Below are 205,598 nucleotides of genomic sequence, written 5' to 3' on the forward strand. Positions count from 1 at the left end.
ACATATCTCTTTTTTTTGTTACATATGTACATTATAACAATATCAACAGTCGATTGATAAAGTTTCAACATTTTTAAACAGTCTAACATCCACCCACCATTCGTTTTAAAAACCCTCAGAGTTCATTGCGTTCAAAGCTGTACGTACGCATGCCCAGACGCAGCGAAACATCACATTCGACAGGGCAAAGCTAGGTCCACCGAGAACGATCATATTTGGTGCGATTGAACCGATCGCCGATCAGACAGCCACGCGCGACCGCTGCACCTGTTGCGCTCGAACGAAATTCCATTTGCCCATCAACGAGTTTCGAAAACCTACACGAACCGAGTGCGGTTTCCTGATGGCTTAAAAATAGCCGTTTCTATCCAGAGCGCACTATTTTTCGTGTTTGCAAATAAATCAAGTTGTACGTACACACAGAGTTTCGCGATTCGATTCGCGACCTGGAATCGTTCCAATTTTCGCGCGATAAATTCGCTGTCTTTCAAACTTTGAGATTTTTTTGCCGCTCAACCGGCGGACGTCACTAATTGAGACGCTGACAGGTTTGATTAATATTTCAGAAACGCTCAGGGAAGTCAAAAACGGTTTGAGCATGTTCCTTTTATTTTGGAAAATTTGGTTCGATCACGTTCCCTTCAAAGTAAAACCATGTGGATTTGGAATTTACTTGAAAATTTAAAATATACAACAAACTGGTACAATATTACGAAATCTATGTCGGATCACATTAGCGCCAGAGATCACTTAAAATAGATTGAGAATCGTTAATCTTACCAACAAATTCTCCAGCTTTCGGCGGATGAACAAGCAATCTGGCTTGACCCAGTAAACCAACACCTGCTTAACGAGTCTTTTTCACACAACAAACGCAGCATCCATACAAACGAAGGAAAGATTTTCCCTTTTTCCGTAACCTTTTATGGAATCGCGCGGGTGATTCTGAGACTGCTGTCTTTGATGGACTTTACTGCGGCGATCAAGAAGAAAGGAAGAGAACGATCGCGCTCTCAGTATTCAGAATCTCTCTGTTTACAAGCAGAAACGTTACGATCAAAGTGCTTGTTTTCACAATTCTATCTCGTCAGTGAGAGTAGGCGTCGGCGTCGCCACCGAGGCGATCAGAAATATTTTTTTCGACATTCCGTAGATAACGTGAAGCTGACGATGAGTAAACAACCTTGCGTTTCCACTACAGATGTCAGTTGGGGAATTTGCCCCGCGAAAACGAAGAAGGCACAAGCCAAACATGTTGTGAGAAGTGATTCAAGCATTGAACACGGTGGGTGGATGCTACAATTAGTCTTGAGTTTGCTGCTACATTCGTTCGGAGGTACTAATTCAGAACGATGAAAGTAAATGTAAATTTTCTATTTGTTGCTTCACCTGACGACGAGATTCCCAGTCGAATGCAACTGTATCAAATCCGTTTATTAGAGTCCCACAGGAAATAGAAACAAGACGAAGGCCATTTTAAATTGTAAATAAGGCTTTTGGGATTTTTCAAAATATTTTTTTCCCTTTATTAGCGATATTTTCAGCCTGCGGCTGGTCCATCTCTGTATAGTAACATTACAGAGTTTTTCATGCAAAGACATTATTAGTATATACATGTGCAGTGCACCTTATCCCATAAATATATGTCATTTTTAGCAGTTAGAATAGTATTACTCCTAATATGTCATCAGCTGCCATGATTAGTAATGTTGCGTAGTCTTTTCGAAGCTGTAACGAAGTAACGAATTTGTAATTGCATTTTATTGTCTAAAATTGAAAAGGTCACTAGGATTTTATTTGGAACATTTTTCCAAAAACCAGATTGCAGACCAGGGTTTACTGTATACAGGGACCTGTATTCTTTGGATATTTTCATGAAGTTCTGGGGAATTTTTCGTAAATAATTCTTCAGAAAATGCTCCCAAGATTTTTCCGAAAAAAATCCAGAGTACTTTCAGAAATTCCTATAGAAACTCTTTCTAAACAAATATTTCAGGTATTCCTTCGAATACTATCGGAAATTCTATTCTCTCGGAAATTTCTCCGACAAAAATTGCTTCCACAAGTCTTGGACAAAATTTTCCTCATGTTGGTTCCCCATGAAATTCCCCGGAAATTAATTCGCAGATAAATCCAGAAATTCCTTTGGAAATTCAAAGAATGTAATATAAAACAATTTGGAAAAATTTCTTCGTTGATTTATTTACGAGTTCTTTTAGGAATTTCTTTAAAAATTTCTTCAGAAATTCCATTCAAAACTCCTGTAGGATTTCGGTTGAAATAAAAATAAAAATTCGGATATTCCTTCAGGAATTGTTGAAATTGTTTTAGGAATACAATCGAAAATTACTTTAGAAGAAATCCTTCCGAAATTTCATTAGGAAATTCTTTAGGAATTCTTTCAGAAATTGATTTAGGAATTTCTACGGGATATGTTTTAGGGAATCGTTTAGAAATTCTTTTGAGAGCTCTTCCACTAAGTTACGCCAGGAATTCCTTTTGACATTTCTTCAAAAAACTCTGAGGAAAGACCTTTGTAAATTTATCCGGAAATTCCTTGGAAACTCCAAGAAATCCTGCGGAAATCATCTTATTAAAATTATACGAAATTTCTTCTAAAATTCCCGTAGGAATTGTTCAAGAAATTTGGTTGGAAGAATTTTTCCGAAAATTTATTGAAGTATGAAATAGGAAATACTAAAAGAAATTTCCGAACAGTTTCTAACGGAAATTTAAAAGGAATTTCCAGATGAAATTTTTAAAAGAATTCTTAAAGTAATTTCTAAATGATTCCTAAAAGAATTTCAGAAGTGATTTGAAGGAATATCCGAAGGTCTCAAGGAGTATCAAATTGAATTTACGGAGGAATGTCCCCGAAGGGATTCCTGGATGAATTGTGAAGGATTTCCAGGAATTCTTACATCTTTCTAGAGGGATTTCTTAAGGAACTACTGGAAGAATTTCTTTATGAAATTTCTAAAATAATTGCTTAAACAATTTCTTAAAAGTACGAAGGAATACCTAAACCAATTTCCGCAGGAATTTCTAAGCAACTACCAAAAAAAAAAATCCGAAGGAATTCTTCTAAGGGAATTCAGGTTTCCCTGATACAATTTCCGAAGGTATTTCCGTACAATTTCCGTAGGAATTTCGACCACATTTCCAAAGGAGCTTCTAAAGGAATTCTTTGAAAAAAACTGTTAAGAAAATTTTGAAGGAGTTTCTTGAGGAATTTCCGAAGGAATTTTCAAGATACAAGTGTTCTTTAATAAAGATTAAAAAAAAAAGATTTTCCTACAGGAATTTTTGAAGGAATTCTTTAGGGAAAATCGGAAGGAATTCCTAAAATTCCTTCTTTGAATTTTCGAAAGAATATTTTGAGCTACCCAAAAAAAATTCTGTACCTGTGTAATTTCCTGAGAATTTTCCGACACAATCCCTGAAAAAAAATCCGAAAGAGTTCCTGGAGGAATTTACAGAGAAATTCAAGAAAATTCCTTTAGGATTTTGTTTGGAAATTCCTGAAAGTAATTCCGGCGTTTTTCTAAAGGATTATCGAGTTCTTAGACAAATTTTCAAAGAAATTATCGAAAGAATTCGTAAAGGAATTTCGAAATATGTTTCTAGATTTATTTACTAAGGATTTTTGAAGAAATTCTTTGAGGAATTTAGTAATGAACAGGGATTAAATCCTAAAGAGATATGTAGCACACCGCGAGAGACTTTTTTCGCAAGCTGTCATGATAAAGACCTGATTCGGGAGGCTATACCCCATGATATATTACTTTTAGAAAGCACCAAATGCGGGGAACACTGGCTCTGATGATGCATTTCAACTTGTTCTACACAGCTGTGCAGTAACCAACAGTAAATGAGCAAAAACAAAACGAGAAACACCATTTTTCTGTGGGGGCTGCCTATCCGATTCTGTTTTTTCGCACTTGTATACAAGATTGATAAATTTGTTATCATGGCTTGTTATGATTCGGAACAGTTTTTGCCTCTCTTTTATCGTTGTTTGTTAGCTACTGAGAGCGATTTTTGCAAACCCTGGTAATGAATCACTGGAGGAATTACCGATGGATTACTTAGAATAATTTACGATGTTTAAGATCTTCTGGATGACTAATCGAATTAATTCCTGTGGGTATCTTTTTACGAAAAAATATCTGGATTATATTCCGAACGAACAATTTCCGAAGGAATTCCTTCAGAAGTCCCTGACGGAACTGTTGTGAAAGTTTCTGAAGTACTTTGCGAATGAATTCTTGTATTAATCTAAAAGTTTATATAAAAAATCCAGTAAATATTTCTGGAATTTTCAACCATTAGATTTTTATCGTGGATGCCTTTAATAGTTCTTTAGCAAATTCCTTCAGAAATTCGATAAGAAAATATTTTCGAAAATCTATTCGGGTAGTTCTTTGTAACATTATTCAAAAATACATTCTGAAATTTCTCCAGAAATACATTCGGAAACTCCTGCCGAAATTTCTTCCAACTCTCCAGAAAATCCTTATGAAATTCTTTCGGGTGCTCCTCGAGGAATAATTTATAAAATTCCCATAGTACTTCAATTGAATACCCAAGTAACCAAAAGACCTACGCGATAACGGCCTCCAAACTGTTTTCGGCAGCTTTGAAAACCTTTCCCTACAGATCCTTGGATACCTGCCAAGAAACGTTATACCGATCTTTCTGCATTTCAATACACTGAAGGCCATTTAAAACATTATATTGAGTTCGAAACGATCTTGAGTTCAGGTCATCAGATCTACAATCAAGTAGAAGCGCAATGCTTGTTTCAAATCAAGTTCAGGTCATCCTGCTCAGTTCAAAGAAATCAGATTACTTGTGGGAAGCTTGTAAGACCTACGCAACAACAGCCTCCAAAAAATTTTCGGGAGCTGTCAAAACCCTTTCCAACAGATCCTTGGATACCTGTCAAGAAATGTTATACCGTTCTTTCTGCGTTTCAATACACTGAAGGCCATACACAACGTTCTTGAGTTTAGGTCGTCAGATCTACAGTCAAATAGAAGCGCCATTTTGTCATGATGTTTCCAATATTTTACGCTGCCGAAAACAGTTTGGAGGCCGTTGTTGCGTAGGTCTTACGAGCCGAACTTCAGAACATTTCGCGGTTGCTAGAATGTCACTATGAGGCGCAAAGAAAAGTTTCCCCTGAGTCATTTGATTTCTTTGAACTGAGTAGGATGTATTCTGATTATTTTTATGTGCACATTTCCTTTCGCTTCTATGGTAAAGTATGGTTTTGGAATGTCCCAAAAAAGTATCTTCAACACATACAATTGATTGTATCTGTCTACAGTTTGTGATATTTTTTTCTCTTGTCTGGCACAATTTGCTTTATTTCGTGATCAGATTTTAAGAAATATGGACATAACCTTAGATCAGGAATATTGCTTTCAAAATCGGTAATTACAGTAATCAGATAACTTGGAAACGTTCAAAATAACTTCTACATGATATATTTCATGTATTTACTTTATTTCATGACGCCAGAACTTGATTGCACTTGATTACTGCATAAATTTGACCATGATAGCAAAAAAATAAGGAAAAACACAGACATTTTCAAAACTCATGAACACGGGGCGGCACCTAGGTCAAAAGAAAGCTCCACTAATCCACTTTCAGAAAATTCCGGGGTCAACGCTTTACTGAGAACGAACACTTTGAAGGAGATGACTGTCGCCACGGCCTTTTAAGGGTTAATCAGCTTTCAAAGGAACTTTTGGTTACTTTGGTATTCCTCCTGGGATTCTTTCCTAGAGCCTCCCGAAAGGCCTTTATACATTTTTCCAGAAATTCATTTAGTAAAACAATTTAATATTCCTTTCAAAATTCCTAGAATGAAATAGAAAATTATGAATGAATTTTCGTAGGATTGTCGAACGGAAAATTGAAAGGATTCTCTAAGTAATTCCCAAAAGAATTTGCAAATGAGATTTCCTAAAAGAATTTCTGAAGAATTGTATAAGAGATTTACGGTACGATTACGGGTACGATTTTCAACAGATACCTTCGAGGTGGTCGAGGAATTCGTCTACCTTGGATCCTTGCTAACGGCTGATAACAATGTTAGTCATGAAATACGAAGGCGCATAATTTGTGGAAGTCGGGCCTACTACGGGCTCCAGAAGAAACTGCGGTCGAAAAAGATTCACTACCGCACCAAATGTGTTATGTACAAGACGCTAATAAGACCGGTAGTCCTCTACGGACACGAAACATGGACAATGCTCGAGGAGGATTTGTAAGAACTCGGAGTATTCGAGAGACGGGTGCTTAGGACTATCTTTGGCGGTGTGCAAGAAGACGATGTGTGGCGGCGAAGAATGAACCACGAGCTCCCCCTGCTCTACGGCGAACCCAGTATCCAGAAGGTAGCTAAAACCGGAAGGATACGATGAGCAGGGCATGTTTCAAGAATGCCGATGGTGTTCGCTTCCGATCCGGCAGGTACGAGACGGCGTGGAGCGCAGCGAGCGAGGTGGGCAGAACAGGTGCAAAACGACTTGGCGAGCGTGGGGCGCATTCTAGGATGGAGAGATGCGGCCTCGAACCGTGTATTGTGGCGTCAAATTGTTGATTCAATGTCATCTGTTTAGATGTAAGCTAAATAAATGAAATGAAAAAATGCTGAAAGCAAATTATGAAGGAATTTCAAAATGAATTTCCGAAGATCTAAAGAAATCTCCTAGAAGATTTACTCAAAAAACCCAGATTAATCCACCTAGCGGTGATGGTGCGTTTCTCGTTCGTACAAAAGGTTTGAGAAATATATAAGAAAAATCTAAAATAACACCAATATGTGGATAGGTCCTATTTTTCATATTTGTATATATAATAAAACATCTCGCCGAATCACTGGCGGAGACAGAGGTGGGGCACCACGCGATGCAATCACACCATTGTTCTCGAAGGCTATTGTTCTTGCGCTTAGTGGTGCCCCACCAAAAAACAATAGCTGGCTCCGCCAGTGCGCCGAATGCAACTTGTTCCAAAAAAATCGGATGAGCATAAGTGCCAAGACAGGGATTTTGTTTAGTGGTTTTGAAAGTTTCTATAGGACCCTAGTAGAGTAGTAGCACAGTTCGGATCGATTTTGTCGCAGCAACTCCAATTTGTCTGGATTTGGTCGCATATGAGTCACAGTGACTGGTATGTGACAAGTGTACTACTCGGGGAAACAATGGAACAGGATTCTCCCTCGAATACAATCCATTGCGAGCGAATAGATGAAGTCTAAGTGCCAAACAAGTGAGCTAGACTTTTGCGCACTCTTTTTTACAATAAATAGTACTTTGGTCATAACTTCTAATAAAATATTTCATAGGTGACAATGGGACACGATTCTGCGTCGAATGCAACTGGTTGCAAGCAAATCGGTTGAGGATGAGTGTGTATCTACAATCTAACCCCCACTGTCCGGCAGTGGTATTATGGAAGAAAGCTGTCTTTAATAAAGTCAGCTTTAGCCCGGGAGTTAGAAGGTGCTAGCTCTACTGCAGCTCCAGTGACCCATTTCAGACTGCCTGTGGTAACTCACGTCCAGTCCGAGGTCACTTTCACTTGCAATAAGCCCCGCCTGTTTATGCTACCATTATCAATTGGATAATGGATCCATAAACAAACTTCCGGATTTTTAAATCCAGCGCGTATTTAATTTTGGAATCATATGAAAACAAATTGAAACAATCTCACCAAATTGATCAAATTCCGGATAAATGAACTGAGGAAGAGAGGACCACAACTAGTGTTCACGAAAAAATCACTACTCTTCCAGAGCTATTCCGAGCAATTCGATATTGATCCATATTTTCCTTGTATTATCACACATTCAAACATATTTTCACCAAATACATCCGTTATACAAACTACACAAACGTTTTCTCGCGCTCTAATAAGAATACACTTGAGTAAATGTCACCAAACTCGTAAATCTCAAACTTCAGATAACTTAAACTTTTTTCTTCTAGTATATTTGCAAAATATATACATCAGCCGAATCTATTTCTTGCGGAAACGAACAAAAACGTGACAGCAAATTTAAAATCAACCATCCGCGCGCATGGCTTGCTGCCAGCAAATCGGTTGAGGATGAGTGCCTCAAAAATGAGTGACATTTTTTACGCGATTTTTTCGTATAAACTTGTATTTTGACCATAACTTTCGATCCATAACATAGTCCGATCGGGCCAATTTTCAATACGACACAATGGGACAGAATTCTGCGTCGAATGCAATTTGATGCGAGCAAATTGGGTGAGGATAAGTGGCTGAAGAATGAGTGACGATTTTTCCATACAAAAAATATTACAGTGATGACCCGATTTTGTCACGCCCCGATTTTGTCTACCCCCGATTTTGTCTACCCCCGATTTTATCACGTTTTCGACCCGATTTTATCACGTCCCGATTTTATCACGTTTTCGACCCGATTTTGTCACCCCAAAAAATTTTGTCATTCTTTTTATTTTCGTAAATAATACCCCAAACAACATTGATTTTCATGAAATAACTTTTACCGCCTGTAATTTATTACGAACGACTTCTGAGTACCTGGGAAATATTCTGTGAGCAATTTCGACAAGAAATAACGAGTACCAATCACGCATTTGGCCTTTCCAAGGCATAAAATGATTCATATTTGTGGAATGAATTAAAAAATTGGAAATATTTTTTTTTCCAATTTTGTCACATACCCTGTTTTATCACCCCAAAATTCACCAGGGGGGTGATAAAATCGGGATATTACTGTATTTTAGCCATAACTTCTAAGCCCGATCTGGCCAATTTTAAATGGCAAACAATGAGACAGGATTCTACATCGAATGCTACTTGTTGCAAGTAAATCGGTTGAGGATGAGTGCCCGAAAAATGAGTGACATTTTTACGCGATTTTTTCGTATAAATTTCTATGTTGGCCATAACTCCGAAGTCCATAGTCCGATCTGGCCAATTATCAATAGGAAACAATGGGACTGTATTCCGCGTCGAATGCAACTTGTTGCGAGCAAATCGGTTGAGGATAAGTGCCAAAAAAATGAGTGACACTATTTGCAACTTTTTGCGCACATACACACACACACACACACACACACACACACACACACACACACACACACACACACACACACACACACACACACACAGACATTGCCTCAATTGGGTCTCCGGACCTTCTATAAAAAGTTTGGTTTTGGAGCGAACATATAGCTTAGTGTACGAGATTGAGGTGTGCGCCGGTCCAGAAATTGGCAGCGGCGGCGTTTGCCAGAATTTTGGTCGTCGGCGGCGGCGTTTTCAGCGTCACGCCGAAACCCATTTTAGCTGGCGGCCGCGGCGGCGTGAATCGGCGTGGAGTTTTTTTACGTTCGTTCCTTGAGGATTTTTTTCTGCATTTTTCCAGGATGTTTTCAAGACTTCAACTTCTGAATTTCGACGGAAAAATCTGATGAACTTTTCTCGAAAATTCCTTGAGCTTCTCAAAAAAATTCATTTGAAAATTATTTTCGGATACTACTTTGAAGCTTTGAGAATTCTTTGGAATTTCCAAGGAAGAACTTTGGAATTTCTAAGGAAAATTGTTTCAAGTTTCCACAGGAAAATATTCGGAAAATCCACGGAAAGTTTCTGTTAAGTGGTTAAGTTTTGCGGTCAAATGGCCAGTCAGCCGAACGACATTTGCGGCCGTATGTCCATTTCAGCTAAATAAAATTGTCGGCCAAATGAGTTTTAGCCTAATGGTTTGTTCGGCCAAATGACATATTCGGCCAAACACCTTTCGGCCTTGTCGCTATCAGCCAAACTGCCTTACCTGTTGTTTGTCCGAAAGTCAAGAATAACAGGTTAGGCCAAATATCGTCTAACCAAATTCCATTAGGCCGAATTAAACGTTTGAATGAAACGGTATTAGGTTGAAATTGTTTGACCGAAAATAACATTTGGCGGAGAGCGACAAACAGCCGAAACGCTCATTCGGCCGAATTTGTAATTTGACCGAAAAAGTTGTTTGCCCTAACAGTTTATTTGGCTGAAATTCTAATTTGGCCGAAAATGCCGTTTGCTAGAAATGCTCGTTTGGCAGAAAGAGTGATTTGGCTCTGCAAAACAAACATTGCAGTCAAACGACTTTTCCTGCCAAATAACCTGTTCAGCTAAATGGCCTTTTTGGCAAAGTGACCAATTCAGCCAAGCGACACTTGCCAAATGACCAAATTACCAAGTAAATGGGAAACTTACCCTTTCCTAGAAAAAAAATAGCCCCCCCTAGGATTTGAAAAGATAATTAGCAGTGATATAAATTTTCAACATATTGCGTAATGAATTAATGAAAAAGTTTGAAGACATATTCAGCCTATCATAATAAAATGAGTGAGTTTTTTTTTTCAATTCTGAGAGTTTTTTTTTTCATTTCTGAGAAAGATTCCTGTATGCCAGTGAAATTGCACTTGATAATTATGAAAAGGCAATATCTAATCGATTTGAAAGCATCAAAGTAAGCTTGATATCAACAACAACGGAGAGCTACTAAAATATTAATCAAAGCAAACGTGATACCAGAAGTCAAGTCAACCATCACGGACTGGAGTGACAATTTTCCAGCAGACTTCCGCTTGCCTAGCAGCATGATAATTTCCACAGATTCCATCAGCATCCGAGAAGAATTCTCATAGGAATCTCTAAAGAATTCCTTTGAGAGTCATCGAAGTATTCCAATCGGAATCCAGAAGAATTCACACTGGATTCCTTTCGGTATCGTTAAGGGATACCCTTGGGGATCTTTGGGGGATACCGTTCGTAATCCATGGATGATTTGTTTCAGAATTTTTCGTTAATTTGCTTCGGAACTCCTCCGGAGTCGTTCGAAGATTTGTTTCGAACTTTGTCGGAGATTTGTGTCGGAGTTCCTTGACGATTTGTTTCAGAATACTTCGACGATTTGCTTCAGAATCCCTTGAATATTTATTTCGGAGTCTCTCGACGTTTTGCCTCGGAATCCCTGAATGATTTGCTTCGAAATCCCTCGATGATGGGAATCCCCTTAACGATTTGCTTCGGTATCCCTCGACGAATTGCTTCGGAATACTTCGACGGTTTGCAAGGGAATTCCTAGAAGATCAATTTCGAACTCCCTCGACGATTTACTTCGGAATCCTTCAACGGTTTGCTTAAACATACATGGTGGATTCCCTTCGGAGTCGCTGGAGAATTCTTTACGGCATCTCTGGAGGATTGATTCGGAGTCCCTCCACGATTTTTTCGGGATCCCTTCGAAATCCATGAATATTCTCGTCGGAATTCCTGGAGGATTCTATTCGGAATCTCTAGAAGATTCTCATTGGAATCCCTGAAACATTTCTGTCGGATTCACTGGAACATTCCCGTTCAAATTTCTGGAATATTCCTGGAAGTCGAAATTCCTAGAGAAAAAAAGCCCTGGAACATTCCTGTCGGAATCCCTGATGGGTTGCCTTCAGAATCCCTGGAGGTTCCCTTCGGTCATCGAAATCCTTAGAGAATTCCCGTCGGAATCCTTGGAGGAATGTTGCTTTTTTTTCATTTGAGATGGATAGTATATTTATAGAAATATGCAAAAATTTACACTGCCTACCGTTGGGAACATGACGGTGACCCGTCACATATTGTCCTTTCAGTGTGCGGGACAAACCGAGTTTATGGTTATTGAGTTATTGATATTTTTATGATATTTCGGTGCAATTTTTTATTATATTCGCAAGTTATTTTTACTCTTTTTTCAAACAAGTTAATATCATGTTTTGTTATCAATATCACAACTTCTACCCGGGTATGGGCTACAGCAGAAAGCACATGCTTGAGAAAAATGAATATGGATGAGTGTGATTGATCCGCAATTGCCTTAGGTACCTGGTTGGACCGTATTTATCACATTACCAATAAAGATAGCTTAATGAGGTGGTAAAATGTTCGAGAATTTTTGAAAAGAAGCTCAAAAAGAAAATAGATAAAGGGGCTCCTAGGCATCGGGGCTAGTTACGCCAATGCGGAAAAATCTACGGAAATTTCAATAAATCGTCCTAATTTTAACGGAAAATTCTGCGGACTTCTTTAATTTTGAATCGGGTGGAAAATTATGGACCAACGGCGTGACAAATTTCAAACGGCGGCGCGCCGATGCAAAAATGCCGGCGGCGACGGCGTGGCGCGGCGGCGCAAACCTCTAGATCTAAGTGTGACATAGCAAGTACTTAAAAGACGCCTATGGTTAGTTTGATGGTCTTTATTGTTAGGGCTTCGATAATTTCATGAAATTTGTACTACACAACAACTTCTATATTCATATCGATCGAGATCTGCTAACAGTAACAGCAACACAACTTTTAAACATGTAGATTTTTAGGCGGCAGTGAACTTCCAAGAGAAATTTAGAATCCATTTTAATTGTTGATAACAAACAGCAATTTCCGTGAATTTGCGACTGTAGCTGTAGAAACAATGAATTAACTGCAACAGACCCATGCGCCGATGAGTTTACGTGCACACTTTCAGATCGAAACAAAGCGTAGATAACCGGCGTGATAAGGCCGTTATTGTCTTATCGATGTCCCCACATGAATGACCACCGCACTGGATGGATGGCAAACGCACTCAGTCGTCGTTAGTCATTTGCAAAATCTATAAATCAAATAACTACAAAACCCACTTCAATTGACGATGCTAGATCCGCTGGAAACCGCAGTTGTCATCGATAATGGATCCGGATGGATCAAGGCTGGCTTGGCCGGAGAGCATGAACCGGCGGTTGTGTTTCCCACGGTCGTCGGTACCAGCGCCGAAGAGCAGGACGTCGTGGGAAGCCTGGAGGCATCCAAGCTAGTGAATCCAATACAACTCGGTCGGATAACCGATTGGGATAGCATGGAAAAGATTTGGCATTACACATTCTACGATCAATTGACAATTGCTCCGGAGGAACACCCGGTCCTGCTGAGTGACGTACCACTCAATCCGAAGGCATACCGCGAGAAGATGACACAAATCATGTTCGAGTCGTTCAGCTGCCCAGCTGTACTCATCGAAAATCAGGCAGTACTTAGTTTATATGCTTCGGGACGCACATCAGGTGATTAGATTACCTCGTTGATATGATGTTTTCCATATAATTCAAACAATCATTTCAGGAATTGTATTGGATTGTGGACACGACGCAACGTATGTTGTCCCTATTGATAGGGGTCACACATTGACACAAGCCATCGAAATAATAACCGTTGGGGGTAGCAAATTGACAGATTACTTGGCTAGTTGTCTAGCCGATAAAGGAATAACTCGGCTGACTAACGAAACAGTTCGAAATATCAAGGAGAAGCTGGGGTTCGTGGCTCTTGACTTTGAAAAGGAAATATCTACGGCATCGGAAATGTACTTTCAACTACCCAACGGCAGAAGCATCACCGTAGGACAGGAGAGAATTCGCTGTACTGAGGTTCTCTTTCAACCGTCACTCGTAGATTTAGAAACTTCGGGCATTCATCAGGCATTATTTAATTCAATTATGAATTGCGACATCGATGTCCGGAACGAACTGTTTGCCAATGTAGTGCTTTCCGGTGGTTCAACCATGTTCGGTGGAATGGCCAATCGGTTGGAACGAGAACTACGGGCGCTAGTAGCCCCGGACGCAGTTAAGATCAAGGTGATTACTCCTGCGCAACGCATATACTCGGCTTGGAGGGGTGGTTCAAATTTGGCATCGCTGGCCGGCTACCAAAACCTGTGGATCACAAGAGAAGAGTACGACGATTTTGGATTGGACATTGTGCAACGCAAGTGTCTTTAGATTTACATTATTTTACATGAAATACAGCATGCTTTCATGTGTGTTACGTCGAATTCGTTTTTTAGCAAGTTCCAACCTAGTCTATGATATATACAGGTAATCTTCGATATAACTTACCCCCGATATGAAGTATACTCGATATACATTTGGTCGGGGTCCAGCCAAAACGCACCAAGCGCCAACGAAAAATTACCGATTTTTCTGCTCAAACTTTCGTTTAGCAGATTTAATTGATCGTACATCGTATCGGATATATATAATGTACCTTTAAGGGGCTGTCCATAAACCACGTAGACTCTTGAGGGGGAGGGAGGGGTTTTGAAAAAGTCTACGATAGTCTATGAAGGGGGGATGGTATACCAAAAGTCTACGTAGACTTTTTAATTTAATGTTTTTTAAAAGCGATTTATACAGCAGCTTCGTGCGAAGTTCACTTGTTTGATTTTTTAGGATGTTCCGTTGTTTTTTGCATGACTTTACCGAAATAATCTTTTGCATTTCTCCTTAAAAATTTAATGAATTTCACTAAAGTAAAAGTCTGAGCTACGCCTTAAAACTATCATAGATTTCACCAGGAAATTCTTCTGTGTTAACAAGAAAATTCTCCAAAGTATTCTCTATAAAAAAATTTCAAAATCTTCACTTGGATTTTACTGCAGATTCGTTTGATTTTCGGCAGGAACTTTTTTTGCAAACTATGGCACTTCAAAGGATTTTTTTTCGAATTTACAAAGGAAGCATTTTGGAATATCCAAGAAATGGAATGCCCAAAAGATATTCTTTGGAACTTGTAGAAACCTTTCAGAATATTCACTGGAGATTTTTTGGGAAGTCCCCGAAATTTTTTGCTTAACTTCGGAAATTCTTCGGAATTTTCGCGAGGAATTCTTTGCAAATATAAGCAATATTATTCGAAATGCCCGTGGAGAATTTTCCTCGTAAATTTCTTCGGCAGTTCTTATTCAAATTCTTTGGAATTATCGATGGAAAATTTTCGGAATTTCTAAATAAATTGCTGAAAACTCTCAAGAGAAATTATTTGAATTTCCAACCAAACAGTTTGAGTTTCCACAAAAAAAATATTTGCAATTTTTGTAAAGCCCTTCTAATTTTCATGAAAATTTATTCGAATTTTTTACAAAAAGTTCACAAAAAGTTCAACTGAAAGTTCTCCATAATTTCCATCGAAAATTATTCAAAAAAAATATTTTGTGGAATGCCCATAAAATTTATTTAAATTTCTTCAAGAAATTACTTCAAATTTGCAAGACAAATTAAAAAATATCATAGGAAACCATTCTAAATTTCTAAATAATTCTAAATTTTAACGGAAAATTACTCGTTTTGTTTTTACCGGGGAAACTTTTAGAATTTATAAGAAAGTTCTTGGAATTTCAACAGATGGTTATTCAGCGAGAGATTGGCATGAAATTTTCAAGAAAAGCATCGGAATTATCACGGAGATTTCAAGGTTATCAATTGGGAAATTTTACGAAATTTCCACGCAAACCTTATTGGAATGTAGACTTGACATTCTGTAAATTATGTAAATTCACGATTTTCACAATTGTGAACCGGCGTTGAGAATTATAGGTCGGATGCGTGACAGATTTTATCAGTGGCGCGCCGATGCAGAAATGTCGGCGATGGTGGTGCACACTTCTAGGAGAAGTTGAATTCAACAGTAATTAAATTAATTGGCTTTGAGATTTGATTTCAGGAGTTATGGACAGAGGATTAAATTTGATTTCGTTTCAATTTGATTTTTGTTTTGTTGGATTTTGTTCAGTGTGATTTTGTTAAGTTTGAAATTCGAATTTTGTTGTAATGTTTACATGGAAATGGAATTGAATAGCTGAATTGCTTAAAACGTGGTTGATTTCCATATTTTTCCAATCACATATGATGTTTTGTAAAATTTGGTAAAGTCTACGTAGACATCATGGGGGAGGGAGGGGTTTTGAAAAAGTCTACGAAAGTCTACTAGGGGGGACGGGGGGTTTGAAAAAGTGAAATTTCGGTCTACGTGGTTTGTGAACAGCCCCTAAAGTGATATGAAACTATTTCCGTTGTCCTTTTACGAGCAAAATATCACAAGTCAGTTGAAAAGCCGCTTGGTGCGGTTTGGCTGAACCCCGACCATTTTTCCACGATATAATTGAGTAGTTATTCCGAAATAATTTAGCAAATTGTCATGGGTATTCATGTAGGGATGACATCATTTTATAGAGTCTATTTTGTCACCTAGAGGCATTACCTACCTGGATTCCTGGTTGGCTACGGCTTCGATACACCTATGCCTGGCGTATTGTAGAGCTCCATGATCGCCGGTCTTGGGCGACGTTCCTCCAATTTCCACGAACGTTCAGGGTCCCCAGGTCCGATTCCACCGCGTGCAGCCAGCGTGTTCGTGTCTTTCCACGAAGTCGCCGGCCCCTATCTGGTTCTCTATTGAATATTGTTTTCGCTATTCTTTCTTCCGACATTCGCACTAAGTGACCAGCCCACTGAAGTCTGCCGTATTTTATATGATTCATAATATGTTCTTCTTTGTATACTTAATATAGCTCATGATTAATGCGTCTGCACCACACACCATTTTCTAGTTTCCCTCCGAGTATTGTACGCAGCACTTTTCGCTCGAAAACCCCGAAAGCTCTCCGGTCCGCCTCTTTTAACGTCCATGCTTTATGTCCATAAAGGGCCACTGGTAGAATCATAGTTTTGTATAGAGCAAATGTCGTTTCCGTCTGCATGTTGTGGGACCTAAGCTGGTTACCTAAGCACTTGTCACAAGCGTTCCAAGGTGAACAAATTCTTCAACAACTTCAAATACACCCCATCAAGCACTACCTCAGCACCAACACCACTATGTCTTCCCCTATCTCTACCTGCCACCATGTATTTTGTCTTGGTAGGAGAAAGCTACTGATAGAATTTCTTATTGGATGTAGAAAACGAGCTTTTCGTTCATTTCCAATTCTTGCAGTTACTACTAGAATAGTCAAATTGTAGGTGTAGCATAGAAATGGAAACGGTATGGAAGTCCATTTCCAATTCTAGCGATTGTTAGAACTTGAGAAATATAGAGAAAGATACAAAGTATTTCCATTGTAATTACTCTCTCCTCTTATTCTGGAACAGGAGGAAAACGAAATGTCAAACCCAAGCCAGATGTCATAAAAGTACAGGAATGGAAGCACTTTGAAGCCCACAGAAGCCGCCATTACCGTACACCAGCGGTTCCAAACCTTTTTCTTGAGAGGTACCCCTTCGAAATGTTCAGGCTACCGAGCCTTTTGGGGATGTGGGGACATCGATAAGACAGTAACGGCCATATCCTCTTGAAAGGAGGCTTCCGAGCCCTCTTGAAATGAGGCTTCCGAGCCCTCTTAAAAGGAGGCTTCCGAGCCCTCTTGAAAGGAGGCTTCCGAGCCCTATTGAAAGGAGGCTTCCGAGCATTCTTGAAAGGAGGCTTTCGAGCCCTCTTGAAAGGAGGCTTCCGAGCCCTCTTGAAAGGAGGCTTCCGAGCCCTCTTAAAAGGAGGCTTCCGAGCCCTCTTAAAAGGAGGCTTCCGAGCCCTCTTAAAAGGAGGCTTCCGAGCCCTCTTAAAAGGAGGCTTCCGAGCCCTCTTGAAAAGGAGGCTTCCGAGCCCTCTTGAAAAGGAGGCTTCCGAGCCCTCTTGAAAAGGAGGCTTCCGAGCCCTCTTGAAAAGGAGGCTTCCGAGCCCTCTTAAAAGGAGGCTTCCGAGCTCTCTTAAAAGGAGGCTTCCGAGTCTCTTGAAAGGAGGCTTCCGAGCCTCTTGAAAGGAGGCTTCAGAGCCTCTTGAAAGGAGGCTTCGAGCCTCTTGAAAGGAGGCTTCGAGCCTCTTGAAAGGAGGCTCCAGTAGCCTCTTGAAAGGAGGCTCCAGTAGCCTCTTGAAAGGAGACTTTCAGGCCTCTTGAAAGGTGGCTTCTGAGCCTCTTGAAAGGAGGCTTCCGAGCCTCTTGAAAGGAGGCTTCCGAGTCTCTTGAAAAGAGGGTCCCGAGCCTCTTCAAAGGAGGCTTCCGAGTCTCTTGAAGGAAGCTTCCGAGCCTCGTGGAAGGATGCTTCCAGGTCTCTTGAAAGGAAGCATCCGAACCTCTTGAAAGGAGGCTTCCGAGCCTCTTGAAAGGAGGCTTCCGAGCCTCTTGAAAGGAGGCTTCCGAGGCTCTTGAAAGGAGGCTTCCGAGCCTCTTGAAAGGAGGCTTCCGAGCCTCTTGAAAGGAGGCTTCCGAGCCTCTTGAAAGGAGGCTTCCGAGCCTCATCATCATCATCATCATCATCATCATCATCATCATCATCATCATCATCATCATCATCATCATCATCATCATCATCATCATCATCATCATCATCATCATCATCATCATCATCATCATCATCATCATCATCATCATCATCATCATCATCATCATCATCATCATCATCATCATCATCATCATCATCATCATCATCATCATCATCATCATCATCATCATCATCATCATCATCATCATCATCATCATCATCATCATCATCATCATCATCATCATCATCATCATCATCATCATCATCATCATCATCATCATCATCATCATCATCATCATCATCATCATTTCCGAGCCTCTTGAAAGGAGGCTTCCGAGCCTCTTGAAAGGAGGCTTCCGAGCCTCTTGAAAGGAGGCTTCCGAGCCTCATCATCATCATCATCATCATCATCATCATCATCATCATCATCATCATCATCATCATCATCATCATCATCATCATCATCATCATCATCATCATCATCATCATCATCATCATCATCATCATCATCATCATCATCATCATCATCATCATCATCATCATCATCATCATCATCATCATCATCATCATCATCATCATCATCATCATCATCATCATCATCATCATCATCATCATCATCATCATCATCATCATCATCATCATCATCATCATCATCATCATCATCATCATCATCATCATCATCATCATCATCATCATCATCATCATCATCATCATCATCATCATCATCATCATCATCATCATCATCATCATCATCATCATCATCATCATCATCATCATCATCATCATCATCATCATCATCATCATCATCATCATCATCATCATCATCATCATCATCATCATCATCATCATCATCATCATCATCATCATCATCATCATCATCATCATCATCATCATCATCATCATCATCATCATCATCATCATCATCATCATCATCATCATCATCATCATCATCATCATCATCATCATCATCATCATCATCATCATCATCATCATCATCATCATCATCATCATCATCATCATCATCATCATCATCATCATCATCATCATCATCATCATCATCATCATCATCATCATCATCATCATCATCATCATCATCATCATCATCATCATCATCATCATCATCATCATCATCATCATCATCATCATCATCATCATCATCATCATCATCATCATCATCATCATCATCATCATCATCATCATCATCATCATCATCATCATCATCATCATCATCATCATCATCATCATCATCATCATCATCATCATCATCATCATCATCATCATCATCATCATCATCATCATCATCATCATCATCATCATCATCATCATCAGGAGTTCATCGATCGATTGATACCAAAATCTACCAAATTAGTTGAAAGATGGCTGAATATCCCATACTTCCTGACCGTAATCATACGTCAAAAGAATGAAGAAAGAATAAATGGAAAATATTGAAAAGAGTAGAGAAGTGTATCAAAGATACGACCGCAAACTGAAAGTATAATTCCGTATAGTGCGATAGTGGATTATTAACATTTTATGCATGTTCACGTTAAGCCATCCGTTAAAGCCGAAATGTAGGCAATTTACTGTTCAAATGCAATTTCAACATTGGCTGGCGAAATTGAATTTTTCAATAGTTAAATGCATTGAATCAATTGTTTACAATAGTTCTATAGAATCTTAGAGAGTGTACTGATCGATTCATTCCAAAATATCCGAAATCCGTTGAAAAACGTCTGAGTTATTGGCTCGTACTTCCTTTGAAACTTTGCAATGACCCTCCTATCTTACCGAAGGACGTAATTCTACGTCAAAAGACGGAAACATAGTTTAGATTAGCATCATTTACTATGCACATCGTATTTGTTAGTAAAGAACAACACATATACACAGATCACAGTAAACCAATTCAATAGTCCTATTGGGGTTAGAAAACCATTCTCACTGTAAGGTTAGGTGGGACAAAATGGGTCACGGGGTAAGAAGGGCCAGGGCCGTTTTTGAGCATCGTGTACATTCTAATGTGGAGATTATGACTTTGTAGGAGGAACAGTTTGGTTCTACTTTATTGTCACTCGATCGCCTTATCTCGACCAACCGTATGGTTTAAAAAAAAAATGATACGAACAAAAATAGAAATAAAATAGAATTACTTTTACTTTCACTTTTTGGGGAATAATACGTTCTGAGGAATTAGTAAATATATTCTGGGAAAAAGATTCAAATGGTACGGATACGAATCTATTTTAGATATCCCTAATTCGTTATTGTTGTCGTTGCTAGTTCATCGCATCGTGAGTCCATTGTGTTCATTTGTCCGTATGGTGTTATCCAATGATCGTTGCTTTGTCCGGTTGCCATTTATCGAGGATCGTTGGAGGAATGCCTCCGAGAAGAACAGTTTTGTCAGTCGTCATCAGGCAGCCGTGTCGGTTAGGCGCGTCTCCCAAAACGCCACCATACGACGAACTGCGCTTCCGGCGACTGACAAGGGTTTTTGTGGAGGGGCTGGGAATCGAACCCATGACCATTCGCTTATAAGGCGAACGTGTAGCCAACTCACCGAACAGTTCTGTTGTTGAGATTTCGGTAAAATTTTACCGAATTCGGCGATTTATTTTAAGTGTGTAAATGCCAATAACAACAATTCTGAAAGAATTGTAATATTTCTGAGTATATATATTGTTTTTAATCAATTATGCCAAACGACCATTATGCCAAACGACTATTATGCCAAATTAGTTTATGCCAAACGGCGTACCCCTGTTTGACCCATCCTACCCCGTCATTTTTTGATTGACAGAAAAATAGACTTCCTCTTTAATGACTCAAAATGAAATAAAAAGTGGTGTTTTTGTTATTTCATACCTCAGGTTTATAGATTATGAACGATTTTTATAGATCCACGTTTAAAAGTTAAATTAAAATGTTTTTGTTTTGAGACATTGAGGGTTCGCCTTAGGCGACCCATCTTGCCCCATCCTACCCTACATGCTTTAGAGTTTCTTTAACCTTAGACCAATGATGATGCCGGCCACATCCTTACAACATATTTGAGATTATGAGAGGATTATCAGCGCGACACTTATTGCTACAAGATACCGAAGGGCGAAACACGCTATTGCCACCGTCAAAAAAAGCATTTCTCCGTTTTCGATTTTTTTTATTTGAAAAAAACAGTGATTTTGCAATAATTCCGAAATGCAATGTCCGATCAGGTCAATTTTCAATAAAAAAAATGGGAACGAATTCCCCGTCGAATGTAACTTGTTGTGAGGAAATGCTGAATTCCAAAAAGTGTGTCTCCAAAAATTTGCAGAAATACGACCGAAATATTTATGAAGAAACAAAACAAATGAGAAATCTCATTGAATCATTGTTTTTAATTTCTGTAAGCGAATAATATTTCATGCAAGACATACATATCTTACCAAGTGAATAAAAGCATAAACCGAGATAAATTTGACAAATAACGTTACGTGACCTACCGTGTGAACGCATTACTCACAGCATTAACTATTTTCGACACCACCAAACGCCGATTACCAAGACCAAATCGCTCCAGATACGGTAAGAAACGTGAGCGCGAATCGTCCACCCACGTGTCGAAATTCAGCCGTTCCCATCCAAATACAAGCAACAGACGAAAATCCGCTGACTCGCGGTTACTCGTATGCCTGCTTTGCAAATAACCAAAAAAGGTGAGTATTGTGATCACAGTTGAGCTGAAGTTATGACGTCTCCGAGTTCCATTATTTTTTGTCTTACGATTCTAATCAGCAAGGGGCACATATACAATTGGGCCCGTTGAAACTGATAAAAGCCTCGAATCTTATCTATTAACTATAAATGACCAATCAATCGCTGGGACGTGCTTTAGTCGACTTTGAAGTGAACCTTGGGCTTGGTGGAATTGCTGCTCTGTTAATCGAACAAAATGTGCGACGAAGAGATTGCCGCGTTGGTCATCGACAATGGATCCGGAATGTGCAAGGCCGGATTCGCCGGTGACGATGCACCGCGTGCCGTGTTCCCCTCGATCGTGGGCCGTGCCCGGCACCAGGGTGTGATGGTCGGTATGGGCCAGAAGGACTCCTACGTGGGCGATGAGGCCCAGAGCAAGCGCGGTATCTTGACCCTGAAGTACCCGATCGAGCACGGAATCGTTTCGAACTGGGACGACATGGAGAAAATCTGGCACCACACGTTCTACAACGAGCTGCGTGTGGCCCCAGAGGAACATCCGGTCCTGTTGACGGAGGCACCACTGAACCCCAAGGCTAACCGCGAGAAGATGACTCAGATCATGTTCGAGACCTTCAACACGCCAGCGATGTATGTTGCCATCCAGGCTGTGCTGAGCTTGTATGCTTCTGGTCGTACGACTGGTAAGGCTTTTGAAAAAAATAAGGTTTATGTTTGAGTTTGATGTGATTGATTTTTTTCTGTAGGTATTGTGCTCGACTCTGGAGATGGTGTCTCCCACACTGTGCCGATCTACGAAGGTTATGCCCTGCCACACGCCATCCTGCGTTTGGATCTGGCTGGTCGTGATCTGACCGATTACTTGATGACCATCTTGACCGAACGTGGCTACACTTTTACGACCACCGCCGAGCGCGAAATCGTTCGTGACATCAAGGAAAAGCTGTGCTACGTCGCCCTAGACTTTGAACAGGAGATGGCAACTGCTGCTACCTCGTCCAGCTTGGAGAAGTCCTATGAACTGCCGGACGGACAGGTTATCACCATTGGTAACGAACGGTTCCGCTGTCCGGAAACTCTATTCCAGCCATCCTTCATCGGAATGGAAACCGTTGGCGTTCATGAAACGGTGTTCAACTCGATTAAGAAGTGTGATGTCGACATCCGTAAGGATTTATTCGCCAATACCGTCCTGTCCGGTGGATCTACCATGTTCGCCGGAATCGCTGATCGTATGCAGCGCGAACTGTCAACGCTCGCTCCGCCTTCGATCAAGGTCAAGATCGTCGCCCCGCCAGAACGCAAATACTCCGTCTGGATCGGCGGATCGATCCTGGCATCACTCTCCACCTTCCAGCAAATGTGGATCTCAAAGCAGGAATATGACGAATCCGGACCCGGAATCGTTCACCGCAAGTGCTTCTAAGTATCATCCTCTGTTATACAACTGATAAAAAAAATTCGATAATAAAACTGTATAGACTGAATCACGCCATATAAGGAAAGCCTTGAACACCACTCCAGTGTCCGATTCTAATCAATCTAAAGCAATTCAGATGGTTTCGTTTATCCCCGCGCGTACATCAGATAACGACTCGAAATAGAAATAGGTAAACAACGAGTAAGTCTGCTGATGTCTCGAGCACCTTGGGGAAAATTTCGACCGTTTTTCCAATATTCTCGTACGCGCGTCGGGAAATATGCCGATTTTCTCTCTCCCATCCGTATTTGGGATGAGGTCGGGGGCGCTGGCGCCGCCGCCAAAACGAGAAAATCGCGCACGCCCGGCAGCGTCGTTGTCGTCGTCCAGTGGGCACCGCGACGCCAACGGCCAACGTGGTGGGTATAAATATTGGATTATTATAAATCCAATTAGCCAGTAGTGTACCGGAGATCTGTCGAGTTGTGTCCTCGCAAGAACAAGAACATTGAATCCAGCCCAGTCGGGAAGAAAGCCTCGTGTTTGTCGAAAGTTTGAACTGCTAAAGGTGAGCACCATATATGGGCATCGTGTGGCCGCGATTCGTTTGGGTGGAAAAAAGTGATTCACGTGATTCGTTTTGGGTCAATTGATTATTGCGAAGTGCGATTACGCTGATTGTCTTTGGTAGGGTAGCGGTAGTTGTTTATCAGCGACGACGATGATTCCAAGATTCGTGCGCAATTGCCAATGGCTATCTGTTGGTGCTATCGCTGCTGGTTGGATGATTGTAAACTTCAATGAGATAACTATGGGTTTATAGAAAAGATATTTTAGTTACTAGATAAAGATTGTCGCTTCGGTTCCCTTTGTTCTGCTGTCCGAAACATGTGTGGTACATACCTGTCAAATCGTATGGATTTTTCTTCTTTGACATTTAGCTCCCCTATCCTCGCCAGCAAAAGATGTTCCGGACAGCGACGACAGCGACAATATTTATCTAGTAACTAAAATATCTTTTGTTTATAGCAGTGTCGACGTCGAGCAGAGCATGTGTTTCCGACTTGTGAACGACGTTGAAGTGGTTCCAATTTGAACACCGTGACGATCCATATATCTTCCATTGAGAAAATCGTATTGAAAAATGTACTACATTTTATACTTGAGAAGTAATAAAAAATGCACGAAAACTCGAGTATCATTTGATGTGGGTGTAAATAACGGTACGAAGGAAAAGTCTTGTGCACTACCGCCAACAGTTTCGGGTGCTTTAAATATTAAATATGGACTATTGAAGCAGTCAATTAACCAGGGGGCAAAGCCTATTTCAAGCTCTATCTGGAATAAGAGCGAATGTCGCAAGAGAGGATTCTCTTCGCCGACTTCCCCTCTTTTTAATAAAAGTGACAAGCAGAGGATTTCTTTGTGGTTTATCATCTCAGCATGATAGAAAACAATGCGAACTTGCAGTCTGAGGTGAAATCTCTGCTTGTCACTTTTATTTAAAAAAGGGAAAGTCGACGAAGAGAATTCTCTCTTGCGACATTCGCCCTTTTACCAGATAGAGCTTGATTTGATCACTATTGAATTTGATTACGTTTCACCGTTGCGTTTGAAAGTTATGAAGAAAATGATGCATCGAACCATATCAAGCTCTATCTGGTAAAAGGGCGAATGTCGCAAGATAGAATTCTCTTCGTCGACTCCCCTCATTTGAATAAAAGTGTCAAGCAGAGGATTTCTTTACAGTTTATCACCTCAGAATGCAAGTTCGCATTGTTTTATCGTTCTGGGGTGATAAACCACAAAGAAATCAGCTGCTTGTCACTTTTATTTAAAAGAGGGGAAGTTGACGAAGAGAATCCTCTCTTGCGACATTCGCCCTTATTCCAGATAGAGCTTGATATAAGCTAACTGCGATAAAGGCAGCATCAGCGTTATTAAGTTTGGTGACTTCTCACTTAATACCGAGAAAATAATAAAAAAAAAGCTTTTTGACATGGTAGCCTTCGAAAGTAATCAACCGAACGTCAGAATAAGAATCAATCTGTATTGATAAACAGTAGGGTTTTTTTTTGCAACACTGTGTTTTCTTCTTCGTTTGAACAAAGACTACAGCATCGGAACGATTCTGACCAATGTGATACAGTGATGGAAATAAGTATAAATACAGACTCGGTTTCCATACAAATTGGCCCTGTTGGGAGTTTAATATCTCGATTCTTAGCCATTCGATTGGGTTAATTTTTTGCCAGCAGGCTAAAATGACTTGAATTATTATACAATTAATGCTGCATTTACGCATATATTCTGCTTATACGCGTTTCTGTTGGAAATACAGTTCTGTTGTATGGAGCCTCATATAAAAGTGGTGTCTTTATAATTATTTCCACATTCGGAGGTCAAAATCAATAAATTCACTCAAAGATCGATAGTTCAAGTTGAAAACAGGTGCCTTGTAAAATTTCAGACAAATCAAATCGCTACGAATCGAGATTTCGATCCTCAAACATGATGAAAATATATGAAAAGTATTCTTGTCTTTATACTTATTTCCGACGGTATAGTAGTACATTAATTCGTTCAGCAGAACTAATCACTTGTTTGAAAAGTTGATAAAAAGAGTCAAAGCCGATTAAAATTATGACAACATAAAATCATGTAGATCTCTCTCTCTCCAATCTCAACATAATGATTGACCACTTCATCTAAGATGGCAATAATACAATTTTCCATTTCCTTTCCTGCATTTTCTCACCACGCAGTTAACCCACCACAACCAGCAGAATGTGTGACGACGATGTTGCCGCCCTGGTCGTTGACAACGGTTCCGGTATGTGCAAGGCCGGATTCGCCGGTGACGATGCGCCGCGTGCCGTGTTCCCCTCGATTGTCGGTCGCCCCCGGCACCAGGGTGTGATGGTCGGTATGGGCCAGAAGGACTCCTACGTCGGCGACGAAGCCCAGAGCAAACGTGGTATCCTGACCCTGAAGTACCCGATCGAGCACGGCATCATCACCAACTGGGACGACATGGAGAAGATCTGGCATCACACGTTCTACAATGAACTGCGTGTGGCCCCCGAGGAGCACCCCGTTCTGTTGACGGAAGCGCCACTGAATCCGAAGGCTAACCGCGAAAAAATGACTCAGATCATGTTCGAGACCTTCAACTCGCCAGCCATGTACGTCGCCATCCAGGCCGTGCTGTCCCTATACGCCTCTGGTCGTACCACCGGTATTGTGCTGGACTCCGGAGATGGTGTTTCCCACACTGTCCCAATCTACGAAGGCTACGCTTTGCCTCACGCCATCCTGCGTCTGGATCTGGCTGGTCGCGATCTCACCGATTACCTGATGAAAATCCTGACCGAGCGCGGCTACTCCTTCACCACCACTGCCGAACGTGAAATCGTTCGTGACATCAAGGAAAAACTGTGCTACGTCGCTCTGGACTTTGAACAGGAAATGGCCACCGCTGCCGCTTCCACTGCACTGGAAAAATCCTATGAACTCCCTGACGGACAAGTCATCACCATCGGCAACGAGCGTTTCCGGTGCCCAGAATCTCTCTTCCAGCCATCCTTCCTGGGTATGGAATCGTGCGGCATCCACGAAACCGTCTACAATTCTATCATGAAATGCGACGTCGATATCCGTAAGGATCTGTACGCCAACATCGTGATGTCCGGCGGTACCACCATGTACCCCGGTATTGCCGATCGCATGCAGAAGGAAATCACCGCCCTCGCCCCGTCCACCATCAAGATCAAAATCATCGCCCCACCAGAGCGTAAATACTCCGTCTGGATCGGTGGATCGATCCTGGCCTCCCTATCGACCTTCCAGCAGATGTGGATCTCAAAGCAGGAATACGACGAATCCGGCCCCGGAATCGTGCACCGCAAGTGCTTCTAAGCTGCGCTTCCACCTGGACAATGCCACAAACAGTTTTAATTGTACTACCGATAGCTTTAATGGTGCAAAATATTTGCGAAAAATTACTCTTCTGTTCGAACGTATCGAATTGTCTCAAGACTGCCTTATACTTTCATCGTGCTTTAGAATTTACGTTTTACCAAATTTAAGAGTAAGTTACCTTCCCAGAGTCCGAGATTCGTGCCTAATTAGTTGCGCATCCTTCTATTTCATTTTAATTATCATATAGAATTGTATCACCCTTCGTTCTACATCATCCTATTTATTGACATTCAAAAATACTTATTTATTTTACGAAACGAGGAATAAATTTGTTGATCTTTTTAAACTGGAGCGTGTTTCCTTTCTAATATTCCTTATATCCGAAATCAAAGCCAGAGCACAATCAATCTTGCGATTAATCTGTTAAATGCCAGGGAGATATAACAATGCGCTAAACGAATTGACAGTCGGGCTACAAATAAAGTGTCAAGTTTTCGCTTCATTATCGCGTGTTCAAATTAAACAGACCAACTGGCCTCAGCAAAAAAAAACGACAACTTTTCGACACTGCGCAGACGAATTGCGATTAGCAGCCAACTCGATAAACTTGATAGAATAAATGCAATAGACTTGATAGTTAAAAAAAGGAATTGAAATAAATGTGAAATGCTTTTTTTGTCTCACATTAGTTATGATAGGAACAGCTCAACTTGTCCGTTTTTTACAGTGACAATGATCACATCGGACACGTTGACCAAAGATCATTTCCATTCACATACATTCTTGATTTTTAAATATTAGGGCTGTCGGGATATGAAATTTTTTGTTTTTTATCGGTGCAAAGGTAAAAAATGAGGTTACGACTGATGCAATATAAACTGCAGTCTGTAAAATCATGTCGTTTTTCATCGAAGAAAGTACCACGTCAACCGTACCCATTACTCAATTGAATTGTATTCGGACACGGCCGTGGGCGGTCAATATTCTTCTTCTTCAATAACCCTACATTCCATCTGGAACTTGGCCTGCTTTTCAACTTAGTATGCTATTAGCATTTCTTTAATTACCTAGTTAGTTGTTTATTAAAAGCTTTTCTATGCCCGCCATTGCATGAGTATGTAATATGTATCTTGGGTGGCAAGTACAAATGGAAGCACTATGGCCAGGGAGTCGAGAATGTTTCCAACCCGAAAACATCCTAGACCGGACCGAGAATCATAGGGGCATAACCTTATTAATAGATTTCTCTTCGTCGTTTTTTTCTTTCTGAATTAAAAGTTACAACAATGATTGTTGCTTCGGGTGCAAGCTGCAACTATCTTTTTTTTTAATTCTTTATTGGGTGTTTTTTTTAAATTTTAGATTAAGTTCAACACCGAGCTGCAACTATCCTTTATCGCCCCGAATCATTAAATCGAACGTTGAACTGTTGAAATTCGTTTCATTGTTGATATGAAACCATCGATGAAGAGAAATCGATCAATGCAGTTACGCCCCTATCCTATGCGCGAGAATTATATTCTTCGTCATACTTTAAACATGTTATCTCTACAAGCTTAGGTAGTATCGTTTCACAGATAAAAGCTAATAAAATTTCAATCATCAAATTAAACCCTCCTCGCTTAGCTTCTATATTTGATCGTTCGTTTGAGAAACTGTATATGTGACATTTTTGGCGAAAATGAGATTTTTATATATTCTGAATCCTTGTCTAAAAATACGTCATTTTTTTTTTTGTTTGGAAGTGTATAGCAGTTTTTTCGCTACAATTACGCTCTAAAACACTTTTTCACGCTGGATTGATCTCGGGCAGATATTCAGTCATTTTTCTACGAGAACCTTCTTCAATTGGATTAAATTCTGTATCGCGTGTTCTACAACTTTCTATACTCAACAGATTTTCAATGGGGTTGAGGTTAAGCAGGATGCGGAAGCGTTGATTCAGCATTATACAGTATCCACACTTTGACGAGATTGGAAACATGTTTTGGACAAAGTAAAAACTGGATCTATTACCCAATTTACCGACGCTTGCTTTCAAGTTGTGCTTCAAAATGTCCAAATAAATTAAACGATCCATAGAACTATTGATAAACCTTAGGTTTCTAATACACTTTGCACCTAAAGTCATTGGCGTAACTAGCCCCGATGCCTATGGGAGGCTATAGCCCGTTCATCTATTTTCTCTATTTTGAGCTTCTTTGGTGTCACAGGTTTTAAGGGGGAGGGAGTCTAAGATTTTGTGACAGTAGATGTACTAGGTATACAAAAAAGCATGACAGAAGGGGGAGATGGTTCTAGAAATTCCAAAAAGTAGTGGACGTCATATTTGAATCACCCCTTTTGAAAATTTTTCCAACATTTTACCACCTCATTAGGTTATCTTAGTGGTAATGCGATAAATACGGTCCAACCACCTAAGGTAATTTCGGATCAATCATATTCATCCATATTCTCTTTTCTCAAGCACGTGCTTTCTGTTGTAGCCCACACAACGTCTCAAATTGATAGCGTATGGCTATTGCGTCTTAGGGTGTCGAGAATGTTTCCCACCCGAAAAAAACCTAGACAGGAACGAGAATCGAACTCGTCATCTCCGGATTGACAATCCTACGCCTTTGCTCGCAAAGCTAACTGGAGACTGAACATTTTGAAGTGCACTCCTTAAAATGTTCGAAAAACTTCTTTTGGAAATGAAGAAGAATTTCTGGTGAAGATTCGAAAGAACTTGTCGAAGAAATTCATTAGAATGTTTAAAAAAAATATGAAAATATGAACATTTTTTTCCACCGAAAATTATATATATTTCCCACGGGACTGTTTTGAATTTTCAGACAGAATTCACATGATTTTTTTTTGTTTTAAGGAAAAAATTCCGGAGTTTACACTGGAGATTAGACTGGCCCAACTTAGTATGGGGAGAAAAAAATGTTGTCGAATTCCACGGGACACCCCTTGTTGCATAAGCTGGCGCATTTGATTTTAAGTTTGTATGGGGATTTCAGCCAAAATATATAGGAAAATACACCTCTATCACTCATCCGATCTGTAAATTGGTTCTGATCGCTCGATTGAGCTCAGAATTGCAAAAAGGGCAGTTGGTGTGTTGCAGAACAAATTCACAGAACGTTGTACGATGATTAAATGAATTTTTATTTAGCTTTCGGCTGATGTATTAGGAGCTGAATTGTGTATTTTTGGATTTATTGATCGAAACGTATCAGCCAAAAACTATATAAAAGTTCATTTAATCATCATGCAATGTTCTGTGAAATTGTTCTGTAGCATAACAACTATCGTTTTTGCAATTCTGAGCCCAATCGAGCTATCAAAACCAATTTCTAGATCGAATGAGTGACGGAGGTGTAATCTCCTATATATTTTGGCCAAGGATGTTATCGATCATTTAGTAATTCGCGTTCGATCATTTAGTAGTTTGTCAATAACTCATTCCAAAAGCTGAATTTCGAAATGTGTTGTATGGTGGACTTCTAGTGCGAAGGTTTTTCTACAATTCTGCCTAATGGTTCGTTGTTTGAATACCACTAGTAATGGAGTTATAGCTATAGTTTCAGTAACTTAGACTAAATGATTACAAATTTACAATCATTTAGTTTAAGCTACTGCAACTAGCGCTATATCGTCGTTATTAGTTGAATTCTAGCAACAAACCATTAGCCTGTAAACTTCGCACTAGAAGTCCACCATACATTTCGAAATTCAGCTTTGGAATGAGTTATTCAACCTACTAAATGATCGAACGCGAATTACTAAATGATCGATAACATCCTGAGCTGAATTCAACAAACTTTGCTTATGCAACAAGCGATTGAGCTGAAATTTTGAGAGATTGATTTTCTCACCCAAAGACACAATCCTGGGGGGTGCCCCGTGGAATTCGACAACTTTTTGTTTCCTGGGCCAGTCTACTGGAGATGTTCTGTTTTTTTATTAACAATTTGTAGCAAAATTTCCAAGCAAAATTTTTCAGAGGGAATTGTTCAAAAATCATTCTGAATGCCAGCACTTTATCAGGATTGTATGAAGTAATGTCAAATTTCTTTACTAGATTTTTCCTGAATATCCACAAGAAATTCTTTTGAAGTTTTTTTCTTAGATTATTGTAAAAACATGAACATTTTTCAAAAATGTAGCTGCAGTACGCTGTTGCAAAAGTGTCGGCGGCGTGATGCCAAAAACCACCTTCGGCGGAATTTTTTTAAAATATTTTTCCATTTTTCGCTTCCAAATTTTTTTTGTGGAAATTGAGACTGAATCACAGCCTGTTTTTTCGTTTATTTTTTTTATGAAAAAAGGATCTAAGACTAAGATGGTCAAATAACGCAGATATGCATTGGCGTTGCAACCGACGCTGCGTAACCGTTTTTTCTCGATGCACACCTACGTCTTTTCAATGCTAAGTTGAAAAGACGCTACGTGGGCATCGGCCTCAAGATGCGCTTTGCGTTTAATAATTAAATCATTAAATTTTAATGATTTGTATTTTTTACACAGCTATTGTTGTTCACCATAAGTTTTTCGTGTAAAAAAACCAAGTGGTTCGAAAGCAAAACTCTCCCTACCCCCATGTGACTTATCGTGGTCATTTTCCAAAACCATCCCCCCCCCACCTCCCCCCATATATGGCCACGTGGTTTCTGGACGGCTCCTAAGTGAAGTCGCGCTCGGCTTTGTCCCGCACACTCAAAATACAATATGTGACGAATCGCTGTCAGGTTCCAACCGGTAGGCAAAGGATATTTTTGCAAATTTCATAAATATTGTATCATCTCTATTGAAAAATAAATATAAAACAAATAATGCAACAATCCTCCAGGGATTGCGACGGGAATGATGAGAATCCTTAAGTGATTGCGATTTGATTTTAGTGATTCCGACGGGAATCTCCAGAGATATCGAGGGGAACTCTCCAAGTATACCGAAAGGAATGCTCCAGGGATTCTGACGGAAATGTTCTAGGGAGTCCATAGGGAATATTTCAGGGATTCCAAATTCTCCTGGGATGTCGATGGGAATCTTTAAGGGATTCCAATGAGAATCTTCTAGGGATCCTCCAACCTCCAGGTATTCCGACGGGAATATTCCAGGAATTTGAACGGGAATGTTTCGGGGATTCCGACGGGAATGTTCCAAAGATTTTGTTCCGAGTAATCTTTCGAGGGATCCCGAAGCAAGTTGTCGAGGGATTCCGAAGTAAAACGTCGAGGGGCTCCGAACTAAATCCTCGAGGAATTCAGAAGCAAACCGTCGATGTGTTCCGTAGTGAATCGTCGAATGACACCGAAGCAATTCGTTGAGGGATTCCAAAGCAAATAACTGACGGATTTCAAGACAAAACATTGAGAGATTCCGAAATAAATCTTTAAGGGATTCCGAAGCAAATCTTAGAAGGGCTCTGAAACAAATCGTCAAAAAGTTCCGAAGCATCTTCGAACGATGATTCTGAAAGTAATTTTTGAAGATTCCAATGTAATTACTCTCGGATTCTGATTAGAATCATTCTCGGATACTGATGGGAATTGAGTAGGTTATCACGCTGCTAGGCAAGCGAAAGTCTGCTGGAAAACTGTCACTCCAGCCCGTGATTATTGACCACAGGTCTTTGGCTGCTGGCGAAGTACCACGATTACTTCGATTGATAAATATGTTGGTGGCTCTCCATTGTTACCTTTTCATAATGAACACCAAGTGTAATTTCACTGCCACATAGAATCTTTTTCAGAAATGAGAAAGAAGCTCATTCGTCTTGCACTCATTTCATTATAATCTGGGATATAATAGGGTAAATATGGGAGATAACTCTTTTGTTTTCAAACATTTTCAGTAATTCATTATGCTATATGTCGAAAATTCAAATCACTGCTAACTAACTTTTCAAATACTATACTAGGGGGGGGGCTATTTTTTTCTAGAAAGAGTTAGCCCCCCATTATTTGCGGCAATGAATCAAAAAAGTGGCTAAGAACACTGGAACAAATTGAAATTTTTGGTTTGTCTCAAATTTATGTCTGGTCAAGCCCTGAATGAATAAAAAAAAACCCAAATTTATCCACCGGTGGTGATGATGCCTTTCTCGATTCAATATGTTGAATTCGAATTAATGTTGTAAATGCAGTGCTTATTGCCTACATTTCGGCGATAAAAAGATTTGGTGCAATTCTAGTACGTTGCTTAAAAATTACTTACCGTGGGTTACCCTGGGTTGCGCCACGGCTAAAATGATTAATGATTCAATGTGCATTTGTGTTTTTGTTGATTAAAAAATAAAAATATAATCCAAAATGCTTGATTTATTATAAAACAAAAACAATAGTGTCCAACTAGGAAATTTGCTCCGTCGAATGAAACCAGTTGCACTCGAATCTGTCAAGCCCTTCTATATGAAACGCGTTTAACAAAAAAATATTTATGGGCTACACACATACACACTTTTGGAGTGAAATTATAGCCTTCTGGTACAACTTTGATGAGCTTGAGCTTGAGCTTGATTGACTGCTCGTAGTTGCTACTCCATTATGACCAGATCAGCTGCTCTTGCACAGGGAACCAACAGATGTTTGCTTGGGACTAGCACACATCTTCAATGTACAAGTACTGGTGATCTCATTTGTTAGGTCATACTGGCGCCTGATAGGAGATAGATAGGAGAAGGTAACTGATGGAATTTCTAATTGGATGTAGGAAACGAGCTCTATAGTTCATTTTCAATTCTAGCAGATTACTGTTAGAATACTCAAGTTGAATGTATAGGAATAGTAACGGAAACGCGATATGGAAGTCCATTTCCAGTTCTAGCGATTGCTAGAACATGAGAAATATAGAGAAAGATACAAAAGTAGGAGAATGGAACGGACCTGGGATTGAACCCACGACCTCCTGCGTATGAGGCAGAAGCAGTAGCCATATGACTATCAAGCCCGCTTATAGCCTTCTGGTACAACTTTGTTGTACGAGAAAGGCAAAAACAATTTGATTCCTTTTTCTATTTCTGTGCTATTTTTTGACGTAAACGCTAATTTTGTTCGAAACATAAATGAATTGGTGTGCGATCGAACATCTTCTTCTTCTTCTTTTAATGGCATTACTGGGACAGAGCCGCCTCGCAGCTTAGGGTTCATTAAGCACTTTCACAGTTATTAACTGCGAGGTTTCTAAGCCAAGTTACCATTTTTGCATATGATGATGCTAACACGATGATACTTTTATTCCCAAGGAAGTCGAAACAATTTCCAATCCGAAAAATGCCTAGGCTGGCACCGGGAATCGAACCCAGCCACCTTCAGCATGGTCTTGCTTTGTAGCCGCGCGGCTAAGGAGGGCCCCGCGATCGAACATGATTTGCGGAAAAACTACACATTACACGCGACAAAACGTTTACCAAAACGAGGCTCGCTACCTCCCGACCCCATATATCCAACATCCCAATGGTTACTCGTGGAAGTGCAGATGACTCGTCGGCCTCTATTAATGCGAGTATCACATCAACATCATTGCTACCCATTCATTAATTGGCCCGGATTCGGACACGCCCGGCGCCGGTATTACTCAAATTTGGGTCACCCGGTTTTACACATTGAAGGTTATATTAGTCTCAAATATCAAATAGCATCTGCTGCTTGCAAGAAAAATTATTAAGGAAACACTAAATCGTGGGAAATTCAATTCTCGCTTAACTTTTCAAAAGGTCCTAAGTAACATTTTTTTCATGATTTAATCTGAATAATGCAATCAACGTATTTCATGTTAATCTGTTGATTGCAATACTCAAATTAAATCATGAAAAAAATGTTACTTAGGACCTTTTGAAAAGTTAAGCGAGAATTGACCACGTAAAAGAATAACATATCAATAATTAGCATTTTTGTTTTCTTTATAACTTTGCTTACAAAAATCCGATCGGTTCGAAACAACAACCGTCTTACAGATTAGGAAATGTTCTTCGAAGTCTTCGGGTTGATTATATTACGGGGAAGATCCTCCAATGCCGGACACATAAGCCATTTAACAACAAAAAACTCTAACTATCCGGATTATGTTTCCTTTTATACCTTATACATAAAATATGACCACTGATGATTCATACAAACTATATTTGATCATTTGAACACGTTTTTCGACGATGAATTTTGGTGAAAAATTTCACGGTTCTGAAGAGGCATCCTAGTACCGGACACTATTGCATCATGTTCAAATGTGACTAAGTTCCTGTTACATGAGTAAAGACATTTAAAATATGGCTAATATGGACCATCTTCACATAATAAGAATGCATTAGATTGATTTTAATATTGTTGATTCAAACATTCTAAAATGACGCGAAACATCAAAATTTTAAGCATTTTTATTCCATTTCAAATTGTGTACAAAGTTTACCACATGAAGATCTGATATTCCATGCCGTTAAAAGCCTTTTCAATGGCTTCCTTTTGTACTTAATAAGATGAACGAGGAACCTCTGCAAGTGTCGTTTTAAGAAGTGTTCGGTATTGGGAGGTGTCCGGCGCTGGGGGATCTCCCCCTAAATAGTTAATGAGTCGCCTCACGAAACGATCTTTCACATACGGGGCGATTTCCATACAAACTTCAAACTACTCGAACTCAGTTAAATTACAACCAATTCAGTTGAAAATTTAGCAGGTTCATAAAAACAGCAAGTGTTATCATTCAAGCAAAGGGGAGCGAAAAAGTCAAAATTCCAATCACTCTAAACAAATGAATTATCTTATGATCTGTTTTACGTAGTTTACGTCCGGCGGTCGTATCTTGTATATAACCCTTCTGATTTTTTCAGACAAAAACAATCGACGAAATTAATGTTTTAGTTCTTTTTGTCGATATTAGTTCAGTTCTTCAAATGTGATTGTAATTCAAGTACATAAAATGATGCAGTGTTGAAAGGTTAATTTTATCACCAAGCGATTGTACAACGCAAATGTAGTCTACATTTAGGCGTTGTACAGGTATATTATTCACCACGTTTTTTTTATTCGAAAGGTAAGTACCGTGATGTGCCCTTATTCCAATCAGCGCCTAATTCCGTTCACGCAAGACATAATGATAAATAATAAAGAGTTTTTGTCTAAAAACAACAGAAAAATATCCTTGTACTTTTCTATGGTTATGTATGCATGAAATGAAATAAAAACCAGCGTCAGTTTTGGTGATTAATAGTGAAAATTTAAACAAAATTTATTGGTCGTCACTACGAGCGCCATTTCGACTGTTTTAATTAACCCACTTGCTAAGAACGTCTGTCATAATATTTAAGCATTTTTAAGTGAAAATTTGCCATGGATTTCAAACACAGCAGCATAACAAGACAGAAAAGGTAGCATTATAGCGTATTACCAAATTGTTGCCTGTATTTTCCCGATAGAAAATGCTGAAAAGTGAAAAATATCTTGACCGGAATAAGGGTTCATCTAAATCTCCTCGTTCCTTATTCCGTTCTTTGGGTTTGGAGGATGGATTCCTAAAATTCCGTGTTTGAGAATATAATCTATGAGCAAGAAAAGGTACATCGTACAAGAAGCCATATGAATGGTGAACATTTGAAATTCTATCCCGCAATCAGGCAGACCAAAAGGAATTCCGTTAACGACTCTATACTCGAAAAAAATATGGGACCTTTTTAAACTTGTGCCGGGAAAATACAGTTTTTTCAGTTAAGGTACCCCGGGGCAAGTGGGACCTAAAAAAACGGTAGTTCAGCGAAATTGTTAACGCATACTTAGAAACCGGGTTATTTCAGAACATTTACCACTGATACATCATTATATTCTTCCATTGTTGAAGTGTAGAGTGTAGACGTGTTGGAAGCCATTTATTCAATTACAAAAATATTGGTAGTGCTAGAAATAAATTTACCTTCAGGACCTGTTTTCTGCTGTCGAACAAAACTAATTTGAGGAATGTAGATATACTGTTCATATTATTTCTGAGTAATAGTATTTTCAGACCATGGATGTAGATTGGTTGCATGTCGGACATTATTTTTGCAACATAAAAGGAATTATAATGTGAGCAGATATGAAAACAAGACAACAGCCGATTTAATGTTTATCTGGCTGTTGTCTTGTTTTCCATTAGCTTATTTTTGTACCAAATGTTTAAGGTGGCAAGGATAAGCAAATCTTTATTCACTTTTCGTATGAATAAACTTTTCTCTATTTACAACACAAATTATTACATAAATCAGTACTTCAGACGAAACGTTTTCATTCAGGAGATGAGCAGTGTTTTTAATTTGTAACAGAGCAAAATAGCCGATTTATGTATATTTATGTGCCCTTTATTTATCTGAAAATCTGATGCTGATGATGAAGTCTAAAAATAATAAAACACAAGACAAATCCTGTTGACTTATTGAAGAATAAATAGATTATTTGCACGGTAAACGGAAGTTAAAGCCATAGTTAAAGCCATTGTTCTTCTTCATGCGGGAGATAATTTTCAGAATGTAAAATACACATTTGGTAATTAACTGTACAATACTTTTAAACAACGAAATCAAACTGCATCTGATTCAGATCCATATGATATATGAATGACGAAGTTATTTTTCGCTAGTCAACCATCTAAAAACATTTAAAATAGCTTTATCGAAAATGTTGTTTAAATATATCCCACTTGCCCCATGTATGTTCAAACTCAAAGGCAAATGAAAATTTCAGATTTTGGCTTCAATTAAAATTTTTAAATCGTTTTCGATGTCACACAATTATTTAATTGTTCAAAATATTCACTTCCCACATCAATGATAAATTTAGAAATCCATTGAATTAAAATAAAAGTAATAGATTTTCCCGGTAGTTTAAAGTCATGATTATTATGGTACCTCAATTATTATGGTACCTCAAATGGTTTTAATTCCAAATATTTTTGTGTCGGGTGAATTCGTTTACATATAGTTCTGCTTCATCTTCCTAGAACATTGTTACCATTAAAAACGCTCATCGATTCATCTGCAGTCATAGTACCCACTTACCCCGTATTTTCACTTGCCCCGGGGTACCTTAATGATTTAATGATGATTTATAAAGTGAATGCTGGACAACGTTAAGAAAGGATTTCCGGAGAATACGGACAGTTTTAAACAGCACAATCCATAATTGCGGCGTTCTTGTTTAAAAGCTTTATCCGGTAATTTCTTGGCGAATTTCTAAAAAAACACTGCCCTCTCTGAGCTGCAAATAAGGTTATGTTTTACCGAAATCCGTGAATACTTCGTAGAAGTAGGGTTATCCGGTACTTTAAAGAACCGGAACTTTAAGGAATATTCAATTTGAACGAAACAGTGGTACGAACAATTCCAAACAAACAGAGACATTGTTTTGGAAGGTTCAGGTCAGAATTAAAGGCCTAGTATCCAGGCTCTAGTCAAAATTACGCTGAGGATAAGGTGGAAAAATAAGGAATCGTATGTGTCCTTTCCTCTGGTACCTAGTGCTACTGGACAGCTAGCATCAATGTTCATGTTGAATATATCTCGAAAGGTTAGTAAAACAAACGAAAAAACAGTCAACTTGGATATACTAAGGAAATATCATTCATTGTATTTTAAATTTGGAAGGAAATTAGCTTTTTATTTGCAATATTATAATAAATGAAAAGATGGATTTGTGAGAAAATTGATGCCTGATATTAGCATCTCCAAGAAATCAAATGTTTTTCGGGTGATTGGAATTAGGAACACGAATGAACGGAATTAGGAACAATGCCATTTCAGATGATTGGAATTAGGATCACATAACTGGTCAATTATATTTTCACTAGTGGAGCCTAAGTCTATGAATGCATCCCAACATATGTTATTTTCAATTGTATATAGAAAATGACACTATGTAGTAAAATTGCAGCTTCAAAATACTAAACGGCTATTTTTAGAGCTTTCAGACATAGCGAATTGTCTTAGGTGAACGGAATAAGGGCACAGCACGGTATAGAGCTTGCTGACATTAAATCATCTTTCTTTTTCAAGTATAAGGGTATAATGTTAGAATTTAAAAACTGAAAACAAATCCTACCTTTCTGAGAGAAGGGTGATTAAACATCAGCAAGCCTATCTTACCTACTGGTTACAAAATATATTATTGCTGAAGTTTTTCTAATCCGCAACGAGCACCATTTGGTGATTAATACCGGAGCGACTTCAGAATTTCCAGAAAATTAAAAAAAAAAATGGTTGAAGGGCAGAAATATTTTTGAATCCATCTGCCAAAAAAAAAAATTTTTTTTTTCGAGTATTCACCAGTTGTAGTTTTAATAGACTTTAGACAAGGCTGTGCTCTCCAGGTGATACACAATACTAGCAGACGACTCAAGCTATGTTGCTCACTAGGTCACTGCGGTCGGAGGTCGTATTGTGGTCATACCAATGTATTTCCCTTCCCACAGTCAGTCATCTATTTTTCTACAGTCAGTCAGTTATAAACCTAACAAATAATGGAGGCTCAACACGTACATAGATATTTTCCAAATAACATGTAAAGTTGAATTCATTGTTTCTAGTAGTCGACATTCAATACCTTAATACCTAATAGCAGTCGATGTTGAAAACGGGTAGTACTGATGCCATGTCCAAGTAACACTTTCGAATGAAGATATTTGTTTCACAATAAATTAATTTAAGTACTTATGCAATAAATCAATATAATTATCTAAGAGCTTCCCTTATTTTGATGCAGTTGAGAATGGATGTTTGTCAATATGTCGTTCAGTTGATAGTATCCTATAAGTTACAATCATGTCATTAGTCCAAACAATGTTCACGAAATTTCTGTCCAGTTGTCTGCAATTTCTACTGTAATATCAAGTTCTACTCCACTCATAAATTTTCAAATAGGTAAGATTCAAATATTCAGATTCATGGTATCCAGTATTCCTTGGGTGATTAAGTTATTATTAGTCCTATAGAGAATGATAGTTGATAAGCGCATCATGTGATCTATCTTCATGTGGTGGTCTTGTAGAAGGAAATAGTGGTACTAGTTTTACAGTTATTCTCTATCATGTGGTCTCAATATATTGTTCGAAATACTACTCTATATGTTAGCTTTCCATTCATCAATGATCATGTTTTCATTTATAAATTAGTTTAAAGAATAATTGTTGTTGTTGTTGTTTTTTATTATTGACATTTTACACCATGGGAGTGTATTCATGTCCAGAAAATTAAGTATTTTTAATGTAATTTAACAATTAAGATTCATAAAGAAAAATTCATGCATATCTTATCTGCTTTTCGTTGATGTTGTTTCTGGACTGGTTTTTCCGACTTCTTATTTGCTCCTTCTGTTGTACTGCTCTCGTTGTATTTCTCCTTTCTCATGTTTATTGTTTTCATTCACTTTCACTCTAATGGTACATATTCACTTCAGTTAGCTTCTTTTTTTTTTCTTTTGCTTTTGGATTCTTAATCACTGTTCTTTTTCTTCCGCCTTATCATCTTCTAAATCACTTTTGATATCTGCGTCGTTGCATTAAACTTCTTCTTTCAGCTTCGTCATTTTCTTCTTCTCACATAACCACCTTTATTTCGTCTCCTTCTTAGAGCTTCGTATATAACTTAGTTTCTTGTAAAAAATTCAGCAAACGTTTTTCCTTGTCAGCATCATTTCCTAAGGCCAGGTATAGGCTGTCTGGGTCGATTTCAAATTTTATTCTTGCTTCTTCATATTTTCGGCAGTGCAGGATCAGATGACGAACATCTACGATTGTTCCACAGCATTCACATGTTGGTGGGGTTGATTTATCCAACAGAAACTCATGTGTTAGTCTCTGTGTGTCCTATCCGTAGCCTCGTTAGAATTCGTTGGTCGATGGAACGTTCTTGATCAATCCACTTTTCGGTTCCATATTTTACCTCTCTCAATTTAACATTTGTTGCGCGATGCCATCTGTTACTCCATTGGCGATGTATTTCTTGCTTGATTGTATTTTTTGCATCTCTCCCAGGGATTGCGACATTTATTGGTGGACGATTCCGAGCATCACCGGCGAGGTGATCTGCTACTTCATTGCCATGAATGCCGGCGTGTCCAGGGATCCAGCAGAGTTTAATAGGGCGTTTTAGAATCAGGTTTTCATCTTGAATCCATGGGTGTTGTGATTTACCAGATTCTATAGCCGACAAGCAGCTGGCAGAATCAGATAGGATAATCATAGGGTTCGATATCCGAGTGCTGACTGCCGATTTAATAGCAAATGCCTCCGCAGAAAAAACACTGCACTGTTGGGGGAGACCTATCGATTTCCGAACGTTCTCGTAGTACACACCTGCTCCGACAGTGTCGTTGCCTTTGGATCCGTCGGTGTATACCACCGTTGTATGCTGGAACCGGTCTTCTAGAAACTTCTGCACTGTTGGACGTACTATCGCCGGTGGATCTCCTGCTTTCAGTTGTTGTTTGATGTTCCATACAATTTGTGGCTTAGTTTCATACCATACACGATTTCCGAGACGTTTTCCGCAGCAATGGTTGGAATTGGAGTACCTGTCAATGCCAATAAACGGTTATTCGCTCTATTGACAACAGGAGATCAACATTTCTACTATCTTTTCCATCATACGGATTGCAGTGCGTGTCAAATATTGCAGAACCATGAGGTCAAATGGTAGTGTCCCTGCTTCCGCCATGATTGCTATGACCGGACTGGTAACGTATGCGCCAGTAGCAAGCCGGACCATCTGATTATACACAGGGGCAAGTGTTTGTATGACCGAATCTTTTGCTCTACTGGCCAATGTCATACCGTAGACGAGACGTGAGGTGATAATAGCTGATCCGATGCATAACAGTGAGGCTCGGTTGCCGCGTGGTAGTTTGGCACCGATCATTCTTATTAAATGTAGTCTTGTATCGCAGGCTGATTTTACTAGCTGGAAATGCTTCTTGAACGAGAGTGTTCGGTCAATGGTGGAACCGACGATCTTCAACATCCTTGTTGGTGGTATGTCTATTCGGTCAATACTGATGTTGCTGCTAGGTTCCCGACGAGCATTTGGACTGCCGTAGAAAATTTTTGATTTCTCAGCTGAAATTCTGAAGCCAACACTTTTCGCCCATATGTTTACTGCTTTTACTGCGGATTGCAAATTACGAAACAGCACCTGTTTTTTATTCCTTCGTACTATTAGCAGGATATCGTCCGCATACAGAAGCACGGATACTGTGTGCGGGACGACTTTGAAAATTGGTTGCATTGCTACTAAGAACAGCGTGACCGATAGTACCGACCCTTGATGTACACCATTCTCCAGCGGCATTTCACGTGATAGATGTCCTCCCACGTTTACGCGGAATGTTCTATTAGCGAGAAAACTATTCAAGATGTTGTACATCCTTCCACCTATCTGCCACTTTCGGAGGGTGCGAAGAATGCCGAATTTCCATGTTGTGTCATACGCTTTGGAGAGGTCTAATGAAGCAATTAAACAGTGTTCGTCTGTGTTCGGCAACGAGTTGTCTAGCTCTGCCAGATATGTATCAATGCCGTGACCAACTCTAAAGGCGTGTTGTCTTTTGTCAAGCCGCCCATTTTTTTCAAGCTCCGTTGTCAGCCTCCTATTCACGATGCGCTCGAAAACCTTTGCTATGCAGTTGGTTAGAGTTATGGGACGAAAAGCAGCAGGACCAGCCTCGGAGGAGTTTGGTTTTGGAATTGGTATAATGATACCTGTTCGCCAACTGGAGGGAAAATCACCACTACGCCATACTCGGTTTAGAAGTCCCAGTAGAGCTGTCTTTACGGATAGGGGTAGTCGTTGCAGCATTGGATACCCTACAGAGTCTGGGCCTGTGGAGGCACTGCGCCCTTTATCGAGTGCCCACAGCAGCTCATTAAGTGTGAAATCCGAATTATAAATTTCATCGGTTTCTGGTAAATGATCTACGCGATTCCGTTCTGCTTTTTCTTTGGCCATTTTAAACAATGGAGAATAGCTTGAGGTCGCCGATCTTTCGTAGTAGTGCTTAGCAAGCTCTTCTGCTACTTCTTCTGCCTTATCCGTATAACCGTCGTTTCGTTTGATAACAGTCGTAGTGTATTTTCTTTTACCTCTTAGTGTGCTGACGGTCTGCCACATCTCTGCTGTGGTGCTGCTTGGAGATATTTTTCCCACAAACTCCTCCCAAGATTGACTCTTTGCGTCCTTCACTGTTTTCTTTGCTACTGAGTTTGCTTTCCGGAATTTTTCCAGTGCATCAGATGTTTCTAACCCCGCTGCTCTGATACGTTTAAGTGTTCTCAGTGCCTTCCGACGTTGCTTGATTGCCTTTTTAACTTCAGGAGACCACCATGGTACTGATTTTCTTCCGATTTTACTGGATGTTCGAGGTATGCTAGCGATAGCAGCTGTTAGGATACGCTTTACAAACTCATTTACTTCGATTATATCACCTGGTTTAATGCTGTCTGCAATCAATCGCTCGTATTTCACCCAATCTGCTTGATCGTAAATCCATCGTCTTTTTTTCTTTTCTACTGACGACCAACTTGGTGCCGATACGATGATCGGAAAATGATCGCTATTATGAGCGTCCAGAAGGGTTTGCCAGACAAATCTTCGAGCTAGCATCTCGGAACATATTGTAAGATCCAATGCTGACGTAGATCCGGAAGCAGGATCAATGCGTGTGTGCGATCTATCGTTCAGGATGATCAAGTGTTTTGTTAGCGTTTTCTCGGCAATGTAGCGGCCAAGTGTACTTGAAGTTGTGGAGCCCCACGCAGGGTGATGCACATTGAAGTCGCCCAGAAGTAACAATGGCGCTGGTAGCCGTTCAAGTAGATCATCTAGTTTGCTTTGACACTGTTGCGTATTTGGAGGGATGTATATTGATACTACCGTTAATGGGGTAGGGAGATGAATCCTGACTGCTATAGCTTGGATATCAAGGTTGATATCGATGCGTTCAAAAGGCACGTTTTGTCGGATGGCAAGGCCTACTCCTTGTTGCCAATATCGGGTGTAGTTGTTGCCCACAAAATTGGTTGGTACTACTCGGTTGTCTGCTTTAGTTTCCTGCAAAGCTATGATACATGGTTCATGCTTGTTAATCAATGAGTTCACTGATATTGGAACGTAGACCACGTATGTTCCACTGCAGTGCGAAGCATTTTGCGGTTTCATCGCAGCTCATTGTGAAGGACACCGATGATGACGATGATGATGATAACGTAGTAAGATAGATTGGATCCCAGGAGAAGGCAGAGGATGCAAGGCACTCTTGACTAGTTTCATTCTCGTCCACCCGAATATCCACTTCACTAGAGAGGGAGGATGTTACATCACACTCTCCTTCCCTGAACATCGACGTAGAGCGGCTCCGATAAGCAATTGAAAAGTGTTGTTTTTGTAATAATGGAGATGGGCGGGTATTTTACTGCAGTTGTTGAGAACGGTCTTCACTGGTGGCAGGTCGGGAGGAGAATTGCGAGGGCCGAACATCCGTTAGATGGATACCACCGGGCAGATCCTTACATAATAGGAAGTGGGGAAGCTACTTCCATCTCTTCTTCACCAAACCAGTTACTAGACATAACGACATTATTGGTGCTGTTGTAGTTGTATATGCTGCGCCGCGTGTGTTGTGCAGTTGGTAGTGTAACGGCTATGTTTGCGATTGTGCTAGATTCGTTGTAAGTAGTTCTAGGTAGGGAAAGGGGGTTTCGTTCTGCTTCTACATGATCGACCGCAGAGGGGGATTCTCTGTCAACGGGTTGGGGTAAGGCGGCCCGGACGGATCCTCCCACCTGCTGCGCTCTCACCTGTGAGAGTGAAAGGGGTACTACACTTTCCCTCCATTCAAGTCGATTGTTTCCGGGGTCCAGTTCGTTTGTCAGGTAAGAATTGCTGTTCGGTGATCGTATGGTGGCTCTTGCTTTATCGAACATGCTTGAGAGATGTTTCTCCGAACTCATTTTCATCGGCGTTTGCAGTTTCCTGATTAATACTAGTTTTTTCGTTAACTTTCTTTGGAGGTGGGCTTTGTCTACCGGGTGGTGTTTGGTTGCTTCTATTATGTCTCTTGTTCTTTTTGCCATTTTCACTAGGTTTGGGTGGCACTATTGCTGGTGACCTATTTCGAAGTTGCATAGATGGTCCAGGTATTTGAGAATCTCCGAACTGCTTTGCTATTCTTTGCTGGTGTGTAAATTCTGCTGGTAAGGCTTGGCTCTGTTGTATCGTTTGAGATGGCATAGATAGCTGGAGTTGATGTTTGTATAAAGCGTGTAGCTTCTCGAATCTTTCTTCTTTCTTCTTCATTTCCTGCGACAGGCGAGCAATTTCGGCGTTCTTCTCTTCCATTTTCTTCATCAATTCTTCTATTCGTTTACTGGCGGCACTCTGGTGAGCTGCGGCGGCAGCATAGCTACCGATTCCAGCTTCGACTCGCTTACGTGCTTCGGGAAAGGTCAAGTTATGGTCAACTTTAACTCGGACCACTTCTACTTCCTTCTTGAAGACCGGACATTGACGATTGTTTGGGCGATGTGGTCCACCACAGTTAATGCAGTGAGCAGCTGATGTACACTCCTCATCCTCTGAAAGCTCATGCTCGTTAGAACAGTTCAAGCATCGTTTAGGACCAGGACAGCGGATACGAGGGTGACCAAAACGGGCACAACCATAGCACAAGAGAGGATTAGGGTAATATGGGCGAGTTGTCACTCGAAGAAGACCGACCTTGACATGCAGAGGATAGTTACACCTGTTAAAGGTGAGGATTAGCGCTGCCGTGTTGATTGGTGTTCCGTTTTCCTTGCGAGTTATCCGTTGGACTCGAATAACACCTTGATTACCGAGCCTTTCCAAAATAGTATTTTCTTCTAAACGGGTCAATTCAAAGCAGGAAATCACACATCGACTTATATTCAGAGTTGGATGTTCCCGAATGATGACTTCGGTACCATCCATGAGCATGGATAGTTTTAGTAGTCTATCAGCCTGGACCTGACTTCTAACTTTCAGCATGTATCGTGTTCCCCTAGCTTCCGTTGATGCTCCTTCGATTGGTCCACCTGCGGCTTTCTCCACCGATATCCCAACAATGAATGGATCATCCGGCAGTGGCCTACTATCGTCCTTTGGGATCAACTGTAGATACGTTAAACCTCCAAAACCATTGGTCGAATTTCCTAAACCTGGCCATTGTCCCTGTGTTGACCCACCGGGGTCGCCGCTACTTGCGGCTGCCATAATCCCCCTTCTCTACGGTCACCCGTTGTTTACCCCAGAACGTTAGAATAGACAAATACTAAAGATTTCCTACCTTGTGTTCCTTCAACGTCGTGTATGAAACGTGTGATAACAGTCAAAGGTAGTTTTTATTTTTAAACTACCTTGCCGAACTTTTCGCCAAGAATCGCAAAAACAGGATAGTTTTTATTTGAAAACTTTCACTCACTCGGGTTACGCACCGACGAAGCTTCAATGAACCACCGTAAGCAACCCAACACCTATGTGATAGCGGCCTGTTGTTTTGCCGGTTCCATGCGGTAGAAGCACTATTTCACTCACTTTTGCACACACTAATTTTGATGTTTTTTCACCGATCTTGATCGGGTTTTTGGTTGTTTCACTAATTGGCACTAATTCCTAGCCGACGATTGGCTTTTATGCGCGATCCGGCCGCGAAAACCACCAAAAGAATCGATATAATTCTGAGCGCGATACAGTCACTCTGCAACAAACACAGTGTCGCGATAACTGGTGTGTTAAAGAATAATGTTATACCGTGGACCCCCGGTAATATTACCGTTTTTAATCTGAGCACTTTTTAATCTGAACCCCGTTCGTTTGAACATCGTTCAAATTAAAAATGGTTCAAATGTCATTTAGCACGTGGAATCGAGAAAACAAAAATCAGGCATCGTGAAACGGAACGCAGAATTAAAACAAACCAGTAAAGAGTGCAGCCAGAAACCAGTTTTTCTTATACAAATACAGTAGAGTAGTCAGAAGATCAAATTAAAAATGAACCCCGTTAATTTGGATGCGGTACCGTTCAAACTATCGGGGGTCCACGATAGTCGCTTATATTTTTAAATTTCATTTGAGTCGATCATCTGTCATTTAAGTCAAGAAACACTAAGTCACGTCTTGCTACGTCCACTAATTTCACTCTATATAGAGTATGTTTCATCTACGCGTAACCTAATAAAATGAAGTTTGTTTTCTAAGTTGATCCATACCAGTCAAAGGAAGAGGGCAGGGATTGAACTTATTTCATTATTATTTAGTATTCAGCCAATAGCTCATTCCAGAGGCGGAATTCCGAAAAGTGTTGTATGGCGGACTTCTAGCGCTATGCACTATGTCTAATATTTACAGCGTGAAACGCTAGTATCATTTAATATACTAAATGATATTAACACTTATTATCGACGTATACCCGTTTTTTATTAACTCGCAAAAGATTATGGACCCTAAGCTGGTCAAAGCTTAAAGTAGCCAAATCAAGAATTCGTACCTGAAGGAAATAGACCCCATTTCGCGGTCTTTATCAAATTGATTTATTTCAATGAAGTTAGTACAACATCACCTACAATATCAATAATTTTTTTTTCCATTTTTCCCAATATCTACATTTCACATTGTTCGACAATATTATACCTTTTATGAGAAGTGTGGAGGTCCTTTGCTTGCCTTGCGAGCTAAGGTGTTGGATTGCCAAGAGATGGCGTGTTGGTTTCTCGGTCCGGTCTAGGATCAGAAAAAATATTTGTTTTCGAGTGGGAAACATTCTCGACTCCCTGAGCATAGTGCATCCAAACTATGGAAATGCTAATAGAATACTTAGTTGAAATGCAGGCCAAGTGCCAGGTGGAATGTAGAGCCATTTAAGAAAAAAGAAAGAAATGAGAAGCCTAATTTAACTTATCATGCCAGTAGAGGCATAAGTACTAGAACGTTAGTGGCGCTGCACTCTACTCCTTTTTAACTCATCCCTTACCGATTTGCTTGAAACAAGTTGCATACGGTATAGAATCATCTATATATTTTAAATTTGTCTCATAACACATATGTAGTATATCTGTAAAATTCGGATTAATGACGACGTCGATCTCATACTCCAAACATCGTCGATTGTTTGCCGAAATTAGAAGAAAATATGATTTTCAACGTTGATGCGTATAGTACAATTTCGGATAAATTAATTACACAAGCCCAATCGATTATATTCTCTTTCATTTATTCCACAATGATATCACTGCATTTCTATTTCCTTGTAAAACTTCCTCTAAATACACAAGTATAATATACTTTTTCTCATCTATTTTCCCGCATTATACGCGAAAGGCTTCTTCCGGTTATATCAGGCACTAGTTTCTTCGTCAGACACACAAAGTCGGTGTTGTAAGCGGTATTGGCATTATTAATAACTATCCAATTTTCACTTCGTCGCTTCTGGTCAATTACGTTTGACGAATGCGGTTTAAGTAATTTGTATAATAACCTTATAAAAAACTTTGCGGTTTCCAAAACTACAAGACATCTATACTTAAAATCTGGTTGTATATGGATACGTAGATAAAATTTTGATTCTCTTTCTCACTTTTGTTACATTCGATTTGATTTAATAGATTTTTTGTTCAATAAAAATATTCTCCGTTTCCATCTGGCGGATACTAACTAGCATCTGTAGGGTAATAATTTCTAAAATCATTACTTCCACTCTCCATTCGCTGAATGTGTCTCAGGTTCGCACCGATCTGACGGACACCGTAAACCTTCGAATAAATACTTAAACAGTAAAGGACCACGCTCACTTTTCGTGAAAATTCTTTTACAGTTGGCTATTTTCATGTTTTATGTAGGTTATCATTTCGATCGTTTGAGACATATCTTCATTCAGGTTTACCCTCGGTTTCTAGCCATGGCACCCGAATTTCAGTGCACTTGAAGGTTCAAATCAGTTGTTCCTCAAAGGTTGGTTCTTTAAGTAAGTTGCAATAAGTACAAATAAACTCAATAAAACAAGCGATAAAAACTAATTCGATGTTCGCAGAATCACACAAATTGGGAGGGGCTGTTTGAGCAGCGTAGAAGCGAAAATAAGCTCATTGCAATGTGGTTGTGGCAACCACTCTATACTACTGAATTAAGTCACACTCAAGTTGCATAAGCTACGATAGCAAAGTTAAGTTTGAAGCACCAATTTAGATGGTTTCAAACGGGGAAGCCTAAGTTTCAGTTCAACAATTCCCAGGGGAATATTTTCTACGAAAGATGGAATGTATTGAGATCATATAATACTACGCGGGTTGCACAGACGGTTACATTTTGATGATTTCATGCGTTTATTGAGTTGATTTTGTTGCAAAATCGACAAGAATTGCAAAATAAAATCAATCGGCTCCCGGAACAAACGACACATCTTCGGTTATTAAAACCAGAATGAATTACCATCCCATTCTTCATAAAATAGTAGTCTCATATGTATACACATCGAATCACCTAACGCCTATCAACAAACAACTTAAATATACTCGGATAAAACAAATCTGCTACTAGTTGAATCTCTAGTAATCAAGAAAATTACATTCCATCAATGGTGTTGCTCCTCCTTTCCGATCCTCTCGCTTACATCTAAACAAAACAAGTGACTGTCTGTTATCTTCATTAAAGCTGCGTGGTGATGACCGACTTCCGGATGATGGTGGCCTCCTTGGCCTTCGTCGAACCGGTTACGACGTCCGAGGAGACAAGCCACGGCGAGATGTCCATCGAGTGGGGTTTTATGTTCTCCTTCAGGGCTTCCTGCAGTTATCAATGCAATGCAAGCAATTGTTATGTTTTCGAATTAGTGTTCAATGGTTTTTGGTACTCTTACAATTTTAAAATGTTTTTTTTCTTTTTCATGGTGCAGGGATTCATTCTACGAGAAGCAGGCAGGCAGGCAGTTAGTGTTATGCTTACTACAGGAATGCAGGCATTGGGCGAGCGTGATGAGGAATGCCGCGCATGAATGCGATTAATCACACACACACTGATGTTATTTGTTAAAATTCAATGTGATGATTTAATTGTATTGGTGAAATAGTTAGTGGTAATTAGATATTATTGAACTATACAAAACGTAGCACTTATACTCTAAAATGAAAAACGTGTACTAATTGTTGTTGAGGATATAATCATTTTCTCCATAGAATTGTCACTTACAAAAAAACGACAATGGCGCAGTATAAGGATCTAAATTAAATTAAAAAAACTACATACAATCGCTTCAGAACTTGATTCGTTCACTGCATTTTACGGCAACAAGCCTTTCCATGAGATGAAAAAAATGTTTGCTGTTGCGAACTGTTCAGTTCCGTTTGCATTGATAGGGAACAAATAAATTTCAGTTAATAAAATCTTCATTCTAATACGAATTCTGCGCAGTCATAAAAATGTGACATTAAAAGTCATTCGGACCATTTGTATAACACACGCAAACATCTGAATTTATTCCTATGGCATGCACCCCTACAATAGTTCGAACTATTTACAAACCTGCCACCGATGTTCCGCAATGAAACATTCAAACACGTGTGTACAATCGAACCTACCTTGGCCGGTTTACTCTTGCCGTTATTATTCTCCGCAGCGATGCCGTTGGTTGGTGCCACAGCAGCACCCGTATCCGTTGCGTCCGTCGATAACGCTACCGCCGCCGCCACCTGTGAACTACCAACCACTGCCGTCTTTAGCATTTCCGGTCGTCGCAAGCTGGGAATCCTTTTCAGTTCAAATGTCTTGGGGCTCATAGGTTCGCCGTTGCTAGTGGGGGAGGTTCCTCTGCTACCAGCACTGTTACTTCGGCTACCGCCGGCTGTTTGACGTCCCATGGCCGGACTCTTGCTGCGGGCTCGCGAACTATTTAGACTGCCAGGAAGCTTGAAGGGGTTGCTACTCTTGAACTCTGTCTGCTGATGCTGTTGCAGTGGGGAGCTCGGAACGCTGACAGTTTCAGCGGAGTTCAGACCTGTTTCGGAGGTTCCCGAACTGTTGGAGGAGGTGGATATGTTATGGAAGGGATTGGTGGATGATTTGCTAGGGGTTACAGGAATAGTTGGGGATGAGGGATGGGACATATTGAGGAATGGATTGTTGTTGGCAATTTTTTCTACGGTAGGACTGGTAGCGATGGAATGCAAAGGAACGCTTATTTTCTCGACTATTCCTCCCTTCTGCTCGGAGAAATGAGTGACGGTTACGTTATCCGGTTTAGGACTAAGCCCATTCAGCAGCAGGGGACTTTGGTCGGGAAGACTGCTGTGGACGGCAGTGGTGCTGGTGACCGATACTAGCGAGGGTGGCGGCGTTATCGGTGGAAGAAAACTCTCGAACGATTGTGTCGGTGAGGTCGGAGTGACCACCGTTGGACTGGACATCATTGTCGTTACCGTTGTGTGGCCACTGACCGTAGGAGTCGTAGTCCCGGTTAGGTTCAAGGTTAGCTTATCACCTCCCTACACGCACACAGAGATGATGAGAGGGTTTGTCCCGGATGTGGTGGTCGTGAAATATGATACAATTTGGAAAAGTTCAAACCAAAACAGCACGCACACACGATATTTATGTTTGAGCGGGTATAAATATATGAAATTAGAAGAAAACAAAAATACGTAAAGCTTGCATGAGTTGAGGATGATTACAAACAATTGATGCTGCAATGCGCACCTATTGATGCTATTAGCAAATATCGATATTCATTGATTTGTAGCACTCTATGAACACAACAAGGTTAAACTCGTTTGCTGGCAATCGTAGAACAAAACGAAACATGTGCAGGCAACTGTAAAATCGTAATAAAGACCCATAAAAGGGAAACGCGCATAAACAGTACTTACCACCGATACGAATGTCGCCGCACTCAGGGAATCCGGACCATCATTCGGAGGTACGTACAACTGGTGATTGGTCAACTTCGGATGAAGTTCTTCTGCTAAAAATACTAATCCAGTTAGGAAAATTTCAATTTTCTTATATTCAACCCAACCTACCTTTAAGGATATTGCACTTCATCTGGCTGGGTGGGAGAGGCGTCATCACCGCGTTCGAAAGCTTGACCTGATTGTTAGGCTTTTCAGCCGTATTGCAACCGGTGGACAACTTCTTCAGCGTGTCGTCGGGAGTCTTGTTGATGGTGACTTTGAAGATGCTGGTTTCATTCAGTTCTGCGCTGTGTATAGACGGCGATGGGTCCTTGGCATAGGTCTTCATCAGCGTATCGAGCCGTTCCCGCTCCGACGAAGTTGTCTTGATGCTAAAGCCCGAACTGATGGAAGCCTTGCCAAACGATCCGCCGTGATGGTGCCCAGGTAGCTTAGTGAAGGGATCATCGTGATCAATCAGCTTGCCGACCGGATCGTCGGGTCTGATGTAGGAAAACGATGATTTAATAATCGGTTTTTTACGCAAAGCGATTGGTGAGGTCTAGAAAAAGTTTATAAAATGTATCAAATACTCACTTGTACGAGATTCCAGCCTTCCCGAATGATCCCAGTTTGCCAAACGTGACATCCTCACTCGATGAGATTGACTTATTCGAACTAAGCGAGGGGAGATTGCCATTCAACATGGGGCCTCCAATGTCGGACGCTGTGCTGGCCGACGCCGAGATGTGGTTGTGGATCACCGTGTTCGCAGATGGAGTCGATGTTCCCGAGGTGGAGTTTTGGGTGTCATCAGCGGTAGACAATAAAGGTGGAGTCGGCTGCTGCGTCGGATCGGGCTGGACTTGCTTCTGCCGTTCTCGAAGGACGTGTGACTGTCGACGTGCAAAACGTTGCGAGGGACGCCGCTCGAACTGCACCGTCCGGCGGGCTCGGTTCTGTTGCGTTGTCTGGAACTCTGTCTTGCCAGAGTATCGGAAGCGGGAACCCATCCGAAAAAAGTTCTGCCTTGCCGAGGGACCCTTAACGGGGGCCCGCAACCGGAAGAAGGCATGGTGCTCGATGGCACACTTCCACAGGTGTTTGCAGGCCTTCTCGTTGTGCAACCGAAATACGAACGTATGCTCCTGTTCGCGGCCGTGGTCGTCGTCCTCCACCACGACCAGCGTTAGTTTTTTCTTCTTGAAGTCCAGCTTACCGATTTTGGGCCAGAAAAACAAGCCGATCTTTTGGATTCCTTCGAACACCAGAATGCCGGTCGGCGTTAAACCTAGATGGTACTCGCAGCCGTCCTTTCCCTAAAATGGAACGTGAGTATTTATATGACACAGCACGCAATTCATTTAAACTTCGAAGAGCCTTCAAATCAAATATTCAGAATTCGATAACGGGAGTTAACTATTGAGTGAAACAGAATGCAGAAAAAAAATAATAATCGCTACGGTAAACGATCTTTTCAATGTTTTTCAAAACCTACCAGAACGGTATGCATATCGACTCCGTACATGTCCAACCACTTGACTTTGTTGAGGAAGCTGGTTTCAGCTTGGGCCGGCGTCAGACCATTACACTTTTTATACTCATCCAAGATCGACAGTTCCAGTTCTTCGGTTTGGTTCGGCACGAAACGAAACTCGGACACCGTTGCGGCCGAGTGGACCGTCTCGTCAAAGTCCCCCAGTTCAGCTGTGTCAACAAAAAGTATAAATTATGTAGCTCGTTAGTTATTCAGTGATGCAATGCGATAGGTAGTCGGCTAACGTACATTGCAGGGCAAGGGCAGCCAACTCGGCTGCCTGTGGATCCGGACACTCCAGTCTGCCCTCGAGCAGATCCTGCTTTAGCTGGAGAAAGAACTGATACCTCGTGAGCTCCTCTCGGAGTGTGTTCGGTTCGGAGGAGTAGAATTTCACCTTCAGCCGTAGGGTATAGGGAGGACCGACTGGAAAAAGAAAGGAAACCAATCAACGATCGCGATTCGGTTTAGAAATAGGACGACATACTTACTTTTAACTTGCTTTTTGATCGCCTTCGTTGGGTCCAACCAGTGCTTGACATTGTTTGCGTCGGTGTACTGCAGTCCGAAGTAATCCTTTTCTATTAGATCCAGCGAATAGAAGACTTGCTCGTACAAATCGCTCGCCAGGGCTTTTTTCTGCAAGAAATAGATATTGAAAACGGAAAAGATACGGTTAAAAGTTAGTCGACAATAGATCACGCTCTGTATATGGGAGGCTAGGCATGGACGGCAACGCCGAGAAGGGTCAATGTTCACGTTAGATCTTTTTAACAGGGCTAGTGGCGGCCAACATTGACGAAAGGGCTTGTTAAAATAATCATGTTGATGAACCTGATTGCTATAATTGTGGGCTTCATGGCAGTGCGATCAATGTCAACATGATTTCCACGAACAGCATAAATGAATGACCACCCGGTCAGATTAAGAAACTAACCGCTAACGGTTAGTGTCGATGCGCTTTTCACAGTATTGAACCCTTACTGCGATAACCGGAGCAAAGGTGTAATTAACTTTTTGCATCTCCGAGATAATCGACTGCCCTAATTTAATTTTAACATGAAGTTAAATAATGGTAAAATTATGAGTATGTTTTTATCTAGTTTTTCCAACAAATTGTAACCTATATGGATTCTTATTATGCGTGTTTCGTATTCAACGTTCTTCGTGCTATACCGATTTGTTTCATCGTTGTTGTTCATATGAATACTGAAACTGTGGAGTGTATTATCTTAATTCGCAAAGGCTACAATTAAGATAACTCAAATCAATCTTCAGCATATAAGAACAGCAACGATTAATCTTTGTAGACTTTACTTATGCAAAATGGCAATTCCCAAAAGAATTTGATGCAGGAACCTTACCTTCGATACAGTGGCGTTTCCCTAACCTCAATCTACCTGTGCACTGGCTTTAAATTTAAGGAATTTTTGTGGGGAAATGCATAGAACAACTAGATTTTGACGACGCCGCCCGTGTGAGGTTGCTTATTTGCAAGCTAAGCACGCCTTTGAGTACGACAAGTATGTGAACACCATTTTACCAAAGCATCGCCAAGACTACACTCTGGACGAGACCGTTTCAAAATTGAAGAATCTATTCGGGTGACAAAATTTGATCTTCCAATTTCACTTCGTATGCTTCCATGGTGAACAAACAATGTGAAGTGTTTCAACTTTCGAAGCTCCCCCGGGCGAAATCGCAGTCAACGAACTAGGAGAAATCGCCAGCAGATTAACCCTGGAGAATTTTGTGGAAGAATGTCACCGTGTGGCTAACCTCAAACAGGATACACTGATGATGGAAAACACTGATGATGAAAACGTAACCTTGTAGGTTGAATTTCTAAGTTCCAAAAACGCTATGACCAGCACTATGTTCGTAAGACCGTTCGCTTCACATACCTGTTTCAGATGTAGGCAACAAGGACACAAAAAGGACATATGTGTGAAAACAATGAAAAATCTTCTGACCGCAAGGTTACAAAAAATCCACGCTGAAGATCACTTAAACGGTCTGGGCACCTTGAAGAAAGAGAATGGATTTGTCACTTCTTCTGCAACGGAAACGATGGAGCTGATGATGAGAACACACTTTCCATGTTCTATTATCGACTATAGTTGAGACCAAAGTACTATTGTATTAGATGCTGAAATTCATAACACCAGAACGAATATTCGTAATCCAACGAATGAAACGTCTGGATTGGAAAGAACCGGGTATGATGCTTGTGCTTTGGCTGAACACATTTTTACTGAGAAAAAAGTTGAATGCGCGATTGATTCCTTTGAATCTTTTTAATTCGCCAATTAGGGATGGAATTTGTCCTGTTCTAGTGCAGGACAAAAATTGAGCTACATTCCAACTGTATTTGCCGCCTATTTATCCCTAAGACCTATAAAAAGGACAAAACCTCTCCAAAATCCTTTAGACCAATAAGTTTATCATCCTTCTTCTTCTTCTTCTTCTTATTGGCATTACATCCCCATACTGGTACAGAGCCGCCTCGCAGCTTAGTGTTCATTAAGCACTTCCACAGTTATTAACTGCGAGGATTCTTAGCCAGGTTACCATTTTTGCATTCGTAATATCATGAGGCTAACACGATGATACTTTTATGCCCAGGGAAGTCGAGACAATTTCCAATCCGAAAATTGCCTAGACCGGCACCGGGAATCGAACCCAGCAGCCCTCAGCATGATCTTGCTTTGTAGCCGTGCGTCTAACCGCACGGCTAAGGAGGGCCCCAAGTTTATCATCCATTATGTTGAAAACTATGGAAAACATAATTAACGAACATACAAAGTCAACTAATCTGAATAAAATTCCTTTAAGCAATTTGCGTATCAGGAAGGAAAATCCTTAACAACAGCACTGCATGCGGTGGTTACAAAACTACGATCAATGAAATGTTATCAAAAAGAGATCAGCAAACCTGGAAAGATCTTTCATAAATGTTAGAGCTGCTAAAGGGTGCCCTAAAGGAGGCGTGTTCATTCCTTGTGTCGCATCGGACCGAGTCAGACGCATTTAGTTTGGATCTCTCACGCGAACTCGATCAAGTGCTTTTTTAAGGGAGCGGGCCATTTGGCATAAAGTCATTTGGCATAACGCCATTTGGCATAAGGTCATTTGGCATAAAGGCCAATTGGCATAACGGTCATTTGGCATAACGGACATTTGGCATAATTGCAACCAACGTCAAAAGTGAGGGTCTTTTGGCATAACGGACATTTGGCATAATTTTTCTTTGCGTTCGCTAAATGGTGACTAAGTGGTGCGGGAAACATCCCGGAATAGTAAATATAACACCCGTCGATAACAATATTAAATAGACATTGTCCTCTCGTGGAAAGAATACATTTGCAATGCAATGCAAAAGTAGGCGCTTGCCCGGATTAGAGCAGTGGTGGATATAATCCCCTCTTTAAAAGAAGGCGTGTTGACGGATTATGGCAATGAAGGATGTGATCCCTTCTTTAAAAGTAGGTGCTTGCCCGGATTATGGCAATGGAGGATATGATCTCTTCTTTAAAAGTAAGTGCTTGCCCGGATTAAGGTCATGGTGGTCGCGATCCCTTCTTTAAAAGTAGCCGCTTGCATAGATTATGGCAATGGATGATGTGATCCCTTCTTTAAAAGTAGGCGCTTGTCCGGATTATGACAATGGTGGATGTGATGCCTTCTTTAAAAGAAGACGTTTGCCCGAATTAAGGCAATGGTGGAAGTGATCCCTTCTTTAAAAGTAGGCGCATTCCCGGATTAAGGTCATGGTGGATCCGATCCCTTCTTTAAAGGTAGCTGCTTGCATGGATTATGGCAATTGATGAAGTGATCCCTTCTTTAAAATTAGGCGCTTGGCCGGATTATTATAATGGTGGATGTGATTCCTTCTTTAAAGTAGGTGCTTGACCGGATCATGGCGATGGAGGATATGATCTCCTCTTTAAAAGTAAGTGCTTGCCCGGATTAAGGTCATGGTGGTCGCGATCCCTTCTTTAAAAGTAGGCGCTTGCATAGATTATCGCAATGGATGATGTGATCCCTTCTTTAAAAGTAGGCACTATGACAATGGTGGATGTGATGCCTTCTTTAAAAGAAGACGTTTGCCCGAATTAAGGCAATGGTGGAAGTGATCCCTTCTTTAAAAGTAGGCTCATACCCGGATTAAGGTCATGGTGGATGCGATCCCTTCTTTAAAAGTAGGCACTTGCATGGATTATGGCAATGGAGGATGTGATCCCTTTTTTTAAAGTATGCGCTTGCCCGGATTATGACAATGTTGGATGTGATTCCTTCTTTAAAAAAAGGCGTTTGCCCGGATTAAGGCAATGGTGGAAGTGATCCCTTCTTTAAAAGTAGGCGCATGCCCGGATTAAGGCCATGGTGGATGCAATCCCTTCTTTAAAAGTAGGCGGTTGCATGGACTATGGCAATGGAGGATGTGATCCCTTCTTTAAAAGTAGGCACTTTCCCGGATTATGACAATGGGGGATGTGATTCCTTATTTCAAAGAAGGCGCTTGCCCGGATTGAGGCAACGGTGGATGTAATCCCTTCTTTAAAAATAGGCGCTTGCACGGATTATGGCAATGGAGGATTTGATTTGTTCTTCAAAAAAAGGCGCTTGTCCGGATTGAAGCAATGGTGGATGTAATCCCTTCTCTAAAAGTAGGTGTGTGGCCTGAATTGTGGCAATGCAATGGTGGATGTGATCCCTTCTTTAAAAGTAGGCCCTGCCCGGATTATGGCAATGGTAGATGTGACTCCTTCTTTATAAGTAGGCGCTTGCCGGGAATAAATCAATGGCAGATGTGATCTCTTCCCCGAAAAGCTCAATTCAGATTGATTTGGTTGCAATAACTCATATGTGACTTGATTGATTTTAGTAACTCGTCTACGACAAGTGTGTTGCTTGAGTTTTTAAAGTTAGGCGCTTACCCGCATTAAGACAATGGTGGATTTGATCCGGTCTTACGGCGCATGCTCGGATTGAAGCAATGGTGGGTGTAATCCCTACTTTAAAAGTAGGCATGTGCCCGGAATAAGTCATCCCTCTCTCGTGATCCCTCTCTCGGAAGTAATTCTGCCGTTTTGTTATTTCGTTCTCCCGGAAATGTCTACCATCAATCTAAATTTATCAGAAAACAGCCTCGACCTACTTAATCTAGGCTAAACATGACATGAAATATCTCTTTCGCTTTCACAGCTCGAAATTATGCCAAATGTCCGTTATGCCAAATGACCCACTCTTTTCTTACAGTTCAAAATTATGCCAAATGTCCGTTATGCCAAATGACCATTATGCCAAATGGCCTTTATGCCAAATGACCTTATGCCAAATGGTGTTATGCCAAATGACTTTATGCCAAATGACCCAGACCCCTTTTTTAAGTTGCCAAATAAACGGCACCGAAGTTTCGCAAGGGAAATTCCTGGCGACCAGAAGGAAGCGGACTGTAATTGGTAAATTACCAACTGGTAATCATTACAGCGCCGTGAATATCAGCATTCGGACAGAGCATCATCCGTCCCCGTACGACGACGTTCGTAGGCACCTACAAAGGCAGCAACAAAACGGCTAAGTACCTATTCGCTTTGTATTGTTTGCATGCGGTGGAGTTGGGTACACTTTTTTCTCGACAGAAAGAATCGGACAGTGCAGAAAGAGTGGCAATTAGCCTGGTCCAAAAAAAAAATGTTTTTCTTGAATAAATTTATTTAAGTTTTTTATCTTTGATACATGGACGAAGTGAGTGGAGGCGGAACGCCTCCCAAAGACAATGTCGTTTGCACGCGATTTTACCAGGCCACATCACCTGGTTCCTGGGTTGTTTACTTTCGGCAGAAAGTGAAAAGTATTGATTTTTTAGGAATCAAACGTGACTTGACGCGTCGTTTTCCGAAAACTGATTTTCATCAGATCAATCGGAACAAACTACGTGTAACCGCACCTACATTCCAGGATGCAAATGCTATCGCAAAAGACCAGAACTATAATGTGGAATATTTGGTTTATGTCCCCTCGCGGGAGGTCGAGATTGAAGGCGTAATTAACGGGAGCAGGCCATTTGGCATAAAGTCATTTGGCATAACGCCATTTGGCATAAGGTCATTTGGCATAAAGGCCTTTTGGCATAACGGTCATTTGGCATAACGGACATTTGGCATAATTATAACCAACGTCAAAAAGTGAGGGTCTTTTGGCATAACGGACATTTGGCATAATTTGTCTTAGCGTGTCTAAATGGTGTCTAAGTGGTGCGGGAAACACCCCGGAATAGTAAATATAACACCCGTCGATAACAATATTAAAAAGACATTAACATCTCGTGGATAGAATGCATTTGCAATGCAATGCAAAAGTAGGCGCATGCCCGGATGAGAGCAGTGGTGGATGTAATCCCCTCTTTAAAAGATACCTTCTTTAGAAGTAGGCGTGTGGCCGTATTAGGGAAATGAAGGATGTGATCTCACAGATAACAGATATTGAGGCTGGCATCCGATACGTGTGTAAACATCCGCAATCGTTAATTCAAATGTATTTTAACCGCGTTTGGCAATTGATTGGAGATGGCGCAAGGATCATTGTTATTGAAAACGCAACCCCAGGCGGCTGTCAAATGCATTGGCTGCATTCGACGGTTATTATTCAGCTGCGTCCATATGTACTGCCGTAATCAGTTGAGTAGGTGGCAGTAGATGGCCAACGTTTATCAATTCAAAAGTTTACACATGATTTTCAATAAAATGTGTTTTAGCCTAAATATCTGTTATCTGTGGTGATCCCTTCTTTAAAAGTAGGTGTAAGTCATCCCTCTCTCGTGATCCCTCTCTCGGAAGTAATTCTGCCGTTTTGTTATTTCGTTCTCCCGGAAATGTCTACCATCAATCTAAATTTATCAGAAAACAGCCTCGACCTACTTAATCTAGGCTAAACATGACATGAAATATCTCTTTCGCTTTCACAGCTCGAAATTATGCCAAATGTCCGTTATGCCAAATGACCCACTCTTTTCTTACAGTTCAAAATTATGCCAAATGTCCGTTATGCCAAATGACCATTATGCCAAATGGCCTTTATGCCAAATGACCTTATGCCAAATGGTGTTATGCCAAATGACTTTATGCCAAATGACCCAGACCCCTTTTTTAAGTTGCCAAATAAACGGCACCGAAGTTTCGCAAGGGAAATTCCTGGCGACCAGAAGGAAGCGGGTTGTAATTGGTAAATTACCAACCGGTAATCATTACAGCGCCGTGAATATCAGCATTCGGACAGAGCATCATCCGTCCCCGTACGACGACGTTCGTAGGCACCTACAAAGGCAGCAACAAAACGGCTAAGTACCTATTCGCTTTGTATTGTTTGCATGCGGTGGAGTTGGGTACACTTTTTTCTCGACAGAAAGAATCGGACAGTGCAGAAAGAGTGGGCATTAGCCTGGTCCAAAAAAATATTTTTCTCTTGAATAAATTTATTTAAGTTTTTTTTATCTTTGATACATGGACGAAGTGAGTGGAGGCGGAACGCCTCCCAAAGACAATGTCGTTTGCACGCGATTTTACCAGGCCACATCACCTGGTTCCTGGGTTGTTTACTTTCGGCAGAAAGTGAAAAGTATTGATTTTTTAGGAATCAAACGTGACTTGACGCGTCGTTTTCCGAAAACTGATTTTCATCAGATCAATCGGAACAAACTACGTGTAACCGCACCTACATTCCAGGATGCAAATGCTATCGCAAAAGACCAGAACTATAATGTGGAATATTTGGTTTATGTACCCTCGCGGGAGGTCGAGATTGAAGGCGTAATTAACGGGAGCAGGCCATTTGGCATAAAGTCATTTGGCATAACGCCATTTGGCATAAGGTCATTTGGCATAAAGGCCATTTGGCATAACGGTCATTTGGCATAACGGACATTTGGCATAATTATAACCAACGTCAAAAGTGAGGGTCTTTTGGCATAACGGACATTTGGCATAATTTGTCTTAGCGTGTCTAAATGGTGTCTAAGTGGTGCGGGAAACACCCCGGAATAGTAAATATAACACCCGTCGATAACAATATTAAAAAGACATTAACATCTCGTGGAAAGAATGCATTTGCAATGCAATACAAAAGTAGGCGCATGCCCGGATGAGAGCAGTGGTGGATGTAATCCCCTCTTTAAAAGATACCTTCTTTAGAAGTAGGCGTGTGGCCGAATTATGGCAATGGAGGATGTGATCTCACAGATAACAGATATTGAGGCTGGCATCCGATACGTGTGTAAACATCCGCAATCGTTAATTCAAATGTATTTTAACCGCTTTTGGCAATTGATTGGAGATGGCGCAAGGATCATTGTTATTGAAAACGCAACCCCAAGGCGGCTGTCAAATGCATTGGCTGCAATCGACGGTTATTATTCAGCTGCGTCCATATGTACTGCCGTAATCAGTTGAGTAGGTGGCAGTAGATGGCCAACGTTTATCAATTCAAAAGTTTACACATGATTTTCAATAAAATGTGTTTTAGCCTAAATATCTGTTATCTGTGGTGATCCCTTCTTTAAAAGTAGGTGCTTGCCCGGATTATGGCAATGGAGGATATGATCTCTTCTTTTAAAGTATGCGCTTTCCCGGATTAAAGTCATGGTGGAAGCGATTCCTTCTTTAAAAGTAGGCGCTTGTCCGGATTATTATAATGGTGGATGTGATTCCTTCTTTAAGAGAAAGCGCTTGCCCGGATTGAGGCAACGGTGGAAGTGATCCCTTCTTTAAAAGTAGGCGCATGCCCTGATTAAGCCATGGTGGGTGCGATCCCTTCTTTAAAAGTAGGCGCTTGCCCGGATTATGACAATGGTGGATGTGATCCCTTCTTTGAAAGAAGGCGCTTGCCCGGATTGTGGCAATGGTGGGTGTGATTCCTTCTTTAAAAGAAGGTGCTTGCCCGGATTGAGGCAATGGTGGATTTGATTTGTTCTTTTAAAGTAGACGCCTGTCCGGATTGAAGCAATGGTGGATGTAATCCCTTCTTCAAAAGTAGGTGTGTGGCCTGAATTGTGGCAATGCAATGGTGGATGTGATCCCTTCTTTAAAAGTATGCCCTGCCCGGAATATGGCAATGGTAGATGTGACTCCTTCTTTATAAGTAGGCTCTTGTCGGGAATAAATCAATGGTAGATGTGATCTCTTCCCCGAAAAGCACAGTTCAGATTGATTTGGTTACAATAACTTATATGTGACTTAATTGGTTTTAGTAACTCGTCTACGACAAGTGTGTTGCTTGAATTTTTAAAGTTAGGCGTTTGCCCGGATTAAGGCAATGGAGGATTTGGTCTTAAGGCGCATGCCCGGATTGAAGCAATGGTGGATGTAATCCCTACTTTAAAAGTAGGCATGTGGCCGGAATAAGTCAATGATGGATGTGATCCCTCTCTCGGAAGTAATTCTGCCGTTTTGTTATTTCGCTCCTCCCGAAAATGTCTACCATCAGTCTAAATTTATCAGAAAACAGCCTCGACCTACTTTATCTACGCTAAACATTACATGAAATATCCCTTTCGCTTTCACAGTTCGAAATTATGCCAAATGTCCGTTATGCCAAATGACCCACTCTTTTCTTGCAGTTCAAAATTATGCCAAATGTCCGTTATGCCAAATGACCATTATGCCAAATGGCCTTTATGCCAAATGACCTTATGCCAAATGGCGTTATGCCAAATGACTTTATGCCAAATGACCCAGACCCGTAATTAACGCAGCGAGCCTGACTTGCAAGGATGTACTTGCAGGAAAAGGCCGTTTAAAGAATGCCCTGCAGTCTACCGTGGATATTCTGGACTGCAAGGAATTGCATTCAGCAGCTATGGTAGATGATAAAAAAGTATATTCGAAGTCAGGTTCGCTACGGATAACGTTTGCCGGTTCGATACTCCCAAAATATGTAGATATCGAAAATATGTTGTTTCCGGTGCATCTTTTTGTACCCAGAGTTTTCAATTGTACCAACTGCAAACAGTTGGGGCACACTGCCGAGTTTTGCGACAACAAGCCCCGTTGTGGCAAATGTTTTGAAAAGCATAGGGAGGAGTCCTGCCAACAACAAGTTACAAATTGCGCTTATTGTGGCATGGACCCTCCCCATGGTTTGCAGGAATGCCCGGTGTACAAAAAGCGCACCCAAAAAGTTAAGCGCTCGTTAGTACAGCGCTCTAAGCAGTCGTATGCAGAAATGGTGAAGTCGCAAGACACGTGATTTTTATGATGTCATTTCCATAGACGAATCGGACTCTGACGTAGCCGATATGGATAATTCTGCGGAGGTACACGTACCCGAAAAGAGGAAGAAACTGTCTTACCCGGGATTGCGGCGTAAGAAAACAAAAATCATCCCTAGAAGCTTGCCTAAATCTGATGGTAATGGGGGATTATTTAAAATTCCGAAGCAGCCTGTCTATACTGCTCCTTTTGACCCAGATTGCAGTAAGACATTCCCGCCATTGTCTAAAACTGATGTTACAAAGAAACATCAGTCAAGGAATATCTCTGAGCAGAAAACTGCTACTCGCACTTCCAAGAAAAGAATCTCGTCCAAGCGAGGATTGATATCCTTTAAGGACCTTGTGGACCGTATTTTGAACTTATTCAATATTCCGAATTCATTGAGGCCAATCATTGACCTCTTTATTCCAACAGTTGAAAGTTATCTGAAGCAATTGACTGTTTCATGGTTCTTCTTGCAGGAATTGTATCTTTCGATGGATAATACGGCCATACAAGATACAATCACTGTGCTTCAGTGGAACTGTCACAGTCTGAAACATAAATTGGACGTGTTTAAGTTTTAATTCGCAACTCCGATTGCGATATATTTGCACTCTGTGAAACATGGCTTTCTTCTGAAGATGAAATCAACTTCCACGATTTTAACATTATTCGCCAAGATCGGGATGATCATTATGGTGGCGTTCTTTTGGGGATCAAAAACGAGCAATGGGTAATGTTTTTAACATAACCGCGAGTAGACGTAGGACTTGTATAAACGTAACGTATTTACATTTAACTTCTAACTTTTGGATCTATGGAGTTTGATTAAAGGAATCGATATTGGAAACGTCAACTTCCATGCTGTATAGAATTATTAGCTATTTGTTTATTCAAAACTTCTGGAAATAAAACTAATAATTAAATACATAATTAGAATTGCTTTGTTTCTAACTATTTAGCCCTTGTTTACTCCTGCAAATGTAGGGCATTTATAGATCTCTTATTGATGATAGTATTTTTTGAAGTTTAAAAATTCTATTTATAAAATTTTCAGACTTAGGCAAAATACAGCACCAATTTCGTTGCTTGTTTTTGCTAACATGCGTGCATACTGCTGAAAAAAATCACAACAATAAAAAACAAGTCAAGGAGCAGTAACCCTACTAAAATAGAGGAGATACTGCTAATACGTCAACGAAAAATTATTTAATGTTTTGATTCCAAACTCCGAGTCTACGTCAAGTTTAAATATTCTTCTGGAAATATTTTTTTGCGGACTGTTTTAAAACATTTACATGTAATACAGCGAAATTTTCTAATCTGGATATTAACACTATTGCTGACTGTGCATCTTTAATTGCTAATGCCTGCTGCGAATAAAGGTAAGTAATTATATTAATCAAATTTCTATTTTCATCAGTGTAGTTGATTTTTTTGCTGGGGAATCAGAACTGTTATAGTATAACCATGTTTTAATATACATGTCGTTTAGTACCAATCACAACTTAACATATCGTCAGTCAAATGACATGACTCGTACCCATCCCGGAATCATGTGGATTATGAAACCAATCACTTTTCGTGGATGAGCAGACCAAATCTCTCTAAGTTTATTCTTCTTCATCCACCACCGCTGCCCTCACTGCCTCCGCCATCATCGGCCTCTAGCCGTGAACTGCGAGCGATGCGATGGACGATTGCATCCATTGCAACCGACACCACTGCATCCGATCATCATCAAGCACAGAATGACAAAAAAATGCGCCCACTTCTTTCATGCATATTCGCAGACCCACCGGCAGTTCTACCGCAGGTGACTGCATGCTATCGCTGTGTAGGTAAACAGCGAACGAACGAACGAAACGAAAAATGCGAGAGCAAAAAGCACGTCAGTACGCGCTGCTGTCACAAATTGTAATGACTCGCACACGGCAGGCACTTTTATACACAAAGAAAATCTTCCGGTAGACCCGAAGGCCCGTGAGATAGCGCATTCTGATGTCCGTGTTAGGAATGCACGGGATTGGTTACATATGAAATTTTTGCTGGCTTTGACAAGAATTGAGTTTTTCAATAGCTTATCGTTGATAATCTTAAGTTTCAATGAAATGGGCAAAATGCTGGAGAGTGTCCGAGTCGATTGATATATAAATCTTGAAAATCCATCGAAGGATAAAGACGCTAGTAACGTTCAAAATCTTCCCTTCCGGCGTAACGCTCTCGATTTCCAAAAATCTAAATGACACCCAGTATAGTAAAGAAAGACGTAAGTCCTACGTCAAAATGCTACTCCTTCTACAGAATTCCCATTCCGACTGTTCCCGGCTTAGAAATCGTCGCACGCCAAGTAAATGTGAAGAATAAAGATCTTTGCATAGCTTCAGTGTATATTCCCCCAAATGCCTCACTTAATCGTCGGCATCTTTGGAGCGCAGTCTCTGTTTTATCATCCCCAGTTTTAATGCTGGGTGATATGAATGCACATGGTATTGCATGGGGCGAAACTAGAGACGATAACAGAGCGCCTATTTTCTATGATTTGTGCGACGATTTCAACTTGAATATTTTGAACACAGGCGAAGTAACTCGAATAGGACCTCAAGGTCTTCTTCTTCTTCTTCTTCTTCTTCTTATTGGCATTACATCCCCACACTGGGACAGAGCTGCCTCGCAGCTTAGTGTTCATTAAACACTTCCACAGTTATTAACTGCGAGGTTTCTAAGCCAGGTTACCATTTTTGCATTCGTATATCACGAGGCTAGCACGATGATACTTTTATGCCCAGGGAAGTCGAGACAATTTCCAATCCGAAAATTGCCTAGACCGGCACCGGGAATCGAACCCAGCCACCCTCAGCATGGTCTTGCTTTGTAGCCGCGCGTCTTACCGCACGGCTAAGGAGGGCCCTCAAGGTCAAGAAAGTCGAATAGATCTGTCTTTATGCTCTAATTCACTATCATTAGATTGCACGTGGAAGGTAATCCAAGATCCCCATGGTAGTGACCACATGCCGATAGTCACCACAATCAAAAGCGGCTATCAACTATCAGCGCCAGTTAATGTTCCTTTCGACCTCACGAAAAACATTGACTGGCAAAAATTTGCATCGGCGGTAAAAATTGGTATTGAATCAACTGATATTCTTCCTCCACTGGATGAGTATCGATTCCTTACCGAATTGATTGATAAAAGCGCACTAGAAGCTCAGAAACGACGCGTTCCAAGTACATCTGTCATAAGAAGACCAGCCACTCCTGGATGGGATGATGAATGCACTAAGTTGCATTCCGAGAAATCTGATGCCTTCAAGGCTTTCCGTAAACACGGAAGGTCTGAGCTTTTCGAAGAGTATTTGAGGCTTGAAAGAAAGCTCAAAAATCTTCTCAAGGCTAAAAAACGTAGCAACTGGCGACGTTTTGTTGAGGGACTATCACGAGAAACCTCAATGACATCACTTTGGAAAACGGCTCGCAACATGCGGAACCGCATTTCCACCAATGAGAGTGAAGAATACTCCAATCGATGGATATTCAACTTCGCAAAAAAGGTCTGCCCAGATTCCGTACCAGCAAAACCGCTATTTCGAGAATCAGTCACTGATCCCGGTTCTTTGGGTGGACCATTCACAATGCTGGAACTTTCTATATCTCTTCTTTCATCAAACAATTCTTCTCCGGGATGCGATAATATCAAATTCAATCTTCTTAAAAACCTCCCAGATATCGCAAAAAGACGATTACTTGACCTGTACAACTGTTTCATGGAGTACAACATTGTGCCCCCAGAATGGCGACAGGTCAAAGTAATAGCTATTCAAAAGCCTGGGAAACCAGCGTCTAATCACAATTCCGACCGATTGCCATGCTATCGTGCATGAGAAAATTATTGGAGAAAATGATCCTTTCAAGAATTGACCATTAGGTCGAGCAAAATGCATTACTGTCAAATACTCAATTCAGTTTTCGAAAAGGTAAAGGAACAAATGACTGTCTAGCGTTGCTCTCGTCAGATATACAGCTGGCCTATGCGCACAAGGAGCAACTGGCTTCAGTTTTCTTGGATATCTGATTCTGTTTCCATAGAAGTACTGTCGGAAAATTTGCACAGTAGTGGATTACCCGTTATTTTGAATAATTTCTTGTACAATTTGTTGTCAGTAAAACATATGAACTTTACTCTCGGCACTCTGACAACTTCCAGAAATAGCTACATGGGCCTTCCCCAAGGTTCATGTTTAAGTCCCTTGCTTTACAATTTCTATGTTAAAGATATTGACAATTGTTTGGAAGGACAATGCACGCTTAGACAACTTGCAGATGATGCCGTGATCTCCCTAAGAGGTTCATGTGCAAATGTTCTGCAAAGAACATTGCAAAATTCCCTAAATAACTTGACTATTTGGGCCAGACATTTAGGGATCGAGTTCTCTCCGCAAAAAACTCAATTGGTAGTGTGTACTAAGAAGCGGTACCCAGCTCAACTGAAACTAAAGCTGTTGAAAGATGACATAAACCAATCTTTATCTTCTAAATACCTTGGGGTCTGGTTCGATTCCAAGTGTACCTGGAAAACCCATATTGATTATTTGTTAGAGAAATGCCGAAAAAGGATCCATTTTCTCCGTTCTATCTCCGAAACTTGGTGGGGCGCTCACCCGGAAGACCTCATCAAACTCTATAGAACGACTATTCTCTCTGTTTTAGAGTATGGCTCTTTCTGCTTCCTCTCAGCAGTTGAGTGCCACCTAATCAAATTGGAACGAATTCAATATCGTTGTTTGCGTATTGCTCTTGGCTGTATGCATTCAACGCATAACATGAGCCTGGAGGTGCTTGCTGGAGTCACTCCTTTAAAGCACCGTTACTGGGAGCTCTCACTTAGAATACTGATCAACTGTGGAACAAGTAACACACTTGTATTAGAAAACTTCGATAATATGCTTGAACTAGCTCATCGTTCAAGATACCTGCGAGTCTATCTCAACTACATATCGACAGATCTCTGTCTTCCATGTTATAATCTACCTCGAGTTCACTTCGTCAACGACAGTTCCTCAATTGAATACGATCTGTCCATGAAACACGCTATTCAAGGAATACCAGATCATCTTCGACAAATATCTATCCTTCCATTTTTCTGAAAAATATGAACATGTCAATTGCAATAACAAATATTTCACTGATGGTTCTCGCATTAACGGATCCACTGGCTTCGGTGTTTTCAACGTAAATTCAACCACCTTCCGAAAACTTCAAGAACCGTGTTCGGTTTATGTTGCTGAGCTGGCAGCAATTAATTTCGCTTTGGGGATAATTTCCGATCAGCCCGTAGACCATTATTTCATCTTCTCGGATAGTCTTAGTTCTATCGAGGCACTCCGGTCGATGAAACAAATTCAGATGCGTGATTTGGTCGAAAGATCATTCAAGATTATCTTTGTATGGGTCCCATCCCATGGCAATGAGAAGGTGGACTCACTAGCAAAGGTGGGTGCACAGGAAGGTGAAGTTTATGATAGACAAATCTCGAACATCGAATTTTTCCCATTAGTCCGTCAGAGTACTCTTCAAAATTGGCAAATGATTTGGTCACACAATGAACTTGGACGGTGGCTATTTTACATAGTTCCTAAAGTTTCTCTGCGTGAGCGTGATTCAGAGGTGAGGACTTAAGTCGAGGCTTCATTCGCAGGATGTCCAGGCTTATGTCCAATCACTATTCACTAAACGCACATCTCTATAGAATAGATCTGCTCGATAGCAATATATGCAGGTTTGGAGCCGGTTACGATGGCATCGATCACGTAGTTTGATATTGCACGGAAAATGGCGCCTCAAGAGAGCAATTATTGGATACCCTTGTGGCCCGAGGTAAACAACCCTTCAGGGAGGTTCGAGGTGTTTTGGGAGATCGCGATGTGGTTTATTTGCAGGCCATCTATGCCTTTCTTTGATCGTCTGACATCAAAGTCTAATACTTAATTTTTTTCTTTCTCAGTTTTTTTTCTTGTATCTATCTTATTGTTCCGTGTACAATGAAGCTCTGGCCATCCGGAAGATGCTCCCTGAAGAACCAAAACTCGAACACGACGCTACGCCAAACCAGACATGACGTCAAATACACGGATGAGCAGCTGAAATACCTCAAACCTAAATCCCAACCCCGTCCATCACCAAATTACGCAATCTAACCTTGAGTCGCCACGAGTATCTTGGTCTTTGTCCCTTTCCCTTACTAACTGTTGATAATAAGATGATATCGATTGTAAATATCATTAATAGTCTCGGCTCCGTTAAGTGTTATACACGCCTGAGCCTGTCAAATAAATACAATAGATAAAAAAAATGATCCCTCGACACAGAACGCACTCGCATTATACACTTATTTAACTCTGTGACTAGAACTGTTCGTCGAATTTTCAACGGCTTTGTTTTTTCACCACCTTTGACTATTGAATTTTGTAGTCGATTTGATATTATTTCACCCTTTCACTAATAATTTTTGTTTTGTTTTATGGTTTATAACGAAATTCTTGATTTCGGCGCACTATAAGGATTGGTGGCGGCAGGGATCAAATCAATATTAGGGCATGGTGAATATGCTCTGCTATGCTATGTATTGCGCGATGCTTCGGTCAAAAGAAACGCTATTCTTCACAGTTTGCGGCCGCTACTGGGCTGTGAAGTGAAGAGAAGTATGGATTGTGTTAATTAAGTTCTATTCCCTAGTAACATTTTGGTTTTATACTGGTCTTATGTTACTCTTGTAGTGGAAATTATGCTCTTCAAGAGCGTTATAAAACTTAAAATGTTACTTGGGATTGTGCCATCAATTATCAGATGGAACATATTGACATTACACTATGGTCCAGGATACAGTTTTACGCGAAAAAAATGCATTTTACGCCGGAACTATATTTTTTAGAAAAAAATATTGTTCTACAAAATTGTTAGAAATAGTAAGGCCATCATTATGTTGCTACCAAAAATAGGGTGGCCCATCATTTAAAAAAATGAAAATATTTTTTTTATTTTTGGGAATACTGACATGTTATGTTCTTCAAAGTTGTAGCGCAGCTTATTCCAATAAATTTTGCTAAAAGGGCTTTTTCTGTAGCTCTTAAGTTGGCTGATTTAGAGCAATTTTACCTAATTGGATTAGGGTGCACCTAAAAAAAACAGTATTTTTGATCTGCTTTTTTTGTTTTAGATTTCTCGAAAAAGTCGTCTTAGGGTGACTTTCAGAGCTCAAAAAAATGCAACTTTTAGTGGGTCAATACCAAAAGATATTGAGCAATCTTTTTCCGATCAAAAGTTATAATCGTTTTTCTGTCAAAATTACATTTTTTTTTTTCCTAAAGTTGATATCTCCGGTTAGGGCAGACCAAAAAAATATATGTCTCAATGTTTATGTCTCAAGTTTTATTAATTTTAATGAAGTCATGTTTTTCAAGTAAATTGATATAACTCGACAACGGAAGAAGATACAGACGATGTTATTAAAGCAAAACACGCGTTCTGAAAAGCTCCAAATGTCTTCAGAAGATGAATATTGATTGGAAGGAATTTCAAGATAAATTCCTGTAGAATAGGGAATCTCCTAGATGAATTTCATACGGAATTCTGGGTGAAAAAATGTCACAGAATCATAGAATACCATTATATGCATATATTCACCCAGAAGTAAATTTCGCTGTCCGCAAAAATAAGTGCGAGTACTTAAACGTTTTTATCATGATATGATTAGTCGTGGCCATCGCACTGTCAGTACGGTTAGGTGATAATATGTTTCGAATCAAAACAAACACGATGCTATGCACACCAACATATCCAATGACAGATGGAACTGAAAATGTTTTTTTATTCAGGGTTCGGGTTGGCACTGACCCAGGTTTAAAAATGAATTCGTCATAAGCTAGACAAAGGAAAAGCAGCTTTAGAAAAAAAAATCAATAAAAAAACCTTAATTAATACACCTAGCGGTAATTGTGCCTTTCTCGCGCAGTTTTGAAATAATAATTTGACCGTAACTTTTGAGCTCACAGTCCGGTCCGCCCAATTTTTAATAGGAATCGATAGGACAGGATTCCCCGTCAAATGCAAGAAAATCGGATAATGGTAAAAAAAGCAATTTAAAAAATTAGCTGTTTTTTTAAGTGAAAATTTAGCTATTATTATTATTATTATATACCCTTAATATACTAAGGAGAAAGGCAAAACATCTGATTTAAAAAAAAAATAATCAGTGTCTGCAAAATCTTGGAGGTGAAAACATACATAACATCAAAATCCTTCAATCTCATTTAAAAGAAATAAGATCCTGTTGACTGGAAGATTATGTCACTTCAGTAACATAGATTTTAAAATTCAAAACAATTCGTTACCAGCCCTGCATAAGTAGAACGCGCGGGTCCAAACGTGCAAGCAAAGTGAGTGGTGGTGGTATCTCGTGTGCATGCAAATGGCAGTCTTTATTGGTTTCCGCAGTTGGCCCGGCTCGTCTATGGCAGGCGATAATAAAGAGAGTGCAGTTCGCCGTTCCACAATCGTCGCCTACGAAAGGGTGATCGTGCGCAAAAAGATACCTACCTTTGCCAGTGGGTAAGCAAGGAAAGCAAGCGCAAAATATCACCTTCGGACATGCAATTTGCCGCGTTTTACTGCCTAACGATAGCGGTTCAGGCGCTTACATTTGAAAGTTTTAGTTCGATGGGAAGCTACTTATGCTAATGTGTCTCAAAACGCTGGATCGTCAAGTCACAAATTCGGCTGGTTATGTAATAGTCACAAACAAAATATATCACGTAATGTTATTTAAAATAAAGAATAATGCCATCTTGTTAAGAAGCTAATAAAACAAAAACATGTCTGCGACTTCACAGTCTGAGATCTCGGGTAAGATTTGTGGTATCCTTATCGAATCAAGTGAAAACTAACCCTTTTTTTCGACAATAAGAATCGAACTATAAAACAGCTCAGGGCTGAATGATTATATAGGTTACTCATTATAATGACTACAGTCATCATATCAAGTTCTGTATCATAAAACAGAGCATGTGCGTTTAGATAGGATTTCGAATCAGAACGTGTCGTTTCGATCGCAATGAGCTAATCCAAAACAATCCAATTGCCGGTTTCCCACGTGTTGATTCATACTAATGTTTTGTGTTGCTTGGAAATTGAAATCTCACTCCTATGTATAAGTAATACAATCTGAAACGTTAGAAGTGGATCATCATAAAATTCGACAATTCTTCTCGGAGATCTAATCAACATGACAAATGACAATTAACAATATAGAAAGAACTCGAATCTAAATTTTATACGTGACCGATGAGTTTCTCATCATAATCACGATTGTCACGAAGCACGATTCGATTCCCATTTCTCTTCCCAGCTATCGGTGTCATCAAACAGCATAATAACAAAAGCTTTGCGGTATACCTAAATTCTCACCTAAAGCTGTCGAACCATCAAAACTCGTCCCTCCTCTAATTGAAGTCGAACGACAACAGCGAAGGCACGCAAAATGCGCGTGTGACTCTATAACTATTCAGTAATTGTGACGGGGGAAGCTCCGACGCCAAGAAGCTCTCGGCCGGAGCAGTGTTTACCTGGCCGCATGCCGGTTTCGGTCTCCCACTGACTGACTGGAAAAGAAGCGCGCGTTGTTGTTAATTATTCACCGTTAGATCAAACGAAGGGAAAAACTGGCGTGATGAAACAATCAGAAACGGGCACAGAGGAAAAAGTCACATCAGAAATTGTTCACATACACACCGACCTGTCGAAGGCGAAGTCGACGTCGGACGGAAATCGGAATGTGTTGTGTCAGGTGCTGCACCGTCTCTGTAAGCATCTAACGTCGTCGCCCGGTGGAGAGAGTGAGAAATACAGTAATTAGATTTGACGCTTGGAAGCTATCATCACATGCACTCACATTCGGGGGAGGTTCCCGCAGCTGGATAAATATAGCGACAACGATAAGCGAGCAGCAGAACTAATATGACTCCATCGGAAGGGAAGATAGGAAGCAAATAATCCACAACGATGGGTCTAGTTCCACATTTGGAAAAGGAGAAATTCATCAATTCTAAGAATAACAAGTTAACCAAGTTTATATAATCATGTTCAAAATACGATACAACTGTCATCTATGTCGTCCATAAATCAAGATGTTAAAAGTATTAAGGGATTTCAATCGATTTGTGAAAAAATATGAAATTTAAAAATTCACAACAGTGCTTCGAACACACTCTACTTAGTCAAATGTTGACCTGGAAACTACGTCGAACATAATGTGTCTGCATCACATCACCACCTCAACTCAGGCAGAGCACTATCGCTTCGCTTCCTCGGTTTCCCATCGTCATCACCATCGAATCGACATATAAGAGTGGTTGCGTTGATTTTACCCTCTTGCCATCGTTCAAAACAATAGCGATAATTGTTGTTATCTATCCACCACCAATCAGCCTCTATTTCAACGGTATTCATTGCAAAAAAATAATAAATAACTCACATTTCTCGGCCAGTAATTTCAATGTCGGCATCTACTCACCGTGAGTTGCAATGCACTTGTTCGTCAAGAAACAGCCATGGCACTAACTCAGTAGCGTAAAGGTGTCGTCACCGAGACGGTGTGCGACGAGGATGATGTTTGTTCATCGATCACTAATGTGATGAGACGTATGTAAAGCACGGAGCAAAAAATGAGTCACAACAACTTCGCCAACTACGTTAGATATGCGCTACTACAATACGAACGACCGAGGGCCATACCCATCTCACGTCATCATTCTAATCGTAAGGAATTTTAATCGCGCTGCGCTTGCTGGAGGCTTCCTGGTGCGAACGAAATGGATTTTCGATGTTTTTGATAACGGGCAGATAGTCTCTTATTGCCCATTTCTTACACACATGTAGCTAGTCGAGAAAATTGTGTTCATTCACTTTAATTTGTGTTAGACAATAGAAATTCGTTCAGGGAGAAGAACTTTCTGACAGTAGGTCATTGCACGACGGTACATCTATATAAAATAGAAATTTTTTCATTACTTTTTTTGATTTATAATCCTGAGTTTCAATCTAATTTAAAAAGGATTCCTATCTTAAGTATAATTCTGTTAACTTTCTTGCCAGGCAATAAGTCCATTCAAAGTCTGTATAGACAACACAGTGATCGTTAGTGCGGAACAAAGTGCATTTGAAGTAAGCGAGGTGTAATTCTTTAGACGTAGAACCAATTCTTACATTTATGTCAAGTCCACAGTACCTACCTACAAGGCATATTCAACAGTTGATTCTGGGATCATAGAACTTTAAAGGTCACTGAAATGTAAGTTCCACTAATATAATCTAGGTACAGTGTCTCATACCCTTTTTACCTGTTGACAGACTTCAGAAACTTTTTTTTTGTCCTGAATCAACAATGGGGTTTGCTTGTTTCCCAAAATTTACCCTTGAATCGTTTCTCGCGCAGGCCCAATAAGCCGCCTAGAAAACCAATCATTACGAACAATATAAGAGATAATGCGACTCGATATAATCGGCAAAGACCTAGGCGACGAATACAGGATCACGATTGGAAGCTTGGAACATGGAATTGCAAGTCGCTAGGTTTCGCAGGTTGCGACAGGATGATCTACGATGAATTACATCCCCGCAACTTCGACGTCGTGGCGCTGCAGGAGATTTGCTGGACAGGACAGAAAGTGTGGAAAAGCGGGCATCGAGCGGCTACCTTCTACCAAAGCTGTGGCACCACCAACGAGCTGGGAACCGGCTTCATAGTGCTGGGTAAGATGCGCCAACGCGTGATTGGGTGGCAGCCAATCAACGCAAGGATGTGCAAGCTGAGGATTAAAGGCCGTTTCTTCAACTATAGCATCATCAACGTGCACTGCCCACACGAAGGGAGACCCGACGACGAGAAAGAAGCGTTCTACGCACAGCTGGAGCAGACATACGATGGATGCCCACTGCGGGACGTTAAAATCGTCATCGGTGACATGAACGCACAGGTAGGAAATGTATAGACCGGTCATCGGACCGGATAGTCTGCACACCGTATCGAATGACAACGGCCAACGATGCATAAACTTCGCAGCCTCCCGCGGAATGGTAGTCCGAAGCACCTTCTTTCCCCGCAAAAATATCCACAAGGCCACATGGAGATCACCTAACCAAGAAACGGAAAACCTAATCGACCACGTTCTAATCGACGGTAAATTCTTCTCCGACATCACGAACGTCCGCACTTACCGCAGTGCGAATATTGAATCCGACCACTACCTCGTTGCAGTATGCCTGCGCTCAAAACTCTCGACGGTGTACAACACGCGTCGAAGTCGGACGCCGCGGCTTAACATTGGGCGGCTACAAGACGGTAGACTAGCCCAAGAATACGCGCAGCAGCTGGAAGTGGCACTTCCAACAGAAGAGCAGCTAGGCGCAGCGTCTCTTGAAGATGGCTGGAGAGATATTCGATCCGCCATTGGTAGCACCGCAACCGCTGCACTTGGCACAGTGCCCCCGGATCAGAGAAACGACTGGTATGACGGCGAATGTGAGCAGTTAGTGGAAGAGAAGAATGCAGCATGGGCGAGATTGCTGCAACACCGCACGAGGGCGAACGAGGCACGATATAAACAGGCGCGGAACAGACAAAACTCGATTTTCCGGAGGAAAAAGCGCCAGCAGGAAGATCGAGACGCTAATAGCACACGAAAGTTCTATGAGAAGTTAAACCGTTCACGTAAGGGCCACGTGCCACAGCCCGATATGTGTAAGGACATAAACGGGAACCTTCTTACGAACGAGCGTGAGGTGATCCAAAGGTGGCGGCAGCACTACGAAGAACACCTGAATGGCGATGTGGCAGACGAAGATGGCGGTATGGTGATGGACCTGGGAGAACGCGCGCAGGACATATTTCTACCGGCTCCGGATCTCCAGGAAATCCAGGAGGAGATTGGCCGGCTCAAGAACAACAAAGCCCCTGGGGTTGACCAACTACCAGGAGAGCTATTTAAACACGGTGGTGAGGCACTGGCTAGAGCGCTGCACTGGGTCATTACCAAGATTTGGGAGGAGGAAGTTTGCCGCAGGAGTGGATGGAAGGTGTCGTGTGTCCCATCTACAAAAAGGGCGATAAGCTGGATTGTAGCAACTACCGCGCAATCACATTGCTGAACGCCGCCTACAAGGTACTCTCCCAAATTTTATGCCGTCGACTAGCACCAACTGCAAGGGAGTTCGTGGGGCAGTACCAGGCGGGTTTTATGGGCGAACGCTCCACCACGGACCAGGTGTTCGCCATTCGCCAAGTATTGCAGAAATGCCGCGAATACAACGTGCCCACACATCATCTATTCATCGACTTCAAAGCCGCATATGATACAATCGATCGGGACCAGCTATGGCAGCTAATGCACGAACACGGTTTTCTGGATAAACTGACACGGTTGATCAAAGCGACGATGGATCGGGTGATGTGCGTAGTTCGAGTTTCAGGGCATTCTCGAGTCCCTTCGAAACCCGCAGAGGGTTACGGCAAGGTGATGGTCTTTCGTGTTTGCTATTCAACATCGCTTTGGAAGGGGTAATACGAAGAGCAAGGATTAACACGAGTGGTACAATTTTCAATAAGTCCGTCCAGCTATTTGGTTTCGCCGACGACATAGATATTATGGCACGTAACTTTGAGAAGATGGAGGAAGCCTACATCAGACTGAAGAGGGAAGCTAAGCGGATCGGACTAGTCATCAACACGTCGAAGACGAAGTACATGATAGGAAGAGGTTCAAGAGAAGACAATGTGAGCCACCCACCGCGAGTTTGCATCGGTGGTGACGAAATCGAGGTGGTAGAAGAATTTGTGTACTTGGGCTCACTGGTGACTGCCGAAAATGACACCAGCAGAGAAATTCGGAGACGCATAGTGGCTGGAAATCGTACGTACTTTGGACTCCGCAAGACGCTCCGATCGAATAGAGTTCGCCGCCGTACCAAACTGACAATCTACAAAACGCTAATTAGAACGGTAGTCCTCTACGGACACGAGACCTGGACGATGCTCGTGGAGGACCAACGCGCACTTGGAGTTTTCGAAAGGAAAGTGCTGCGTACCATCTATGGTGGGGTGCAGATGGCGGACGGTACGAGGAGGAGGCGAATGAACCACGAATTGCATCAGCTGTTGGGAGAACCATCCATCGTTCACACCGCGAAAATCGGACGACTGCGATGGGCCGGGCACGTAGCCAGAATGTCGGACAGTAACCCGGTGAAAATGGTTCTCGACAACGATCCGACGGGCACAAGAAGGCGAGGTGCGCAGCGGGCAAGGTGGATCGATCAGGTGGAAGATGACTTGCGGACCTCCGTAGACTGCTTGGTTGGCGACGTGTAGCCATGGACCGAGCCGAATGGAGAAGACTCTTATATACCGCACAGGCCACTTCGGCCTTAGTCTGATTAAATAATAATAATGGTTCCATAAGCAGAGACACTTATGCGAATCCACGGGATGAATAGAGAATCTCCTTCCAAAAGAAAGTTCGTACATACAATATTATAATCTAGCCCTCGTTTCCCAGATTGACCCAATAGATGGGGAGAAGAGCCCGCCCTTTATCCACGAGATGTTAACAATAGGAAGTTGGCTATTCCACTCTTCCTATCCAAATCGCTTCAATCGGGTGCCCTGATGTTTTTTATGGTATATAATCATATAGTTTCAATATAATTTGGTAAATATATATAATGGAATTCTCTCACCAAGTTTCAATTCCATGTCCTGGACGAGAAAGGACCTTTCTTCAACGCCAGCTAGTTTTAGATGTATGTCTTCAGAAATAGAAAACCAATAGCTCTTCAAAAGATTGCTGGTTTGGATCGGGGAATATACTTCATTCTGGTTCAAAGAGCGAGAAATAGACTTCTTGATTTCATTCATTCGGATCTTCTGTCGCATGATGGAGTTTGCTTATGTCCCAAAATTGACCTTGAACCGGTACTCAGCAAAATCCGTTTACCGGTTTCGATCGGCCTAGTCCTGGTGTTGGGTGGGACCTTAAACAAATTTGACCCGATTGATCGAGCGTCTGTGCACCAAACGTCTCCAACAGCGTCTGTTCTGGCATCCAACGGATGAGTATGAAATGCTATTCCCCGGAAGCTATACCTAAGATGACAGCACCATCCCGGTGGATAGGGAACCTTAGGCCATCCCGAAACATCCAGTCGACTGGATGCAAGGTATCTTAGTAAAGGTGCCCAAAAAGGGTGACCTGACTGTATGCGATAACTGGCGAGGCATTATGTTGCTGTGTACCGTTCTCAAAGTTCTGTGCAAAATTATCCTAGCCCGGATTCAGGAGAAGATCGATGCGACTCTCCGTCGGCAGCAAGCCGGATTCCGTGCCGGAAGATCCTGTGTGGACCATATTGTCACGCTCCGCATCATTCTGGAGCAGGTCAACGAATTCCAAGAGTCCCTTTACTTGGTATTCATTGACTACGAAAAAGCTTTCGACCGTCTCAATCACGAGAATATGTGGGGCGCCCTGAGACGCAAGGGAGTTCCTGAGAAAATCATCGGCCTCATCGAAGCACAGTACGAGGCCTTTTCATGTTGAGTGCTGCACAATGGGGTCCTGTCCGACCCTATCCGGGTCGTAGCTGGTGTGAGGCAAGGATGTATCACCGTTACTGTTTACTGTTCCTCATCGTAATCGATGAGATTCTGGTAGATGCGATTGACTGTGAACCACGGGCTGTTGTGGCAGCCTATAACCATGGAGCATCTAAACGACTTCGAATTGGCTGAGTGGATAATGTTGAAAGCTTCCAATATCTTTGTAGCCAAATGGCGTCAGACGGAGGTACCAAGATCGACATAGCCGCACGGATCAAGAAAGCAAGGGCTGCCTTTGCGAGTTTAAGAAATATTTGGAAAAACAGGCAGATAAGTGAATGCACCAAAATACGAATTTTCAACTCTAACGTGAAATCTGTGCTGTTATACGCTAGCGAAACATAGTGTGTATCAGTGGAGAACACTGAACGGCTGCAGGTGTTCATTAACCCGAGCAGCACAAGTCAGGTAAAATAGGTTGCAGCAACTTGTTTGTGACTAAATCTGGTCACATACGAGTTGCAATAACCTAAGTGGAATATGTGTGCTGCTAGGGTAACAGATGCCTGCGGTGTATAATTCGGGCCTGGTGGCCTCACAACTGGATCTCAAACAACGAGCTCCATCGTCGTTATCACCAGAGGCCGATAGCAACAGAAATTCTGGATCGTAAGTGGGGCTGGGTCAGCCACACTCTACGTAGAGGCGGAAACGAAATCTGTAAAGAAGCATTAGACTGGAACCCTACGGGACATCGCAGCAGAGGCAGACCCAGAGGCCCTTGGCGGGGAAGCCTCAATAAAGAAATAAAAGAAGTCGACCGTAATCTAACCTGGCAACATGTTAAAGCGATAGCCGGGCAACGCTCAGGATGGAGATCTTTCAAGTCGGCCCTTTGCACCACCGGAGGTGTACAGGATCCGTAAGTAAGTAAGAACTACCGGAGTAAATGCTTTAGAAATTTCCGTAAAAAATGCTTAAGGAGCTTCCGGAGGATTTGATGAATGAACTTTCGGATGATTTTCTGAAGGAACTTTCAGAGAAATGTCTGAAGTAACGTCAGGAGAAATTTCTGAAGGAGCTTTCGTAGGTATTTTTGAAGGAACTTCCAGAGGAATTCCTGAGGGAACTTCCAGAGGAATTCCTGAGGGAACTTCCAGAGGAATTCCTAAATTAACTTCTAGAGAAATTTCTGAAGGAAGTTGCAAAAGAATTCCTGAAAGAACATCCGGAGGAACTCCTGATGGAGCTTCAGGAGAAATTTTTGAAGGAACTTCCGGAGAAATCCATGAAAGAACTTTCGGAGGAATTTCTGAAAGAACTTCTTATAAGAACTTCGGGTGGAATTCCTGAAGGAACTTCCGAACGAAATGATGCAGTAAATTCCGCACCGCTTCCTCCGATCACCAATAATGGTGGGACGTCGGCACACCGCCACCGCTAATTCAAAATTGTTCATCACGCCGCCGCCAATTAAATTGCAATCGGCGCACAGGTCTATCCCGGAACCGGTTCCGGGTGCTTGAAACATGACCAATAAGGTTCAAAATTATATTAGAGGCATTTCTATGATTGTTTTTTTCTTGATCTGATTTCGAAAAGTCGAAATGTGCGCACAATTAACAGCTTTGGTAACAAAACTTCAAAACCGCTTCCTTCGACTTCCGGATTTTCCCGGAAGTGGCCAGAAGTAGAATCAAGATCTAAAAAATGTTATCCTACATTTTTTTCATGGTGAATCATGAAGTTTGATATGTCGCATGCTATGTTTTTTTTTTTTTTTTTTTCAAAAACCGGATTCTTCCACAGGGTCCCCGGAATTAATTCCAGGTGTTCCGGGATGTTTGGATCAACTGGATCAAAAGGATCAAAATTGATAGTAGAAATCTAAAATTAGTTTCAAAATATCTTTCGCCAAAAAATACCGATGATTGATATGCCTCATGATACATTTCGAAGTATTCTGGTATATGTCCCAGTTAGAGCCCCGGAACCGGTTCCAGTGTGGCCATCATGCATCCAAATTTGTTCAGAAGCATCGCAAATAAGTTGTCTTCATGATACGGGTATAAAAAGACGATATTGGTACGAATAACAAACATAAAAGTCAAAAATGTCCTAAATGGCCACCCGACAGACCCCACTGGGATTCCGTATAAATCCGGAACCGATGGACCGACATGTCCAATCGATTGATCCTCTGAATCTATGATAAATTCTGGTTCATGTCTGAGAATTTCAAACAAATCGGTCAAAAATTGAATGAATTAGAGCAAAAACATCACCAAAATTTTTATGCACAAAAGAGGTTGGGGATGCAAAAGTTAAAGCAATAGCTGGACATCGCTCAGGATGCAAATTTTTCGTCTCAAATCAACTCTATTCCATTTTAACCCTATCGGGACGGCTTTTCTCACATGGATTTATCGTACAGATTTAGGTTTTCCGCTCGATCCTGCCAAAACTAGTATAGAAAGAGCTAAAAATGTGTTGAAATATTTTTTCGCATATCCTAGGCCGTTCAAACTGTTCTGAACTGTTCTAGAAACAAAATTTCCAAAACTGAGAATATGTCCAAAAATATCTATGTTATCATAAGACATAAGAGTTTTGAATAAACGTAACCTATTTCAGGGTCTCCAAACATCATGGAGTTTAAAACATGCGATCTACTCGATCAACCCAGTACTGAACTATGTATCCCTGCATTGCTAAACATTCCAGCAGGTCCATTGAGCCAACAGAATTTCACTCATTATATTTACAAGCTACTACACGATGTACACGTACAACGCAAAACATCTCATCAGATCCATTGAGCCGATAGGATTTCACTCATTACTTTTACAAACTACTACAGGCCTTTCTGGTTCTCCAAAACGTCCTGGAATTCAAAACACACGATCTACCCGATTAACCAAGTTTTGAACGATGAAGCGTGCATTGCTAATTATCCCAGCAGGTCCATTGCCTAGCCAATAGAATTTCATTCATTATGTTTACTAGCTACTACAGACCTTTTCGGTTTTCCAAAACGTCCGGTAGTTCAAAAGATGCAATCTATGCGCGATGTATCCGTTTAGCGCTAAACATCACCACAGGTTCTTTTGCCGGTACGATTTCATTCATTTCACAAGCTACAATAGGGCCTCCATGATCGGTATCGACTCGTGGAAGCAAATGATGCCATACTAAAAATATGTTCTAGGTTACTCTAATCGTTCTTTCGAAAAAAGAACTTCTATTCCATATCTCGATAGTCAAGCATAGTCAATAGTCCTTTCATTCGATATCGATATCGATAGTCGATATCGAAGGGATCATCGACTCTTGGAAATATCGAGATGTAGAATAGAAAATCTTTAGAAAGCTGTTCGAAGGGACCATCACCGTAATCCAGAAAATAGTCCCAGAACATCGATTCATGGAGGTTTGACTGTATAGACCCTGTTTGGAGCTCGGATTATGTGATCTATCCAATGAACTTATCAATGGTGTACTATGATATCCCAGTGGGTCCATTGAGTTTATATGACTTCAATAATTCTTCATACAAGCTAATACAGACATTTTAGGTTCACCAAAACGTCCACGAAACCGTAACGAATGAACTACATGATCATTCAAGTCCATGAACACAGAATAAATATCAGGTTAACCTCATTGGACATTGGATCTCATATTTATGGAAATTGCTTAGTACACCGGATTGGCTTAATACCGATGATGAGGATAAGTCTTGATTAACCCGGCAGATACAGTTAGCTGAGCTCCAGAACATTTAGGAGTATCATTAGAATCTCGTATACAATAAAATAGGCTGGATCGGGTGATGTGCGTAGTTCGAGTTCCAGGGGCATTCTCGAGTACCTTCGAAATGCGCAGAGGGATACGGCAAGGTGATGGTCTTTCGTGTCTGCTATTCAACATCGTTTTATAAGGGGTAATACGAATTAACACGAGTGGATTAACAAGAGTGATTCGATTTTCAATAAGTCCGTCCAGCTATTTGGCTTCGTCGACGACATAGATACTATGACATGTAATTTTGAGAAGATGGAGGAAGCCTATATCAGACTGAAGAGGAAAGCTAAGCGGATCGGACTAGTCATCAACACGTCGAAGACGAAGTACATGATAGGAAGAAGTACAAAAGAAAACAATGTGAGCCACTCACCTCGAGTTTGCATCGGTGGTGACGAAATCGAGGTGGTAGAAGAACTTGTGTACTTGGGCTCCCGAAAATGATACCAGCAGAGAAATTCTGAGACGCATAGTAGCTGCACGGAAACAAATGCATACCCACAGACATGAATAAAAAATCATGAAATCATGAATCAGGTCAGTTCATGAAACCATGATTATAATTCATGATTTCAGGAACATTATTCATGGTACTAGGCAATCCTCATCAGTCGACAGTATGCATAACCGGTTATACTTCGAACAATCCATTCCCAAAAAGTAAGAACGGTTGAAAGGTAGCGCGCCGGACTCTCGCTCAGTTCACTCGAGTTGATTTTTTTTATTCTGCCGGTCTTAACAACCAAATTGTAACGTATTGGTTGCGTTACGCGAAAATAAATCATGAAATCATGATTTATATTCATGGTGTATTTTCATAGCATGAAAACACGACGGATTCATGGAATCATAAACTATTTTCTCATTTCTGGGAACGGATTTGTACCCGGGTGGAAATTCGACGTACTTTGGACTCCGCAAGACGCTCCGATCGAATAGAGTTCGCCGCCGTACCAAACTGACAATCTACAAAACGCTCATTAGACCGGTAGTCCTCTACGGACACGAGACCTGGACGATGCTCGTGGAGGACCAACGCGCACTTGGAGTTTTCGAAAGGAAAGTGCTGCGTACCATCTATGGTGGTGTGCAGATGGCGGACGGTACGTGGAGGAGGCGAATGAACCACGAGTTGCATGAGCTGCTGGGAGAACCATCCATCGTTCACACCGCGAAAATCGGACGACTGCGGTGGGCCAGGCACGTAGCCAGAATGTCGGACAGTAACCCGGTGAAAATGGTTCTCGACAACGATCCGACGGGCACAAGAAGGCGAGGTGCACAGCGGGCAAGGTGGATCGATCAGGTGGAAGATGACTTGCGAACCCTCCGTAGTTTGCGTGATTGGCGACGTGTAGCCGTGGACCGAGCCGAATGGAGAAAACTCTTATATACCGCACAGGCCACTTCAGCCTTAGTCTGAATAAAAAAAGGTGCGTATATGATTATTGAATCAGATTGAGTGTATACCGGCGATGAGGATATTGCAAAAACCTCGATTGATCTGATAGATACCGTGAGCTGAACTCCAGAACGTTTTTGAGTACCTTGGGCATCTTGTATTCAAGAGAATTGGGTTTGCATGATGCGTATATGCTTATTGAACCGGATTGGGTGTATACCGACGATGAGAACATTTCCAAAGCCTTGATTGGTCCGGTAGATACCGTGGGCTGAACTCGAGAACGTTTTGAAGTAACTTGAGCATCTCGTATTAAAAAAATAGGATTTGTATGATGAGTATATGCCTATTGAACTAGATTGGGTGTACTGTACACCGACGATGAGGACATTGCAAAAACTTTGATTGATCTGATAGATACCGTGGACTGCACTCCAGAATGTTCTGGAGTACCTTGAGCATCTCGTATTCAAGAACGTATATTGAACCAGATTGGGTGTAAATCGACGATAAGGACGTTGCAAAACCTTGATTGATCTGATAGATACCGTGGACTGAGCTCCAGAACGTTTTGGAGTACCTTGAGCATCTCGTGTTCAAGAAAAATGGGTTTACACATGCTTATTGGACCGGATTGGGCATAAACCGCCAAAGGGGACATCGCAAAAAGCCATTGTAAAGGACAATGGGGTATAACATTTAGAAATTTCATATTTCTGGGTATGCCCTCAAAGGCGAAAACTTCCCAACTGCGGATAGCTGAGTCTTGAGTGTTTAGACACACTTGATCTGCGCTAGTTATCTTGTAAAGCCAACATCCTGACAAACAACTTTGCTGAAGAAAGTAGGGTTCTAGCTTTCTTCTGTGTTTTAACACAGTCAATCTAAAATGCTGGACATATATGACCCATCCGTCCCGAAAGAATTAAAGGAAATGAACTGTGGCAGATAACATTCAACCATGGATTGCTTTGGCAAAGAAAGGCTCTTTCAAATTTGCTATACAACATTGCGCTCGATGGTGCGTCTAGACTCTAGGGGATGATGCAGAAGAACGGCACTTTAATCTCGCGGTCGCGCCTGCTCTTGGGCTATGACCTCGTTCCATTGAAAAGGGAAGATTTCAAGGACATACTTAACCTTCAACACTACCAGAACAAAGCAAATGGCTTCGGGTAGAGACGGAGGTAGACCTACTGCCCAAGCAACACCTCTTGTTTCTCAGTGAGTAACAACAACTGTGGTGTGACTTACTAAAGGTCTGACTTATGCACAACGCGTCGTATTTGAAACTACTTTGGGACACGAAAAGCGAAAGAGGTGGAGCCTATTTGCAACATCTTGCGGCTACAATGATAATAAAAACACAAAAACCAACCGGGAATCGAACCATGAACCTTGAGATTTGCAACCTTCTACTATAACCATCACACCAATAATTCTATTTGGAGATTCTGCTACAAGTGCACTACATAAACAACATAGTCATTTGTAACTTCATTGTACCTTATATGGAACATGCAGGGGACTGTCAAAAATAAAATACTGCTCATCTGAGCTCAAAGTGTTTTGCAACATATCAGAAACATTGTCATAACAGCAATGAACCGAAGTGTTATTAATTCTGCTACTTATCTGTTTTGTTTCTGATATGAAACACGTCGAATTTTAAACCACCCAAGAAGTCAGATGGGTAGAATATTGCGACGCCACTTAAACGGAAATGAAACATTATGTTTTTCTGAAACTGGGAAGTGGCTTTAATGTGACTTGATGTATTGCCAGTGTCTTCAATGCAATTCATTAGGAACAAACACCTATTTGAAAGATGTTGCGCGTGCTGCTTGGGTGGTGGTGGTGTTGAGCTAGAGCCTAATAAAAATATGTTTGCAGTTGCTGAAGAATCTGATAACCTTGAAACTCTGTTGACACTTCCGATGTATCATAGCAAAAAGTTAATAAACATACGCGATTTCCACACAAACTCTCTAAGGGGCCGTAAACTTATTACGTAAGCAATTTTTAAGTGTTTTTCGACCCCCCCCATGGAAGACTTTTCCCATACAAAAGATTTTTTTTATTATATGGCGCGTGAGATATTGACTGACCCCCCCCCCCTCCCCACATAAGTGCTTACATAATATGTGTACGACCCCTAAGAAATATAGTATTTCACTTTACTGATGTATTACATTTTTTAAATTATTTTTGTTATTGATACACAATCGATTTTTTGGAGTGCTGTCAAAAATCTACTTTTAATATATTCGGAGGAAATTGATCCCTCTTCAAGAACTTGCTTTGAAAAAACTTGAAAGGTATCCTCAAATTTTTTGAATATTTTTCCATCAAAATACGCGGAATTTTCGAATTGCTGTGTGTATACATGAACGATTTTTGTTACTGAATTCGACAGCACATACAATTTTAATATTTAGGGAAACTTGATCCCCTTTCTATGATATCTACCCAATAAATATTTTTTCCAGCCAACCCTTCATCAAATCTATCAAATCTACACAAAATTAGAAACATGAGAACAGATTTATATTTTTTTGCATTTTTTCGCCAAATTTTTGTATGGATTACTAATAGGGGATCAAGTGTCTCCATATTGAGACAATAATTTCAAATCCAAATATCCTAAAACTTTGATGGAATGTTGACATTTTCATCAGTACAAATCATTAAGCATATTTATGGCTTTGTGTTGTGAAAAAACGAAAGCATTTGGCCATTTTTATGAAAAGTTGTTCAAATTTTGCGTGGCCATTGAAAAAACTCTTTAGGAAGGTCAAAACATACAAGTCGCCTTGCAGAATAAATAAGGTTGTCAATCCAAAAAATAACTCAACACTTAAAGGTCATTTTTCTAGAGGATCTATACTAAAAAATACGCTAGAACAAAACTACTTCAGTTCTCGATAAAACAGGGGGTGATCAAGTCTTCCCACCTTTCCCTATTATTATTAATTTATGGTGGGAACCTATCAAATTTTTTCGATACACTTTCAAAAATAAAAACAAATTTAAAGGATACAAACAAAAACAAAATACAAATGTAAGTGATGGTATGTATAATCATGAATCAATGACCCCATTGAAAGTTTATTTTTTCCTTCAAATTTTAATGCACGCCTAAAGAGTGTTGTATCTAACTTGTTTTGAGATATTTGCAACGCCTCAATGATGCATTAAGACACATACACACAATCCTACCTGATCCATATTTAATTGAAGACTCACGTTCGGACCACTGTAATTGCGATGATCTAATATGTGTATGAGCAACACTGAATTACGGCACAGCACCCCAAACTCGGCCGGCTCTATATGAGCAATATGCCACCAGACTGCAAACGCCGGAATATTTGAACGTGTACCGATGATATGATGTATGTGAGTACGCCATCTCGGCAAAGCACTTTTCGGTCTGTCGCTTGTGCATGCCAACTCAACTACTTACTGCAGACCCCTGCGGAGTAGTGTTTCAAGTTTTGGAGTATGGGTTTTTGAGAAATAACTGCACAAAATAGTTGAGTGATCCGCGTCATGATTAGCATCATAACAAGCTCTTTGTGCAGCCACCCCTCCAATATCTCCGGGTCAATCATGCAGTTTGGCCGACGGAAAATGGCGCCCAACGACAAGCACACTATGTAACACACTCGGTATCACGTAACTGCCCATTACAGATGTAGACATTACACGTCGTTCAAACCCATCAGGGAGGTATCATGTCATGCAACAATGGTCTCAAAAGTAATTTGCAATTCCGCTAAGCACGAAATCATCCAACAATCTCAATCAGACCAAATTCAAAATATCGATGCATCATACGAAGATCCACTTTTGGCTCGGGAAACGATCTCATCGGAAAGCGCAATTCATCCCAAATTGAACCAGTTGCTACGGCCACAAATCATCAACGCCACGCAAAACGGATGCCACTGCTTCCTTTACTCTCAGCGTGAAATAAAATTATACGGCCCAAACAAAACGTGGCGCCCACAAGCCCACCGCCATGCCAAGCGGACTCGTAAATCCGTACCCCGATCGCGAAAACCCAAAACGCAACCAACGAACGAGTAAGTAGGTTCAGTTCAGACTCGTGAGCCACAGCTCAAGGAACGCTCAGCCGTACCTATCCTACGTACGTGTACGTGTCGGTGTCTAGAAGTAGGTAACGATCAACGAACAGCAACAACACATTTGGCATTCACTTTGGCAAAGCGCAGAAAAAAAAGTCAAATCGCTGCAAAGCGATCGCGAATGTTCTCAACCTTTTCGCTGCGGTTGCATTGGTTTGAACATTAAATGGAAAAAAAGCGGATGCAATCCAGCTCTAGTGATTTGTTGCTTTTCTCACTGTCATATTTGTTCGGTAGTAGAAACAATGTAGTAGGTGTGAATAATATTTATTAGGGGTGTTATGGAAGTAGATCAGTTAAGATCAGATCAGTTAAATTTGACCAAATTTTTTCATAAGTCTTAGAACAATTCGAGTTTTGGCATCATTTGGAACAGCATATACTAATCATCAAGTTGTAAAACATGTCTTATACGTATCGAAAACAGAAAGAAGCACGTCAAGAAGCATACGCTTTTCGCAGGACTAAAAACAATAAAAACAAATGGAACTGTACTGCTCTCCTTAGCGCAGACGATCGTTCGTGTGTTCGCGTCCCCAACTACATACTGAATTATTAAGTAGGTAGGTCCATTTCGGTGCACCAAATGCATCGGTGCAAATAATAAATTGCATAAGGTTAAGAGTGTACAGAGGCAGTGGGTGAATGGTGCGGTGGCACAGAGGGCGGCCAAATCGAGTGTCTATAAGCTGCCGGATTGAAAATATCGATCGAATGAGAGAGTGTCGATCGTGCGCAGAATTAGGTGAACTGGGGAAACGATGCCGGCAACAGCCAACTCCAAACTGACTCTGGAACGAGTTCAAAAACTGGGCCATTCGTTGCACCTTGGATGGGCTTTCCTTGAGAACAGCTCGCATCAATTTCACGGCGCACTTATACTTTTTTAAACCAACATTAATTTTACATATTTGTTTTGAAATATTCGCCCTGTTGATGACGTAGAATTTGTCTATCTCATCAGTATTGAAAATAAAAGTTGGATAATAAGATTGGGTAATAAATAACTAGGATAAGGTATGCCAGCAGAATACTGAAAATCGTACATTTTTTATGTCGATCGGTTATTTATGTCGATCGATTATTTAACTAATGGTGTTGTTAAAAATACTGATATTTAGAGATTTTTTTGCGATACCTATAAATTAGTTTAAATTGTCAATGCTCAAGCAGTGCAATTTTGTTTTCATATTTATTTCACATGCCTGTTTCATAATGTCTTCTTCGGCGAAAACCTCACGAGCGAATCGTACCACAGCTATTATCAGTTGAACGTAATTCACAACAATTCCGTCGATTTTCCGCTCATCGTGACAATTTCCGAAACATCCAATGAATTGATAGGATAGGGATAGAGATACGGTGTTGAAGTCAAACTCTCGGCTATGTGACCTGGACGGAAGTAGTGTAGGAACTGCTTCCGTCCAGATCACATAGGATATTTCTACTATAGCTGTGAAAGTCGTCATTACATCTTGTTTTCTTCATATCTGGGAAAGATGATTCAGCGTAGGTTGGTGCTGCTACGGAAAGATGCCTGACGGGATCGGCCTAGTGGATCCAGTCTTTTTTAGTCCTGAAAAGGTGGACACGTTGATGGGCATCCAGCTTTTTTTTCGATCGATTTCCTCGAAGCAACTCCTTCGGATACCAAATGCTGACTGTAACACGGCAACTACAGCAAGAATGGGAAAGTTCATTGCAAGGTTTTAGGCTAGCGAGGAGGCTAGTCGTTCGAAGATTCATTCCACTGAGTGGCATGGGTGTGAATAATTATTCCAGCATATCCACATTTTCTGTAAGTTTTTGTGCATTTTGTATGTCATAACAGAATTGTTCGTAATCTTATTATTATTATTTATTCAGACTAAGGCCGAAATGGCCGGCCCACCGCAGTCGTCCGATTTTCGCGGTGTAGACGATGGATGATTCTCCAAGAAGCTCAAGCAACTCGTGGTTCATTCGCCTCCTCCGCTTACCGTCCCTGAAACTAGAACTACGCACATCACCCGGTCTATTGTCACCTTGATCAACCGTGTCAGTTTACCCGGAAATCCGTGTTCGTGCATTAGCTGCCATAGCTGGTCCCGATCGATTGTATCATATGCGGCTTTGAAGTCGTTGAACCGATGATGACTAGGTACGTTGAATTCCCGGTATTTCTGGAATACTTGGCGAATGGCGAACACCTGGTCCGTGGTGGAGTGTTCGCCCATAAATCCCGCCTGGTACTGCCCCACGAACTCTCTTGCAATTGGTGCTAGTCGATAAAATTTGGGAGAGTACCTTGTAGGCGGCGTTCAGCAATTTGATTGCGCGGTAGTTTCTACAACCCTACTTATCGCCCACTTTGTAGATGCGATACACGACACCTTCCATCCACTCCTGCGGCAATACCTACCAAATCTTGATAATAACCAAGTGTAGCGCTCTAGACAGTGCCTCACCACCGTGTTTAAATAGCTCTCCAGGTAGTTGGTCAACCCCAGGGGCTTTTTTGTTCTTCAGCCGGCCAATTTCTTCCTGGATTTCTTGGAGATCCGGAGCCGGTAAACTTAAGTCCTGCGCGCTTAAACTTAAGTCCTTCTCTCAGGTTCATCACCATACCGCCATCTTCGTCTGCCACATCGCCAGGCGTTCTTCGTAGTGCTGCCGCCACCTTTGGATCACCTCACTTCCGTTCGTAGAAAGGTTCCCGTTTATGTCCTTATCATATCAGGCAGGGGCACGAAGCCCTTACGTGAACGGTTAAACTTCTCACAAACTTTTCGTGTGTTATTAGCGCGTTACAGTTGCTTCGTCTCTTCACGGCCTCGATCTTCCTGCTGGCGCTTTTCCATCCAGAAAATCGAGTTTTGTTTGTTCCGCGCTCGTTTATATCGTGCCTCGTTTATGTTTGATCGTTCGGGAAGATATGCTTTTGTAGTGGTGACTCGAAACCCCTCCCACTTTTAGAAAGAGGGGCTCCCATACAAATGAAACAGAAAATTCTGCAAAACTCAAGAACTAATCAGAGAAAAAATCAATTTTAGGCGAAACAAAGTTCGTCGGGTCGAGGGCTTAGCCCTCCCTAGAAAAAAATTAGCACAACCCTAGGAAGTTGGAAGACAAAAAAAATGATCTCCCATATTCATTCTATCATAATGAAATGATTGGACAAATGAGCTTGTTTCGCATTTCTGATAAAGATTTCCATCAGCATCCGAGAAGGATTCTCATCAGAATCTGAGAAGAATTCTTTTTGGAATCTCGTAAGAATTCCTTTCAAAATCATTGAAGTATTCCAACCGAAATCTAGAAGAATTCACACTGGATTTCTTTCAGTATCGTTCGCACCCCTTGGTATGTGGGGTATACCCTTTAAAAGCTATGTAAAATTTTCTTCAGAATCTATCGTTGAATCCGGAATCGTTCGAAGATTTTTTTCGGAATCATTCGGAGATTTGCTTCAGAATTCCTTAACGACTTGTTTCTGAATTTTTCGTCAATTTCCTTCGGAATTTCTTGAAGATTCAATTCGGAGTCTCTCGACGATTTGCCTCGGAATCTCTTGATGATTTGCTTCAGAATCTTTCGACGAATTGCTCCGTAATCATTCGGCGATTCGCTTCGGAATACGCCGTAGGTTTGCTTCGGAATTCCTCGAAAATTTAGTTCGGAGTCCCTCCGAGAGTTTACATCGGAATCCCTCGACGATTTACTTCGCAATCTCTCGACGAATTGATTCGAAATCCTTCGATGATTTGCTTCAGAAACCTTCGATGATATCCTTTTACATTCCTTGAAACGTTGCCTACGAAATCCCGGGAACATCCACGTTGGAATTCCTGGAGGATTTTCGACGGAATCTCCTGGAACATGCCCGTCGAAACTTCTGGAACATTCCCGTCGGAATTCCTGGAATATTCCCGTCGGAATTCCTGGAGGATTCCATTCCGAATCTTTAGAAAATTCTCATGGGAATCCCTGAAATATTCCCGTCGGATTCTCTGAGACATTCCCTTCGGAATCCTGTTTTTTTTCCGTTGACATCCCGGGAGCATTTGGAGTCCGTGGAGCATTTCCTTCGGACTGCTTGGAATATTCCCGTCGATATCCCTGAGTGGATTCCCTTCAGAATAACTGGAGGTTCCTTTCGGTATGCTTTGAGGATTCCCGTTGAAATATCTGGAGATTCCCCTCTGAATCCCTAAAATATTCCCGTCGGAATCACTAAAGGATTATCATCGGAATCCTTTCAGGATTCCCGTCTGAGTCCCTACCACATTATCACTAAGATAACTTAATAAGGTGGTAAAATGTTGACAAGAAGCTCAAAATAGAGAAAATAGTTATCATAGGCATTGGGGCTAGTTACGCCAATGACTAGAGCTACTGATTCGATCGGAACATACTTGTGAGTACACAGACCATAAGAATTGAGATATTTGACGGATGTCCTAAGATATTCGCTCGGCCACGACATGGCGCGGTTGGTAGCTGGCCATGCAGTTGTATTAATTTTGTGTAAAAGAGAAAAAGTAGGTGGAAAAATTCGTGAAAATAAATGATATGATGCTCTCCGGTGAAAATAGACTGAGTAGCAAAAGTACAAGTTGATCTGGAAAAAAGGAGAAATAAATGTAAAAGGCGATGAACTGAACTTAGAAATGCTCCCCGGTGGAAATAGACGGAGAAATAAGAGATCAAGATGACGTAAAACAGACTGGACTTCGGTACAAGATCTGAGAAAAAGGAAACAGTTTAGTCTTCGGATGAAATAGACGAAGAGCCACAAACATAATATGAAAGCTATGAAAAAGAACGAAGGTTGAAGATTTTCTGATTTTGTTGTCAACCGATTGCGACGATCCAGTTACCGATCAAACCGGTTAGGTCTCTAGTTTTCAAAACTAGAAAGGGAAGATAATTGGAATTGGCCGCTTAGTTCCGGAAGCAGCTGATTTGTGCTGATGAAGCAGCTGATGCAACGATGACGTCGGTAGCAGCGCGGTCCCAGCGGAAAGAGAATCATCGTTTGACCGTCGCCGACAAGCAGCAGCACTCAAGTTGATTGCAGAAATGGCGTCGGTGCAGTAAAGTGATGCTGAAATTTTTTTCTACATGGTTGCGTCTTTGCGGAAAACCATCGAGTGGCCTTCGGACAGCTGCAGAAGTAGTTAAGTAATATTGAATTTTAATACAATATTCGGACCACCATTTAATTGCTGGTGGTAAAGAAGAGCTTGAGTGAAAATCGGCATTTCCCAGGACCACTGGACCACCATTTTATGAAAAGAAAAGGTTCGATAGTTTAATTTTCTTTTTTAAATGCTGATTGTGATTGGAAAGGCAGACGCTTCAAAAATTACTCGAATAGATGGCGTCATTGCGTTTCAGCAGCAAATCATCGAGTTACTGACGTTGGCGTCACAAGCAGTAAAAAAAATACCTCAAGATTCAAATTTTGGTTTTGTTGGTTTTAGTGCTTACTAAGGAGCATTGTTTAAAAAAATATCGATTCTTTCAGCACCTCCATTGTATTAATTAGCATTGTTACGGTGTAATTCGTAGATTGGACACTAGTGATAGTCATGTTTTACTTCTGAGATCCTTATCTAGAATGCTATCAGAAATCAAGCAGGGAAGTGGTCCTTGATTCCAGTCTTTAAAAAAATAACTAGAAGCATGAGAAATACTACTCCTGGCCACGCCCATCTTCACCGTTACTAGGGAGAGAAAGGAAGTGTTGATGTGGTACTTACCTAACGAGAGGCCACCGACTTAGCGACACCCTCAATCATGAATACCACGGAGTTGGATAATGAGGAAGGTATTCGTTGGATCAGGATTTGCCTGTAGCTGGCAATGTAACCATGGTAGATCTAACCCCGTAACACACCACGTAAAGGTGTCTACCCAGCGTTACGGGTCGAAACGAGTCCTAAACAAACTGCAAACAAAAATAGCAGTTTCATATGCGCTCGTCCGAAGGAGACGCAGCAACAATTATTCGCATGGATGACGTCAGTAGCAGTCTGTAGCTCTCTCTCAAGATTATTGATAGGAAAGGCGAATTATTGAAAATAAAAACAGCTCCAAACCTTGGCTCTATCGCTGGGTCGCTGTATGTAATCTTCTGTTTACGCTTTCATTGGAACAGCACATTATGGTTCTCTCACAAATTACGTAACGCTAAATTTGATGATTTTGGACTCCCACCCTCCCCCTCGAAACACTTTTTGTATGGAATGTTTATTTTTTTTGTATGAATCGTAACTCTCGGCCTTACCCCCTCCCTTCTCCTACAGCGTTACGTAATTTGTGAAAGGCCCGAAAAATAAATAATTATACATTTTATACAAGCAAAGATAAAAGATAAAAAAAGAATTGCAAGTGCAAACCTGATGAGATCAAAAGAAAAGACGAAAAATTGTATCCTGTTCGGAATCGGCGTAGCAGAGTTCAACAAATGTAATTTAGAAAGCTTTTAACCTATTCGGTCGGACATCATATGGCAAATTGGTGATTTGACTACCATAGAGCTCAATATGGCATAGTTGACAATAGTTCAACTGGTCCAAAAGCAACCCCTTGCAGTAAAGTAGAAAGTGTTTGTTAGTCGAGGAAAAGTTTTCAGGCGATTCCCACTTCATTGATACGACCCACGACACAGAACACCCGGTGATTCTACAGTACGTCATCAATTCACTCGGATTGTTCTACGGAATTTCCATTTGAAGCTTTGCTTGTGCATGCTGATCATCAGTTATTATTCGAAGCGGTGTAGCTCCGATCTTAACCATTGAACGTTATACTGTGCATCATTGCATGAGGTATTTGCAGAACAAACCTTCAGCCGTAACCTGGTAAGCTGCCACCTCCATAAGTTAGACTTCAGATCAAATGTTGGGACATATTTTCCGACAATACAACGATTTTTGTCAGGGCGAGAAATGGAAACTTCTTGAATTTGTGAAGGACTTCTGATAACCGAAATTTGATTTGTCTACGGTCATGGGTGAAACATCTCCTTCAGCGGATGATTTGAACACACTTGGAAGGATGTCTCAATTCACGGCCGTTCATTCCCGTGAGAAGTGATCAGAATAATCTGGAAACAATCTGCAAACATTCTTCTTCTTCAATGACTCTGCATTCCAACTGAAACTTGGCCTGCTTTTCAACCTAGTATTCCAGTATTAAGCTGATTGTGAATATGTTACGAAGTGAGGGTGACAAACAAGGCCGATGAGCTTCACCAAAAACAATCGATTATTTAAAGCTCTGGTTGGAAGCAATCAGTTAATACTCAAGAGGAAATTTTGGTCATAAATCGTCACGAAAGTATGCTTTTGACGAAGTGGAGGATGGCCAGAATATGTAAACTTCATCCAGGATTAGAGAGAAGTTATATTTCTGCCTACTCAATAACCGAATAGCAAATCCTCGCACCTATTCCAATAATGCACAATTCTTAGATTATTGTGTCTGGTGAATTTGGATTCGTACATAAATTTTGAGAATTTATGTCTTCCAAACTGGGATAAACAATTCTGGTCCACAAAAAGTTGAGAAAAAATATGCAAATAATTGATAGATCTGTTCGCGAGTTAAATCCTCTCAATGCATTTTGTATGTAGATAACATACTAAAATCTAGATTACTCAAACCACAGCAGACAAAGTCTATGAAGGAAATTGCATCGCTCATAAAAAAAAGTTTCGAATTGACTTAGGAAAAAATGACACCCAGTAATAACACGTACGGATCTTGCCATCGCGCAACTTGTTGATGTTGTTGAAATCAAAAAATAAACAAACTATGCCTATGCACCACCACCGGTTTGTCCGTACGCATTTCTCATAATAAGAAAGCGTAGACTTTCCATCAGACTGGTGTAGTGTCCACGTTCTAATGATGTAACCACAAACCATAATAGTTAGCTAGCTTATTATGTAATAGAGCTGTTTTTGTTTGTTTGTGGCATACGAACGTGAACAGAAGAAGAACCTTCCAGAGTTGGGATTGAGGAAAAAACAACCGCAAAAGCTGAAGCACCATGATGGTAAGATGGATTAGTTTCCCGTTAATATTGTAGCAAACTCTTAACTTAATAATGCTTACATATTTTATCTATTATATAATACTAGGTAATACTCAAAGATTGATAGCGGGCCTACTGATAAATGTAATCGCACGTCGCAATGGTTTTTAGAGTGAAATTAAAGCCTTTTGGAACGTTTGCTGTACAATAACGTTCTAAACCTGGGTAAGTTAATTTTGTACAATAATGATATTCTGTACACCACAAACTGGGATTCAGAATGAATATGGATAGAATATTCAGCATCTGCGGTTAGGTTCGACATTTTCATCCAATTTGCTATCAGATATCTAAAACTACAAATGAACTACATTGAGGTGGGCAAACAGCGAAAAACCCGTTCCTATGTTGACTGCATCTTATTCAGTAAACCACCGTTCTGATCATCATACTGAAGATATGAAATTAGAACAAACAAAGTTAAAACAATATGTATGAAAAACCGAACTAATTCTTGACTGGCTTCATCTCGTTAAGTATCAGTATTTTACGCATCTCTTCAGAGTAGCCGGAGCATGTAAACAATATTGAATAGAAAATGTTCTCTCACTCTTCATTAGCTAAATGTCTGACTTATCGGAAACCTGTGAATAACGAGTAACGAACATGAACAGAAATCCTTCTTTTTCTTCTTCTTATTGGCATTACATCCCCACACTGGGACAGAGCCGCCTCGCAGCTTAGTGTTCATTAAGCACTTCCAAAGTTATTAACTGCGAGGTTTCTAAGCCAAGTTTACCATTTTTGCATTCGTATATCATGAGGCTAACACGATGATACTTTTATGCCCAGGGAAGTCGAGACAATTTCCAATCCGAAAATTGCCTAGACTGGCACCGGGAATCGAACCCAGCCACCCTCAGCATGGTGGTTGTAGCCGCGCGTCTTACCGCACGGCTAAGGAGGGCCCCAGAACTTTTAAATTGATCAAGTTTTTTATGTTTTTGGTGAAGTTCAATAGCATGTCTTTGCAACGGAGAATCAACATTTACATATTATTTTTCTTTTTAGACGACGAACCAAGTTCAAGGAACGGACGAAGAGGACAATTATCCAGTCAAGCTTCAGAAAAACCTGTCCAGGGGCCTTCTCTTCCAACTGATCACAGCGCAACTCAATCAACTCGATACGGCGCTCTCACCACTATCATCGTGAGATCAGCTGTTCACCCTACCCATACCCGTACTTATCTTGGTGCCCGGTAATTTACCTTTTCTTCATAAACACCATTCAAACCGGGGGCCCCACTAGACCTAGTTTCTGTGGGAAAAACAAAACAGTCACAGCCCGCTCGGAAAACTAATGCGCCGGGCACAAGAAAAGAAAATATAACGCAAACTCGCCAGTCAAGTGTGAAGCGATCGTTGCCAAAGTGTTTAGTGGATGTTTTGTGCCAGTCAATGCCCTATAGGGTAGGGCAGCGTGAGCCAACGGTGTTTAGACTTATGAATTTTTCATTGCTCTTTAATATTTTTTTCTCTAAGTCAGTGGGACACAGCGATACGATGATGGTGAACGCGAACCTTCACCGCCACCACCCGAGCGTGGAAACTGTGCTTCGGTGCTTTAACTGTAGCGCTACGATTTTAAGACAGTGACCTTTTGGGAATGAAGGGGAGATTAGGCGTTTGACTTTTATTGCTACACGATAATCGGATTAGAACGCTTATGGGTAGGGGAGCAGTGATATATTGTGACCCATTATCGTACTGTTACCAGAACCGAACGAAACAACAGAACTTATCAAAAATTCTAAAGTAACATAGACAGTGACATTTAGAGTGTGTTATTGTCAGGTGGTCAAATTCTGGTTCCTGTCCTTCTGCATTATATAGAACAATTTTCTTCTTAGCTTAATGATAAAAGTAACAACGGGTTTGTAAACTATTATTTAGTGAATTGCAACATAGAGCCTTATTTTTAATTTTACCTTAATTTATGGTACTATTCATTCTGCAAACATACCTGAAAAGCAAAAAAGAAAGAAATTAATTTTGTGTGGTACAATGTCTTCATTATATTTATAAAACAGCTACTTTGAATGATCTGAATTGTTTGCTAGGAAAAATGTGACTCGAAAGCTGCTAAGATATTAAAGCAATGGTTTAGCTCACATCTCACTTTCTTAAAAACATAAATGAGCAAATGCGCGATTTGGCCGGAAGATCATTGATTCAAAATTACCTTTGTATGGGTCCCATCTCTTTGCCTTATCGATGACAATGAGAAGGCGGACTCGTTGGCAATGGTTGGCGAACAGGAAGGTGAAGTGCATGATAGACAAATAGAGTTATTCCCATAAGTCCCTCAGAGTACTCTTCGAACGAACACAATGAACTGGGGCGGTGGCTATTTTCCTTAGTTTTTAAAGTTTCGCCTCGAGCGTTGTTTAGAGGTGTGCACTTAAGTCAAGGCTTCATTTGTGTGATATCGTGTAACCGTTTGGTTACAAATTGTGGATTTTTGTTTTGTCATTATGTTGTTGTTTCGGAACCTTCACGTTTCTTGTGCAATAACAGTAGATGCTACCACAGAAACGTTAGGGATTGTACCGCTGTAATTACATGAGGAAGCTACCAAAATCCAACATTGCATCATGATTTGCAAATGTCATGTTGGATGAAACAGAAATGAAAATAGCGGGAAAATATGGAGGGAATTTCTTTTAAAAAGAGAAGCCATTGCCCAAATTCGGCCTCTTTAATATCAGGCGTCCGTGTGCTGAAGACGTGTTTTTTTAAAGTGCAGTGAAAACAGTGCGTTGCCCACCTCCTAGCAGGAGCTAGATGGAACATTGGGGAAATACCGTTCAGGACCTCTCTTTTTCTACGTCTTTTTCGAACTGCCAAGTCGTCCAGCACACGGTTCGGCCCGCGAAGTCATTTGGCTTCCGCGCCTAATCCGTCAAGGATTGTGACGTCCTTCACCGGACGATTCTAATCGTCAAGGAGGAATTCCCCTCTCTGCCGTCCAAGGTGGCTAAGACACGACCGGTCGATCGCGCCTACGAGGGAAGACGCCTGCCCGCCATCGTCCAGCAACGCCCGCTGGTCCCGTCGGACGACGATCGTCCGCATCGCCACCCGCCTCGTCATTCTGGCCGCACAGCTGGACTGGAGTCGCTGTGTCGGCTATTCCGGCCTCAACAACGGAAAGGAGCAGCGGTATGTACCGGTACCAACAGTTAAATTAGGTTACACATAACAAATTAACACAAAATTTTATTACACAGAACAACACGCACACGCCACAAATAGGAAAAATAAAATTATACAAGTAAAGTGAAAGTTAAACCGTCTAAGACGAATTAAGTACTGTCCATTTAATTCCACCAGTTAATTATCGTTATCTTTGCAGATACGTATTTCGACCACAACTGTGTGGTCGTCTTCAGTGTCTTGTACTTGACTCGACTTAAGTACAAGACACTGAAGACGACCACACAGTTGTGGTCGAAATACGTATCTGCAAAGATAACGATAATTAACTGGTGGAATTAAATGGACAGTACTTAATTCGTCTTAGACGGTTTAATACATTCCACTAAACGAGCTTAATATATTTTTCTGAAAGTGAAAGTTCCCAGTGTAAGTTTTTGTTTACCGCGAAAAACCCTTGATTACCCAGTAGTTGGCCGACCCTGGGATTGCCGGAGAGTCTCTTGTGTCCTGGTCTGGCCTAGGTACTGATTGTTGACGATTCAGGAAACAGTGGTTTCAATCGAGTCTTATGACATCTTTACAGAATAATCCTGGTCGATAGCAATCTATGTAGGCAGGAGCCCGATTATGATGACATCTACCATGTAGCTTGGTATTGCACGTAAAATGACGCCTCCAGAAAGCAACTGTTCGATACCCTGATGGCCTGAGGTACAGTGAAGTAAGAGGTATTTTGGGGCATCGCGATGTAGTTTATATGCTTTTATGCCCCGGGAAGTCGAGAAAATTTACTAGATCGGACCGAAAATCAAACTCAGCTATCTTCATCACGGGATTGCTTTTGAGCCGCGCATCTTACAGCGTGTCTAAGGGTGGATCCCACCAAAAATTATCAGCTGGAAAATATCATACTTTGCGTTCTGGGACTCGCATCGTTGTAAAAAGTACAACATAAAGCACGCTTGTCGTTTACAAAACCGGCAGGGCTGCGTGAATGATGCTGTTATTGGCTTCGACTGAAGTTTAAATCGCGCGAAGGTTCGATTTATAATTAAATTCCAGCCGACGCTATACTGCTCCTCAACTTGACTATATCACGAGATAAAGACAGTATTTCAGAACAGTATGCTTATGTATTTGGGCCTTATCCTTCAAGCCAGATTCCTCTCTCAGGCGAAGGGCTGGTAGTTGTTGGATAAAATACTGTATATTGCTCGAAAACACCAATCTTTACCGATCTATAGTTGTATCAACACTTGTATGCTTGATTTGCTATTCTAAAACGTCAGAGCTAGAATCCTATCTCAGGCGAAGGTCTAGTGCATCCGAAGGGAAATGCAAGAAAGGCATAGAAGTGGAGCCCACAAGAAGATTTCTTTCAGCACGTAACAACTCGACTGATGGAAACACACTAACTTTATTTTTCAACAATTCAGCTTATATATCTAAAAATTTATCTCTAATTTTTACCTACATCAGAATTTTAGCCTTTTCTTATCTCGTAAGTATACTGTCTGTTAATGATCCTTTTGCTTGAATATACATACGCATTATTTTTCCTTTACCCTATTCTTCTCTGTCGACTCATAAAATAACGTCTCGCCTGTAGATAAACATGCATCGTTCATGTCTGCGTCTGTTCGCTGCGTTCGCATCGATTCTCTTTTGGGCTGAGGTAGCAACAGATGGGAATGAGTCCAGGCAAATTTGTTATTAATCAGAACTATGATAATATCGCGTGATAACAGATGCAGAACCATGCGAGTCCCGTAAGGTTAATAATTACGGATCCGCAAAGTGTTACACGCGACTGAGCTGTCAAACTTCGGGTTCCGTTGAAAGACGACGGAATCGAAATATTGACCCGCTTTCTTGATCACGATAGTCATATGAGCCAATCGAGTCCTGCTCATAATCAAATCCAGAGCCGGTTTGATTCACTTCTTACTTGATCGACTAATTCATGCCTTCTGATCCTGTAAATGGAATTATCCTTTACCGAAGCCTCCTGAGCCATCGAGATCATAACTCCGTCGCAGTATACTCGAGCAGATATCTATGTAGATGTAGCCTACTCTGAGGGAAAGTTTCTTAGCGGTGGAATATCTCTCGAATTCGAATAGCCGTTCATCCGATAATTTCTTGAACCAAGCCCTTTTTCCTCTTGTAGTACTTATGTCGGCTATTGATACTTTATACAAAACAAACTACGTTTCTTCCAATTTGCAGGCCCAATAAGCCACCTGGAAAACCAATAATTACGAACAATATAAGAGATAATGCGACTCAATATAATCGGCAAAGACCTAGGCGACGAATAAAGGATCAGGATTGGAAGCTTGGAACATGGAACTGCAAGTCGCTAGGTTGCGCAGGTTGCGACAGGATGATCTACGATGAATTACATCCCCGCAACTTCGACGTCGTGGCGCTGCAGGAGCTTTGCTGGACAGGACAGAAGTGTGGAAAAACGGGCATCGAGCGGCTACCTTCTACCAAAGCTGTGGCACCACCAACGAGCTGAGAACCGGTTTCATAGTGCTGGGTAAGATGCGCCATCGTGTGATTGGGTGGCAGTCAATCAACGCAAGGATGTGCAAGCTGAGGATAAAAGGCCGTTTCTTCAACTATAGCATCATCAACGTGCACTGCCCACACGAAGGGAGACCCGACGACGAGAAAGAAGCGTTCTACGCACAGCTGGAGCAGACATACGATGGATGCCCACTGCGGGACGTCAAACTCGTCATCGGTGACATGAACGCACAGGTGGGAAGGGAGGAAATGTATAGACCGGTCATCGGACCGGATAGTCTCCACACAGTATCGAATGACTTCGCTAACGATGCATAAACTTCGCAGTCTCCCGCGGAATGGTAGTCCGAAGCACCTTCTTTCCCCGCAAAAATATCCATAAGGCCACATGGAGGTCACCTAACGAAGAAACGGAAAACCAAATCGACCACGTTCTAATCGACGGTAAATTCTTCTCCGACATCACGAACGTCCGCACTTACCGCAGTGCGAATATTGAATCCGACCACTACCTCGTTGCAGTATGCCTGCGCTCAAAAGTCTCGACGGTGTACAACACGCGTCGAAGTCGGACGCCGCGGCTTAACATTGGGCGGCTGCAAGACGGTAGACTAGCCAAAGACAACCAACTTTTTTCCGTTTCAAATGTGAGTTTTGAGAAGAATCGATGTATGGTTCTTGAAAACTTGTTGAGCATTTACAATTACTAACTGGAAATTTTGACTTGAGTGAAAACCAATTATTGGATACTTGCGAGAAAATTTCACTTTCAATCATTAATTAAGTGACTCGCTCTCGGGAAAGCAGCTTTCTTATATCCAATAAAGTAGATTCATCAGAAAATGTTTGTTTTATTTTCAATTATTTGTCTGTACAATTAACATCAGCAACTAAACAACTATCCGAATTTAGCCAGAAAAATTAACTTTCTACCGTTGAGTGGCAATAGACGCTACCGCGGTGAATAAATTATCTGCAGCAACCACCACCAGCGATGAGAGAAATTTACACCACATAACTAAGCGCAATCTCATGGTGACTACGAAAAATTGGATGCCGTCGTTCTTGACTTCTGTGGCGGCTGTCGGCAGGTAGATGCGAGCGAATTTTTTTTCATAACGATGCGCCTTTCCAAAAATTAAGCACAATCTAGCAATAAAATTCATTTTCCAATGCAAAATGGACACAGACACCACCGTGGCGATAAATTTACTGCAGCAGCCATCACTGATGCTACCATAATTGTCATCAAATTAATCATTTCTGTTCCTGTAAAGAATATTCGTCACACATCCATTGTCTTCCATTTAAAATCTTGATCCTGAAAAGGACCGGTTTATGCGCCTCGATACACATCCGCTGACGATCGTTGCGGATGGCCACTCGACGCTTCACCACGATTTACAGAAAATTTCACTTAAGTACTGCTGATGAAGGCCACGCGACGATGATTCTGCAGCAGCACGCCGGCGAGCACCACCGATGCCGATGCTGGGGCCGCTCTCCATGGCATCTCGAACAAAATGGCTAGCGCGTGGAAAATTGTGCGGCTCCCAAATTAAATCCACATCCACTGCAAACCTAATCCCAATCCAATACATATTGAATCCTATCCTAATCCACTCGAAATCGATTCAAAACCAATTCAAATCCAGCCCAAATCCAATCCAAAGCCAACCTAAATCTAATCCAAATCCAATCCAAAGCCAACCGGAATCTAATCCATATCCAATCCAAATTCAATTCAATCCAAATTCAATCTAAATTCAAATCTAATCCAAACCCAATCCAGTTCCAATCTAAATCTTATTAAAATCCAAATCCTGTCCAAATCCAATTCAAATCCGATCCATATCCAATCCTAATCCAATCCATACCCAATCCAGTTACAATCTAAATCCAATCCAAATGCAATCTCAATGCTATTCAAATCCAATAAAAATCTAATCCAATCTAAATCCAAACCAAATCTAGTTTAAACCTAATTCAACTCCATTCTTAATCCAATCTAAGTAGTGTATAATAGGCGTCGCGTCCGCATGTGCAATGTTGCAATTTTATCCCCAACATTTTAACTCTAGATAGATTTCTTGTCTTTCTAATCCAAGCATGTATTTGAATTATGTGCATTTGAAAGATGTTTCATGCGAATTTCATAAATAGATAAATAAACCGAACATATGCATGTTTTTTATAGGCGGCATGTGATGTGAGGCAACCAAATGCTGCGATGGGGACGCGTTATATTTTTCTCTACGATACACTGTGGTCGGATATCATGAAATCATGGCATTAATAAATAACTCCTTAGGGTTGCCTCATAGAAGTTTGGTATCTTCCACAAAGTTGTTGCATGATAAGTAGGCCTTCAAATGGTGATAAAAATATAGTTCGGAACTCTACCGCTAGGGCGGCGCTTCAGCTAACTTTTTATATGAGCATGACAGGATGATGGTGTCTTCAGCAAAAATCAAGAATTCAGTATTTTGAGCAACTCTTGAGAAGGAACTATCTTTGGAAAGGCTTTTGATTCTGAGATACAATGCATTTTATGTAAAAATGTGAGTTTATATCCAAAATTTGATTATTTTTAGTTTAATTTTGTATCTATGTGAAAAATTTATTTCCACATAATTTTTCTGCATCTCCGAGAGTTATATATAGTAGTGTCTGAGCCGATTGGACCATGAAATAACTTGCAGAACGCTTTAATTTTTGAAAAATATTCAAAAATATGACGAAAAATCGATTTATTTTCCTACTCCCTCCACTTCCCGCTTAGATTTTATCTCGGATAGAATCTTTGGGTTATAAAGAATGTAACGGACGCGAATTCGGTTGCAGAAATTTGCCGTAAATCTTCCACAGTGCCTTAATATTTATTTAGTTCAGCATGTGTTTGACGGAAACCTTGTCAATCAAAGTAGGCCGTAAAATTCAAATTATAAAGAGTACATAAACTTTCAGGGCTTCATTTTGGCTATTTTGCAATATTATTTTAAAATATATTAGTCTGGAATTTAGCTTAGAAATCACTAAATGACGCTACAGATTTGGTTCCCTTGAAGTTAAAGTTAGTACACTCTGGACGGATTTCGAAACAAGAAGGTTTGATTTTATCTATATTCTTAACAAGCTCTGACTAGATCATATCAAAACGTAAACTAATTAACGCTGTCTGTAAATCTATGTCTAATTCGAGGAGTGTGCCAATCATAAAAAATATAAAATGTGTATTTGATAAGATTCGTCAGAAATACCATCGGGTGTCAGTATATTTGGCGATATACTATTTTCATCTTCAAGATCTAAATCGTTGAAATTGGGCTCTCATCACCGGAAATTATGAAACAGCTCCTAGTTCTGAAAAAAGATAAGTACGTTCTTCGATGATTAATGTACAAAACATTTTGTATTTATATTATGTTCTGTATAAACAGTTCGTATGCCAACGTTAAATAAATTTTAAAATGTTTACAACTATTATTTAAGAAAAATATAGCACCAGCAGAAAATTTCTATTGCATGGTACTATAAATGGTAGTAATGGTAGGACTGCATCCAAGAAATTTGTGGCGTATGTTAAATTGAGCGCAAAATCATTCAGTTGAACAAAAAAAGTAGGTCGTTTGAGAGTTACGGCAAGTTTCTGCAACCGAATTCCCCTCCATTTCATTCTTTACAACCCAAAGATTCTATCCGATATAAAATCTTGGTGGGATGTGGAGGGAGTAGGAAAATAAACCGATTTTTCTATACATTTTAAATATTTTACAATAATTAAGACATTTTTTAGGTTGTTTGTCGATTAAATCGGGTCAGACCCTACCATATATTACTCTCTGGGATACAGAAAGTTTATGCGAAAATAAATATTGTACATAGATACAAAATTAAACAAAAAAAAAATCAAATTTTGGGAATAAAAGCACATTTTTAACAAAAAGGCATTGTATCTCAGAATCAAAAGCCTTTTCAAAGATGGTTCCTTCGCAAGAGTTGCTCATAATACTAAATTCTCAAACTTTGCAGAAGACACCATCATCCTGTCATGCTCATATAAAAAGTTAGCTAAAGCGCCCCCCTAGCGGTAGAGTTCCGAACTAAATCTTTAACACCATATGAAGGCCTACTTATCTAGCAACAACTTTGTGGAAGACACCAAACTTCTATGAGGCAACCCTAAGGAGTTATTTATTAATGCCATGATTTCATGATATCCGACCACAGTGCGATACCGAATCGACCCACCGACACCACATGTTGTAGGGGAAGGGGGGGCAATATGCCCTAGCTAAGCAAACATTGCTTTATTGTCTTATTTGTAACGCTATTCGTGTCTATTTTTACATTATGCATCAGTTAAACAAGATTGCTAATTGATGCCATTCAAAAAATGTCAAAAATCTTAATCATGTTGATAATATTCACATTTCAAAGAAGTGGCGATATTCTGTTGCCGGAAAACTCATGAGGCAAAACGCCTTTTAGCTGGCAGCTCCTAGGGAACAAAGCACCACGCGTCGGCGAATCAGCATTCTGGTATGGATAGTGCGTGGAGACGCAAGTACATTGTAGGTTAGTGCCACTAGGGCGTTTTGCCTTGCCAAAATGTTAGATGTTTCTTCAAAATGTGGAAATTTTCGGTTTTTCCGACCTTCCCATACACTATTTTGAAACTTTTTTCGTCTAACCTACATAATTTTAGATCTAGTTTTGTTACGGACATCTTAATGACGGTAAATATGAGGGAAACCACAAAAGGCGTTTTGCCTCGGGGGGCGTTTTGGGGCCTCTTCCCCTATCTACACGGAACTTTCAGCCGAGAACGTTTTGTCATGCATCATACACGCATTATTTTGTATGTGTGGATCATCTGCTCAAACCGCAATAGGCGATGTATAGGTAGTCAAAGCGTTCTTCGCTTGCAGTGCACGGTTTGGTGCCTATCGAGAACCGCTTGAAACAGCGCATGCGCGATTCGGTGAAGAGAGCGCGAACGGAACAAAATCGAAAGAGAAGAGTAAAGCGCGAGCATTTCTGCTTCCTCAAAGCGTTCCATGACGAAAGTTCCGCTTTGTATAAGCAACGCGAAGCAAAAGCGCTTTTGATATTTGATTAAATGGGATGCCCGTTTACACATCCACTAATCCTGACGACAATGTACTGTCCGATAATACTAACGCGACATTAGCTCAATTTAAACAGAAAATGTCATCTGCTAATAAGCGCAATAAAGCCTGTTTACAAATACGCCTATTATATTAGACATTGAAGTATACGACAATACTAACATAATCTAAAAAGACATTTCATCTTCTGATAAAAATCTTTATTGTCGCAGAATTAGCGAATATGAAACGGGTCAACATTTTTAAAGAAATTTATTTTTGAAGTTTTTTTTTCGAGAAATCCAATATATATTTAGTTAGGGAGGGGGTAAGTCAAATGCTGATGGACGAAAAACTTCTCGACATCTGTCCAGTCCAGAATATTGATCAAAGATATCAATTGTAAATAGAATAATTATTAATTGAGAAGAGTAAGGGCTATGAACTTCATTGTTCTCTTTATTGTACAGACTTTATTTTTCTGATACGACATGCTAATTACAAATTATTATTATAGCCTTTGCATGATTGATATATTCCAATTTCTTTTTCTGTATTTAAAACTTCTTCTCATTTTACGAATAACTCAAATTAGAATTGAAAGTGCCAGCTCAATAATTTCCGAAAATATATATTGCTTATTTGTCACAATGGAAACGATTCTGATGATAGTAATTTTTAATTTTACTTAAATCACATTGAAGCATAGTTAAGTTTGAGTTAATTCAGAAAATAAGAAGTAGCAAAGAACCAGTTAGATGCAACAAAATAAGCAAACATATTGAGAAACGCGCAGGAAAATTATTTGTTTATCATTTCAGGTCCTTTTATGTGTTTTCTCGAAATATTAAAATAGTGCACAGGTTGAAAAATTGATCACGCGACGCCTCTGATAATCCAAATCCAATCCATATCTAATTCCAACCCAATTCAAATTAAACTCAAAGGCAATCTCAATTCAGTTCATATCAAATCCAAATCCTATTCAAGCCCAATCTAATACAAATCCCATCCAAAATAAATCCAAATCCACAGCAAACCAAATCCAATCCATATTGAATTCTATCCTAATCCAATCCTAATCCACTCGAAATCCAATCGATATCCATTCAAAATCAATACAAATCAAATCAGTGGCGTAGCCAAAAAATTGGTCTGGGGGGGTTCTCCGAATTTTTTTTTCTTCGAAAAAAAAATTTCTTATAGCAATTTTGGCTACGCCACTGAATCAAATCCAATCCAAATCTATACACATAAAAATGAATTTCTGTCTTGCTGACCCTTATAGACTCTGAAACTACTGAACCGATCAGCGTAAAAATTTGTAAAGAGATGTTTTTGAGGCTGGGGAAGGTTCTTAAGATGGTTTGAGGGTATCCAATAGGGTGGTTCAAAAAATCGATTTTGCTCCACAGTGCTCATCTGATTCTTTGCCATGTTCTGAGTGTCCTCTGAAAATTTGAGCTCATTTGGATTAAAACTGATTTAGCACAAGCCGTTGCAAGTTTGCATGCAAATTAGTATGGGGAAATTTATTTTTTCATTATACTTTGCATTATACCACCCTAGTATCCAATCATGGTTTGAACTAGTGAAAAGCGTATCATGGTTTGAACCATTTTGAAATCAGTAGAAATTACCATCTCAATGGCAGGAAATGATCCTAAAACAGTATGAATGGCATATTTAGGTAGGGGAAAGACGGCTTTGGCAGGATTTGTTCTATTATTGGCAGGGGGGTTTTTGTCGACCAAATTTTATGAAATTTGGCCACAATATTCTTTGATATGCAAAGAATGTTTAGGCCAAATTTGAGCCTAGTCAGTAGACTGGCCCAGGAAACAAAAAGTTGTCTAATTCCACGGGGCACCCCCCAGGATTGTGTCTTTGGGTGAGAAAATCAATCTCTGAAAATTTCAACTCAATCGCTTGTTGCATAAGCTGGCGCATTTGATTTGAAGTTTGTATGGGGATTTCAGCCAAAATGTATAGGAAAATACACCTCCGTCACTCATTCGATCAGGAAATTGGTTCTGATTGCTCGATTGACCTCAGAATTGCAAAAACGGCAGTTGGTATGCTACAGAACAATTTCACAGAACATTGTATGATAATTAAATGAACTTTTATATGGGTTTCGGCTGATGCGATTCGATCAAAAAACCCAAAAATACACAAATCAGCTCCTAATAATTCAGCCGAAAACTATATAAAAGTTTATTTAATCATCATGCAATGTTCTGTGAAATTGTTCTGTAGCATACCAACTGCCGGTTTTGCAATTCTGAGGTCAATCGAGCAATCAGAACCAATTTCCAGATCGAATGAATGACGGAGGTGTATTTTTCTATACATTTTGGATGAAATCCCCATACAAACTTCAAATCAAATGCGCCAGCTTATGCAACAAGCGATTGAGCCGAAATTTTCAGAGATTGATTTTCCCACCCAAAGACACAATTCTGGGGGGTGCCCCGTGGAATTCGACAACATTTTTTTCTCGCCATAGTAATCTGGGCCAGTCTACTAGTCAGTCATAAAAACCCCCCTGCCAATAATAGAACAAAACCTGCCAAAGCCGTCATTCCCCCTATACTGGAAGTGATAAAGTTTATTTAAACATTCGTGCATATTGTTTAAGTAATAAAATGGAGCGATTTAAAAACCTGAATTTGCGCTAAATCTCCCCCACCAGTGGCATAATTTCAAAAAGCTCGAAAAGGACGCATTTTATGACACAGGAGTGAGATCAATATATCATAAGAACGCTATTTTTATCTATAATCGATTGACATCATCATACAATTGAGAAACAGTCTTAAATAGTTCAAATAGTAACATTTCTACAAGGTAAAAACTGATCATGGTTTGAACTAAATTCGTACCATGATTTGAACTTGTAAATGCAGTCATGTTCTGCTGCTGTTCGCTAGGAGCGCTGCATGCGCCTAGCTGGAGCATTTTGTTTACATTTCCATTATGAAAAAATCGCAATTTTCTTATCGATAATTTAGAGGATTTTAACACGTTTCGAGTTACTAATCTAATGCGAGAAGATGAATAGTAAAACAAATTTGCTTTTCTATAGATTTCCTCAGCTTTTCATGCATGTGATTAGTATTATATTGAGGAGCTGCTGCAGTAGTTCAAACCATGGTACGAATTTAGTTTAAACCACGAACAGTGTAGTACGAATGGTACGAATCAAAGTTATGTAATTATTAAGTTTTTTCAATGAAACTAAGCATAAATACAGTGCACCCAGGATGTTTTTAGAAAGATAATGAACTAAGCTTCCATATAAACTAGAAATCGCAGTTGTAACATGTCCCTTTAATGAAATAAATCAACTTTTTTTTTACGGCTCATCTGAAACCCGCCATTTGATTCAAACCATGATTGGATACCCTAGACTCAAGAAATTATTTTATAGGATAAAAAACTGGATAAAAAATTTCTAAAAAATCAAAATGTGAAGTTGATGAAATTGCGAATTAAAAAAAAACAAGAAATTGGGTTGTAGAGGGTTAAATTCGTATTCAATTTTATTCTAAATTAATATCTAATGCATCCTATTTTAAACTGTTACAATTCCAATTGAAATCTATACAGCTAAAAAAAAATTGTAATTTTGGGCCCTCCTTAACCGTGCGATAAGACGCGCGGCTACAAAGCATGACCATGCTGAGCGTGGCTGGGATCGATTCCCGGTGCCGGTCTAGGCATTTTTCGGTTTGGAAATTGTCTCCACTTCCCTGGGCATAAAAGTATCATCGTGTTAGCCTCATGATATACGATGCAAAAATGGTAACCTGGCTTAGAAACCTCGCAGTTAATAACAGTGGAAGTGCTTAATGAACACTAAGCTGCGAGGCGGCTCTGTCCCAGTGTAGGGATGTAATGCCAATAAGAAGAAGAGCATGCAAATAAATGCAAGCTTGAATGAAACTTATTCTAATTCGAAAAAATACCCTAACTGCATAAAGTTTAACTCAATTTAGTTCAATACTGATTTAATGTTTATTTATATACTGCTGCTTTTTACATGTCATTAAATTTCCGGCAAAAAATGTAATCTGTTGATAAGAAAATTATTTTGAGCTTTTTAGTGGAATGTTTTCACCTGTCATAAGACGAGTTTATACAATCCCATTGAATTCCACCACTTAATTGTATCTTGACAGATACGTATTTCGACCTCAACGGTAAGGCCGTCTTCAGTGTCTCGTACTTAACTCGACTTAAGTAAACTCGACTTAAGTCGAGTCAAGTACGAGACACTGAAGACGGCCTTACCGTTGAGGTCGAAATACGTATCTGTCAAGATACAATTAAGTGGTGGAATTCAATGGGATTGTATAAACTCGTCTTATGACAGGTGTAATCTGTTTCCAATTTAGAGCTTCAATAAATTTAACATAGAAATAATTTAAATATTAGGCAAACCATACTGAAGTTGGAATACCGGATCTAGATAACTTTCAAGTATAATGTCTTCCTTATCTTTCTGGCCACTCGCACTCTATGGCGTGTTCTCCACAAATGGAATCTATCTCAAATCCAATCGAAAACTAATTGAATCCTAATTTTACAGTTCCGAACAATTTAAACAATTGATCCAAACTTCGTTACTTTGCGTTTGATAGGCACGCGACCAACCAGCAATAACGTCAAATTGGTTCAATACCGGCTCCAAATTGGATCAAATCCAGGCCCCCGCCTTTTGTATCCTCCACTGCTCACAGCCGAAAAGTTCGGTTCATTTGCCAGCGCAGCATCTCATTCATTCGCTGCTCATTCGGTTATAATGCCTGGTAATGATCCGACTCGGCGGCGGCGGTGGCGGCGACGTCCGAACGGTTGACTACTCTCCATCTTTCGTTTCTCCCACTGTGATTCCATGGCAGGAAAATCCAAGCAAGAGTAATCTGCGCAAACAAACCGTCGACTCATCTCTGCACACGATTTTAATTGCACTGGAGCTTGTGAGAAAATTATCGCTAATTGAGCCAAAAAATGGGTCAACGTGTTTGTTGTTTGGTTCGATACCTGCCCTACCGGGCTGCGCGCCGCTCGAATCAATCAATCTTCAACAACACACGATCGGGCGTGCTTCATCTGCCCCCGCTCACGCATTCTCCTTCGATCGGGTTACGGTTCAGTGGTTGAGCGAATCTATGGGCAGCTAAATTAATTTAATAATACACTTGCAGTGGTTCTCATAAGATGAAACTGACATTTTTCGAAAAAATATACTCATAAATGACTTTGAAATTTATGTTGGTGCACTTGCAAGAGTATGGTATCGCGGAAACTCGAACTCCAACCGATTTGGTAGCAAAATGTTGCGGGCACATATGCGCTAGATTAATTTGTTTGTTCCGTACTGTTGAACTGCAAAATAAACCAACAGTAACATCGAATGGTGATGCATCGTATTTCGGAAGTGAAAATCTCTCCACTACAGCTAGAGTGCTAGTTGAGTAAACAGAGAGATGATTTAACGGTTGTGGAACCGGGTGCAAGAATTGGTTTTGTAAACCTCATTGCTATCAAACCATTTGAATCGAATGGTGAATGTATGTAAGTATGAAAACTTGCGTTCACTTTATTGGTAGGATGTTACGGTACTGAATTGGTGTGAACGCGAAGCTATTTGCATTTTTTGATATCTTATCTCAGACAGCAGTTTGCAGTAGTCGGGTTGTTTAAACGAATGTGAGCTCACGACACCCGTTGTCGTGTTGTTCTTTGACAATCGCCAATGCGTTTTCACTCCAGATTCCATAATAATGTGAGAAGCACTTGTGATAGACTATATTTGCAAAAAATATTCTCATACTGATAAAATCATCGAATATCACAAAGTTTTCTGTATAAAGCACAATGCGTTGAAAACATCAAGTTTGATTCACTCTTTGACGTTTGCGATGGCTTTGTGAAAACGTTCTACGATACATTCACGTGATTACTTTGCGATACTCCTAACTTCTTATGAAATGAAGAGATTTTTTAGTGATACCTACCAGAAAATCCGACAAACAATAAAAATATATAGATTTGAAAGATCCCAGGCAAGTTCCATTCTATTTTTATCTTTCCATGTAGGGGCCATACACATAATTACGTAAGCACTTATGCAGAGAGAGAGGGTCTGTCGTTTTCTTACGTACCATGTAAATGAAAAATTATGTGTACCTAAGAAAAAAAAGTTACAAGGGGGGGGATGTTTACGTGATAAGTGTACGACCCCGTATTTCTCATATTCTAGCAATGATTAGAACTAGAAATAACGGGCTCCACACTGTTTCCATCTCTAAACTAGTATTTGCTTTGTTACGGCATAATTCATATATTGGACGCTACTTCTTAAATCGCTATCTGGAATACTTTTTGACATCAAAGAGGAGAGCGAACTTCGATTCCATTTTAGGACAAACAAATCAGAAGCATCAGAGTTCCTACTACTGGCCACAACGAGCAGTGGATGGTAACAGTTTTATATTAGAACTTGTTATTCTATTAAAGTAGTTTTGTTTTTTTAACAGGAGTTGTTATAAAACATGCACCATTAGTAGTTAAAAGAACAAAAACTATGACGAAATTTCTTCCAGTACCGCCATAATCATGGAATTTTCTTTTCTTTATTCGAGACAGAGAATTTATAACAACATTATTGCAGATATTGTTATTTGTAACACATACTGATATAATTGAAATATAATTTTGTTGTGACTAACTGGTCGGGACGTCCATATTTACCGTGACAATAAGGTGGGAAAACTATTGATGTGATATCTACTTACGAGATACCCAAAGTTTTCTAACTTCAAGCCACTAATCTCGGACCCACAGTCTTTCTTAGTAGCTGCGCATCTTACCGCTAGGCTAAGCATTTTCCCTTTTGTGGTATACTCGTGTCTTTTGTTTAGTGCATGTCTTTCTATTCCATTGCTATTGAGAACAAATGAAGCAGTGTTTTTTTTTTTAATTATTTTCTCAAAATTAATGTGAAGCCACTTTGAATTAAAATACCGCTATTTATACCCTTTGAGAAATGGCGTACACCAACTGTCAAAGGCGCGCCTCTTTATCAGATCAGGCTTCAGCGAAAAGTGAGATAATATTGATTTTGACCATGCATCGGTACTGAAGTTCAAACATTTTTTGCCTTTTATGAGGTCCGAATTCGTTTTTGTACAGAGATCTGATTTCATTGCGTTTAACATTTAGGAATCTCATATACACAGAGCTCATATCAGTTAGAGTACCTAGCAGATACACTAAATTCGTATCCGCTTTTCTCCTAATTGATGAGCGCTCTGGAGCTTGGAGATTCATGTCGTCAGCTTCGAAACCCGGCAAAGGTTGATTAAGTTTTTGGAGCAGCTATGAGCAAATCACCACACTTTAATACGTGATACTAGATCGTTCCGAATCTTTCCCGAAAAAAGTTTAGTCTAATTTTTTAACTTCAAATTTGCTAGGGAGATGCTTTACAGCATGAACTTCAATAAGCCTCCAAAATTTACAAGCTACAATCATCAAATTTTGGATTCAAGTCATTTACTATATGTGTGAAATTGACAAAATACAAGCTTCACGAAACGAACGATTTTTTTAGGTTTTGTCCGGGTTCCTACGATTGTGCATCGTCAATTCAGAAAGCTGCTTTCCCGCGCGCGTTTGCGGTTTTGCTGGACATTATCATGCAGTCGTCATCAGCATCGGCGACCGTCAATAGAATTTGTTTAATAATCTTAGTAAAGCAGGGGTGGCATTGCGCATCTCGAATCGAATCACTCGATTCGTACGTTTTTGCATTCGTTTCGAAAAAAAATGCGGCGTTATGTATTTTGTTCGACTTCATTTTTAAGATTCAATAAGATTTATCATAATTATACACTTTGCGATGGTGTCGGTTGATGCATCGTGCTTTAAATATACCGTTAAATGCAACTTATCCTAAGATTTCGCTCGAAAAACTATTGAAAACAATGAATTTGTTTAATAAAATTGACACCCTTGCACCTATAGTGGTGTAACTATACCAATAGTGGCCAGTCTCATAAGAAATCAATGAATATAGCACCACTATAGGAACCAACATTAATTTTTACCGCCACTAAAGGAACAGTGTACCCATTAGTGGTGCAAGCAATATTTGATGGTTGTTGGTGTTAATTACATCAATCTCATTTTTGTTAGCAAATTTATTATTTTATCTATTGGCTGAGATATTAAAACTGTGAATTTCCCATAATTATAAATTTTTGGAAAATAGTTTCTTCTGTTGATCTACTAATACCTCCACTATTATTACCCTACGTGAAAACCACAAAAAAAATAGTTGAAGTCGTTTTTACGGATTTCTGGATAATTGGTGTTGAGGAATAATTAAATATAACGCTGAATCCTGTTAGCAACAGCTACAAGCTGAAATGCAATTATTTATTACTATGCAGGGATCATGTAACAGAGAAAAGTTCACTTACAATTTCAGTGCGTAGATCTAATTCAACAATTATTCCTAACAATCAAAATTCAACTTTGCTGACAGAGTTTTATGGGCTATGAAAGAATAATCAAATTAGCAATCTCAACTAAGAATATAAGATCATCTTGAACGATTCTTACTTAGTGCATTATATTGTGTAGCTATACAATACAGGACCTCGTGTGAAATACCTAAGGCCTGAAACATAACAAAAAACGTTTGTACTTGCACTGACTCATCTCAATTTTATCGTACTGAATGTACCTGCGGTTTTCCTACTGAAAACCTAGATTCTACACTATTCTGATAGCAAGTTATATAAAATAAACCATATTTCTACCATGCACTGGAATCACCTCGTTGTCACATCGAAACAATTTTGTTCCTTTTTGTTCATGTCTACACCTGACGTTTCTCGCATCGTTCAACCAATATGTCATGGTTTCGCTTTCGCCCTGTTGAGGTTGCCAGTTTCGCAACATTTAGAGATAGCATATTGTCTGGAAACTAGAAAAGTGGGTATACTAATGACATTCTTTCCTTCAAGATACAAAAATAAAACATTTATTCTCTTCCCGAAGAAAAATAAGAAAAAATATAATTAAAAACTTTCAGCAAAAAATTACTCTCGAACAACATTCGAAAGCTATAAAGATGACGAGTGTTTTTATCCGAATTGAGTCGTTTTCCAGTGTGTTATCGAGTATCTATAATGCCAAAACATCTTGTTATTCTTGTACCTCCTCGAGCATACTCGAACGATGAGTCGTTTTCGAGATCGAATCGAAAGCCGTAATGCCAAACATGTTCGACTCGATAGAATTTCGTTCGAATCGAGATGCGCAATGCCACCCCAGGTTTGTCGGCGGGTCCGCGACGTTAGGCATAAGTGCATTAGGCATAAGGACGTTAGGCATAAGTACGCCAGTCATAATGGACGTTAGGCATAATAGACGTTTGGCATAATTCTGCCTTCTTTATGTCATATGCTGTTCTTTGGGTCATTTTATGCCTTACGTACATTATGCCTATCGTCCATTATGCCTGACGTCCATTATGCCTAACGTACTTATGCCTAACGGGGTATACCCTTTGTCGGCAGCGAATGAAAAATGAGCGAGGTAATTGCACTTGCACAATTCTGCTGTCACCGACGCCAGCCACTCAATGATTTACCGCTTATTTGCTACAGACGCCATCTTTGTGAATAGTTTTCTGCAAATTCTCTTAAGGTCGGAAGCTCTCTCGCGGTAGAGCGCTATTTTCGTACTTGGGAACTCGGAATTGGGAACGAATTTCGTTTATCCCAACTGACAATATCTTTGAAATTTATCAAGGAATGTTCCTACAAAATTCCATGGACCTACTATTTCCCAAATTTGAATTATGCTCAAAATACTTAACTATTGTAGAACTGAAATTTTCGCTTCTCAGTACCTTTCTCCGATGATTTGAGGCACAAAGGAACCGAACTTCGCAAAACCTGACAAAAGTTTTGAATTTTTCCAACGATCATTTTGATGTAATAAAAAGTATAAGTATATCACCGCAACAAATTTTGAAGGAAGCTCTTTTTACTTCAAGTTTTTTTAAATTCCATACAATATTTACCATTTCGGGAGAGCAGCCAACTGCATATTTTCTTGTGGCGCACGGCAGGAAAGGAGCGATGAGAGCGGTAGAAAGACCGTCAACTTTGTATCTAGCGTGACACTAGAAAAAAACGTATTCCTATTTGTGAACACGAGAATACCAAATATATAAATTGAAATCAAATATAGGAATGATATCAGATAAACAATTGAATATAAATAGACAAATAAGACAAATAAAACAAATAAGCAAAATAAAACAAATAAGACAAATAAGACAAATAAAGCAAATAAGACAAATAGGACAAATAAGAAAAACAAGACAAATTCCTACGGAAGTTCCTCCAGAAGTACCTCCGGGAATTTCTCCGGAAGTTCCTCCAGGAGTTACTCCGGAAGTTCCTTCAGAAATTCCTCCGGAAGTTCCTCCAGTAATTCCTCCGGGAATTCCTCTGGAAGTTCCTCCGGAAGTTATTCCGGGAATTCCTCCGAAAGTTCCTCCGGAAGTTTCCCCGGGAATTCCTTCGGAAGTTCCCCCGGGAATTGTGTGGAAACCTTGTACAGAAATTCCCGGAAAAACTTCCTTAGGAATTTCCGGTGAAACTTCCAGAGGAACTTCCGAAGAAATTTCTTGAGTAACTTCCGAAGGAATTCTTGAAGGAACTTCCGAAGGAATTCCTGGAGGAACTTCCGAAGGAATTCCTGGAGGAACTTCCGAAGGAATTCCTGGAGGAACTTCCGAAGGAATTCCTGGAGGAACTTCCGAAGGAATTCCTGGAGGAACTTCCGAAGGAATTGCTGGAAGAACTTCCAGAGGATTTGCTGGAGGAACTTCCGAAGAAATTTCTGGAGGAACTTCCGAAGGAATTCCTTGAGGAACTTCCGATGGAATTCCTGGAGGAGCTTCCGAAGGAATTCCTGGAGGAGCTTCCGAAGGAATTCCTGGAGGAACTTCCGAAGGAATTCCTGGATGAACTTCCGAAGGAATTCCTAGAGGAACTTTCGAAGATAATTCCTGGAGGAACTTTCGAAGACAATTCCTGGAGGAACTTCCGAACGAATCCCTGGAGGAATTTCCGAAGGAATTTCTGGAGGAACTTACTTTATTTTTCTTCTTAGTCTTACTACTTGTTTTATTTGACCTATTTGTCTTATTTGTCTTACTTACACCAGCACCACTGTTATCACCCAAATACTTTTCAAAGCTTGTGTGGAAACCTTGTACAGAAATCCTCTCACGATATTTTCTAATGTTGTTCTAGAAACGGCTCATGTTTTCATTTTCCAAAACCAGCTGGAGTTTGTTTATTTTGATTACCTCATTGCGTGATTGGTCAGCGCTGCTGCTGTTCTCCCGCCGAACCACTGCATGAGTGATATATTTCTTTCCCATTGTTGCAGTGGCGTCGCGTAACCTCACTTTTTACCTGTGCACTGACATAAAAAATGAAAATTTTGATATTTTGGCGACCCAAATTGAAAATAAAATTATCAGAGTCGTTTAAACTTATCAAAATCTAGTTGTTCTATGCATTTCCGCCCAAAAAATCCTTAAATTTAAAGCCAGTGCACAGGTAGATTGAGGTTAGGGAAACGCCACTGCATTGTTGCCAATTCCTTTTGTTCTCCGTTTACGGCAAATTCTCAAGCAATTGTAAACTGCATAATGATGAAAAAAATTTGGCGACCCTGACGGCGTCATTCTGGCGCGCTGAATTGAGCAATTTTCTCTCTCAGAGAGTGCTACCACGTGCTTTTTTAACGGAAAACCCTTCCCTCAGACCTTAATGCCCTTTTCCAGTCACTAATAGCAGCAAAACGAAAGTAGGAATTTTGCGAGAAAATTTCACTTGTGCGTCAGTTTTCAGTAGGGCAAACAAAACCTTTTTCTACATAAAATGATGTTCCTGAGAAAGGACCGATTAAGGGCCGATGCCCACGTAGCGTTTTTTCAACGCTGCGTGCACGTGGCGTTGAAAAAACGCAGGTGTGCATCGGTGCGGCGACGCTGCGTTACCGCTTTTTCCCGATGCACACATGCGTCCTTTTAACGCCGTGTGCACGCAGCGTTGAATAAACGCTACGTGGGCATCGGGCCTAAGGCTCGATGCTCACGTAGCGTCATTTCAACGCAGAGTGCACGTGGCGTCAAAAAGACGCAGGTGTGCACAGGGAAAAGGCGGTAACGCAGCGTCACCACGCCGATGCACACCAGCGTTATTTTAACGCTGCGTGCACGTGGCGTTGAAAAACCGCTACGTGGCCATCGGCCCTTAGGACGCCTTTGCAATCACTATCAGTATGCAAAAAAAATCGCTTTAATACTGCTCCCACCGACGACAAGTTTTCTGCAGCAACCACCGCCGACGGCGGTCGAATTTCGAAATCTTGATGATGTTGCTGACGACGGCCGCACGATGCGTTGGTCTTGGATAGTATTTGGATTGGATATGGACTGGATTGAGATTGCATTTGAATTTAATTTGAATTGGGTTAGAATTGGATATGGATTGGATTTGGAATGGAATTGGACTGGGTTCAGATTATATTTGAATTTAGATTGGATGTGGATTGAGTTTGGATTGGATTTAAGCTGAATATGGATTGCATATGGATTGGATTCACATTGGAACTGATTTGGGTTTGAGTTGGATTACGATTGGATTTGGATTGGACTTGGATTAGATCTCGATTTGGGTCAGATTTGAATTGGATTTGGATTGAATTTTGATTGAATTTTCATTGTACTTGAATTGGATTTAGAAATGGAATTGGATTGGATTTAAACAGGAATTGGATTGGATTTGGATTGGATTTAGAACAGAACTGGATTGGATTTGATAAGATTTGGACGGATTAGATGTGGATTTGATTAGGTTGGACTTGAATTGGATTTGGGTTTGGATTTGATTTGAAGTGGATTTAGATGTGATTTGGATTAGATCAGGGTTGCTTTCGGTTGTATTTGAATTAGTTTTGAATGGATTTCGAATGGATTGTGTATGAATTAGGATTGGATTCAATATGGATTGGATTTGGATTGAATTTGAAATGGACTTGGATTGGCTCCCGAATTGATTTGGATAGCATACGGATTGCATATGGATTGAATAGAAATCCAAATTCCATTGATTTGGATTTGATTTGAATTGGGTTTGAAGTCGAGTCAAGTACGAGACACTGAAGACGGCCTCACAGTTGAGGTCGAAATACGTATTTGAAAAGATAACAAAACGTAGTGGAATTAAATGGAAAGTACTAAACTCGTCTTAGACAGTTGAAAACGTTCCACTAAAAGATTAAATATTTTTTCTTTGAATTAAATAGAAATTGGATTTGGATTGGATTTAGAATTTGGTTTGTGATTATATTTGGATTAAATTTAGATTGCATAAGGATTAGATTTAGAATATATTTGGAATTGATTTGGGTTGGATTTGGATTGAATTGGTTTTGAAACGAATTTTGATTGTATTTGATGCAGATTGGATTTTTTTCATTTGAATTTGGTTTGGATTCGGATTAGAATTGGATTGGATTTTGGTTCGATTTGTATTAAATTTGGATTGAACTTGGGATGGATTTGGATTGATTTGGATGGGAATTAGTTTGATTTTTTTTTATTTGGATTGAACTTGGCTTGGATTTGGAATGAATTTGGATTGGATTCGGTTGGATTTAGTTTGGATTTATATTGGATTTGGATTGGAATTGAATTGGGTTTGGATTGGATTTAAATTGATTTTTGATAGGATTTGGATTGGGTTTGGATTGGATTTTTTTGGATCGAATTCGAATTACATACGGATTTATTTGTGGGGCCCTCCTTAGCCGTGCGGTAAGATGCGCGGCTACAAAGCAAGACCATGCTGAGGGTGGCTGGGTTCGATTCCCGGTGCCGGTCTAGGAAATTTCGGATTGAAAATTGTCTCGACTACCCTGGGCATAAAAGTATCAACGTGTTAGCCTCATGATATACGAATGCAGAAATGGTATCCTGGCTTAAAAACCTCGCAGTTTATAACTGTGGAAGTGCTTAATGAACACTGAAGCTGCGAGGCGGCAATGTCCCAATGTGGGGATGTAATGCCAATGAAGAAGAAGAAGAAGACGGATTTAATTGGGATTTGAATTTAGCGTTAGCGTTAGCGTTAGCGTTGTTACGGTATACTTCGTAGATTGGACACTAGTGATACTCATGTTTCTTATGGAATCCTTATCCAGATTGCTATCGGAAATCAAGGTGGGGAGTTACCCTTGATTCCAATCTAAGATAACAATGGCATAAGCATGAGGATTACTACTCCCGGCCACGCCCATCTTTACCGTAACTAGGGATAGGAAAGGAAATGTTGATGTAGAACTTACTTAACGAGAGGCCCCCGACTTGGCGACGCCCTCATAAGTTCTACGGAGTTGGTGGTTTGGTAGGGTAAGGTAGGCCATGGAGGTTTGCCTCAAGCTGGCAATTCGACCCACAGACTATGTTGTTTACCTGTTTTTATTTAAACTCTTGCCAGCCGGCTGTCGAAAGAGTATGCTAATATCAATTTTATTTACAGTTTATTCTTTAAATAATTTACAGACGATTTCTTAACCTCAATCTATCAACAAATATCCGTTGAACAAATCTAAATTTACCAAATTTGTACTTTCTGCTCAGTGAGCAAAACGATTCTTCTAGGTTCATCGAATACAAAAATCAAACCATGCCTTTTAAAGATAATTATACTAAACTTTCTACAAAGTTTTATTTCAAGTATTTTCGCGATTTCTGATATAAAATTCAATAGCAAACAATCAAACAAAATTAAAATATTCTAGCTAAATTTTACTATTTTGGTCGAGCATGGGTCAGCCGCCTGACACCCGCGTTGAAAAATATGTTCCATGCTTGCCCCCCACATAAAATAATAACGTGTGCTAATCACTAATGATACTAAAAGATTTAAATGAAATTAGGCATTGTTCCCGCTTATCATTTTAGCACCGCCAGGGGGAACTTGGCCAGTACCCACTGCACTTTTCTTTCCCTTTCCACAAACAATTACCATCATTTGTGATATTTCAACGGAATTTTATTGGGAATTCTGAAAAGGCAGACAATCAATGCAGTTAGATTGCCAGGTAATACGTGCACATCGTAGCACTGGTGATGCATCACAATCGTATATATACAGGAGTATATGCACTATATGATGACATTGACCGGAAGATTAGATAAGCATTTCCCCCCGGATTTAATTGGGATTTGAATTGGATTTAAACTGGATTTGAATTCGGATAGGATTTAGAATGTATTTGAATTTGGTTTGGACTCGGATTGAAATTAGAATAGATTTGGATTTGATTTAAGTTGGATCGGAATTTGGTTTGGATTAGAATTTGATTAGATCTTGGATTGGGTTTGAATTTAATTTGGATTGGATTTAGTATGGATTTGGGTTGAATTTAGATTGAATATGAATTGGATTTAGAATGGATTTGGTTTGGATTTGGATGGGTCTGTGTCGTTTGGAATAAAGGTTATTTGACAAAACGGTCATTTGCAGGGAATGTAAAACAACAAAATTGCCAATGACAACAACATTGTCCTCTCTAGTAAATGTTGGAACAAACTCAACTCGCAATAAGCGTTTGTCCCAAACTGCAACAGAATAGGACAATGATCGCCTGCCGCGCATTTAGAGAAGTAGTTGGTTTTCGACGATGTTTTTGGTTGAATAAGTATCAGTTATCAATGTTTAGACATAAACTTTACCATCGGTTAACATGATTTGTGTTTCACTTCTGAAATACACAAATTATTGCAGTTTGAAAAGTTCACAACAATTACCTCTCCATGTTTGTTGGGATCAAATGGATCATCGGATTTGGATTGGATTGGAATTGGAATAGATTTGGATTTGGATTTCATTATGTGTGGAATGAAATTTGGAGATAGATTTACCTTGGATTGTAATAAAATTGGAATCGGATTTGGATTTAGATTGGATATGAAAATATTTTTTGGGGTCTCCAGTAGCCTTGCGGGCAAAGACGTAGAATCGCCAATCCGGAGATGCTAAGTTCGATTCTCGGTCTGGTCTATTGATGTTCATCCATTGTACTTGTCACACAAGATACATACTCATGCAATAGCGGGCATAAAAAAGCTTTCCATGAATAACTGAGGAAATGCTAATAGAATACTAAATTGAAAAGCATTCCATGTTCCAGTTGTAATGTGGAGCCATTGAAAAGAAGAAGATGAAATATATTTTGATCGAAGTTGTGAGGGGATGGAACTTTGAAATATAATTTGTTTGGATTTGGGTTGAGAAATGATTGTATTTGGAATAAAAATGGATTCGATTTTAATTGGTTTTAAATGGATTGAGTTAATTAAACCCAGGATAAGGTCGAGTTCGTTTTGTATCAGGTTTTGATTGAACTTGCATTAAATGAGGCTGCGTTTGGATTTGATTTTGATTTCATTTCGATTGTATTCAAGTTGGAAGTATATAAAACCACATACCACAATGATTTGAAACAAATCTGGCAATGTCACTTTCGATACATCCACTATTCGTGAAGTATCTACCGAAAGAACCACAGTAGAGCGATTCCAAGCAACAGCATCAAAATTTAAGAAAATTTTTAATTCATGATTTTCTATTGAGTTGAAACTTTGCACAGTTTTTCAATTTCATCTAAATCGTCATTTTTCGATATCAAATCTTCATATTGAGTCACGACTAACTTTTCAAAAGGGTGTATGTGAAAATGGTTCAAAAATATTTAAAAAGCTGCACAGCAAAAACGGAATGTTCGATTGTTATGATTTTTTCAGCAAAGTTAGACAACTAAATGGTGATTCTTAAGAAAATGTGCACAGTAAAAAAAAATTTTTTGCCTTTAAAAATATCATTTTGTCACAAAACTCAAATATCTCAAAACCCTATCTTTTTCGAACGTAATTTTTTAGGAAAACGGTCCATTATATTAGCTATCTACCATAAAAATTTGGTGATGGTAAACTAATAAACAAAAAAGTTATGACATTTCAAACATTTCACAATTTTCACATATAGTAAACAAAAAAAAAATTCCGTGTATTTTTTTCAAGAATCGCAGTTTGATGCTGATTTTATTGTTAAGGGCCTTGCGTGAGTTAAAACAAGTTGTTTGTATGATATTCCATATTTATGTATTCATCGATATTTTGTATATTATATGTATAAATATTATATGTATAAATAAATAAAAATGAATTAATATTATCCTAAGTATTAAATTAAATGTGGCAGTTACACAATGTTGTTATAGAAACTCTAAGAGTTTTGGGTTTGAATTTTGGTATGGGTTATGATATCATGAAAACAGTTTATTAATACTTATTTTTTATTTATTTTTATTCAAATTTTTTAAAATATCGAACACTTTTGAATTATTATCAGCACAGTTTGATTTGAGTATAGTTTTGCTTTAATTTTATTTTCCGACAATGGAATGAAACAGTGAAATTTTTGGGTTCCTTGGATCGTTTTCGCGTTATTAAATTGCTCGCTGAGCTCTGAAGCCTTTATTTCGTACTCTTCAGTAGTAGTAAAACAAAATGATAATTTGGTTAAATCTTTTTCTTTTCTACGATTTGCCCAATCAAAAAGTTCTTTCGCAGTTTTAATTGGATGCTCACGTTCTTTGGCTAAACTTGCTCTTGTGGCCATGCGCTTTATTGTTCCTCCAATAGCATCACAAGGACCTTTGCCATGTGATGTAGCAAAAATGCCATTCTGCATCAATTCCGTACATTGATTTAAATTGACATAGGCTCGAAAAATTCTTACGATTTTTGTACTGCGACGCTGCTCCATCAGACATGAAATATATCTTTTTGACTTCTTTATGCTTATCAACGCGTAAAAAGTTAATCATTTTTCAATGAACAAGTTTACGGATACTGAATCGTGTCTTAAATCTTCGAAATTATAATAAAACTTAAGTGTTCAATTTGCGTACTTCCATTAAAATAAATAACGAATGGATGAATTGTAGCTTGTTGTACGTTCCAGTGATGGGAACGCACTTCATCTTGCAATACAAAGCTGTAATTTTCGGAAAAAATCACAAATGACTAAAATTCACCATTTTGTAATGTATTTTTCGTATTTTTTAAAAAGCTGGATTGTTCTGTTTTAATGAAATCGTGAGGGATTAAACTTTCTAATTTCAAGCAAAAATATGACACAAACTCATCTACAGGTTTTACAATAGTTTCTATGTCACACCTATCCGTGGTCACCCATTGCTCAAATGATAACTGATCAATATATTTTTCTTCAAACTCAGCGAATAAAGTATTTTCCAATGATGAAGAATCTGGACAATCCGAACAAGATCGTAGATAGCAATTTGATGTTGTATTTTCACACAAAAGACTACCAGTTAACATTTTAATATCCTTTGTTAAATTGATTCTTTTCAAACTATGTAAAATAAGATTAATATTCTCATGGGTTGTGCACACACACACATTATGTGTTCCTGAATTGGAAAGAAGCTTACATTGCCTTGGCCGAAGGCTTGCAAATGAGGAAAAACCTATTTTAATATTATCGTGAATTTCCTTGAAGCGTGTGTACGCTTCTTTCAAAGTCGTCATCATTAATCGTTTTTGGATTGCTTGACGCTTTCCATCTTTTTACTGATACATAATCTTTTTGACCAGGCATAGCTCGACTTACTTCATCATCTTCAAAATATTGAACTACTATTTCTTTTGTCTCATCTGTTAATGCAGTACTAGACCTAGTATTTTTGGTTGAAAGACAGTTATTCTTCAATTGTTTTGCCTCTTTTACTGTATTTCTATTGGTTTTGAACTCATCAATGGCATCCTGAATAGACCACGAACTTGGCAGCATCGACAAAATCAATAATTTTTCTTTCCTTGTCGTGGCTGCATTCGAGAACCTTTCCTTCATATTTATAATTACCTCATCGTAGTCTGTATTTTCCACATCATCAGGTCCTAATTTGAAGAGGTTTCTTCGTACAGCTTCGTTTATTTCACGGTATTTTTCTCCGGGTAATAAACGTAGTCCATCTTACTCCATTTAATCGGAGTCACTTTTATCCCAGCTATGCCCTCGTTAAAGCGTTCGATGTTGACCTTTTGGATACACTCATCTTCCGATTGATTTGTTGAAACAGATTTCGCTGATGGTACGGTGGCAAGGCTCTCAGCACTTAATACTTCTGGTAATTCCTCAGTTGTTGTCGATACATCTGGCAATTCCTCAGTTGCTGTCGTTTTCGAACTTCCTGCGCTCTGCTCAACCGATGATATACAGATTGCTCTTTTGTCAACGTTTAGACGGCAGGACGTGCAAATGCGTAAATTTGTATTCAATGTGGACATTGGAGCATAACCAGTCGCTTTCAGTTTATCTATGGTGCTTTCGGTGAGATTTCGTAACTCTTTTGAACACTTTTTTCCATCAAACGGCCTACAACAGTTGAGAAAGCGGCTACTCATGTTGTTCGTAATATTTCAATAAACAAAATCACTTTTAAGTTTTTACTGACTAGTTTGGTGTCATTTGCTTGACTGAAGAAAAAAATTACTATAAGATCTTTAACAACCTTAGTAGTAGTAATTTTTTTGCTTTTTCGTGAGCATTGTCATGGTATGTACCTATCATGCATTTGTTGTTGTTGAAGATACCCGTTTCCTCCCGATCATAAAGTCTATTCTCTAAGAGGTATATTTTTTGCAGGTAAACTATAGACGTACACGTGTATATAAATCTTTGTATATGAAAATTTGCAGCTTTTGTCTTAAAAATAACATTTCTGATATGTTTCTATCAACGTTATTATCAACAGGTTTCAACACTATTAAAAGAATTTTTCGCCAGTCACGTGCAATGAAAATTATGACACTATCAATACTTTTGATCACAACACTGGATCGTGTCTAAGTTTCTTATAGATGCTATGAATAATTAAATCAAAATATCATGAAAACAACTTGTTTGAATCACGTCCCTTAACAATAAAATCTGCATCAAACTGCAATTCTCGAAATAACTTACACAGAAAAATTTTTTTTTTTACTAAATGTGAAAATTGTGAAATGTTTGAAATGTCATAACTTTTTACCCTTCTTACACCCTAAGAAGGGTATAAAGATCGCTTGAAAAACCGACTTTTTATCCGAGGCTCGGAGACCCAAGTCGTATATACCAATCAACTCAGCTCGACGAACTGAGCACATGTATGTATGTGTGTGTGTGTGTGTGTGCGTGTGTGCGTGTGTGCGTATGTGTGTGCGTTACAAAAATCTCACATCAAGATCTCAGCCGTCCGTGGACCGATTTGCACGATTTTAACACTAAACGAAAGCTATGACTTTGTCATTGTACGAGTTCAATTTTTTTTGCAATCGGTCATTTGATTCCAGAGATATGTGAGAAATACGAACATGAAGTGCATTTTCAGAAAACTAACAAAATAATGTCACATGAATATCTCAGCCGTCTGTAAACCAATTTGCATGATTTTATCTTTAAACGAAAGCTATGACTTTGCCATTGAACCCATTGTATTTTGTTTTTGCAATTAGACATTGGGTTCCGGAGATATCTCTGAAATACGAACATAAAGCATTAGACGTATCAACTTCACACATTGGTAAAATATGTCCCATCAAGATCTCAGTCGTCCTTGGACCGATTTGTGCGATTTTATCTTTAAACGAAAGCTATGTTTTTGTTATTGGACCCATTTATTTTTTTCTGCAATTGGAAATTCGGTTTCAGAGATATCTGTAAAATACGAATATGAGACATATTTTCAGACTACTAATGAAGAATTGTCACACCAATATCTCAGCCGTCTATAACCCGATTTGAACTCTTTTGGGCTTAAATAGAAGCTGTAATATTGCCATTTAAGGCGGCAAATCAAATCTGCAGTCTTTTTGTATTTTTTAAAAATTGTTAAATTTCCAGAAATATCCCTTTTACCCTTCTTACACCCTAAGAAGGGTATAAAGATCGCTTGAAAACTGACTTTTATCCGAGGCTCGGAGACCCAAGTCGTATATACCAATCAACTCAGCTCGACGAACTAAGCACATGTATGTATGTGTGTGTGTGTGTGTGTGTGTGCGTGTGTGCGTATGTGTGTGCGTTACAAAAATCTCACATCAAGATCTCAGCCGTCCGTGGACCGATTTGCACGATTTTAACACTAAACGAAAGCTATGACTTTGTCATTGTACGAGTTCAATTTTTTTTGCAATCGGACATTTGATTCCAGAGATATGTGAGAAATACGAACATGAAGTGCATTTTCAGAAAACTAACAAAATAATGTCACATGAATATCTCAGCCGTCTGTAAACCAATTTGCATGATTCTATCTTTAAACGAAAGCTATGACTTTGCCATTGAACCCATTGTATTTTGTTTTTGCAATTAGACATTGGGTTCCGGAGATATCTCTGAAATACGAACATAAAGCATTAGACGTATCAACTTCACACATTGGTAAAATATGTCCCATCAAGATCTCAGTCGTCCTTGGACCGATTTGTGCGATTTTATCTTTAAACGAAAGCTATGTTTTTGTCATTGGACCCATTCATTTTTTTCTGCAATTGGAAATTCGGTTTCAGAGATATCTGTGAAATACGAATATGAGACATATTTTCAGACTACTAATGAAGAATTGTCACGCCAATATCTCAGCCGTCTATGACCCGATTTGAACTCTTTTGGGCTTAAACAGAAGCTGTAATATTGCCATTTAAGGCGGCAAATCAAATCTGCAGTCTTTTTGTATTTTTTAAAAAATGTTAAATTTCCAGAAATATCCCTTTTTACCCTTCTTACACCCTAAGAAGGGTATAAAGATCGCTTGAAAAACCGACTTTTTATCCGAGGCTCGGAGACCCAAGTCGTATATACCAATCAACTCAGCTCGACGAACTGAGCACATGTACATATGTATGTGTGTGTGTGTGTGTGTGTGTGTGTGTGTGTGTGTGTGCGTTTGTGCGTGTGTGCGTATGTGTGTGCGTTACAAAAATCTCACATCAAGATCTCAGCCGTCCGTGGACCGATTTGCACGATTTTAACACTAAACGAAAGCTATGACTTTGCCATTGTACGAGTTCAATTTTTTTTGCAATCGGACATTTGGTTCCAGAGATATGTGAGAAATACGAACATGAAGTGCATTTTCAGAAAACTAACAAAATAATGTCACATGAATATCTCAGCCGTCTGTAAACCAATTTGCATGATTCTATCTTTAAACGAAAGCTATGACTTTGCCATTGAACCCATTGTATTTTGTTTTTTTAATTAGACATTGGGTTCCGGAGATATCTCTGAAATACGAACATAAAGCATTAGACGTATCAACTTCACACATTGGTAAAATATGTCCCATCAAGATCTCAGTCGTCCTTGGACCGATTTGTGCGATTTTATCTTTAAACGAAAGCTATGTTTTTGTCATTGGACTCATTCATTTTTTTCTGCAATTGGAAATTCGGTTTCAGAGATATCTGTGAAATACGAATATGAGACATATTTTCAGACTACTAATGAAGAATTGTCACACCAATATCTCAGCCGTCTATGACCCGATTTGAACTCTTTTGGGCTTAAACAGAAGCTGTAATATTGCCATTTAAGGCGGCAAATCAAATCTGCAGTCTTTTGTATTTTTAAAATTGTTAAATTTCCAGAAATATCCCTTTACCCTTCTTACACCCTAAGAAGGGTATAAAGATCGCTTGGAAAACCGACTTTTTATCCGAGGCTCAGAGACCCAAGTCGTATATACCAATCAACTCAGCTCGACGAACTGAGCACATGTATGTGTGTGTGTGTGTGTGCGTGTGTGCGTATGTGTGTGCGTTACAAAAATCTCACATCAAGATCTCAGCCGTCCGTGGACCGATTTGCACGGTTTTAACACTAAACGAAAGCTATGACTTTGTCATTGTACGAGTTCAATTTTTTTTGCAATCGGAAATGGTTCCAGAGATATGTGAGAAATACGAACATGAAGTGCATTTTCAGAAAACTAACATAATAATGTCACATGAATATCTCAGCCGTCTGTAAACCAATTTGCATGATTTTATCTTTAAACGAAAGCTATGACTTTGCCATTGAACCCATTGTATTTTGTTTTTGCAATTAGACATTGGGTTCCGGAGATATCTCTGAAATACGAACATAAAGCATTAGACGTATCAACTTCACACATTGGTAAAATATGTCCCATCAAGATCTCAGTCGTCCTTGGACCGATTTGTGCGATTTTATCTTTAAACGAAAGCTATGTTTTGTCATTGGACCCATTCATTTTTTCTGCAATTGGAAATTCGGTTTCAGAGATATCTGTGAAATACGAATATGAGACATATTTTCAGACTACTAATGAAGAATTGTCACGCCAATATCTCAGCCGTCAATGACCCGATTTGAACTCTTTTGGGCTTAAACAGAAGCTGTAATATTGCCATTTAAGGCGGCAAATCAAATCTGCAGTCTTTTTGTATTTTTTAAAAAATGTTAAATTTCCAGAAATATCCCTTTTTACCCTTCTTACACCCTAAGAAGGGTATAAAGATCGCTTGAAAAACCGACTTTTTATCCGAGGCTCGGAGACCCAAGTCGTATATACCAATCAACTCAGCTCGACGAACTGAGCACATGTACATATGTATGTGTGTGTGTGTGTGTGTGTGCGTGTGTGCGTGTGTGCGTATGTGTGTGCGTTACAAAAATCTCACATCAAGATCTCAGCCTTCCGTGGACCGATTTGCACGATTTTAACACTAAACGAAAGCTATGACTTCGTCATTGTACAAGTTCAATTTTTGCAATCGGACATTTGGTTCCAGAGATATGTGAGAAATACGAACATGAAGTGTATTTTCAGAAAACTAACAAAATACTGTCACATGAATATCTCAGCCGTATGTAAACCAATTTGCATGATTTTATCTTTAAACGAAAGCTATGACTTTGCCATTTAACCCATTGTATTTTGTTTTTGCAATTAGACATTGGGTTCCGGAGATATCTCTGAAATACGAACATAAAGCATTAGACGTATCAACTTCATACATTGGTAAAATATGTCCCATCAAGATCTCAGTCGTCCTTGGACTGATTTGTGCGATTTTATCTTTAAACGAAAGCTATGTTTTTGTCATTGGACCCATTAATTTTTTTCTGCAATCGGAAATTCGGTTTCAGAGATATCTGTGAAATACGAATATGAGACATATTTTCAGACTACTAATGAAGAATTGTCACACCAATATCTCAGCCGTCTATGACCCGATTTGAACTCTTTTGGGCTTAAATAGAAGCTGTAATATTGCCATTTAAGGTGGCAAATCAAATTTGCAGTCATTTTGTATTTTTTAAAAATTGTTAAATTTCCAGAAATATCCCTTTTTACCCTTCTTACACCCTAAGAAGGGTATAAAGATCGCTTGAAAAACCGACTTTTTATCCGAGGCTCGGAGACCCAAGTCGTATATACCAATCAACTCAGCTCGACGAACTGAGCACATGTATGTATGTGTGTGTGTGCGTGTGTGCGTATGTGTGTGCGTTACAAAATCTCACATCAAGATCTCAGCCTTCCGTGGACCGATTTGCACGATTTTAACACTAAACGAAAGCTATGACTTTGTCATTGTACGAGTTCAATTTTTTTGCAATCGGACATTTGGTTCCAGAGATATGTGAGAAATACGAACATGAAGTGTATTTTCAGAAAACTAACAAAATAATGTCACATGAATATCTCAGCCGTCTGTAAACCAATTTGCATGATTTTATCTTTAAACGAAAGCTATGACTTTGCCATTGAACCCATTGTATTTTGTTTTTGCAATTAGACATTGGGTTCCGGAGATATCTCTGAAATACGAACATAAAGCATTAGACGTATCAACTTCACATATTGGTAAAATATGTCCCATCAAGTACTCAGTCGTCCTTGGACCGATTTGTGCGATTTTATCTTTAAACGAAAGCTATGTTTTTGTCATTGGACCCATTCATTTTTGTCTGCAATTGGAAATTCGGTTTCAGAGATATCTGTGAAATACGAATATGAGACATATTTTCAGACTACTGATGAAGAATTGTCACACCAATATCTCAGCCGTCTATGACCCGATTTGAACTCTTTTGGGCTTAAACAGAAGCTGTAATATTGCCATTTAAGGCGGCAAATCAAATCTGCAGTCTTTTTGTATTTTTTTAAAAATTGTTAAATTTCCATAAATATCCCTTTTTTTTCTTCCCTTATTTTGAAATCGATAAAAGCATGATAATATCAGTTATTTTACATTCAATTGAAGGTCATATGCATAGAAATTGTAATATGCACTGCACAACCATTCAAAAGTGTAAGAAGGGTTGCGTTCACTGTAGGTGGATTAAGTCGGGTTTTTTATTTTGAAATCGATAAAAGCATGATGATATCAGTTATTTTATACTCAATTGAAGGTCATATGCATAGAAATTGTAATATGCACTGGGCACACACAACCATTCAAAAGTGTAAGAAGGGTTGCGTTCACTGTAGGTGGATTAAGTCGGGTTTTTGTTTATTAGTTTACCATCACCAAATTTTTATGGTAGATAGCTAATATAATGGACCGTTTTCCCTAAAAAAATTACGTTCGAAAAAAGATAGGGTTTTGAGATATTTGAGTTTTTGTGATAAAAATGATATTTTTAAAGGCAAACAAATTTTTTTTTTACTGTGCACATTTTCTTAAGAATCACCATTTAGTTGTCTAACTTTGCTGAAAAAATCATAACAATCGAACATTCCGTTTTTGCTGTGCAGCTTTTTAAATATTTTTGAACCATTTTCACATACACCCTTTTGAAAAGTTAGTCGTGACTCAATATGAAGATTTGATATCGAAAAATGACGATTTAGATGAAATTGAAAAACTGTGCAGAGTTTCAAATATTTTCGAAATGGTCGCTCAGGATCGATTGACATGCCCCCGTGGAATGCCTCCCTTCCTTGATGCCAATCCACCATTTTGCAGCCCGGAATCTCATATACACAGAGCTCATATCAGTTAAAGTACCTAGCAGATTCTAAATTCGTATCCGCTTTTTTCCTAATTGATGAGCGCTCTGGAGCTTGGAGATTCATGTCGTCAGCTTCGAAACCAGGCAAAGGTTGATTAAGTTTTTGGAGCAGCTATGAGCAAATCACCACACTTTAATACATGATACTAGATCGTTCTGAATCTTTCCCGAAAAAAGTTTAGTCAAATTTTCTTTTGGCTTACAAATCTGCTAGGGAGATGCTTTACAGCATGAACTTCAATAAGCCTCCGAAATTTACAAGCTACAATCTTCAAATTCTGGATTCAGGTCATTTACTATATGTGTGAAATTGACAAAATACGAGCTTTGCGTAACGAACGATTTTTTTTAGGTTTTGTCCGGGTTCCTACCATTGTGCATCGTCAATTCAGAAAGCTAAACGAAAGTAGGAATTTTGCGAGAAAATTTCACTTGTGCGACAGTTTTAAATACGGCAAACAAAACCTTTTTCTATTTAATTTCTTTTTCTCTATTAATTTCGCTTTAATACTGTTCCCACCGACGACAAGTTTTCTGCAGCAACCACCGCCGACGGCGGTCGAATTTCGAAATCTTGATGATGTTGCTGACGACGGCCGCACGATGCGTTGGTCTTGGATAGTATTTGGATTGGATATGGACTGGATTGAGATTGCATTTGAATTTAATTTGAATTGGGTTAGAATTGGATATGGATTGGATAGGGTTCAGATTATATTTGAATTTAGATTTGATGTGGATTAGGCTTGGATTGGATTTAAACTGAATATGGATTGCATATGGATTGGATTCACATTGGAACTGATTTGGGTTTGAGTCGGATTAGGATTGGATATGGATTGGACTTGGATTAGATTTCGATTTGGGTCAGATTTGAATTGGATTTGGATTGAATTTTGATTGGATTTCCATTGTACTTGAATTGGATTTAGAATGGAATTGGATTGGATTTAAACAGGATTTGGATTGGGTTTAAACTGGATTTGGATTGGATTTAGAACAGAACTGGATTGGATTTGATAAGATTTGGACGGATTAGATGTGGATTTGATTAGGTTGGACTTGAATTGGATTTGGGTTTGGATTTGATTTGAAGTGGATTTAGATGTGATTTGGATTAGATTAGGGTTGCTTTTAGATTGAATTTGGGTTGTATTTGAATTAATTTTGAATAGATTTCGAATGGATTGTGGATGGATTAGGATGGGATTTAATATGAACTGAATTTGGAATGGACTTGGATTGGCTCCCGAATTGATTTGGATAGGATACGGATTGCATATGGATCGAATAGGAATTGCATTTGGATTGGGTTTGAAGTCGAGTCAAGTACGAGACACTGAAAACGGCCTCACAGTTGAGGTCGAAATACGTATCTGAAAAGATAACACAACGTAGTGAAATTAAATGGAAATTACTAAACTCGTCTTAAACAATTGAAGACGTTCCACTAAAAGAGCTTAAATATTTTTTCTTTGAATTAAAAATAAATTGGATTTGGATTGGATTTAGAATAAAATTGATTTTTTTTAAATTGTTTGTGATTAGATTTGAATAAAATTTAGATTGCATAAGGATTGGATTTAGAATATATTTGGAATTGATTTGGGTCGGATTTGGATTGAATTGGTTTTGAAACGAATTTTGATTTTATTTGATGCGGATTGGATTTTTTTCATTTGAATTTGGTTAGGATTCGGATTAGAATTGGATTGGATTTTGGTTTGATTTGTATTAAATTTGGATTGAACTTGGGATGGACTTGTATTGATTTGGATGGGAATTGGTTTGATTTTTTTTTATTGGATTTGGATTGAACTTGGCTTGGATTTGAAATGAATTTGGATTGAATTTGGTTGGATTTGGTTTGGATTGGATTTAAATTGATTTTTGATAGGATTTGGTTTGGGTTTGGATTGGATTTTATTTGGATCGAATTCGAATTACATACGGATTTAATTGGGATTTGAATTGGATTTGGACTGGATTTGAATTCGGATAGGATTTAGAATGTATTTGAATTTGGTTTGGACTCGGATTGAAATCAGAATAGATTTCGATTTGATTTAAGTTGGATCGAAATTTGGTTTGGATTAGAATTTGATTGGATTTTGGATTGGTATGATTGTATTTGGTTTGGATTGGGTTTGAATTTTATTTGGATTGGATTTAGTATGGACTTTGGTTGTATTTAGATTAGATATGAATTGGATTTAGAATGGATTTGGTTTGGATTTGGATGGGTCTGTGTCGTTTGGAATAAAGGTTATTTGACAAAACGGTCATTTGCAGGGAATGTAAAACAACAAAATTGCCAATGACAACAACATTGTCCTCTCTAGTTAATGTTGGAACAAACTCAACTCGCAATAAGCGTTTGTTCCAAACTGCAACAGAATAGGACAATGCTAGATCAACATTTGAAAAGGGCGTAACAGCCAAAATTTATTCCTTCTGATTCTTCGTCCACATATATGGCTTTATATGTAGACGAAGAATCAGAAGGAATAAATTTTGGCTGTTACGCCCTTTTCAAATGTTGGTCTAGAATGATCGCCTGCCGCGCATTTAGAGAAGTAGCCGGTTTTCGACGATGGTTTTGGTTAAATAAGTATCAGTTATCAATGTTTAGACATAAACTTTACCATCGATTAACATGATTTGTGCTTCACTTCTGAAATACACAAATTATTACAGTTTGAAAAGTTCACAACAATTACCTCTCCAACAATGGAACAAGTTGTCAAATGGAACATCGGATTTGAATTGGATTGGAATTGGAATATATTTGGATTTGGATTTCATTATGTGTGGAATGAATTTTGGTTTAATTAGAGATGGATTTACCTTGGATTGTAATAAAATTGGAATCGGATTTGGATTTAGATTGGATATGAAAATATGTTTTGGAGTCTCCAGTAGCCTTGCGAGCAAAGACGTAGAATCGCCAATCCGGAGATGGTAAGTTCGGTTCTCGGTCTGGTCTATTGATGTTCATCCATTATACTTGTCACACAAGATACATACTCATGGAATAGCGGGCATAAAAAAAAACCTTTCCATGAATAACTGAGGAAATGCTAATAGAATACTAAATTGAAAAGCATTCCAAGTTCCAGTTGTAATGTGGAGCCATTGAAGAAGAAGAAGATGAAATATGTTTTGATTGAAGTTGTGAGTGGATGGAGCTTTGAAATATATTTTGTTTGGATTTGGGTTGGGAAATAATTGTATTTGGAATAAAAATGGATTCGATTTTAATTGGTTTTAAATGGAGTGAGTTAATTAAACCCAGGATAAGGTCGAGTTCGATTTGTATCAGGTTTTGATTGAACTTGCATTAAATGAGGCTACGTTTGGATTTGATTTTGATTTCATTTGGATTGTATTCAAGTTGGAAGTATATAAAACCACATACCCAGTGGCGTCGCGTAACCTCAATTTTTACCTGTGCACTGATACAAAAAATGAAAATTTTGACATTTCTACAGCCCAAATGGAAAATAAAATTATCAGAGTCGTTTAAACTAATCAAAATCTAGTTATTCTATACATTTTCGAACGAAAATTCCTTAAATTTAAGTCCAGTGCACAGGTAGATTGAGGTTAGGGAAACGCCACTGCACATACCACAATGATTTGAAACAAATCTGGCAATGTCACTTTCGATACATCCACTATTCGTGAAGTATCTACCGAAAGAACCACAGTAGTGTCGCTACATTGACATGGCTCAGCAACATTTACCCTGATCGTTAGCGCTGCACTTGGATCACTGCGGTCAGATAGTTCTGCTATTTTACGACTGTTTCTGTTTTCCGGGGATTTGATGTCACCGCTATTTTTTATGTCTCACCTCAGGCGGCTGCTGTTCGGTTGAATCTCCCCATACCTAGTAGAGAAGGTTAACTTTTGTATTCCGGCAGTAAATGGGAAAGACGCCTATCGTCCGTTTGCGCTGCTGCCATCGCCGCTGGAGTAAACAACAAACAGACCCTGCAAGCAACTCTGAAACAGTGTTCCGCGAGTGGCGCAGAAAAAAAATGAAAGCGCGTCGGCGTCCGATGAGAACATGGGAAAGGCATTCGTGTTTTGAATTTCTGTCTGGTTCGAGTGGGAATGAAATACACGTGTAGTAAATGCATAAATACACGGACCGGCAAATTTCTTGTCAATGTCATTGCCGAACAGCGCGATACCGAGTGACGCGACAAAACGGGCTTATCGATTTGCTTTATCTTTTGTTTACCGGAGCTGCCGAAACACGATTTAATGAGATATTGTCAGTGGTAGTTATTTTTCGGTGTTTGAGTTCATATCGTAGATATTGAGCCAAGAAACGTCTTTCAGAGTTGATTCAAGAATATCGGTGTAAAGATCAGCACAACATATACCTACCACCCAGTTCCACCTGACATTTTATAACCTAATGACTAAATTTAAGTTCGTGTTTTTGCTTGACAAACGCTATCTCCATTACTTCAAATAATGTGTTTTTGCGCAACTCTCCCAGAACGGCATACCAACCATTGTCAATTGCAGAATCCTATATTTGCATAGACATCAAGCTTGTTTTTGTCTGTAGACAGCTTGGATTTGCGTTTGATCAAGGCATGTCACAATTTTAGCAAAATATTGGATTTGATGACTGTATTTTCGTGCTAATAAAATGACCGATGGATCAGTTTTCCATTTCGAAGATTGATTATTTGCACTGATATCGTCATACACTTTATAATGGTCGATTTCAGCATTGATTTAAACCAAATCACAGTTTTCCGGAGCTAAATTCGTTGGCTCTAGATTACCCAGTCAGCTTGATCACGTAGTTTTGAACATTTCGAGCAGATCAATTGTTTGGGGCAGTGTACAAATCACTGGTTATCGGGGTAAAGATAGTTGCTTGCGATCACAACTTCAACTGAAAATTCGGATAAGCAAAGCTACACGAGCCGCTTCTCACACGGAAGCAAAATCGATCAAGTCTACCTGATTTTTTAAGCTTTATTCATCAAAAGTAGTTCAAAATAGAATGCAAATAAAAATACAAAAATCAATCCTGAATCGCAAATTAACACGTTCACATGGTTCACTCGTAACTTTTGTTATTTGTTGAACAAGCGTTCTAATTTAGGGTGTTTCTGGGAACGTTTAAGATCAACCAGAGCACCATTTATTATCAACATATGCAAAAATATTTATTGTTTCCGTGAGTCTGGCTGAAGCACCTGCTTCTCTAAGTAACAATCGATATCAGACTGCTCGTCCACTAAACCAGCATATTAATCTCTAACCTTACTACGATAGACGAACCCTAGTCACAACACAACTAATGATTGATTTACATTTGCAACCGTTTAGTACACAATCAATCATGTTTAGTCTTACATCGCAGTTCCTTACAGTTATTCAGCTTGTAAACTAAATGTTGTATTCGTTTTTTGAGCAACGCCCGCTCGAAAAGAGATAGTTGGAGCTGTCCATTTTCGGTGAAACCGTTTCCGCTTGGTCAAGGCACAAAAAAAGATCTTATCGCGCCAGCACTACTGCTGCACCGCAACGGTTCGTCGATCGAATTTTCGGCTAAGGGTTATTATTTGTCGGCATCCGCTGCGCTAACCGTGGAGTCAGTAGTCAGTCTGTGCCCGAACAAATTCATCACTCGGAAGATGCGCTGCGATTATGATGATGGTCGCGGCAAAAACTTACCACACTTTAGTTTCGATTTGTGATGGTCTCGTGGCCGCGAAAGTGAATTGTGTGTTAAATTTAAAAAAATGAAATGAAAACTAAAGTTGTGAAAAGCATCCACTCACCGTCGTTCGCCGCCGTGTCGGGTCGGGACCGACCGCCACTCGCTCGAGACTTCGAAGGTTGCATTTCGGGGGTTATGACCGCTACCAGACGCAATCGCAAACCAACACACCGTGAGCATCTTCGCGGAGTTTAATAATTGTGTACAAAACGTAACAGATTTCTGTTGCGATCAAGAGCGGCGCGCGTGGCGGAGAAATGCTCTTTGTTTATGACTGCCAGTAGCAGGAACTTTGAAAGAAAGGAAAATGGGTTCGTCTCTTCACTGGAGATGAATTTGGTTTTAAGCGGTAGTATATTTGTAAATTTACCATCACGTAACGCCATGAAATTAAGATTTCCACAAATTACAAAAACCTAATTCGGTATTTATTATTCTGAAAAAATCCAAAGCCTGGGGTCTCATTAATCTAGCGACAAGATGTTAGTCTTATGATATACGAATGTGAAAGTGATTACCGTCGTGCGGGGCTTCTTTTGACTTTAGAGGCTACCTTGGATTTTTGATTTTCTAAAAAAAAACTAAAAGTAAAAAATACCAAATTTGAAACAGAAAGTTGCCTTCCAACTATAAATACAAGACACCCGAATTGTGATAATGGTAATTTGAGAGTAGTTTACGTTATAATTCTTATTTCAAAATGTCCAAAGTAGCCCCCGATGTGTCAAAAGAAGCCCCACACGACTGTACTTGGCTTAGAAATCTTGCAGTTGATAACAGGGTTCGACCAAATCACACCAGGCGCCAATGAAAAATTTCCAATTTTTTCGCCAAAGTTTTCATGATCTGTTACATCAATAAATCACAAATCGCATCGGACATCGTTCAACGCCATAGCTGAGGATATCCTGGAACAAATGTATGCATGATTTGACATAAAATTCTTTCCGTTTACCTTTTGCGAACAAATTATCACAAGTCAGGACAATGATCGCCTGCCGCGCTTTTTGAGAAGTAGTCGGCTTTCGATGATGTTTTTGGCTAAATAAGTATCAGTTATCAATGCTTATACATAAACTTAACCATCTGTTAACATGATTTGTGTTTTACTTCTGAAATATACAAGTTATCGCAGTTTGAAAAGTTCACAACAATTACCTCTCCATGTTTGTTTCCAATAAAATGGAACGCAACATTGTCTTTATCCTCTGCAGATGAGGACAAAAACTAAATCGCTATTTTTTTTTGTTGCTTGTTTTTTGCATTTTCAGCGACAGTTACATTCCTTGTAGCTTAGCTTAGCTTATGTCGAATTCGTTTTTAAACCTGGGTCAGTGGCAACCCGAACCCTGAATAAAAAAAACATTTTCAGTTCCATCTGTCATTGGCTATCTTGGTGTGCGTAGCATCGTATTTGTTTTGATTCAAAACATATGATCCAGGACATCCAGTGCACTGGCAGCAGCCACCTGGCACGACGCCATGTTTTTGCAGCCAACATCTCAAAGTAAAATTTATGATAGTATTTGTGTTGTTTATCAACATCTGATTTGATTTCCATTGGGATCCAGAAATGTCAGTGGGGACCAGTCGCGCAATGTTGGCTGCAAAACAAGCCCATTGTGCGAGATATGGATGATACCCACCCAGGCTACTGTCGTGCTATTGTTTAGCCCATCGCCAAATCGTAGCCAGGATGTCCTGCACTCAGCGAACTGGACTATCGAAATTCATAACTTGCGCTTTATGAATCTTTACCTGATTATTGCACCAACAATTCCTCTTATACGCAGTTACCTTCCCGAGTAATCAAGCGACGATGGGCGTGTGGACTACATACCGGCCTCTCAACCCCGACGTCCATGGTTCGAACCCAGTCTGCCACACTTCACTTTTTTTCAAATCAAAATCATCATTCATAAGGCAACATTTTGAAATTCTTTTTTTTTTTTTCGAGTGTTGACCAGTTGTAGTCTTAATAGACTGGTATCTCGGCTGGGCTCTCCATGTGATACACAATACTAGCAGACGACTCAAGCTATGTTGCTCACTAGGTCACTGCGGCCTGGGTTTGTATTGTGATCATACCGATACATTATTCTTTCTATCTACAGTCTGTCAATTATAAACCGAACAAATAATGGAAGCTCAACATGTACATAGATGTTTTCTGAATAAGTAGTTAACATGTAAATTTAATTATTAGTTACTTGGAGCCGACATTCAATACCTAATAGTAGTCTATGTCGACAACGGGTGGTACTGTTGCCATTTCCAAGTAACAATTTCGAATAAAGATGTAATGATATCATTCTGGTAGGGTAGTTTCAAAATAGATTAATTTAAGTACAATTGTAATAAATGGACACATTGAAGAGCTTCCCTTATTTTAACACGGTTGAGTATCGGATGTTTGTCAATACGTCGTCGAGTTAATTGTATCCTATCAGTCACAGTAATGTCATATGTTAAAGTTTCAGTAGTCTAATAGTGATCATTATACAAAATTTCTGTCCAGTTGTTCCGTAATTGCTTTTTTTTGTCAAGTTCTATTCCCTTTTCTAAAATTCAAACCTTTATTATTTATTAAAATAATGAAATCTAAAATTCAGTTATTCAGATTCAGGGTATACAATATTCAATATAATAGTGGATGAACGCATCATATGGTCTATCCTCATTTCCGTAAGTGGTCAAGTTATTAGTCTTGTAGCAATAATAGTGGTACTAGTTAGACCTGTGCGCCGGTCATATCATCGGCGGCGGCGGCGTGGTGGTCACTTTTGCCCCGGCGGCGGCGGCGTCATGGCGGCGCGCCGTTGACTTTTATCGGCGGCGGCGGCGGCGGCGTGAACCGGCGTGGATGAAAAAATCAATGGCTGAAAAAATCAATTTTACCGTAAATTTTTGGATTAACGCGGTTTGATTCACACGGTAGGAATCGCCCGTATAAAAACCGACTTCAGTGGATTAAAATTGCAATATTCTGCGTTTGCCGATCAAACAGCACATTCAAAATAGTCAATTGTCGGCGATACTAATCAATACCTGATTTCAAAATGTTATTTGAATTACCACTATTTTGTTACTCTTTGATTTTGATTAATCAAATTTTGACAATAAATCCTGCTTCATTTTTTCGTGACCCCAAAGTGTTAAGATTTAGATTTCGGTGTCATAGGACAAATTGCTAGTAACTTTTTTTTAAATCAATTTCCAATTTAGGATTTAGATACATTTCAGTTGTTTTGATCTCAAAATAACTAAGTTTCAGAAAAAATCTAAAGTTTTCCTGAAATTCGCCTAAATATGCCAACCTCTTGGTGAAGTTTCTGAAAGAATTTCTGGAGTAAACTATGTTTTTTTTTAATCCCTACAGGCATTTCTCAGTAAATTTCATTAGGAATTCCTTCGAAAAATCCTATGACAATGTCTGCAGAATTTTTCTATTTCAGAAAGAATAATCCATTCAGGTTCTCTTTGGGAAATTCCTTTAGTAAAACATAAAATATTCCTGCAGGAATTCATTCGGAAATTTATTAAAGAATGAACTATTTTCTGATGGAATTCCTAAAAGAATTTTCTAAAGGACTTCCCGAGAAAATTCCTGAAGTAGTGTTGGAAAGTGTAGTAGGAACATTTTAAGAAAATTTTGAGCAAATCCCCACAGACATTTCGAAGGAATTCCTAACAGTATTTCCAAAATGCATCAGCGCAGCGGCTGCTTCCGCATCTTCCTCGATTGCACACCCCAGAGCCAACGTCCTGTTCCAGGTTCTCCATAAGTTCTTTTGGTGGTCTCTCTTCCTGCATACGCACTACATGTCCAACCCACTGTAATCTGCCTTATTTTATCAACCTGCCTATGTCTGCAGTTTTGTATACTTGATTTAACTCGTGGTTCATTCATTCGTCTGCTCCATTAACCATTTTCCACCACGCTGCCAAGTATTGAGCACAGTATTTTCAACTCAAACACTTTGAAAATTTGATAATCTGCATATTTTAACGTCCATGATTCATGGCCGTACAGGACGACTGGACAACGATGTGTACAGAGCTAGTTTTGTCAGTGTCTGTAGGTAGCGTCATGAAGTTACAAAATAATTTTCTGGAGGAATTTTCAAAGGATTACCCTGAGAAATTCTATATTAAATTGCTTCAAGTAGTTTTGGAAGAATTCCTATGGGAATTTCAGGAACAATTATTATCAAGGAACTTGCTAAAGAAACCCCTAGAGGAATTACTAAAAAAATTCCGAAGAAATATCAAATTGATTTTCAAAGAAATTCCAAAGCAAAATTCCGAAGCTGACAGAAATTTCCGAAGTAATCCGTTAATAAATTTCTGAAGGAGTTTTAGAGATTTGGAATTTTGAAACAATTTCCTAAGGAACTCCTAAAACATTCTCTAGATATTTCAAAAAGAAGGATTTTCAGAAGGTATATCCGAATTTCTGAACGAAGTCTTGACGGAATGTCCAAAGGAATTTTCGGAGATATCTAAAACTGTCAGAAGTTTCTTCAGGAGTTACTTTGAAAAAAACCTGCAGGGATTTCTTAAGGAAATTTCGTCCTAGAACTTTTCAAGGAATTCCAAAAGAGTTTTTAGAAGAATTTCTTGAGGAATTTTCGGGAAAACATCTTAACGATTTCCCCAAGGTTTTCTTAAACAAATTTCTGAAGGAACTTTTTCCGAACTAATTCCTGAGAGAAATTTCCGAATATAGCTGAGAGAATTTTCGAAAGACTTTCTGGAATTCGTTTCCGGAGGAGTTTTTGTAGAACTTCTTGAGGTAATATCCGAGAATTACAAAAAAAATCCTGGAGAATTTTAGGAATGACTTCAGAAATACCGGGAGGCATTTCCTCTGAAATTCTATTAGAAATTTCTTCATAAATTCCTTTGAGAATTCCTCCGGAAATTCCTTCAAATCTTCCTTCAGAAATTCTTTTAGGGGTTGTCCATAAACCACGTAGACTCTTGAGGGAGAGGGGGTTCGAAAAAGTCTACGTCAGTCTTCGAAGGGGGCTGGGGTATACGAAAAGTCTACGTAGACTTTTTTTATTTAATTTTTTTTACGGAAAACATTTCATACAGCAGCTTTGTGCGAAGTTCACTTGTTTGATTTTTTTTCGATTTTTCCGTTTTTTTGCAAGACATTACCGAAATAATCTCTCGAATCTCTTATGGATTTCACTGAAGTAATAGTCTGAACTACGGCTTTAAAATATCATGATTTTAACAGCAAATTCTTCTGTGTTAAGCAAGAAAATTCTCCAAAGTATTCTATAAAAAATTTCGAAAAAAAAATCAAATTTTCCACTTGGATTACATTGATTACATTGTAGATTCTACTAAAATTTCTTTTGATTTTCGGCAGCAACTTCTTTGGAAACTACAAGTGATTCTTTAGAATTTTTACGGGAAACTATGTCGTTCTTCAACGGAAAATGTTTTGGAATTTACAAAGGAAGCATTTTGGAATTTCCAAAAGACATTCTTTGGAACTTGTAAGAGGAATTCTCCGAAATTACCACGAGAAACCATTCAGAATTTTCATTGAAGATTTTCTGGGAAGTTCCGGTGAAATTTTCTTACTTTCTTAAATTCTTGGAATTTTTGCGAGGAATTGTTTGGACATACATATAACCGAAATTCTTCGAAATTTAACGGCAATTTCTTCGGCAGTTCTAATGAAAATTCTTTGGAATTATCGATGGAAAAAGAAATTTTTGAAAACTTTCACAGAGAAATTATTTAATTTCTCACCAAAAACTCTTTGAGTTTTCACCTGGGTTTTCACAAACAAATTATTGCAATTCTCGTAAGAAAGCATTAGTAATTTTCATAAAAAAAATATTCTATTTTTTTACCATAAATTCACCACAAATTCAACTGAAATCCTCCATGAATTATCTGGAAAACTCTTTGGAATGTCCATAGGATTTTTTTTGAATTTCTTCAGGAAATCGCTTCTACTTTGCAAGAGAAATGTCAAAATATCGTAGGAAACCTTTAGCATGGTTTCAACGGGAAATAATTCAAAATTTTCACGGAAAATTTCTCGACATTTTAACGGGAAAACTTTTGGAATTTAGAAAAAAATCTTGAGATTTCAACGAAATGGAATTTTCAAGAAAAATATCGGAATTATCACGAAGAGTTCTTTGGAGTATTACCTGGAAACTTTGAAGGTTATCAATTGGGAAATTCTACTGAACTTCTACGACAAACTTTTTGGAATGTAGACTTGACGTTCTTGGAATTTCAACTCGAAATCTGAAAATTCTTGGGTTTTCTACAAATTTGATCCGCCATGAATAATTATAATTCAGATGCGTGACAGATTTTAAGCAGTGGCGCGCCTATGCAAGTGCCGGTGGCGGTGGCGCACACCTCTAGGAGGAATCAAATCCAACAGAAATTAAATTAATTGGCTTCGAGATTTGGTTTCAGGAGCTATGGACAGAGCATTAAATTTGATTTCGTTTTGAATTTTTAATTGATATTGAGTTGGATTTTATTCAGTTTGATTTTGTTAGGTTTGAAATTTGAATTTTACTGAAGTAAAAATAGATTTGTATATCTGAATTGCTGAAAACGTGGTTGATTTCCAATTTTTTTCCAATCACTTATGATTATGACATTTTGTTAAATTTGAAAAAAAAATCGTAGACTTCAAGGGGGTAGGGAAGGGGTTTTGGAAAAGTCTACTAGGGGGCAAAGGGACGTGGGTTTGAAAATGTGAAAATTCGGCCTACGTGGTTTGTGGGAAGTTGTTTAGAAATACTTTCAAAATCTCTTAAAGTAGTTCAAACGGGAATTATTTTCGAAAATCCATTCAGGCTCTCTTTTGAAAATGCCTTCGGAAATATATTTAGAAATTCCTGCACAAAACCCTCCAGGAATTTCTTCAAAAACTTCTCCAAAAATTCATTTCAGAGCTCCTCAAAAAATGTTTCTTGAATAATCTAAAGAACTCCACCAAGAATTCTTTTGGATATTTCACCAGAGGTTTCTTTAAAAATTTCTCCGAAAAGCCTCCCGGATCCCTTCTTAGATTTCTTCCAGGAAATCCATCGAAAATTAATTAGATAATGAAAAAGTTTTCGGTGGAGTTGCTAATTGAATGTTCGAAAAAATAAAACAAATAAATTAAACAACTAATATTGAAAAAATCCGAAGGTATTACTGAAAGAATTTCGTAAAGAACCCATGGAGGCATTTTCGATGGAATTCCTGCAGGAAGTTCTGGAAAAATTCTCGAAGAATTTTTTAAAGGAATTGCTGGAAGTAGCTCTGAAGAAATTCATTAGGGAAATTTGGAAGAAATCCCTTATGCAATCTCTGTAAGAATTTATTTGAAGAATTCATAGAATAATTGGAATGTCCATAGGAAGAAATTCATGAGGAGGTATTCCTTTAAAAAATTGAAGAGTTGCTAAACAGTTTTTGGAGAAACTCCAAATGGAATTTCTTGAGAAATTTATTAAGAAATATCCGGAGGAATCGCTAAAGAAACTTCCGAAAGAAATTCCTTAACGATTCTCCTAAGGAATTCTTAACAACATTTTCGTAGAAATTACTGAAACATTTTTTTTTGTATGCATGAAGGATTTTTTGAAGAAATCCGTAATGGAATTTCTGAAAGAAATTTCGGAGAAATTTTGTAAGACATTTCCGGAAGAATACATGAAGTAATTTTCCAAGGTTTTTTATTGAAACTTTTCGCAGGAATATCTGGAGGAATTTACTAGGAAATATACCATGTGGTTTTGGCGCTTTGAGGATGTATTCAAGCCTTCACAAAAGCTTATGTGCCACAACAAACATAATTTGCGAGTCATCTACAGGCAGTGTTGTCTTACATTCTGTGCAAAAAATTCTGCTTTTTGATTTTACTCCATCTAAACGATGGATATTTAGAAAATTCAAATAGCCTTCTATTAGTTGCACTTACTTAGTTAAGATTGTAAAATCGTTTGGATGGAGCAAAATCATAGAGCAGAATTTTTTGCACAGAGTGTAGGACAACACTGCCTACAACAACCTGAATGAGATTTTGGCTTAGACGAATTCCAAAGACCATTTCAACATTTTTTGTATTTTTCTACTTAGTAGATTAAATCTACTAGATACAGCCTAATTCAAATTCACAAACTAATCAACCAACCAATTCATTATCCAATGTTTGTCACCACACTGTCTTAGAGGCACCATCACTTGAGGTAGATTTGAAATCGAATTCTGACGAGTTCCTCCTCAACAACATTCTAACAACTAACTAACAACAACAATCATAACACGAGTTTAGTACTACTCCAATCAATTCCACCACGTTGTATTGTCTTACAAATACGTATTTCGTCTCTGTAAGGCCATCTTCAGTTAATTGATTTTTTTTATTGCGATTAGTCATCGGCGTGGCAAAATTATGATCGGCGGCGCGCCGACCCAAAATCGCCGGCGGCGGCGGCGTGAATAAAACCACCGGCGGCGGCGGCGCACAGGTCTAGTACTAGTTATTCTCTATCTTGTGAGTGCAATGGTCTCAATTAACTATTCTAAACAGAACTCTGTCTCTTGTCTTTCTGTCCACCGATGGTCATGTATTTATTTTCGTTTTTTATTATTTATTTGATATCTTTAAATTTCAGTCATTTATTTTATTATGACCTTTACCAGCGAATTTGTCTTAATACGAGAAACACTAAGTCATGTCCCCTATATATCCGCTAATTTTTCTAACTAACCTAATAGAAGGAAGAGAGAAACAGTTTTTTTGCGTTGATCCATGCAGCTAGAGAGACTAAAATAAAAAGATTATCAAGAAGATATAATAGATACATTCACTATCTCCAATGCCAAATTAGTAAATCTACAAATTCTACTTTTCACTACTAAAATTCTACTTCAGCTATACGGGTACAAAATTAATTATTGTTAGCTACTACTACAAGTATAAATAGATGTATGCTATTTGGATAAGCGTTTGTTTCAGGGTCTTGTTAGTATTAGAGTTATGTTAGTTAGACCCCTACTGAGCCCTGCCGGGACCTCCAAATTTACCAATAGGCAGTTGTTGTTAGATCGTGCGACACTAACCATTAGTTAACTTGGAGGCATGGTACCTCAAGTGTTTGGTATAACTGTTGACCTTATTTAAGTAAGATGTGATAAAAGTTTCTCTACGGAGCTTATTTTCAAACCATTACCATTAAAATAACGATATTCTTGTGAAGGAGATATAAAAAATGGAAAAATATCTCAATTTTTTAATTTAGTGTTGAACTTAACCTTTGTTTGAAAAAAGCACTCTATTAAACAACAAAAATAAAAATAAAATAAAAATCTTTTTAAGACACTTGAAATATCAACGTCAAGCCCCTTATCCATGGACAGGGCATAAGGCAACATTTTGAAATTCATACCGATTCCTTGTGGAAAATTTTCATAAGGCGTTTGATTGAAAATCATGCGTCCATTTTCCTCAGTGTGGGCACAAATTTTTTTTCATACTACTTTTCAATGATGACAGCGGTCTATGTCCATTGATGATGATGTCACCGCGCTTGTCACAGGGTCGCACCCACCTGACTGGCAGTCTGAGAGAGAGAGAGAGAGAAGACAGCTCGCTTTATTTACGTTCATCCTAATGTCACCGCGATCCAGTCACTGCGAAGCGAAAAAGTAAACACAGCGATGCAAGTTCAAATGGTCAAAATTATTTTTTTGTCAATTTATGTTCGCAACTTTTCTTATATCTGCTACAGTGAATTGAACCTGTGATTATCCATGTGAATAATCCCGTATTATGAAAAATAGGTTTTGTTCCACGTTAAGAAGTTCATAACCATTAAAATCAGTTAATTTGAACAAGTTTTTATTGGAGTGAAAAATGTTGCTTCCGACGTTATGAAATGTTACTTTGATTTGTTGAGTTTCCACGTTTTCCACACAAATAAAGAAGTAGAAGACATAGTAAATAAACGATCTGTCAGTGAGCTGGCTTCTCTCTCTCAGCTGGCAGTGCGTTGGCCTTGACTAATCAGATCATGATAAATAAATATGTTTCAGTGCGTGAACTCAAGACAAAATTTTTAAAACGACTTATCTGCTTTTGTAAACAAAGATTCAAAATTTCTAAGTAGCAGAAGGTTTCCGCTACCTGTTGATGGTGTTGGTTTGCGTGGGAGAGCTATCAGAATCGTCAAATTGTCGTGTGAATCTTTGTTTACAAAAGCAGATAAGTCGTTTTGAAAATTTTGTCTTGAACTGATTTTTGCGGATAGTGGAATTTACTTTTGGGTGGATATATTGCAGATTCGGTTGAAAACCGAACTGAGCTCTCGCGACAATAGCACTTTCTCCCATTTCTGGATGTCGCAACTGCATCGCAAATAGTGCACATCTATGCCACATCCGTGCACCATCCTGCGCACCACCCGCGATGCAGTTGCGACACTTGGAAATGCGAGAAAATGCGATTGTCGCGAGAGCTCAGTTCGGTTTTTCAACTGGATCTACAATAAATTGGGGAACTGCTCCTGGAATTCATCCCATCAAAATAAAGTAATTTGATTGTTTTTTTTTCACTTTCTTGTACTTGACTAACAGTAAGGTCGTCTTCAGTGTCTCGTAGTCGAGTCAAGTGCGAGACACTGAAGACGACCTTACTGTTGAGGTCGAAATACGTATTTGTCAAAGTACAATTAAGTGGTGGAATTAAATGGGATTGTACAAACTCGTCTTATGACAAGTGAAACCTGTGCTGTTATACGTTAGCGAAACATGGTGTGTATCAGTGGAGAACACTCAACGGCTGCAGGTGTTCATGAACAGATGCCTGTGGTATATAATTCGGGCCTGGTGGCACCAGCACCAATTTCGTCGCCTCTTTTTGTCAACATGCGTGCTCTCTGCTGAAAAAATCGAAAAAATAAGAAACAATCCAAATTCCTTTCGTGAAGACGCTTCTATATAGTCTTCCAAAAATGTTGATTGTCAATATCATCATTTGCTAAAAGTTTAGAAGTGGGTGAAACAATCAATCATGTTTGTGCATCGCAAGCACGAACATCAAAATAAATACAGAAATTCAGCAGCACCAAGGCGCTATACTGAGAAAAGTCTTTGTATTGACACAATTTATTTTGATTTCGATTGTCAGTCCCATTGCTAAATTTCCTCATGGATAGCCTAATTGTGGTAGGTTGTAGAACCTAGGGATCTGTTCACAAATAACGTTACGTTTTACGGGGAGGGAGGCTCAAGCGTATGTGCTTCATACAAATAAATAAATATATAACGCTACTATGCAAGCCAGCCTTTAAAAAATCATAAGCAACGAACAATCAACAAGAGAGTACGGACCGGAACCATCGGCGAAGACCACTGCGACGAAAAGGGACTAGCGATTGGAAACTCGGTTCGTGGAACTGCAAATCTCTCAACTTCATCGGGAGCACACGCATACTCGCCGATGTGCTCAAGGACCGTGGATTCGGCATCGTAGCGCTGCAGGAGGTTTGTTGGATCAATGGTGCGAACGTTTAGAGGTAATCATACCATCTACCAGAGCTGCGGCAACACACATGAGCTGGGAACAGCTTTCATAGTGATGGGCGATATGCAAAGGCGCGTGATCGGGTGGTGGCCGATCAATGAAAGAATGTGCAGGTTGAGGATCAAAGGGCGGTTCTTCAACTTCAGCATAATCAACGTCCATAGCCCACACTCCGGAAGCACTGATGATGATAAGGACGCATTCTACGCGCAGCTGGAACGTGAGTACGACAGCTGCCCAAGCCACGACGTCAAAATCATCATAGGAGATTTGAACGCTCAGGTTGGCCAAGAGGAAGAGTTTAGACCGACTATTGGAAAGTTCAGCGCTCACCAGCTGACGAACGAAAACGGCCTACGACTAATTGATTTCGCCGCCTCCAAGAATATGGCCATTCGTAGCACCTACTTCCAACACAGCCTCCCGTATCGGTACACCTGGAGATCACCACTGCAGACAGAATCACAAATCGACCACGTTCTGATTGATGGAAGGCACTTCTCCGACATTATCGACGTCAGGACATATCGTGGCGCTAACATCGACTCTGACCACTATCTGGTGATGGTTAAACTGCGCCCAAAACTATCCGTCATCAACAATGTTCGGTACCGACGACCGCCGCGGTACGACCTAGAGCGACTGAAGCAACCTGATGTCGCCACTGCATACGCGCAGCATCTCGAGGCAGCGTTGCCGGAAGAGGGTGAGCTCGATGGGGCCCGTCTTGAGGACTGCTGGAGTACAGTTAAAGCAGCCATTAACGACGCAGCGGAGAACAACGTCGGGTATATGGGTCGAAGTCGACGGAACGATTGGTTCGACGAAGAGTGCAGACAGATTCTGGAAAGGACGCAGCGCGGGCGGTCGCGCTGCAGCAAGGTACCCGGCAGAACGTGGAACGTTATAGACGGAAGCGGAGACAGTAGACCCGCCTTTTTCAGGAGAAGAAACGCCGCCTGGAAGAAGCGGAGTGCGAGGAGATGGAACAGCTGTGCTGTTCTCAAGATACACGCAAGTTCTATCAGAAGCTCAACGCATCCCGCAAAGGCTTCGTGCCGCGAGCCGAAATGTGCCGGGATAAGGATGGGAGCATCTTGACGGACGAACGTGTGGTGATCGAAAGGTGGAAGCAGCACTACGAGGAACATCTGAATGGCGCTGAGAGTACAGGCAGTGAAAGTCAAGGCAGCGGAGGAGATGACTACGTCAGTTCAGCGGACGATGGAAGCCAACCAGCCCCCACCTTGAGGGAAGTTAAGGATGCCATTCAACAGCTAAAGACCAATAAAGCAGCTGGTAAGGATGGTATTGAAGCTGAGCTCATCAAGATGGGCCCGGAAAAGCTGGCCACTTGCCTGCACAAACTGATAGTCAGAATCTGGGAAACCGAACAGCTACCAGAGGAGTGGAAGGAAGGGGTTATATGCCCCATCTACAAGAAAGGCGACAAACTGGAGTGTGAGAACTTTCGAGCGATCACCATCCTTAATGCCGCCTACAAAGTGATATCCCAGATCATCTTCCGTCGTCTGTCACCATTAGTGAACGAGTTCGTGGGAAGTTATCAAGCCGGCTTTGTTGACGGCCGCTCGACAACGGACCAGATCTTTACTGTACGACAAATCCTTCAAAAATGCCGTGAATACCAGGTCCCAACGCACCATCTGTTCGTTGATTTCAAGGCGGCATACGACAGTATAGACCGCGTAGAGCTATGGAAAATTATGGACGAGAACAGCTCTCTGGGAAGCTTACCAGACTGATCAAAGCAACGATGGATGGTGTGCAAAACTGTGTGAAGATTTCGGGCGAACACTCCAGTTCGTTCGAATCGCGCCGGGGACTAAGACAAGGTGATGGACTTTCGTGCCTGTTGTTCAACATTGCGCTAGAAGGTGTCATGCGGAGAGCCGGGTGTAACAGCCGAGGTACGATTTTCAACAGATCCAGTCAATTTTATTTGTTTCGCGGATGACATGGACATTGTCGGCCGAACATTTGCAAAGGTGGCAGAACTGTACACCCGCCTGAAACGTGAAGCAACAAAAGTTGGACTGGTGGTGAATGCGTCAAAGACAAAGTACATGCTTGTGGGCGGAACCGAGCGCGACAGGGCCCGCCTGGGAAGCAGTGTTACGATAGACGGGGATACCTTCGAGGTGGTCGAGGAATTCGTCTACCTCGGATCCTTGCTAACGGCTGACAACAACGTTAGTCGTGAAATACGACGGCGCATCATCTGTGGAAGTCGGGCCTACTATGGGCTCCAGAAGAAACTGCGGTCGAAAAAGATTCGCCACCGCACCAAATGTGTCATGTACAAGACGTTAATAAGACCGGTAGTCCTCTACGGACATGAAACATGGACAATGCTCGAGGAGGACTTGCAAGCACTCGGAGTATTCGAGAGACGGGTGCTTAGGACCATCTTTGGCGGTGTGCAAGAAGACGGTGTGTGGCGGCGAAGAATGAACCATGAGCTCGCCCAACTCTACGGCGAACCCAGTATCCAGAAGGTAGCTAAAGCCGGAAGGGTACGATGGGCAAGACATGTTGCAAGAATGCCGGACAGCAACCCTGCAAAGATGGTGTTCGCTTCTGATCCGGCAGGTACGAGACGGCGTGGAGCGCAGCGAGCGAGATGGGCAGACCAGGTGCAGAACGACTTGGCGAGCGTGGGGCGTACCCGAGGATGGAGAGATGCGGCCTCGAACCGTGCATTGTGGCGTCAAATTGTTGATTCAGTGTTATCTGTTTAGATGTTAACTAAATAAATTAAATGAAACGCTACTATACTGCCGTTCTAGGCATAATTGTCCCATGTACATAGGAAATCCCAGCAAGCGTGGGACAAATATGTGTATGACGGCAGTATACAACCATTATAGATTTGTGACCATAATCTGGTGATTCGATATGTGGATGCAAAGCACCCTTGTTCATCATATGATTCTTTTGTGTGGAACGGTAGCGATGTGGAATAGATACTCAAAATCACGCAAACGAGGAAAGAAACTCCTGGTTACTCGGTAACTCTTATTTACAAAACTATTTGTAAGTACAGCAACTAATTAACGGACGCTGCTTTTTAATTGGGCTGACAAGGGGATCCGCGATGCACTGTTATGAACGCAGTTTTACATGGAATGATTAAAAAAAAACATTTAGAATCCCCTTCACGAATTCCCAGTAAAAATCAGTCCAGTTAGAAAGCGCCCATAGTTAGCGAACTTGTTGATGTTTCAAGAAAACATATTCAATGCAGTAGAACAAAAGTGAAAATAATGTTTCTCGTAAATGACAAGGAACTGGTATTGATGCTTATTATAACTGCTCTGTTCAACAAATATTTTAGGTGATGCCGGTTATCTTTTAATGCCGTTGCTGATCACTCCTTTTAGAACTTAGACGCATGTTACTGAACAACAGAGGAGGTTTAATACAGTACATTCTAAAACAAGATTCGCTATGGAAAGATCAACAGGAGTGGTTAAAGGCACATTTTGTTGTGTAAAAGGAAAAACAACTGTACTACTACGTCGCACCTTACAATTTCCGTGTAAAACATAAAATGGATTTCGACGACCCTGAAATCTTACCCGTTAATGGAGAAGATGAAGAATATAAAAATTAAAATGGAGTAAGGCGAGAAATTTTGAACAATATTTTGTAGACAACGATATATATTATTCGAACACGCTTTTCACATGATAAAAAAATAAAAAGCAATTTAAATTGCATTTAAATTCAAATATCTTCAAAGAAAAGACATTTAATTATTCTCCCCATTGAAGCTATCTTCTACTTGAGCTTCCAATTGTTCATGGTGTTCTTCCTATGCATCAATTGTTGTCCATCCCATCTCGAAATCTAGTTTACGCCTCATGTAGTTGATAATTTTTTGTTTGATTTGTAACTATTTAGTCCATTGTTTTTGCTCTTCTAATCGTATTTGTTTTTCTAATTGAAATTTTTCTAAGCCTAATCGTTTCTCATGGACCATAAACGATTTTCGAGAGTACCTGGCACATGCCGATACATGTTCTTTAAGATCATTGGTCTGCTTTGCTAGCAGAGCTTTGCGATAATTGCGCTGATGAACGCGGCCACGATTTCGCGTTGATCGATGCTCATTTTCAGTTTCACTTGTTCGAGTCGATCTGTTGGTTAGATCTGCCGACATTCTTAACAATTCACTCTCGTCAGCTGGCGATGGTCCATCATTTAATTCCTGATTATGCTCTTGATTTGGAAGTCTTGTGGAGGATTATGTTCCAAAAATTGCACCATTGTGGTCCACTGTTCTTCGCAAAGACAGTAGACGGATGGCTTCTTCTACATCATTAAAAGAGTACTGTGTATTGCGCCCACCACCGTTAGCTCTCACTTCGTTTTGGTTATGCTGCAGTTTCTTCTTTATTTGAAGCTTTTTATCATTCCAAACTTTCTGCCAAGCTGCAACAGAACGTGTCGGAGGACCCAAGCTATTTAATTTGATTTGGCTTGAATTGTAGCCCAAAGAGAAGAAACAGATTCTCTGCAATCTGAGAATCTACCACCTCTAGCTAGTTCTGGATGATCCTCCATGAACGAAACAAGACGAGCAAATTGGCGTACGTTAGTCTTTTTCTTACTAAAATATAGCAAATAACAAAACATTTGAGGAAAAACTTAAATAACAATCCATTTTCAACTTACTCTATTCTGCGTGACAACTTTTCACCTCCAAAAACGACAGTGTAAACATTCCACCTAAAGTGAGTTGTTTTTTCACATATGTGAAAACCATAATAGACCAATGCAAGATCTTAACTTAACCTCAATTATTTTACAGTTCACAGAGTTTGTTTACAGGGTGTTAGAATTAAAATCGATCAGCTGGAAATAAAAATTAGTAATTTTCTTTCAAAATCATTTTGATCCGAATACTCTTCTAGTCATATGCTTTGATTCCTATCATAAATCCACAGCAGACATCAATATTCTTAATTAATCGCAAAACAGTTTTTCCGGAAGCTGCTCCAGAGACCCTGTAAACAAGCTCTGTGAACTGTCAACCTACGTCATCATGCACTGGACTATAACCCTGCGTTCATCAGAGCTGTCACATGAAATGAGCTTCTCACATGTTCTCACTGATGTGGAAACCGTAATAAGGTTCTGCTCACTTCACTTTGTTTTCACTGTGAAGTGGAAACCATAATAAGGGCCAATATGTTTATCAAGATCTCAGCTGTTGGCTTCTTGGCAATTTATTTTGCCAGCCTCGGTTAAAAAATGAAAAAAATGAAGTGTTAAATTAAACATTGCTTTCAAGCACGAACAATCATCAAATCGTCATCATTTTCATCATTGAATGCTTAATTTAATTTTTACAAGAGATATGATTTTTTAAAAGTATCAGCGGCGCGTGCTTACTCGCCATCTACATGCTGATGCATTTACAGTTACATCGAACAACTAAAAACCGAAATACACCGCTCCAAAGTTACGAGGTGATAATGCTAAAAAGGGACAAAAGATAGGAAAAATAACACGGTGTGAAGTGCTTCCCCGAGTCACCTTAATAAAGATATAATAGGAATGATAATACTATAATATTCCGGAACTCATATCAATAATTCGTTTTATTAGTGTTTTCACTTATCAATTTGTTTCACCCTTAGGACCGCTTTGCTGTTGCTTCGTGCCTGGCGCTGGTTGAGCTACAAGGAAACAAAAACGTTCCAGCAATGTCCTACAACTAACGCTTATATTTCTTTAGAATTAAATGCTCATGGGCTAATACATTTCATCGACAAAAATCGTAATACCCCCAATGAATTCCTCGTTGAAAATCTCACTAGTCAACCTTGTGAAAGTGCATTTCGTGAATTTCGTTCAATAACCACTATAAACCACACAGCAATCAATTTTACAGTAAAGGACGTAGAAGAACGAATGAAGAAAGTGCAAATGAAACTTCTTATATCGCATCGGAATCAAATGGAAATGACATTTCCTGTATTGAAACGACAAGACGATAAAGTCAAAGTTTCAAATAAATCGAGCAGACTACCATCTCATGTAGAAATCAAGAACGCTATTGAAAGAAGTCTTAGAAATGCCAAACAAAAGAAGGTTCTAGAATCCAGCCAGGTCTCAGTCAGAACGAATATATCGTAACAAAGATCATTACCGGCTATGTGATAGTCGTCCAGAAGCCAACGTTCTGATTGTGATGACGGATGATGCTGGCAGGATGACAGATGCACTGGAAAGCGAAGCGCTATCAGATGCTGGAAGGTTTACTGGGTAACCATACTTGCCGGAAGCTCCCTTTTCCTGTCTCAAACACAGGACCGGGACGCTGACAACAATTAATAGCTCGACTATGCTGAGTGGATAGGGAGCTTCCTCAATGCAGGCAGCAGTTGTGCGTTCCAGTGGATGGCTGAATCGACGAAAAACAGGCACTTGACATGGTTCTGAGTGGAGTTCATTGATAGAAACCAGGGGGAGAAGGCGGAGCACTGAATCCCTACCCCGACATGTTCTGGTTCTAAAATATAAACAACAGTGTTAATTCTCTACCACCTTTTTGTTATGGCGAGGGAATTTTTATGCACACAATTGTTAACAGATAAACACTCAATCATGTAGGAATATAACGATGGGGTATGCTTGAGATACCTGCTTGATAAAAGGGACTCGAAAAAGAATTTATTTGCAGTAACTAACCGAATATAAAAATGTTCGCATTAACGATTCCGCCCTAACAGTGGTTCTAAGCTTCGATGCAGAGTACACGAGCTTTGTTCGCTAGTGATAGGCTTTGATAGAAACAGGACACGACAGAGGCAACCATTTTTGCATTTGCGATTATGCTTTCATGCTTAGGCCCAAGGAAATTGAAAACATTTACAATCCTAAAATTTCCTAGGCTGGACCAGCAACCTTCACCATGGACTTCTTTCTGTTTATTTGACTATTTGGAGGCAGTATATTTAAATTTTCAGAAGGAATTCTTCTTGATTCCTTGAAGAAATAATACAAACCCCTTCTGAGAATTTGTCTGATTTCGTCGTTTGAATTCCTCCAAATAAAAATACCAAAGTTCGAAGAAAATATCATTTTTGTAAATATTTATATTTTTACATAATCTTCAAACCTGTAAAAGATTATAACAAACAAAATTGCTAGAAACATATAAACACAAATCAAATCATTCCTACCAATATATTAAAGAACAACATTTTCAAAAAAAATAATTAAAATGGAGCAAAGATTGTTCATCGACTTACCGATAAATCAACCGACAGATCCGTGTTGTCCAGCAGTATCACACGGCACGGGACAAGGTTTTTGTTCGTGGGAATCCTCTGCGACTTGATCTGGCTGTCGGCCGCGTCCGTCCCTGGCACGTTGCGGGTCTTCCGTCGACTCAGAAACCGCAGCATCGTGACCCTTGACGATTATCCACACTCGCCACGCGCCACCACTTTCCCCTTACCTACACCACACCACGGACGACAGTGCACCGGAATTTCGCGACCCTTCCTCTTCTTCTTGTCCTTCCGATCGCCACTGGCGGCGCACACCATGCCACCAATAGCCACAACAACAACAACCGTCCACGACAACGCGGGCCACCGTCAGTCGCGTCGTCGTTGGACAACTGGGGGTTGACACGAATACAGAACCAAATGCAGGCGAAACTCGCTTCTCTTCGTGGTCACCTTTCTGTTATCGTGCCTCTCGATAGATTTTGATTTTTCCCTTCTTTTCTGGACTGGACACACCGCGCACTTCCACTTCCACAGACTGACCGCACTTCGCCTCTGCTAAGCCATCACCATACTGATCGTTCTTCTTCCAGAGACCTTTCCATCAACACTCTCTTCCTGTGGTGGACCGTGTCTACTTCTTTCTTCTATTCCGCGCGGACACACACACACTTCTTATGGCTGGAAGTTCACCGTCGCACTTAGGAGTAATTGGGATTGATTCTTGATCAAAAAGGAACGAAGCATAATTTGTGAGATGTGACATTTCAAAAGCATTTAATATTTTTTCAAATACTTGATTAACTTATTTGTTTCCATAGTTCTTGCAGAAGAGATCGAACCAGTTGTCAATCAGTATCAAAAGTAATCCTGTTTAGAAATGTTTTTCAGTATTTTCAAGAAATTCTGAGATTCTGAAAAATGCTTTCCACTCCACAATATATAAATATCTTCTTAGATCAGCCGGTATAATTCCTATAATTCATTGAATTCCGTTGATTCAAGTAATGCTTACTTTCAAACATTAAGAGTCTCAGGTATCTTGGGAATTCAAATACCAATCTTCAAAGATAATTTTCAAGAAATATCTGAAAATCTGTTGAAAGAATACAAGAAAATTTGAAAGAATTATAGGACTGAAGTGCTTGAGAGTGGTTTTCAGAAGAACAGTTAGAATAGGTTAAAGCACCAGTCTAGCGTACTGTAGGGTCATGGGTTCGAGTCCCATCGAAGGGAAAGTGGTAACCTCCAATACATTTTCCAAATCAATATCTTCCACATAACGTACATATTCATATATGAGTTTTCATAACATTGTAAATTAACGTCCAAGTCGGGTGGTTTAATCCCCGGAAATAGGTAATTAACTGTGATTGAACAGAAGAACAGTTTCAATTTAAAAAAAAAAAAACACATGCGTATTCAATAGATTGAAAACTCTGAGATGAAGAACTCTTGCTTGTACTCTTCGCAGACCTATTGTTATAGAACTGTTGGAAAACATCTATGAGAAAACAAATTCTTCCAATAAAAAAACGAAATGCTAAAGATGAACATTCATATGGCATATGTGATCAGATTGACAATTATCTGTCCAGGTTCCGTCTCATATAAGCTAGTTGTCTGTAAGTTTATTTTTAATTTGTCGTCTAAAATGTATCCAGTTCAGTGACGAGAAATGTCATATTGCTGTCATGGAACTTTTTTCACAAGTTATTGTAGATTCAGTTGAAAACCGAACTGAGCTCTCGCGACAATCGCATTTTCTCCCATTTCCGGATGTCGCAACTGCATCCCGAGTAGTGCGCATCTATGCCATAGCCGTGCGCCATCATGCGCACCACTCGCGATGCAGTTGCGACATTCGGAAATGGGAGAAAATGCGATTGTCGCAAGAGCTCAGTTCGGTTTTCAACTGGATCTACAATATTTACAATTGTATGTTTTATATAAACAGGGCCAACATACACACACCATCCACGTTTCATAGGCTCAACTTCTACAGGGTCAGAAACGGCGCCAGCTACTGTAACATCCGTTATTATAGAGACCGACGAATTGTCTGCATCTCTGTGAATATTACGAGAAGAAGAATTGTTAGCAGTGAAGACAAATATTATTGGTCTAAGAAATAACTTGTGGCTTAGTCCTCCCTAGAAAAATATGAGCTCCCCCCTCCCGGAATTTGGAAAGTTAATTGGCAATAATATCAGTTTTCAACATATAGGACTATCATAACGAAATGAAGTAAAGACTAAAAGGCTAAGGTGTGCCTTGGGCGACGACGTTTGTCACCATTTTGCTCAGCGGCTGTGGCGTTTTTTCCGAATTTTCTCGGCAAACTCTTCAGAATATTCGTGGGAATATCTCCCAAAATTTTTCGAGAAATTCTTCGAAATTTCCACAAGCTACTCTTAAGAAAATTCTTCGATCTTCGTCTAGTTTTTAAATTTCCCGAAATTTATTTATTTTTTTTTTAATTCTAAGGAAAGTTCTCTTTAATTTTCTTATGAAATTCTTCGAAAAATTCGTCAAATTTTCCTCCTTGGCATTCTACGGAATTTCGCCGAGAAATTCTTTAAAGGTTCTCCCAAACACACGGTATGCGACAATCGTGACGCAATTCTATCGCTTGGCGACTACCATTCTGTCGCCGTTGTTATGGAAGCGTAAATGGAACATTTCTTGCGGCGACCCAACGATAGAATCGTGGCGATTAGTTGTCGACATCGCGGCGATGAAATCGCTTAGTTCTGGGGGAGTCCTGACATCGCTTCGGAACATTCTTCGCAATTAACTACTTCGAGAATGGTTCGAAATTGCAAGCAATCAAGGCATTGTTCAACACAGTGGTAAAATGGAGATACTTTGTTAGAAAATCTGATGACGCTATACAATGCCACCGCTGTCAACAATGTAGGCATGGAATGCGTTATTGTGTCAAGTGTGGCGAGAAACATTTCACCAACGAATGTAAGCTTCTGTCTAAAGCCAACTTAAACGATGCCGTTACCACACATAGCGAGATCAACTGTGCAAACTGCAGTGGTAACCATACTGCCAACTATCGCGGCTGCCCCAGTCCCCAAAACCATCACTCATCGTCCACACTCCGCATGCCAGAAATACATCTACTTTTCAAGGACAACAAAAAATGTGTGTAAACGTGTGTAAGCGACCGCCTCACAAGTTGTTCAAGATCCGCACATCTGGATTCCCAGAGAACAGATGTGCAAGATACGAATTTATTCACCGTCACCGAATTCCTTTGCCTTGCAAGGGACCTGTTCCGGCGTTTGCAAGGCTGCCGCATAAGGAGCAACAATATTTAACTCTCTCTATGCTTATTATGAAATATTTTTATAATGGCTAATCGTCTGTCCTTTCGTAAAGCCAAGTAGAATGGTAGATCCATTCATAATAAGCATATGGAGTTTTTTGCCTTTCTCGTACACTAAGTGTACGTAAAGGCTATAACATTGCTTCAAAAACAAAATTTTGATAGGAGGCCCGGAGGGCCGATTTTTATATACCGATCGACTCAGCTCGACGAATTGAGGTGATGTCTGTATGTGTGTATGTATGTATGTGTGTGTGTGTATGTGTGTATGTGTACAAATTTTGTAGACACACTTTTTGGAACTTAGCATTATCCGATTTACTCGCAACAAGTTGCATTCGACGGGGAATGCGGTCCCATTGTTTGCTATTGAAAATTGGCTCGATCGGACATTGCATTTCGGAATTATTGAAAAATCATTGTTTTTTCCCAAGGGGGGGCCCCTTGGAAAAAAAAAAAATTCAAAACCGAAAAAAAATTTTTTTTCCGAAAATGGTGGCAAAATGATCGAAAAAATGTGATCTATTCTCCTAAAAAGCTTTTTTGACCTTTCGAATGTGATTCTTTCAATATATTTTATAATGCACGAGAAAGGCATCATCACTGCTAGGTGGATTAATCTGGGTTTTTTTACTTTATCCTGCTATACAACATCGACGTACCGGTAATCACGGAAACATGGTTACGACCTAATTTATCGTTTCATGTCTGCTGTGTTTGGCAAGACCGGACTCCTTGTGGTGCTGTAGGAAGAGGCGGTGGTGTGCTACTTGCCATACGAAAGGGGATACAATTCAAACAAATTGATATTTCGGCAAAACTAGTTGAAGCTGCCGGTAAACTAATCTCAACGGATGGAGAAAGCGAGATATGCATCATAGCCGTGCTCGGTGGTGTTCTAACTAATCTCAATTTTGTCAGGATATTCGCTCCATGGTGTATCGTGAAAGTCCTTCCTTTGTAGTCGGAGATTTTAATGCTAGATATAACCACTGCGCTAAAAACAACAAGGCCGGTAATATTTTGGACCAGAAAGCTGCTCGATTTAGTTTCAATATTAACCGGAGTCGCCAACGTTCCTTCCAACCGGAAGGGGTAAACCATCCACGCTGGACGTCGTCCTATCCAACAACGTTGTCGACATGACTAAACCAATCGTCTCGAACGAACTCTCCTCAGACCATTTGCCAGAGACTCTTGAAATCAACCTCAAAGATGTGACTGTGGCACACACAAACACTTCTCGTCGTTGTGCACGCGCTAACTGGCGAATTTTTGAAGGAGTAATTAGTAACAAATTGAATCCCAAAGACCCGGTTATTGCTGATATTCAGGATGCAAATAGCATTGAAGCTGCTCTTGTTAACTTTAAAGATGCACTCTTAAAAGCAGAGTCAGCGGTTGTTCCACAAATGAATATACGCCCATATTATGATACAGCTTAAATCTTTGAAAAAAATAAATTACTAATGGCCAATTTCTTCACCAGGGGTGGCATTGTGTACCTCAACTCGAAACGAACCAACCATGCAAACTGTCATACAAAAGAACTGTCGAAAGGAAATGCGCAATGAGGCCCCAGGTTTAAGCGTATGGGTAAGCACCAGGGAATCAATATTCGAGCAACGCCTAACAATATACTTTTTGTCATCCACAAAGTTTGTTACTGACAAACGCGCCTAGCGACAAACCTTTATCAGAACCTGAACACAATATGTCAAAAAACATTTGCCTTGCATGCTCTGACATTTTCAGAAATACGATGCTAATTTTGTAATAATTGTTCGATTCTCGAATATTTCCATAAAAGCAGAAACTATGATAGCATAAAACCGAAATTTGCTCTAGAAATAATGCAAAATAACGGAATGAAAAGTTAGCAACAAGATTGACTTCTTTTTTATTGCTGACAAAAATTTTCGGATCTTTGTGATTATTATCTCCGACAAAAACAAAGCTTTGTCGTTGGTTATCTTCTGTCGCTTGATTCGCATGGGCATTCCAAAAAAATGATTTCCTGGTAAGCGAAGAGAAGAAATTGGCCCTTATCCAACTTCGAAACCGACGCTGGTGTGGCGACAGTAGATGCGAACCAGTGATCCTCTACTGAAAGAAATATGTAGTTACATCACTCTCAAACCGTATCCGCAATGAATGCGGGGATGCCCGCTTCCACAAATTTGATGAAGAATAGAGATGTCCTACATAGTTGGAAAAAAAATCTGCTCTTTTATTTTGTTCAATTTTTAACAATCAATTAACTTCAATTAATTGCATATTCGTCAACTCGGCCGTACGAAAATCATTTTTTTGTTAAATATGAAATTTGCGAATTCCCTCCAAGACACGTGGATTCTGTTTCGCAAGTCAAGATATTTAACAAAAAAAAATCAATTAAAATTCATTCAGTGAGTGCAACCAACAGATGGATATATGCAAGTCCCAAGGAAAAAGCAATGTTGCTTGCCAAAAGATTTGCACAAGCCCATAACAATCAGTCAGCTAGTGATCAAATCAACTAGTCACCACATGCCAACGATAACGAATGATTGGTTCAACCTAAAGAAACAGTTAAACCTTAAAGCAAAGAAAGCCCCCGGCCATGATGGGATCCGAAACTGGTTACTGAAGCATCTTCCCAAAAAAGGCTGTGTGGTTCTCTAAAAAAATTCTCTGCAGTTCTAAAACTGTGCTACTTTCCTACAAATTGGAAACACGCAATAGTTGTAGTTATACCGAAAGCAAACAAGGATGCATCTTGTCCATCGAACTACAGAGCCATTAGTCTTTTACCAACATTGAGCAAGTTGTAAGAGAGTAATTTTAACACGGATTGACAAGCACTTGGAATCCACTCGAACCATCCCGAATGAGCAGTTTGGTTTCCAAAAAGGTCATTTTACCAGCCACCAAATAGTACGGTTGGTGAATGATGTCAAAAGGAATTTCCAACTGGGGAAATCTTCTGGGTGCTCGACGTAGAGAAGGTTTATGACTCGGTTTGGCACGACCCACTAGAAATACCCTTTGGAGTTTCCCAAGGTTCTGTGTTGAGTCCAACAATATACAACATTTTCTCCGCCGATATCGTCAAAGTTGACGGGGTACAGTATTATCTGTTTGCGGACGATACAGGATTCATTGCTTCACATCGCGATCCAAATGTTGTGATCGATAAACTTCAAGAAGCACACGACTCGATTCAGAAGCATCAAGAGAGATGGAAAGTCATAGCAAACCGTACTAACCATGGTCTGGAATGGTCATGGAAATCCCATGGGTTACAAACTATTGGCTACCTTGGTGTGATTCTGGATAAAAAGTTAAACTTTGGTTGTCACGTGGCATCAACCATGTATTCAAAAATGTGACTACCTAACGAGAACTCTATTGTCTTTTCTCTTTTTTCCTAAATAAGTTTGAGGCTTTTTTAAATTATGTACTTTTTGGAGTTTTTCAAGGTTTTTGAAGTAGGCATTGGCCGAGCAAGAAGCTTTTTTGTATGCTGTCATTTTCCTTGTGATTCCTGACAGCTACTGAAGCCAACTTGAACAGTTCAGAATATACAACAAGGAATATGTGTTAAGGGGAATGCAATATTTATTTCAAGATTTCATGTACAGTAGACTGGCCCAGGAAACAAAAAGTTGTCTAATTCCACGGGGCACCCCCCAGAATTGTGTCTTAAGGTGAGAAAATAAATCTGTCAAAATTTCAGCTCAATCGCTTTTTGCATAAGCTGGCGCAATTGATTTGAAGTTTGTATGGGAATTTCAGTCAAAATGTATAGGAAAATACACCTCCGTCACTTATTCGATCTGGAAATTGGTTCTGATTGCTCGATTGACCTCAGAATTGCAAAAACGGCAGTTGGTATGCTACAGAAGAATTCCATAGAACATTGTATGATGATTAAATGAACTTTTATATAGGTTTCGGCTGATGCGATTCGACCAATAAATCCAAAAATACACAATTTAGCTCCTAATAAATCAGTCGAAAACTATATAAAAGTTCATTTAATCATCATACAATGTTCTGTGAAATTTTTCAGAACGAATGAGTGACGGAGGTGTATTTTCCTATACATTTTGACTGAAATTCCCATACAAACTTCAAATCAATTGCGCCAGCTTATGCAACAAGCGATTGAGCTGAAATTTTGACAGATTGATTTTCTCACCTTAAGACACAATTCTGGGGGGTGTCCCGTGGAATTCGACAACATTTTTTTCTCCCCATACTAAGCTGGGCCAGTCTAATGTACAGCGCTTCCATAAGTATAATTATTCTGATTTATTATCCTGAATATACTATTAGGGAGCATCCATAAATTACGTAACGCTTTGAGGGGGGAGGGGGGGTTGCCTGAAGTGTGACAATCCATACAAAAATTTTAAGTGATTCATACAAAAAGTGTGACATAGGGGGGAGGGGGGGTTGAAAATGGCCAATTTTTGCGTTACGTAATTAATGGATCTTCCCTTATTGCAAGGAATATATTTTCTGTTAGTTTTTAGTCGGTCACTCGTAACAGACTGCTATAGATTAGAATAAGATAAGATCAAAATGAGTGTGTGATGATCATTAGCTTAAAATTTAATACATTTCAGGCTGCATGACAAGATAATAAGTCAACTTTATTTTTTGCATATCATTGACCCACATTTGGTTTCACGAGAAGAGACATTTCTAAGAAATTTTAAGAAATGTCTCTTCTCCGTGGAAACTTGATGTTGCTGAGAGCTTGGAAATTCTACCGACAGGTACAAACGCGGTTGTTGAATAAAGATCAAGGAAATGGTAGCTCCTGGCTCTTCAAGTTTATACTCTAAGCATTAAGCGCAACAAGCGAGTAGAAGTAAGCACCGTACGAAATGTAACTAGATAAGTACCTAGATAAATTATTATACCTACGCATAGTATAAATAGTGTAAGTTGCGATCATTTTCTTCAAGTCGAGTCAAGTACGAGACACTGAAGACGGCCTTACTGTTGAGGTCGAAATACGTATCTGTCAAGATACAATTAAGTGGTGGAATTCAATGGGATGGTATAAACTCGTCTTATGACAAGTGAAGACATTCCACTAAAAAGCTCAAAATAATTTTCTTATCAACTTAATTGCTTGAAATCCAGATATTAATTTTCAAACATTATAATTTTAAATAAAAACAGTTTAGAAGCCTTTCAAAAATTAAGTAACGCTGAAGGGGGAGGGAGGGGTCAAGCCGAACGTTACGATCCATACAAAAATATAAAACCTTCCATACAAAAAGTGTTACGAGGGGTAGGGTGGGGGTCCAAAATCACCAAATTCAGAGTAACGTTATTTTAGAAAGAACCCTATGTTAATGATATGAACTGAACCAGGATGACATCAGGCACCGATTTTCAGTAAGAAGAAAACATCCGCTGCGGATAATGTTTTCATAAAATGAATCTCCACATGAACATCCGGTGAACTAAAATGCTCCGAGTTCACTGAAATAATTATGGGCTTGCAGCGAATGTCACTTTTTCGACCGATAAGAAGAAGAGTCGTGGAAAAAGAAGACGCTCGTGGTTGAGTCCATACGCTAGGAGAAATGTCAAAAAAGAAAAAGTAGAATCACGAAAAAAAATTCCACGGCGAGATGGGGGATGCAATTCTTTAAATAATTTAAAAAAATTCAAAATGATATGCATTTAAAAATAATTTTGAGCATTGGTTTAGACTTTTTATTATCTACATTCTACATATATTTATTTGATTGTTCATGATAATACATTTTTTTTTCTCGAATTGATCCCGAAAAAGGTACTGGTTTTGATGTTTATTGAATTTCAAATCTCATGCAATAAACCATTTTCAAACAAAAAAACGAGCAATGGGTAATGTTTTGAACATAATCGCGAGTAGACGTAGGACTTATATAATCGTAATGTATTTACATTCAACTTTTGAATTTCTGGGGTTTGATAATAGGTATTGATTTTTGAAACAACAAGCTGTGTAGAATTATTAGCAATTTGTGTATTCAAAACTTCAAGAAATAAAACTAATAAATAAAAACATAATCAGATATCAGAATAGTCGTAAACTCCGAGCGATGCGATGGGCGATCGCATCAATCGCAACCGACACCACTGCATCCGACCATCATCAAGCATAGAATTGGCGCTTTGATGTTGCATGAAGAAGAAGAAGCGGAAAGATGATAATCGAAAAAATCTCCACGGGAAACCATACGGAGAAGTTTTTAAAACTCTTCTCAAAAATTCTAGACGCAATTTAATTAAAAACGGTAAGCAGTACGGGGTTGGACTTTTCTTATACTGTGTATTAAGTGTAATATAACAGAATAAAATTTCGAATAGAAATATTGTGTTTATTATACAGTAGACGAAAAGTCCAACCCCGTACTGCTTACCGTTTTTAATTAAATTGCGTCTAGAATTTTTGAGAAGAGTTTTAAAAACTTCTCCGTATGGTTCCCCGTGGAGGTTTTTTCGATTATCATCTTTCTGCTTCTTCTTCTTCATGCAACATCAAAGCGCCAATGAAAAAAAAATGTCCACTTCCTTCATGCATATTCTCCTGCTGACGACTGCATGCTGTGTACGTAAACACAGCGAACGAATAAGAAAAAATAATACTGGCAGACCCACCGACCAGCAGGGCAGCCCGCTGGCGACTGTACGCAAACACAGCGAACGAACAAAAAAAATGCATGAGCAAAAATCATGTCAGTACGCGCTGCTGTCACAAACTGAAATGACTCACACACGGAAGGCACAGCTCCTTTTATACACAAAGAAAATATTGCGGTGGACCTGAAGGCCAGTGGGATACTGCATTCTGATGCCGTGTTAGGAATGCACGGGATTGGTTATATATGAAATTATTATTGGCTTTGACAAGAATTGAAAATTTCAATAGCTAATCCACAGACAAACAGACATAACACTCGTCAAATTTTCATCGTTTACTGATTTACTGGTCGATTCAAATAATCATTAGTTGGCCAATCGATCACTCGTGGCGCGCGCATCGGATTTGCTCGAGTTTGACATTTGCTCACTATCGCCATCTGGTTCGTGATTTACCCAACTAACTGAAATCAACAGATGTCGTTAGTGTTTCAACGACGATGTATTTGATGAGTCAATGTTCAATGTGTTATGTCTGTTTGTCTGTGGCTAATCGTTAATAATCTAAAGTTTCAATGAAATTGACAAATTGCTGAAGAGTGCCCGATTCGATTGATATATAAATCTTCAAAATCCACCGAAAGATAAAGGCGCTAGTAACGTTCGAAATCTTCCCTTCCAGCGTAACGCTCTCGATTTCAAAAAATCTAAATGACACCCAGTATAGTAAAGAAAGACGTAAGTCCTACGTCAAAACCCAGATTAATCCACCTAGCGTTGGTGGTGCCTTTCTCGCATTTAGTTAAGACACCAACCTTATATGGGGTTTATATGGTCCGATGTATCATTTTCTTCATAACTTTTAAATGCAATGAACGATCGTTATAAAATTCAATAGCGATCAACAAGGCTTTGTCTCCTGTCGAATGAACAAAAAGTTGTCTAATGTTTTTTATAGCTTTTGTGCACACACATACACACACACATACACACGGACAGACAGACATGTGCTCAGCTCGTCGAGCTGAGTCGATTGATATATAGGCTGACCATACGTACCGTATTTAACGGGACAGTCCCGTTTTTTAGACCTTTTTGTGCTGTCCCGTCGTAATCTGAAAAATCCTCAATTTGTCCCGTTTTTTCATTGATTCTGCATTGATCATACATAGAATGTTTTTTTTGTCCCTATTAGAGAGATCTACAGCTCTCGGCTGGCTCATCTCTCAAAAAAGAAAGTGGACGAAACCCAGAAAAAAAAAGTTTGAGATGTTATGTTATTAGTGTTGCTTTCAAAAGAATGCTATCTATGCCGTTTTGTATTTTCCATTGTTCGACTTTTCTTAAGGTTTTTAACAGTTAACGACAACACGACAATGATTTTTTCTGCTTATTCCGGAGGCATTAAAATTTGACCAATTTCATCAGTGGATTAAACGGAGTTAGTAACTTTGTAGACAAGTATTTCCTTAAAATCAGGTCACGCCTAAACGTGAAGCACAAATGAAGCGCAGGGACAGACATTCTAATTTTCAGGTTAAGTTTATTTTACGTTATTCTGTTAGTAAATCTTTCGAAGTAGGTACTGTTGTTCAATAATTTGTTTCTTTTCGAATCATTCAAAGTCTTTCTAAATAATTCTGATTATTTCGAAATCATCCACTATAAAAAAACGAAGGCATGAAAAAAATAATTTATAATAAATCAACTGAACAAAATCGAGTTTAAGGCTGTTTCAAACCGAGGGAAAATTTGGTCGAACTATAGGCTAGATCTAAGGTCTCCACGTACTTTAAAGCTAGTCCACACATCAGGAACTTGTCTGTAAATTTCGCTCCCATGTGTGTGGACGAGATTTATGGGATTCCGTTATGAAAAATTAGAAATTCGGCTCGATTTGAATTACAATCCGGCGGAAATCTCCGGGAGTCCGAGCTATAAATCAGCCTATAAATTGTCCAGGATTTTTTACCTTTCCGCGACGAAGTTTCATGAGTCCTGCTTTTTTGGGAGCACATGGGAACAAAATCAACTGACAAGATTCCCGAAGTGTGAGGCTACTTTTAGCGACATTGAAAATCAATTTCGATCAAGAACGGCTGTGAATTGATTAGATTGGTACTTTGATTATTGTTTGTTATTTTCAAATGTTTAGAATTGGAAAAGTTTTTGAAATTGGTCAATAACAAAACTTTAATGCATGTCTAAGAGTAGATAAAAAATTCCCAATTTTTTTTATATTGAGAGATGCGTAATTTTCTATTCCATCGTGTTTTTGCCTGCTTCTAATTGAAGAGAGAAATATTTGTAGTTTAGTATTTTTCCACAACTAACTTAAAATGGAAAGTTATGGGGTAAGACACCCAGAAATCGCCCTCCCTCCAGTTTTCGCTCAACTATTTTAAAATCTTCATTTCTCGTAAACTAGTTGTTGAAAACAGTTACAGTTAAAGTTTTTCTATACAAGCATCAATCAATTATGAAAAAACTGAACTTTAACTGTTTCCAACAACTAGTTTTCGAGAAATGAAGGTTTTAAAATAGGTGGGCGAAAACAGGGGGGAGGGTGAATTCTGGGTGTCTTACCCTGGTGAATAATAATTCACTCTAAAATATTTCTAATTTCTTACAAGAAAAATGAAAATTAAGCCCATACATTTTGAAATTTTCACAGCTTTTGAATTTTATCACAAGGTTTTTTAACATGTCCCGTTTTGCAAGCGCGTTTGTCCCGTTTTTTCACCCAAATGATCTGGTCAGCCTATTGATATATAATACTATGGGTCTCAGAGGCTTCTATAAAAAGTTCGTTTTCGGAGTGAAATGATAGCCTTTCGGTACAACTTAGTTATACGAGAAAGGCAAAAATCGGCTTGTAATTTTCAAAATTATTTCGAATTCCGTTGGCTATACCTTGCCGTGGTAAATTTGAGTGATTCTATTTTTTCTCTGATGACAGCATTCATCCGGTTCTCCTAGCCCATGGAAATGCTAATATCAAGACAAAATTTTCAAAACGACTTATCTGCTTTTGTAAACGAAGATTCAAACAACGATTTGACTAATCTGATAGCTCTTCCACGCAAACCAACCCCACCATTAGGTAGGTGAATGTTTCCGCTACCTGCTGATGGTATTGGTTTGCGTGGAAGAGCTATCAGATTAGTCAAATCGTTGTTTGAATCTTTGTTTACAAAAGCAGATAAGTCGTTTTGAAAATTTTGTCTTGATATCATCTTACAAACTTAGACGTACATGTTCATAATAGAAATAGAGGCGAAAGTATAGATTTGATAGATCCGTTAGGATACGGCAAGCATCAAGAATGTTTTATAGAAGTCGATTTGAAGGCGGAGGACAATATTTGTAATGGTATAGATCTCACGACATTCCTTTCGCCAAACTCACGTATGAAGGGGGAGGAAAGAATACCAGTGTGGAAGCTGACAGAGACAGTAACCGTTCCCTACACATGATCAATATAAGCTACGCCGCTGATCTATAATTTAACACACAGGTTCAAATTTGTAGGAGTAATGTAAAATTTATCAAAACTGCTGCACCGCTAATAAATAACTTGCATTTGCCCACAAGTATGTGCCACAAGGCCGTTATGAATTTATTTTGCAAAAAGTTCAGTTCTGTTTGATGTAGATTAGAACCAAAAATTGATCGTATGATTTAAAAGTTTTACAATAGTGCACAATTGCTGAAAAAAAGATTGAATATTTTTCATTGGAATCAAACAAAACTTTTTATTTAATTTTTTCTGAAAGGTTCTATTTATTTTCCACAAGAAGTTTTTCTGAATGCAGCCTGCAAATTCATCTGAAATTACATGGGAAATTCTTTTTATTCTTACTGGAAATTCTTCTGATTTTCATGGGATGATATATTCAATTACCAAGGTAATTTTCTTGCCCTTAAAATAAGGTATGTACCTACAGGATCAAGTAAAACTTAATGAATAAAATTACAATTACAATTTAATAATAATTGAGGTAAATTGTTCTTAATTTAAACAAGACATTCTACTGAATTTCCACGGTAAAATATTCCAATTTTCTTCTATTTATATAATAACTTAAAAATTTATTATATGATATGGAAATGCGAATATCATCTTCCAAACTCAGACGTACATGTTCATGATAGAATTAGAGGCGAAAGTATAGAATTGATAGTTCCGTTAGAATCAGGCAGGCATGAAGAATGTTTTTATAGAAGTCGATTTGAAAGCGAGCGGAGGGCAATATTTGTGATGGCACATATCACCCGACCTTCCTTCTGCCAAGCTCCCGTATGAAGGGGGAGGGAAGAATATCAGTGTGAAAGCTGTTCATTATATGCAAATTAATTGAAAATGTTTTACTTGAATTTCCGTGATATTTTATTGAATTTTCACAGGATTAGATAAGTCGTTGGGGAATGTTATGCCAAAAATAATAACTACTTAACAATTTGCAATTTCAACCAAGAATCTGCAGCAGTCACTCCTATGTGCGCCGCCACGACGTCGTCATGCTAACATTGCTGCTGTCCATTCAGGCCAGTCTGTCAGTGTTGGCTTCTGGACCCGGGGCCCCCACAAGCAACCACCGAAAGGAGACACCACTTTTTACCTTCAGGTTCTTGCCAACCGACCACCAGAAGCAGCACCACTACCAGCACAATTTGGCATGGCTCCGCCTGTGTAGGCTGCGCTGCAGTCTGGAAGGCACCCAGTTTCTCTTCCTTCGCACCAGCAGCAGTAACCGGATTGGGGAACCACTACCACAGTCTTCACCGTCAGAACAGATTGCCCGAAATTATGTCCCGCACATGCACTTCCCCGTAGCTAACTTTCCATTAGCAAAAGTAATTAGATTAAGAAGCAAAACTGCTGCCAAATGGAAGAATCCGCGAGAAAAAGCAACCGATTTTCCCTTTTTTCCTGTTACACTTTTGCCAACACACTTTCAATGTGTCCAGGGAAGAGAAAACAAAAACTACTAAAAAAAAAAACCTCGAGAAGAAAAGCACGTAAATGTCTCTCAAACAGCACAGCGAACACCCGAACGCAACGAAACGCGAATCTCAACTGATTTGAAAACCAAACCAACAAGAAAACATTTGACACGAAGGGAACCCGAAGATGGTTCGGATTATTCCGATTGTTCATAATGAGACAAACAAAGACAGGTATAGCATTGCATCGTAAATTTGCATAAGCGAAACAGAGAAGAACGAAATGTGTTCCTCTCGTCGTACCATCAGCTCCTGGATTAATGCGATGTTTCCTTTTACCAGGGATGCCAGAAGATATTTTCATATGTCTTCACAGTCGTTTAAAAATGTCTTCAAATGTCTTCATTATTAAAATAACGATTTATTTTTTTAACATACAAATTGTTAGATTTCAAGAGAATATTCTTTAAAATTATTTATTTTTTTTATGACAAGTTTTCCCTGGATTTTGTACTGAGGCGGATTTTTAACTGTATTTTCACGTGGAATTCTTTCAAATTTCTTTTCAAAGAATACCCTGTTGGGATTCAAAATTTACTGTGAAATACTTGAAGAAACATCCAGAGAATTTTCTGAAGGAATTTCCGGTAAATCCTGATGGATAACTTCTTTTGGATGGAGCTTCTTATTGCTTCTGGAAGTCTCCTGAAGAAATTGGGTTGTTTAGCAAAGAAAAATATGAGGTTTTTTATAGTTTAACATAAAGAGCATGCTTTTCTGATCTCCAACATATTTTTATTTTGTTTGTAAACCTTTTATTACCATTTTTATACAGCAAACAATAAGCCATTTCAATCGATAGAATGACACTAACATTCATACATTGACAGTTGGCCCATGCAGCATAAGAACAAATTTCTAGTCCCATACAAATTTAAAATGCAAATTAAAAATAGTTCCGGAGCTCCAAAAATTCTGAAAAATTGAGGTTAGGCTCAGTTTTTTATGCAGATTCAGAATATGTAAAAACATACATACCCCTAAACAACCCAATTTCCCGAGGAATTCCTGTTGGAACATTCAGAAGTTCAGAAGGAAGTTCCGGAGGAATTCCTGGAGGAACTTAAGAAGGAATTCCTAAAGGATTTCCCTAATGGATTTTTGAAGGATATTCCTGAGGAATTACTGAAGCAATTTCCGGTGGAATTCCTGAAGAAACTTCTGGAGAAATTCTTGGAGGTAGTTCTGGATGAATTCTTGGAGGAGCTTCCTGATGTATTGCTGCAGAAATTTCCGAAAGCAATCCAGGAGGAAATACCAGATAAATTTCATAGTATACTTCCGGAGGCATTCTTGGAGAGCCATTCGGCAACTTTCTTAAAAGATCTTCCAGAGGAAGAACTTCCGGAAGGATCCCTTGTGGAGTTTCCGCCGCAATCCCGGGAAAACTTTCGTAAAAAAATCCTGGAAAAACTACTGGAGGAGTTCGTGAAGGAATTACTGAAGGAGTTCTGGAGAAACTTCTGGAACTTCTTCCAAATGAAGTCCTGGAGGATTTTTCGGAAAAATCCCTGAAACTTCCGGACAATTTCCTGGAGGGATTACAGAAAGAATACCAGGACGATTTTTTGAAAAAAATCATAGAGGAATTCGCAGAGTAAATACTGGAAGAATGTCCAAAAATATTTCTAGAAGAATAATCAAAGGAATTCAAGGAAGAATTTAACAAACGTGTGCAGCAAGTATCCTCTGAATTTCTTTTAGGTAGATTTTCCTGTAGAAATTTAATTGAAATTAAAAATTAATTGAGACAATTTTCTTGTGGAAATTAAAAGGTTTTTATTGTGGGAATTGTGGAAATCAAGATGAATTTTCCGTTCAAATTTTGGAGAATTTTCTTTTTTTTTACGGAAATTATTAAATATAAATTTTGTACTGAATTTACAATTTCAATTCTCTTGAATATAGATAAGAAAATCCTCATAATTTTCATCGGAAATTCTTTTAAAAATTCACAGAAAATTCAAAAAGTTTCCCGTCGAATATTTAGACGAAAGTTACATGGACATACCGAAAAGATCAAATGAATTCGTAAGGAATTTAGAAACATATCAGGTTCTAGCTCAACCATTGAATAGATTAAATCAAGTCATAGAAGAGTTCAATATATTTTTGCCGTAAAATAAAACGGCAATTGCGTTCCAATGTAATGATCGAAATACCTTTTTATATACACGCCATCGGGATTTTTTTAACCAGCGCCTAACTCCAAGTTAAGTGCGTACGTATGAAGTCTAAAATGCGTTGCATTTATCAGCCAGCAAGTGTGAATTTATTTTTGTGTTTGAGATTCTAAGCCCCAGACAAAGACTATTATAACTTTTGTATTTTTTTTGCATAATTTACATATGGTTGGGATTCAGCCAAACCGCACCAAGCGGCTTTCTAACTAACTAACTTTTTAAAAGACAAACGGAAAGTATTTCATGTTAAGTCATGCGTACATTTCTTATAAGGGATCCTCAGCTATGGCGTTGAACGATGTCCGATGCGATTTTTGACCAAGTGAATCTATTACATGAAAACCTTGGCAAAAAATAGAAAATATTTCATTGGCGCTTGGTGTGATTTGGCTGAACCCCGACCATATATCCAGCTTTTTATTATAGCAACGGGTCAACTATGGGAATTCATTTTGACACATGCTGTGTACGGATTTTATAGTATTATCATCCTAGTAACCTTCGTAGATTCGTTCGGATTTCGCTGAACAACTAAAACGTCAAAAAAGTTTTGTTTCAAAACCTAATGACCACCTATTTTACCTTTTTTTTATTTCTTTTATATGATTTTTTAATATACTAATTCGCTGTTTATATTTTTAGATGGATGCTCATTCGAAGCCAGGTTTCATACATATTGAGGGCCCACCGTAGGGCAAAGAAAAGGTCATAGTACTTAAATACGGGCAAATGGTCCATGTACCAAAATACAGAGAAAGGAGGCATTTACGAAGTATAATATGACTGCTCGAAGTTCTGGATTGAGCGTCGTAAAGAAAAAAAAGTCCCCTGGCTGGATTTTTTATGTTTCGTGCCGAAGTTACCTATATCCTGATGCCTCTTTGAAAATGTTGATGCCAAATTTGCGGACCAAGTTCTCGATGTTTACGGCTTTTTTAAGATCCATTCAACAAATATGGACTATGACTCATTGATTGAAGACCTCCTCAACTTTTCTTTAAACGAATCGTCTCTGTGTTAGTTCGATTGCGAACATCTTACTAGCTCCAATTGTACCGTTACGTAGTAATTAGGTTTTTTGCATGCAATACATACACGCGTCTTTTGACGAACTCCACCATCTCTCTTCGGCTTTTCTAACGATCCCTGATCCTAGGTGTCCTACATTTCATCTCCAGATAATCATATTGATACAGACAGCGTATCGTTTTCCACTTAGTAGATTGGAGTTATCCAGTTCCCCTGTTCATTCTGAACTTGAACATTATTTGGAAGCTGTTGCTTTGCAGGAGCTGATAGTGAAAAGATGCGCCATAGACCATAATTAATAATTATAATAAGCTCTGAGGACCAGTTTACTTCATTGCCCGTTGCTTAGAAAGGTATGAACGAACACCATGAATGGATATCTATCCGTTAAACAGTTCCCATTCAATAAACGTGTTTTCAGCCGAGTTTTTAGCCTAAAACGTAAGACAAGTCAGCTCCAAACGACTTACGGATCCCAAATACTTGACCTTCCGACTTATATATCCAGTCAGTAAGATAATATAAGTAGTAGACCTAAAATGACAAAAAAATGTATAAATACATGTAAAACAATTAGGTAATTAATTTAGGGCAGCTTGTTAGGTTCTGCTTGGGATGCATTTACAAATAAACAGAGAAAAAAAATCGCCTCGTAAACAGTTCAGAATGTAACCTAGGCAACAATAATTGTGCCATAAGCATTGTACACAGCTAGTGTCAAAACTTTATTACCATAGTTGATTTATGGCTAGCGTAAAAAGCTGGATAGAAGTCGCAAAATTTATAACTAAGAAATAAAATTATATTTTCTCTCGCTGGCTTATTGATTATCTTCAAGTATCTTCAAATAAGTAGATAAGTCTTCAAATATTTTGAAAAGTCTTCAAAATGTCTTCACGAAATAAATGTCTTCACAGAGATTCAAATGTCTTTAAATTGAAGACATGTCTTCAAATCTGGCATCTCTGCCTTTTACACTGTTAGAACGCATTACCAATTTTCGAGTATTTATGTATGTTTTCAATCTATTAGGCTTTCAGCGATCGTGTACGTACACGCACGTTTCACTCACACTTTTAGGCCCGATGCCCATGTAGCGTCTTTTCAACGCAATGTGCACGCAGCGTTAAAACAACGCAGGTGTGCATCGGCGCGGCGACGCTGCGTAATCGCTTTTTCCCGATGTACACCTGCGTCTTTTTAACGCCGCTTGCACGCAGCTACGTGGGCATCGGGCCTTACTCGGTTTGTTTGCAACCACGAGCAGCTGTCACGGCAAAATCAAATGGGATTGTTTGCAACCACGAACCTGCGTTCGTGTTGGTGAGAAATGTCGGCGAGACCCTAATTGACGGGAAGAACAAACAATCTAAATTTTTAGTTATTTGAGATCTGCCCGAAAATGCATTACACGCCCGTAACAAACCACTCAAAATTGAGTGAAAAACCACTCATTTTCAGAAAAAGTGGAACAACTCAAAAAATGATTAAACTGGACTTTACTCAATTTTGAGTAAACACTTCCTCCTGTCAGAAAATGATTCAAATCTACTCAATTTTACTAATGAATAATGAAATGCAAATGATTACATTTTACTCAATATTGCAAACTTTCTGGTTTGGAATGGTATCAATGAAATCTGTGATAAAACAGGGGAAAGGCGGCTTTGTCTGTGTTTTGTTTTATTATTGGCAGAGGGAGTTTTATACGACTAATTGTTCAAAAATAAATATTTATATAAAGATTCGTTCTATGTTGGTGTTTTTTTTATCTAAAAAACCTCCCACACTGACAAAAATCCAATCATATCCATTATGTGTGGCACACATAAATTTTGACTATAGCATTTCCCACATAACGGCTAAGTGAATTCGCATAGCATATATGTGGAATTACACATAACCGTTATTAACTAATAACCTTTATGTGGATTCTCCCATAGCGGGTGGGAGTAAACCACATTTACCAGCATCTTCGCTTCTCCCTAGTGTACCTCAACAATTAGACGGTCTTCTTTTCACTAATGAACCTGCAAATATTCGATTTATTTGAAATGTTCAATAAAACAAAGTGAAGCTTGTTAAAAACGATCAAACTTGAGATTATATTATTGTTTTTTGATTCATAACAAACGATTAGTCGTCAAATTCTTCAGCTTCGGCTACCTCCTTGAATGACTTACCAAGCGGTTTACAGATAATTTCCACGAAATCATATAACATTCTCAACTGCTGTGGGACCGTTAATCCGAAAATGGAAAAACATTTCCATAGCCTGAACTGCATGCTCCACCTCCGCGATTTTCTGCCGTCGTAGCTCCAATTTACTACTCGTATTTATATTATGGACGAGGCGAAAATGGTTCTTCAGTTCCGAAATGTATCCGTCAACTAATTGACCACATTCTGGTAAATGACAGCGGAATCCTTATTTAAAACATTACTTAATTATTTGAATATAAATTTAGGTATATTTAGTAAGAAGCTTACCTCTATGGAGTTTCATAACCTCCGTGTCCACCGTTTTCGACAAACGATCCATTTTTGAAGAAATTACGCACTTAGTTCACTAAAATTTATACTAAATCGAGGTTTAAGTTCGGAAATAATTCAATTTCACGTCTTAATGGCGTCGGCAATTTTCACTCAAAATCGAATGAAGTCATTTCAATAGATATATGATTACATTTTGCTCAATTTGATAAAAATGTTTTAGTCATTTTTTGACGTATTGCATACTTTTCCGAAAATGAGTGAAAGTTAAACATAAATTGAGTAACATTCAACGGGCGTGTAGGCCGGTCCCAATGCTGAAGTTGCAGTTTCAGTTTGGTACTGCTAGATGTTATAAAATTTATAGCTGTCAAAATAGAACTACAACTTGGTGCCCGCAACGCAGAGTTGTAAACGAAATGCAACTTGGTTTTATTTTTTCACAAAACAAAAACCAAACAAACTAACATTTTTCGCGGTAGTTTTTACCTCGCATACGAACAACAATGAGTTTGTCCATCATCTCAAACAATTAAACACAATTAAATAAATTTGAAACTCAGTTTAATTCCAGTTTCAAATCAGGTGTTATTTACAACAAACCAGTCGAGCAGTTGCAAATCAGTTTCAAAAAGTGCTCAAAAAATAAAACTGCAACTCTGCTAGTTTCAGTTCTAGTTTGATTTCCAAACACGCCATACAAAACCGAACAGCATTGCGACCGGCCTTAGAATAACAATACAATTTATTGTAACACTACTATTAATAACATTAAATTGGCAATATATTATATTGCAAATGAAACCATATACATGCATTAGAATGCATTGTTACACTGCCAAAAATATCTATATAAGATATATGTGTGGCGGTTATAAATTTTTGCAATAGCTTCACCCTAATATAATCGATATAGAACCATACAAATTAAATAATTGCTAATTCGAGACCACACATAAAGTTTATTTGGATACACTGCCAAAAATATCTATATAAGATATATGTGTCGCCGTTATAGATTTTTGCAATAGCTCCACCCTAATATAATCGATATAGAACCACACATAAATTAAATAATTGCTAATTCGAGACCACACATAAAGTTTATTTGGATATATGTTTTATTAGTAGTTCGCGTGGACAATGGTTATGTGTGCGCTGATATACATCATAAGCTAAATCTATGGATTTTTGCCAATAAATATGTGTGGATTTTTGGTAGTGTATATATTTTATTAGTAGTTCTCTTGGAGAATGGTTATGTGTGCGCTGATAAACATCATAAATTAAATTTATGGATTTTTGCCAATAAATATGTGTGGATTTACTGTGTGGAGTACTGTATGAATCATTAACTCAAATGTAAATGAAGTTTTCGCAATAGAATGTATGGGTCGTTAAGTATCGTAACTATACAAAATCTGATATTTTTCCATAATTTTTTTTCGTCGCAAAATAGAGTATATGGTTAATATATTGTTGAAATATCCGAACAAAACCGTTCAAAATACAATATGTTGTATTGTATTTGTATAGAAAAACAATACGATTTTGGATTTCTCAGTTATGAGAGCTTTAAAGGTAGCCTCACACCTCGGAAATTTGGTCCGCGGATTTTTTCCCCATGTATTTTTGCATATGCGATGTTTTCGGGATTTGGGCACGGAAAATCAAAATCCCGGCCCCATTTAAAAAGCACGGGGGCAAAAATCCGGAGGAAAATTTTCCCGAGGTGTAAGGTAGCCTTTACTGTTCAAAAATGCAATTTAACGGGGAAAATGCATATTTGGCGCTATGATTCAAATATTATTATATTATATGCAATTTAAAGAAACGTTTCAAAAGTTATCAATGTATGAATCTTGTGTACGAAAACGTTACAAAAACAATTGCAAGTATTGTAAAATTAGAGAAATATGTTAATGTATTGTATCCTCAGTGTTGATACAATCTCTGAAACCATCAAGAAACAATGTATCCTATTGTATACCGTACATTGTATGGTAATTCAATTGTTTACACTATTGAACCAATAGTACATTTTTATCCGGGGGACCTCCCTTTTAATGTTTCACCTGTCGATTGAAAAAAAGAGAAAGAAAACTACACACAAAAGAAATTTACAAATGAATTTTATGTGTGCGTTAATAACCACCCGCTATATAGGAGAATCCACCTAAAGCCCGCATAATCATGAACCATAAGCGTAACATTTCTCAGATCATTCATAACTTTAAATAACATTATCCCTACTGTTCTGACTGTTGTACTTACTTAAGATAAACCAACCTCGTCATAAATGGTCATCGCAATACGGTATGTTGTTATTGGAAAAACGACCATGTGGGTAATAGGCGGTTAAGTATAATTACTATTTAGAAATGGCCATTTTCCAGTACATTTTTTTCACTGCATGCTATATGATATGGTTCATGTACAATCCATGTTTCAGATTGAAACAATATGGTATACAATGTTTGCATAATAGTATGATACGAAAAAAAATCAATGAACCGTATGTCTTATCTTTCACTATTTGGAAAACCATTTGGTAATTTTTCTTACTTTTTCAAGGGAAAACACAATATGTTAATTTCACAATTTACTTATTCATTTTATTGAAAAATAATTCCTCTAGATTATTTATGTAGAGACCGAGGTGTGAAGCATCCAGAAAGCCGCATTCGTGAAGAGAACTGTAAAAAACGCCAAATGATCAAATTATAAATACGCCGTGGATTTTTTGTTGGGATTATAATCTCAATTATAACCAATGTGAAAACGGTCATATATAGAACAGTTGTAGAATTTATTGGTGTTTTCACCAATGATTGTGTTATTGAATATACTTACTTTTTAACAAACATAAAAATTCTGGAAATCATTATCATCTCGGAACGTTGTTCTGCAGAAATCCATTTCCACGGTAACTGTAAAAAGATGAGAACATAATTTGAATAGCATATATTTTAAATAACATATTTCCTTAACTTACCATGTTTTATTTCTCACATAATGTTCAAAAACTTCGTAAAACGTAAAAATAAAAGCTGTCTGGCTCGACCGAATCAGCACTCAACTCGCTGAATGAAAACAAAACAGTCACACGGAAATGAAAATTCTGCGAAAAAAACACATACGGATTGCAGAACATGAATGCTTACCGTATTTTTATCATTGTAGGATATGAATCTTAATGTGAGTGTGGAATCGCAAAGGAATAAAAATAGTTTTTGACTATACGTAATTATATCAGAGCTATATGACATATTGTTAGGATCGCTGTTATAAGCCATTCACAGCTGTTTATCATTTTCTCTGCAAGAATGAAAGATAAGAAATTGTAAAGATATAATAAACTTGAGAATTATTACATCTGGTACCGTAAATTAAAAATAGTGTATAATTTTTATTTGCGGAGATTATATAGTCGTATTTTACAGCGACTATAAGATGAATAATAACAATGTGGCTTATTTCATGTGAATGGTAACAATAATACGACAGATTGTTTCTATTTATGCGGGAGGTTATTAGTTAGACGATCCCCACCAATGTGTATCCAAATGAGTGTCTAGTATAGGAACGAAAAGCGTTCATATTTTATTTATGCACTTGTTCTCGCACCGGTTGTTTCTATCAAGGTTGTTGAAGTGCAATCATACTTCGCACCGGTGGTGAATATCCTATAGTGAGGCAAACACGGAAATAAATAAAATCAGGAAAAAATATTATTTATTTTCAAATCTTTCAGAACGCGCTCCAACTTTTGTAATATGTGCGTAATGCATTTTGTGATTATCAGATTAGCTAGACACACATCTGCTAGGTGGCGCTAGATTATATGCAATAATTTAGTGAGGTGGATATCTCGAGATCTATAAGACTTAGAAAGATTTTGTCCTCTACAAAGTTGTTCGGGTAGCCATAACATTTATGATGGAGACTATTTTGTTTGAAATTCATACGCATAGCGGCGCTAGTGCATGAGAAATAACCTGTTGGGTTAAATATTTCTAAATCCATTAGAGTTGGAAAGTGGCCATCTTTTACAAAGTTATCTGAATTATCTGTTAGGTTGGTTAGTATGTAAGATTTAAAAAAGTAGTCAAACCAGAAGTTTTGTTTGAAACCGCAATACTCGTTGGCGCTCGAGTTGAGTCTAATCGAGTCAAGTACGAGACACTGAAGATGGCCTTACTGTAGAAGTAGAAATAAGTATCTGTCAAAGGTACAACCAAGGGGTGGAATTAAATGGAATTGTACGAACTCGTCTTATGGCAAGTAACTTTGTAGAATACGGCAATATTCTGAAAATTCCAGATTTTGAGATATTTAACCTATCAGTTTATTTCTTATGCACTAGCGCCGCTAAGCGATTGTGTTTAAAACTAAACTTGCTTGCATCATGACGGTTTTCACTACCCGAACAACTTTGTGGAATACGGCAATGTTCTAAAAATTTCAGTTTTCGAAATATTAAACCTAGCAGGTTATTTCTTATACACTAGCGCCATCACGAGGTTATATCTCACTCCAAACCTGCGTTCGTCATAATGGTTTTGACCACCCGAACAACTTTGTAGAAGGCGGCAATATTCTAAAAATTACATATTTTGAGATACCTGACCTATCAGTTTATTTCCAATACACTAGCGCCGCCAAGCGGTTGTATTACTAACTAAACTTGCTTTCGTCATGATGGTTTTAATCATCCGAACAATTTTGTAGAAGACGGCAATATTCTTAAGATTTCAACTATCGAAATATCTGACCATTTAGGTTATTTTCAATTCATTAGCGCCGCCAAGCGGTTGTATTTCAAATTAAACTTGTTTTCGTCATGGTGGTTTTGACCACCCGAACAACTTTGTAGAAGACGCCAATATTCTAAAAATTCCAGATTTCGAGATTCTAACCTATCAGGTTATTTCATATGCACTAGCGCCGCCAATCAGTTGAAATCCAAACTAAACTGACCTCCATCACAATGGTTTTGATGATGAGTACCCGAACAATTTTTCAGCAGACGGCAGATTTTTTATTTATGGGTTACTTTATATTTCCGTGTGATGATTTGGCAACGGTTGGATCGGGTCGCCAAATTTGCCAACTCGCTATTCACCGAAGGTTGCGTTTACATTTCCCACACCCGTTTACCAACGACCGGTGCGAGTTCGCGTCATGATAGAGGTTGCTATTTTGGCTTTATTTACGCACTGGTGGGGATCGTCTTAATACCGGTTATGTCTGTTTCCACATATAGGGTAAAGTGCCCAATAGTGGACCCCCAACCAATAGTGGACCCTCCAGCCATTTTTGCATTATTACTGCACAATGTCAACATTTTGCTATGAAATTCTATCGGGAGAACCTACCTTACAGTCCTATGATTTGATTACATGCATTGGAAATGCTATGGAAACTAAAATTAAATGATTTTTTACAATTCTATAAAAAATAAACACGAGAGTATCCATTATAGGAATATTTTGGGGGGTCCATAATAGGGAAGAAGAACGTCCCGAAACGGGACATGAAAATCAAATGAAGTGTCGACTATATAGGGAAGCAATTTCCTATTATGAACTTAAGACTTTAAAATGTTAATTTCATCGAATAACGTCATGTATTTGGGTGTTTTATGTATGTATCGTGAAGAGGGGATGCAGAGCTTGTTGTTAGATATCAAGCAGAGTTAATATGTTGAAAGTTTCTAAGCCTTATGACAGGAAGAGCAAAATTCCGCTACTAGGGGGTCCACTATTGGGCATTTTACCCTATGCTATGCAAATTCACATAGCCGTTAAGTGGGAAATGCTATAGTCAAAATTTATGTGTGCCACATAATGGATATGATTGGATTTTTGTCAGTGTAGTATAGGGTAAAATGCCCAATAGTGGACCCAGCAGTCATTTTTGCATTATTACAGCACAATGTAAACATTTTGTGATGAAATTCCATCGGGAGAACCTACCTTAAGGCAGCCTCACACCTCGGGAATTTGGTCCGCGGATTTTTCCCCATGTATTTTTGCATATGCGATGTTTTCGGGATTTGGGCACGGAAAATCAAAATCCCGGCCCCATTTAAAATGCACGGGGACCAAAATCCGGCGGAAAATTTTCCCGAGGTGTAAGGTAGCCTTTACAGTCCTATGATTTGATTACATGCATTGGAAATGCTATGGAAAGTAAAACTAGATGATTTTTTACAATTCTTTAAAAAATAAACACGAGAGTGTCCACTATAGGAATATTTTGGGGGGTCCATAGGGAAGAAGAACGTCCCGAAACGGGACATGAAAATCAAATGAAGTGTCGACTATAGGGAAGCAATTTCCTATTATGGACCCCCAGGGGGTCTACTCAGGGGGGTAATATGCGGTGCATCGCGCCTCCTCTGCATGTAGTATGAAGCAAATGTAAATAAACAATCCCACAATTTTTATGTTAGTCAGTAGTAGTGTAGGTTAACCAATATCCTACAAGATTCCAGTTCGAAAAATGTTACACTTGCCAAGCGGGGTGGCCCAGGGTGGCCCGCCTTTCCCAAGCGGCGAGGCCCGTATAATACGTCCTAGGTAGGCTTGATTTGTTCGTGGATGACAGGCTTACTCCCCCCCTGGGTCTACTATAGGGCGAATTCAGTCAGACTTTGAAATGTTAATTTCAACGAATAACGTCGTGTATTTGAGTGTTTTATGTATGTATCGTGTATCGTAAAGAGGAGATGCAGAACTTGTTATTAGATATCAAGCAGAATTAATATGTTGAAAATGTCTACTTCTTATGACAGGAAAAGCAAAATTCCGCTACTACACACAAAGAACAAACATTATATTATCAAATATATTGAACTTTGCTTCTGAGAAGTGATATTTTTTCTTCAAAATAAAAGTAAAAACTTTGGAATCTAATGTTATGTGTTTAATCTAATCATATTTCTCGTCGGGTTTGAATGTCAATGGTAAAAATTGCCCCATGAATTTATAAACTTTTATTTTCAAAACACTCAATGTAAAAAAAAATCATTCACCGTGACAGATTATACGAAAGAAAAGAAATAGAAATAAATATATTTTGTTGACGTCTTCACTCGCACTCTCAAAAAAAAGTTTCTTTCAGATCTCGTATTTTACCTAAAAGGTAAAAACAAACGATAAAAAACGTTTCTAGTTTAGTCGGTCATAGATTTAATTGCAGTGATTATGAGGTGAGTAACTATCATTAAACGATCTTATAGTCAATTGTTATTCCTTCATCAATGTTTTGGGCATTTTTTTTCATTGCTACTTCTGTATTTCAGCTCCCCAGATGTTGATCCGGAACAATTGTATATCAGGATGCAGGTTGGAGCTATAAGAACCTCATTTTTTGCGATTTCGACGACATCATCAGATGCGCGGTAAATACAATTTTTGCGACCAAAATGAATCTCTCAAAAACCTATTATTGTGATCAGGTTACGCTCTCTGGAAGATGACATTAACTACTCCAAGGAACAGTTTTTTTGTAAATTCGGCCAAGTCGTTGGCAACAGGTACCTTCGGATCAACGGGATCAGGAGAATGGATGGATCAGGCCAGAGTGAATGTAAATAAGAGTGGCGACACTGTCAGAATTGGAACAGAATTCATCTGTCATTCCCATACAAAATCGTGTTCCAAACGAGCAGGAGACCTGTCAAATGCGGCACATGTCGCCACTCTTAATTACATACACTCTGGATCAGGCGATCTAAATGGCTTTAATGACATTGGTAAGAGCGGAAATGTTCCGCGAGAAATTAATGTGAAAACCCATAAAAAAATATAAATGTGTTGTGTAATAAATAATTGCTACTTAAATTTGATTGAGATTTAAATCTAAGCATAAACTTTGTAAAGATCGTAGGTCCAATAAAAAACGTTCTTTCTTTCGCCTTTCCGTAGCTACGATATTTTCAAAGTTTATGCTTTTCTGAGTTATTTTGATGCGAAAAATGTCCTCTAGAAACATCAGTAAGAGTAGCTTTAAATATAAATATTATCTACTTTTATTTCTCATAGTACAATCTGACAGTTCTACAGTTTATTTTCAAAAGTTCAAACTTTTAATTTTATAGAAGCGGTTAACTAATTAACTCTTGATTGAAACAAAAGTTTACGGACTTTTGTTCTGAACATACGCAACTCTCTACGAAAAAGAACCAATGCAACTTTTTGTTTTAACCAATGGTTTTTTCATTTTGAATAATGGTTTTTCTTTCTGTGTAGGGGGTCCACTATTGGGCATTTTACCCTACTAAACGAAATGAAAACTTTTCGATGAGGAAGCATTTCAAATTTCATTGTTTCGAGCAAGCGTGTAAAACATCGCAACATGTGCCACCCCTGCAACAGTGGATGACGTTTACAAACAAACAGCTGTCAAACAAAAAAAAACTCCGTGCCGTGGCTAAAAGTTTGCGTTGGAAGATTCGCTTCTGACGTGTGTTTCCATTCCAGACAATTTCTCTGAATTTTTGTACGCTTTTTGTGATAAATACTGCATTTTAAAATGTTCAATATTGCAACGCACATGGTAAGTTCTAATGCTGCACTAATGAACGACCAAAATAATAGAAAAAATTGCTTCTTCCCCAGGACTTTGAGGGGCAAGGACGCGCCGAGAAACTGTCCCGAGTGATCATTACCCTGTTCGGTGCGGTTGGATTGATTTGGGGCTACATCATCCAGCAGTTCTCTCAGACGGTGTACATCCTGATTGCCGGAGTGCTACTGGCTTCCATTGTAAGTAGCTCTTCACTGTGTACGAAATGCCCTTCTACTAAATTAAACTATAAATTATTGTTTTATGTTGCAGCTGACCATTCCGCCGTGGCCCATCTATCGGCGCAAGCCGTTGAACTGGCAAAAACCACGTCCGGAACCGCAACAAACTACCAGCGGAGCAGAAACGGAATCCTCGAAGAAGAAAAAGAAATAGTTTATAAATAGCTCACATGAAATAACATAAACATTAAAGAATATCAGTATCAAACTATTTTCTTGTAAATTAGAGACTAAATTTCACGTTAAATTCAGAAGTTCTGTTAAAGGCTCATTGGTTTATTTAACATTTCATTCTCATGAAATCACAATGATTTTGGGGTTTCCACAGTTTGTGTCTCTTTTTGTTTTTCCTTTAGCTGCTTCTGATATTTATCTTCAAGAAACAATGGCCTACGGTATGCCCGAAGCGTATGGTGCTCATAATAGTCATGTATCAGATTGTACATGTGAAGGAAAAAGAACAGTAAATTATCATACTGTCCATTATAGGGCGGAGGTTTTCCCTCCACACACTGGACTACTTTCTCGTGTGGGAAATTCAAATAACCTAAATGCGTTAATCCTTTGTATTGCGAGCAGGGTAGAAATATTTCACAGTCAATGCAGTGAAAAACATGGATCTCAGTATAATCTGCAGTCGCCTTCATCGCCGCCGTGGTGAGTGCGACTGGGTGCAGCCGAAAAATCACTTCCAACACCGACAGTTCAATTTCGCATTCAGCCACTCACAAGTCGCTCTGACAGGCTGCTCAGTTCGCGCCGTACCGTATGACTGTGAGTGGCCCATTTAAACGCGTGGTGAATTTTTTCAATTTGGTGGGTGAATGTGTACATTTTGCTGTGGTAAATTTCATCTTCGCGGCGCAGTGGGTGATGTGAGTTCTGTTGTTTTCTTTTCTGCCTCTCCGGGAATGTGAGGTTGATTTCAAAGCAGGAAGAAAATAAAAACATGATATAAAAAAACATCACCTTCATCCAGTGCTGCCGAAAATTTACAACCCTGATTGCGAGTCCAGTCCGTAAGCGTTGATGTGGAGTTCAATTAGGAATTGATGAACCGCCTCGATCGTTGCCAGAAACCACCGAGGGCTGTTCTTCTGGTGCCGCCAGAATTGCGAGATCCTATTCTGGATAACGACCGTCCGCAGACAAGCAACCTTTTCGTTTTTGTAAATTCCTCGACATTGACTCCAGGTGCTGTCGATGAACACCGCCTTCCGAACGGGTAATTTATGCGCCAGTGTTTGCCGGCACGGGTCTGCTTCGCTAGAAGGTGTCTGTTCTGCCGTTATGTCCGTCAGACGACAACGCAGCAAAGTTCCGATATGATGCCCCCTCGGAAGTCCGTAGTTGTCTTTGACTTTTGGAAGCTCTCCACTGCACAGACTGGACACGGTCACGGCGTCTGGTGTTGGAAAAATCAATACGGCGCCTTCTTCTTCCCTGTAGTCCGGAATGTCGGGGTACGTGTAAATTTTGACATCCTCCGGCGCAAGAATCGCTGCATGGATCGCTGTGCTTTTTCCTTCGATTTCGTTTTTGTGCTTGATGATGTCGATTTTGATAGGCAACTAAAATAAAATGCTTAGAATGGGGCCGTTATAACCAAAACAAATACATACCTGTACGAAGGAGAGCTTGTTCTGAAGAGCGGCCACCGGAACATAGCAATGGTAACAAAAGAATTTCCGCGATTTTCCACAGACGGTGCAAGAACTGCGTCCCTCGACTTTTTTCAAAAATTCCGTATCAGCAATATGCATTCCGGTGAACGGATTCTCCGGAAGTGCCGACGATACTTCATCACAATCGGTCATTTTTTTTTTAATTCAGATTTTCGTAAACATCAGTGAAATAACACTGCCGTGTCATAAAATTTTGTAACATTATCTGTCAGTTTCAGCCAAGTCAGCTCTTCCAGACGATGCACTCATAAAAAAATACATATGTCCTATAGGCCTTTTCATGTGCACGGCTTTCTGATTTTTACAAATTTTCAAGAATACAATTTTAATAAAATTATATTATGCAAAAACTCATCTGAAACTCCAACGAGCCTGAGGATGATCATCAACATTCATCCCAGGACAAGAACATCTGAGGTTCACCGTCTTTTATTTCCTTGAGCAAGCTCGTGTGCAAGGGTAAACGGAAGTCTGCAATCAGACACATGAGGAGGTTAAAGGCTATCCAGCTTTCCACGCTTGGTAATGGCGGCTTGTCGGTGTGTAAAAATCAATCGGTCACTGTACTGTTTGACACTAGCTGGAGGAAAGCTCACTGGCGTTCCTGGCTGAGGGGAAGGGAAAAAAGGCCTTTTCGACAGTGAGTTTTCCTCTTATAGTGACCGATTGATTTTTACATATACCTACAAGCCACCATTATCGAGCGTGGAAAGCTGGATGCCTTACACCTCGGGAAAATTTTCCTCCGGATTTTGGTCCCCGTGCATTTTAAATGGGGCCGGGATTTTGATTTTCCGTACTCAAATCCCGAAAACATCGCATATGTAAAAATAAATAGGGAAAAAATCCGAGGATCAAATTCCGCGGGTACGGCAAGCAAAGCTAAATCAACAAAAATGACAGTTGTGCGCCACCTCCGTATAAAGTGGTGTGCCCCCGAAAACGCGAGCACTTTAAAACTTGGATTCCATGAGGAGTGTCCTTAAGAGACCACACGGAGTTAACTGTGCAGGTCCCTACTCTTATCCTCGCTTGCTGCAACCCATGGCGGTTATGCACCACCACGACTTCCGCCTTGTGATGTGCAAGGGACAGCCGCCTCGAGTTGAGCCATTCCTCCACTCTGCGTATGAAGCCTTCAGTTCGACTTCGCCGAGAGTGTCTCCTGTTACCTTTAGCATTACGTCATCTGCGAAGCCTTCGATTTTCACACCGGCCGGGAGACTTAGTTTTTTTAAAGCGCAATACTCCGTCGTACATAATATTCCACAGAACCTGTCCGAGGATCGATCTCTGTGGAACACCCACTGACACTTCGATCGATTTTTGACCAGCATCCGTGTCGTATATCAACACCCTATTCTGAAAATAACTTTTCAGTATCCTGCACAGGTAATCCGGAACTCTCAATCGGTGCAGGGAGTCAGCAATAGCTGCCCAGCTAGCATTGTTAAATGCATGTTTTACATCAAGTGTAATCAATGCGCAGTACCCTAATACATCGCCTGCTCAAACCTCTCGCTATCTTGGCCGTATCCGTTACCGATCGAATTGCTTTGATGGTAGAACGGCCCTTACGGTAACCATACTGGTTGCTGGATATGCCACCAGTACACTCTGTATAAGCCGATAACCCATTCAGGATGACCCTCTCTAGCAGCTTTCCAGCTGTGTCGAGTAGGCAAATTGGTCTATATGCCGAAGGGTCTCCCGGCTGCTTGCCGGGCTTCGGTAGTAGCACCAATTTCTGCCGTTTCCATCGATCTGGGAAGTTTCCTTCGACCATGCATCTTTGGAGGCAGCTCCTGAACATATCTGGATCAGCGAGAATAGCGTGTCTAAGGACCAGGTTTGGAATTATATCCGGGCCTGGTGCCTTATTGAGCTTAAGTTTCCTTGCAGCTACGATAAGCTCCTCGTTAGTCACTAGCGGTACCACGTCGACTGACTCATGATTCATGCCTCGGAAGCAACCCTTCGACTATTTTGGCCAACAAGGGATTCCTCAGATGGCGTGCTATTAGTCCTAGCCATCACCATCCTGTGTGCATCTCCCCATGGATTTTCGTTCGCCATCCTGCACAGCTGCTCAAAGCATTCTCTTTGACTACATTTAATCTCGTAGTTCAGAGCTCTGCTCGCTGTCTGGAACACCCGGCGTCTCTCGACCTTTTCAGCGTCTGTTCTGGCACGTCGCAACCTTCTCTTAGCAGACAGGTTCTACGAAGGTCTGCAATTGTGTCTGTTCACCAGTACGCAGGTTGTAGATTTCCGGTTTGGTCCTCCTAGGCATCGTCACATCGCATGCACGGATTAGTACATCGATTAACTCATCGCCACTTAATCCCGTTGTTCGTCTCTCCATTCGTAGTGATTCCTTTAAGAGTTCTGGGTTGAAATGCGAGGTGGGCCATCCATCCTAGATCGGTTTTGCCGATCCGCCTTGTGGTTGCGACGGGGGTATACCGGACCATAAAACGAATTTCCTGATGATCGCTGGAGGTATGCCCCTCATGAACCTTCCATTCTCGCTCCACCGTCCATCCCGCGCTGCAGAAGGTCACATCGATGCATGAATCTCCGCTCGGTCCCCTGAACGTTGGCATTTGCCCAAGCATTTGCCCTTCGTTCAAATGGCGGTCAGTTAGCCCAACTAAAAAAACCGAATTCGTTAGTTTGGTCGAGGTCGTGGCCCAACCAGCGAATCGCGACTGTAGTTTGTTTTTATTGTAATAAAAACAAAACAACATATGTTTAGCACAATTGGCGATGCTTAACATCTCTATAATAGGTCGTTTTACCATATATAGTTATTTTTAGCAGTGTACAGCATAGCTTACTGCGATCAGGACATTCACAGGCATAAGATTTATATCCGTTGCCAAGACATCTGAAGCAGGCCTGAAGTGGTTGGCTTATTCTCAGCGAGCAGACCGACCAACCCATTTTCAGTTTAGCCTTAGGGCGAAACCAGAGTGAACGCGACGTGCGATGCGACGCGACGCGACAGTGCAATTTGACAGCCTGTTGATAATGATTGTTATTCTTTTACGTGAGTCGCGTCGCGTCGCATCGCACGTCTACGCGACGCGGCGCGAAAATTGCACGCAATGGAATAACTTTTGCGGAGTGAAATGAAAAACGAGCGGTTAGAATGAATAACTAACGACTAATGAAACATTTATTTCAGTTCAAACCACATGTTGCTACGATTAGCCATGTGTTGCTATGGTAACTTAGATTATATAACAGAGGGTACATAACGGACTAGTTCGATGCTTATTCAAAGTCAATGACTACTGCGATTGCAACACTCCTTCCTAAGCAACGAATCCAATTAACCTCTTATTCTCTTCTAACTTTACATTCGCCAGGGCTTTTGTAAACACATCTGCAGGCTGCTGTTTCGTGCTCACATAACCCAATTCGACAACTCCTTGCTCTAGAACGTCTCGGATAAAATTGTACCGAATGTCTAGATGCTTCGTCCGGGGATTATACGATTGATTCCTTGCGATACAGATGGCTGATTGATTGTCACACCGGATGGGAATTCTTTGCACACCAAATATCTGCGATTGGAAGTGATGCCACCAAAGGGCTTCCTGTATAGTGCGGGAAAGCGCAATGTATTCCGCTTCGCACGATGATAGGGCAACTGTTGGTTGCCGTTTCACGTTCCAAGACACAGCTCCTCCCATGAACGTGAAGACGTATCCAGTAGTGGATTTCCTGGAATCCGGTTCTCCTCCCCAATCGGCATCCGTATAGCCAACCATATCCGAACATCGATCCTTCGAATATGTTAGCCGATTTGATTTCGTACCCCGCAAGTACCGTATTATGCGCTTGACAGCATTCCAATGGCTTCGTCCCGGATTTGCATTGAATTGGCTGACTTGATTGACCGCAAAACTGATGTCCGGCCGCGTTGCTTGCGCAAGATAAGTGAGACAGCCCACTGCTTCCTGATAAGGAACTTCTCTCATCTTCAAGATTTCCTCCGGCGTTGTTGGCGACATCGATTTATCCAGCTTGATACTCGCCTCCGCTGGTGTGGAGACAGGATTGCAATTCGCCATGTTGAACCGTTGCAAAATGCTTTCGATGTAGTGCTCTTGATCTACCCACAGCTTACCGTTCTTCCGGTCTCGTGTGATCCGCAGTCCTAAGCAAAAAGTTGCTTGACCAAGATCCTTCATCTTGAAACGATTGTGGAGAAACGATTTTAACGCGCTCTTCAGTTTGGCGTTGTTGGTAAAAATCATGAAATCGTCCACATAAATAGTGACGAAAATCATTTTGTCACCATCAATTCGGAAGTACAAGCACGGATCCACATTGGACTTTTCAAGCCCAAACTCTTTTAGCGCCTTGTCCAACTCAGTGTTCCACACTCGACTCGACTGTTTGAGCCCGTAGAGTGCCTTTCGCAATCGACATACTTGCTTCGATGTACCAGCAAACCCCTGCCCCCCCCATGTATATGACCTCGTCCGTCAATTTTCCTTGAAGGAACGCAGTGACCGCATCCATCTGCTCCACGTCAAGATCGTGCTTTACCGCCAGTGCCAGAAGGTATCGGATGGTAGAATACCGTACCACCGGAGAATAAACTTCGTCGAAATCGATTCCTGGCCGCTGCGAGCACCCCTTCACCACCAAGCGCGCCTTGTATTGCTCGATGTTACCAGATGGGCCTCGTTTTGTTTTGAAGACCCACTTGTTCCGTATAGCCTTTCTATCGTTTGGAAGCGTGGACAGCTCCCAAGTTTTATTCTCTTCTAGAGCCTTGATTTCATCGCGCATAGCCGCGATCCACTGCTCACGATCCGGTCTTTCAAGAGCTTCTTCGTAACTCTGAGGATCATCAAACGGTATGTGTGACCGAATCTGCTGAGGGGAAATAACTTCACCAGAAAAAGAACTATACGTAACGTAATCTGAACACTTGCCAGGGATTCGGCGCTCCCGCTCGCTGTGCCTCGACCCTTGCTGCTGATCAGCTAGTCTATCGGATTGCGACGGGAGCGCAGGCTCGATGTTGGCATCCAGATACTCCGGATCACTCGAATCGCTTTCGGATGTAGCGAACCCTTCAAATTCATCCTTGCTGTCATCGCTTGCTTCGACAATCGGTTCCGCTACCATCTGTATCCTACCAATTGTAATCGGCTCTTCATATGAATACAGCTCCATGAATTGTATCTGCTGCTGATTCTTGCTCAGTTGTAGCAAATGTTGCGGTTCGCCCTCAACCACGCCCTGAACCACAACAACATCACGGCTGATCTGGACCTCACGCTTCACTGGATCAAACACTCGATACCCCTTGGTACCATCGGCATATCCCACAAAAATGGTCCTACAGGATTTCGGGTCGAATTTCTTTCTTCTTTGCTTCGGAATATGGACAAGTGCTAGCGAGCCGAAAATCCTAAGATGCCGCAAATCTGGTTTCTTACCGCACCATGCTTCTGGTGTCATCGCTAGTTTGCTCGGGGGTGTACGGACAAGTTTTCTCGAGGAGCACTCCATCTTTTGCCATACTGCTCTTGAACAATTTATTCACGTACTCGGTGCCGTTGTCCGTTCGAAGGACCTTTAATTTCCTACCTGTCTGGCGTTCTGCCATTGACTTGAATTTGTCATATGCTCCAAACGCTTCATTCTTCCGTTCCAGGAAATATACGAATACTTTACGGCTCGCATCGTCGATGAACGTCATCACATATCGGCTACCACCGAGCAAAGGAACTTCGATGGGCCCGACCAAGTCTGAATGAACTAACTCAAGTAGCTCTTTGGCTCGCGACTTACTGGAAGGAAAAGGATCACGAGCATGCTTACCTTCAATACAAGGGATGTACTCTGGTACAACTTCATTTACTAACTCGATTCCGTCTGCCATCAACACAAGCTTGCGCAAACTTTGGCGATTGAGATGACCAAGTCGTCTATGCCAGACGGCAGTGTTAGATGTAACGAGGGCTTGCTCTTCTTTACGATTCAACATATACAAACCGCCTACCTGTGTACCGGATGCAATTACATTTCCGTCATCTTCACGTACCTCACACTTGTTCGCATCGAAGACCACCGTCAATCCTCTCTGGCAAATTTTGTTGATCGAAAGCAGATTAGTAGCTAGCTCCGGAATTTGCAGCACTTCTTGAACTTCAACGGGACCTTCACTAAGTTCAAGCTGAACTAAACCTCTTGCGACTGACATCATGCTACCGTTATTGGCCGTTCCAACAGGATGCTCCATACTTTGCTGCTTTACAAATTTATTTCCACTGCGAGACATGTGGCACGTGGCGCCGGAATCGAAATACCACTCCTTGTCGCTTACCTCTCCAATTGCAAAAACGCTGCACAAAGCTTTCCCAGACTGCCTAGCAGTATTTTGCTTCTGTGGGCATTTCGATGCAAAGTGTCCCCGCTTCTTGCAGTTGTGGCACGTGTCGTCCTTCTTCGCCGAACTGCCACGCCGTTTGGATTTTGGATTTAAATACAACGCACCTTCTCCGTTGGTAGTTTTAGGAGCACTCGACAACTTCACGTCCTGCAAAATTTTTGCCTTCACTGCATCCGATGTTAATGCAGTGCCCTGTGTGGGGCGAGACAGCCCTGTTGTATACCACTCTATATTATATGCTGTACGGCATACGTCTTGGTGTTGGTGACGAGCAAGCAGCCAAACATCGTCAGAGTCCAACAGTGATCCGAGTAAGGCGATACCTTCGCCGAGTGCAATAATGCGCAATGGGTGATTTCCTGGCGCAGCAGCAAGCTACACATTTGGCGACAGTGGCAGGTTTTACTGCTCATTTTTTGTTAGTATCAAGTTGAATAATGTTAAAACTAATGTGCCTGATAAAAATACTGCGTCATGGAAATCACCTACTGCGCAATCTCAGAAGAAAAGGTAAATTCCTGAACCAAGAAGGATGTTTGCTTTTTGCAGTGTTTACGTGGGGACCGGTGCTCCAAATTGGGAGAGACGCGGTTGCGTAAGTAAGTAAAACGGAGAAGATTCGAAATTGTTTGCGTGTCTTGAGTACCGCAATGGCGTGTTTGGCCAAAAAAGATAAATGATTGGCGAGTTTTGAGGACCGCAATGGCGAGTTTGGAGGACCGCCAGAAAAAAAGATGAATTGTTTTGCGAGTTTTGAGGACCGCAATGGCGTGTTTGGAGGACCGCCAAGAAAAGATAAAAAGATTGGCGAGTTTTGAGGACCGCAATGGCGAGTTTGGAGGACCGCCAAGAAAAGATGAAATGATTGGCGAGTTTTGAGGACCGCAATGGCGAGTTTGGAGGACCGCCAAGAAAAGATTAATTGTTTTGCGAGTTTTGAGGACCGCAATGGCGTGTTTGGAGGACCGCCAAGAAAAGATGAAATGATTGGCGAGTTTTGAGGACCGCAATGGTGAGTTTGGAGGACCGCCAAGAAAAGATGAATTGTTCTGCGAGTTTTGAAAACCGCAATGGCGAGTTCGGAGGACCGCCAAGAAAAGATTAATTGTTTTGCGAGTTTTGAGGACCGCAATGGATGGCGTGTTTGGACGACCGCCAAGAAAAGATGAAATGATTGACGAGTTTTGATGACCGCAATGGCGTGTTTGGAGGACCGCCAAGAAAAGATGAATTGTTTCGCGTGTTTTGAGGACCGCAATGGCGAATTTGGAGGACCGCCAAGTAAAGATGAAATGTTTTGCGAGTTTTGAGGACCGCAATGGCGTGTTTGGAGCACTGCCTAGTAAAGATGATTTTTTAGCGGGTTTTGAGGGCCGCTATGACATGTTGGGAAGACCACTAAGTAGAGATGAAATCATTTGCGTATTTTAAGAATTGCTGTGGCATGTTTGGAGAACTGCCAAGTAAAGATGAAAGAATTTGCGTGTTTTAGTACCGCAATGGCGTGTTTAGTGAACAGCCAAGTAAAGATTAAATGACTTGCGTGTGAAAGAACTGAAATGTCGTGTTGTTGAGTTGAGATTTTTTACGTGTTTTGAGAACCGTAATGGTGTGTTGGGAAGACCGCCAAGTAAAGTTGGAATGATATGCTAGTTATGATGACAGCCAGATTAATTGAATAGCGGAAGGTTTGCGAGTTGGAACACAATTCAAAGCATGTCGTGGGCGATTTGAAAGGTCCGTTCATAGTTGAAATGGTTTGATGACGAAAAACACAATGGTGTGATAAAAGCACTAGAAAACACAAAGCAAGTTTCTGAGGAAACAACAATGGGGCGTTGATCTCAAAGTATCATGTTTTAACCGAGGCTTTGACAAGGCAAGTAATTTGATCATTTCAGTAAAATTCATTTGACTTGCCAAAGGTTGAACTTGTTCAACTTTCTTTTCGTGCAAGTGAGTTGAACGGAGGAGTTTAGACGTTCAAGTCAATCGACTTGTTCAATTCACTTCCGTAATCTAAGCTAAGTTCAAGATTACCAATGACTCACCTGGTCACGTATCAAATATCTAGTTTACCTCAGCCTAGCAGCTAAAGTACCAGTACCATAAGTGCCAAATCGATGTTGGTGATAAAACAAAACACACACTACAACATAATGCATAATAATCTGCCAAATTCAGCTTATTGTAGTATGGTTCTACTGAACCACCGATTAAAAAATGCGAATAAAAAACTGCAAAAGTCACGTTGTAAGAAAATAATATTGAAGTTGTGGATGCCGCAATGACGCTTTTGAAGAGCCTTGATATCCCATCTATGGCTCTGCATTTCAACTTCGTATTCTATAAGCAGTGACAATCCTACGTTTTTGCTCACAAGGCTAACTGGAGACCCAACTTGGTGCAGCTAATATCGAATGTCAGGAATAATATTGAATGTATCTCCAACCATGGTGGTAAATAATACCCAGATCGCTGCCCAGATCTTAATATTGGAGTCCTAATGTTTTGGAAAACTTGCTCGCAAATTTGAAGAAATGGATTATGCTTGAGTTTTAATTCATGCGAAATCACGATGTTTCGCTACAAAAGCGAATAGAATTAAATATCTTGGCTGTGCATATGCACAGCATATGTTTCGAAATGGACAAATTGATATGAAATTTGCGAAAAAGAATCCACGTGTCTTGGAGGGACTCGAACCCTCAACCTCCTACTCTCTAGATAGGCGTGATAACCCCTACACAACAAGACCACTTAAAGGTCACGTTTGCGGAAAAGCCATCAGAATCCGAGTACCAACCTCCACCGCGGTTAGCTCTTTTTTGCAAATTGAATATTTTTCGGATGCTTGATTTGTCCAATCTCCACATTTGCTTTACTGTTGTATATCCACAGCCAAGCGAGTGCACATTGTTTATTAAACGAGAGGATCGCACTCCATGCCCCCCAGCAACGGACTGGGCGGGACGGTATAGAATGCGAATTCAATCGCACTCTGCTGTGCCAAAGGCTTGCTTGGCTAAAGCATTTGATGAGTTTGATTGCCTTTACGTAAACGGTCGCGTGTACTCAGACGACTAATGACGGTGAAAGACCGACACTTGATTACAATTAATTGCATATTATTCGGCAACTCGGCCGTACGAAAACCATTTTTTTTTGTTAAATATCTTGGCTGTGCATATGCACAGCATATGTTTCGAAATGGACAAATTGATATGAAATTTGCGAAAAAGAATCCACGTGTCTTGGAGGGACTCTCAACCTCCTACTCTCTAGATAGGCGTGATAACCCCTATACAACAAGGCCATTTAAAGGTTACGTTTGCGGAAAAGCCATCAGAATCCGAGTACCAACCACCACCGCGGTTAGCTCTTTTTTGCAAATTGAATATCTTTCGGATGCTTGATTTGCCCAATCTCCACATTTGCTTTACTGTTGTATATCCACAGCCAAGCGAGTGCACATTGTTTATTAAACGAGAGGATCGCACTCCATGCCCCCCAGCAACGGACTGGGCGGGACGGTATAGAATGCGAATTCAATCGCACTCTGCTGTGCCAAAGGCTTGCTTGGCTAAAGCATTTGATGAGTTTGATTGCCTTTACGTAAACGGTCGCGTGTACTCAGACGACTAATGACGGTGAAAGACCGACACTTGATTACAATTAATTGCATATTATTCGGCAACTCGGCCGTACGAAAACCATTTTTTTGTTAAATATCTTGGCTGTGCATATGCACAGCATATGTTTCGAAATGGACAAATTGATATGAAATTTGCGAAAAAGAATCCACGTGTCTTGGCTTGGCTGTGGATATACAACAGTAAAGCAAATGTGGAGATTGGGCAAATCAAGCATCCGAAAGATATTCAATTTGCAAAAAAGAGAGCTAACCGCGGTGGAGGTTGGTACTCGGATTCTGATGGCTTTTCCGCAAACGTGACCTTTAAGTGGTCTTGTTGTGTAGGGGTTATCACGCCTATCTAGAGAGTAGGAGGTTGAGGGTTCGAGTCCCTCCAAGACACGTGGATTCTTTTTCGCAAATTTCATATCAATTTGTCCATTTCGAAACATATGCTGTGCATATGCACAGCCAAGATATTTAACAAAAAAATGGTTTTCGTACGGCCGAGTTGCCGAATAATATGCAATTAATTGCGAATAGAATTAGTCGAGGCCTTTGTCTTATGAGAAGAACACTGCATTAACAAAGTAGAGCCTGAGCATGATAACCTTACATGTCGTAATTGCTATTCCGTGTTTTACCAGAACAATCGCAATTGCATAGAGCCAATGGCTAGGGCATGGGATTCGCACTGAGCACCTCAATGTGCTCAGTTCAAAAGCTCTACACTTCTGCACTCGCCACGAGAATATTATTGGAATCTAGGGGGTAGGTTCTATGGAAGAGGCTCATCTTGATTAACAGGTTGCAATGGATGCCAAAACGAGCTTTCTTTCGCTCTTTTCGATTTCTAACAGTTACGGCTAGAATTAGTCAAGTTGTAGATAAAGAATCTGCAAACGAAAACAAAACTCGCGCTGTATACTACTCTGATTCTTCCGGTGGCTTTATACGGCCATGAGACATGGACGTTAAAGGAGGCTGATCGGAGAGCTCTCGGAGTGTTTGAGCGTAAGGTGCTGCGGACAATACTCGGCGGTAAACAGGAGAACGGTATTTGGCGGCGCCGCATGAATCACGAATTGTACCAGGTGTATAAAGGGCTGGATATTATTAAGCTTATACAACACGGCAGACTACGGTGGGCTGGTCACGTTGTTCGTATGTCGGAAGAACGACAAGCGAAGATAATATTTAGTAGAGAACCCGGAAGAGGCCGCAGGCTTCGTGGAAGGCCGCGTACACGATGGCTTTTTGCAGTTGAAGAGGACCTGAGGGCGCTCAATGTTCAGGGCGACTGGAAGCGACTGGCCCAGGATCGAGTCCAGTGGAGAAGGATACTCCATTCGGCGTAGGTTCATCGAAGAGCTGTAGCCCATCAAGTAAGTATCAAGTAAGTAGATAAAGAATAGAAGATGGAACCGGTATTCAGTCTTTTTCTAATCTTAGCGATTGCTAAAACATGAGAAATATATGGAGAGAAAAAAGTAGGAGAATTGAGCTTGGGATTGATCCTACGACCAGCTGCGTATGAGGCAGACGTAATTATCATATGATTACCTTCCCTTACATGTTATGAGCACACTACAGAATAGAATACTAAAAATAAATCTGTATCGTTTTGTTATGTTCGTTTGCTATGGCATTTAATGCACGAATGTGAACTTTCCGATAAACTAACAAGAATAGTTAGGGCGACGTTGGAAAGGGGAAAATTGAATATTTCAAATTACACGAACGCTTTCGATCATTTCGGGAACATTCAGAGAATTACGCTTTGGTATGGAATAACTCTATTAGTATGATTTGTATAAGGACCGTTTAGCAATGTCGGAATTGGTGATTTGACACGGAACGACAAGATAGAGGAAACCTGCTACAGTCATGACCACCTGGAAAACGATGTACATGACAGGAAAATACATAAAAGAAGACAATGTAGCTGCACCATCAGTTTGCATCGACGGTGATCAGTCTTGTCTTGAGATGTATTTATCATTCAGATACAGTTTCATATAAAAAAGAATTTGATATTTCGCTAGCTCTGATGCTCCCTAAAATATCGTGTCAAATTTGATCAGTACTCGGAATATGGCACATATAGTGATGTCGATCACTATTTTTAGAGAATGTGCGTGTGATTGAATTACGGAAAAAAGAGCGGATAATAAACGCAGAATTTGCTTATCTGCTATATGTGGCCGATAATTTTGCTTGTGTAAGGAATGAAGGCTTTTGAACGAATGCGAAGATGCACAAGATAGTGGTGCACTGCTAGCGTGTTTTGTCGATGTGAGATAGCTGGTGTTTATGCCATCATAGCATGCAAGATATAGGCTAGAAACCCAACTTCGAACGAAGTGCGTTAGATTCTCATAAAATTGCACTAAAAAACGCATCATTTAGTTTGACAGATCAAACTCCGATAGAAAGTTCGTTTCAGAAGAAGTTCGGAGCTGAAACTAGGGCGGTTATTGTGTTCGCGTACTTTGTTTGACTGCAGATCTACGGAAACGGAATCAATACCAGCGACGACAGATCCAGTCCGTTTTTTCTTGTTTCGCGAATGACATTGTCGGCCGAACATTTGCAAAGGTGGCAGAACTGTACACCTACCTGAAACGTGAAGCAACAAAAGTTGGACTGTTGGTGAATGCATCGTAGACAAAGTACATGCTTGTGGGCGGAACCGAGTGCGACAGGACCCGCCTTGGAAGCAGTGTTACGATAGACGGGGATACCTTCGAGGTGGTCTAGATATTCGTCTACCTCGGATCCTTGCTAACGGTTGATAACAATGTTAGTCGTGAAATAAGAAGGCGTATCATCTGTGGAAGTTGGGCCTAATACGGACTCCAGAAGAGACTACGGTCAAAAAAATATTCACCACCGCATCACCATGTGACATGTACAAGACGCTTATAAGACCGGTAGTCCTCAACGGACATGAAACATGGACAATGCTCGAGGAGGACTTGCAAGCACTCGGATTATTCGAGAGACGGGTGCTTAGGACCATCTTTGACGGTGTGCAAAAAGACGTTGTGTGGCGGCGAAGAATGAACCACGAGCTCGCCCAGCTCTACGGCGAACCCAGTATCCAGAAGGTAGCTAAAGCCGCAAGGGTACGATGGCAGGACATGTTGCAAGAATGCCGGACAGCAACCCTGCAAAGATGGTGTTCGCTTTCGATGTTCGGGTTCGATCCGGCAGGAATGAAACGGCGTAGAGCACAGCGGGCGAGGTGGACAGACCAGGTGCAGGCCTTAAACCGTGTATTGTAGCGTCAAATTGTTGATTCAGTATTGTCTGTTTAGATGTAAACTGAATAAATGAAATGAATGAACCAGCGACGAAATTCGGAGACGCATCTGTAGGGATTGAGACGGGTATGGTAAATGACATAAACCGAATAAAGGGCATATATATTAGCCATTAGCATTAGCCCTAGATGGGAAAGTGACAGATGAGAGAGTGGAATATTTGGTAGGAGGTCGTGGCACTCGTGGTGTTGAGTTGATGTGCTTCGCTCAGCAGCTGGAGATTGACGCGCCAAAATTGTAGTAGAAAATCGTACTTACCACCACCTACAAAGTGCGATGGCCCTCTATGGGTTGAAGACCAGGAAGACCAACGTACAAATTGAATCTTGGAGCATATGAATGAGGTGAATGAACAACCGTTGGAGGAAACTTCATCTATTGAAACCGGAAATATCTGTTCGTTGCCTGAATATAGGACAATATTCCGTAGAAAATGATTTTCGATTTCCTTGGCCTTTGAATGGTGCCTTCGGCAAATAAATCTTTGTAGTGGTATTTTCACCGAGTGTTTAATTAAATATAAGCTCAATGATACATTTACAATAAAAGAGAAAACCAAGGACAAGTTATAATTGTAAGTGACTAATAAAAAAAAGCCGGAGAGAAAGGGGGATGTGTGGGGCGAGACAGCCCTGTTGTATACCACTCTATATTATATGCTGTACGGCATACGTCTTGGTGTTGATGACGAGCAAGCAGCCAAGCATCGTCAGAGTCCAACAGTGATCCGAGTAAGGCGATACCTTCGCCGAGTGCAATAATGCGCAATGGGTGATTTCCTGGCGCAGCAGCAAGCTACACATGCCCGATGCTTCGAGTCCCATAATCATGGGTTCGTAGTACTCCGGAAGTCCCATCAGCAACAACGCAGCAAGCCATGAGTCGTCGACCTTGAAGCCGATCCCTGCAAGCTTATGTGCAGTGGACATCAGCTCATCCACGTACGATTCCACGCTGCCGCATTCATCCAAACGAATTGAGGTTAGCTTTCTTAGCAACCCGATTTTCCTGGTCAGACCGTTATCCTGAAAAGCGTTCCCTAGCTTGTCCCAAGCTTCTTTGGCATTCTTGGCGTCCTGGACGAGACTGTAGTTTGTCGTTTCCAGGCTCAGGCAAATTGTGGCCAGCGCCCGCAAACTGACATCGTCATCGATTGCTTGCCCTCGTGTTGGCGAAACGGCGTACCAAGTACCCTCGCGAATGAGCGTCATTTTCATCGCGAACGCCCACGTGGCATAGTTTTCGCGACCCTTCAGCTTCTCGATGATTGGCAAAGCGACCGTGTTGATTCGTCCGCTCCCAGCAGCCGGCACTCCGGCTGCGACTCCAGCGGCCGGCAATCCAGCTCCGCTTCCATCACCGTTATTAATCATTTCCGTTTAACGTTTAACTAATTTGTTTAAACTAATTTACTTTTCACTGCTGGACCCATAACCTTTTGCAGAGTGAAATGAAAAACGAGCGGTTAGAATGAATAACTAACGACTAATGAAAAATTTATTTCAGTTCAAACCACAGGTTGCTACGATTAGCCATGTGTTGCTATGGTAACTTAGATTATATAACAGAGGGTACATAACGGACTAGTTCGATGCTTATTCAAAGTCAATGACTACTGCGATTGCAACAATAACAGTCAATAATAAGGAGCTGTAAAATCGTATGGACGCTTCGCTTCGCTTCGCAATTCGCGTCTACTCTGGCCGCACCCTTATCCATTTCCCTCGCGATTCGCTGGTTGGGCCAAAACCTCGACCCAACTAACGAATTCGGTTGTTCAGTTGGGTCAACTGACAGCCATTTGAACACGTGTATTTCGACTTGAACATCACAAACGATGTTCAGTGACGCCAAATCCCGTTTTCAGTGTTTACATTGGATTTTAGCGTATGGTTGCTTTTTAGTTGAGCCATGGCCCATACTAAAGTATTAAAATTCCAACCAGCGAATCACGACTGTACCTTCTTGGTCTCGGCCAGAGGTACTTGGAATGAGGCAACCTGCATTCCCGCGTATCTTTTGCGAAGCCGAACTGCGATTTCCTGGATCTCGACATTGCACATTGGTTACTTCATCCAAGCCCTTGCACTGAACATTCGAAACTGGGCATAGGGCATTCTCAGTCAACTTTTTGTACTCAGAACGAGAATCATCACGCCTTTCCGCGTCCTTCGGATGCAGTTGACATCTCCTCCTAGGCCAGAGAGCTTCAAGACGTCGGCGTAGCTTTTGTTGTCAGTCTTGACAATAATCGCCTCACCTCTGTCTTTGCGCTTGTCACTGCTATTGGAAGGCGCACCCGTGTTCTCCTGGGCTCTACTCTTCTTAGCAGTGGCGCACACCGCTCCGCCTGCCGCACTCTTGGCGGACTAATCCTCGATTCCGCCTCCTCTCTGGCCTTCTCCGCCTGACTTTGCGCCAGCTTTTGCTC

General features: G+C 39.9%; 6 protein-coding genes and 1 long non-coding RNA gene across 16 annotated transcripts; 4 read left to right on the plus strand and 3 right to left on the minus strand.

The window, feature by feature from the left end:
* The first annotated feature begins 12,296 nt into the window (after nt 1-12,296).
* On the plus strand, nt 12,297-13,896 carry LOC134208058 (actin-3-like). Of its 2 annotated transcripts, XM_062684155.1 has the most exons (3): nt 12,297-13,135; nt 13,194-13,386; nt 13,459-13,896. In XM_062684155.1, exons 1-3 carry the CDS (start codon nt 12,727-12,729, stop codon nt 13,850-13,852), a joined length of 996 nt encoding a protein of 331 aa, XP_062540139.1. In that variant the 5' UTR covers nt 12,297-12,726; the 3' UTR covers nt 13,853-13,896. The 2 variants fall into 2 exon arrangements, with proteins under 2 accessions (XP_062540139.1, XP_062540138.1); XM_062684154.1 differs by having other exon boundaries at nt 13,194-13,896.
* Nucleotides 13,897-22,026: 8,130 nt separating this feature from the next.
* Nucleotides 22,027-23,383, plus strand: LOC134220688 (actin, cytoplasmic-like). The gene is made up of 2 exons (XM_062699794.1): nt 22,027-22,548; nt 22,612-23,383. The coding sequence occupies exons 1-2, from the start codon at nt 22,098-22,100 to the stop codon at nt 23,289-23,291; spliced, it is 1,131 nt and encodes a 376-aa protein (XP_062555778.1). The 5' UTR covers nt 22,027-22,097; the 3' UTR covers nt 23,292-23,383.
* A 314-nt stretch (nt 23,384-23,697) lies between these two features.
* LOC134220679 (actin-87E) lies at nt 23,698-27,557 on the plus strand. The gene is made up of 2 exons (XM_062699788.1): nt 23,698-23,853; nt 26,051-27,557. Exon 2 carries the CDS (start codon nt 26,073-26,075, stop codon nt 27,201-27,203), a length of 1,131 nt encoding a protein of 376 aa, XP_062555772.1. The 5' UTR covers nt 23,698-23,853; nt 26,051-26,072; the 3' UTR covers nt 27,204-27,557.
* A 21,954-nt stretch (nt 27,558-49,511) lies between these two features.
* LOC134220699 (band 4.1-like protein 5) lies at nt 49,512-173,649 on the minus strand. 9 transcript variants are annotated; one of them, XM_062699807.1, is made up of 10 exons: nt 173,196-173,649; nt 158,619-159,281; nt 54,123-54,270; nt 53,881-54,057; nt 53,593-53,801; nt 52,692-53,413; nt 52,224-52,597; nt 52,071-52,165; nt 50,787-51,689; nt 49,512-49,995 (listed from the first exon to the last, which is right to left on the minus strand). In XM_062699807.1, the coding sequence occupies exons 2-10, from the start codon at nt 158,772-158,774 to the stop codon at nt 49,858-49,860; spliced, it is 2,922 nt and encodes a 973-aa protein (XP_062555791.1). In that variant the 5' UTR covers nt 158,775-159,281; nt 173,196-173,649; the 3' UTR covers nt 49,512-49,857. The 9 variants fall into 9 exon arrangements, with proteins under 9 accessions (XP_062555791.1, XP_062555800.1, XP_062555836.1 ...); XM_062699816.1 differs by having other exon boundaries at nt 158,619-159,300; XM_062699852.1 differs by having other exon boundaries at nt 52,071-52,162; nt 158,619-159,323.
* An 8,252-nt stretch (nt 173,650-181,901) lies between these two features.
* LOC134208059 (uncharacterized) lies at nt 181,902-182,408 on the minus strand. The gene is made up of 3 exons (XR_009978482.1): nt 182,281-182,408; nt 182,139-182,215; nt 181,902-181,981 (listed from the first exon to the last, which is right to left on the minus strand). It is a non-coding gene; the product is annotated as an uncharacterized LOC134208059 (long non-coding RNA).
* A 5,283-nt stretch (nt 182,409-187,691) lies between these two features.
* On the plus strand, nt 187,692-188,309 carry LOC134208060 (signal peptidase complex subunit 1). Its single transcript, XM_062684156.1, has 3 exons — nt 187,692-187,850; nt 187,913-188,059; nt 188,133-188,309. Exons 1-3 carry the CDS (start codon nt 187,827-187,829, stop codon nt 188,253-188,255), a joined length of 294 nt encoding a protein of 97 aa, XP_062540140.1. The 5' UTR covers nt 187,692-187,826; the 3' UTR covers nt 188,256-188,309.
* Nucleotides 188,310-188,356: 47 nt separating this feature from the next.
* On the minus strand, nt 188,357-189,989 carry LOC134208061 (tRNA-uridine aminocarboxypropyltransferase 1). The gene is made up of 3 exons (XM_062684157.1): nt 189,724-189,989; nt 189,113-189,672; nt 188,357-188,677 (listed from the first exon to the last, which is right to left on the minus strand). Exons 1-3 carry the CDS (start codon nt 189,916-189,918, stop codon nt 188,404-188,406), a joined length of 1,029 nt encoding a protein of 342 aa, XP_062540141.1. The 5' UTR covers nt 189,919-189,989; the 3' UTR covers nt 188,357-188,403.
* Between the last annotated feature and the right edge of the window lie 15,609 nt (nt 189,990-205,598).

Source organism: Armigeres subalbatus, chromosome 1, assembly GCF_024139115.2.
Source record: "Armigeres subalbatus isolate Guangzhou_Male chromosome 1, GZ_Asu_2, whole genome shotgun sequence".
NCBI lineage: Eukaryota > Metazoa > Arthropoda > Insecta > Diptera > Culicidae > Armigeres > Armigeres subalbatus.

Coding starts and splice junctions, on each gene's coding strand:
- LOC134208058 (XM_062684154.1), top strand. CDS start 12,727: ATGCTAGATCCGCTGGAAACCGCAGTTGTCATCGATAATGGATCCGGA. Junction 13,136..13,193: donor TGCTTCGGGACGCACATCAG/GTGATTAGATTA, acceptor CAATCATTTCAG/GAATTGTATTGGATTGTGGA.
- LOC134220688 (XM_062699794.1), top strand. CDS start 22,098: ATGTGCGACGAAGAGATTGCCGCGTTGGTCATCGACAATGGATCCGGA. Junction 22,549..22,611: donor TGCTTCTGGTCGTACGACTG/GTAAGGCTTTTG, acceptor TTTTTTCTGTAG/GTATTGTGCTCGACTCTGGA.
- LOC134220679 (XM_062699788.1), top strand. CDS start 26,073: ATGTGTGACGACGATGTTGCCGCCCTGGTCGTTGACAACGGTTCCGGT.
- LOC134220699 (XM_062699807.1), bottom strand. CDS start 158,774: ATGCTGCGGTTTCTGAGTCGACGGAAGACCCGCAACGTGCCAGGGACG. Junction 52,598..52,691: donor AAGGCTGGAATCTCGTACAA/GTGAGTATTTGA, acceptor TTCCTACATCAG/ACCCGACGATCCGGTCGGCA. Junction 51,690..52,070: donor CGGCGACATTCGTATCGGTG/GTAAGTACTGTT, acceptor GTGTGCGTGTAG/GGAGGTGATAAGCTAACCTT.
- LOC134208060 (XM_062684156.1), top strand. CDS start 187,827: ATGTTCAATATTGCAACGCACATG. Junction 187,851..187,912: donor TCAATATTGCAACGCACATG/GTAAGTTCTAAT, acceptor CTTCTTCCCCAG/GACTTTGAGGGGCAAGGACG. Junction 188,060..188,132: donor GAGTGCTACTGGCTTCCATT/GTAAGTAGCTCT, acceptor TTTATGTTGCAG/CTGACCATTCCGCCGTGGCC.
- LOC134208061 (XM_062684157.1), bottom strand. CDS start 189,918: ATGACCGATTGTGATGAAGTATCGTCGGCACTTCCGGAGAATCCGTTC. Junction 189,673..189,723: donor ACAAGCTCTCCTTCGTACAG/GTATGTATTTGT, acceptor ATTTTATTTTAG/TTGCCTATCAAAATCGACAT. Junction 188,678..189,112: donor ATCAACGCTTACGGACTGGA/CTCGCAATCAGG, acceptor ATTTCTACCCTG/CTCGCAATACAAAGGATTAA.